General features: G+C 44.7%; 1 protein-coding gene and 1 long non-coding RNA gene across 6 annotated transcripts; both read left to right on the plus strand.

Moving 5' to 3' along the window:
- The first annotated feature begins 39741 nt into the window (after positions 1 to 39741).
- AJAP1 (adherens junctions associated protein 1) lies at positions 39742 to 162037 on the plus strand. 5 transcript variants are annotated; one of them, XM_079987154.1, is made up of 6 exons: positions 39742 to 41696; positions 90162 to 90898; positions 134980 to 135067; positions 142311 to 142553; positions 158149 to 158259; positions 161515 to 162037. In XM_079987154.1, the coding sequence occupies exons 1-6, from the start codon at positions 41668 to 41670 to the stop codon at positions 161534 to 161536; spliced, it is 1230 nt and encodes a 409-aa protein (XP_079843280.1). In that variant the 5' UTR covers positions 39742 to 41667; the 3' UTR covers positions 161537 to 162037. The 5 variants fall into 5 exon arrangements, 3 of the variants coding, with proteins under 3 accessions (XP_079843280.1, XP_079843282.1, XP_079843281.1); XR_013841605.1 differs by lacking the exon at positions 158149 to 158259 and adding an exon at positions 147402 to 147533 and having other exon boundaries at positions 40033 to 41696; XR_013841606.1 differs by lacking the exon at positions 161515 to 162037 and adding an exon at positions 147402 to 147533 and having other exon boundaries at positions 40033 to 41696; positions 158149 to 158252.
- A 22402-nt stretch (positions 162038 to 184439) lies between these two features.
- On the plus strand, positions 184440 to 184899 carry LOC307223401. Its single transcript, XR_013842084.1, has 2 exons — positions 184440 to 184573; positions 184757 to 184899. It is a non-coding gene; the product is annotated as an uncharacterized lncRNA (long non-coding RNA).
- The last annotated feature ends 103459 nt before the right edge of the window (positions 184900 to 288358 follow it).

The raw sequence follows: 288358 nt of genomic DNA on the forward strand, positions 1-288358 counted from the left end.
CCTGACACTAGTGTCCATTAATAGCCCTCTCTTCCATGTTTGTCCATTCAATGCATAGATGTTCTCCTAAGTCTTTTCTGGGAGGGGTGTGGGTGGCCAAGAAAAACAAACTATTCTGAAAGCATCTATTCTACTTTGAGAGAGGACCCCCAGGTATTTCAGAACTCTTAAATTCAGGGAGAAATTTGAGTGAGGAGAATTTCAAATGCATGGCCATCTTATTTCCCTCCCTCCCTCCCTTTCTTTGTTTGTTGGCCAGACGTTTATGATTCTGTTTTTTTCTGATACTCATTCCAATTCTTCCCCCCCTTTCTGCTGCAAGTAGAAGCGTGTGTCTTGCTGTTTAGCCTCTTCATACCCAGGGAAGGGAGGGGAGGTGGTGGGCAGGTGTTGTAATAAACAGTGTCATTCCTGCCTGCAAAACACAGTCCCATCCAAAAAGCAGGCGAGTGAGAGCTCTCTCGATGGCTCCTGGCATCCCGACACAAAAACATAACCAGGAGAGCAAGCGAGGCGAGTTGTGCAATAAAGCAGAGTTTAAGAACATGTAGGCAAGGAAATCAGAGTTGATGAGAACCAAAGAGCCCCGCAGCCTCAACTGCATGGCAGAAAACTCATATATTTCAACAAAAGCCCAAGCTCATTAGCTCTTAAAGGGCTCGGAGCCTTGAAAATCCCATTTCCCTTTGACGTTTCAGCACGGGGCGCTTAACTGCCAGAGAAAACGACCAAACAAACAATGTTTGATTTCAGAGCAAGGCATTTTGAGAAAATTATTTTTTCTTGTTGTTGTTGTTTTGTAAAAGGCTAGAAGTAACAGATGGAAACCAATGCATTTATTTAGGAGCTAGAGCAGGGAGGAAATATGTATCATTGCCTTTCCAGGTAACTGCCCCCTCATCTGCTAATCTGTTCGGGCAAGCCGCTTTGCCATTGGCAAATCACATGAATTTTGCATTGGTGAGCACTGAAGTGCGAGGGAAAAGGAATAGGGTCCCAAATCCAATTCTGAGTGGGAGCAGCAAATTACAATCAACAAAGAGCTGAATCATTGCCTACCGGTCATGCCTTGGGAACATAAGATGTCTGCAAGATGCTAGGGGGGGGTGTCCATTGGGGTACGGAGACAAGAATCAGGACTAACCCATCACCTCTGCTGTCCCTCCCTCATCAGGCTACCAGAATTGTTTCGACCCCAAAAGGTCATTATAAGTCTTGTAACTTTCAGAACATAAGAAGAGCCTGCTGCATCAAGGCAATGGGCCATCTGGTCCAGCATCATGCTCTCACAATGGCCAACCAGAATTCAAGCACAAGAGCAGTCTCACCTCTTCAGGTTTTCAGCAACTGGTATTCAGAAGTATTATTGCCACCAACCATGGAGGCAGAACATAGCCACCATGGCTAGTAGCCATCAGTTGCCCTCTCCTCTAGGAATGTGTCTAATCCTCTTTTAAAGCCATCCAAGTTGGTAGTCACCCCTGCCTCCTGTGGCAGTGAGTTCCGTGGTCTAACTATGCACTGCATGAAGAAGGACTTCATTTTATCTGGCCTGAATCTCGCAGCATTCAGCTTCATCGGATGTCCATGAGTTCTGGCGCTATGAAAGGGGGAGAAAAAATTTTCTCCACCCACATAATTTCACAAACTTCTATCATGTTGTCTCTCACTTGCCTTTTCTCTAAATTTAAAAGTACCAAATGCTGCAAACTTTTCTCATAGGGGGGTTGCTCCATCTCCTTGGCCATTTTGGCTACTTTTTCCTGAATCTTTCCCAAATCTACAGTATCCTTTTTAAGGTGAGGATTTTTCAAATGTTCCCCAATACAATGCATATTTTTTAAAAGAAAGAAAGAAAAAGAAAACATTACTTTCATGGGTATATATTTTTAATGCAGCCTTTCACTCTTACATACCTATTTCTGTACATATTTCTCTGTTGGAGACCTGCACCACTAAGTTTGGAGAAATATGACTTTCTTTCTTTCTTTCTTTCTTTCTTTCTTTCTTTCTTTCTTTCTTTCTTTCTTTCTTGGTTTAAAATCAACACTTACACACACAACATTTGCATTTGGAGAAATATGACTTTCAGAGGAGAGCTGAATTTCACTTTGCATATTATTATAGCAAATGTGGACTGGATAGCTTGGCCTTAAAATGCAGACCAGACCAAATTTCTTCTTCATCCCTGTTGGGTTGTAAGCAAGCTTGCATGCCTCCAGTCAGCAGAGGGCAGGGTTGAGACTAACAAATAGACAGGGAGAAACATGTTTTGTGGTTTTCCTGTCAAATTCCCGAGCTCCACCCTCTCTCTCTCTCTCTCTCTCTCTCTCTCTCTCCTGCATGAAGAAGAAGAAGAAGAGGAAGAAGAAGAAGAAGAGGAGTTTGGATTTGATATCCCGCCTTTCACTCCCCTTCAGGAGTCTCAAAGTGGCTAACATTCTCCTTTCCCTTCCTCCCCCACAACAAACACTCTGTGAGGTGAGTGGGGCTGAGAGACTTCAGAGAATTGTGACTGGCCCAAGGTCACCCAGCAGCTGCATGTGGAGGAGCGGAGACGCGAACCCAGTTCACCAGATTACGAGTCCACCACTCTTAACCACTACACCACCATAAGAAACTCACTCCCACCACAGGAGATTAGAATTTGAAGTAATTCTTGTAAATATGAAGGAAGTATAAGAATATAACTTTTTACCTTTCCCAATGGGACCTCTATGTTTATTTTATTTATTTGTTGAAGTAATGCTAGTATAGTAAAAGCTATGGTTTTCCCAGTAGTGATGTAGGGAAGTGAGAGCTGGACCATAAAGAAGGCTGATCGCTGAAGAATGGATGCTTTTGAATTATGGTGCTGGAGGAGACTCTTGAGAGTCCCATGGACTGCAAGAAGATCAAACCTATCCATTCTTAAGGAAATCAGCCCTGAGTGCTCACTGGAAGGACAGATTGTGAAGCTGAGGCTCCAGTACTTTGGCCACCTCATGAGAAGAGAAGACTCCCTGGAGAAGACCCTGATGTTGGGAAAGATGGAGGGCACAAGGAGAAGGGGGCGACAGAGGACGAGATGGTTGGATAGTGTTTTCGAAGCTACAAACATGAGTTTGACTAAACTGCGGGAGGCAGTGGAAGACAGGAGTGCCTGGCGTGCTCTGGTCCATGGGGTCATGAAGAGTCGGAAACGACTAAACGACTAAACAACAACATGTGAAGGAGACACAATGAGTGGTGGTGAGACTGGGCAACTCCAGCTTCTGAGGGTTTGGGTTGTGTGTTGTTTTTTTTAAAACTCTGATCAACCAGTGTAAAACATCAATAAGGCCTAGTCAGGACTGGCAATATTTCTTCCAGGGTGGAACTCAATTCTCATAATGTCCCTAAAAGAAACACTGAGAATGATATATCCACCTGAACTGGATCTGCAAGAAAAACAAAAACAAAACTTCAATTGATTGAGGAAGAAAAGCAAACAGACAGCAGGGGGGTGGAGAATGCTGGGCACCATTCAGCAATGAGAAAGACCGACTGGCTTGTTCTCCTACATGAAAAAATAAAGAAAAAATGCTCCAAGCAAAAGTAAAGAAATCCATGACACGAGCATTTCTCTCCTTCCATTATTTATGGAGCAATTGCAGTGATTTACCAGCAATGATCAGAAATATATTTATGCAACGGAAATTCCTGGCAATATTTCAAGCCTGTTTCACCTCTTCTACAGAAGTCTCTTTGTCACTTGTCCTTGTAAGTCTGCATTTCACATTTTTCTTTCCACTGAAAGCTGCTTACCCAAGAGTTCTGATGGACTGGTAGCAAATTCAGGAGTGCTCAACACCCCCTCCTTGTTTGATGGCAAGGGGGATGAATCCTATCCAAAATAGAATATGTCACCAAAACACATATTTTCTGCCTCAGAAATATATGCCTCAAAGGCTCCAACGTGAGATGAGCATTCTGATCTCCAAATGTATTTCTAAGGCCACATTCACACCATACATTTAAAGCACTATGACACCACTTTAAACAGTTATGGCTTCCCCCAAAGAATTCTGGGAGCTGCAGTCTGTTAAAGGAGCTGAGAGTTGTTAGAGAGCTCCCTTTGGGAAACTCTCTTCACCCCACCCTGACATAGAAATTCAGCTTGAGGGGGACTACTGTTGGAATCAATTGAAGGGTTTCTCTTTTTGAAGCCTAATTGTAGCAAGGGAGTCTGTGGGGGGTTTTTTGGGGGGGAGGGTGGCCATGCCGCTGGAGGACAAAGCATTAGACACATGGAGATATCTCCTTGGTGAACAAGTCTTAGCCACTGCTATTCGGCATGGAAACTCAATGGAAACTCCATGTTCAGAGGCAATATGCTGGTTCACACATGACATTCCATGCGTTTACAATATGTGTGCCTGTGTATGCAGTGGTTGAGCTGTGCACTCACACACTTATTCACAAAGGACGTTTAATGTGTGTATTGTCTATGTACCTGATAGTTGAGCCATAGAAAACAAGAAACACACACTTTCACATAAGCACTTGAACATGTATAGGGACTGCTTCTGCCTGTGTTCAGCATAATGAATGAACAAAGCTAGCAAACCTTTGAGCAGCTGATTCCTAGGAAATGGGAGAGGTTGTGGCCTTCACAGGTTGCTTAGGATATTCTCAAAAGGATCAGGCTGCTCCCTGTTGGGTGTAAAATTCTGGACTAGATGAATCTGTAGTGCCATTGGACAAAGCAAATTCTCAAGTCCATCCTTCTGACAACTCCAGTTTCCTTCTTAAGGGACAGTGCTTTCAAAAACAAAGAGGTTGCAAACAATGCTTTGTGGGTATAGACTGTGTCCCTCCATCTATCAAAGGGCTTTGAAACTTGTGGATGCAGTTGCTCAGAAGTGGAAGGTCACAGTTATCATTTTTCTCCCCAAACACCAAGGGCTGGCTGGTTTATTTCAAGACCACCGAGAAGCCTCGGACAGGGAATGTCTTGTTAGTGTTATGAATTGTTCTTTCCACTACAGATCTATGTCTGTGTGCGTGTACAAAATCGCAAATGGCCATTGCTTAAGTTAGTTGAAAACCCTATGCAGAGACTTCATGTTACCCCAGCCCTTTACAACAGTTTTCTGGGAAGAATCTGACTCCCATATAGCTCATCTGAAACCTCCCAAGAGTTGGGATGGGCAAATCTGTCAATCTGTTCTCTACAAATGCATAGCCGTTCCCTTGGTAGTATTGGGGAGCCAGATGTTTAGGGAATCCCAAAGCAGAATCATAAAAACAGAAGTAATCATAAGGAAACGGAGCCACTGATGGTTAAATCCTCTAGAAGTCTACTCAGAAGTAAGCCAAATCAATTTCAGTGTGACTTACTCCCAGGTAAATGAGTACAGCTCCTCTCAGCCCATAAGGTTATTACGGTATGTTTTCCCTCAATAACCTAAGAAAATATACAGGAATGTTAAGATCCTGGGAATTGAGGCAACAATGTAGTAATTTTCCATATCACTTGTTACAGAATGTTAACATGGTGGGGCACAGGGGAACCTGATGTTGAAACCAAATTCCCCCAAAGCTGCTATTGTTTGCATTCTTAGCCAAACATTAAATTACAACCCTTTAAACATAGACAATACACATGCAAGATCAATATGTAGCATTCCTCCCAGATGGATTGTGAGGGTAAGGGTGCATTGTGAGTTTCAGTTGGTGGGACAGAATGCATGAGTGCCACAATGGGCTTTCACATTCTGAAGGGCAGAGGGCAGTGAGTGCAGGACACATGGCCACTAAGTTTCCCAAAAATGCATCTCAGGCCTTGCAGCACCTGATTTTGAGCCTGGGCTCTCTTAAGCCATCCCTTGACACAGGGAGGTACATTATCGAGGCTTGCCTTGCCCATTGCACCAGTTCTTTTGCAGAGCAGCAATTCATTAGAGCCTGCCAAGGGTCACAGCATGTGAGGAATCGATTCCTCTTGGCCATACGAAGAGCATAGTGTTCTGGCATATTAACCACATTAGCTCCCGGTGTCCTATTGACATTTATGTAACAAATGTCCCCAATGAATCACCTGCAACAGAAACTCTTTCGGGCCCTTAAGATGCATCCTCCACCTCACAAGGATGTAACGATTTGGTTAAAGGAACATGAAACCTTTCCTTTGCATCTTGGAAGCGAGTTTTGAGGCTGGATTCAGAAGTGAAGGGAGTAGTGTATCTTCACGTCAACTAGGAGTGATCAGGAGCCGTGAAAAGGGAGTTCTGGCAGCAAAGAGAAGAGGGGGAAATGATAGAATTGTATGTTTGGAAGGGATTCCAAGGGCCATCTAGTCTAACTCCCAAAGAAGAAGCACAGCCTGTCAGTGTCCATATCTTTCTCCACCACCCTGACTGCATGAGGAAGTATGGCTTTAATTCTTGTGCATACCCCCCTAATTGGGTTGAGACGCTAGACCAGGCATAGGCAAACTCGGCCCTCCTGATGTTTTGGGACTACAACTCCCATGATCCCTAGCTAACAGGACACCAGTGGTCAGGGATGATGGGAGTTGTAGTCCCAAAACACCTGGAGGAGCTGAGTTTGCCTATGCCTGACCTAGACTGAAGTTAGGTCAGTTCTGGATCATCATGGGTCAGACTAGGGTTGCTCCAAAGCACCAGATGAGGCCTCAGACAGGACTGGGGGACCTGTGCCCGGCCCTGCTATTTATTCACATTTATATATGTACACAATCTCCTAACGTTTTCATCTTTTTAGGGTGGTTAGAGAACTGCATTGCAAAATTCAGAGAAGTGCAAATTTTGAAGGAGTGCAGTGCTTTGTCTCGTATATTGGCTCGTGAAGTGTTATCCAGGAAAGTTTGCATTAACTTGTCAACTGAACAAGGGATCTCCTCTTCCTACTCAGCTGCCATGAAAGAGATACAGCACGACCACATCTTGCACGCAATTAGCTTGCTCAGCTTCAGTCTTACACAGTTGAAAGCCAACTGGTTGAAATCCCACAAATTAATTGCATGCAAAGCAGAGAACTTATAAGTTCCCTTTGCACTGGGTTTTCCTGGCACAGAAGGTGCTTTTAAGCTATCTGCCTTACTTACCATGGTCTGGGATTCCCTTGCGAGATCTCACAGGAGTTCTGACAGCCCAACGAGATCTCACAAGAGCATACCAGAGCCCAGTAAGCTAGGTGGAGAGCTTAAAAGCTCTCTGCTTGGAAGGTAAGGATGGTTGTGTGGAGCTGGTTCAGGTATATGCATGTTTGTGTACACACACCATCCCTGGAACATAACCCCTATGCAAGACATGATTGCACTGTCGTGGCAAAAAGTAATATAAGTCCTCACCCCATTTTCTCCACCCTAAAATAATACCGCATTTTGCATCTACCCTGGAATATGAGCCAATAGTTCAAAACTTTGAGCTTTTGGCAAGGCCTTAATAAATGATTTTTTTTTTTTTAAAAAAAAATGTAGTTAATGTTGGATTGGGGCTGTTGTCAATAAATTCTCTTTAGCCCCTCCTTTCCTCTTGCAGTGTGAGACTGGTAACAGCTTCAAGGTCTTGGTATCGCTAGTGAGGATCTGCAAAGGAGAAGGAAAAGCATTTTCTCGTACAGTTTAACCTACAGTGACATGCTTTATAGATCTGCCCCGTTATCTGATAAAAGCTCCACAATTGGAGTCCATCATGTGTAGAAGAGGTGGATTTGGGAAGAGGTTGCTCTCGTAACAACTGAAAATCCAGCTCTTTGGAGGAGGCGGGATGAGGATTCGCGACATTGCCAACGCACTGGAAAGAAGACTCACATGCTTTGGTGAGCAGGTTATATTTATTAAAATACAGCAAGCTAGAGAATCTGCAAATCCACCTCACTGAAGCACATTAACCAAATAAAATACATCCAGACAGGTCAATTGTAATGAATTGGGAGGTGGGGAGCTTGAATCCCAACTATTTTCTGGGCTTATTTACAGCCACACTCTGTAGCCACTCAGGAGTGTTTGGCAATAAACCCTCCCTTCCTGCTGCCTGCACTTTGGGTGCATTACCCTGACATGCACAGCATGGCCCTACCCCACAACAACCCTGTGAGGAAAGTTTGGATGAGATGCAGGGAGCAGAGGTGAATTTAGGGGAGCATGACCGGTTCGGTCACACTGGGCATGGAGCCTAAGGGGCATCAGACAGTCCGTTGCAACCATGATGTAGAATGGAAGGTGGGGGAGGGCAGGGGTGAAACTAGGGTGGAATCTACACGCATACAGAAAACACTGTGAAAATGCTTCTTTTAAAAAACATTTTGAAAATTACATTGAATTTTGCATAGCTCACTGTCACCGCCTAGTGCCACATTTGTACATTGCACTTTACAACCCATTTAAAATGTTTTATTTTCAGCTGCACAGCTGAGTCCCCAGTTTTATTTCACCCAGGTCAAAGAGCCAGTTTGGCGTGCACCCCCCCCAAAAAAAAAAAACAAACACAGGCTGAAAGCCTCAATTGCACTCCTCTGGAAGCTTCACCTGGGGCAAAAAACTCAGCTACCCCCCATAGCTATGGCACTGGGGGAGGGTGCCAAACTTCAGTGCCACTGAAATTCAAGACCCCAAGGCATGCCACTGCAGTGAGTGGCCTAGGTCATCCAATGAGAGCTTCATGGCTAAGTAGGGATTTGAGCACTGGTCTCTCAGGTCCTAGTCTAACACTGCAATCACTGCTTTGCATGTTCACCACAGTGTGCCTGTCAAGCCCACCGCCTTAATGCCTTAAGGTATTCAAACAATTGTTCCTTCAATCCATTCACCGGATGAAATGCCAATCGAACTGAATTAGGGGAGATTCCTGCTTGCAGAGGGTTGGGCTAGATGATCCTTGAGATCTCTTCCAACTCTATGATTCTGTGATTCAATCAATCAAACTCACCCCCCTGTAAAAGATGGGGACTTTCTGTTGCTTAGGTTGTAACAGTAAAAACATTTTTTTAAGAAAATCTGTAATCATTCACATGCCAGTATTCTGTGCGCAAAGTGTCTAAATCATCTCACAGTGGAATCAGGTAATTACCATGTCAATTACATTAAATCAGTGAACATATGAAAGAAAGAAGACAGAAGCACACCACAGTCAATCATTGCATACGGAGCTAGGAATCAGAAAGTGAGGCACCGGTTCTTGGATTAAACAAGAGCCACCAGTTTATTAAGAAATAGTTGTATGGGGGGGGGGAGCAATTAATATTAAAAGAGCTGCAAATAGTTCAAACTTTAACTTGTTTCCTCTTCAATTCAGAACCCCTGTGCAGCTTAGAAGTCTCATGGGATGTGAAACTGTCACCGGTGAGGCTGGTTGCCTTTTATTTCATGTCAGCGTTGACCTATCTCAGAAAAAGGGGTAAGGGGGAGATCCAAAACACGATGTGGTTTTTTAGGGGAGGCAGGGTGTAGAGGGAGGAAATAGCTTATATCCAGGAGGCCTGGAGGTAAACATTATTTTGGTTTCCTACCTTGAAACCAATTTGGGATGGGGTGTCAAATTTTGGGGTGCCCAATTTGACCCTGAGAATGGATTGGTAAATTGGTGGTAGTCATTTTGGCCCATTCCTGTGGAATCCTGAGCAGCTCATTCCATTCAGAGATCATTGACTCATCTAGAGTTGGAAGGGACCCTAAGAGTCAACAAGTTCAATGTCCTACATAGCAGGAATCACAACTAAATAATTTCTAGCGGATGGCCTTATAAACTCTGTTTAAAAACCTCCAACAAAGGAGAGCCCACCACCTTCTGAGAAATTCTATTCCACTCTCAAACAGATCTTACTGTCAAAAAGTTCTTCCTAACGTTTGTTCAGAATCTCCTTTCTTGCAATTTAAATTGGTTGGTTAGCTTGCTCCATCTTCCATATCTTGGAGTGGTTGGTAAGAGCCAAAGTAACCAAGAAAACCCAAGGAAGGTGGGCTTTGCAGCCTTGAATGAGCAGCCACTGCCCACCTCCACAGCCATCCCAAGGCATTTTGATGCTTGAAGTGAAGGGCAAGATGGCAACCTACTACCATGGCATGAACAAAAGCTGTCAAGGCAGCTGAATCTTGCGTGCCAAGACCCTGCGACCCCACAGTTCCCAGGGAGTAAAAAACTAGACAAGACAACAGCATACAGTTTTGGGGGTCTACGGCTGCACTACAGCCCTTCCCTTTATACCTTCTCAACCCTGTTGGATCAGACCAAATTCCCACCTAGTCCAGTATCCCATTTCAACCAGGTGCTTCCAGGAAGCCCACAAGTAGGCTGTGATGTCTATAGCCCTTTCCCATTTCCCCCCAGCATAGTGCTGTACAGTGGTACCTCGGGTTACAGACACTTCAGGTTATAGATGCTTCAGGTTGCAGACTCTGCTAACCCAGAAATAGTACCTCTGGTTAAGAACTTTGCTTCAGGATGAGAACAGAAATTGTGCTGTGGCAGCGTGGCGGTGGTGGGAGGCCCCTTTAGCTAAAGTGGTACCTCAGGTTAAGAACAGTTTCAGGTTAAGAACAGACCTCCAGAATGAATTAAGTTCTTAATCCAAGGTACCACTGTATTTAGCTCTACTTTTTAATTTCATTTTAATTATCAGTTTTATTTCATTTACTACATTTTATATCCTGCCACCCCATCACGGGCAGGGATTAGAACTCAGCTCCCTCTAATTCCAATTTGGCATTCTAACCCTGGGTTGGTTGACTTGTGGGACCTCACATGTTCATAGAATCATAGCACTGTAGAGTTGGAAGGGAAACCAAGAACCTTCTAGTCCCTGACAGATAGCTACCCAACCTCTATTTAAAAAACCTATAGTGAAGGAGAGTCCACCACCTTCAACTCCTATCAGCTTCAGCCAGCATTGGACAATTTTCAGGGATGATGAGAGTTGCAGATAACAACATCCTCTGGACCACAGCTTAGTGGCCTCTGCTCTAACCACCATACCCTTCTGTCTCTCTTGCCACTTGTAGTTTCTTCGAGGTCAACCTCACAGAAAGGATATTGCAGAAATCCAAGTGGAGCTTTAATCCATTGATCATTGTGGCCAGGACTTGTGGCCTGCTCATTGGGGTCATGGCACCGGGGATTGAATTTTATGGCAATTAAAAGAGAAAAGGGGAAAAAGGACTCCAGTGAATTATGTCCTTTCAGCCAACTCTCTCCACTCCCCCCCCCCCAAACTCGGTCTTCACTATGAGTTTGGCTTGGCCGTCAGTGAGACAGCAAAGTAATAAACATCTCAGTGACTCAGGATGTTGTGTTATTAACCCTGACGCGTTAGTTACGGCATAAATTGAAGTCTTGCCAGCCGTCGCGAACCACACACTCTGCCTGTCCCTTGATAGCACGGGGGGAAAGGGGGAGGGGAGAGAGTAATCCAAGATTTCTTGATGAAGCATTTCGCTACAAGCAAATAGTGAAGGCGCCCTGTGGCCAGGCGCCGTTACGAATCTTGTGCAATCTGTCGCGTAGGTGCCCAAACAGGCATCCTGGTAAATTAATTTCAGGAGAAATCGATACATCTATTCTGGCAGATGTCTCAGGAGGGGGCGAAATTATATCGAAAACATAACGAGCCCAGTAAGGAACATCAGAGAAGGAACTGAAGTTTCTGCTGAAAATATAAACGGTAAGGATTAGCTTCCTGGGCTCCTATGCTCCTGTAACGCAATGAGAGGCTGGTTTTTTATATATATACATAGGGATAGACAAAACTGTTGCTTCTGTTTTCTCATTTTTCCATTCCTCAGCTCAGTTCTTCACATTCCTGCATCAGTTAGTGATTTTTTAGTTTTTAATTTTATTTTTTTTTAAAAATCCCCATGAATTGGTGGGACCCAAACCAATGAATTCAAACGACAAGAAAGGGGATTTCGTCTAAACACTAGGAAGAACTTTCTGACACTAAGAGCTGTTTGACAGTGGAAAGGACTCCCACTGAAAGGAGGTAGACTCTCCTTCCTTGGAGGTCTTTAAGCAGAAATTGGATTTTTTCAGGAATTGTTTATCTGTGACTCCTGAATTCTAGGGGGCTGACTAGGTGTCATTGGGATGCCTTCCAATACTGCAGCTCCATGATTCTATGTTTTATCTCCCTCTCGATATATATATATTTAATATACTTTCTTTTCTCATGAATTGATGGTGAGTGGTTAGAAAACGGGACAAACTTTGGGCCCAGCACATGGCACATGTTTAAGTGGTAGGTGCCAGTGGGTTAATGCCACACCACCCACCCTGTCTATGCAAAAAGCACAGCCCGCTGGAACTCTGGGGTCTCCATCAGGAACCAGTGAGCCGGCATTGAAGCCCGCCTTCGTTTCTGCCAACTTTATAAAATAATTGTCACGGGGGAAATCGTTTGCAGAGTTCAATTACTTAGTCGGTGGTAATGTAGGACTATTCCATTCTGAGAAAATTGGAGTGCCTGAATGGCAGAGCCCCCTTCTCGTCTTGAAGAGATGAAATAAAGCAATGATTAGAGCAGAATGCTCTGCATTTGAGAGTGTAAGGTAATACGTCTGCCATGCATTGATAAATAGCACCGTCAAAAGAATAGGAGCCCCGGGCATAGAATCGGGGGCGAGGGGGGGAGACGCTACTAAAAATGGCTTGCATAAGTAGGAGACGCACAGTTTCCTCCTTGGCGTAGGAACGCATTGACTGTGCTTTGCAAAATGAAGCTGATGTGCTTCGAGACAAGAGCCTAGGAACTGATGAGAAGCAGGCATGCCCCAAAGGAGACTGAATCTCTCAAAGCTTCTGGGAGAGATTTATCCCAGAGTTTGTTAAGAAGGACCTATCTGAAAGGCAGGGCCGGCCCCTTCACAAGGCAAGGTGAGGTGACTGCCTCAGGCATCAGCAGGGCAGCAGATCCTAACGTAGATCTTTATGGTGCCCTTGTTCCTGATGTAGATCTTCATTCACCACCTTCTTACTTGGTGGAAAGGGGGATGCCATTTTGTGGTTCGCCTCAGGCGCCAATACGTCTTGGGCAAGCCCTGCTGAAAGGGAAGTGGGTGGGCTTGTTTAATTACCCCTCTGACATGTGTCTGATCACAAGGACAATGTGAAATGTGGGGTGTGAGAAGATCTAATACGGCCTTACCCAATCGGACCGGTCCAAACTAGCATAGTTTTATGGGAATCACAGTCCCTTAGGCAAGGACCTAGTGTGATAATCCAATCAACACAGCTTCAATCCCTGTCAACAGGGAAAAACAAATAGGGGTATCCTAAGAACTCTCAGCATCATGAGAAGAGAAGACTCCCTGGAAAAGACCTTGATGCTGGGAAAGATTGAGGGCACAAGGAGAAGGGGACAACAGAGGACAAGATGGTTCTCAAAGCTACCAACATGAGTTTGACCAAGCTGTGGGAGGCAGTGGAAGACAGCAGTGCCTAGCGTGCTCTGGTCCATGGGGTCACGAAGAGTTGGACACAACTAAATGACTAAACAACAACAACAACAACTCTCAGTGCCCTTGACAAGCTACCATTCCCAGATTTTGGGAGGGAAGCCATGGGATGAAGCTGCTTTCAATGTATAGTACAAATAGGCTCTTAAGTGAAACAGGAGGAAGCTGACAGCCAGTGCCACTTCCTGAACTGGATGAAAGTGAAAGGCAGGCATGGGGTGGTTCTCCAGATGTCATAGGAATACAATTCCCATCATCCTGCCCCATTGGTTGTGCTGACAGGGAAGGGCCTCATTTGCCTTATAAATCCAGACAACACTGGTAGTATTAACTAAGTAGCTAACCCATGACCCTAAGTATTTCAAGTTGTTGAAAGAATGCTGAAATGTGTGTTTTGGAGTTTGGAAATGTCACTTTCAGTGGGTTTGTAATGCTTGCCTCTATAAGAGGTGAGCTTTAAGGTTCCAAAAGTTTATTTCTCCAGCTTGGATAATTTGCAAGCTGATCTTTTGTGCTCTCCTCTTTGTCTGCTTCCCTGGAATTGTGTCAAAGTGGAAGGAGACCACCCCCTGATGACAACATTTTAGGCAATGCAAAAATGTTAAGTGAGATGAGGGTGGGAGGGAGACAGATATGTGGTCTTCAGGGATCACCAAGAGGGTGTGCTGAGGATGTCTCTGTGATGGATGGACCTTGGTAGGCATGACAACACAGATTATTTCCCTGTGGGGAAGAAAAAGATCCTAGAAGGATCTGGAAGTGTTTTACTGGCTTAGTAGAACAAATAATAATTCTGGGAGGAATCAGTTTAATCAGGAGCTGGTTTAAAGTGGAAGTTTTAAGTAAAGTTCTTTATTGCTTCAGTAAAGTGAAACAAAGTGTTGCACCTAATAGATAGATAGATTCTTTATTGTCATTACACAAGTGCAACATTGCACAAGTGCAACGAAATTGGATGCCATCCCTTAAAAACAACAAAAGCAAAACAACAACAACAACCAAACAAACCACATTCCAGCCACACCCACACCCACACCCATCAAACTCCCAGGTCACACTATCGAGTTACAGCATTTAAAAAGGCCACAGCTCTTGGATAGAAACTATTTTTCAGTCTATTTGTCCTTGACTTGATGTTTCTATATCTCCTGCCAGAAGGCAGTAGTGCAAACAGACTGTATCCCGGGTGAGATGCATCCTGCAGGATGTTGTTTGCTTTCCTAAGACAACGGGAACCGTACAGTTCTTCCAAAGATGGGAGAGGATGACCAATAATCCTTTGGGCTGTGGTTATGACCTTCTGGAGCACCTTCCTCTTCCTAGCTGTACAACTGGAGAACCAGGCACAAATACAGTATGTGAGAATGCTCTCTATGGAGCCTCGGTAGAAGGACACCAGCAGTCTCTCACTCAGATTGTTCTTCTTTAAAAGTCTGAGGAAATAAATTCTCTGCTGGGCCTTCTTCACCAGAGCAGTGGTATTTGCGCTCCAAGTCATGCCCTGATCGATAGTCACTCCCAAAAACCTGAATTCCGCCACCCTCTCCACCCGTTCCCCTTTGATATACAAGGGCTGAATGTTCAAAGTAACCATTAAGCTTCAACCATCACTGAGTGTGTTTAAATAAAATTCACATTTTGTTTCCAACATGTCTTGCCCTTGCATTGGTCCTCTGATTGAGGGAAGAGGGATCACAGGATTCCCTCTCATATTATAAAGAATCCTTGCTGGTGGATATTAACAGATGCTCCAACATACCAAGAAATCTCAACCATCTCAAAAGTTACTGATTGTCTAAATTTTAAAGCACCCAAAATTTTAAAGCACCCAAAATCTGGTCATGCTACCATGTTCCCATTTTTATATTTTCTTTTTCATGCCCAGCCTGGTGACAACTACGAAGAACACTAGAATCAGCTTCATTGCTATGAGGTTGACCATCCAACCACTGAACCCCCAGTTTGGGATGCCAATGGCCTGGAGGACTTAGCTATGCAAAGAAAATGAAGAAGATGAAGAAGTTGAAAGAGATGTTGCTCCTGAAGGCCTTGTACACTGACTGATACCAGCAGATGAAGGAGCAGATGGAGAAGACCCAGAGGATGGAAAGGCGGATGTCTGAGCCACCTGAGGAATCCACACAGAAAAAGCTGAAGAAGAGGGTCATGATGTTGGCCATTCAGAGGTAGTACATGGTAGAGACTTCTTTCTAGGAGTCTGCGGGAAATTCCACAGGGATATCCTGATAGAAACATGGCTTCAAAGGATGGATGGAAAGCATCAGAGGTCAGTTGTTCTGATGCACTCCTCCACCACTCAAAGCAGCATTCTGAAATTCTTGCTTTCATCAGTCTAACTCCTCAACTTTGTGGATCAGCTTCTGCCATTTCAACAGTTCTGCTGTGACTGCTTGAGTGCTGTAGGAGCCATAATTCCTAGGCTCAGTGTTGCTTGGCTTTTAGATGCACTGCAAGGTGTGAGATTCAGGTAAGTAGCCATATTGGTCTGACTCAGTAGAAATATATATATATAAATAGTCTAGTAGCACCTTAGAGACCAACTAAGTTTGTTCTTGGTATGAGCTGTTGTGTGCATGCACACTTCTTCAGATAGGTATCTGAGGAAGTGTGCATGCACACGAAAGCTCATACCAAGAACAAATTTAGTTGGTCTCTAAGGTGCTACTAGACTATTTTTTTTTATATATATATATTTCTGCAAGGTGTGAGCTGGTGGTGCTGGGGTGGGGGCTGTTGGATCAAAAGGAGAGACATGGTATGGAGTATGGCTGCATTATCAAAAGAGTTGTAGACATCCATGGAGGTGTACTTTGATGTCAGTTTGTGCTGTATGATGGCAGCGTCCTGGAAAGGATTCCCCATTTTCTCTCTAAGGGGTTTCACCCACCATTCAAGCCCCTGCCTGCCTGTCCTTGCTTTCCCTCCACTTCCTTGACTCATTTCACTGAGATCCTCAACATCCATTGGCTGCTGTGGTCCTGCTTGCCACCCACAGAGAGGGAGGGGATTTCTACTCATGTGACTGAGAGGAAAGGGGGAAATGCTCTCCTATTTATTAAGCATGACCATGTTAGAAGAGCTTGCTGGGTTGGGCCAATGGCCCACTAGTCCAGCTTCCTATTCTCACAGTGGTCAAGCACATGCCTGTGAGAAAGTGTTCTCCACTGCTAAGGGAAAGTGTACGAGTATTCTCCCCACCCCGACAATGGGAAAGTACCTTATCCTGAGGCTATCCTAAAGGACCTACACTGGCTCTCTGTACATTTCCAAGCACAATTCAAAGTGTTGATGCTGACATTGAAAGCCCTAAATGGCCTGAGACCTGGACACTGAGATCCAGCTCCGAGGGCCTTCTGACAGTTCCCTCACTGCGGGAACTGAAGTTACAGGGACCCTTGTTTGTAGTGGCACCCTCCCTGTGGAATGTTCTCCTGCCAGATGGCAAGGAGATAAATAACTATGCAACCGTTAGAAGACATCTGAAGGGAGCCATGTATGGGGAAGTTTTTAGTGCTTGATGTTTTATTATGCTTCTATATTTGTTGGAAGCCACCCAGAGTGGCTGGTGCAACTCATTCAGATGGGCAGGGTACAAATAATATTTAATAATGTAGTAAAAATAGTATTATTTAAGGTTAATTCTGTGTCCAGGGCAGCTGTTTACCAGCTCCATCTGGTATGCAGGCTGAGACCCTACCTGCCCATAGACTGTCTTGCCAGAGTGGTGCATGCTCTAGATATCTCTCGCTTGGACTACTGCAGTGCACTCTACGTGGGGCTACCTTTGAAGGTGACTTGGAAACTGCAATTAATCCAAAATGCGGCAGCTAGACTGGTGACTGGGAGTGGCCGCCAAGACCATATAACACCGGATCTGAAAGATCTTCATTGTCTCCCAGTATGTTTCCGAGCACAGTTCAACGTGTTGGTGCTGACCTTTAAAGCCCTAAACGGCCTCGGTCCTGTATACCTGAAGGAGCATCTCCACCCTCACCATTCAGCCTGGACACTGAGGTCTAGCACTGAGGGGCTTCTGGTGGTTCCCTCGCTGCAAGAAGTGAGATTACAGGGAACCAGACAGAGGGCCTTCTCAGCAGTGGCGCCTGCCCTGTGGAACGCCCTCCCAGCAGATGTCAAGGCAATAAACAACTATTTTACTTTTAAAAAGACAACTGAAGGCAGCCCTGTTTAGGGACGTTTTTAATGTCTGATGCTGTATTGTTTTTAATATTGTTTATGGAAGCCGCCCAGAGTGGCTAGGGAAACCCAGCCAGATGGGCAGGGTATAAATAAATTATTATTATTATTATTATTATTATTATTATTATTATTATTATTATTTACACTGACTGGCAGCAGCTCTCCAGGATTTCCAGACAGTGGTCTCTTCGAATCTTACCTTGAGATGCTGGGGATTGATGCTGAGATATTCTGCAGCCCTTGCAGGTGCCCTACTACTGAGCTACTGAGCATTCTCTCTTTTTCACATAGATTACTTTTTGCACCTTTACCCTCAGTCTTTCCAAGTGGTTGACCTTAAGGTTCTGTACTGAGGAGGTGATAGTGGGAGGTTGCTGCTAACAAGGATCTTCTAAAAATAATTTCCCTGTGCGGTGTTCACCCGTAGGAGTTGATGAGTGACGGTTTAGCTTTTAAAAAGCAAAGGAACAAGCATGTTACTAGCCCTCAGGGTCATGGAGGAGCCACAACAGGCTTCTGCTTTTATATGTCAAGACTTTTCTAATAAAGGGCAAGCGCAGCTGTTGGCTACTGGCAGCAAAAGTGTGCCACTGAAAGGCAGGTTGTTACTAATCAAACTGGGCAGGGCGGGGGAAGCCCTCACTTCCTGGGAACACAAGTTCTTCCCAGCAGATTTTGGAGTTCTGAAATAACTTCATGTGATTTTCAAAACGGAAGCAACTAGGAACAAAATAATAGGATCACAGAATTCTAGAAATGGAAGGGACCCCAAGGGACATCTACTCCAGCCCCCTGCAGTAGGGGAGAAGAATTCATTTTGCCTGCTCCTCCCAGCAGGCTGACACTATCTAATGTCCCCATCCTTGCTCATGGATCAGAATGCAACTCCCAATTAGATCACACACATTTCAAGCTTTTGCAGTGTATTCTCGGTGTGCCAAAAGGGTACACAAAAATAAGTATATCACATAAAAGATACATACAAGATGCATCTTTCACTGACAAATGCATTGAAAAGTGCATTTTACTTTTCAAATGTATGCACCAATGTGTGCAACAGGACTGAATGAAATGTAATGACACACAATGGAGGGGAAGAGGGCTGTGACCAAATGCCAGCAGGACTGAAACTGGACAGTGTTAGGAGACCTTGCAGTTTGGGTGAAATATTTTGAAGTAACCACTTACAATTTCTGGAGTTCAAAGGATCTATTCATGCACAAACTATTTACAGGATAAGTGGAGAGGAGAGAGAGAAAGTAGAGACATCTTGTCAGAAGAGAACAACAGACAAGATGGATCAGCTTTTAGGGGTGGAGTCAACTTAGAGCTACAAAAGAGAGCTGGCTAGATTAATAAATAAACACAACAATGCTCTCTGGTAGTTTAAATAAATACATGCTATAAATAAGAAATTCAAGAGACGTAAATATACTTGCTTTTCTCCAACATATCCAGTGTTGTGTGGGTGTTGTTCTCCTTCCTTCCCTCCTTGTTGGAGAGAGCCCTGCACCCCACAAAAAACTGCTCCAGAGGATTCCCTTCACCATCTAAAGCATATCTGGTAGGCTGCTGCAGTGGGGAGAAGAAGGGGAAATCCCACTGTGCAACTGGAAGATCCATTTCACTAGTGTATGGGCATAACTGGATATCACCCACAGTGTCAGACTAAGAGTCCTGAGTTCAAGTCCCTTCTCAGCCCAGAAGCTTATATTTGACGGCTTTGGACCAGTCACCATCTCACAGACCTGTTTAGTTGCTGTGAGATGTGTGAGAGAAGCACAAGGCACACCATCCTGAGCTCTTGAACAATAAAAATTATTTTAAGGTCTCGGGGCATATAGCACAGAAGCATTTTAAATAAATAAATACATCTGAATTATGTATCGAATACTGTGTGAGTCTGAGTGTGAATTTACTATTGCTCTCAGGTCCTGTTTTGGGGGTCCAGTGAGTCATCTTTGTTGGCTGGGCCACTGTGGGCTCAGAATACTGAACTAAGATAGGCCTTCAGTTGGATACAGCCACAAGACTCTTCGTTTGTTTGTTTGTTTGTTCACAAACTTTATATGCCACTTGATAAAAAGAATAAAGCAATAAAATCACCAGTCAAGAGCACTGAAAAACAACTATTTAAAACATCAAAAAATAAGGATTAGCTAAAAACAGATTAAAACACATGTGAACATTTAAACCAAAAATGTTTTTAGCGGGTGATGAAAATAATTCAGCGAACCTGCCTGATATTAATAAGTAGGTATTGCCACACTAAAAGATTGAGTTCTTACAAATGCATAACTGGTATTATGCGTCACCACATAGCAGTGTCAGTTCCTCTGATTGAAGTGGGCAAGTGGGCATATAGGAGATATGACAATCCTTCCCCCAAGTTGTTAAGGGCTTTATATACCAATAGTAACACCTTGATAGTATAGTAACACCCAGTAGCAGATTGGTCACCAGTGCTGGTCTTGCCAGTGAGCAGGGTTTTGGCCAGGTTTGCTGATGGCAAAAAGGGATTGCGAGGAACACCAGAAGGATTTCTGTATACTGGGTCAATAAATGGGCACTTAAAAAGCACATGTGATTTAGTATAAAGAAGTATGAAGTGATGCAGAGGAATACATCCTAAATTCACATGCATTCAAATAGGGTCTGACCATAGCTGTCAACATTTCCCTTTTTTAAAGGGAAATTCCCTTATTCCAAATAGGATTTCTCGCAAGAAAAGGGAAAAGTTGACAGCTATGGGTCACCAGGAAGATCTTGGGCTTGTGGTGAATGGCTCCATGATGGTGCCAACCCTGTGTGTGAAAAAGGTGAATTCCATGTTAGGGATAGAGATAGGGGAGAAATTGGACTGACTTCTCATTTAAAGCCAAATCGATCAATTTCACACATTCCAAAACAATACGAGAACCAAAACATAACCACCCTAATAATATCCAGACTCATTTGCAATTTGTTATGGAGTTATGCATATATTAGGGGGAAAGTATGCATAAAAATGAATGTAGTGGTAAAAGTAACATATACATCAATGTGTTGTATTAGGAGAAATTGCTTGCGAAAATGTGTATATTAGGCAAAACTGCATGCTTAAAAGAAATGATATTGGGAGAAATTTGCTTTAAAACACTGAAGAATTTTCAGGAGGAAAATTCGCAGATTCCAATGGAAATAGTAAAAGGTAAAGGTAAAGGTACCCCTGCCCGTACGGGCCAGTCTTGACAGACTCTGGGGTTGTGCGCCCATCTCACTTAAGAGGCCAGGGGCCAGCGCTGTCCGGAGACACTTCCGGGTCACGTGGCCAGCGTGACATCGCTGCTCTGGCGAGCCAGAGCCGCACACGGAAACGCCGTTTACCTTCCCGCTGGTAAGCGGTCCCTATTTATCTACTTGCACCCGGAGGTGCTTTCGAACTGCTAGGTTGGCAGGCGCTGGGACCGAGCAGCGGGAGCGCACCCCGCCACAGGGATTCGAACCGCCGACCTTTCGATCGGCAAGTCCTAGGCGCTGAGGCTTTAACCCACAGCGCCACCTGCGTCCCCTCATCCAATGGAAATACTGATAACCAAATTTAAGGCTGGAAAAAATGAGAAAATGGGCGAACCAGGCTCAGTGATGATCTTCAGATATCCTCTTCAACACATCTTTCTGCTGAAGTTACACGGGGAAAGAGCATCCTCTGTGGCACCTCATTTCTGGAACTCTCTCCTTGCCTAGTGCTTAATTCAGTGTGTGTGTATACAATATATAGACTGGAGTTATCCAAGATTAGCCATATTTATAACAGATCTCTTGACATTACTGGGCATTGCTAACTTACATCCAGTCGTATCAATGGGTCTCATCTGAATAGTTCTACTCAGAGTATTTTCATAGGATTTCCCCAACTGAGTTTCCTTTAACACCTGGTTCCTTGCATCACTGCTTCTACTCTGATTTTGTGTGTGTGTGTGTGTGTGTGTGTATGTAAGGATTGGTGGCGTGCTATTTATGATCTTGTTGTTTTATTCTTTAAATCAACCTGGTAATGCTACAATGAAAAGCGGTCCACAAATCTTATAAATAGATAAGCAACTCACCTCCATCCCACTGGTCTTACACTGAAGCCTAACACCTATGAAACAATCAAAACATTGTACATTAGAGCAAGAGAAAAATCAGCAACAGGGAGAGTGAAGCAATAAACATGTTAGAGGCCGGCAGCACAACTCAGCCAGGGAAGGCAGAGGGAAATAAATGGGTCTTCTGCACCAGCATCAAATAATAAAAAGCATAGGCACCAAGTTAGGGAGCCTTGAGGAATTTGTTCTTTCCTATTTCTTGTACAAATTAACCTGAGCCACACCTCCCTGGACCGTGACTAATGAGCAGGTTGGGATGCTGCTATATCTATCTAAATCTATCTATCATCTATCTATCTATCATCTATCTATCTATCTATCTATCTATCTATCTATCTATCTATCTATCTATCTATATCTATCTATCTATATCTATCTATCTATCTATCTATCTATCTATCTATCTATCTATCTATCTATCTATATCATCTATCTCTATCTATCTATCTATCTATCATCTATCTATCTATCTATCTATCATCTATCTATCTATCTATCTATCATCTATCTATCTATCATATCTATCATCTATCTATCATCTATCTATCTATCTATCTATCTATCTATCTATCTATCTATCTATCATCTATCTATCTATCATCTCTATATCTATATCTATCTAACTATCTATCTATCATCTATCATCTATCTCTATCTATCATCTATCTAGTGCATCCCCCCCGGGGGGTATGCAGGGGTCCGCATGTCCCTAAACATCTTTTGAATCTAAGTTTGGTCTCATTGAGGGGCAGTATTTTAATATGAGTAGGAAAATGAGAGTACCCCTAAACATTTTTTTTAGAAGAAAGAACTGTGTCTGTCTGTCTGCCTGCCAGCCTGTCGACTGTTTAATCTACACACACACACACACACACAAATGTAAGGCTGTTATCACATAGCCCTCATTGGAGGAATTGTAGTGCTGCATTACAATACAGGATTTTCATGAAGAAAAACCAACAAGACCAAGAAAAGAGCTCAGCAGTTGCATGAGTTGGAAAGGGAAACTCTAGGGAATATGTTGGGGGAATGGCAAGGGGTTTGATGAGTAGAGTGGACAGAGGTGCAGTCCGGTGTGTGTGTGTTTACACCGTCAATGTTTTGTGATGCAGATCTCAGACCAAAAATACCTAACCAAGACACACATTAAACATTCAGAATAGAAGCAAGTTAGAAAAATATGCCGAAAACCTGTATTTAATTGCACATACAATAAATACATTAGATGCAAATTTATGTGAAAATGAACTGGAACAGACTTATGAACACACATGAAACTGTTCAAACTAGAAATAGATGGATTTCATCCATCACTATCCAAGATGAACCTCTCTAGGAGGATATTCCACAACTGGTCTGCTAGCTCCCCCTCCCTAACATCAGATGACGAGGCATCTGAAAAAGGTCCCCAATGATCCAAACAAATGTGCTGCTTCCTGTGGTATTTTGCATTTGGAATTTAGAGACCTCTACATGGAGGTTCCAGTTTTTGAGTTGTAGCTAATAGCTGTCTGTGGACTGCAGTTGGAGGACCTGTGGTCCTTCAGTTGTTGAACTCCAACTCTTTTGATCATTGTGCCTTCTGGCTGGTGTCGATGGAAGTTGTTATTATTAATATTATTTATTGCATTCATATCCCACCTTTTTCTCTGAGGAGCTCAAGGTTGTGTGCATGGCTCTCCTTCTTCATTTAATCTCCACAACAACTTTCTGAGGCAACTTAGTCTGAGAGGCAGGAGGCTGGCCAAAGGTCACACTAAGTGAGGGGCCAGCAAACTTTTTCCAGCAGGGGGCCAGTCCACTGTCCCTCAGACCTTGTGGGGGGCCAGACTATATTTTGAAAAAAGAAGAACGAATTCCTATGCCCCACAAATAACCCCAAGATGCATTTTAAATAAAAGGATACATTCTACTCATGTAAAAACACGCTGATTCCCGGACCATCCGTAGGCCGGATTTAGAAGGCGATTGGGCCAAATCCGGCCCCCGGGCCTTAGTTTGCCTACCCATGCACTAAGTGAGCTTTTCATGGTAGGTCTCTCCAAGGTACTAGCCTAACACTGTAACCACTACACCACACTGCCCAATAGGGACCTGAGACTCCCCAATCTCTGTGACCAACCATGTCTGTGCCTCCCATCTTCATGGAAGAGACAGTTTGCCCTCCGTAAATGCTGCAAAGCCATTTGAGACTTGCATATATGGACCTCATTTTGAAAACCTTTTGCCCCCTTGCCCCCCCGCCCCCCCAAGTAATGATGTGCTTGACTCCGCCTGAGGCAGAAAGGAAAGGGTTAAGCCTCGCCTCCTTTCCGATTGCAATCCGGAGATACTCCTTGGTAACGGTAACCACGACAGCATCTTTCTTTCCACCCACAGGCGAATTAGCAGATGCTTCCGTCAAGGGCATGATCTAGGGATTGTACCGCCTGGCTGGCAATTTTCCTGAGCCCCCACATTCACTGGGAGGAACAAAAGGTTTCAGAAAGGGAGTGGGACAGCACAGTGCTGGGTATTCATGGCAGAAAAAAGAGAGTTGTTTCTTAAAAAAAAGAATCACCAGAGGAAACTTGGCTCTCTGGGCAGATGTGGGCTCCATAATACTGTGTAGGATGGCTATTTAAAGTCATGAGGCATTTATGAGGTGGTGGTGGGGAAGCCAAACATAACAGCATCATCTTTGCAGGGGACTCCAGTTATTCAGGAGCCAACTGCAAGGTTCTGCATGTGCTTTAGAAGAAGGGAGAAGCATTCTTCACATGCTCAGGGAATAGAATCACTGAATTGTAGACTTGGAGGGGATCCCAAAGGTCAGCCACCTGCAATGCAGCTAAAGAATCCTGGACAGATGGCCACCCGACCTCTCCTGGAAAACCTCCAATGAAGGAGAGTCCACCACCTTCTGAAGTAGTCCATGCCACAGCCAGATACCAGAAAGTTCTTCCTAATGTTTAATCAGAATCAACTTCCTGGTAATTTGAATCTGTCGGTTCCTACCCTCTGGAAATGCAGAAAACCAGCTTGCTCCATCTTCCATGTAGCAACTCTTCAGATGGTTTGAAGATGGCTCTCACGTCACCTCTCAGTCTTATCTTCTCCAGCTCCCTCAACCATTACTCATAAGGCTTGGTTTCCAGATCCTCGGCCATCTTGGTTGTCCTCCTCTGCGCATTTCTCCTCCAGACTGCCAGTGAAGAGAGAGTTGTTCCACAGCAGAAGCAAGTTCCAGAGTTGTTCTCACATAAGCTCTCAGCCAAACCTTCATGAAGCATTCAATCTTAAGGCTCTAGTGAGTCATATGTACCCATTCACATATTACACTCTCTGTTGTGTCTCTGTGTAAGTCACTGCTCTGGCCTCCCTCCAATATACATCCCTAGAAATGGATAATTTTACTTTGTACCTGTTCAAGGTGTGAGTCCATCATCAGTTCATTCCAGGTGCAAGATGCCAGCAAAGAATGACCAGCAGTCAGCGGAGGGTGTTGATTGCATTTCTGCATGATTGCTTCTGGGATTGCTTCTTTTCAGTTAAGCATGCCTCTGAGGGTAGATTGTTATGAATCCCACAAGCATGTAGTGAGTCCTAGAGTATAGGGTGAGGTAGGGATGTAAGAACAATTCCTCTGGTTTCCATTATCTCCTCCTCCTCCTCCTTTGCAGAAAACTGACCAGATCCCATGTGCATCACAACACAACAACTAGCCAAATTATGCTATGTTTGGGGGTTGAAGTCAATGTTAGTCCTGCTCAGAGTAGATCCACTGAAAGTCAGCAACACAATTAACTTGAGTCTGTTAATTTTAATGGGTCTATTCAGTTCAAAACCTATCGTATTTTTTGCTCTATAAGACTCACTTTTTCCCTCCTAAAAAGTAAGGGGAAATGTGTGTGCATCTTATGGAGCGAATGCAGGCTGCACAGCTATCACAGAAGCCAGAACAGCAAGAGCGATCCCTCTTGCTTTTCTGGCTTCTGAGATTCAGAATATTTTTTTCTTGTTTTCCTCCTCCAAAAACTAGGTGCGTCTTGTGGTCTGGTGTGTCTTATAGAGCGAAAAATATGGTAGCTGGATACTGTAGGTAAAAAGTGCATACAAAATGCTTAAACATTGGGAGGAATGCATATTTTATATTAAAAAGAGTCCACAAAATGCATATGACTTTAATGTGGAATTTTTCCGCATCCCGCCAAATAACCTGCACAAAACAAGACTGAAGGTATCACCGACTGAGATCTAGCAATGTATCAAATGGGTGGAATTGGGCTTCTCAGGAGCCATAATGGGGAAATTTTTAAAAAAACAAAAAACCCCATGGCTCAGCAGCTTGATATGAGGGTGGGGGTCTTTGAAGGCCTAAAGAAGCCCACCTACTGAGGAAGAAGATCACCCTAGGCAATTAAGAGAAACAGCTGGGATTGATGAGCTGTCTGGGAGCTGCACTCAAGCTGGAGGATGAGGAGGTGTAGCTCTGTGCCAGGAACTCCAACAGAAGGAAGCCTTGCAGACTTGGCAAGAGACAGCAAAGTAGTGAGAACGGTGGGACGGTGGTGGAGGGGGGGGCAGCATCTGCTGATGGATCTGGGGTGTGAAACCAGCTTTACAGTTGGAAATGAGAACTCTGCCTCCTGAGCTGGAGGATTCCTGCTTTCACACTTCTCCGAGATCATCAGCTGAAAAGTGGCTTGGAGTTGTGCTGGGGATTGGACCCGGTGACTTGTTAAATCCTGGTTCTGATGGGAGCCCAGGAATGTTTGTTTATGGAGTTGCCTCTGTTTCTCAGGACTGATAAAAGGAATGACTTCCCCATGCAGTGCCTGGATAAAGTATGGACCTCGTTCCCACGGGATGCAGTGATAGCCACCAGCCTTGTTGGCTTTAAAAGAGGATTAGGAAAAAAATTGTGGTGGAGATGGCTATGGATGGCTATGCACTGCCTCTATGGTCAAAGACAGTAAATGCTTCTGAATACCAGTTACTGGAAGTCACAGGAGGAGAGAGTGCTCTCATTCTCCAGTCCTGCTTGCCGGTTTCCCAGTGGGGCATCTGGTTGGCCACTGTGAGAACAGGATGCTGGACTAGACCTGGATCATTGACTTGATCCAGAAGGTTTTTCTTACGCTCTTGTGTTCCCTGTCTTTGGAACCTCTACAGAGCCTGGCACATGGGATTGTAGGGTCTTTTCTTTTTCTTTTTTGGAAGTTTTATTAACAACATAACATAAGCACCCCCCCCAATACAGAAATCCACCCTCATTAAACATGAACATAACATACAATAAGCATAACATACAACAATACAAACAACCAAATAAAAGACTTCCTTTATCCTGTATCTGACCTCCTTATTTACTTCTTATAAGCTGTTTCCTTTATGAATAATTATTAAGATTTTTCTAATTATAACTTAAGTATCCACAAAGTCTCCTGCAGACATTAATTGAAACAAAGGAATGTATATTAGGGCGCTGTTTTGTGAAGTATTCTCTGCATTTTCCCCATGCTTTTTGAAACTCTTGTCTAGTGTGGTCTCCAAATACCTCTGTTACTCTAGCCAGTTCAATATACTCTAACAGTTTGTCTTGTCATTCCTTTTTTGTTGGCATAATTTCTTTTCCCCAGTTTTTAGCAATTAGGATCCTTGCTGCTCCTGTGGCATAGAGGAATATTGTCTGATCTTCTCTGGGATTGTAGGGTCTTTGAGGGCATTGACCTGTCTGTGGTTTATGGTACTCCAAGGGTAGTTAATGAGTTGTCATTTAGACGTTGCTGGGTCACAGCCTCCATCTTCCCATGACTGCTGGCCAGAACTGTCCCATGTCACCCTGCTCCACTTAACCTAGTATGTTGCCCATAAGAATGGTTGGGGGCACTATCCCATGACCAGTATTGAGATAATACCCAGAGGCCTCTCCAGTCAGTTTCTATAATTGGAATGGGTCTCTGTGTGATTTTCTCATAGAAGCAGAGAATTGTAGATTTGGAAGACACCCCAAGGTGCACTGTCAAACAGCTCTTATGGTCAGAAGTTCTCCTTTGCTTCAGTCACATCTGGTAGGGAGCGATTGTAAACCCTAAGGTCAGAAGGTAAGGAAATGCATAAAAGTACAGACAGTAATATGTGTGCTATTAGCAGTGGCCATTCATACACACAACAACAAAAACAACAACAGTGGTTGAAAGCAAACACATCCTGGCATTGGTGAGCTATTTGAAGTTCCTTTGTTCTAATACGGTCACCTTAAGGTCAGTTATCAAGTGCCCTGGGAGGTTTTTCTCCACTGCTTTTTGAGTTTGCCATTTCTGATATCAGATCTGTATCCATTTATTCTTTTGCATAGAGATCATGTGGGTTAAGCATTCTGTAAGAGTGGCTGTGATGCCAATGAAGGGGCTTCTCACTTTGACTGGGGGGATGGAATCTGGGGCGCACCATGCCTCTTGTCTAAATTCTAGAGGTTCCTTAGAAATTCAAAGTCCAGACAAACACGTCTGCATCTGCTCTGGAAAATGATCTGGGGCAAACTGATTCAATTAGTCAGATTTAATTTCTCTCCCCTCAGAGATACCGCAGGCGCTTTTGGTGTTATGTTTCCACTGGCAGTTAAAAACATATTTATTCACGCACGCATTAGCTGGCAATTAATGTGGGCTTAATTATCCTCTGCTCATTGTTTTATCATGTATTTATTAAGCAGTTTGATGTAATTTTACAGTGTTGTTATTTTATCATTTGCACACCCATTTGGTGCCTCATAAGCGAAAAGTGGTGTGAGTATGTGTTTGTGTGTTTCTGTGTGTGTGGCTTAATGCGGAGTTTTGATGCATTTTAAATGTGTGTGTGTGTGTGTGTGTGTGTGTGTGTGTGTGTGTGTGTTAAGTGCTTAAAAACCCCAGATTAACCCGACGACTCTATTTACTGGAGATGGAAACTTCCAGTTCTCAGTGAATCCAAGTTGCTGGAAACCAAGGGGCAGGGGAGAGGGTTGCTGTTCTCAGGTCCTGCTTTGCTGGTTTGCTACCATCATCTGGTTGTCCACTGTGGGAACAGGATGTACATAACTCCAATCCTGGCCCAACTGCACTGGCTACCAATTAATTTCTGTGCCCAATTCAAAGTGCTGGTTTTGACCTGTAAAGCCTTAAATATATCAGGGACTGCTTCTCGCTATATGAACTGACCTGAGCCGTGCAACCATCCTCTGAGGCCTTTCTTTGTGTGCCCCCCCCACAAGAGGTGTGGAGGGCGGCAACAGGAGAGTGGGCCTTTTCAGTGGTGGCTCCCCACTTGTGGAATGCTCTCCCCAGGGAGGTGCGCCTGGTGCCTTTGTTGCATATCTTTACGCACTAGGCAAAAACATAGCTCTTCTCCCAGGCCTTTGGGTAATGAAACAATTCATGGCCTTTTAAACTGTGCCGGGGTTTTGGTTGTTTGTTATGTATCCTTGTGTTTTTATATTGTAAACTGCACTGTGATCCCCAGATAAAAGATGGTATGAAAAAATAGTTTTTAAAAAACCCACCCTAAAATAAATAAACATTAATAAAATGCTGGACTAGATGGACCATTGGTCAGATCCAACAGGCTGCTCATGGAGGATTCCAGTATTTACTAGCCATAATGTCCATGCTCTGCCATGCCCATGGCTGGAGGCGGTCAAGCTTCTGAATACCACTTGCTGGAACCTGTGGTGCAGAGGGTGCTCTTGTGCTTGGGTCGTGCTTTCTGGTTTCCTACCTGGTTGACCCCTGTGGAAACAGAATGCTGGACTAGATGGGCCCTGGCCTGATCCAGCAGGCTCTTCTGATGTTTTGTGGCTGCAGCAGAACAATCCGTTCCAATTCACATTCCATTTGAGAATGTTTCAGACCCTATTTGTCTGAATTTTCCCCATCCCTGGTACCTTCCTTATAAGACAAAAGTTGTTCCTTTCCAAGAAAAGGGAATACACACACACACACACACACACACACACACACACAAACACACACGTGTCTAGGTGACTGTTTCTCAGACAGAATTCAAAGGAACCATCAGGTTGCTAGGGACCAACACTGTCATTTTCTTGACATCTCTGATGAATAATAAAATAGGTGAGGGAGCAGAACCATCTCTCCAGTGACAACTCCCCCCCCCACTGGATTATAGTGTTGAAATGGAGTGATTCATTTGCACTATGAGCATCAAGCTAGGATGTGTAAATAAGACCTACATTCCCCTGATATTTACATGTAGGGACAGAAATTAGCCATGAGATACTTTTCAAAGGCTTCTCGGCTCCTGCCCAGTGTTGCAATAAATGATCTGGGCCTGGTTCCAGCATAACAAGGTCTCTTCCAGACAGGCATCAGTAGAAGCAGCAAAGTTCTTCAGCTCTGCCAGACTTGACTGTTACCACTTGCCAAACTTAACTTCATCCTGTTTCTTGAATGTGTTTAGCAATGCATGCTCATCTGTTTACTTAAACAATTTCATAGAATAATAGACTCATTTCCTTCTGCAGCATCCTTCTATCCTGCTCTTTTCCAACCGAGAACTATTTCTAATGCATTGGCCCCCTCATTAGATCAGATCAAAACCTTGGAAGAAATCTGGAGGAGGAGAACTTCAGAGGCATCTCAGTCCCTAGCACCATTACTATTCCATTCCTTGATCCAGACACTAGAATTCTGTGGATGCAGCCTAGAATTGCATTAGTTTTTTTCCCTAGGTTGGTTCCTTTGGGATGCCACTTATCTCCTTATCTAAATCCTCTTTTCCATGAATCCTTTGCCTTTTAAGCCCAACCAAAACATAACTTCATTTGCACATTCTTCTTTGGCAACTTATCCCTCTGTCAAGAATTTAGATTGTTAGCTTCTGGGAGGGTTAGCTAATGCCACAGAAGAAAGAACAGTGTTGGAAGATGACCTTAATAGATTGGAGAACTGGACCAAAACTAACCCAATGAGTTTCAATAGAGACAAATGTAAGGTTCTGCACTAAGACAGGAAGAACCAGCTGCACAAATATAATATGGGGGACACCTGGCTTACTAGCAGTACATGTGAAAAGGATCTAGGGGTCTTAGTACACCACAAGCTTAACATGAGTCAGCAAGGTGATGTAGCAGCAGCAACGAAAAATTCTAATGTTCTTCTAGGCTGCAGCAACAGAAGCATTGTGTCCTGATCAAGGGAAGTAATAGAACCACTCTATTCTGCCTTGGTCAGACCACATCTGGTGTCCAATTCTGGGCACCACATTTTAAGAAGGGTATGGGCAAGCTGGAACGTGTGCAGGGGAGGGTGGCCAAGATAACCAAGAATCTGGAAACCAAGGTTTATGAGGAATGGTTGAGAGAGTAGGTATGTTTAGCCTGGAAAAGAGGAGACGGAGAGGAGATATGATGGCCACCTTCAAATATCATAAAGGGCTGTCATGTGAAAGATGGAGCAAGCTTGCTTTCGCCTGCTCAGGAGGGTAGGATCCAAACCAAGGTTATCAAATTACAAAAAAGAAGATTCTGACTAAACATCAGGAAGAACTGTTTGACAGTGGAATGGTCTCCCCCAGAAGGCAGTGGACTCTCCTTCAATGGAAGTTTTAAAGCAGAGGTTGGATGGTCATCTGTTATGGATGATTTAGTTGAGATTTCTATATTGCAGGGGGTTGGACTAGATGGCCCTCAGGGTCCCTTCCATTTCTACAATTCCAGGATTCTATGGTCCTGCCTTGCCCAAGGTCAGGTGCTGGGTTCTTAGCTAAGGTGAGAATAGAAGGGAAAGGTATCTGCCCATCATTCAGTCTTACAACTTGTACCCTGTGCCTGGCAACACAGGATCTAGCAGACCAGATTATTATGAATCTGATTATTTTATGCTTTGCTGATTATTTCCTTGGATTTAATATCATTTTAATGATATACGCATCCCACCCTGGGACCACTTAGTGAAGGGCGAGTTTCTAAATCTTATTACTGAATAAAATATTCCGATGGATGCAGCAAATCTTAGTCTCAACACTTTATTAAGCCAAAGAGCAGTTCCCCAAAAAAGGTATTAAGGACAGAGGCATCCTGTTTAACAAGGGCTAATGGGACTGGCCTAGAATTCAATTACTATTTCTACAATTTTGAGCAGCAGGTTTTCACAGAAAACTCTATGTTATGCTCCAGCTGTTCCTATATATCAGGAATAATCTTTATTTTCTTATTCCTGATACAATCCAACCAATACTATTATTTGTGGGAGGGTGTGTGTGTGTGCTCTGTTTCAACAAATAACCCAAAATATTGTTTTGATATGAAACAGATTAATGCAGAAATTGTATGAATTGTTAAGGAATTGTTAAGTTTAATGTGCATACATTGTCTTTAAAATGCTATGCAGAGGTTTGCATTAGGCAGGAGGTATAACTGTAACACATGAGGCAAGAAAGAGGGTGGATATTTCCATTTGGGCATTTGGGCGGATTGATGTCTCATCCTGGAAATCCAGGCTGGGATCTCTAACAGGAAGAGATGAAACCTGAGAACTCAGTGTCCTGGTCATTCCTTGGAGTCAGCATTTCAGCTCAGCAATGTTGGTACAAGCGAGTTGCTTGTATAGGATCTCTCTCTAGGACCAGAGAGAGGACAGTTCTTACTCTGTATTAAGGTCCAAAAGAAGTCTGGACCGCATTGCTAGTTTGTTTAAGAGCAATGTGTTATTTTGTATTTTGCAACATTTATTTTGTAACTAGTTTAAGACTGTTAGCAGTAAAGCTTTGAAACTTTTTCTTGTGGTGGAGAGTTTATTAATTTCTACTCTGAGTAAGGGCCAGATTACGACCATTTTCACAAAGTCTAACATGAATAAAAGGTAAAGGTAAAGGTACCCCTGCCCGTACGGGCCAGTCTTGACAGACTCTGGGGTTGTGCGCCCATCTCACTTAAGAGGCCAGGGGCCAGCGCTGTCCGGAGACACTTCCGGGTCACGTGGCCAGCGTGACATCGCTGCTCTGGTGAGCCAGAGCCGCACACGGAAACGCCGTTTACCTTCCCGCTGGTAAGCGGTCCCTATTTATCTACTTGCACCCGGAGGTGCTTTCGAACTGCTAGGTTGGCAGGCGCTGGGACCGAGCAGCGGGAGCGCACCCCGCCGCAGGGATTCGAACCGCCGACCTTTCAATCGGCAAGTCCTAGGCGCTGAGGCTTTAACCCACAGCGCCACCTGCGTCCCCATGAATAAACACATGCAAAATTGGAACAAGCCAAAATTCGTCAATCCTCAGTTTGGGGGATGCATTTGAGCTTCCCATTTCTCTCTCTCTCCCCCCCCCCCCCCAGTTTTCTGGCACCTTAAAGATTAACTGTGTCATACACTTTTATGGAGTACAGTCCACTTCATCAGATATAGGGCTCAAGAGAACTGTGGTCTATGGAAACTTATAACATAATAAATTTATTAGTCTTTAAGGTACTACAGTGTTTTCTTTTGCCATACATTCAACCATCTAGGAGGCTGAAACCCATCTGGAGAGACTTTTCCTACAATGCTGTCTGTGATTTCCCCCCCGTGCAACCAAATTGTCACTTTTATTTATTAAATTTGCGGCCTGCCTTCTGATCAAATGGTGTTCCAGATGATGAACAACAATGCAAATGCAAAAAACATGGACTATAACACCGTTGTACAATGTAGGAAAACTGCAGCCGCTTAAGCACAACAAAAGTAGGGCAAACAAATAATAATAAACCAGAACATTTGCGGTAAAAAGCGTTGCAGGATTTTAGCAGGAAGCAACAAGACATTCGCTGATTAGAAACAGAGAATCGTGAAACTTCTGAAGATGCAAGCTGCCTATAAGAATGTAAGAACAACCCTGCAGCTGAATCCAGGGCTGGCTCAAGACATTTTGACACCTGAGGCAAACCAGGGCCGGCCCACTCCCAACCAGGGAAGGAGGGGTGAGTGAAGATCTACATCCAGAACAAGGAGGAGAATATCAGCCTTACCCAATGGTTGAAGTGGAAATCAAAGGCCAATGTGGGGAGGAAAGGGGCCTGCTCTGAATCACACTTGGTAGGTCCACACCCCAGGAGAGCAGTTGCCACTGTAGAGGCAACATGGAGGGAGGGTTGGTTGGTGGGTGAGGAAGTGGCAGATCCAGCCTCAAAGGTGCCATAGCCATAGCAGATGATGCATTCATTGGAGGCCAGATCTGTTGTTTCTGGGATTCTGCTACCAGAGGCAGTTGCCTCAGTTTGCCTCATGAGTGGGCCGGCCCTGGCTGAATCAGGCCAGTGGCCCATCTAGCCCAGCATCCTGCTCTGGCAGCAGACTAGCCAGGTGCCCCAGTGGGAAACCCGCAAGCAGGATTCAAGTGCAAAAGTGTTCTACCCTACTGTGGTTTTCAGTGACTGGTATTCAGAAGCATTGCTGCCTCTAACTGTGGCTGCAGAACATAGCCATCCTGGCTAGTAGCCGTCAGTGGCCCTCTCCTCCAGGAATTTGTCTATTTCTCTTTCAAAGCCGTTCAAGTGGGAGTGACTCCCATAGTTTAACTATGATTTGTAAAAGAGCATTTCCTTTTACCTGTCTTGAATTTCCCAACATTCTACTTCATCAGATGTCCATGAAGTTCTAGTGCTGTAAAAGAGGGAGAAAAACCTTCCTCTATCCTCTTCCTCCATGCCTTGCATGGTTTTATAAACGTCTATCATGTCCCCACTTATTTGTCTGTTTTCGAAACTAAAAAGTCCCAAGAGCTGGAAACTTTCCTCGTATGAGAGTCTCTCCATCACCTTGAACATTTTGGTCTGAAAGTATGACTGGCTGTGCCTGCTAGTCAACAGATCACCTTGGCCTTATCCTGTCCAAGCTGTCTTAGCTTCACCCAGCTATCTGCAATACGGGTACGGTGTTCAACTATCTGGCAGGGTAAAGACTCCAAGACCAGGCTTGCGAAAGGTTTCGATAGATACAGCCCAGATCTTATGACTTAGGTGAGTTAAGGTGACCTGAGGATGGCTTGCTATATGGCTCCCTCCACTCTGCTTCCAGTTTTTGCTGCATTTTCAACACCCTTCCCCCCAAAAAGGGGGAAAAAGAGAGAGATGCTTGGTATGTATTATTATTTAAGTACATTTCCTTAACGCTTGTGTCAGAACTCGTGAATGTAACACCTTCGTCCTGACTCAAGCACCAGCCTGCCAGAGACTCTGTGTCACAGCCCCCTGGGTTTTTGTTTTTTTTAAAGGGGGGGGCATATTGTGCCCCTCTGAAGCATGACCCATCCTGAATGCCTTCCTCCTGCTCTATTTTGCCCCTGTCCCTTGCTGCCTCCTCTTCTCTGGGGATCCGGGTGAGAACATTCCTCCCAGTTGCCATGGAAACTCCACCGTTCGGCCCGATCCCAATTTCTTTCTCTCTCTCTCTCTCTCTCCCTCTCTCTCTCTCTCTCTCTTTCTCTCTCCCCCTCTCCCCCACCCCCTTATGCTCTTAGATGACTGAACAGAGGACAGCTCTTAACATGCAGTGGAAGAGAAGTACATGGCTGGTGGATTTCCTTTCCTAGATGCCCTCCGCTCTCCCACAGTCCAGTCCGTAGCTTGCCTTCTTAAGGCGTCTCAGCACTCGCCTTCCCCTCCAACATCCACCACCTGTTTTCCTACAACACATAACCATCACTCGAGTGCAGTGGCTTCTCAGCAGGTGTCATGTCCGGGCAGCTGCTGAGAAGCCACTGCTACTGTCTGAAGCTGCTACCCCAGGTGGCTGTTAGAAGTCTTAATTAAGTGAAGCCTCCATGTTCAAGAGCAGGATATCTGAGAGGATTGGCTATTGCAGCCAAACAACAGGTGGTGGCTATTTCCCATCATGTGTGGCTTGCTGCTTACCCAGGCACACCTGGCTGGTTGACATTTGGGCCCTGGGTGCCCAAACATCCACAAAATTCCCTATGAAGGGGCTGGGCACCCACAAACTTCAGCGCTGGGGTCATGCATGCTGCATGACACCCATGGCCTCTGGCACCCATGATCACAGGGCTGAGCCAGCAATCCTGCTGGTTGAGACTAGGGCCAAAGTGCTAGACAAAATGAAACTCTTAGTGTTCACAGCAAAGCAATGCCTAAACTTTGATAATAATGTTATCTAGATGTGACAAGTTCTATCTCAGCTGGGATATAGGGACATAGGAAGCTGCCCTATCCTAAGTCAGGTCATTGGTCCACCTTGCTCAGTGTTGTCTACTCTGACTGGCAGCAGCTGGAGCTCCAGGGTTTCAGGCAGGAATCTCTCCCAGCCCTACTTAGAGATGCCTTTGGGGATTGAAGCTGGGACCTTTTACATGCAAGGCAGATGCTGTGCTACAGAACTACAGTCCTTCCTTATTTCGACACTTTCAACACAGTTGTGAGTGGCTAGTTGATACTAACTCCACAGGAAGTGATGAGCTTTGACGCTCTGCACATGTTCAATGGCATGCAACTCCATGACACTTTTCTGTGTTGTAGGCCTGAGTCCTGGCTTGGTACATCTCACACTGAGCTCTACACTCAGTTGTCCAAGCTTACTCTCATTTTTTTTTTCTTTTTAAAATGACCTCAATGCGCATTCAGGCTCATCCTTTGTTGCACAACCCAAAGCTTTCCCAGGCAATCGCTCAAGAAGACAGGCGACTGGGTGACAGGCAGATGAGCCAGACGATTTTAACCAAAGGTATTTGCCCACAACTGTAGGCAGTGATACAAAAGTGAGTCATGGGATCCATATTATACAACAAAGTAATTAAATGTTTAGTGTAGTTGATATGAGACATGAGATATCAAATTCATAATACTGCAGGCTTTTGATACACGAGAATCAACTGATTTTGCATATATATATATATATATATATATATATATATATATATAGACATTATTGGAAGAAAATGTCCCAGATTTCTCATATGATTACTGCCCTCAGTTCCAGCCACTTGAAGGCCACCTGTCTCTGCTCCAAGTTTATCCGTATTCACTTCAAGGTTATCAGTCTTCACGTCAAGGTTATCTGTCTTATTTCCAAGTTTATTTGTCTTCGCTCCAAGTTTATCTGTCTTCACTTAAAAGTTATCTGTCTTCTCTCCAAGGTTATCTGTCTTTGAGATTATCTGTCTTTGCTCCAAGGTTATCTATCTTCAGAAGGCTGGTTCCACTGGCAGGTCTCAGCATGCATCTTCTCAGCAATACTGTCAAAAAATGCAGTGGCCTGCAAGCTACCCATGTGCCCAGTGTTAGAACACTGTTCCACACAGTGATATTCTATTGCAGCCTTCTGGCCAACCTTTGAAAAATACCCATCCAGGCACTGCCACTCTGCCCTTCCCTGCCCTGTGCAAGCACCACCCAGTGAAGTTAAAGTCCCTTCAACCCATTGGAGGTGGCCAGTGTCACCCCCACCCTCACTTGGTTTCTTTAACACAGGAATGGGGAACCTATGCTCTGCCACTTGTTGGCGAACTATGACTCCTATCATCCCTGGCCTTTGGCCACGCTTGCTGGGACTGGTGGGAGTTGCAGTTCCCCAACATCTGGAGGGCTGCAGGTTTCGCATCCTGTCTTAACAGGACATGGATAGGAAGAAACTTGAGAATCTAGAAATGACAAGCTTGAGGTCTACCTACCAGCCACCTTCTCTCCATATAGCCTACTTTACAGGGTTGTTGTGATGATCAAAACCATCTTGAAGGAAGGGTGGGCTAAAAGTATGGTTAGTTTTGGTGTGTTTTTAAAATGCTGTTAAAGTTTTTTTTTTTTAAAAAAACAAACATAATGGAGTTGGGGGCGTAATGGGATAATGTCAGAAGGATGATAAATGTCAGAAGGAAAGGTCAAAGGAGATTCCTATGCACATGTGCATGTGTGAAGATTTATGAGCCCTGAAGTCCTGTTCTTGAATATAATGAAGCTTAAGGGCTCAGGATATCCACACTGAGAGTCAATGGGATTTACTTCTGAGTAAATATGCATAGGGTTGTGCCATAAAATGGCACCTCCCCACACAGAAAAGCAGCTGATTTTAGAGCAGTCTTGCTCCACTTTTCATGCTTTGTAACAAACTTTGTAGGATTTTTGTCACACAAACTCTCCTTCATTTGCGGTTTTCAAACAGAGGCTGCATGTCAGCAATTATTTTGCTGTTATTCCTGCATCACTGGGGTTTGGACTAGATGACCCTTGGGATCCCTTCTAACTTCACAGTTCTATGATTCTATAGGAGAACCTTTGGTACTCCAGATGTTGCTCAACTCCCATCAGTTGGCTTCTTTCAACGCAGGGATGAGCACCTGATGACCTCCAGAGGTTGCAGGCCTACAGCTCCCAACTTCCTTGACCATTGGTCATCCTAGTCAGGGCTGATGGGACTTGGGAGTCCCTCAACGTCTGCAGGGCACCAAGCTGGAGAAGGCTGATTAAGCCTTTAATTAACCTCTGCGGCAACACGAAGTGATGCATTATTAGCAACTTTTTCTACACGCAACCCAAAAAGGGTGATAAACAATCGCACAAAGCATGTACCTGTTTTTATACGGGGGGAGTGTAAGTGAGATAATAAATTAATTCTGCAATATCATTTTTGCAATGGCACCAGCCCTGAAATGAATGTACATATGAAACAGTGCGCACACCCAAGCAGCTCATCTTCTTATCAACATTTCCCACCAAAGACAACCATATGGTTGAAATGTGTTTGACAACTTATAGTGTCGTATTAGTCACATCAGGTTGCTTAGCGATACGTTCTGCTTTCAGTCCACACCGTATTTTATTCATTATTGTGTTGGTTCATTCCAATTTTAAACAATTGATGTGCAACAATATATTGAATAAAATTTTGCCGTATCTTAGAAATGCAGAGTTGGAAATAAGCCTAAAGGCTCATCTAGTCCATCTGCCCTGCAATGCAAGAATCACAGCTAATTTGCAAGACTTTTGTGGTGGGAGGAGGGGTGGTCCTGACTTTTTGACATACTGGCTCAGTGCAGAGCGATTAGGAACTATTCCTTCTGTCTCTCTCAAACAAAGAGACACCAAACAAAAATTCAGGGGAGTTGTGGTCCAATAGAGAAGATTTTGGATTTGATATCCCGCTTTATCACTACCCAAAGGAGTCTCAAAGTGGCTAACAATCTCCTTTCCCTTCCTCCCCCACAACAAACACTCTGTGAGGTGAGTGGGGCTGAGAGACTTCAAAGAAGTGTGACTAGCCCAAGGTCACCCAGCAGCTGCATGTGGAGGAGAGGAGACACGAACCCAGTTCACCAGATTACGAGTCTCCTGCTCTTAACCACTACACCACACTGAGGTGCCACCAGTTACTCATCCCTGGTCTAAAGAGTGAAACCAATGCCCTGTGAACACAGGTGTATCAACGGGTATAAGAGGACAACAGACCTTGCAGGTTCAGGTGTATTTTAGCTCTGAAAACCAAGACTGGAGACAATAAATAAGAGTGGATTGTTGCTTATGTGGTCTGCCTCTTGGCTTCCTGCGGGCATCTTTGTGAAGTAGCAAAGAACTCCTTCATGCAGCACCAAATTAAACTACGGAACTCTCTTCCACAGGGGGCAGTGATGACCACCAACTTAGATGGCTTTAAAAATGAATTGGGCAAATTCATGGAGGAGAGGGCTGTCGGGTTATTTTATTTTATCGATTAACAACAACAGTCAAGTGCAAACCTAACGAAACCGGGGGGAGTTTAACAATAAAGTGTATCAGCCTGGAAAGACAAAAGTACAAAGATGCAGTGCAGCTGCAAAGGAATGATGAAGCACTGAATCATACAAAGTTTCCCATTACAAATAATAAAGGTGAGGGGGACTACTAGCTATGCCTCTTCTGCAGCGGCAGACTTTGGTCTTTCAAATTCCAGCAACACCCTGTGCGGTGCCAAAATTTGGGACACACAACCCCCCCCCCCCCCGCATCTTGCCTTCTGTTCCAAGTTGTTGTTGCGGCGCCCCCTGCAGTGCCCTCTCAGCTCAGCGTCCAGTGTGGGAGAAACAGTTGTGCTCCCCTAAATCTGCCTCTGCTCTTCTGGGGAGCCCACAAGCAGGACCTGAGCACAGGAGCAATCTCCCCCTTCTGTGGTTTCTAGCAATTGGCATTCAGGAGCATTCATTGCTTCCGAAAATGGAGGCAAAGCATAGCTATTCTGGCTTGTAGGCAATGATGGCTTTACCCTCCGTGATTTTGTCTAATCCTCTTTCAAAGCCCTCTTTCAAAGTTGGTGGCTGTTGCTGCCTTCTGTGGCAGTGAGTTCCGCAGTTTAATGATGCGCTCCATGAAGAAGGGCTTCCCTTTCTCTGTCCTGAATCTTCCAACGCTCAGCTTCATTAGATGTCCAGGAGTTTTAGAGTTGTGAGAGAGGGAGGAAAACTTTTCTATATGCATGCCGTGCATAATTTTAATATATTTCTGCCATTTCACCTCTTACCCTTTCTCAAAACAAAAAAGTCCCAAACATTGCAACTTTCCCTCTCAGTGGAGTCGCTCCTTGGTCATATTGGTGGTTCCTTTTTGGACCTCCTCCAACTCTACAATCTCCTTTTTGAGGTGAGGCGACCAGAACTGTACACAACATTACTCCAAATGCCTCCGTACGAGAGATTTGCACAACGGCCTTATGCTACTGGCAGTTTTATTTTCAGTTCCTTTCTTAACGAGCCCTAGCACGGGATTTGCGTTTTCCCACAACTTGCCTCACACTGCATCGACATCGATGCGTCGACATCTTCATCGGGTTATATCCACTGAACGTATACTGGACTCAATTTTCCAATAGCCCATCTTGATGTACTCCGAAGAAGCACGCCAAATTTATCAGGTCTGTTTGCAGTGGAGACCAAGCCGGCCATCTGCCAGCTGCCGTCGGTCCTCCTCGCTCAGAAGCAGTCTACCAGACTTCGTGGAAGGCGACCATCCTCCGCCCTGCTGCGCGAAGGCGCCTCCTCCCGCGGCTCCCTGAACGACTCCCCACCTCACCGGCATCGCTGCCGGAGCAAGGGGGGTTGCGTACTGATAACGGGGTTCAGCCCCCCTATTAGCTCCTGGGGGTGACGTCAGGCGGGGCTGGACCACGCGACGGCGGCGGCGGCGGAGCGAGCGAGCGAGCGAGAGATATCGGAGAAGGCAACGCGCTGCAGCGGCGGCGGCGGCGGCGGCAGGAGCAGCAGCAGCAGCAGCAGCAGCAGCTGAGCCGAGCTGGCGGACGGACTCCGGGAGCCCCGCCAGCGCTGCCCGGATGCTGCTGAGCCCGCCGGGGCTGAGCTTGCCCCGCTGAGGACCACGCTGCGGCGATCCGGCCGTCCCCACTGAACCCAGACGACCCCCTCCCCACCTCGACAAGGCTGACCACTTCCTCCCCCCTCCCTCCCCATCCACCCAAGAAGGACATCGGCGTCCCCCCCATCTTTCCATGGATCTGGGGGGCTCCCTCGAGGCGCTCTCCCCCCAGCTGGGGGAGGAGTTGGACGGACTGCCCCCCTTGTAGAACACCCCAAACGACCCCCCCCCGCCTTCAACCTCATCTCGTCCCTCCCCGGAGAAAAAAACAAACCCAAACAAACTTGGGTGCACACTTTTGAGGGGGGAAGGAGCGATGCGGGGTCTGAAATAAGCAACCGACCCCCGTTTAATCCTTAGGGGTTGAAATAGGGGGAACCGCCGATACTCCCCCCCCCCCGGGGAAAAAATCAACCCCCCCTTTTTGGAAACTCTTCCTCTCTCTCTATTGATCGCCTCCCTCCCCCTTGATCCAAACCTGAAAACCCTTCCGCTCCCCTCTTATCCAGTAACGCCCCCCAAACCAAGCACAGATGGCTGGGGCTGTGAAAATTTGATCCCCCCTTTTTTCTGGGTTCCCAGACGTGACAATGTGGATACATCGGTTTTTAGCTACCAGGTAAGAGATTTCAACGGGGGTGGGGGGTGGTTGGAGAAGGGAAGGTGATATATGGGTGTTTGTGACACAAATGCTTTCATCTGGTAAAATCTGGGGCAGGGTGTGTATGTGTGTGTGGGGGGGGGATGAACTTGGAAATATGGATATAGGTTATTGGAAGGGCTTCAATATATATCTCCATGTTAAAAAGTGCTATTTGGGTTGGTGGAAGGATGTGCTGGTGGTGACCTTCTGCTTAACTTCTACCCAGCCAAAGGGACGATGAAGCTGGCCAGTTAGTCGAAGACTCTCTTTCCCCAGTTATGCCCAGACTTTTCTGGGGGTGTCCTGTGTGTGATTTTGGAGATTGGGATTTGCTTCCCTGGTTCTGGAAGCAGAGGCGCTCCTTGATGGAGAAGGGACCTTTGCCAGCAGCTCCTGCCCAGGGACCTTCAGAGCTGGGGAGGCGGGCTAGCCTCCCTGACACAGTTAGAGCCCCCAGATCTAGCCAGCAGGAATCCTGCGAGTGGGAAATTTAAGCTGTCTATCTTCCTCCTCCTCTCCCCCACCTTCACTGTATATATTGGGGTCAAGCACATTGCGCAGTTGGGCAAACGTGTGTATTTATGTGGGCTGAGACAGTCCCAAGGCGAGGGCATTATCCTCCCTGCACATCTCAGCTGGGGGAGGCTCCGAGCAGGATATGAAGCTTTCCGATTGCCTGGTCCATGGGACTGGCTCCCAAGTAAGTGGGCACAGGGTTACAGTTCTCAGGGTCACCTGCTTAGAAGAAGCAAAGGAGAGGGAGAGAGAGAGAGAGAGAGAGAGAGAGAGATGGGGGGGGGGGAGAGATAGGAAGAGAGAGAGAGAGAGAACAAACACAAATTTCAGCCAGTTACAGTGTTCAGCTCCCAGAAGACTGCTGAGGAATGGAATATGTGCAGTGAAGTGATGTGGCAATGTGTGTATGTGTCCCTTTGTCCCTGTTCCTCTTGTAGGAACTTGTTATCCATTGGCTAATGGATCTACATGCAGAGACATGCGTGAATTGAAGCCATAAATTGCATGGGTGTTTATGCAACAGCCGCCACGCACACACCGGAACATGTGCCCAAGCACCTCCAATTGACACGGGCATCTTTGTTAGTCTTGGCAAGACTCAGGCGAGAGTTCCTGGGCAAAGAAGTTGCATTTTTCTAACTGGCTGTAGCATCAGCTTGAGATCAGTTGTGTATTATTATTATTATTATTATTATTATTATTATTACTATTACTATTATTATTTTAATGCATGGGTATGGGAATGGAATAGCCTTCAGTTCTCCTGCAACAGATTAAATGTCTGTCTTTTGCAAGGACGGGTGTGCAAATTCCACCAAGGAACTGCAATCACACACTCTCAAGTTTGATGGCACAATCTGAAGGTGAAAGTGCTTGCCATCCCTGGGAGCTTCGATGTCTCTGTAGAGTGAAGGGTGTGTGTGGTGAGGAGTTTGTGAAAGCAAAATTGTTCTTCGTGTGTCTGTCCACTGGGATGCAGCAGACTCCTGGATTGGGGAGAAAGAGGGCAACGGAAGAAGCTTAGTTTTGCACACAGACTTCTACCTGAGAGGTTTGGGAGGGAGGGGATGCTACTCCCGTTTATGTGTGGAAGGAGATGGGCACCTCACAATAGGTTTGCGTCTTCTTTGAAGCAATTGCTTGGTGTGCTTAGTTTTGCAGTCTTGGTGAAAATGTTATTTCTTCAGGCAAAGGGATGCAAAGATTATACTTTTCCCCCTTCAGTAAATTTTAACTCTTTACATTTGAACAGTACAAAAGGTATTGATTGGGTGCTGTTGAATAAGAGCGAGCTTTCATGCCCTGTACCCTGACCAGGGTTGTATAGCTTTCTCATGGTCCTTGATGAGATCAAAAGATGAGCCAGGTACTGATCTGATGGTGAATTAGTACCTATTGTCATTTCCTAGAGAATTAAAGAATTGTTCTTGAATCAGGTGGACCGAGACCCTGGCTCATTAGATCTGACACACAGGGCCAATGATATTCTATAACCTTCCTCCACCAATGGTGGGACCAGCGAGACTCCTTTATTTCTACTGACTTCTACCATGAGATGGGTCAATTTGTTCAAATTTGCACCACCTAACATCTCATGTCTTCTCCCTATCTACAATAAATTTGAGAGACTGTTTCATGCCAGGTTAGTTCCTTGGTCCATCTCACTTGGTCCGTCTCTCTACACTGAGATCAGCAACTGTCCAAGGCTTTCATCCCTTTAGGAGAAATTGCCAGCGATCAAACCTTGGACCTTCCTGCACCCAACACAAGACACGGTCATCCTGGATGTTAAATGTGATGCTTTCTGTTAAGGTTCCCCTGTGATGCCCTTGTCAAATGGATTTGGTGTAGGCACCCTTACTTTGTGACCACGGCACATTTAAATCCGGCTGGGTGAAATGGGTTGCCTGGTGAGCAAGGGGTTGATGTGCATTCTGGGGGTGTCCTCGAATGTAAGAAAGCACCTGTGTGTTACGGAAGGGTGACAGCAGTGGACTACAGTAGATGACCCTTCACTCTCATCCAGTCCAGCCAGCCAAACTGACCTGCTGTGATCATTTTGCCCACATGTGTTGCTCATTCAGCTGCAGAGTCTCCAGATAGCATGGTGAGGGTGGGATCTGTTGCCTATTGCCGTCTTAATTTGCTCCAATAGTCCTTTATCCTGTGGACAATATTTCACAATCTGCTCATGGATTTGTGCAGTGGGCAGGCAAATAAACTCCTACGGACGCAGGAGTTAATTGGGCCCTCAGTTCAAGAGCACTGGTGTGGAAATGTTATATAACACACATTTTGTTGCTGTTGCAAGAAAGGTATAAACTGATATTTGTGTCTATCCCCCCCTTTTGTATTTGAAGGGAATGCAAATTGGGGAATGAGCTTTCTCCAAATCTTTTATGTTAGGAAAGGTCTGTTTCATTTTCCCGCTTCATGCCTCATTTTTTTGAGACACGGACAGCATCAGTGGGCATGTATAGGACACCAATCCTTTCTAACAATTATTTGCAAGTGGAGGAAGAAACCACAGTTCTTCTTTTCCAAAATAAAGACTCCGTCAAACCGTTGAGGCCAGCAAAGTATTTCTACAGCTACAGGGTGATGAACCCCACACCAGTACAATGGAAAGCATATGAAAAGCAGTAAATGTTCATGGTCATATAGTGAGGGTGATGTTACGGGAAAACATGCTCCTATTTTTAAATTTATTGTTGTTTTTTTGGTGCTAGTGCATTTTAAACCCTCCTGTTCTTCTGCAAATCAGTCCGTTTAAAGCAAATGCCCTTAGTGAACTAGGGACACTGACTGAAGCAGTGTTGTTGCATGTGTGAGATTTGCTTGATCTTTGGTGGTTATAGCAAGGTCCAGAGATCACTGCAGACACAATACTGCAAGTGCTTGGGGGTTTTATTGGATCAGAAGCTGGCTGTCCCTTTTGATGAGGAGGATGTTGAAATGACAATGCACCACCATGGTGAAATTAATAGGAGTTCCACCATGGTGTGGAGACCAGGAGGACACCAGAAAAGGTGCCTCCAATCCATAAGAACATGCGAACAGAAGAATAGACTGCTGCATTAGACCAATGGCCCATCTAGTCCAGCATCCTGTTCTCTCAGGGACCAAGCAGATGCTTGTGGAGGAACCCACAAGCAAGATTCAAGGATTCCAGTAACTGCTATTCAGAAACATGACTATGTCCAACCGTGGAGACAGAGCAGAGCCACTGTGGCAAGTTGCCATCAATAGCCTTCTCCTCCATGAACTTATCCATCCAAGTTGGTGGTCCTCATCACCTCTTGTGGGAGCGAGCTCCATCAATGAATGGAGAGCATCTGGAAAGCTCTCTCCAGTTGAGTTTTCAATGGGAGAAGTGGATCTGAATCAGGTCACTACGGGTAATTGCTGGCCTTTGGACTTTTACAAGAGGTGCTGTGCCAACCACTGAGGGGGATTGTGCTCAGAAGAACCTGCCTATGCATGCAGTTCCCTATCTAGGGGGATATTGTAGAGTTGGAAAGGTGCAGAAAAGAGTAACCCAATTGATCGACAAGCTGGGACACCATCTATTTGGAGGAAGTGTCATAGCGAGAGCCAGTGTGGTGTAATGTTTAGAGTGTAGGACTAAAACCCGGGAGACCCATGCTGGAGTCCTTCCTCTGCCATGAAGCTGAGTGACCTTGGGCTAGTCATTGCCTCTCAGTCTAGCATACCTCACACGGTTGTTGTTGAGATTGCATAAAGAGCAGGTAGAATCATGTATACAATCTTGAGTTCATAGGATGAAAAGGTGAGGTATTGTTCCTCAATGGCATCTCCAAATAGAATGAGTACAGCCCACTCCCTGAAACCCTGGAAAGCTGCCGATAGGGTCACCAATACTGAATTAGATGGACCACTGATCTGACTTGGTATAAAGCGTTATTCCTGCTTTCCTAAGACACATTAGCTGGAGAAAGCCTTTTCGGAGCCTTCAAAAAAGTATTGCTAGCAGTCCTCAACATTGGAGAGGAGAGAGACAGACAGAATATTCCCTTATTCCTTGTGGTGTGGAGGCATTTCAGAATTGAGTTTCCCTGGCTTATTACAAGCAATTCCAAGCCGCCCGCACAGCTGGCGCAGAACAAGCCCCCTGATGAAACTTGTTAGGAACAACAGAACACACACAAAATGAAGTACCCAAAATATTATTCATTATTGTAGAGCTAATGGGATGGTAGCTTGGGGCTAGTTTTTCATAGGATGATCTTGAATGTTTGTTTGGTGCTGTAAAGAATGTGTTATGGAAACAGCAGGAGAGAGAAAGAAAAGGATTTTTATTTTTTATTTTTTTTTTAAAAAAGGAAACAACTCTCTCTCTCTCTCTCTCTTTAAAGCCCCTTGATCACTTCCTTGCTTCACCTCCTCTCTGAGCTACAACCTCAGCCTCTTGTAAGGCAGGTCCAAGCTGCAAATGTAAGCCAGTTTCAGCACCATGAGTTTCCACCAAGGATTTCAACACAAAACCACTTGTGTGTTTCTGCAGAAGATATAGAAAAGGGCAATAAGAAATGACCAAGGGGAAGAATTCTGAGTTGTAGGTTGTGAAGGGTGCTGGGAGGTGTTAAGGGGCCCCTATTTTTGCCTCACAGGGCTATGATACCCAGAATTCTGTGAGGAGATGGACAAATAGTTGAACCACTCTGAGAATTGTATTTCTGGCTGGAAGAGGAACGAGAGTCGCCTAATAACGCCCAGCTCCCTTAAAAAGCGACAGTTCTGAGGATTTTCTGAGGGACAGACGGACCCAGAAACTGTTCAAAGTGGAATCACAATGTTTTAAATGCATGTTGTGAAGGTGGCATTTGTAGAATCTCACCAGGTAACTGCGCAGTGGGCGGAATTGAATCTAAGAAAAAGTAAAAGTGTCCATGTATCTTTTATATCACTTGAGGGTTTTCTTCTTCTTCTTCTTACAATCAAGCGGTATATAAATAAATAAAATAAGAAAAATCGAAGAAGTCCATTTTAGGGTAAAGCCACAGTATAGTCATTCTTAGATAATGGTCAGGTTCAAGGAAATGCAGGGTAGAGCCTACCTGTTCAAGCAGACTGGGATTCAATACATTAGGAAGAACATTAGGAATAACTTTCTGATGGTAAGAACAGTGGGATGGGCTCCCTCAGAAGGTGGTGGACTCTTCTTCATTGAAGGTTTTCAAGCAGAGGTTGGATGGCCCTCTGTTTTAGCTGTGATTCCTGCATTCAGGGGTTGGGACTAGATGACATTTGGGCTCCCTTACCACTCTTCCATTCTATGAATACATTTCCCAGGGCATTTTTTTTATGAAATATGTATTTAAATGTGAATGTCCATGGCAAATGGGATGGAGTAGACTGATACATGAGCCCATGCAGGTTGGGAAAAGAAGACTAGTTTGCCAATTTGGGAACTGAAAACCAATTCAATAAGGCTGGCAGAATTTTGCATGGCACGCACTTCTCTAATTGACATGCACATTCTACTTGCCGCCCTTTCGAGGATCCAATAACAACGGAATAACTTTTCCCTGCTGGAGATCCTGTCTCTTTGAACAGGGAGCCATTCCTCCCTCCCCCAAGCCTCTGAATAATTGCAGCAATAATGTTTGGAATCAGCACAGTGTTCCTTTGTGTTGTGTGCGCACACACACACACACACACACACACACACACATAGAGTGAAGTGAGGAATGAGGAGCTGACTCAGTTGCTTAGCAGACAGCATCCCCCTTGCTGTCTTTTATTCAGAAGAGCCCAGGCCTTGGGCTGGAGGAGAAGGAAAAGCTGAAACAGCGACACACACACAGAGAGATTCCCCTTTCTTGATCGCCAGAGAAGCGCTGTTTTGGCAGTTTTCGCTTCTATCCTCCAGCGGTCAAGCGGTTGTGCATTATGCATGCAGGAGGGTGTGTGTGTGTGTGTGTGTGTGTGTGTGTGTGTGTGTGTGTGTGTTTAAAACCCTGCTGTCCATCTGATGCTCTCTCTCTCTCCCTGCTCCCCCCCCCCACCAAATTGGCATCCGGACCTTGTAACATGTGCTCTCCGTTATAGCCCAGCAATTCGGAGACATCCAGCGACGGTCTTTGGGGAAGAACGCGCTCCTTACTCATGCGTGTCAATAACAATTACACCTCCGATAGTTGTGCGTCTGTATACACGGCGACGCTGGCTCCAGTGCCCGTCTGCCCATCTGCTTGGGGGCCGTGGCGAGTCTTATGTAACTACCATCTGATTAAAATAGGTAATTGCTACAGTTTCTCCCAAGGAGGACGGGAGGGGCGGCTGGCGGGGGGACAGGGAGGGGGGGGGGGCATAAGCTGCTGCAGAAAAGATTATGGCTGTGTCTTCCCTTAGCCAGGAATGACACTACCTCAGCTTAAGAAATGGAGTGTGGGTGAATGAAGCAGAGGAGCCTCAGTGACATGAGAGAATTCCTGGATGGAGATGCGGAGTGGGACATCTGGCTACCACTTGAAAAAAAAAGATATATCTTTGCATCTGTTCCTCTTCTCTTCCCCAGTAAAGCCTAGGTTGTGTGATATGAGGGTTTCTTACATGATGTACCCTTTCAGCTGCCCCAGAGGCTTAGTAAGGGCAGCAGGCTGGGCAGAGTGACACCAATGCAGCTCCACAATATGGTGCATAGGTAGCCATTGTGGTGCCCTCCAGATGTTATTTCATAGAAGCATAGCATTGTAGAGTTGGAAGGGTCAGCTTCCTGCAATGCAGGAATCCGAGCTAAAGAATCCCTGACAGATTGCCATCCAACCTCTGTTAAAAAAACCTCAAACCTCCAAGGAGGGTTATTTGTTACATCTGTGTTCCACCTTTCCTTCAAGGACCTCAAGCTGGCATGCACAGTTTGCCTCCCTCTCTAATTTAATCCCTCACAACAATCCTGTGTGGTAGATTAGGCTGAGAGGCAGGGACTGTCCCCAGGTCACCCAGGGAGTTTCATGGCTGAATGGTGATTTGAACTTGGGTCTCCCAATTCCTGGTGCAATGCTCTAACAGCGGCACCATACTGGCTCTCATTTATTAAATTTCATCCTCTCAGCTAGCATGGTCAATGGTTAGGGAGAATGAGAGCTATCTGGAATGAACATCATTGACTATCCCTGGTACAATGCATTCATCCCTTCATTATCATTGACTGGAGGGAGGGGGGAAGCAGGGGCGTGTGATTCTACCCAATTTCTGCCATCGAAACAGCAGCAGCTGCCATCTTGGTTTCTGCGCAACTCATTTTTCTGTTGATTCACTGCAGAATATGAGCAGTGATGCATGTGTTGCTGTCTTCCAAGGGTTGGGCTGCAAAATGTTTGGTTGCCCCCATGTGGAAATAACTACCTGCATAAGAACGTAAGATAAGCCTGCTAGATCAGGCCAGCGGCCCATCTAGTCCAGTATCCTGTTCTCAGAGTGGCTGCTCAGATGCCTGTGGGAAAGCAGTAAGCAGGACCCAAGCACAAGAGCAGCCAGTGTGGTGTAGTGGTTAAGAGTGGTAGTCTCGTAATCTGGTGAACCGGGTTCGCTTTCCCACTCCTTCACATGCAGCTGCTGGGTGACCTTGGGCCAGTCAGACTTCTCTGAAGTCTCTCAGCCTCACTCACCTCACAGAGTGTTTGTTGTGGAGGAGGAAGGGAAAGGAGAATGTTAGTCGCTTTGAGACTCCTTCGGGTAGTGATAAAGCGGGATATCAAATCCAAACTCTTCCTCCTCCTCCTCCTCCTCCTCCTCCTCCTCCTCCTCCTCCTCCTCCTCCTCCTCCTCTTCTTCTTCTTCTTCTTCTTCTTCTTCTTCTTCTTCTTCTTCTTCCTGTGCTTCCAGCAGCTGGTGTTCAGGAGCATGGCTGCCTCTGACTGTGGAGGCAGGGTATAGCTGCCATGGCTAGTAGCCATTGATAGCCTTCTCCTCCTCCATCAACTCATATCCTCTTTTAAAGCCATCCACATTGGGGGCCATCACTGCCTCCTGCAGGAGGGACTCCCATCATTTACCTGCTACAGCAGCATATGGTGATATCTAGAGGGAAGTCCGTGAATGTGTTTGTTTACTCATATGTTCATTTCTCTCATTTTCCGTCCTATCAATGTCCCTCAAAGTAGCTAAGAAATCAAATTGGGGAAAAAGAACTAAAAAGAACCAGAAATTCACACCAAAGTGTGTTAACACAGTAGTTAAACAGTACGACAGCTGGCTCTCAAAGGAGGGAGAACACAAATGCAGTTGTCATTCATAAGAAAGGCTTTATGATGAATGAATCTTCTCCCTGCACCCCCATTGTTTCTCCTAAAAGGAGCCTCATAGGCTGCCATGAGTCATGCCAGAGTTCTCCTCTCAACCCCTAGGGGCTTGGGGCGTGCATGTTTTAAGTCCTACAGATAAGGACCCAGGTCTAGGGAGGAAAATTACAATGAGCTTTGGATTCACTTTATCATGTCCAGAGTATGCCAAATCTTATGGAAGCTCCTCAGAACATAAGGGGTAGCTTAGGGACGCAGGTGGTGCTGTGGTCTAAACCACTGAGCCTCTTGAGCTTGCAGATTGGAAGGTCAGCAGTTCGAATCCCCACAATGGAGGGAACTCCCATTGCTCTGTCCCAGCTCCTGCCAACCTAGCAGTTTGAAAGCATGCCAGTGCAAGTAGATAAATAGGTACTGCTGTGGCAGGAAGGTAAACGGTGTTTCTGTGCGCTCTGGTTTCTGTCACAGTGTTCTGTTGCACCAGAAGCGGTTTAGTCATGCTGGCCACATGATCTGGAAAGCTGTCTGTGGACAAACACCGACTCCCTTGGCCTGAAAGCAAGATGAGTGCCACAACCCCTTTGACTGGACTTAACTGTCCAGGGGTCCTTTTTTTTTAGCTTAGCAACAATGCAGTCTAACACATAGGAAAGATTTTAGCAATAAATTCTGAAGCCAATGATGACTGTCAGCAAAGTGCCATCAGAGGGGTGGGCAGTCAAATGGGCGACACAGCTAAGAAGGCCCCACCACATACAATCAGTGGCTGCAGGATCCATTAGAGACTTGGAGGTTTTTGAGCAGAGTCTGGATGGCCAGGGATTCTTTAGCTGTAATTCCTGCATTCCAGGGGGTTGAACTAGATCACCCTTAGGATTCCTTGAGACTCTACAATTCTATAAGTATATAGTATAAATGGGGGGAGGAAAATTCAGGGGAATTACCCAGCTAGGTCATACTCAGAGTAGACCCATTGACATTGGTAAGTTACTTTGGTTTCAAATCAATTCAAAGTGCTGACTTTGACCTATGCAGTTCAGGACCCTAAGACCCCAAGGACTGCCTCACCCCACATGAACTGACCCCAAACCCCAACTAGTTCCAAAGAGCTGCAGCCAGACTGTGGACTGGGATTGGGATCTGGTTATAGCTCCACTGGTTATTGGTTTGTTTCTGGGCACAATTCCAAGTGCTGTTTATGACCTATAAAGCCCTAAACATCTTAGGCCCAGGCTATCTGAACATCTGTATTCCCCCATATGGACCTGCCTGGGCTCTGAGATCTTCAGGGGATGCTCTTTTTTCAGTCCTCCATCATCAGGGGCACATTTGGTGGGGATGCAGGAAAGGGCCTTCTCAGTGGCTGCTCCCAGGCTTTGGAATTCCCTTCCTAGAGAAGCCAGACTGGCTCCCTCCTTGTTGTCCACCCACCTGCAGGTGAACATGGTTTAATTCCAACAGTCCTTTGGGAGAAGACTTTTTTAAAAAAGGGATTTTCATAGTGCGGTGCTGCTTTCAACCATCGGCATTTTAGTAGATATGTTTTTAAATCATTCTAATTCGATTATAGTCTCATTCCTTTCTATTACCTTTTCTGTGTATTGAGCTTCCTGTGTTGTTGTTGTTGTTGTTTTTTAAAGCCATCTTGAGTCCCAGTCTGGGGAAAAAGGTGGAATATAAATATATAAATATCATCACCATTTGAGGCCTTTCTTCGTGTGCCCTCTTCACGGGAGGTTCAGGGGGTGGTGACACAAGATCAAGCCTGTTCAGTGTTAGAATGTGGAACTGTGGGATGCTTGTGCCTGGTGTAATCATTCCCACCCACCCCCTCTACTTTTAGGCACTCGGTAAATACTGTATTTTTCGCTCTTCAAGACGCACCAGACCACAAGACACACCTAGTTTTTGGAGGAGGAAAACAAGAAAAAAAATATTCTGAATCTCAGATGCCAGAACAGCAAGAGGGATCGCTGTGCAGTGAAAGCAGCAATCCCTCTTGCTGTTCTTGCTTCTGGGATAGCTGCGCAGCCTGCAGTTGCTCCATAAGATGCACACACATTTCCCCTTACTTTTTAGGAGGGGGAAAAGTGAGTCTTATAGAGCAAAAAATATGGTATTTTATCTTTACCTGGCCTTTTGGCTTTTAATTTGCTAGGTGGCATTGTGGATTCTTTCGGTGGAGTGGGACCTGTAAGCTCTGCCTTTTTATCTGCCTGGCTGTGTTTCGAGATGCTCTGTTGGGTGTTTTTAATTCAAATATCTGAAGGGCTGTCACATGGAAGATGGAGCAAGCTTGGCTTTCATTTGAAACCCAAACCAGTGGATTTCAAATGACAAAGGTGGAGCGTCTCCACCCCCATCATTCTGCCCGGACACTGAGGTCCAGTGCCAAGGGCCTTCTGGCAGTTCCCTCACTGCGAGAAGCCAAGTTACAGGGAACCAGACAGAGGGCCTTCTCGGTAGTGGCACCAGCCTTGTGGAATGCCCTCCCACCAGATGTCAAAGAGAAAAACAACTACCAGACTTTTAGAAGGCTTCTGAAGGCAGTCCTGTTTAGGGAAGCTTTTAATGTTTAATAGACTACTGTATTTTAATATTCTGTTGGAAGCCGCCCAGAGTGGCTGGGGAAACCCAGCCAGATGGGCGGGGTATAAATAATAAAATTATTATTATTATTATTATTATTATTATTCCAACTAAACATCAGGTAGCACACCCTGATGATAAGAGCTGTTTGACAGTGGAACAGGCAGACAACTCTTGGGGCATGGTGAGCTCTCCGTCCTTGGAGGTTCTTAAACAGAGATGGTCATGGATTCTTCATTTGTGATTTCTGCATTGCAGGGTGTTGCACTAGATGACCTTCAGTTCTGTGATTCTATGTGGCACATGGATCTGTCTGAGGAAAGGAACTTTGAGAGCCACTGCTAGGCTTTTTACTTACCAATAAGAGAAGCTGGGAGCAGAAACTGCCTCCTCCCAAGGCTGAGGGCGACCTCAAAGAGGAGGTAAAACCAGAAGGTGGCTTAATCACAGACAAACTGTCCTCATCTCATATCTTAAAATTCAGGAATGCCTCTAAACAAGGCCCACAAAGACACGACCCTCTGTGCTTTTTAAGTGGACTATTTATTTTCTGTGGAGATCTGCAAGGCACCATAACCTTACAGAGCTCAAGGGAAGGCAGGAAGCCGCAGCTTGTGCTGGCCAACATGCAGAGCTTCTTTTTACAAAAAACAACCTGAAATTTTATGGAAGGCTCATATCACATTGCCAACTGCATTGTCTTGAGAAGGGAGCTGCTGATCAATTCGGAAGAGCAACTCCACCAGGCATTACTGACACAATGCACTTTGCAGGCAGGCATCCAGGACATTTTTTTTTATTGTTGCTGGAAGTGTGTGTGTGCAGGGGGAGGCCTTGGGGGAGGCAATTTCTTAGCATTCCTTCCAGGAGACCATTTCTTATATTTTTGAAAAGGTATGCCAGGCTCCAGCAAATCCTAGAATCCCGTTTTTCTCCATTCCCAGAATTAAAGAATTTGGGTCCACTTAATTTACCAGGAATGCGCTCTGGACATGTTCAGGCATGCTGCGGGCTTTACAGTAATGTCATTAGGGGTGGAAAAATCTGTCAATTTCAGATTTTTTGTTGTTTATCCTTTTGCCACCGTTGTTCACCACATTTCCACATCGCTTTGTTATTTATTCATCTTTAAAAGCTGCAGGTAAATTCATCAGCATTTCACCCATGCATATGTCTCCTAATACACATAATTATTTTTGGTATGCTGATCTGCTTAATATACAGTTTTTGTATGTAATTCCCCATAATAAAATACATTTTTGTAAGTTATTTTTGCCAAGAATGCATTTTAAGTCGCACTAATTGAGATTCGGGGCTTGGGGGCTTGGAAAAAATTTGAAGAGGTGAGAAATTTGTAGGATACCTACATTCTGGTTCAGATATTGTTTCTGGAAGAATGAATTAGGGAGAGACACATTAAAATGTGGTCTAATTCCCACCCCTGTCCCTAATAATAATAATAATAATAATAATAATAATAATAATAATTTAATTTATACCCCACCCGCCCCAGCCAGGGCCGGGCTCAGGGAGGCTAACACCAAATATAAATTACAATAAAATGTAATGGAAAAAAGTTAATTAAAATACAGCTTAAAATACAGCTTAAAATACAGCTTAAAATACAGCTTAAAATGCAGCCTCATTTTAGTAGCAGCCCATAAATCAAGACCATAAAGGGAGGAAACATCAGATATTCACCTGAGCCAGCTATGCATGCTGATCCCACATGGGCCAGCAAAAAAAAACAAAAAAACCCAAGGAAAAATTTATATATCAAATCCCATATAAGGGGTCAGAGTGAGTCTAAGCCAAAGGCCAGGCAGAACAGCTCCAACTTGCAGGCCCTGCAGAAAGATGTCAAATCCTGCAGGGCCTTAGTCTTTCATGACAGAGCGTTCCACCAAGCTGGGGCCAGTGTTGAAAAAGCCCTGGCCCTATTTGAGACCAATCTAACCTCCTTGAGGCTCAGGACCTCCAAAGTATTGTTATTTATGGACCTTAAGGTCCTCCGCGGGGCATACCAGGAGAGGCAGTCCTAGACCACATAGGGCTTTAAAGGTCAAAACCAGCAACTTAAACCTGACCCTGTACTCCACCGGGAGCCAATGCAGCTAGTAAAGCACTGGATGAATGTGATCCCGCAGCAAGGACCCCGTATGGAGCCTCACCGCAGCATTCTGCACCCGCTGGAGTTTCTGGGTCAGCTTCAAGGTCAGCCCCGCGTAGAGCGAGTTACAATAATCAAGCCTGGAGGTGATCATCGCACGGATCACTGTGGCCAGGTTGGGACGGGAAAGGTAGGAGGGCAACTGCTTAAGACCTATGTGTTCACTCACAATAGATGTGGGAGGCAAGCAGGGAGAAAGGGCTTTAGGAGCCAAAAGGGGAAGAATAGAAGCATCCCCAGAACTTTTTAACATCACCCATAAAGCCAACTTCTTTCAAGAAACCATTATTTATTTACGGTATTTTTTTTACTGTACTCTTAGCTGAAAAGGACAGACAGAACTGGGGGACCCATGTCCTCATGCTTACCATGACAAAAGGAAAGAGGAGGGAGGGGAGAAAAAGCAAGCTCTGACACTTGTTCCCAAAATTCTTAGGTGGGATGGAAACAGCTCAGGGATAGGAGATTGTCGCTTAGCAAGACCGATGGAATGGTCCCGCTTCCCTTCTCTTCTCCCCTGTGCTATAGCCAGATGGGAAGCCTGCTGCCAGGTGACAGTTGATAGAGGAATAAGTTAGATGAGGCTGACTTCTTCTTTTCTGCATGGCCCTACTGCCCTCCTAATCTTCTGCTGCAGAATGAGAGAAGAACAAGAGGCTTGTTGTTTAGGGCTCAGCCTCTCTACTCTCAGTCTCAGGTCTCTCTCTCTCCCTTCCTGCATCAGTGCTTTTTTCAGCTCCTAAGGCACAGCAAGCAAGACAGTGCAGCCAGTTGCTGCATCCAAGAAAACGAACTGTCCCTCACTTTTTCCTTTATCAATTAGTGCTGATTACAACAGATGCATGCATTGGGGTTTTTTGCCTGATAATCCAGTGGATGGATGGCCAGCTCTCTAGCCAATCTAAGAGGGGGATAAGATTCCCCCAGGGGCCCTGAACATGCCATGACAGCAGAATGTCCAGGGTAAAAAAAAGATATTCCAGTCCCTAGTAAATGCAGCCATTATTTCTCACCAGTCACCACAACAACCCAAGGGTTTAAAACAGAATGAGTGTTGCTGAGTCTCTCTCTCTCTCTCTCTCCCTCTGGCATTCCAGGCAATCCCAGCCAGGCTGTAACTGCTGCAACCATTTCTGAGGGCTTTTTATTATAAGCAAATAAAAACAACAACAGAGTTTTATGGAATTTAGCCCCAGTCTCTCAGCAATCAGCTGTTGACATCAGCCAAGTGCTTTTAGCAAGTGAATCCATTGCTGCTGTGGAAGTGGGATTTAAGGAAGAGAGCAGCTAGAACTTGCTGTCAGGCACTGCTTTGTATCTCTATAAATGGAAACTGAAGAGCACTGGTGTTAACTGAGAAGTTCCATGCTAGAGCACGTATGTTCCAATTGCCTGAGTTTAACCAGGGCAGCCCCTCTTTTATCCTTTGGGGGAAAAAGCTTGTTAACGTTCCCTTAGAGTGGTTTCTAGTACCGATGTCCAATCCTAGCTCTCTCCAGAGAACATATAGGGACATCTGAACATCAGAAGAGGTGGATCAAGTCAATGGCCCAGCTCGGCCAGCATCCTGTTCTCACAGTGGCCACCCAGATGCTCCAATGGGAAATCCTCAAGCAGGACACAAGCTCAAGAGCACCTGGCACCCCCATGGTTTCCAACCACTAGTATTCAGAGGCATTGCGTCCTCCAACCATAGAGGCAGAGCAAAGCTATCTTGTCTAGTAATACCTCCTTTTGTCTGTCCTGAATCTTCCGCCACTCAGATTCACTGGAGTTTTCGTGTTATGAGAGGAGCAAAACCTTATCCACTTTACCCATGCCAGGCATCATTTTATAAACTTCTGTCACATCACCTCTTACTAATGTAAGAAGTCCCAAATACTGCCTGAGGGGTTGAAGGTTCAGTGAGCAGGTGGTAAGAACGGCAGCAGAGGTAGATATAATCCAAACAAGTGCTGAGAATCCCGTGAGGGTGAGGATAATACATGGGGCACAGTCCCGGATAACAAGGACTATAGGAGGCAATATTTTCAGGACCATGGACAGGTCACTGCTTGCACCAGCTGAGAGATGCTGTTGTGGCCACCAGCCTAAAGGTAATGGTAAAGGGACCCCTGACCATTAGGTCCAGTCGCGAATGATTCTGGGGTTGCGGCGCTCATCTTGCTTTATTGGCCAAGGGAGCCGGTGTACAGCTTCCAGGTCATGTGGCCAACATGACTAAACCACTTCTGGCGAAACCAGAGCAGCACATGGAAATGCCGTTTACCTTCCCGCCAGAGTGGTACCTCTTTATCTACTTGCACTTTGACGTGCTTTCAAACTGCTAGGTTTGCAGGAGCTGGGACTGAGCAACGGGAGCTCAAACCGTCGTGGGGATTCAAACCGCCGACCATCCAATCGGCAAGCCCAAGGCGCAGTGGTTTAACCCACAGAGCCACCCGTGCCCCTACAGCCACCAGCCTAGACAGCTTTAAAAGAGGATAGGACAAATTCATGGGGGATATCAGCTGTAACTAGTCATGATGGCTATGTTCTACCACCACTATCAGTAGCTTCTGAGAACCAGCTGCTGGAAACCACAGGAGGGGACACTGCTTTTCTACTCAAATCTTGCCTGCTGGTTTCCCATAGGCATCTGGTTGGTCACTGTGAAAACAGGATGATGGATTCAATGGGCCATTGACCTAATCCAGCAGTCTCTTCTTATGTTCTTGTGACTTTCTGTAGGCTTCGCAATTCCAGGAGTGGAAAAGGGATTAATTGGTACAGTTAAAGCAAGAGAAGGGGGCCACAAGACCCAACAGGATCTGCAAAAGATTTTTTAAAAATGAAATAAACGCTTTCATTTCATTCTTTTTTCTGGGAACACATTAGCTTTAATTTTAATTTCTTTTTTTCTTTGACTGTTAATGAGATGCAAATAATGCCAGCAATTCTGACTCACAAAGCAATTAGATCCCCCCTAAAGTTGTGTGCCCAACAAACCGGTACAATATTTTTGAGTCTTTTGACAAATAGACAAAAAAAGAAAAAGAAAAAGAAAAAAAGCCAAGGAAAGATGAAGGAACAGCCATGGTGACTCATGTTCACCTTTTCTTCTGCTGCTGTAACAGAGATCATCCTTGCTTGAAAAACACTGCCTGGAACGAGACAGCTTAGAGGAGATGAATTTCTGAGCTCACTCCTTTGTGTATGAGAGAACAGTGGGTTTTTGCAGCGGTGGGGAGAGAGTTAAATCGGTGAACCTTGGTTTAAAAGTGAATGTATTGTGGATACACAAGATTGTCTCTGTACACAAAATTGCCAGTTTGCCCAGGCAGGCACATGCCTTGAGCCTTTGTGTAGAAATGTTGCAGCCTCACAAATCAGTCCTTCCGCTAATGGTTTTGATTACATTTGGTGACTAAATAATGGATGATTTATAGACAATAACCAATGGTCATGGAAGACAAAAGTTGTAGTCCAACATCATTTGAGGACACCACTTCAGCTTTCCTGGTTCTAGAAGGATGAAAAGGCTGTAGTGTAGCACCACCTTGACATCAGTATAAGTGCCAGGGAGAGATTCCATGGTGGAGAGGGGCACTGCAAAGAAGGCCCTTTTCTCTAGTTGCCCCCTATCATACCTCTAACTGGAGGAGATACAATCAGAGCAGGGCATCCTTCAGAGAAGCAGTAGGAAGTCTCCTCTGTCCATTGTGCTCACGTAATCTTTTTAACTAGGGTTGGGGTTCTCCAAGTGTTGTCAGGGATCCTACCAGTTGCAGTCAACATGGACAATGGATAGGGGTGGTGGGATTTATATCCCTGAAACAGTTGGAAAGCCACAAGTTAGTCACCCCTGATTTAATCACTGAAATAATTCACTATCAACAGTCTGGAAACCATGCCTTATGAAGAATGGTAAAAGTAGCTGAGTATATCTAGTCTGGAGAAGAGAAATGATATGAGAGCCATCTTCAAATATTTGAAGGGCTGTCACATGGAAGATGGAGCAAATTTGTTTCTGCTGCTCTAGAGGGCAGGCCCTGAACCAATGGATTCCAATGACAAGAAAAGAGATTCTGACTAAACACTAGTAAGAACTTTCTGATGGTAAGAGCTATTCAACAGTGGACTCACTTGGAAGGCGGTGGACTTTCCTTAATTGGATGTTTTTAAACAAAGTTTGGATCGCCATCTATCAGGGATTCTTGAGCTGTGATTCCTCTATTAGGTAAAGTAAAGGTAAGGTAAGGTAAGGTAAGGTAAAGGACCTCTGGATGGTTAAGTCCAGTCAAAGGTGACTATGGGGTGCAGCACTCATTTCACTTTTCAGGCCAAGGGAGCCAGTGTTTGTCCACAGACAGCATTTCGGGTCTTGTGGCCAGCATGACTAAACTGCTTCTGGCACAATGGGACACTGTGCCAAATGCCAGAGTGCACGGAAATGCCATTTACCTTCCTGTCGCAGTGGTACCTATTTATCTATTTGCACTGGTATGCTTTTGAACTGCTAGGTTGGCAGAAGCTGGGACCGAGGAACAAGAGCTCACCCTGTCATGCAGATTTGAACTGGTGACCTTCCGATTGGCAAGCCCAAGAATCTCGTGGTTTAGACCACAGTGCCACCCATGTCCTGCCATACAGTGGCTTGGACTAGATGTCCCTTGCTATACAATTCTGTGATTCACGATTGCCCCTAGGATGCCCTAGCATGAAATGTTGGTGACCAGATACAAAAGAAGTTAGGGCTCATGACATTAAATAGTTTAAAATAGGAACTGCAAGATCTTGGTGCAAGATTGTATGTTCAAGCAGGTTAACAGCAGTTTACAGTCCTCTTACAACCAGCAAAACCTGTCTTCTTCCTTCTTGATTTCCTCCCTCCTCTCCCTCCCTGCACACACACACACACACACACACACACACACACACTTCCAAGTCTACCAGTTTTCTGCTTCTGGCTCTGAAATTGATTCAGTTGTCATGCCTTGGGGGCAGCCTGTAATCCCAGTGACTCACCCACTTGCTCTAGAAAAAGAGAGAGGATAATGGCACCTGCTTGACTTCCATTCATGGTTCAGAAGACTAATTTGCGGATGTGACCCTTAGACAAAGATTGCCACACAACTCCCTTTGTTGAGTGGACAGTATTCTGAAATGTGTTGGGGTGTCTCTTTCTGGATTTCCTTAGCAGAATTCTCTCTACTCTGAGAAAGTCATAGACTGGAAAATTGACTCAGGGCAGTGGACCTAAATTAGTACTAGTAGCATTTTGCAAAGTCCATCTAAGGCAGTCTTTGTCCTGGGTCCCCTGGTGCCAGGATGGCATGGCAATGGCAAGATCTGCCAGAGGAGGAAGAACCAGAGGTTTGGGCATGGGGGAAGCTCAAGTGCTGCCATATTTTTTTGCCAGATGACCACTGGTTTCAGTTTTGTTCTACTTTTCACAATTTGCATGATTTTTGTTGCACATACTCTTGACAAGGGAGTCTTGGTCTCAAGTCTCATTTTCTAGGGTTAGCCCATTCTTTCAAAACATTGATAGGCTGCCCTTTGGATTGAGCTCCAAAGTCAACCATACTTGCTCAATATATTTCTTTAAAGAAGTAGAATAATAGAATTATAGAGTTGAAAAGGACCCCAAGGCTCATCCAGTCCAACCCCCTGCAAAGTAGGAATCAGAACTAGAGAAACCTGGACAGATGGTTGTCCATTTAAAAATCTCTGTTGAAGTAGAGTCCACTACCTCCTGTCCTTTCCAAAATTGCTGTAAACACAGGAGGTGATAGTGCTCTCATGCTTGAGTCTTGATTGAGAGTTTCCCAGAAGAGGCACCTAGTTGACCACTGTGAGGACAGGATACTGGACAAGATGGGCCATTGCCTTGATCCAATAGGCTCATCTTACATTCTTACGTTGTTAATATTTGCAATTTTGCTGCTTTCACCCCATCATTTTTCTTCTAGCCAAAATGTGGGAACAGGTAAAATATAGGAGAATTGATCTGTCCCTCCTGCTGTCGAGTTTCTGTCCTAGGGAAAGCAAGCTGCCATGAACATAAGAACGTAAGGAGAGCCTGCTGGATCAGGCCAATTGCCCATATACTCCAGCTTCTTGTTCTTACAGTGACCAACCAAATGCCTCTAGGGAAAATTCACAAACAGGACCTGAGCACAAGAGCTCTCCATCCTCCTGTGGTTCCCAGTGATTGGTATTGAGAAGCATTGCTGCCTCGTGGGTCAAATTGCTTTCGGTATTCACCCCCCCCCACAAACCTTAAATGCTGATTTGTTTGCTTTTGGTACAGAGAGATAGAGCTTGATGGCTGGGTAGAAAAATAGGGCTGGCTTCTGAATTGATTAGACAGACAATAAACATGTGAGAGAAGGCCGGGGACTTCTCAGGCAGGGCAGAGCAACCTGTCAGAGAATGCTGGTTCATTTTTCATCGTCTGGCTCCAGGGAAATGGCACGTTCCTCAAGCAAGCCATATCTATCAGCGTCAGCCTTGAGAATGCGAAAGCACTAAATCTCACCACATTCCCCCTCCTTTTTTTTTGTTCATCAAGAAGTAAGCAGAGGGGGAATAAAGACCTGCCTAATTAATACTGCATTATTCAGCATTGGACAAGACATTTCAAAGGAGGAAAGGAAAGCATTTTCCAAATTGTAGAAATAAATATTTGAGGGAGGGATGCTGAGGCATCTCTCAGGAGAATTAAAGAGGGATTTAGGGCCATGGTTTACAAACTGTGTATCGTTTAGCTCAGGCAGGCCTCAGGCTCATGGGATCTGCTCACCCCTCCCCCTTTGAGATCATGGACATCCATTAACCAAAACTGAGTGCAAAATCATGGCAGGTGTAGAGCCAGTCACAAAATGGTGGCCCACAGAGTGAGAGTCCATTACATACCGCATTGGTTGTGATCGCTTGCAATGACAGACCTACATGAATGACAGCATTCAAAAGCAAACAAAATTCAGAAAAATGCAATTTTATGAAACAGCATGTTGTGCTGGGCACTCTTAACAAGGGATGGGGGAGAAATTTGATTCAGCTTGCATTTAAAGGCAAAACTACCCAGTTCTTGCTTTCTGAAACAATATGCCAACCAAAACACAGCCATCCTTTGGAATTCACACTTCTTTGAATTATGCAGGGCAAGTAATGTGCACAAAATGTGTATAACTGGGATATAGTGTCTCTAACATGCATATCTTAGAGAAAATAACATAGAAATGTGCATTATGTTTGGCCAAATAGCTTTGCAAAAATGTGCATATTTTGCAAAAATTGCACAATAACATGCACTCATAATCACAAAGTCCCATTTTTTCAGCATGGATTGGGCAAGTAAGTTTGCATTGGAATGTAGTTTTGTTGTTGTTGCTGCTGCTGTTAAAGACTCAGAAGTCTGAGACATTTGCTGATCTATTGTAGTTCACCTAGAGATCCACCGGTAGCTTCTGATCTACTTTCCACTCAGCTCTGCTTTCAGGAACCCATTACCTCTGCTTGCCAAGTGAATAGATCCCTGCCATGTTTTCAGGGTGCACTCTCAGTGACTCTATCACCCACAATTTATTTGCTTGCTCCCCCTCTACAAAAATAAAAAAAAATCTTAAAGCAGCCAGGAGAACATCAAGACATCACAAAATCTACCCCTGCAATAACAATTTCATGATAACAGCAATCATATAACAGCAAGCGATAGCAAGTGCAAAATCGATAGAAAAATAAATCTGTACCAGCAATAGCACGCAACAAGCAACCCATAAAGCATATCAATAACGTCACACACACCACAAATACTGAGTTGTGAGAGATTTCTGGAATGCCAGTGCATACCTTGGGTTTGAAGGTCAATGGAGACTATGAGCATGAGAACAGTGGACTTAGCATCACCAATCACAGAAGCACAGACTTGTAAAGATGGAAAGAACCCAAAGGGTAGTCTAGTCCAACCTCCTGCAATGCAGGAATCACAACCAAAGAATCCCTGACAGATAGCCATCCAACCTCTGTTTAAAATCCTCCAATAATAATAATAATAATAATAATAATAATAATAATAATAATAATAATTTATTATTTGTACCCCGCCCATCTGGCTGGGTTTCCCCAGCCACTCTGGGCAGCTTCCAACAGAGATGAAAAATACACTAAAATGTCACATATTAAAAACTTCCCTGAACAGGGCTGCCTTCAGATGTTTTCTGAATGTCAGGTAGTTGTCCATCGCCTTGACATCCGATGGGAGGGCATTCCACAGGGTGGGCGCCACCACCGAGAAGGCCCTCTGCCTGGTTCCCTGCAACTTGGCCTCTCGCAGTGAGGGAACCGCCAGAAGGCCCTCGGAGCTGGACCTCAGTGTCCGGGCAGACCGATGGAGGAGGAGACGCTCCTTCAGATATACTGGACCGAGGCCATTTAGGGCTTTAAAGGTCAGCACCAACACTTTGAATTGTGCTCGGAAACGTACTGGGAGCCAATGTAGGTCTTTCAATACCGGTGTTATATGGTCTCGGCGGCCGCTCCCAGTCACCAGTCTAGCTGCCGCATTCTGGATTAGTTGTAGTTTCCGAGTCACCTTCAAAGGTAGCCCCACGTAGAGTGCATTGCAGTAGTCCAAGCGGGAGATAACCAGAGCATGTACCACTCTGGCGAGACAGTCTGCAGGCAGATAGGGTCTCAGCCTACGTACCAGATGGAGCACGCCTGGAGGAAACGGACCATTTGGATCCCTTCCAATCGGGATTCAGGCCTCACCATGGGACTGAAACTGCCTTGGTCGCGCTGGTTGATGATCTCCGGCGGGCTAGGGACAAAGGTGAGAGCTGTTTCCTAGTTCTGCTGGATCTCTCAGCGGCCTTTGACACCATCGACCATAACATCCTTCTGGACCGTCTAGAGGGGCTGGGAGCTGGGGGCACTGTTATACAGTGGTTCCGCTCCTTCCTCCTGGGCCGTGTTCAGAAAGTGGTGGTGGGGGATGAGTGTTCAGACCCTTGGGCCCTCACTTGTGGGGTACCTCAGGGTTCCGTCCTCTCCCCCATGCTTTTTAACATCTATATGAAGCCGCTGGGAGAGATCATCAGGGGGTTTGGACTGGGTGTTCATCAGTATGCAGATGACACCCAGCTCTACCTCTCCTTTAAATCAGAACCAGTGAAGGCGGTGAAGGTCCTGTGTGAGTGCCTGGAGGCGGTTGGAGGTTGGATGGCGGCTAACAGATTGAGGTTGAATCCTGACAAGACAGAAGTACTGTTTTTGGGGGACAGGAGGCGGGCAGGTGTGGAGGATTCCCTGGTCCTGAATGGGGTAACTGTGCCCCTGAAGGACCAGGTGCGCAGCCTGGGAGTCATTTTGGACTCACAGCTGTCCATGGAGGCGCAGGTTAACTCTGTGTCCAGGGCAGCTGTCTACCAGCTCCACCTGGTACGCAGGCTAAGACCCTACCTTCCCGCGGACTGTCTCGCCAGAGTGGTGCATGCTCTGGTTATCTCACGCTTGGACTACTGCAACGCGCTCTACGTAGGGCTACCTTTGAAGGTGACCCGGAAACTGCAATTAATCCAGAATGCGGCAGCTAGACTGGTGACTGGGAGTGGCCGCCGGGACCACATAACACCGGTTCTGAGAGATCTGCACTGGCTCCCAGTACGTTTCCGAGCACGATTCAAAGTGTTGGTGCTGACCTTTAAAGCCCTAAACGGCCTCGGTCCTGTATACCTGAAGGAGCATCTCCACCCCCATCGTTCAGCCCGGACACTGAGATCCAGCGCCGAGGGCCTTCTGGCGGTTCCCTCATTGCGAGAAGTGAGGCTACAGGGAACCAGGCAGAGGGCCTTCTCGGTAGTGGCGCCCGACCTGTGGAACGCCCTCCCATCAGATGTCAAAGAGATAAAGAATTACCTGTCATTCAGAAGACATCTTAAGGCAGCCCTGTTCAGGGAAGTTTTTAATATGTAATGCTGTATTGTTTTTAACACTGATTGGGAGCCGCCCAGAGTGGCTGGGGAAACTCAGCCAGATGGGCGGGGTATAAATAATAAATTATTATTATTATTATTATTATTATTATTATTATTATTATGGTAAACAGCTGCCCTGGATACAGATTTGACCTGTGCCTTCATGGACAGCTGTGAGTCCAAAATGACTCCCAGGCTGCGCACCTGGTCCTTCAGGGGCACAGTTACCCCATTCAGGACCAGGGAATCCTCCACACCTGCCCGCCTCCTGTCCCCCAAAAACAGTACTTCTGTCTTGTCAGGATTCAACCTCAATCTGTTAGCCGCCATCCATCCTCCAACCGCTTCCAGACACTCACACAGGACCTTTACCGCCTTCACTGGTTCTGATTTAAAAGAGAGGTAGAGCTGGGTATCATCTGCATACTGATGAATACCCAGCCCAAACCTCCTGATGATCCCTCCCAGCGGCTGCATGTAGATGTTGAAAAGCATGGGGGAGAGGACAGAACCCTGAGGCACCCCACAAGTGAGAGCCCAGGGGTCTGAACACTCATCCCCCACCACCACTTTCTGAACACGGCCCAGGAGGAAGGAGCGGAACCACTGTATATGACAGTGCCCCCAGCTCCCAGCCCCTCAAGACGGTCCAGAAGGATGTCATGGTCGATGGTATCAAACGCCGCTGAGAGATCCAGCAGAACTAGGAAACAGCTCTCACCTTTGTCCCTAGCCCGCCGGAGATCATCAACCAGTGCGACCAAGGCAGTTTCAGTCCCATGATGAGGCCTGAATCCCGACTGGAAGGGATCCAAATGGTCCGCTTCTTCCAGGCGTGCCTGGAGTTGTTCAGCAACCACTCGCTCAATCACCTTGCCCAAGAATGGAAGGTTTGAGACTGGGCGATAATTGGCCATCGTGGCCGCATCTAGAGATGGTTTTTTAAGAAGCGGTTTAATAACCGCCTCTTTCAGCGGGTCTGGGAAGGCTCCCTCACGGAGGGAAGCATTCACCACCCCACGAAGCCCATCGCCCAGTCCTTCCCGGCTAGCTTTTATAAGCCAGGATGGGCAAGGATCCAGGAGACAGGTGGTTGGCTTCACTCGTCCAAGCAGCCTGTCCACATCCTCGGAGGTAACAGATTGGAATTGATCCCACACAACTTGACCCGACAGGACTCTAGCACTCTCCCGCCCCGGCCCTGCTCCCACGGTGGAGTCTACTTCTTCCCGAATCTGAGCGATTTTATCTGCAAAAAAATTTGCAAAATCATTGCAGGAGAACATGTGGCCCGTACTGGGCACAATGAAGGAGAGGCCACCAAATTCCAATAAAGCCCATTCCATTGTTGAACAGCTCCTACCATCAGAAAGTTCTTCCTAATGTTTAGTCGGACTTTCCTTTTTTTTTGCCTTTGAATCCATTGGTTTGGGTCCTGCCCTCTGGAGCAGCAGAAAACAAGCTTGCTAGATCTTCCAGGTCACATCTGGGAAGACTATTGTGGGGTAGGAGGAGAAGGAGGTGCTGCATTGCAACATTTGTTTGATTGGGGTATGGCCAGGCACCAGACAGGGTGGTGGGTGAAGCAGCTGTGAGGTGTTGTTGAATGGAATGCAGTGCTAAGCTAGATTGTTGTCCTTGGATGGGGTGGAGGGAGCTGTCCAACGGCTGGTGCTGAAGTAAGATTCAACTGCCACAGAAAGGTCTTGTCTTGGCAAAGGCAGAAAAATGCCTTGGACCATGGCTGGGTTCCAACAGGGCTAGCTAGATACTTCTGGGTCATGAAGGAAGCAGTCCTTCCCCTTTTTTGGTTCCCAGTACCTGGCAATCAGATGCATCCTGCTCTTGTACATGGAAGCTCTACTCCTATCATTGTTAGTAAGAACACAAGAAGAGCCCTGCTGGATCTGACCAACAGATGAGAAGCCCAGCATCTTGTTGATTACATTGGCCTATCAGAAGCCATTGGGAAGCCCATAAGCAGAGCCTTGAGGGAATATCCCTCTCCTATATTCAGAGCAAGGCTGCTTCTGAACACATGATGGGTGTATACAGTATATCTCTCTACTAACCACACACATTTGAGGAGAGAGGAAATGGCTTTCCGAAGCAAACCTGAGGTTTCCATTCCAGCTTGAAATAATGCACTGTGGCAATGGATTAATTTTGGCATCCAAGGTGAGGGCTGAAACTCTGCGGCTGTCAAATTTGCTGTTGGTCAGTAATCTGTAATTAACACCCTTGTCACTTGGGAAAGAAAATGCCTCGGAGTTAGGTCAGCCAGATCAATATAGCAATGAACTTGAGTGGCGAGGCTGCTTAAGGAACCTGATTCAAGAGAGAGGGAAAGAGAGAGAGAGAGCAAGTCTCAGAGGGCCACTGAGATCATGCTTGACTACAGGCCAATTGAAATGCTCCCTTGATGAGGTGGTTGGCACTCTCCTGTGGTTGGCTCCTACACTGCATCGGTAACAGCTGGAGTCGTGGAGAATGTGGGCAGGAAGATGCCACAAAAGAAGTGTCGGAACACAGGGCAGAACCCAGCTCCATTCCTCCTGCTCATCAGTAGGCATTATGAACTAGCAAAAGTAGAACAATAGCAATAATAAAGGGCAGCTCTCTTCCCCCAAGGAGCTTACAATCAAAATTTTGGAAGGGGGTATTAAATCACCACCACCACCACCATTTTGTTATAATTAGCTTTTGCATCCCATCGTCCACCACAAAGTCACAGGGTGGATTATGCAAAGGCCACATTCACTCCCTACATTAAAAGCACCATGCTGCAACTTTAAATAATCATGGCTTGCCTCAAATAATTCTGGGAGCTGCAGTTTGTTAAGGGTGCTGAGAGTTGTTAGGAGGCCCCATCAAAGAACTACAATTCTCAGATTTCCCTGGGAAGGAAGGCTTAACTGTTGAACCACTGGGAATTGTAGTTCTGGGAGGGGACTAGTGGAACACCTAGCAACTCTCAGTGCACTTAAAAACAAAACTAAAAACTACAGTTCCCAGGATTCTTTGGGGGAAGTCATGTATTTTTACAGTGGAGTGATATTGCTTTAAAAGTGTGACTCTGATGAGGCCTGTGCCACTGAACACTGATAACTGACCCAGAAGGGAAGGTGGTCTTTTGGTTGAAAGAGGTCTCCCCACACTGTGATGAGCCCACTTGTTGGTTATACATTCATTCCTTGCCTTATCACCCACAGTTCCAAAAGAGCTGGGCCACACAGAGAGACTCACTACCCTTCTGCCTGGGTGATCAGCATCTTGATCACAGAACCACAGAATTGTATAGTTGGGCTCATCTAGTTCAACCCCCTGCTCAGTAGAACCAACCTTTGCAGATGGAGTTGGTCAGGTCCCTGCCCTCTCAATCAAGATGGGAGTGGGGCCAGAGAAGGCCAGATCCAGAGCAGCTCACAGGTAGGTGGTCTCTCTCCTCGTCTTGTGAAACTGATCTAAGGAAAGTGACTTTCACCCATGGACAAGCAGGCTTCTGCTGGCCATCCCCAAGCAAAAGAGTGAGCCAATGCCAGTTTGCAAACCCAAGCTTAATTGCAGACTCCTGCCAAGGAAAGTTCATGCTGCCAGCTGAATTAGGTGTTTCGAGACAAAACAGAAACTCCTTACAGAGATGGCAAAACAAGACCAGCCACTCTCAAATCCTTGAAATGCAAAAGAGAGGTATCAGGATTTTGAGGCAAAAGCCACAGTTGGTGCGAACTGTCTACAAGGTTGGTATCAGGAATGAAAGAACCTTTTCAAATTGCAGGGATTTTCAGGGATTTAGACAGGGGACTTTCCAAGCCCAAGATCTGAACCTGGGACCTTCAGCATGCAAAACAGATGTTTTACACCTGGTCTGCAACACTTCCCTTACTCTGCATGGGCCTGATATGGGTGGTTCATGCTATTTCCCCCCTGCATCTTTTCTTTCTCTCCTAAAACTTGGTGTACTTCGCCCACATTTGGGGCAATTTCAGTTCTAATCTATGTCTTCCTCCCCTCTAAAAAAAGCACCAAACTTTTACAGATCTCGCAGTCGGACTTTGCAGTCCACGATGTGTGATTATCTGCATGTTCTGAAAGTCATCCAAGGTCCTACTTTTTTAATGCTTTGCCATCAGTCTCTTGTTTTGTTATGATTAGAAGCCATGTTTGTTTGTTTGTTTTTATAAAATATAAAACCTCTTTAGATTTCCTCTTTTCCTCTTTAAAAGCTACGTGATTACATAAGACTGGTAAGGCAGTTAAGGGTGAGTGAGTAGCTTTCTGCGGCCTCTTTCTGAAAGTGACTCTTTTGTCTGGGACTTCCCCCATTGCACTTGAGGCCTCCAAGGCAGATGATTCAAGGGCAGGGAGATCAGAGATGGAGAGCCATCTACTTAGACTCCTCCAGGAGCCCTTGTGAGGACATAGATGCAAAATTCTGCCTGACTTTTAATGCATTGGGTGTCATGGCCTTGTTAAAATGGCCTTGTTTTAACATGTCCAGTAAAATTAAGGAGGCAAATATGCAGATTTCCAGGTGTAGCATCACTGAGACAAAGGGATGTATGAGTTTACAGAGTTGTATGAACAAGAGTGGGGAGCTTAAGCAATTCTCCCCATCTGAAATGTTCCCAGGGTTTGTGTACAAAGGAGAATTTTGATGATAATTTTGGGGGGGTTGTTCTTTAGGCTCTAGTTATACATTTCTGAAACATACAGGGTGGCATGCAAATAAGTTCTTGTGTGCATGGAGCTCATGGTGGTGCATGTGCTTCTCTACCCCCATTTTATCCTCCCAGCAACCCAGTGAGGTAGGTTAGGCAGTGAGAGGCAAGGACTGGTCACCCAAAGGGCTTTATGGCCAAGTTGGAGGATTTGAACCCTGGTCTCACAGGTCCTAGTAGTCCAGCACTCTAACCACTACACCACACTGGCTCCATTGGGCAAGCAGAAATACTCACACTGATGGAACAATCACCATAATGTGCCTTTGAAGTCCACTAAGTCCTACCTAAGTTTAGAAGTCCCAGGCCCTAAGGAAGTCAGATTATCCTCCACCAGGGCCAGGGCCTCCTCAGTGATGGCTCCGACTTGGGGGAATGCTCCGTCCCATGAGACCAGGACCCTGCAGAATTTAACTTCCTTCTGCAGGGCCTGTAAGACAGAGCTATTCCACCTGGCTTTCAATTTGAACTTAGTTTGATCTTTCATTCCCCTTCCTTCCTCCCCTCCCCTTTTTATGAAGATTACCCACTCTGGGATCCCACAGCTAATTCTCCCCTGGTCTCCTCACTGGCCCAGATAGGACTAATTTAGCCAGCTAGCCCTCGTGATCATCTAATGTTTATTGGATAGATTTTCCCCCTAAACTGATTTTTGAATTCTGAATTTATTGTTATACACGTTTTATACTGTATTTTAAGCTGTTTTTTGTTGCATCAATTAAGTGTTTTAAATTTGTTGTTAGCCGCCCTGAGCCCGGTTTTCTGAACCAGGAAGGGCGGGGTATAAATAAAAAATTATTATTATTTATTATTACTCAGTTTAAACCCATTGAGATTTATGGACCTAAGTTAGTTGTGCCCACTAATTTCAGTGGGTCTGCTCTAAGTAGGACTAACACTGGAGACAACACTTTGTTTATAATTTATATTGATTGTATAAAGGCATTTCATTTACTGTCATAATTAAGATAATTGCTAACAAAAAAAATCACATAAGGAGAGCCACAAATAAATAGCATTATGAAGGCGGTGGACTCTCCTTCATTCCAGGTTTTTAAAGAGAGGTTTGATGGCGATCTGTCAAGGATTCTTTAGCTGTGATTCCAGCATTGCAGGGAGGTTGGGCAAGATGGCCCTTGAGGTCCCTTTCAACTCTACAATCCTATGGGTCTATACAATAACAGGAATCCTGTAATAACAAGGAGTAATCTAATAGGTCAGGGAAAGCCCAGGCAAAAAGAGATGTCTTTGCAAGACCTCTGAAGCAAGTGATGCTTCAGCAACAGCAGAAAATGCTCATTTTAGGGTCACTGCCCAGTGATCTTCCATAGTGTGTTGTGCCAAGAGTAAAATCTCACTGCATGATCTGATTTTATGACTTAATCCACCACAGATGCCTGGCTACAGAAATAAGAGGGCTATGACTTGATAGAGATGAAATAATTTAGATAGGCCTTTAAAAAAAAATAAAGGGGGGGGGGAATGATAACTACATTTAAAGCAGGATATCCTACAATTTTAAACAGTCAAGAATCATGGAAGCTGCAGTTTGTTAAGTGTGCCAAGGGTTGCTAAGAGAGATCCCTTGTTTCTCCTCACAGAGCTACAATTCCCAGAGCTCCCAGGGAAAAGGGTTTGATTGCTAAACCACTCTGGGAATTGTAGTTCTGTGAGGGGACTAGCTGGTTTTCCTAACAACCATTGGCACCTTAACAAAGCACAGGTCTCACGATTCTTTGGAAGAAGCCATGACTGTTTAAAAGTGGTAGTATACTGCTTTAAATTTATGGTGCGGATGGGACCTTAGACAGTTAACTTTTTGAGAAGAGTTTGGATTTGATAGCCCGATTTATCACTACCCGAAGGAGTCTCAAAGCGGCTAACATTCTCCTTTCCCTTCCTCCCCCACAACAAACACTCTGTGAGGTGAGTGAGGCTGAGAGACTTCAAAGAAGTGTGACTGGCCCAAGGTCACCCAGCAGCTGCATGTTGAGGAGCGGGGAAGCGAACCCGGTTCCCCAGATTACGAGTCTATCGCTCTTAACCACTACACCACACTGGCTCTCTGACTGCAGAGGCCCCTGTTTCTCTGTTTCTGGGCAAGTCATCCACGCCACTCAAACCCTTACAAGGTATCCCTAAAAGGCAACTGTTATGGACAGCATGGGGACAGTGATTTGCCATGGGTAGTCCTTGGGAAATAAACATGTCCTCATAAATCGGGACAGCAAGAGCGCATGCCAGCGGGATTTGGAAATATATTACTGCGCCAAACCACACAACAAGGGGAGGGTCTGCCACTCTCCCTCTCATGTAACTGCTGCCAGTTTGGCATGTGTTGTGTATGCCAGGGATGGAGCGGGGGGGAGGAGCAGAGCTAATTCAATCCAGGAGGCAGGTGCGGATTTCGGCGGACACAAAACCCCTTTGTTTAAGCCAAAGTCTCAACGATGGGAGAAGGGGGAGGTTGCCATCAGTGTGATGAAAAACCCAATGGCCTGGTCCACACTGCAATAAATGCTCGTAGTGTTTAGGTGGATGTTTCCAGATGCTGGTCTTGTTTCTAAGCTCAGGTGGTGGGAGAATTTGTGGCAAACTTAGGTGCCCTGTGCTACACCCTACAGTGTCACACATGGAAACAGAGGCATACGTGTGACATGCCATACCAAGGAATCAGTGAATGAGTTTTATTCCTTGCTTTTTGCACAATGCATTCTTTTCTATGGCTATATTCTTCCATTTCTGGGTTAAAAGCCAGGAAGGTGTTTTATCCTTTGGATTAAAACATATATATATTTGGAGAATGTTGTTTAGCAGCACAAATCCCTAAAACCTCTACTCATAAGTGATTCCTACTGAATTCAAATTTCTCCTGCAGCTTGGGGGGAACCATTATTAATGAAGAAAAGAAATGCATTTGAAAAATTAGGAAAGGAAAGCAGGGTTTGAGCACAAGGGCTCCCCTTTGCTCCTGCAGATTCCCGCAACTGGCATTCAGAAGCATTGCTGCCTCTGAGGATGGAGGCAGAGCATAGCCATCATGGCATGTAGGCACTGATAGCTTTATTCTCCTCCATGAATTTGCTGCATCCTCTTTTAAAGCCATCCAGGTTGCTTGGCCAACACTGCCTTCTGTGGGAGTGAGTTCCATAGTTTAAGTCCTGTGTTAAGGAGTGCTTTCCTTTATCTGTCTTGAATCTTTCAACATTGCAGAGGCAATTGGATGAACAAAAATTATATATTGATTAAAAGAACAGCTGCCCAGCCAGTATTAGCACCACTCACTCAGATTGCACCGAACTAACCTCCCAGGCACCAGCCACGTGGCCAATATCCTCTGGCTAGAGGTCCTCTGTGAGTTTGTCCTAAAGCAACAGCCACATCGACAACACGTCTTCTGAATATCAGTTGCCAGAAGCCACAAGAGAGCGAGGGACTCTTGTGCTTGAATCCTGCTTGCTTGTTTCCTATGGGCATCTGGGTGGCCACTGTGAGAAGAGAAAGCTGAACCAGATGAGCCTACTGGGACGATCCAGCTGGCTATTCTGATGCAGGAATCACAGCTAAATGAAGGGACCCTTGTTAAGAACATTTGGTGTGGCTCCTGCATTGCAGAGGTTAGATTAGATGACCCTTTGGGTCTTTTACAACTCTACCCTTTTAAATATATATATATATTCTGTATTGAAAAATAAAAAATTATAAAATTACAAGTGCACGGAGTAAGATAAGACACATGAAAGAAGAAGAAACAAGAAGTAGTACCCATGTAGAAAACAAAACAACAACAACAACAAAAAGATACATTGCAAAAAAAGGGGGGAAACATGTTATTGTAGTTAACCAGCCCCTGTGCTAATATGATATTTTAAAAAATGAACTCTATCATTTCGTGATTTCAGTGTGTCTGTTCTGAGCAGGACTAACATGAGATGCAACCTATAAAGGGGGGGGGGGGAATAAATGGAAATGAACATTTTGGGCCCAGAACCACTGCAAACAACTAATAGGATTTGCCGGTTGCCAGTTCTAGATGCTCGTTGTTATTTCTTGAAGGAAGGCATCTCCCTCCCTCCCTCTCCCAGATCTCCTTTCAGTGTTCCCAGCTCAGCAGGGGACTGTCGCCAAATTGCTCTCCCCTGCCTCTCTTGCTGCAAGGAAAGAAATAAAAGAGGCGATGAGGCGGCGAAAGCAGAGCTCTAAAGCCGGTCTGTTCCTACTCGGCGATTTCCAGAGGATGCAACTGTCAGGCTATTGATGTTTGTGGGGGAGACGGGCCGAACAGCAAGGGTCCTCTGATAGCGTGGTGTAGACAATCCTCTGCCGCAGCGGCAGATCAGAACAGCTGCCAAATAATAGCAGTCGGATCAGTCTGCGGGAGCGGGGAGGCAACAACCCTCCTGGCTTTGTGTATTTCAGGCTGTGGCCTTCTATAAGCTCCCTGGCGTTCCACCGTGACACATTTTCCTAGTCTGATTGTGAAGGTGGCTTTGGTAAACCTGAGGCCTGCTGGGTTAGGCTAGCAAGTTAGTATCTCCTCTGGTGGGTATGAAACATTTGTCTTTATTTCCCAGATGTTGCCACCTCCCTCCAATGCTGGTGCAGCATGTCTCAAGCCAGGGAGCGAGAACCTTTTTCTCAGGGCCACATTCCCTTCTGGGTGACCTTCTGGGGGCCGCTTGCAAGTGATGGGCAGGGCCACAGGCAAAAGTGGGTGGGTGGATTGCTATAGATTTTACCTATGTACAGTAGGCTGGCTTCTACACGTCCCCCTCTATCATCCAGCTGTGGGGGGGATGCAATATCAGAGTGCAAGGATACCTTCCAGCCAAGCAACAGCACACTTAAAGTGTCACCATGTCAGTTCCTTGTGGACAGTGTGGATCTGAGCTTGGCCATCTGTTGGGGATTCTTTAATTGTGATTCCTGTTTCACAGGGGTTGGGCTAGATGACCCTTGTGGGACCCTTTCAACTCTACAATTCTATTATCCTTTATGTTTACCACCCCAGGGAAACATTTGTTGATTTGTGCTTTTGGGGGGATATGCCAGCATTCACCCGGCTCTTTTTTTTTTGTAGAATGTTTTATTGGTTTTATACTAAAATGGCATTGATCAACTTCAACAAAACCTGTAGTGTGTTACATGCATGCCCCCGTCACATATAAGAAGGAAAACAGAGCAAGGACGCTGTCGTTGCTTCTGTTTATGTAGCTGATGCATGGGAACCAGAATCTTGTCAAAATGACCTTGTTCAATCTGACCTTTTAACAGCCTATTAGCAAGAGCCACATCCCAAACTTCCCCTTGCCATCCCATCAGAGGCGGACTTTGGAAGGTCTTTCCATAAGAAGATAAGAAGAGCCAGTGGCCCATCTGGTTCAACAACTTGTTATCACAGTGGCCAACCAGATGCCCATTATGGGAAAACTGCAAGGAGGGCCCAAGCCCAAGGACAACAATCTCCCCTGCTGTGGTTTCCAGCAACTGGTATTCAGTGGGAGATTATCCCAAAATGGGTAGCGGTAGACAGCACTGTAGTTAGATCTTTATACTTAAAGGGAGGGTCTAGATCAGAAACTAATTACAGAAGGCCCAGAGATGGGTTTGGGTTCAATGAGTGACTATCATCATCATCATCATCATCATCATCTCATAAAATTCATACACTGATTGACTGTAAAAATCTCCAAAGCTGTTTACAAAAAAGATAATACAAAACAATTACAAATAAGAAAAAATTACGGAAATACTTTCAAAAAGTTAAAGTAGACTAAAAGCAGATGTGCATCAACTTTCTAAACATCTGGGTAGGTGCACCTAAACAAACATGTTTTTAGCAGGTGCCAATGAAGGAGCCTGCCTGATATCAATCAGCTGGGAGTTCCAAAGTGTAGCTGCTGCCACCGCAAAAGACTGAGTGGAGCAGAGTGCCTTTTAGAAACTACATCAAAAATGCTTTGTCAGGTCGCAGTAAGTTGATGGTCCTCTTAATACCCCATCCTTAACCTGAGGCCAGGTGGCTACTGGCCCTGCATGCTCCCTCTCCTCACCTTGACTCCCCTCACCTGAGAATGAAGTGAAGGCCAGCTCTCTCCCTCTCTCCCCACTTTCAGCGGCACTGGAGATGAAGCTATTTCACCGTCTGTTAACTCCCCACATTCAAACCTATCAACTGCGGGCCAGTGAGCCTTGCAGATTAAATGGAAGGTAGGAGGAGGAGGGAGAAAGGAAAATGATAGGAAAAGAAAATAGAAGAGTTCCTTAATGACTTTTCTTTAATAATTTTTTTCCTAGCAAAATTTATATGAGATGCTTCTGATGCTGTTGTCATAAACAGGTTGGCAGCCTTGCACGTTGACCCACAAAACTTAATTGCCTACAAGGGTTTCTGCTAACCCATTGACCCACTTATCCCTGTGGGAGGCTCTTTGGTGACAAATCAGGTACCCCACATTCATTCTGATGACTCTCTGCCAGGATTTGTGTGGTCTGTTCAGTTGAATTGCCTTTTCTTTTTTTCTTTTTTTCTTTTTTTGATGCCACTATGTGGAACAAGCTAAGCTGGGCTTATGGCAAGTGGCCTACCCAAGGCTCCGTTTTGAGGGAGTTTCATGGTTAAGGAGAAATCTGAACCTATCTCTCCCCAGCTGCATGACAAAACTTGACCCACTAAATCATAGCGATTCTGTCACATTTTAGTGCATCACTTGGTCCCCATCCATCACATTTCACCAAGCGTCCAGAAGCTCTGCCTACATAGTAAGAAAATAAGGAGAACCCTGGTGTATCAGGTCCCCCATTTTGGAGGTGACAGGCACATCTGCCAACATTTGATGATAATTTGGCCTTGTCTCCTGATCCCACTAAAGCCACACACCCTTTCCCACTGCTCCCAGTGTGACTGCCTCTGCCTCTGTATATACTTGATCCTATGCTCAGACCCAACTTTTGCATTTGCATCTGCATTCCTACGGATGCCTGTGTTCAGATTTAAGGCAGATTGCAGGATCCCCAGTAAGACCTGCCCCCCGCTGTCCTCATTTCCATCCTGCTGCTCACCATATGCACTCTGTCTTCTTGATTACATCATCTCCTCCCTGACCCAGCCAAACAGAATTTTTCAGCTGAGTTTATTGTTCCTGTTTTGTTTTTGTTTTTTTAGTTCACCCAATTTATCCTGCACCCTCCCCAAACCACAGCATCTGAATGTGTATAAGATGCATAAACACGTGGGAACCTTCAACACAGTTTTGCAGTTTACAGTGATTCTCTTCAGGGACCCAGCCAGCCATGCCCACTGTCATTCCATATTTAGTCAGCATTCCATCCCCAATGAGCATGCTCAGTCTTCATTGGGTTGCTTTGTGGAAGGTTAACCCCTTTCAGTTACCCACCTCTAAACATACTGTATTTTTAGTTTCGCAAACCTTCGGCATTCAGCATGCTTCTTTTGGGTGTATAAGGATAAGCTGTTGGGAATCGAGTTTGCTGTTTAATAGAAGCAAAGAGTGATAGAATTGTAGAGTCAGAAGGGACCTCAAGGGTCATCTAGTCCAACCCCCTGCAATGTAGGAATTGCAGCTCAAAAATACCTGACAGATGGCCATCTGATCTCTGCTGAAAAACTTCCAATGACAAAGAGTCCACCACCTTCCAAGGGCGCCTGTTCTGCCATCAGACCATCAGAAAGGTCTTCCTAAAGTTTACCTGGAATCCACCTTCTTGTCATTTGAACCCATTGTTTTGGCTCCTACCCTCTGGAGCAGCAGAGTGGGATGTGGACACACATGAGCTCATTGAAATGATCCAGCCGAGGTAGCCCTCATCTTTGCCCCCCGCAGAATTTGGAATCAGAAAGACTGATTGCAGCTTGGGCTTCCATAAACCTTTTCTCGGCAGGGGCTGTGTACTTGCAAGGACAACCACATGGTGGAATTTAGCTCCCTGTCTGTGGGTGTGAGCCAGATCCACCTTGACGCACATAGATCTGCCTAGACTGACTGACAAGTTGCCTGCTTCCTTGCTGTGTGTTTGGCTGTGAAGCCGGCGTCTGAACTGACTGAAATGAAATGGAACACTTCCCAGTCTTTCTGGGTTCGTGGGCTTTTGCAGTGTTTGAAGTGCATTGCTGAGTAAATTAAAATCCAGGCATGTCACCAGAATGGCAGCCTTTCTGGAAGGAAGGCAGGGGGGAAGAAAGCTGTTCTCCCTGGTTCAGCCAAGGCAGTATCCAACCGCTTTGACCCTCTGCCCTGGGTCAGCAAAGCATAAATCTCAGCAACTAGAGAAACCTTGAGAGCACAAGATTCAGGGGACACTGTGCTGCTCTCCCCTGCTTTCTTTAAAACCTTGTGGTTTTGGCAGCCTTCCTTCAGGATGTTGGGGTCCAGAAGCTCTCAGGGCTGGAGTGCTGGGGTCAGCACCAGGGAACAGCAGACGCTTCAGTCTACTATGCCTGGGTGCCCAGCTAATGCACAGCAAAATTGTACTGTTAGAACTGTGTGTCTGGCTGTTTTAATAAGGACAGTGTCAACCAATGTTTCACACAGACAAAGCGTTTATTGAGAACATTTAAAAAATAATAATAAATGTTTAGCTGAAGCCAGAGAGGGCATCTTTTTCCCCTCCACAAATCCTTTCACAGGGGCATACAGTGGAAGGGTGTGGAACACTTTGCAACTGTGGTGTTTAAGAAATAGTTTGCATGTAGAAGGCCTAGATTCCACAAGGAAGTAAGAGGAGCTTGCTGGATCAGGCCAATGACCCACCTAGTCCAGCATCCTGTTCTCACAGTGGCCAACTGCAAGCAGAATTTGAGCACAAGAAGAATCTCTCCCCGCTGTGGTCTCCAACTGGTATTCACAAGCATTGTTGCCTCCACGGAGGTAGAACATAGTCATCATGGCTGGTAGCCACTGACAGTCTTATCCTCCATGAATTTCTCCAATCTCTTTCAAAGCCATCCAAGATGGAGGCTATTACTGCCTCCTGTGGCAGTGAGTTCCACTGTCTAACTATGCACTGCACAAAGAAGGACTTTGTTTTATCTGTCCTGAACCTTCCAACATTCAGCTTCATTGGATGTCCCCTTGTTCTACTGTTAGGAAAGAGGGAGAAAAGCTTTTTTTCTATCCACTTTCTCTATGCCAGGTGTCATTTTATAAACTCCTATCCTACTGCCTCTTACTTGCCTTTTCTCTAAAGTCCCCAATGCCACAACCTTTCTTCATAGGGGAGTTGCTCCATCTCCTTGATAATTTTGTTGGCCCTTTTTGGAACCTTCATGAACCACCCCAAACATCTCCAGGTAGGACTAGGAAGCCCTCCTCTCTGACTCTCAGGGGCATGCTGCAGGATAGTGTTGGCCAGGAGTAGCTGATGTGTTCCCTTCCAGATGTTACTGGGCCACAACTCCTACTGGCCCCAGCCAGCATGGCCAATGGTCAAATGAGAGCTGTAGTTCAATGGTCAACAATGAGAGCTGTAGTTCAACTACATCTGGATGGCAACGCTTTGCCAGCGACAAACAGCCATAATGTCATCATGCCAAATGAAGCATAGAAACATCACCAGCCAAAATCTCACCATTCAGCACAGCCAATAGCATGAAGAGCAAAGAAAGAATATGAAGCCAAGGACAATAAAGACACAGGAGGAAGGAAAAGGAGCCTAAATGTTGGCAAGAAGCAAAATACCGCCCATAAGCTGCTAACTATTTCTGTTTGGGGAGAGGGGGGAATCTCTGTATATTTTCTTTGATGTAGACAAATCTGAGCACAAAATGAAATAAATTGTTTTGGTTCAGCCAAACTTTTTGATGACCCTCTAAAGCTACTCTTGAAGAGCAAAAAAATGACTTAATGGCAGGGAGATCCATTTCTGACACAACAGCTCCACTCAAAGCATCCTTGAGTTGGGATCAGAAAGACGAAACAGAGAGAACAATTGAGTCTTTTAAAAATGGGTGATGGGGATGCCTCTCTCTGTGTACTCTCCTTTTTTTGTGTGTGGGGGGGGTGCCCTCCCTCTTCTAAAAGGAGGGACCATGTTCATTTTCAAACGAGAAAAATGCAAAGCACTCTAAGTAAAGCTAACCTCACAATAAGCCCGCCTGAATCCTGCTGATTACAGCAATTGCCAGAAAGCTCTTTTGCCCGAGTAAGTTTGCCTGATTGCCCGTCCTAATTTGTTACATGGAAAATACCTATTTTCTTGTTTAGCAGCCAAGGGTGAAAATCTTTTCTCTCTCTCTCTCCCTCTCTCCATCGTACAAGATGCTAGAAATGCAGAAGAGAGGAGGTTTTTTTAGCATGGCTTAACACACACACACACACACACACACACACACACACACACAAAATATATATGTATATAATATTCTTTCTTTTTCTTTTCTTTTAAATAAATATTCCTTTATATTCAATAAGGCTGTTCTTCTAAAAAATACATAATGTTAAGTAGGGGGAGAATATTAAGTCTGTGGCTAGATGGCAAGCTGGGGTCGTAATATAAACTGAAGTGGAAATGGGGCAAGCTGAAAGACTAGGGGGTGGGGATGAGGGGGGGGGAATTGACATATTTGTCCATCCCTAGCATTCATCTGGAATTCATCATGTAATACGGTTCAGCTTCAATTTTTCCTTTTAAAATTTCTAGTCCTTATGACTTGATTGCAGCAATTATTGCCCCCTACTGGGGACTTGGAATGGATGGGTTATAGCAGGCAGAACTCACGGTGATGGTAGACTTGCCTCTTTTGGCCTCACCTCGTTTCCTAGGTTCATGTAAGGATGAAATGAAGCAAGGGAGATTAATGCTCACTTAACAGAAGAAAGCATCAGCAATAAAGAAAGAAAAGCATTTGGCTGATGAGGATTTTTAAAAATTGCTGTTCCTGTTCATTGCTTTATGTGTCTTGCGCCTTTCAAACTGCTGACTGTATATTGTGGGTGGTGGACCTGCACCCTCCAGATGTTGCTGGACTGCAACTCCCAGCATTCCTAGCTGGAAAACTGAGTCCACCCTTTGTATATATGAGACCCTGGGGACATAGTGGATAGCTCCGTGGAGATGCGAACCCAGCGTGCGGCAACTGTGCAAAGGGCAAATTCCATGCTAGGGATCATTAGGAAAGGAATTGAAAATAAGTCTGCCAATATCATAATAGCATCATACAATTCTATGGTACAGCCACATTTGGAATGCTGTGTGCAGTTCTTGTTGCCTTGCTTCAAAAAAAGGATGTTGTAGAGTTGGAAAAGGTTCAGAAAAGGTACAACCCAAAATGATCAAGGGGATTGAAGAAATCCCCTATGGGGAAAAGTTGCAACTTTCAGGACTTTTTAGTTTACAAAAAAAGGCGAGAAAGAGGTGACATGACGGAGGTTTGTAAAATGATGCCTGGGATGGAGAAATTGGGCTTTGAAAAGCTTTTCTCTCTCTCTTATCATGCTAGAACTAAGGGTGATACAATGAAGCTGAACGTTTGGAGATTAAGGACAGGTAAAAGAAAGTATAGAAACATAGAACTGTAGAGCTGGAATCTCTAGTCATCTAGTTCAACCTCCAGCAATGCAGGAATCTCACTAAAGCCTCCATGACAGATGGCCCTTCAACTTCTGCTTAAAAACATCCAGTGAATGAGACTCCACCACCTACAAGGGAGAACATTCCACTGCTGAACAGCTCTTCACATCGGAAAGTTCCTCCTGATGTTTAGTGTTTCTTGTAATTTGAAACCACTGGTTTGGGCCCTACCATCCATAGCAGGAGAAAACAAGTTTCCTCCCATGTGAAAGCCATTCAGGTATTTGAAGATGGCTATCATATATGCGCTTAGTCTCCTCTTTTCTAGGCTAAACATACCCAACCATTCCTCATGGTTGGTTTGCAGAACCTTGACCATCCTAGTCACCCTCCTCTGCACACGTTCCAGCTTGCCAACATCCTTCTTAAATTATGGCACCCAGAATTGGACACAGGATGCTGGACTAGATGGGCCATTGGCCTGACCCATCATGCTTTTCTTAGGTTCTTCTGGATGGGTCTTGCAGGGTTTACTTGGAACTCTCACAAATGGTAGATCCTTTCCAGTTTGAGGAGAAGCACACCCTTCCATCCTTACTCTAGACCATCACCCATGATAAGGTATGGCTGTTGAAATTGCAGTAGCCCGTGCATAGCGGAATGATGAGGAGTACGTGCCACATACTCTATATTACTTTATTTACACTTCAAAGCTGGTAGATTACAGAAAAACATCTTGCCTCTGCCGGAGCAGAGAAAGCATCCTCTCTCCTCTGAAGCACAGAGAGAAAAACAGTGTGAACAGTGAAAAACAGGAAACCAGTGTACATCACATCCAGTCTCCTTTCCCGTGAGAAACTCCAACAGCACAGACTGTGGAATGTAAACACCTGTCTCGTGACAAGCACTTCGCTGCACAGTGAAGAGAGCAGAAACCAACAATGGCCAGTGGCCAGCTTATTATAGCCTTTCCAGGTTGTCCAAAGCAATTCTACTGACATGAAGTAGAAATGAGTTTCCTCCTTCAAAACACCATATCAAGGTTGCTCACTCATCTCCATTAACATCACAGTTTATGGTCCCCTTGTCAGGCAAGGGAGAATGAATCTCAACGATGGACCTAGCCAAGCAAATTGCCCAAAGCCTCCCTATTTCCTGGTAAGGCAGAATTTGGGTTGGGAAGGATTGAAGCCCCCACAGTTATCTGTTGCAGAGGATCTCATGTGACACACAAACCCGTGTGTGTGTGTGTGTGTGTGTGTGTGTGTGAACACACAAGAGAGAGAAAGATGGTGTGTGTTGACAGGATGTCTTCCCGAATAAAATAGCTATGTGTGGGAGTTTTCTGGTTGTCTAGGCAACACACCACTAAACTATTTGGAGACAGCGATAGGAAATCTTTAGTTCCCAATGAGCTGATTTCGCCAGCCACCTCAAGGAAAGGATGTCCTTTCCCCTTGACTGAGATGGCCACTGATATCCAACGGACCCTCACAAATAGAGAGTGAGCCTTAGTTCACGCACTTACGAGGGAAGCATCAGAGCAAGGCAGAGGCTTCCGGAATTTTCCTCACTCAAATTTCTCCTTGGAATTTGTTTTTGAAAATGGGTGCATTTGGCACTCTCTGATGCCTTCAAAGAAACATAGAATCATAGAATTGTAGGCTTGGAAGGAAGCCCAAAGGATCATCTAGCCCAACCCTCTGCAATGCAGAAATCACAACTGACAGTGGCCCTCCAAACTCTGCTTACAAACTTCCAATGAATGAGAGTCCACCACCTTCTGAAGTAGTCCATTCCACTGTCAAACAGCTTTTACCCTCAGAAAGTTCTTCCTGATATTTAGTCAGAATCTCCTTTCTTGCCATTCGAATCCATTGGTTTGGGTCTCTGTTGTTTAAATGTCTGGATTTTGTATAGAACATTGTGGGTGGGTGGTTTGCACATTTCTGTCATTCTCCAGGTCTGGCATCAAGGGTTCAACATTGATGGGCATTGGTCATTGTACCCACCATTAATGAGACCACTACCAACTCCTCCTCTCCACTGGCCCCACTGCTGGACATCCTTGCTGCCTCTGTTGTATATGCAAATGAGCCAGGACTGGAGTAAGGAAGCAGATCAGCTCCTTCCTTGCCTTTGAGCAAGCAGGCAGGGCATATGTAGGAAAGAGTGAGTGAAGGGTCAGGAATGAGGAAGAGGTGAGCCCATAGGAGGCAATTTAGGGCAATTTGCCCCCTCCCTTACAAAAAACTACTCCTGCAGCCTGCAGTGCATTCTTTACCTTCTACACTATCAATGGCACCAGTGAATTGCTCTTGCATTGCTATTTGACTGCATGCATAACTACATCAAGATTCCTTGTCTGTGGTGCTTTGCCCATGCACCAGCAAAAGCTTCTCGACAAGAATTTTAATGCAGCCGTGCAGTCACATTGATAGGGTTGCATTGACTGTTAGTTGTGCTCAGAGTAGACCCATGGAAATGAATGGCCCGAGGCTAGTCATGCCCATTAATTCCAAAGGGTTTACTCGGAGAAGGATTAGCACTGGATATGATCTGCATTGTTTGTGTGTGGGATGAAGATGAACATGAATGAACAGAGCCCAATGCTACCTGTTAATTTTGGATGTGGGTTTGCAAACTCCCATTAAACATGCATTCAGGGTCATGGGAAAAAGAAATGTATGTAGGCTTCCTTCCTTTTCTCTGCTCTCCTCTCCTCTCTGCCAGACCTCCCCACTCTTTTGACAGCCTTGGATCTTGCATGGACCTGACCTGACCTGACCTGGTGCAAACCAGCTTGTATATAGGAGGGGAAACCTAGACTAAACATAGTTATTATGAATTTCATTTACAAGCATGCATTTTAATGCGAAATGTGCATTTTTATAAGCATTTTGGTCCATTGTTTGAGCTGAAAGCTGCGTTTCAAAATTTGGAGGAGTGCAATAAATAGAAGGGATCCCTGCATTCCGATATGTGTATTAGTCCAGGAGGTGTGATTGGGGTTGTTCCATGCAAAACTGTGGACGAACAAAGTCTTAGAGCCTCCCCAGCTACCCCATAACCCTCAACCAAAATGTAAGTTGCTGCTCAGTTGTAAAAGGAATTGCTTACGTAGTGTGGACAGGATACAGACTGCCCAGTCTGCAGACACAGAGGTTAAAACACCATGAGGGTTGAAAGAATGAAGTTATATACTTGGGGCTGTGGTGATTGTGAGCTTGGAGATGGATGCCCTGTCAGGCAACCCTGTGCCCTGGCTGTCTTCCTCTCCTGCAAGGAGAAATTTCAAATCACATTAACAGTGTTAGCCGGGGCTCAAGTCTGAGTCTGACGGGCCGTTATAAATGACAGCAAGGCTCGGCATTTTTATTAAGGAAGAGCCTTGCTTTAATGCTCTCTCTGGAAACTTGCACTCTTGACTTACCCGCAGCAATGCCTGGGATTTTCCTTGCAGATCTGCAGGAGAGGAGAATGATTCCCTCTTTTGTCTTTCAATTATTGTTTCCCAGACACCATAAAAGGGGTGGCAAAGGCAGTGGGGGGACTCATTGGGCCCATTTGGAGGTGTGTGTGTGTGTGTGTGTGTGTGTGTGTGTGAGAGAGAGAGAGAGAGAGAGAGAGAGAGAGAGTTCCAAAGCAACCCCTGACACCTCTATCAAGGCCATTTAACCAAATGAACCATCTCTGCCTCTAAAAAAAGAAGCATTCTTCCTAGCGATACCTAAGGACAGTAGCTGCAATACTGCCCGTTGGCTATCATCAGTGGTGGTGCTGAAGAGACAATAGTTCCCTCCTCTGCAGAGCATGCCAGAATTTATGGCTTGAGATTGTTATCACCTTGAAGTGCTCCCTGCCATCACTGAACCAAATAGGGTTCAGTTGCAGGACTGGGCGAATGTTGGGTGGGTGCCCCAGCAAAGTGCTCTTTTTGGGGCAACATGATAGAAGTTAATAAAACTATGCAAGGCATAGGGAAAGTGGATAAAGGAAAGTTTTTCTTCCTCCCCCACAGCTGGTATATAACTCATTTCCAACAGCTGGTATTCAGAAGCATTGCTGCCTGTAACTCTGAATAAAGAGCATAACCGCTGTAACTGGTAGCCATTGATAGTCTTCTCCTCCAAGCCTCTTTTAAATCCATGCAAGTTGGTGGCCACCACTGCCTCCTGGGGGATTGAGTTCCCTAGCTTAACTATGTGGAATGTGAAACACAAGAGCAGTCAAGTACAACATTCCTAGAGTGAACATGTTTACACATGGGGAGGAATGTTTGTCTAGTCAGCAGGTAACTAGAAGTGGGTGTGGCCTCACCTGTGCAGGTAACAACGAAAGCACAGGGCAGGGCAGCCATCTCTCTCTTTCTCCACATGCATCAAAGAAGCAACAACTGCTTGGCCAAAGATGCCCTCTTGGCTTCCAGCCAAGAGAGGACAAAGGGACTGTTTTCTTATGGAATAGTTTCCAAGTATATGTTACTTTTCTAAGCTAAGTTTGCCTTCTGGGATCCGATTGTGAACAGAATGCATGAGTAAACTGTTTTTTATACATTTGTAGAAGACTGTGTCGTGTTTTATCTTTTATGAAGGAATAAGGGGAAAATCCCAGAACAGTTATTATAGAGGCTTTAGCGAGCCTGAGCAAACGCATCCGCTGCAAGTTTAAGAAGGGGGAATGTTACTCTGCTAAATTGTAGAACTTGTTAACACAAGTTGGAAAAGGATATAATCAGACAATATATCCTCTCCTGCATTCCTGAACATCCCCACAAACTATGTGTCATGTTAAGAAATACTTTCTTTTTCTTTTTCTTTTTATCTGTACTGTCAGGGACTGGGCAGAGGAGGAATAGTGGAGACCGCCTCCCCAATCTGACCCTTCCTGAGAAGAAGGAGACAGTTCAGAATTACAAAGGGGTTTGAGGGAGGTTACAGCTGAGGGGCAGTTGAGGGAGGTGACTGGGAAATAATGGGAGAGGAGGAAGAAGCAGCACCAGGGGAGAGACAGCTGCTAGACTCAGTGGCTTTAGAAAGCATTCCAGACCCCCCTTCTCTCCCAGAACACGGCGGGCCTTGAAAGTAGGAGAGCAAAGAGCTCAAAGGCAAAAGGCCCTTTCCAGCACTGGTAGTGATGACTCATGAGGAAGTGAGAGAGATGGAGGGGGTGGGGTTTCACTCGGAGCAACACCATTACTCCAAGAGGCTGCATTTCTAAGCCTCTCTCTGTGAATACTGAATAAAAAGCACTGGTAAGAACTTTCCTTGTCTCATCCATTCCTAGCAACCTACTGTGGGGGGTTTGGGTCCTCTGACATGTTCTGAATCTCCCAACATTAAGTTGCACAGGATGTCCACAAGTTCTAATGTTACGACTGAGGGCGAAAATAGGAAAAATATTTCTCTATCCACTTTCTTGATGCCATGTATCATTTTATAAACCTCTATCATGTGACCTCTTACACACCTTTTTTTCTAAACTAAAAAGTCCTGAACTTTTCCTCATAGGGAATTCACTCCACCCCCTTGATAATTTTGGGTTGCCTTTTTTCTGAACCTTTTCCAACTCTATACAGTGGTATCTCTGGTTACGAACTTAATTTGTTCTGGAGGTCCGTTCTTAACCTGAAACCATTCTTAACTTAAGGTACCACTTTAGCTAATGGGGCCTCCCGCTGCCACGCAATTTCTGTTCTCATCCTGAGGTAAAGTGTTTAACCCGAGGTACTACTTCTGGGTTAGCGGATTCTGTAACCTGAAGTGTTTGTAACCTGAGGTGTTTGTAACCCGAGGTACCACTGTAATATCCTTTTTTGAGGTAAGCCAACAAGAACTGCACACAGTATTCCAACTGTGGCTGCACCATAGAATTGTATAACAGTATTATGATACTGGCAGTTCTAGGTTCAGTCCCTTTCCTATAGACCACTAGCATGAGAATCACAGCTGGGGGAAATGCAGTTGTGCTCACATCCTGCTTCTGGTCTTCCCATTGGGGCATCTGGTTGGGCACTGGGAGAATAGGATGCTGCAGTGGATGGGTTGCTTCTTCTTGCATTCTCATGTTCATACTTCTGCAGAGAGACTAGTTGGATCTTGTTGACCTTTCACTGCCCAGCAGATGTGGCCAAGACTGGCTGAGTTTCCAGTATAGGATTTTGCAGTCTCACAGAGCTGTGTCAGGCCCTTGAGGACCCAGAGCCATTCTGAACAGTTTGCGTGATCATGCCAGATCTGATTGTGCATCATGCCCAGTCAGCAAGACATAATGCAGCCATTCTGTCCCTTCTCTCTTCCATCTTTATTTCATTTCATTAAAAAAGTAAGTTTTATAGCCTACTGGATGTGCTGGATGGAAGGAAAAATACAAGGGCTTATCTCAGGGCTGCTAAATTGCAATCCTGGGCAGTGAGTCAACCTGGTTATTGCTGAGAGGAACAATGGAAGGGATTGATGGCTATTAGATGTAAATCGAACCTCTGCATTGAAGGGCAGTATATCTCTGAGCAGTAAATGCTGTGGGCCCACAAAGCAAGGCTGGTTGTGGGTGGCGATGGCAAAGTGACTTTCCCTGCCTTAACTTCCCATAGTCCAGTGTTTTTCAGAAGAAAAGAAGAGCCCTTGCTGGACCATCTAGTCCAGTATCCTGTTCTCACAGTGGCCAACCAGATGCCTGTGGGAAGTCTACAAGCAGGGCCTGAGGACAAAGAGCATTGTCAACTCCTGTGGCTTCCAGGGTAATGGGAAGCAGGGTTAGATTCACCGATATTCAGATTTTGTCCAAATATCCAATTCTGAATGTGGCATTTGAAAACTGCAAAATGCTTGTGCATGTCATCCATCAATGCTACTGCGTGTCAACTGTCAAATAGCAAATATGGAATTCATTAGGGGCTACCACCCCTTCTCATAGTGCTTGCCAACCTTGCCTACCCACCACCAGCCCACCAACCCCCTTGCCAACCACCTCTCTCTTTACACCCAAATCTCAAATCCCCTCACAACTCCTTCAGGCACTCCCCCATATCCCATCACAGCTACTCTGTGTACCTCCATCCCTGCTCTAATTAAACCTCAGCTGTTGTTTAAAACCCAGTTTTATATCCTGACTTCTCCTTTGCTCCCCCACCACACCTTGGCCATGCAACTCCCAAGACTGTGATGAAGCACTACAAATCCTCCATCAGAGGCTGCCCTCTGAATTCATACAAATCCAGGATGACAGCCTGATGACAGTCATATATATATATATATATATATATATATATATGTATGTATTGGTACCTCAGGTTACGAACTTAATTCGTTCCAGAAGTCTGTTCTTAACCCAAAACCGTTCTTACCGTTCTTAACCTAAGGTACCATTTTAGCTAATGGGGCCTCCTGCTGCCGCCGCACTGCTGCCGCACGATTTCTGTTCTCATCCTGAGGTAAAGTTCTTAACCTTAGGTACTACTTACGGGTTAGCGGAGTTTGTAACCCGAAGTGTTTGTTTTTTGTTTTTTTATAAATATTTTTATTGAGCTCTTTTTCATATGACCAAAAACAAACAAACAAACAAACAAAAAAAAAAAACGAATACAAGGAAAAAAAAAAAATGACAAGAAATAACAAACAAAGGTATCATATAGCAAAGTTACAAAACCACCAACACATACAACCATACAGAAAAGAGAATATATATATATATATACACATACACACACACACACACACACACACACACACACACACACACATATATATATATATATATACACCCACCCATCCCAAAACAGTGATTGACTTCCCTTCAAAACGGCTTGAGTTATACTCCCATGTTATTTTCCTGCGGGGTATTTTTATTACCTTGTTTACACCTCTCAAACTTTATATATCGCCAACTGTGATTTTAACGTTACCTAGATTTGCTTCCATGTATATAAAGAATTTACTCCAATCGTTAATAAATTTTACATTTTTCTGATGCCTGATCTTCTGTGTCATCCTTGCTAGCTCTATATACTCAAATAACTTAGATTGCCAGTCTCTAATGGTTGGAATATTAGGGGTTTTCCGAAGTGTTTGTAATCTGAAGTGTTTGTAACCCAAGGTACCTCTCTCTGTGTGTGTATATATATATATATATATATATATATATATATATATATATACACAGTATATATATATATATGAAGAAATGTCATCTGTTCAATATTGTGGGCATCAACTAGATATATTTTGGGAAAACATTTTGGCAAATGTGGGTTGGGAGACCTTTAAGGTGTCTGAGGAGGCGTTCCAGCTCTGGAAACAAAAGTGCTCATTAACCCAAAACGTTGAGCCAATTTGCACATTTGGGATAACAGTATGGTCCAGTCCTGCCTGGACTCCAGTCTTGCTGACTCAACCACATAAAATGTCACATTTAAAGGGCAACCTGTGTTGAAATCCAACAAATCTTTACCACCCAAAGGTTTGTGTGCCAGGGAAGAAATTTCAGAGCTAGCCCACTCTCTGATTTGTTAGCCACTCATGTGAGATAAGGTTTCAGAGACAAGCAGAACTGCCAAATCCATGAGCAACAGTCTGGAGAGTTTCAGTGCGTCATCCTGCAACACTCCCCTTGAATGAACTCTGTTGACTTTTCTGTTTGTTTCTTTCTTTGTTTGCTTCTTTCTAACACAGCTCTGTGTCTATCTGCAGGTCAGGTTATCCTGTACGAAGCCATGCTTGGATTTTAATAGCCATGTTCCGACTTGCCATGGATTTCACCTCTTGTGAATCTTTGGGCCACGGTCATAGGCCCTTGCAAAGACCGGGTCACCGTGACCGACATGGATTCTGGCATAGTCCTTTGTGGAGTCTTAGATCCGGGCAGCAGGCCAGGAGTTATGGGCTTCCGGGGAACCATGCTTTCCCCTATTTGGAACGGTCTAATGGACAGCTGGCCAGTACGTATCATTCCAAACGTCTACACAAAGCCACGGACCTCCTCTGGGAAAATGGGCACCCTGAGCACTTTGTGCCCGCCAGATCAGACCCTTCTCTGGCAGACGGGAGTACAGCATACCAGACTTACTTGAGGAGGAGGAAAAGGTACCTCCGGGCAATTGGCAAGCCCACTCCAGAGACCGAGGTGATTGTCTGGGGGTCCACAAGCCCTTTGGAAACCCTGGAGAGCTTCTCGGGAATTTATGGCAGTGCCACCACCATCTCTGTTTTGCGACACAAGACCACCACCATCTCCACCACCACCACCACCACGATCACCACCACAACTGCGGCTTCCACGACGGTTCAGCCAGAAGGACCTGGCCCCGGAATTGGCACACCCAAGAACAACCCCGGTGTGATTAGCACAATGGTACCACCTGCCACTTCTGATGGGAACAGAAAAGAGGTTGGTGCCCCTCCGCCCAAGATCCCAGGAGACACTTCAGGTATATTTATAGATTGTTTTTAGATCTGCATGTATTTGCTTGCACGTGTGCAAATGTTGCATTTCATTTCCAGTTGTTGACCCAAGCAGGAAAACAAACAAACACACTGGGTGTCTATTGTGATTGGGTGAAGGGGCATACTACGTAACAGAAATGCAACACACACATACCACTAATTCATAGAACATGATATCAGAGTGGTTCACAACAATTTCATATAAAAGCATGCAATAAAAGCCATATAAAAAAAGTTAAAATCTGGAATTAGGAAACTATTGTGGAAAGCTGTATTATCAATTGCCTGTATGCAGCCTGATAGAATAGAAAGGTTTTCAGCAAGTATTTAAAAGTTGGCACAGAAGGAGCTTTCTGAATCGTCTGTTCGCAAAGCATTACACCATATTGGGCCAATGGCACCAAAGGCTCGATTTCTTGTTGTTAGCATTGAGACTGAAATGGGACAGAATTAACTGCTTAGACCATCTGTGTAGTCCACCTGATCCTCATCACCCCTCTGCCATTTTGTAACCAATTATAGAAAACCCACAGTGTGGTTTCCTTAATGCCAAAATAATTTTCTTGAACACAGTTGCATGCTGGTAAGTTACTTAGGACTGTCCTATCATTAGGCAGTTGCCTCAGACGGCAGATACTGGGGGGTGGGGCAGGGGGCAGTGGTGGAGAGATGGTGGAAGAAAGGTGCCTATGTACCAGTTGACCAACCCCTGCTCCCTCTAAACTTCCTTGTTGACTTCCAGTGTGGTGGAGGATACCATAATGCTGGCAGTGTTGAAGGAAGATTCAGCTCCCAGTCTGGTCAGCTTTTGCACCTGAAGCAAAGGAGGCAACTCTCTAGCCTTTTGCTTCAAGCGGCAAAAAGACATAGTCTTTCCCCTGAGCCCCCTAATGATCTGGACATAAGAGCACAATAAGAGCCTGCTGGATCAGAACAATGGCCCATCTAGTACAGTGGCCACTCAGATACCTATGATGGGAAGCCTGCAAGCAGGATTCAAGCATAAGATCACTCTCCCCATCCTGTGGCTTCCAGAAACTGGTATTCAGAAGCATTACTGCCTCTGACGGTGGAGGCAGAGCATTGCCATCAAGGTTAGTAGCCCCTGATAGTCCTCTCCTCCATGAATTTGTCTACTCCCCTTTCTAAGCCATCCAGGTTGGTAGCCACCACTGCGTCTTGTGGCAGGGAGTTCCGTAGTTTAACTATGTGTTGTGTGAAGAAGGGTTTACTTTTGTCTGCCTTGGTTCTTTCAACATTTAGTTTCACTGGATGTCCACAAGTTCTAATGTCTTATGAGAGAAGGGGGGGAAACCCTACCCCTTTCTCCTTCCACTTTTTTCCACGCCATGCATGCATACTTTTATAAACTTCTATCATGGACCCCTTCTTGGGAGTAGTTTTCTAGTAAAGATACAAACGAACAAAAGGATTACAGTTGAAAACGGAATGAAATGAGTTTCAAGGAAAATGTTCAGCCACTGAGCAAACTGGAACTCCCTCCTTCCCTCCCTCTGATCCTTCATTTTTATGTGTGGTACTCACTGGGGGTTTAAAGGGGGTTTGTCTGTAAGCTCAGTAAATCCACACGTGGGAGCCCTGTAATCGAATCTAAGCACCATGCTCATTCCTCATAGCACAACGCACCAATTCCATTCGCTCAGCAGCTGGAAGTGGACTTTCCATTTATTGCAAATTATGTTTGCTATTACAGAAGTTTAGACTGGAAGGCCCTTTGCCACACATGAAGTAAATTAAATCGCAGAGAATGTTGGTTGTGACTCGTAGAGCCCAGAAAGATGCTTCTCTTTAATAAAAGGGAAAGAGAGGAATTGTTGGAATTTACAGTATAATCTATGCGCAGATTAATTTCTCTAATGGACCCATCTTCTAGGGAGAAATAGATATTAACTTATTCCTTTCCCTGAATACTGAACTAGGCATTAGAAGGAGTGTTTGGTAGGCTGCTGAAACGAAAAGGAAAAGCAGCAGTCTTGCATCTGCTCTTTAGCCAGTGCAGCGACCTCCAGATTTAGACTACAATTCCCAACAGGCCTAGCCAGCATAAGTTATGGATCAGAGACAATGGGAGCTGTACACCACAATATCAGAAGGTTGCTGTGTTGACTACTCATGGTGTGGCACTATCAACCTGGAGTGCTATGTCCAGTTCTGGGCACCACAGTCCAAAGGATATTGGGATAGCTCAGTCGGTAGAGCATGAGACTCTTAATCTCAAGGTTGTGGGTTCAAGCCTCACCTTGGGCAAAGAATCCTGCATTGCAAGGGGGTTGGCCTAGGTGACCCACATGGTCCCTTCCAACTCTACAATTCTATGATTCTATGACAAGCTGGAAGGTGTTCAGAGGAGGATGACTGGGTTGATCAAGAACGGCTATGAAGAACGGCTGAGGGAGTTGGGTATGCTCAGCTTGGAGGAAAGAAGACTGAGAGGTGATGTGATAGCCATCTTCAAATACTCAAAGGGCTGTCTGTCACAGCCTGTCCCAGATAAGGAAGGCACATGCTTGTTAGTTACCTCTATATTGGCAAGAGAAACACTGATAGCAGCTTCCTCCATGCTCCGGATAGGCATGCACACATGCACACATGCTTCTAGGTAAAGGTAAAGGGACCCCTGGCCATTAGGTTCAGTCACGAACGACTCTGGGGTTGCGGCGCTCATCTCGCTTTATTGGCCGAGGGAGCCGGTGTATAGCTTCTGGGTCATGTGGCCAGCATGACTAAGCCACTTCTGGCGAACCAAAGCAGTACACGGAAACGCCGTTTACCTTCCCGCCAGAGTGGTACCTATTTATCTACTTGCACTTTGACGTGCTTTCGGACTGCTAGGTTGGCAGGAGCAGGGACCGAGCAATGGGAGCTCACCTTGTCACGGGGATTCGAACCGCCGACCTTCTGATCGGCAAGTCCTAGGCTCTGTGGTTTAACCCACAGTGCCACCCGTGTCCCCATGCTTCTAGGCAGCTGTCCACAAATCTGGGCCCTTTGGAGCAGTTGCAGCAACAGAGAAAACCTTCCCTTTTGCCGGCTTATATACATTTCCCTGACAGGTCGCCCACCCACAAGCTGCAACTTCTGCATGGAAGGTGCCACTGCCCTTCCCACTTCAAGCCCCTCCTGGTTTTAGGAGATGCTGGGTGGGGGAGCTTTGTGGGGAGTCTACTGACCTGTCTTTTGGCTAAACAGCCTCTTCTTCTTCTGGCACACCTGGCACACCTTCCTCTCTCTCGGTCTGGCCTGACTCTCCCTCCCCTGACTCCTGCCTTGCAGGCAAAAACGTCACATGCCATAAATCACTGCTCTCTTCTTCTGGGTCAATCTGCTGGTCCTCTGCCTGCGCCACACACCCTTCAGAGCCTGCCACTCCCTGACGCCAACACATGGAAGATGGAGCAAGTTTATTTTCTGCTGCTCTGGAGGGTAGGACCCAAACCAATGGGTTCAAATGACAGGAAAAGGGATTCTGACTGAACACGAGGAAGAACTTTCTGATGGTGAGAGCCATTCAACAGTGGAACAGACTCCTTCAGGAAGTGGTGGCCTCTACCTCACTGGAGGTTTGCAAACAGAGGTTTGGATGGCCATCTATGAGGGCTTCTTTAGCTGTGATTTATGCATTGCTTGGGGTCAGACTAGATTGCCCTTGGGGGAACCTTCCAGAACCACAATTCTGTGATTCTACCATTCTATTATCCTAAATGCCTGCTGGCAACATGGTTAAGGATGCATCTGGAATTTATCCAAATTTATTTCTAGACTCGGGAACTCTAAAGTACATCATTTTGCTTGCCGCGTCTCCTGATAGCAGCCTTGTGGCTCCAAGGTGAATAATGTCTTGTTCCAGCTTGAGTCAGGCAGGAGGAGGTAGCAATCAATCTTTGGAATTTTATTCACTGGTTGGTTTTCATTTATGAATTGCTTCCTATGCGATTTAAGAAACAAAAACAGCAGAAATGAAAACCTACACAAAAGCACTTCATACATAAAAGCAATTAAAACAATTTCACATGTGGAAAAGCAATTCCATGGATGAAAACGATTTCAAATTTCATACAGACTGGGGTTTTTTATATTTTATATATTTTTTAAAACCCCCCAAATACCTCTCTACTTGAGAGCCTGGTTGAAAAAGGAACACTTTCAATCAGCACTGGAAAGACTACAAAGCCTGTCTGATAGCGGGAGAGGCGGAGAGAGAGAAAGACAGAGTTTTGGTGGTTAGGTGCTGCTACACATAATGCTTGATTCCAATATTATATGGATGGACTTTTGATGAGATTATATCTGTGCAGTGTTTGTTTGGGTAGTTAAGAAGAGCAAAGAACCAGTGTGGTGTAGATGGAATAAAAATGGGAGACCTGGGTTCAAATCCCTGTTGTGAAGATAACCCAGTAATCTTGAGCCAGCCAGTCACCACTTCTCAGCCTCAATGTTTCTCACCTATTCATTTAATCCACACAACAACCCTGTGAGGCAAGTTAGGCCGAGAGGCAGTGACTGGCCCAAGGTCACCCAGCTTCATGGCCAAGTGTAAAACTGAAGCTGGGTCTCTTGGGTCCTAGTCCAGTACTCTAACCACTACACCTCTCTCTCTCTCTCTCTCTCTCTCTCTCTCTCTCTCTCTTGCATCCTGCCTTAAAACTTCCATGCATTTTGCACATGCTTTTCTCCTGATGTGTTCATTTTTCATTATAGAATCCATTCCCGTAGGTTTATATTCCGTAATATACACCATTTCTTTGGGCACTACACATTGTTATATATACTTTTTAAGGAGGAGGACTGTGCAGAAGCGGGAGCTAACTCCTAACCCTAACTCTTGCCTTTGGCACCTGATATGTGTGTTTCGAGGACCCGCCCTGTCTTTGTGAATGTAATATGCTTCAATTGTTTTTAATTCTCAGTTTTAAATTGTCGTTCCTACCCTGCAACCTGCTGGTGACAGGTGGTAATAATCATAGCTGTCAATGTTTTCCTTTTTTTAAGGGAAATTCCCTTATTCCAAATAGGATTCCTCGCAAGAAAAGGAAAAAGTTGACAGCTATGGTAATAATAATTGCAGATATGAAGAGGTATGAATTTTGAAGAGTGCTGTGCATAGTTAAACTATGGAACTCACTGCTGTAGGGGGTTCATTTTTTTGTTGTTGTTCATATGGTGGCTCAGAAAATGCAAATCAGGTAGCTTTGCATTAAATTATGAAACAATTTCTATCTCATGCACTATCTGGCCCTTACCGGATAATCATCTTAGAGTGGTTTGCTACAAGAAGGCAAGGGGTCACAGACTGGGAGGTCCCCGCCTCCTATGCTATTTGTAGCTGAAACCTGGAGATTAGGTGAGGAGGGACAGAGGGGATGTATGCCCATTCACCCTTCATAGACATCTTGCTACCAATTCACTTACTGATTCAGTCGTTGCTCCTGCCCCAACACCCTCCGGGAGGTGCCTCCACTTCCGAGGATGTGAAGCAGTCTTTCTGGAGCTCCGTTGCTATTGGCAACAGAGTTCGACATGTGTTTGAAGTGGAGCAAGTTCCGCCCCCACACGCTGATACTGAGAGAGCATCGCTCTGTTGTGGGGAATGAACAGGAAAGGGCATGTATTTCAGGATCTTCCCCTGGAGGGGAGAGTGTTGCTAGGCATTATCCCTGACTTTGAGAAAAATTGCAAGGTTTTTCCCCCCTCCCTCTTTTCTTTTTTCTTTTCAAAAACCCAATAACAACTTTCTTTTTATAAAACTTTACGAGAGCTACTCTTGATCAATAATACATGATGTATATAATCTTGGCTTCAGTACACAATGTTACATCTTGTTAGACATTATATCGTGTTACAGCGCACTTGTGTGCCATAAAAGAAGGCCGATGTCTCATAGAAGCACACAATTGGACACTCTTGGAAACCCAAAGCAATAATGTAGAGAGGAAGCTTTCCACTGTGTCCCTGGCTGAATCAGGGTTCTGGGCAAACTTCCTTACACTCAGCCTCTGTTGTGGGCAGTAAATGGTGAGCCAGTTCGATATAGCAGCTAGGGTGTCGGTCTGCGATCTGGGAGACCAGAGTTCAAATCTCCCGACTTGACAATGAAGCTCCACTGGGTGACCTGGATTCATGGTTGCTGCGTCTCAGCCTAACCTACCTCATAGGGTTGTTGTGAGGGATTGAATGGAGAGGGAGGAGAACCGTGCATGCAGCCTTGAACTCATTGGAGAAAGAAGCTGGTCTATAAATGCCATAAGTAAATAAAATAATAAAATTGTGTCTTCTTCAACTGGTAGGGTGGGCTCATCCCTTAGACAAGGCTGCCTTGTGTCTCTGCATGAGTTGCTGGTTTACTATGAGAAGAGGATGCTGGTCAAGATGGGCCACTGGCCTGATCCAGCAGGGTTCTTATGCATCTGTAAAATGTGTGCAATTTAAATGCATTTTCTTTCGTTGCCCTTTCATTTGGAAATAAGCCTACAATAAAATGCAAGTGAGATGGTATGGAATTAAGCTGAACCATACATTTTTAGTAGTGGGGATGGGATGGACAGTGTACAGGAAGCTCAAGCCGGAATGAAATTGCACCCTCTGCACTGAGGGGTGGGTGGAATTACTCTGAATCAAAAGCGCTGGCAAAGTGGTCCCCAGCGACACTCAGAAACAACTTTTAAGGGCTTTCAAAACCCTTCCTCAAAGAAGATGAGGTGAGCTTGAAGTCTTCCTCATACCTTCTCCTTTGCAAGTGGAAAAAACGGCTTGGGAAATGCATGCAAATTCATCAGGAATAAGATGGAAGGCATGAGGGTTAGGGCAACCCCTCTGCTTGTTTTGACCCTTAGCCTCCCCATTTGGCCACAGGGGATAATGCTAGTAACTCACCATGAGCCACAATATCTATGTTCTACCTCAGGCATAGGCAAACTCAGCCCTCCAGATGTTTTGGGACTACAGCTCCCATCATCCCTGACCACTGGTCCTGTTAGCTAGGGATGATGGGAGTTGTACTCCAAAAACAGCTGGAGGGCCGAGTTTGCCTATGCCTGTTCTACCTCCACTGTCAGAGGCAGTAGATGCATTTGAATGTCAGTTTGCTGGGAGAGAGACACTGTAGTACTTGGCTCCTACTTGGACATCCTGTGAGAATAGGATGCTGGGCTAGAAGAACATTTGGACTGAACCAGCTACAGGATCTTCCTATGTTCTTAGGTTCACAGTATAGCCCATTCTGCAACCAAATTCTACTCTTTTTGTTGACCAGGCATTCACGTATTATGCTTATTATTATATCCTGTCTAGCCTCCTGACAGGAAATCAAGGTGGCTTACAGATAAAACAGGTCGGGTGGGGGTGGGAGGAAAAAAACCATCCTTAAAAAACAATTAAACAGTAATACAATTAAAGGTTTAATAGAATTAAACACACACATATAGAGTAAAAACATCATAGCCACAGCACTTTCTTTAAAATCAGTGGATTTATTGGAACAAGAAAATCTTCACCTACTGGCGGGAGAACAAGGAGGGAGCCAGTCTGTTTTCTCGAGGAAGGGCGTTCCAAAGTCTGGGGCCAAACACCAAGAAGGCCCTCTCTTGCATCTCCATCAAGCATGCCTTTGAAGAGGCAGGACTGGGAGAAGGGCCTCTCCTGAAGAACTCAGAGCCTGGGCATGTTCATATGAGGGAAAACTGTCTTTCAGGTAGCCTGGGTCTAAGTTGTATAGAGCTTTATAGACTTCCGAGGTCTATGAAAACAGTTGATGCCATAAGGCTACAGGCTCGACATTAGCCACTTCCTTGGTTGACTATATCAAATAAAACTGCTTCCATGTAAGTTCCTATGACTCTAAAGGTGGAGCCGCCATAGCACTGCCCCATATTTAGACAGAGTTTAAGTGAGGGCTTAAACTGGGGCAACAAATGGTGGGAATGCAGGCGAGCCCCACACCTTGCAATCATTTCTATGCATGCTGACTCCTGTTCAGGTGAGGGGGAATGGGTTTCTGTTGGAGCTGGAGTGGAGGGTGGGCATGTGGGGAGTAAATCTTGCATGCTCCCTTCTCCACAGGCAAAGCCCCTCACATATTTACTTGCATTCTTTTATAAAAAGGTAAAGGTAAAGGGACCCCTGACCATTAGGTCCAGTCGTGACCGACTCTGGGGTTGCGGCGCTCATCTCGCTTTATTGGCCGAGGGAGCCGGCGTACAGCTTCCGGGTCATGTGGCCAGCATGACTAAGCCGCTTCTGGCGAACCAGAGCAGCGCACAGAAACACCATTTACCTTCCCGCTGGAGCGGTACCTATTTATCTACTTGCGCTTTGACGTGCTTTCGAACTGCAAGGTTGGCAGGAGCAGGGACAGAGCAACGGGAGCTCACCCCGTCGCGGGGATTCGAACCGCCGACCTTCTGATCAGCAAGTCCTAGGCTCTGTGGTTTAACCCACAGTGTCACTTGTGTCCCTTCTTTTATAGGGCTATGCAAATTGAGCCCGAGATGTGATGTGTAATCTACCATGCATCTTCCTGTGGTTGGTATTTTGAGCTATTAACAATGTGTCATGGGATGCTCACGTGTGCTTTCTTTGCTTGCTAACTGGTGCAGCCCATGGATTGTGAGCGTGAATGAAGGCATCACTTAGACCCACCCCCCAGCCACATGTAAACTGGGTGTCCAGGGCTCATCCTGGTATGGGACCGCAAGTGTTACACATCTTCAAAAGCTTTCCCTTTTTGCCTCCTGTGAAATATTGGCTGGTATGGACCGTTACGTGTTTCACCAAAATATCTCTTCTTTTCTCCAGCTGGGAAACACAAGCACCATTCTCTGCCCCCCCCCACTCCATCATCCCTATCAAAGGCCTGGAAAATGCTGTTTCTCTAATCTTCTCTGCAACCAAAATGATGCGCTCAGCATCTCCAGATCCCCCCTCCCCCATCTTCTGCTGGTGTTTTCTAAGCAGATACCTCAGGTTGCTGCTAATTGATGTTTTACCCAAGGGTTAAGGTTTGGACAAAGGATAATCCTGCTGTTCCATACCAACATCTGACAGGTCTGAGTCACGAGGGGAGGGGGGAACCATGGCAATGCAATGCTTGAACCATCATCGATTGACTGCCGCTAATTGCAGTGGCATGCAGATTGGCCCTGAGCAGACTCCTTTCCCGCTTGCTGACATCAGAAGGAGATGATCAGAGTTAATTTGCCGGATTGCAGATAGGGAAGAGTAATGCTGAATTGCTCAGATTCTCGTTCCTTTCCTGCACTGTGTAAGTCATCTCTGACTCTATTGTTATGAGAGAGGGAGAAAATAAACTTTTCCCTATCTACTTTCTCGATGCCATTCATCATTTTATAAACTTCAATTGTGTCGCCTCTTACTCACTTTTCCTCTAAACTATAAAGTCCCAAAGCGCAGCAACCTTTCCTTCCCTGGGTGTCTCTCCATCCCCTTGATCATTTTGGTTGCTCTTTCCTGAACCCTTTCCCAACTCTACAATATCCTTTTTGAGGCCAGAGCTCTACCTAGTATTCCAGGTGAGATTGCATCATGGATCATTTTAACGGCATGGTGATATCAGCAGTCTTATTCCTTTCCTAGTGCTCCCTTGCATGGAATTTGCCGTTTTCACAGTTGCTGCACACTGGGTTGACATCTTCATCAGGTTATCCGCTGCACCCGCAAGGTCTCATTCCGGCTCATTCACTGCCAGCTCAGACCTCATAAGCAAATATCTGAAACTAAGGTTTTTCATGGCATTATATTTGCCACAAGGGGCAGCTGCTCACAGATCCCAGCAGTTATTGATTTTCAGCATGTGGGCACTAGGCCAGTATCAACTGGCCAGTATTGATCAGTATCATTGTTTATGGTTAGGGGGAAATAATAACACACGAATGCGCTTAAGATCTCAGGAAAGTATACATCCCCTTTCTTCAGAGGAGTGGGCTACGTAGGGTTTAATGCATACTTTCCTCCCAACAGTCCTGTGAGGTAGGCAGGGGTGTGTGAAAATAGCCTGTGCGAAATCAGCCAGTTAGCTTCATGGCTGAGCTGAGAGATGGTCCCTCATCTCCAGGTACTTGTTTAGTCGTTAGGTCATGTCCGACTCTTCGTGACCCCATGGACCAGAGCACGCCAGGCACTCCTCTCTTCCACTGCCTCCCACAGTTTGGTCAGACTCATGTTTGTAGCTTCGAGAACACTGTCCAACCATCTTGTCCTCTGTCGTCCCCTTCTCCTTGTGCCCTCAATCTTTCCCAGCGTCAGGGTCTTTTCCAGAGAGTCTTCTCTTCTCATGAGGTGGCCAAGTATTGGAGCCTCAGCTTCAGGATCTGTCCTTCCACTGAGCACTCAGGAACTGTTCTATTTTCAAGCAGTATTGGTGACCCTATTGTATGATATTCTGGACAACTAAGTGTGGTTTTGTTTTCAAATGGACAGGAGGTATTGAAGACCACCAGCTTGGGTGTACAAAAGAGGATTGGACAAATTCATGGAGGAATGGGCTATTGGTGGCTGCTAGTCATGACAGCTGTGCTCTGTCTCCACTGTTGGAGGCAGCAATACCTCTGAATATCAGTTACTGGAAGCTACAGGAGGGGATAGTTGCTCTTGCAGGTTTCCCAGAAGAGGGTTCCCAGTGGTTGGCCACTGGGAGAACAGGATGCTGTGTTAGATGGGTCATTGGCCTGATCCAGCAGGCTTTTCTCATGTTCTTATGCATGCTTTTTGATCTTCACAGTAATCCATATTTTTCTCCCTACATGTGATTGGATAAAACCTACAAAGCAGAACTGGATGGATTCTGGCTATGTGCATTGCCACGTTGCCTAGACACTGTTCCCAAGGACGCCTCTCCTGCCTCTTTCGTCCTTGTCAAGACTGAACCTTTGGTGCATTCAGTTGCTGACATTCACAAAATTCCACCGAGAGCTGGTTGATGACATTGGTGCCACTACAGCACCAGAGATGGAGCGGGGAGTGTGGCACATCTAATTAAAATCAAAGTCAAAGGAAACCTGTTAAAGGGGAAATTTCAGGTGCCAGGGAAGGACAAAGACTTTTCCTTTTGATCCTTTATCTGAAACATTTCCTTTACACTCTATAAAGCACATTTGGATTCTGAAACTAATCAGCAGTCAGTGCCAGGGGTGCCAATTTGAATAAAATATTGGGGAAGCCCAGGTAAGCACCACCCTGCATAATCGATCACATGATGCAGTGCACATGCACCATGTGAATGTCAGTGCTCATCAACTTTGGGGTGGCCTGGCCCCCCTCAATTTTTTTGGAGGGGGGGAAGTCCCCTTGGCCCCTAGGAGTTGGCTCCTGTGGTCAGTGCAGTTGGGCCAGGATCAGTGTTATTTGCTCAAAGCATCTTGCCATGGTGAGCAACCTAGCCACTGAATTCTGCACCAGCTGAAGTTTCCAAACTTTCTTCAGAGGCAGCCACACATAAAACACATTGCTGTAATTAACCTAGAGCTTACCAGAGCCTTGGCAGCAGAAGTTAGGCACCCCCCTGTCCAGATAGGGGTGCAGCTGGGCTGCCAGCCAAATGGAAAGAACTCCACACCCTTGAGACCAGCTGAGCCTCAAGTGACAGTAATGGATCCCCAAGTTGTCTACCCATTCCTTCAGAGGGAATATAACCCCATCAAGATCAGGCCACCTCCCATCCATCTGGCCTAAGGAACCACCCACTAATAGTCCCTCTGACTTATTTGGATTGAGCTTCAGTTGATTGGCACTCATCCAGTCCATTGTCATGGTCCAGTGCAACACCTGATGTAAAGGAGAAGCAGAGCTGTGTGTCATCAGCATATTTCTGACAATGTACTCCAAAACTCTGGGTGGCCCAACTCAGCAGTTTCATGTATATGCTAAGCAGCATGGGGGATAAAATTGAACCATGAGGAACCCCGCATGGAAGGCTCCACAGGGTGGAATGATACTCCCCAAACATCACCCTCTGAAAACAACCATTCGAGTAGGACTAGAGCCACGGCAAGGCAGTGCTACCCACCAGCAACTCAGACAGCATCTTCAGAAAGATGCCATGGTCAAATGGGGTCAAAAGCCACTGAACATCACACAAAAATGCTGATTAACTTTCATGAGGACTTGTTTTTTAAAATAAGATTAATATTAATAATATAAGATAAAATTGCAAACTGATATGGAAATGTGAAGAACTGATGAGTGGGGGAAAAAACACGAATCTGAAATTGACAGATCCTCCCATCCCTAATTGTTCCTGCTGCAGCACCCCTTCTCCCCCTGCCAAAAAAGTGAGTAATTTTGATTCAGGTCTAAGAAAAGACAATGGCAAGGGAGGTTGAGTCTGAAGGTTACCCATCCAGTTAAACAGACCGTCTTTATGGCCCTAGTATTTCCATGGATAATCTCATCTAGAGATGTGAGCAAAATCTGAATTATTTGGGCACCTGCAAAATGTTACATAATTTGTCACTTCAGGTCTTCAACAAAGTGAATGCACATAGAGTGAAATTTCATGAGCATTTGCAGGATTATGATGCCCTGGACCATATTGTTTTTAACCCCCTTTTAGGCAATAATAAATATTTCTATGTTAGCTTCACTTTACACTAGTAATCTCCATTCTGCATACACCCCTATTGTTTGTGTACAATAAGCCTGCAACTTACGTGCATTTAACTTATGCACATTCAGCTTTATAAGCATGACTTTTTTTAAAAAAAGAAAGGAGTGGGAAAGGGGTGGGGTTCCAGGAAAAATCTCTGGCATTTCCATCCACCACTGAACCCAATGAGTTTTGACTTTACATGATTTTGGCTTTAGGTGCAATCCCTGGAACGTAACCCCCATATCAGTTGCAGACCTACTCCATATTAAAATGATGTAAAATTACATAAAACAAAAGATGTCATCAGTTATGTGGCCCAAATTCATGATGCAAGACGCACGTGAAAGTTTCTGCGAACACTTACAAAATCCTACGAAAAAGCATCGAATCACGAAAGGCAAGGTGCTGCAAAGCAGAGTGTGCTCAATAATTTGCAAAAAAAGCAAAGAGAGATGAAACCCATTGTACCACGAGTCCTGAAATTTCTGAAGTCCGTTTAGCCAGCTTCACATTAAGTTGATCTGAAGTTGCAGGGCGAATCTCAGACTGCTGATCTCGAGGCTCTAAGTGTGAGGTGACAGCCGTGCGCATCCCGCAAGATGCTGTCATTTGGAGCAGGAGGCTTTGCGTTCCGCGTGGAGACACCAGATGTTCGGAAATGGAGACATGTCGGTCCCTCTTACTCTGGTCGGCTGAATAGTACGATTTGTTGTGTTCGTCTTCTTAAATTTAAAGAGAACTGTGCTTATTTAGGACATGTATTTTTTGCTGTTTTGAAACGGGCGGAGGGGAAGATGCACCCCAAGTGCCAAATGCAACCCTCCAACCTTCTCTCCTTGGCCTCTGGGATTCTCTCTAAGGCTACGCCTCTTGCCCCAGGCCATACCCAATATGCCTTGCATTGCACCCCCGGCAAGTGCTTTTTCCTGGCGGGAAAGTGTCCATGGAAGATAGAAGGATGTGTGTGTGTGTGTGTGTAAATCTCTGGCTTCCAGTAGATTGCTCTGCCTACTTTTGACTCTGAGTCCACTCTCTTTGTTGCCTTTGGTCCCACCTACTACAGTGGTTTTTGTTGTTGTTTAGTCATTTAGTCATTTAGTCGTGTCCGACTCTTCATGACCCCATGGACCAGAGCACGCCAGGCACTCCTGTCTTCCATTGCCTCCCGCAGTTTGGTCAAATTCATGCTGGTAGCTTCGAGAATACTATCCAACCATCTCATCCTCTGTCGTCCCCTTCTCCTTGTGCCCCCCATCTTTCCCAACATCAGGGTTTTTTCTAAGGAGTCTTCTCTTCTCATGAGGTGGCCAAAGTATTGGAGTCTCAGCTTCAGGATCTGTCCTTCCAGTGAGCACTCAGGGCTGATTTCCTTCAGAATGGATAGGCTTGATCTTCTTGCAGTCCATGGGACTCTCAAGAGTCTCCTCCAGCACCATAATTCCAAAGCATCAATTCTTCAGCGATCAGCCTTCTTTATGGTCCAGCTCTCACTTCCATACATCACTACTGGGAAAACCATAGCTTTAACTATACCTTGGGTTAAGAACTTAATTCGTTCTGGAGGTCTGTTCTTAACCTGAAGCTGTTCTTAACCTGAAGCACCACTTTAGCTAATGGGGCCTCCTGCTGCCGCCGCACCGTCACTGCACAATTTCTGTTCTCATCCTGAAGCAAAGTTCTCAACCCAAGGTAATATTTCTGGGTTAGCGGAGTCTGTCACCTGAAGTGTATGTAACCCGAGGTACCACTGTATAGACCTTTGGCCCCCAGAAGCTTGCTTGTGAAGCTGAGAAAAGCTGCCTCACCTCCCGGTTAGGATATCAATCTTTTAACATGTGCAATGACAGAATGATTCTTTATTTTTTTCTTATTTTAACGTCTCAAAGATAAAAGGGTTTTCTGAGCAATATGGCATAGTAGAACATTAGCTTTGGGCTGTGATAGGTGTGCTGGCTGGGACGCAGGTGGCGCTGTGGGTTAAAGCCTCAGCGCCTAGGGCTTGCCAATCGAAAGGTCGGCAGTTCGAATCCCTGCGGCGGGGTGCGCTCCCGCTGCTCGGTCCCAGCGCCTGCCAACCTAGCAGTTCGAAAGCACCTCCGGGTGCAAGTAGATAAATAGGGACCGCTTACCAGCGGGAAGGTAAACGGCGTTTCCGTGTGCGGCTCTGGCTCTGGCTCTGGCTTTGGCCAGAGCGGCGATGTCACGCTGGCCACGTGACCCGGAAATGTCTCCGGACAGCGCTGGCCCCTGGCCTCTTAAGTGAGATGGGCGCACAACCCCAGAGTCTGTCAAGACTGGCCCGTACGGGCAGGGGTACCTTTACCTTTTACCTTTTAGGTGTGCTGGTAACTGGGAAGAGTAGGGCAGCTTCCCCCAACCTCGTACCCCCCAGAGCTCCCATCAGGCCCAGGCAGCATGGCCAAGGGGTATGGATTGTGTGAGTTGAAGTCCAACAACATACACATAGCACCAGGTTAGGAAATTCTGCAGCAGGGTGTCTGAGAAAGGCACCGATACCAGAGGAGGGGTAGTCAAGAAACTGAGCATCCTTATTCAATTTCTGCAATGATAACTGGGGCAAGAGGCAAAGCTCACATGGAATGCAGCAACATCTCCATTTCTGTTTGTACAATCTGCCAGCCTGGACCTGCCAGGAGTCAACACTTTGCCTTAGGGAGAGGGAGAGGAGAGGGGAGAAATTTGATGCATTTTCCACTCAAAGCCAAGTCACACTTCCTGAAACAAAATGAGAACTGAAACACAGCCATCCTTCAAAATCTGTACATATATGAATTTTTCAATGCAGTTATTCAACCGAAGAAGGCTTTTAAAGATGCAGCTATATTAGGGGGAAACATGCATAAAAATCAATCTATTAGTGAAAACAACATACCAAAACACATTATATAATGAGGACATTTACTGCAGAAATGTATAGATTATTCAAACTACACAGAAAAAAGGTTTATTAGGAGCAATTTGACGCTGAATAATTTTAACAAGCATTGTTTAAAAATAATTTTGTAACTTGTTGAAGAAATGCAGATGAATTTCATTGTTAAGCATGAGATGAGATGTTGATCCAGCAAGCTCCACCCCTCCTACCTCTTTCTTTGAAGAGTGGGGCAGGCACAAGCCTTAGTATAGCCATTGAGAGGTATCTCTGTTCTGGGCAAGCAAACAGGCACTTCGACCAATGGGTTGGGCATGTGTAAGGTTTGCTCCTGTTGCCACTGGTGTCTCTATGTCCTTGTCAATGGAAGTGCCTGCTCAGCATCAAACTTACTTTCAAGCACTTCTCATAAGCTTCCTGCTGGGGCATCAGATTGGCCACTCTGAAAACAGGATGCTGGACTACCTGCCCCCCACTTTAGCCTGATCCGACAGGCTCTTTTATACAGTGGTACCTCGGGTTAAGGGACGCAGGTGGCGCTGTGGGTTAAAGCCTCAGCGCCTAGGGCTTGCCAATCGAAAGGTCGGCGGTTCAAATCCCTGCGGCGGGGTGCGCTCCCGCTGCTCGGTCCCAGTGCCTGCCAACCTAGCAGTTCGAAAGCACCTCCGGGTACAAGTAGATAAATAGGGACCGCTTACCAGCGGGAAGGTAAACGGCGTTTCTGTGTGCGGCTCTGGCTCTGGCTCTGGCCAGAGCAGCGATGTCACGCTGGCCACATGACCCGGAAGTGTCTCCGGACAGCGCTGGCCCCTGGCCTCTTAAGTGAGATGGGCGCACAACCCCAGAGTCTGTCAAGACTGGCCCGTACGGGCAGGGGTACCTTTACCTTTACCTTTTACCTTGGGTTAAGAACTTAATTTGTTCTGGAGGTCCGTTCTTAACCTGAAACTGTTCTTAACCTGAAGCACCACTTTAGCTAATGGGGGGCCTCCTGCTGCTGCCGCGCCGCCGGAGCACAATTTCTGTTCTCATCCTGAAGCAAAGTTCTTAACCCGAGGTACTATTTCTGGGCAAGCGGAGTCTGTAACCTGAAGTGTCTGTAACCCGAGGTACCACTGTATTCTTATGCTCTTTTGTTCAGGTCCTGCTTTTGAACTTGGGGGATCTGGTTGGCCACTGTGAGAACTGGATGTTGGTCTAGGTGGGCACGCTTTGGCCTCATCCAGCTGCAGGACCAATCTTAGGGTCTGAAGGTGGAAATACAGGCAGACATGTGCAATGGAAGCTAGAGGTGACACATGTTTCCATCACCTTCCTTTTCCTGGACTAGTGGTTCTGATGGATAGCAGTCCATGGCGACTAATTGGAGAGGGTTGGTAGAAGAGACGCAGGTGCAGGCTTGTACATTTCATTTCTCAAAAAACCCAAACAAACCCCCAAGACCAGGTGCATAGCTTGCCTCCCCTGTCATGTTGTGACCACCTGGTGTGCTAATGACATCACCCACAAGCTCATTCAGGAATATAACTTTATTCAGTTGTGTGTGTGTGTGCTCGCGCGCGCACGTTTTACAGTGTGTGAGGGAACTAATGAACATTCCCCTGTGTTGTCAGAGTAGAAGGATGTCCTGCGGTTTTTGCTACCTACATTTGTGGCTTTCTTGCAAAACCTGGGCTGCGTACAGCGAATGATCTGCTTAAGATCTGCTGCCTTGGAATGGTGGAGAGAGGGGAGGGGAGAATCAGGTCAGGAGTGATCTCTTGGTGTCCTGGTATGATTATTGCTATTAATAAGAGCAGCAGGGAGTCATCTGTTTCTCGCACACACCCGTTGGGCAAAGGGAAAAATAATAGTCAGACCTGGGAAGATCGTCTGCCTAGGCTGATTAGGCTTGGTAGAAGCCAGCACAGGTGTTGCTGCTAATTGACATAATCAGTCCTGAAATGTGCTGAAATCAGGTGCTGGCTAGAGGAGAGAGGAACAGAAGTGAAGGTGGGATCACAGAAAGGATTGTCCCTTGAGAGGAAACCCTAGCCAAGGAATGGAGAACATCTGTGGCCCCCCAGATGTTGTCATGCTCCAAGTCCCATCAGCCAGCACGGCCAGCAGTTAGTAATGGTTGTTGTTGTTTATTGAATTTATCATAGTGTTGTGGTTCAGGAATATCCAGATGGTTGAAGAGTTTCCCACCCCAGCTCTAGATAATGGACTCCCAAGTCCCATTGGTCCCAGCCAGCATAGTCATGGGTCAGTAACGATTGGGAATTGGAATCAAATATCTGGATGCAAGTGCCTTATTTCGTGAAATGCCCTGAGACCTCTGGGTATAGGGCAGTATATAAATTCAAATAATAATAATAATAACAACAACAATAACAACAATAATAGAATTTTAGAGTTGGAGGGGACCCAAAGGGTCATCTAGCAAAACAAAACAAAATCCCTGTGATGCAGGAATCACACCTGAGGAATCCCTGACAGATAGCCATACAACCTCTGTTTAAAAACCACCAGTTAAGGAGAGAACGCCAAGGGGGTCCATTCCACTGTCAAATAGCTCTTCCCATCAGAAAGCTCTTCCTAATATTTAGCCGGAGTTTCCTTTCTTGTAATTTGAATCCATTGGTTCAAGGCTTCTCCTCTGGAGGAGCAGAATACAAGCTGGTCAGTTTCATGGCTTAAAGCTCACTGCTGATGACACCTGGGACTGTTGAGCTGGAGTCCCTGGAAGAACTTTTGGGTTGGAGAACTGTATCAAAAATTCAGAGAAACGTGAATTTTGAAGGAGAGCTGTGCTTTGGTTCACTTAGTTTTTGAAGTGTGCCTTAGATCTGTTTGCATTAAATTGCAACCTGTACAAATTTATCCTCCACCCCTAGGCTGAGTGTGTTGGAGTTTGGTGTGTGTGTGTAGCAGCAGAATGCAAAAACAGTCTTGTTGAAAAAATATAGAAACACAAGGTTTACCGCTCCTGGCAGGCAGAGCCGGTCTGAGTATGAACGTATGTTTAGCCATCACAGAGTCTCAAAGTTAAGAAAAAGGAAGCTCCAGCACTTAAAGTTCTGAGGAAGAAGAAAGAAGTAAAGCCTGAGGTGGTGATGGGGGAAGCTGTAAGCATTGCAGGTTTACTCCAAATGGAATCTGCATCCCCAAGGCTTAACTCTATGGTGGGTGTTGACATATGGCTCTTGGAAGTCACCTCCATGACACTCCCTTAAACTGTTGCGTGTATTAAAAGTGACAAGCGAAAGCTTGTTCGTTTGCTCTCGCCCATCAATACTCGAGCAGCAGAAAAGAAGAAGAAAAAAGAGGAGAGGAAGACAAACTCCTTTTTCCATGCCGGTTAGAAAAGCCTATTGATTCTTCTAGTTTTAAGAGGCTGCATTCTGCACTGATTGAAACCTCCATCAGAGGCTTAAGATAGCTCTTTTCATGCTTGAGTTAGCTGTAAAAGAGCGGGTCTTTTATTGACTGGTCAACTGACTCATTTTCCCCTTGATTTACCTCCAGGTAGGGACTTTTTCTCCCGAGGATCTATATGTCGAGGTCTTTGCCGCATGACAGGGTGCCCAGTGGGGCTTGACCATGTCAGCTGAGAGAAGGGGGCATTGCATTGCTCCGTGACCCCCCCATCCTCAAGTTGTGGGAAATTGGGCGGAGGGAGCCTTGACAGGGTCACCTTGCTATGGGAGAGGAAAGCGCCGGAAAGGCACCTGCTTATTTGCAAACTAGCAAATTTCACCGGCATGCTCACACCTCTGAAGAGAAAAGTCAATTCCTCCTTTGCAAGAGCAGCTTCACCCACTCTTGAGCTGAAATGCTGATTTATGTTAATAGACCCCATGAGTGTGTATGTGAAATTAAGAGGTTTTTTGCTCCAACATGCATCACTTTGCAAGTGATTTAATCGAACCATTTATTTCTGCATTGCAGTGCAGTAGATTAGATGGTCTTTTGGGTCCCACCCAATGCTACAATTCTTTGATCTGCTACCTGTTAACAATTCAATATGGATAAAATAATTTCTTCATGCAACAACATAGTTAAAATATGGAACTCACGGTCACAGGAAGCAGGGATGGCCATCAGTTTGGATAGCTCAGACCAGTTCATGGAGGAGAGGACCACTGATGGCTGCTTTCATGATGGCTGTGCTCTGGCTCCACAGTTGGAGGCAGTGATGCTTCTCTATGCCAGTTGATGGAAACCACTGGAGGGGAGTGGGCTTTTGTGCTCAAGCCCTGCTTGCTGGTTTCTCTCAGGCATTGTGAGAACAGGATGCTGGACTAGATGAATCAAGAGTCCAACTCTTCATCCTTTAATGTGAATCACGAGCACTGGAATATTTTTCATTACATACACACACACACACACACACACACACACACACACTTTATTAAATAGTCAAAATAATTTACAATAAAACAAAAACAGAGCCAGTTGGTGACTTGCTGTTATAGAGCAATAGTACATGGTTGGCTATGGCATCAGAATATGAAGAGGTTTAATCTAAAGTCAGACAAGAAAGTAGAATTATTGTTTGCACAGGAAGAGTGAGGGCTATTAATAGTGGATATCAGTACCAAATAAAGTTGAATATTAATACACACCCACTGTGTGATGGTGTAGTCCATTGGCTTGGCTGTGAGTCATGAAACATGCATCAAATTAGTCAACTTTTCTGAAATTGCAATATGCAGGACCTTCTGAAACCAAATGAGAATGGAACAATCTGACAGATTTCTCCATCCTGGGGCAATTCTCAACCTAGCCATATCCAACAAATATACAATATATAAGGACTGGCATCTTAATTTATTTTTAGATGAAAGACAATAGCTCAGTGGTGGAGCACATTCTTTACATGCAGAAGGCATCTGGTATCTCCAGGGAGGACTGGGGAATGACCTCTCTAGCTGAAAAGCTGGAGAGCTCCTGGCTGTCCGGATAGAGAATACTAACAGTCTGACTCAGTGTAAGGCAATTTCCTCGTGCTCCTATGCAAGTTCAGCCTTGCAGGGAATGGTTGTGCAGCACCACCTTATATGACCAAGGAACTTCTAATGGAGGTTCTCTATAAGAGAGTTTGAAAATGACTCATCTAAAGCAAGTAAAATGTAGGAAAAGAGCCTGGGTGAAGAAAGAAGAGAGGCCTGGAGAGACTCTGTCGAACACACAATGAATTTGTTCAAACATTGCAAAGCTCAGAGGTCCCTGAAGCACCTGCTCTTTCAATTGTAACCTTTCTGATTATTTTGACATCTTCTGTTAGAGTCAATTACACTCTTCTGGAGGCAATCGGAGACCTGGACTCTGCTCTGGCGGAGATGAACTTTTACTCTCTCATTCGGAGCTTGGTTAATATGTTTTAGGCATCCAAGAAGGGGGAAGGAGAATAGGAGGAAGGGAGTTTGGGCAGGAAGATGGGAAGGGTCCATAAAGATGTACCATTAATCTCCCCAGGTACATAGTTTGCAAGGGCTGACAGCTGCCTCTGGGACCCAAATGATCTTAGGTTTATTGAACCTCACATTGAATAGTGAGATTTGTTAAGCTCTCTCCCCATCTCCTGCTAAAGAATTTTGTTTTTGCACTTCTGCAGAAAAGTGAGGATGGATGTCTTTCAGTTTGCGCCTTGTTTCAGAAGGTACAAATTAGGAATGTTTGCTTTTAAATGCCAAATGAATCAAATTTCTTCTGTATCCCTAACCGGTGAGCAGTGGATCTTTTAAAGAGAGGTTGTGCTCCATGTAAAACATCAGGATGAAAGCTTTGGAGCTTGCATCATTTTATTGTGGGGAAAAGACCAAAATACAGTTTTCCTAACCCAACACTTTTGCAAGAGAGGCCCTTGAGGGAACTGAGGTTTTCTTTGTTTTTAATTAGGAAATTCTGCTTCCTGCAGTTGCAACATCAGATTTTATGGCCACAGCTCAGCGAAAAACTCGGTCCCAAATCAATTTTCATCAGAAATTAATCATGCCAGTGGTGATCGTGCCCCTCTCCCCTCCAATATCAATGCAGGCTTCAAAGTCAATGGAGCTGAGATGCCCTGAAGGGTAGGAAATGGAGCTATGCTTAAAAATGCTCAGAGTTTTGATTTTCAGGTGGAAATTAACCATTTCATTGATCTGGATATCTTTCCTGGAAAAAACAACTACACTAGATGGTGTGAATATTTGCTTTTATTTCAACCTATTCTTTTATCCCTGACCCAGACCCAACCATTCCAGATTCAGACCAGTCTTTTTGGGGTATTATCAAAAACTGGCCATTCCACATGGGATGCAGATTTCAAAGGGGTTTAAAGAAATGCATGGAGGATCAGCATACCAATGGCTGCTAACTATAACTCTGAATACTTGCTGCTGAGGATCGTAAGTGGTGAGTCTGCTGTTGCCCCCTCATGCTCTGCTTGGGGGCTTCCTAGAGGCATCTGGTCAGTCACTGTGAGTTATTAAAGGTTCAGAAAAGAGCAGCCATTGAGGATGGAGTGGTTCACCTATGAGGAACACTTGCAGCATTTTAGTTTAGAGAAAAGACAAGCAATAGCTGATGTGATAGAAGTTTACAAAATGAGGCACGGTATGGAGAAAGTGGATAAAGAAAAGCATTTCTCCCTCTCCTCGTGGACTTCCAATGAAGCTGAATGTTGTGTGATTCAGGACACATAAAAGAAAGTCCTTCTTCACGCAGCACATTGTTAAACTGTGCAACTCTGTCCCATGAGAGCTAGTGATGGCCACCAACGTTGATGGCTTTGGAAGAGGATCACACAGATTCATGGAGGATAACAGTGGCTACTGGCCATGATGGCTATGCTCTGCCTCCATGATTAGAGGCAGTAATGCTTCTCAATACCAGTTGCTGGAAACCACAGGAGGAGTGAGTTGTTCTTTGCTCAGTTCCTGCTTGCTGGTTTCCACAAACATTTGGTTGGCCACTGTGAGAACCAGATGCTGGACTAGATGGGCCATCCTTGGTCTGACCCAGCAGGGCTCTCCTTATGTTCCTATTAGCATATACACATCTTTATCAACAAGTGTGGATTATATTGGTTTTCATGAAAACGTGGTCCAAATATGGACCAAATCCCCCTCTTTCTCTCTGTTTCCTGCATGTTAATTGGTAAGGAAGATGGAGCAAGCTTGTTTTCTGCAGCCCCAGAGGGTAGGATCTAAACCAGGGTTTCCCAAACTTGGGTCTGCGGCTGTTTTTGGACTACAGTTCCCATTGTCCATGACCACTGGTCCTGCTAGCTAGGGATGATGGGAGGTAGTCCAAAAAAAGAAAAGAAAAGAAAAGCTAGAGACCCAAGTTTGGGAAACCCTGATCGAAATCAATGTATTCAGTTGACAAGAGAGATGTTCTGGCTAAACATTAAGAAGAACTTTCTGATAGTAAGAAAAGTTCGGCACTGGAACAGATTTGCTCAGAAGGTGCTGGACTCTCTTTCATTGGAGGTTTTTCAACAGAGTTTGGATGGCTCTCACTTCTGGATTTTGTAGCTGTGATTCCTGCATTGCAGGGGATTGGACGAAATGGTCCTTGGGGCCCCTTCCAACTCTACAATTCTATGATTCTGTAATAATTCATCTCCCATCCCATTCCCTTCATACATCACTCTCACTCTCTTTCTTATAAACTGCTGCTGTAAATATGTCATGATATAGCATAAACTGCTGGAGATTGTTTCCAGGTTTTTTTTTATAAAAGTACAATTGCTCACTGTTGCATGGGAAGTCTTTAACTCTTGAATGAATCTTTTAGCCCCCACATCCTGCCATCACCCTAGAAAATTGCATGAGCTCCATCAGGTTTGACAGGTAGATGGAGAGTGTTTCTCTTCTCCCTCTGTGATTATCAGGGCAATGTTGACGGCACTTCCTCTAATCCAAGTCTGTGTGGACCTCAGTTTAGCAGTTTCATCCTTGTGGTGTACTGGTGATGATACACTTTGCTCTGTGTAATTTCCTGAGGCAATTGGCTGCCTGGGTAATTAACATGCAATTAAGCACTCTTTCCCATTACTAAGCCCCTCAGAATTAGTTACTTAATTATCCCTCTTTCCACCAGCTCACACCATTAACCTCAATTGTCCAAACCAGTAATGGGTGACTTCTGTATTCTTGGAGGATGTCCCATTCTCCATTCCATCATCTGTGGGCCTTTGGGATATTGCCAGGGTGGGATTATGGGGCATGGGCCAGGAATAATTTTTTAAGTGTTTCTGGGTGGGGAAAGAGTTTGGGGAAAGTTGAATTGGGAGGGTTATCTGGGTTACTGAACAGGGTACTAATTTGAGAGATTAAATTAATTTAAAACGGCTCTATCTGGGGATGATTTGGGAGTAATGGGATTAAATTAATTTGGGCCAGGTTCTGTTGGGAAATTAATTAAAGCTAAATGGTTTGAATAGGATTGATTTAGGGTGATCCTGGGTGGGGTGCAAATAATGACAAGTTTATCTGGCATAATTTGTATGGGGAATTATCTGGCATTCATTCTACAACATTTATTTTTGCAAGTTCTACACATTGTGGACCTACATTAGTCATACCCATGAATTTCTTTCTCCCCCCCAAATACATTTTTATTAAATTTCCACTTTAAACAACAAACAATAAATTTCCACATTCATCTATACAACTCCTTTTCCACCACTCTGCCAAGCAAAGTCATACCCATGAATTTCTGTTCTGAGTAGGAGCAGAATTACCAATTCAAGTCTTAAGTGGACGGGCCCATAGCCTAAATCTTTTAAATACCTAGCAACACCACTAGCTGTGAGCCAAGTGATCTGTTTTGTTGTGTAGTTACAAGGGCCTGCCCTGTTCTGCTCCCATGGTAGAGGCTACAGAACAAGGCAGGTTAGTTGGTTCAGCACCACGGAGAGCTCCAAGTGAGCAACTTGCTCCCAACAATAGTTGGAAGTGATTTGGGTGGTTTCTGCAGAAATGCCAACATCATGGCATAAGCCTGTTGTTTGAAGCCAATGATGTTTTACTCAAAGTAGTCCACTTGAAGTGAATTTCTTTTTCTTTAGTCATGTTGCTTGATTTCAGTGAACCTGCTCTAAGTAATAGTAATGTTGGATACAACTCCAGATGACTCCATCCAGGTTCTGACTGCCTTATGGATGCTGCACAATTCCTTAATGCTGATAAGAAGTAAATTGACTTCCTCTTCCTCCTCCCACACCAAGGGGATGAAGTGGCTCCCCTATGAAGAAAGGTTACATCATTTGGGACTTTTTAATTTAGAAAAATGACACTCAAGAGAAACAAGTTAGAGCCCACAGAATAGCTGTCGGTAGAGCATGAGACTCTTAATCTCAAGTTCATGGGTTTGAGTCCCACATTGTAGGGGGTTGGACTAAATGACCCTCATGGTCTCTTCTGATTTTACAATAGTTCTGAGTTTATAAAATGATGCATGGCATGAAGAAAGGAGATAGAATAAAGTTTTTCTCTCTTTCTCATAACTTTATAACTCATTGACATGCAATAAAACAGAATTCAGGACACATAAAAGGAAGTACTTCTAGACACAGTGCATAGTTAAATTATGGAACTCACTCCCACAGGAAGCAGTGATGGCCACCAATCCAGATATTTTTCAAAGCAGATTGGACAAATTCATGGAGGACTCAACTATTGATGACTACTAGCCATGACGGCTGTGCTCTGCTTCGATTGTCAAAGGCAATAATACTTCTGAATCCCAGTTGCTGGAAACCACAGGAGGGGAGATGGTTCTTGGGTTCAGTTCCTATTTGTGGGTTTCCCATTGAGGCATCTGTTTAGCTACTGTGGCAATAGAATGCTGGAGTAGATAGGCTGTTGGCCTGATCAAGCAGACCCTTCTTAACATAAAAATTTTAAATTCCAGGATTTGTTGCTTCTGCTAGCAACTCAGAGCGGAAGCTAAAACTATCTAATAGTCTGAACTATCTGAACTATCCTATCTGAAGGCCCATGCAGTATATGTATCTGATTGCTTATGCAATAATGCTTGCTGATGTATCATTCTTTAGCCCGTAGATGTCTCAGCTCAAGAGGGCGACATATGGAAGAATGTAATGCCATTTCCAACTCAGTGGTTGAATCTTTGCCTTGTTGAAACTCATTCTGACAGATTTTGATTCAGGAAAAAAAATTAAAGAAACAGAGCTGAGCTTTTAAGGACAGAAACATCCTTGTGGCATGAAGTTATGAAGGCGTATTCTAAAGCAGCTTTTCTCAATCTGGTGCCATCCAAATGTTTTGGACGACTGCTTCCAGCACTACCAGCAGATATTGCCAATGGTCAGGGATAATGGGATTTGTCATTCATAAAATCCAGAGGGCACAGAGTTGGGGGAGGCTGCAGGAAAAACGCATTTCATTAGATAAGATAATAGTGGGTGCATTTCCAAGTGGACATCTCTTACAGGCAATGGTGGGGTTGTTGTGGTTGTGGTGGAGATACAATAAAATCCACAGCTGCTACACCATCAGTGTATACTCCCTTAGCTGGAAGACATTTCTAAAAAAAAAATGTAGACTCCCCCCCCCCCGAACTCTAGAAGCAAAAGCAATTAATTACCAAGTCAATTCTGAATGAGGGGTGTCCAGTAGTTGGTAATAAAAATAATGTATAAATTTGTCTTTCTTTTTAAAAATGCATTTGTACATCAGGGTTTGGGGGTGCGATTTTTTTGGGAGGAATTTAGTTCTTGTGAGATCTGATACAAACTAATCCAATCTACACTTCCTGGAACAATTACCAAGCCAATTCTGAGTGAGCGATGTTCTGTCATTGCTCGTAAAAATACTGCATACCATTTTCTTTTTTCTTTCATTTTCATTTTTAAAAATATATTTGTACATTGAGCTTTGTGAGGAATCCATCCATTGTTCATTCTGCTGCAGGCTGATCTGAGAGAGAGAGATTAGAATGTGTTTAAAAATGTGTATTTAAATTCAGGTCAGCTTGTGACTGAACTTCGCAATTTAAATCCACATTTGGTGTTTGTTTGTTTTTTATAAAATTTGCAGATGAATGAAGAAATGAGATGAAATGGTCATAAGAATGCATGTTTGCAAAAGTGACATCAGGTGGAAAGAATATGCTTTGTCTATCCCTGTTTCATATTGGTGGAGATACTGATGACTCAAGATTATGGATGGGAGAGTAATTCATTTAGTTTCTAGGGAAGACAGAGGTGACCATCTTCAGACTGGATAGATGACCCTTGGGATCCCTTCCAACTCTACAATTCTATGATTCTGTTAATGCAGACCTACCAATTTGCACTTCCTGGACAGAGTAAAACACAGCTGTCTTTTCAAGTGTGTCCTCCTCCAAATGCTGTAATGCAGTCATATAACCAAAAATTCATACGTTACGGGAAAGCATCATGTGTACACAGCCCTAGAGAGGGTGTCAGGCATCCCTTCTAAAACAAGTGCCCACTCGATCACCCTAGTTATTGGCCATGCTGGTTGAGGGCTGATGAGAGCTGTAGTCAAAAATGCCCATGATGGCTGCAAATGATGGGAGTCATAGTCCAAAACATCCGAAAGGCACTAGCTTTGGAAAGGATGCTGTAGGGTTCCCTCCCCCTTCCTTCAGCTAATGACCATCTGAATAGCCCCAACTCAAGAAGGCTATTTTTCATCTGGACTTCACATCATGATTTTTAGTAGGGATGATTTTTTTCTGGGACTCCAAAAGTGTCAGAGGACTTGAAATAATCATTTTTTCCCTTCCTCATTCTTAGCGGATTCGCCTGCACAAAATCCCTCCCTTGGCTGAGATACTAAATTGTGAGTTTGATGGTCCTTTTTAAGAGGGGAAAGAAATGCCTTGTAAAAGTTGCTCCAAAGTCTCCATTACTTTTATCACCCTTGTCAATTTGATGCAGGAATCCTCTTTTTTTGCAGGGGGGCGGGGAATGAAGCAGGACAGAGTTCATAACTCTTATAGAAACAGGAGTAAGTAAAAGATGTATGATTCACGCAATGTAGAGTCGTAGAATTGTAGAGTTAGATGCGACCCCAAGGACCATCAAGTCCAACCCATGATTACTTGTGAACCTCCCTATATCTATTGTGTGTGTGTGTGTGTGTTGTTTTGTTTTGTTTTGCCTCTGGCAAGTGGTAGGTCAGGGAATAAGGTGGAAGGTGGTGGTTGTAAGAAGGTTTGGCTTTGGTGTTGAATGAAGAAGGGAGATTCCAACTCAGGAAGAACTTTCTGATGGTAAGAGCTGTTCAACACTGGAACGGACTCCCTCTAAAGGTGGTAGATGCTAATTTGTTGGAGTGTTTTCAGAAGATTGGATGGCCATCTGCCAGGGATTCTGTAGCTGTGATCCCTGCATTGCGGGGGGTTGGACTAGATGACCCTCTGGTCCCTTCCAACTCCACACTTCTACAATTCAGTGATGTTGTTTAAAACATCAGGGTGGTGGTGGGGAGAACCCTGCTCTTGCACTCAGGTCCTGCTGAGTGTTTCCCACAAGTATCTGCTTGGAGACTGTGAAAGGATGATGCTGGACTAGATAGGCCTTACGGTTTTCTGTTAGCCTTTCTTCTTCTTCTTCTTCTTCTTCTTCTTCTTCTTCTTCTTCTTCTTCTTCTTCTTCAAAATGCAAAATGGGAAAATTAGAGATTTCCCTATAGACTTCAGGATATTCACACGATTCTACAGTATATATTGTTGTACAACCCTAACCCTGCCATGTTTCTGTTCATTTGTAGGTCCTGCTATCTGCCCACTCACTATGCTGTGCAAAAATTCACTTATCCAAACATAAAGAATTATACCAAAACCTCGCTATACACACCACAGATTCAGTTATTTGAAAAGCCAGTGTTTGTCCTCTTCTTTACTTCCTTATTTATGTGTGCTTTGCTGGCTGGTGGCAGCCATTCATGGGAGTGAGTGGGGAAAGACATTGGAGAAATCCAAGAACAGGAGAGATTGGACAAATCAGTTTTACCTTTGTCTCACTTTTTCTGGTTGGCTGTAGCTGTTTCAGGTAGAAGCCACTGATGGTGGGGGGAAGAAAGATTTAAAAAATAATGGATTGGAAATGTTGCCATAGAAATCAGTGGAAATCATTGACTCTTTATGCGAATGCTTGCCTAATGAACCATTTCCAGGGAACACATTGTGTTTGGTAAGTAAGACCTGCATGTATTCAGTGATGGGAAACCAAATGCCCACAAATGGGTATTTTTCCCATTGTCCATGATCGCCTGTCACTTGTGGAAGAAGATCTCCAGCAAGGCTATATGTCAAATTTTAACCTACTGATGATTCAGATATGTAGATGTGAAATCCTTCCAAAATCTTGCTGTTGCCAACCGGGCCGCAATAAGAAGATGGAGAAGTTCCTTGTTCTTTAAATCCCATTTGGATCATCAAATAGATTCAATAGTACCAAGCATTAGTAACATAAGTAACATAAGGATGAACTTTCTGACAGTTAGAACTTACTTGACAGTGGAACGGACTCCCTTGGAAGGTCTTGGGCTCTCCTTTGTTGGAGGTTTTTAAGTAGAGGTTGGATTGCCATATATCAGGGACTATTTAGCTGTGATTCCTGCACTGCAGGACTATGTGGCCATTGGGGTTCCTTCTAGCTTTGTAATTCTATGACTCTTATAAGCTAGAGGTTACACGATTTAAGAGATTCCTATGAATACTCTCTCCCAAAAGCACTGGACAACCCCACCCCATGTGTTGATATGTGCCCAGCTGATGGCACCCCCTCAAACACATGGGGGAATTGCCACACTTCGAGGGCACACTCCAGTCAGATCAAAGCATCTGAGGAGGGCACAGAGGAAGGGCATAGCCTTAGGAGGCAGGGTGTGGCCTGTAGAGGTTTCTGAGGGCCAGATAAAAATGCCTGGAGGGCCACACTAAGCCCCTGGGCCTGGCCCCTGTGCTACAGTGTCAGGCTGTGAAGTAGCGAAGCTCAGGGGACATATGGCAGGATATTTTATTATGGTGCCAGGGTCATAACTGAGAGTGACAGTAAATCATTAGAGTTTGACTAATACTGCTCCACAGTGGACATGGAGACCATTTAATGCTGCCGGCTTAGACCAGCCCCTAATAGATTGATGCTTGGCTCTGCCTCCATCGCTCTGAAGACCCCTGGACAGTGAATCCCATAACTGCTTGGGAAATTGGGGTGTGTGTGGATTTCCAATGGAAGCATCACCCAGAAGATAGATAAGTGTAAGAAGACATAAAGGGATCTGTGGTGCCCTGGTGAGAGAACCAAGCTAAATGTCCAGCAAAGCTATCTCTTCACCCGGGATGATTTCCTGTTTGAATGTTCTCCCTGTAAAAGAGAAATTTGCTAGCGACTGCTGAAGAGTGGGAGAGGAATAGGAGCCTCATGGGACACACAGGTTTTGAGGGGCAGGCAGAAAGAAAGGGGGAGTGGAACCAAGCACAAAAAAGTTTTAATTTATTTTTATTTTTAAATGCTTTGTGCATCTGAGTCTAATCTTGCCCCTTTATAAAAGTTATGTATTAGTGTGTATTTTTCTTTTGGTAAATCTACAATACAATACAATAAGGATTAAGTTTTTTCCCCTCAGGATGGTGGAGGGTGTGTGTGCTGTGTCCCGTTGGTGTATTGGTGATGGTACTCACTTTGTTGGGTCAGAGGGGAACACCAAAAGGAGGGTCAAGGAGGGTCAGTGGAGGGGAGAGTGACAAATGTTCCTATTTTCCCTCTTAGGAATATTGGAGGGTATGTGATTGCTGCTCTTGGAGGGGAATGGGGATATCCCAGGCATAGGCAAACTCGGCCCTCCAGATGTTTGGGACTACAACTTCCATCATCCCTGACCACTGGTCATGTTAGCTAGGGATTATGGGAGTTGTAGTCCCAAAACATCTGGAGGGCCGAGTTTGCCTATGCCTGGGATATCCTAGGAGTTCTCAACACCCTTAACTAACTACAGCTCCCAGAATTCTTTGGGGGAAGCCATGTAGTTTAAAGTGGTATAGTAGCACTTTAAAATGCATAGTGTGAAAATAGCATAAGAAAAGGAATAGATTAAATCTTTCCTTGCTGGACTCTTCATGATAATGATGAGTCTGATCTCAGTGGAACCCACAGTAGTCCTCAACATACCATAATACAATGAAACTTAACATTTTTTAAAAACCACACACGCACATGCCTGGTTGAAGATAGATGTTCTTAACTGCTGTCTAAAGACCATCAAGGTGGGGGTTCAGTCACACTTCCCAAGGGAGGGAGTTTTCTATCTGAACACCCACTGAGACATTTCTATCCATAGCTGTCAACATTTTCCTTTTTTTAAAGGGAAATTCCCTTATTCCGAATAGGATTCCTTGCAAGCAAAGAGAAAAGTTGACAGCTATGTTCCTATCTCAGGCATTAAAAGAGAAGATGATGAACTATCACTGGTGGGGAAATCACAAGCAAGGCTTCCCGCACTGATCATGAAGGTTAGCAGGTATTTGTGGACCATTCTTCTCTTTTACTGCCTCTCTCTCTCTATGATTCAGAACTGTGATGTCTCACCTGGCGTTTGAAGCCATACATCCGTCGCCCAATAGGCTGAATTGCTACAACAACTTGTGTGGTGCTGTTTCATTTTATTGGAAATTCACAATAACCTATTTCTGGGATCAGAACACTGACCTGAGAGTATGAAGAAGCAATATTTTTCACTCCCATAAATGAAGATCATGGGTACCTTCAGCCTCTTCTCTTTTAGAGCTTGGAGCAGCAACAGGAAGGACTGTTACTGAGTAATATGCTTTGCATGCAGGCGGTATCATGTACTACTCCTGACATCTCCAAGCAGGGGCCAGGAAAAGGCAGCTAGTTGGAATCCTGGAGAGCTGCTGCCTGTCAGTGCAGACATTACTGAGCTAGATGACTTGGTGCAAAGTAGCTTGCTGTGTCTTGTTAGGAGCACCCATTGCTTAGTGGTGGAGCATCTGCCTTGCCTGCAGTAGATCCCAGGTTCCATCACTCAGCCTGGACAACTCAGTGGGGTAGAGCATGATGCTGATAATACCAAGGCTACAAGTTTGATCCTTGTATGAGGCAACTGCAGGGGGATTGGACTAGATGATCCTCAGGATCCCTTCCAACTCTACAATTCTTTGATTCTATGTCTCCAGGTAGGGCTGAGAAGGTCTTTTGTCCAAAAGCCAGAAGAGCCACTGCAAGTCGGTGTGGATAATATAGTGTAGGAAAAGAGCTAAAAGGACCAGTGATCTGACTAAGGGCTTATCCACACTTACCCTTTGCTGTTCCCAGGCACAAGTCTGTGCTTAAAAGCTCAGTGTCCATGGATTGCTGTTTGCTCCGATTGAGCTTTAAAGAGTGTCTTTTTTGCAGGGAAAGCTCTGGAACAATAAATAAATAAATAAATAAATAATGGGGGGGTGTGCTCAGACATGGAGCTTTAAAGCATGGACCATGCCTAGCAAGAGCAGAGGGGAAGTAAGTGTGGATAAGTCCCCAGTGTAATGCAAACCACAAACTCATTACACCAACCAATAGTGTTAATAGGATGGAACTTCCCAAGAGGGGAAAGAGCGGACTATGTTCTAAGCCTAGAACATAGGAAGCTGCCTTGTAATAAGTGAGACCATTGATCCATCTAGCTTAGCGCTGCCTGCACTGAGTGGCAGTAGCTCTCGTCAGTTCTGCAAATGAGTTTTTCCCAGCCCTACCTGGAGATGCCAGGGGTAGAATCTATTCTTAAGTGCTCCCTGTCTAACCCAGTGTGGACAGCACCTAACTGAAAAAGGTGTCAACATCCTGTAAATGTAGCAGCTCTTCAAAAGCTAAACTAGAGGCTTAGTGTGGGCAGCAGGTCATTCCATTGCAGCACCTCATTGACCTAACACAGCACAGTACATTCAGTCACTGGGTAGTGCTGGTGGGAGAGGTAGAAGACAGGGGTGTGTGATGGAAGCACAAGCAAGGGGGGATGTTGTTTTCCATAACTGCATCTGATTCGGAGGTGTCAGATTGAGAGCTCAGCAGAAAGTTTGGCCCAGTGCTTGGGGTCATGGTGTAGAATTGGGTGGGTACAAATTGAATGCCTTCAAAAGAGGATTGGACAAATTCATGGAGGAGAATTCTACTGATGGCTACTGGCCATGATAGCTATGCTCTGCCTCTGTGGTCGGAGACAGGAAGGCTTCTGAATTTCAGTTGCTGGAAACCACAGGAGGGGAGAGTGGCCTTGTACACAGGTCCTGTTCGTGGGTTTCCTACAGCTAGGCTTGCCATACGTCCTGGTTTTGTCATGTCCTGGTTTTCGGGTGTGAAAACTGTCGGGGGGAATTTGCTGAATCCGCAAAACATCAGGGAAAACCCGGATGTATGGCAATACAGTGGTACCTTGGGTTACATATGCTTCAAGTTACATACGCTTCAGGTTACAGACTCCGCTAACACCCAGAAATAGTGCTTCAGGTTAAGAACTTTGCTTCAGGATGAGAACAGAAATCGTGCTCCGGCGGTGCGGCAGCAGCAGGAGGCTCCATTAGCTAAAGTCGTGCTTCAGGTTAAGAACAGTTTCAGGTTAAGTACGGACCTCTGGAACAAATTAAGTACTTAACCCGAGGTACCACTGTACTACAATGGAAAAAGCAGTGAAAACAGCTCCAAAAGTTTAACATCACTATTTTGGGGGGTAGGTTTTGGGGGGAGCTCAACCATCTTGGTATCTTCCTAAAAAAACAAACAAACCAGCTCAACAGCTTAGCGGGTGTCAGGAATTTTGCTTTTGCTTTTTGAAATATGGCAACCCTACCTACAGCAATCTGGTTGGCTGCTGTAAGAACAGGATCCTGGATTAGATCGGCCACTGACCTGATGCAGCAGACCTCTTCTTATGTTCTTAATACAGATGATGGTGGTGGTGGAAGGTCCCTGGAACTGCAGGGCAGGCAAATTGATGCTGCAGTTATGCTTCCAGCTCTCAAAGTGACGAGTAATGTCTCAAGGTAAATCTTGTTAACGCTCAGAACTTCTGAAACACCTTTTTGCTTTTTATGCAGCCTTTCGCGGTACATGCCAGGCTCAAAGCTGTGTCAAATCTCCTGGTTTAATTTACTCCCAGGAGTGCAAGAGCAGAAGAGCCTCATCTGTAAACAGAGAAACACCTCCAAGCTAAGTTAGGGTCCAGCTGCTAGCCGACTGGGGTTTTAATGCAGCCTGGCAGCAGGAGGAGAGTGGTTATCTCAGTGGTTCATTAAAGTCTCCATGGACTGAGTAAAGCTTGAGGAAATTGCTAGGTTGCTTTGAGAGCTGGAAGGAAAATGGACACCCGTTTGGAAGCTGAAAGGCAATATCTTCCCCACTGCGACTCTTTCAAGCTCCTAGGCAGCAGTTCCCAGGGGGAAGGTCTTTTGGTGGAACAGCGGCAAATGCCATATCTCATCAAAGGGAGAGCATTAAAGCAACAATTATCCCAAGCAGCCGAAGGCATGCCCATGAAAGAACATAAGAAGAGCCTGCTGGATCAGGCCAATGACCCATTTAGTCCAGCATCCTGTTCTCACAGTGGCCAACCATATGGGTAACCTAGAAGCTGGATTCAAGCACAAGAGCCCTCTCCCCTCCTGTTGTTTCCAGCAACTGGTATTCAGAAGCATTACTGCCTCCAAGCATGGAGGCTGAGCAAACCCACCAGGACACCCAAGCCAGCCCTCATGGCAAAATGGCCAAGCTGCATTTCCATGTCTTCCAGAACTGCACACCTTCTCTGAAAAGACACACATTTACATTCTCTAGAGCTGCCTTATGGTTTCTTCTTCTAATAATAATAATAAATTTTATTCATACCCCGCCCTCCCTGGCCAGAGCTGGGCTCAGGGCAACCAACACCAGTAAAATTACAGTAAAAACATAATGGGGGGGGGGCAATTTAAAATACAGGTTAAAATGCAATTTAAAATGCAGCCTCATTTTAAAAGTAGCCCATAGATCAAAACCATAAAGGGAGGGAAACATAAGAGTCAGACCAAGTCCAAACCAGAGGCCAGGCGGAACAGCTCTGTCTTGCAGGCCCTGCGGAAAGATGTCAAGTCCCGCAGGGCCCTAGTCTCTTGTGACAGAGCATTCCACCACGTTGGGGCCAGTGCTGAAAAGGCCCTGGCCCTAGTTGAAACCAATCTAACCTCCTTGAGGCTCGGGACCTCCAAAGTGTTGTTATTTGTGGACCTTAAGGTTCTCTGCGGGGCATACCAGGAGAGGGGGTCCCAGAGGTACATGGGTCCTAGGCCGCATAGGGCTTTAAAGGTCAAAACCAGCACCTTAAACCTGACCCTGTACTCCACCGGGAGCCAGTGCAGGAAATGGTTTGCAAACACATCACCACCCTCCCCCCGCCACCTCTGTTCTTTCTCACACTGATTTTAAGGCCATATTATGAGGGCAAATCACAAACCCAACTCCCAGTTTAGTATCTGATACAGAGGGGCCAAGGCATTTTAGTTGGGCTGCAGTTTGATTCCTTCAGTAGTTCTGGAAGGGAGAAGAGGCTAATGCTATCCCTTCCACTATCCTTTCTAGAGGCATTCAGGGGAGAATGAGTGACACCAGCCAGACTTCCACTGCTGTGAATGTGTCACTGAGGCCATCAACACAACTGGTGGCTTAGGGGGAGGAGGCAGCAATGCTTCTGAATCCCAATTACTGGAGGGGAGGGTGCTCTTGTATTTGGGTCTTGCTTGTGGGCTTCCCAGAAGAGACATCTGGTTGGCCACTGAGAGAACAGGATGCTAGACTAAAGAATCATTCTGCCTGATCCAGCAGGGCTTTTCCATAGTGTGAGCAGCCCCTCACTGCCATTATAAGCCCTTTCTCCCAAACTGAACCCTTAGGAATACTAGAAGAGCTCTGCTGGATCTGGCCAAAGGCTTATCTAGCACAACATCCTGTTCTCACAATGGCCAACCAGATGTCTATTGCAGGAGAGTAACTACTACTGGTAGAAGGGACGCGGGTGGTGCTGTGGGTTAAACCACAGAGCCTAGGGCTTGCTGATCAGAAGGTCGGCAGTTCGAATCCCCACGATGGGGTGAGCTCCCGTTGCTCGGTCCCTGCTCCTGCCAACCTAGCAGTTCGAAAGCACGTCAAAGTGCAAGTAGATAAATAGGTACTGCTCCGGCGGGAAGGTAAACGGCGTTTCCGTGCACTGCTCTGGTTAACCAGAAGCAGCTTGGTCATGCTGGCCACATGACCCGGAAGCTGTACGCCGGCTCCCTCGGCCAGTAAAGCGAGATGAGCGCCGCAACCCCAGAGTCGGCCACGACTGGACCTAACGGTCAGGGGCCCCTTTACCTTTACTTAACTACTGCTGGTAAGGTGCTCAGCTTGTGGTCCTCCGCATGTTGGACTACCAGATGGACTACATTTTTTTGGACTACATTACCCATCATTCCCTGACCAATCGCCATGCTGGCAAGAGCTGATGGGAGTTGGGAGTCCCTGTGCCCTGTATTAGCGCAAAACCACACCTTTGATTTCTGCTTTGTGCTTTTAAAACCATCTGCGAAAACTGAGCACGGAGGGTGCAATTTGCAGTGGAGAGACCCTTCTCCTGTCTGCCATTACCCCTTCTGCAAATCCTACCCTCCACCTTCCAAATGTTTTCCACCCAGAAGGGATTTGCAATGTAAATATAGGGCTGGAGGGAGTTGCAGAGGATAGAGTTAAACACTCTCCTTTTGCTCAAAACTCCAATCTTGCAAATTGTTCCCTCCTGGCTGAGACTGGCATAGGCAGCTGCCAGACTTTAAAGGCATGAGGCTGAGATGGAAGGTGTCATTCCTCCCTCAGCTTTGGAAACAAATAGAGGATTTTATGGACAGTTGCTGATCTGGCTGGCTGCGCCTGGCATTATGTTCAATTAAAGCTATAAAAAGGCAAAGTGTGCTGCTGTAAAAAATATATTAATGTATGTGTTTCCAGAAGGGAGAGGAAGAGAGGAGAGGCTATCAAAATGTTGATGAGAGACCAACAATTATATTTGATAGTGGGACCCCAGTCAATCTGGCACATCTTGTCATTCAGTCCTAGTAACCTGCTCCCAACAGTGGGCAGCAGTTGTGTCTAGGAAGTTCACAAGTAGAATATGAAGACGGAAGTCGTCACTTTTGCTTGCCCACAGCATCTGGTATGCTGCTCCTGTTTATGGAAGTGTTGTTGTTGTTGTTGTTGATGATGATGATGATGTTGTTGAATTCTATCCAACCAAGTTCAAACAGGAGTAGAAGAACTGAAATTAATGGACATGTTCATAGAATCACAGAATGACAGAATGTTAGTGAATGTAACCGGGCACGTTAGTGAATTCCATTTATTTAAATGATTCTGCTCTGAGTAGAATTTTGTATTAGTGCTAGTTATATAGTTGCTTTATATAGGGCAATCTCTAGGTCAGGGATGCCCAACAGCGATTGCTGTGAAAGAAAAGAAAAGCAGGGAAAGGCTCTGCCCTCCCCCCGCTTTCTCTGTGTTTCAGTGTTGTGTCAAATGGGCATTAATTTTTTCCTATTTGTGGTGGCGAGTTCATTCTGTTACTGGAGTCTGGTTGTTTACAGTAGCAATGCTGTATTAGGTGAGTGATTTGCCCCCCCCATATAGGCTTTCTCCCCCCAAAAGAAACCTCTGCGACAGTGTTTTTATACTGGGAGTAGATCGCAGTCTCTTGGGAGTTGGACGTGCCTGCTCTTGGTGATTTACAACCAAGTTTTTAAAGAACTTTAAAAAAGGAACTATCACTAAATCATCATAACAATATAAAAAAAATGTGATAACTGGGTGGGCTCAGGGAGCGGTGTCATGACTAAGAGCACATCCCAGAAGAGCATAAGAAGTCTAGCATCCTGTTCTCACAGTGGCCACTCTGTGTTGGGAAGCCTGCAAGCCAGATTCAAGCCCAAGAGCACTCTTCCCCTCCTGTGGCTTCCAGATACTGGTATTCAGAAGCATTACTGCCTCTGCTTCTGTGCTATCCAGTTTGCATCGAAAGGTAATTTTATCAACTTCGCGCTCTCCAAAACGGTATGAGAACCAAAACACAGCCATCTTTCAAAACCTGCATGTATCTTAATTTTGCAATGCCGTGTTCCAACCGAATAATGTCTGAAAAAGTGCATGTATTAGGGGAAAACATGCATACCAATGGAGATATAGTGGTACCTCAGGTTAAGAACTTAATTCGTTCTGGAGGTCCATTCTTAACCTGAAACTGTTCTTAACCTGAGGTACCACTTTAGCTAATGGGGCCTCCCACAGCTGCCGCGCCACCGCCGTGTGATTTCTGTTCTCATTCTGAAGCAAAGTTCTTCTTTGGAGGCTTATAATTTGGATAAGAAAATTGGCTTTCAGGTGGAAAAATCAAAATTGGAAATAGAACTGTTAGACCCTAAAACTAAGAATTTGGCAAGAATGTATAACTTGCTGTTGAAATGGAATACTCAGGATGAAATGGTGAAATCTGCTATGATTAAATGGGCACAAGATGTTGGACATAACATTATGATGGCTGACTGGGAACAGTTATGGACCACAGGTATGAAGTTTATGGCATGTAATGCCTTAAGAGAAAATATAATGAAAATGATCTACAGGTGGTACATGACGCCAGTCAAGCTTGCAAAAATTTATCATTTGCCTGATAATAAATGTTGGAAGTGTAAAGAGATTGAAGGTACATTCTTTCACCTTTGGTGGACTTGCCCAAGGATTAAGACTTTCTGGGAGATGATTTATAATGAAATGAAAAAGGTATTTAAATATACCTTTCAGAAGAAACCAGAGGCCTTTCTCCTAGGCATGATCGGCCAATTGGTGTCAAAGAAGGATAGAACTTTCTTTATGTATGCCACAACAGCAGCAAGAATACTTATTGCAAAGTACTGGAAGACACAAGATTTACCCACCCGGGAAGCATGAAAAGCCAATGAATTTTCAGGAGGATATTTTTTTTTTTTTTAAAAGAAATTTCACAAATGGCTGCAGAAATATGAAGAAGTAAATTTAAGGCTGTAGAGATGAAAAACTGAGAGAACTGAAATGTTCCCTAATCTGGATCAGAGGTCCAAATCCAGAACTTTTTGCTGAAAATACTGAGCTTTGTGCTGAAAAGTCCTAGCAACCCCCTTGAAAATCCTACTCCTCCCCCCAAATTATTATTTTTTTCTTCCCTGATAGCTAGGGAGCTCTGATGGCCTTGGCAAATTCTCTGGTGGTCAGCGGTTCTGCTCTTGTAGCCCCTGACTGTATTTACCTTCTCTGGAGCCCCATTCCTAGCAGTGTTATGTTCTGTAGGTGTCTGAGTCGCCTGTTATTCCTCCAGACTACCCGACCTAACAAAACAACTTGAAGGAGAGCAAGAAAATAAAGAGTCAGTTGCAGCTATCATTACCCAAACAGCTTGGCAGCAGTCATCTCAGTGACTCACGCTAACAAAGGTGACCTTGGCTTTTATTATATGAGATTGCCAGCATCCGCATCTCTGAGCCTTTGATTGATACTTGTGATGCGTCTTGGCAGAAGGGACCATGGTGCTTCCTAAGAGGCATCTCTGCTTGCTGGAATTTGCAGGGATCTCAGCTACTACTACCAACATCACCCAATTGCCTAGGTGGTGTAGGTATTAGTCATTGCCAGGGCTGTTGGGAACTTATTATTAGGTATCATATCATAGAATTATAGTTCACAAGGGACATCTAATCCACTTCCTGCAATGCAAGAATCTTTTGCCCAATGTGGGGCTCGAACTCACAACTTTGAGATTATGTGTCATGTGCTCAACTGACTGAGCTATCCGGGCAATTCTATGGTTCTTCCTCTTCTTCCTCTTCTTGTTACAATTTATCATCCATCCTTCACCCTAAGATCCCAGGGCAGGTCACAGCAATTAAAACACAGCACGGATATAAAAACACAATATTATACCATGTTAAAAACAGTTACAAAAATGAAAATTAAAAGAAATAAGGTGGGTCACAGAATCATGGAGTTGGAAGGGATCACAAGGGTCATTAAGTCCAACCCCCTTGTAATACAGGCATCACAGCTAAAAGAGCTTTGAAAGATGGCTATCCAACCTCTGTTTAGAAACTTTCTGTGAATGATAGTCCACCACCTCCCAAGGGTCCTAGAGATATCCATCTCAGGTGCATCTTCAGCATTTGCTGAAAGCTGAATTACAAAGGTGCCAGACATACCTCTCCTGAGCCATCATCACCCTGAGCTTCTGATGGTTGAAGAGCTACCAAGAGGGCCCCCCTCTGCCAATCTTAGCACTTGGGAGGCTCTGTGGGGAAGGAGGAGGTCTCTCGGGTATTTGGGGCCTGAGTCATTTAGACAAATCATTGTTTAGACAAATGGTTATTAGAGAAAGTCATTAGACCAATTCAAGGACGTAAAGGCTATCAGTGGCTACTAGTCATGGTGATGATACTTTGGCTGGAGGCTATATACTTATGATAACCAGTTGCTGGAAACCACAGAAAAGGATGATACTGCTACTACTACTACTACTAATATATTATTTATACCCCACCCATCTGGCTGGGTTTTCCCAGCCACTCTGGGTGGCTTCCAACAAAATATTAAAATACAGTGGTCTGTTAAACATTAAAAGCTTCCCTAAACAGGGCTGCCTTCAGATGTCTTCTAAAAGTCTGGTAGTTGTTGTTCTCTTTGACATCTGGTGGGAGGGCGTTCCGCAGGGTGGGTGCCACTAGCGAGAAGGCCCTCTGCCTGGTTCCCTGTAACTTGGCTTCTCGCAGTGAGGGAACCACCAGAAGGCCCTCAGAGATGGACCTCAGCGTCCGGGCAGAATGATAGGGGTGGAGACGCTCCTTCAGGTACACTGGAGTGCTCTTGCACTTGGGTCCTGATTGTGGGCTTCTTACAATTAATCACTGCTGCTGACCCTCCCTTTCACTCTCTTCTGCACCTGTGTAACAGGACAGGGAGTGATCAGTTACAACTGGGCACCACAGTTCAAGAAGGACACTGACAAACTGGAACGCGTCCAGAGGAGGGCAACCAAAATGGTCAAAGGCCTGGAAACGATGCCTTATGAGGAACGGCTAAGGGAGCTGGGCATGTTTAGCCTGGAGAAGAGGAGGTTAAGGGGTGATATGATAGCCATGTTCAAATATATAAAAGGATGTCACATAGAGGAGGGAGAAAGGTTGTTTTCTGCTGCTCCAGAGAAGCAGACACGGAGTAATGGTTCCAAACTACAAGAAAGAAGATTCCACCTAAACATTAGGAAAAACTTCCTGACAGTAAGAGCTGTTCGACAGTGGAATTTGCTGCCAAGGAGTGTGGTGGAGTCTCCTTCTTTGGAGGTCTTTAAGCAGAGGCTTGACAACCATATGTCAGGAGTGCTCTGATGGTGTTTCCTGCTTGGCAGGGGGTTGGACTCGATGGCCCTTGTGGTCTCTTCCAACTCTATAATTCTATGATTCTAACTGAAAGAAAATTTTCTTCAGTTGCAAACAACACTTCCTTTCTTCAGTGACTTTTTCCCAGCACACATTGCAAGAAGAGAAAAAAAGGTGGTATACTGAGATTGACATCACTCACCATGGCTCTCAATTACCCTAAACCATTGCCCTCACTTGCCTTCAGTATGTCATAATGCAGGCAGCTCCAGTTGACTATACAGTGTTATGATGGCCAAGTGGGTGGAACTATCAATGTGACTAATGCAAGAAGGCATAAGAAGCAGCCATAAAAGTTGTGCACAGGAAGCAGTGCATCAATCTCATAATCTGAATGTCCCAAGTTTGAGCTTGAGAGAAGGCAGCTTACAGCTGTCTTATTTTTGAGTGTTGTGATGCATTGGTCTAGGACCAGGAGAGACAAGGGTTCAAATCCCCACTCAGCCATGAAGCTCGCTGGTTGACCTTGAGGGCCACTCACTGCCTCTCAGCCTAACCTACCTCACAGGGTTGTTGTGGGAATTAAATGAGGGGTATATGTCACCTTGAGCTCCTTGGAGAAATGGGTTGGTATATAAATGCAGTAAATAAATAAAATAAGTATCATCTGAAAAAGAGAGAGGAAATAATGGCAGTGAAGAGGAATAGATTTTTGAGGGGTGGGTAACAATATGATCCAACTGAAATGGCTAGCTTCTACCTGAAAACCTAAGCAGTAGAAGATTGGGCAATGCTCTAGTGTTCTCTGGGACTGAGATTGCTCCAATTGTCTGTGTTAAGCTGATCATATAGTATCGCTGATGGCCCAGAGAGGAGCTAATCAACATGAATGACTCTTGCCGACAGTGGCCCTCTGCGGCAAGACAAAGAAAGACACAAGTAGCAAAATAGCTGCTCTCTATTATGACACTTCTCTGCCTGAATGGCACAGGAAATGTCCTCGGAAGTTAAGGCATGTCACAACAGCCATCAGCTGCAGAGGGTGACTGGTTTGAAGCTGCGAAGTGTGATACCTGCTTCCTCTGAGCTAACCCTGTCTTGGATTTCTCCTTCTTATGAAATGTGGGGGAATCAAGTCTGGGACGCACTGCCAAAAGAGGGTTTTCCTTTTCTCTCCTCTTTCTTTCTTTCTTTCTTTCTTTCTTTCTTTCTTTCTTTCTTTCTGTCTTTCTGTCTTTCTGTCTTTCTGTCTTTCTGTCTTTCTGTCTTTCTGTCTTTCTGTCTTTTCTTCTTTTTGATTTTCTTCTTTTTTAGACTAAGCGGCCATTTTATCTTAGAATATTATAAAAAAATACGTTGTAATGGGTTTTTATTTTTGTATAAGGTAAAGGTAAAGGTACCCCTGCCCGTACGGGCCAGTCTTGACAGACTCTGGGGTTGTGCGCCCATCTCACTTAAGAGGCCAGGGGCCAGCGCTGTCCGGAGACACTTCCGGGTCACGTGGCCAGCGTGACATCGCTGCTCTGGCCAGAGCCAGAGCCAGAGCCAGAGCCGCACACAGAAACGCCGTTTACCTTCCCGCTGGTAAGCGGTCCCTATTTATCTACTTGCACCCGGAGGTGCTTTCGAACTGCTAGGTTGGCAGGCGCTGGGACCGAGCAGCGGGAGCGCACCCCGCCGCAGGGATTCGAACCGCCGACCTTTCGATCGGCAAGCCCTAGGTGCTGAGGCTTTTACCCACAGCGCCACCTAATAAGTTTTTAAAAAATATATGAGTTTGACCAAACTGCGGGAGGCAGTGGAAGACAGGAGTGCCTGGAGTGCTCTGGTCCATGGGGTCATGAAGAGTCGGACACTACTAAATGACTAAACAACAACAACAACATGGGACCCTCTGTCTATTCTCATCTATGAAGAATCCCTCTTGGAACAATTTGTAGAGGACAAGGTCTAGGCCCCCATAGACCACACCTACAACCCCCATGCCCTAGCAAGGCTGGATGCAGGGTTTGAACTCACAGGGTCCATTACAAACAGAAGCACAGATGCTGTGTTTATGCCACAAAGAAACACTTGGGGGCTCAGGATCAAACTAAAACTAGAATTAAGTCTTCTTTGCTTTTCCTTCGACTGGCAGGCTAAGACCCTCCTGTTCAGACACGCCTTTGGAAATAAAGGTGCAGATGATGCTGATCTCTGGGTTGCTGTCATGGCGAACATATATATATATATATATATATATATATATATATATATATATATATATATATATATATTTGCCTGTTATAATGATGTTTTAAAATAGAATCATAGACCTGCAGAGTTCAAATGTACCCCAAGTGTCATCCAGTCCAGCCGACAGCATTGCAGGAATCACAGCTCAAGACAGATGGCTATCCAACCCCTGTTTAAATACCTCTCATGAAGAAGAGCCCAGCACCCTCCAAAGGCCATCTATTCCATTGTCAAACAGCTCTTACTGCCAGAAAGTTATTCTTAATGCTTAGCTGTGATTTAATTTTTTTTTTATTCCATTGGTTCAGATCCTGCACTGCAGCAGCAGCAGAAAAGAAGCTTTCTCCATCTTCCATGACACGGCCCTTTAGATATCTGAAGATAGCTCTCATATCATCTACCAGTCTTCATTTCTCCAGGCTAGACATACCCAGCTCCTTTGGCCGTTCCTCATTAGCAGCAGAAAATAAATGGTGGAAGCCATCTTGAATCCCAGCTTGGGAGAAAGGCAGGATAAGAATGTTAGATAAATAAATAAGTAAAAAATTATACTTCAATGACGTATTTTGAATTGTTTTAACCCACCCTGGGACCTTAGGATGAAGGGTAGATAAGAACGTAGAATAATAAGATAAAAAATTATCATTATGAAATAAAACAATAGACAAAAACCAACATCTCCCATCTTTAAAATGCCCCATTTTCATGAGGACAGACAGGCTGGTGTCACCACAATGGACCAGCCTCCACTGTTGATGGCCCAAGCAGAAGCTTGGACATCCCATCCCACTCGGGTCTAGGTGCTTGTAGAGGTTGGTTCACTCACTGCATATTCAAGATTTCTTTTGCTTCCAGTATACATCTCCATTCTCCCTTTATTTTTATTTCCTCTACAGGTCTGGCCGTCCATCAGATTATCACCATCACCGTCTCCCTCATCATGGTCATTGCTGCTCTGATAACGACGCTCGTCTTAAAAAATTGGTAAGGATCTTCCACCACATAAGTTTGGCCTGTATGTGGGCTGAAAGGAGGGAACTGTGTAGCAGCTGAGGATACTGGGCTACTAAGGCGAGTCAATCACAACCTGAACCTTAGCCAGTGGTATGGAAAGCAAGTCCCGTGAATAAAATTTGATGAGACTTGGGTTGTTTAATTTGAAGAAGACTAAGAAGGCTTTCAAAGGGGATTGGACAAATTCATGGAGGACAAAGCTATCAAAGGCTAATAGCTATGATGGTCATGTCCTACTTCTACTGTCACAGGCAGGAATGCTTCTGAATTGCAGTTGCAGGAAAATGCGGGAGGGGGAGAGTGCTTTTGTGCTTGGGTCATGATGGTGCGCTTCCTATAGGCCTCTAGTTGGCCACTGTGAGAACAGGATGCTGGACTAGATGGGCCATTCACCTGATCCAGCAGGCCCATCTGATTTTCTTAAGAGACAGTGCAAAAATCTGGACCAGGCCATGGTTTCTTCATTATTTCTCTGCTAAGTCATTGATTTGCTTTCTAGTCTCCTAGTCTTTGACCACCCTTCGGCATCAAACTGCATGGAATTGTAGGGAGGACTCCTCCTCTCTTTGGGTGGTCAGAACACGTTCTTCCCTTTGATTTGATTTCCTGAAGATCCATATGTGTGATCTGAGGGATGTAGCCCTCGTGCAGCCCTTGGCTGACTTCAGGGACCTCCATGACCCATTCTACACTCCCCACTGCCCAGATGATTGGCTGAAGTGCTCAGATGGGAATGCTCCTCAGCTGTCCTCAGTGCCAATTAACTGGGCAGAGCAGCTGATGGGGAGATTGTTACAGACTAAGACACTGAGAACCCACTGCATGCCTCCTCCTTGACCACTGTTCCCAGAGCTGATATGCTGGGCAGTGTGATGGGAAGGATGGACTTTCCCTACCGCCATGCAGGAATGGGGAGGAAGGGTGGGTGTTTGTGGTAGTGAGGTGGCTGTCTGCATGTGTGTTAGCAATAGCTTTCTGATAGTAAGAGCTGTTTAGCAGTGGAAAGGTGGTGAACTCTCCTTCACCACCAGCTGGGAGCCAGTGTGGTGTAGTGGTTAGGAGAAGTGGACTCGTAATCTGGTGAACCGGGTTCGCTTCCCCGCTCCTCCACATGCAGCTGCTGGGTGACCTTGGGCTAGACACACTTCTCTGAAGTCTCTCAGCCCCACTCACCTCACAGAGTGTTTGTTGTGGGGGAGAAAGGGAAAGGAGATTGTTAGCCGCTTTGAGACTCCTTAAGGGGAGTGAAAGGTGGGGTATCAAGTCCAAACTCCTCCTCCTCCTCCTCCTCCTTTATTGGAGGTTTTTAAACAGAGTTTGGGTGGACATCTGTCAGGGATTCCTTAGCTGTCATTCCCACCTTGCAGGGTGTTAGACTAGCTAAGCCCTCTCTCCCCCCCCACACAAAAAAAATGCCTTGTGGCCTCTTCCAACTCTACAGTTCTATGATTCTATGTGGTCTATTATTTTGGGCAAAGCAGACATAGTAACACAGCTGGCCTTGTCTTGGAGCGCTGGCAAAAGCCCTGCTGCACCAGGAGGCTTGTTCATCATTACAAAAATATGAGGGAGGATGGCAAATGACAGGAACGCAGATGGGCAAAGGGACCCATGGAGGAGCTACAGCAGCTAGAGATTTAAAGGGCAACACCCTGTGTCAGGAACAAGGTGTGTGTCAATCTTACTTCCCTAAGAGCAATCTTTTTTTTATGGCACCTCCTCACTGGGGTGGAGCAAAATATCCATATGTGCCTGATTCAGTGCTGGAGGCAGAATGACTCATTTCCTGTTTGGGAAGAAGCAAGACCAGAGCTCTGACTCATGCAGAGACACAGGGGGAAGCATCCTCCAAGGACAGATTATCCTCCCTCCCTTGCTGCTTTGCCCTATATTTCTGTTACAATTGCCCCATCTTTCTTCTGCAGGATTCAGTCTCCTCTGAGCTTCCAAAGAGTTCAGGGAACATGTACCCAGTTTTTTTTTAAAAATATTTATTTATGCATTTCCCCAATCAATTAATGGAAATGACCGCACTCAAGCGGAGAACCCCCCTCCACCTAAATGCCTTGCAAGGACTAGACTGTTTTACATGCCTCACATCTCCAAGCTTTTTTGTTTTCATCCAGCCTCATTTGCAGGCCTTTCTTCTCTGACATCCACTATGCATATAGTAAAATGGGTTACGTCTTAGCTCCAGGCACTGCTGCCGTTACCTATTTTCCTAGTCAATCTGACCTACTTTGAGGTCAGCCTTACTCACTCTAATAATGTGATGCACCTCTGGGAGAAAGAAAGGAGTTAGACGGTTGTGCAGCTTTCCTTCTCTCGAAGGCTGCTCCCAGGCCTCTTCCCTGCTTGAAAAATATGTTCCCTAATAGCTTCAAACCTGTGGCATTCCGTGGCATAATTTGTCCCGGTTGTTCTGACACTCACCTCAAGTGATGGGGGTGGAATCAGATGAAGAGACTGCAAGTAAATTGGAAAAGTCATCCAGGAAGATCACTCTCCATTGCCCCATCTGCCCCCATTGGGCTTGTCAAAAGGGATTAAGGAGAATTCCCAGGGTGAAACATGCCAGCGTTTTCCCAAAAACCATCTTCCAAATCAAAGGCATCTGTGAGCTCAAATCCTACTTGGATGTTATAAGGAAAGCAGCAGCAGGGAAAAAACAACCAACCAACTAAATTAAAACGTCACTTTGTGTTCCTAGAACATTGCCACATATATGTTCCCTGAGGCCTGAATTTTGGGGCCCACAGTTTAAGAGGAAGATGAACAAGCTGGAAGGTGTGCAGAGGAGGGCAACCAAGATGAACAAGGGCCTGGAAACCGAGCCTTATGAGGAATGGTTGAAGGAGAAGGGGATGTTTAGCCTGGAGAAGAGAAGACTGAAAGGTGATATGAGAGCCATCTGCACATAACTGAAGGGCTACCATATGCAGGATGGAGCAAGCTTGTTTGCTGCTGCTTCAGAGGGTAGAACCCGAACTATTGGATTCAAATTACAACAAAGGTGATCCCAATTAAACATTAGGAAGAACTTTCTGGTGGTGAGAGCTGTTCACCAGTGGGATGTTCTCTCTTGAAAGGTGGTGGACTCTCCTTCATTGGAAGTTTTTAAAGAGCGGTTGGGTGGCCATCTGTCAGGGATTCCTTAGCTGTGGTTCTTGCATCACAGAGGGTTGGGCTCGATGACCTTTGGAGTTCAGCCCAACTCTACAGTTTTGTGATTCTACAGTTCAAATCCTTCTCAGCCATGAAGCTAACTTGGGTCAGTCACCATGACTCATATCCAATGCTGTGATTCTGCTCATGCAACAGACCCCTGCTTGCAAAGTGCAACTCCCCACTCCTCTCCCATGGGACATCCCATTCCATAATGATAATTTTACTATTTATGCCCCACGCATCTTACCGGGTTGCCCCAGCCACTCTGGGCAGCTTCCAACCTATATAAAAACACAATAAAACAATTCAGAAACCGGGACGGCTTCACTAAATCAGGGACGTCCTTGGAAAATAGGGAGACTTGGAGGGTCTGCTGTCCTTTCCCATGCAGCCTCCTGCCTACAATCTCATATTCAGCACCAGAGGTTTGGATATCTGTTTGGAGAAGATTCTGGATGGGGGAGAAAACAGGAAGGGTAAGGTGCACTGCAAGAGTGGAAGGCTACTCATGCAGGATGGGCTGCCACCAAATAGCTCATAATAATCTACCTTGCTAAAAAGAAGAGACATCACCTTGCCAACAAAGGTCTGTATAGTTAAAGCTATGGTTTTCCCAGTAGTGATGTATGGAAGTGAAGGCTGGACCATAAAGAAGGTTGATCGCCAAAGAATTGATGCTTTTGAATTATGGTGCTAGAGGAGACTCTTGAGAGTCCCATGGACTGCAAGAAGATCAAGCCTCTCCATTCTTAAGGAAATCAGCCCTGAGTGTTCACTGGAAGGACAGATCGTGAAGCTGAGGCTCCAGTACTTTGGCCACCTCATGAGAAGAGAAGACTCCCTGGAAAAGACCCTGATGTTGGGAAAGATGGAGGGCACAAGGAGAAGGGGACGACAGAGGATGAGATGGTTGGACAGTGTTCTCGAAGCTACCAGCATGAGTTTGACCAAACTGTGGGAGGCAGTGGAAGATAGAAGTGCCTGGCGTGCTCTGGTCCATGGGGTCACAAAGAGTTGGACACAACTAAATGACTAAACAACAACAATCTACCTTGCAGGAGTATTAGGAGGATAAAATGTGGAAAGGGAAAACCATTTCCACACACCCTGCGCAAGCATCATGGAGGGAGAGTGGAATACAGTATAATTTTCTAAGAATCAGTGCTTGGCATGTAGTAGGTCAGCTGAATGTAGTTAGAAGCTTCAGTTTGACCGGGAACTGGTTTTATGTAGTATCTGATTATGTAATGTATCCAATTTTATGGAACATTACATGCAACATTATATGCAACTATATCCATATTTATATCTATATATTAAGCGATTAAGTCCCGTAAGTCACTTTAATTCTGCAACATGATTTTACAGCTATGGATACACAGAGGTATTTGTGCAAAGTAATTAGCATTGTTTGTTTTGTGAATCTGTTTACGCGTTGTTTATTTTAGAAAATCTGGCGAGTGGGTGTGTATATAAAAAAATATGCTATAATATTAGGAATGATAATGCATATAATAGCGTAGATAAAATGCAAGAATGGTTTGCCGTTTTAGCAAATCTAGTAACAACAATTCTCTTCTTGGCCAAATCAAAGAGTGAGGCAGGAAATGGGGGGAAATCCATGTTTTATTGGGGATTTAAATTTGTTTATTTGCTTGCTTGCTCGTTTATTTTAGTAATTGGTTTTATACTTGTAAACTACTTTTGGCAATAAAGTGGTACAGTCGAGTCACATCTAATGCGCACTGAACTTATGCAACTTCAACTATGCAAACTCTGTTGCAACTCCGTTCCAGGAGCCATTCCAGCCTTTTTCTTTGGCCCTTTTGGGACATGCCTGCCTTCCTCTCTCTGCTTCCCTCCCTCCTCCCTTCTACCATTCGCTCACAGGTGGAGGAGTGAGGGGAAGCAGTAGAGACACCGAAAAAGGTCTCCCCATGGGGCTTCCCCACACCTGCCAGCCAGAAAAGGGTAATTTGGGCTGCATGCAATTTTTTCATATGTGCACTATCCTTGGAATGTAACCCCAGTATACAATGTGACTCAAATGTATGCAAAAATATTATTATTTAATTCACATTTAAATTTTCAGGAAATCCCATCCCTGTGTATATGCACAAACACAATGACTGCTTTTTGACACTATTTTAGGGATGCTTCACTAGCATGGTGCAGGGTGCAGGGAGATAAGTGGAAGAAATCAAACTTTGGTGTATGCTGTGGAAGTAATTTTAGATTTTTACAAATTTTTAGATATTTTCCCACTTAAACCAGAAAACAGGAAGAGTCAAATGCAATGCCAAGCAAGCCAGGGTAAAGCATAATGAATAATAACAAAGGGGAGTTAATTGCCCCCCAAGTTTTTAAAAAAGGGGCAGACTTTGAGTTTATCATGAGTGGCAAGATGTATCCTGCATGCTGAAAGATCTTGGTGAATACCAAATCCACGGTGCTTTCTTCCCTGTGCACTTCAGGCCTGTGATTTTCCCCTTCCTTATTAAGGCCTCCATTTAAAATTCAAATTTGATTATGCTAGATAAATACATACACACAAAAAATAGTTCTGAAACCTGATCACTTGGTAGAGGCCAACGTTACTCAGATACTGGAGGATAATAATTAAATTTGAAATTGCAGGTATAATTAGCAGGAGATAATAGAGTTTTCTCTCCCAGGAATCCAAGTTGTTGTTCTTTCATAACTGGTATCTTTCATCCTTATTTATTTAGATTTTGTTTTTAATCCACCCTTTCCTTCAACAAACTTACAGTAGTGCATTATGACTGGCCCAAGGTCACTTATTAGACATTATGGCTGTCTGGAGATTTGATTCCTGTGTTGCAGTGGATTGGAGGGGATGACCCCTAGAGTCCCTCCCACCTCTACACTGTTATAGTTCTAACTGGAGGAGCCAGTTGACGGACTAGGTCCTGAACTCCCTTGACAACTTTAAAGGGAGTTTGCCTTTCAGTCAAATGGTCTGGTGTTCTGAGGGTCTCCTTTACTGAACATGTGACAAAAGTAATTCCTTATGAGAACATAAGGAAAACATTCTGGATCAGGCCAATGGTCGCCTAGTAATAGAATGAATCTTAGCTAAAGAATCCCTGTCAGATGGCCACCCAACCTCTGCTTAAAAAATATCCAATGTAGGAGACTTCTCCACCTTCCGAGAGAAAAGGTTCCACTGTTGAACCACTCTAACCACAAGAAAGGGAGTCCATTCCACTGTCAAACATCTCCTACAATCAATAACTTCTTCCTAATGTTTAGTTGGAACTTATTTTGTAGTAACTTGAATCCAATGATTTGGGTCCTACCCTCCGGAGCATCTTTTTCTTGCAGTGACCTTCCTGATACTTGTGGGAAACCTGCAAGCTGGACCCAAGCCTGAGTAAAACTCTCTCTCCCTCTGGTTTCCAGAAACTGATATTTATAAGCATTAGTGGCTCCGAGCTTGGAGGCAGAGCATAGCCACCATGGCTGGTTGCCATTGGTAGCCTTCTCTCCAATCCTTTTTTAAAGCCATCCAAGGTGGTGGCCATCACAATGCATAGTGGTCCTTTTTTTGCCTACCCAAACATGGAGCACTGCTTACTCTCTTGAATACAATACCTTAGTTGTTAAAAGTAAAGGGACCCCTGACCATTAGGCCCAGTTGCGGACGACTCTGGGGTTGCAGCATTCATCTTGCTATACTGGCCGAGGGAGCTGGCATACAGCTTCCGGGTCATGTGGTCAGCATGACTAAGCCGCACGGAAACACCGTTTACCTTCCTGCAGGAGCGGTACTTATTTATTTACTTGTACTTCGTGCTTTCAAACTGCTAGGTTGGCAGGAGCAGGGACTGAGCAATGGGAACTCGCCCCGTCTCGAACCGTTGACCTTCTGATCGGCAAGTCCTAGGCTCTGTGGTTTAACCCACAGCGCCACCTGCATCCCTTGAAGCTTAGTTGTTACGATGTGGTTAAATGTGTCCGAGCCACATTCCCGGCGGACCACCCCATTCCTTTTTTTTCAAAATCTCTTCTCTTCCACCTGCAGTTGTGCCCAGAGTGGGAACACGAGGAGGAACAGTCACCAGCGTAAAATCAACCAGCAGGAAGAGAGTTGTCAGAATCTGACGGACTTCACCCCAGCCAGAGTCCCTAGCAACCTGGATATATTCACGGCCTACAATGAGACGCTACAGTGTTCCCATGAATGTGTGAGGACGCCAGTGCCGGTCTACGCAGAGGAGACAATACTTCCCCCAGGGGATTATAAAACATCCTTCAATGGAAATAGGTAAGGAAGCAGAATCTCATCTGGACTCAACCATTTGCATTTAGTGGATATTGGATTTGGTGGTTGACCTCATGAGCAAAATAGAGTCTCTCTTTCTTTCTATCTGTCTGTCTCTCCCACACAAGCACAAGTAAGGTAAAACCGTTAAGTGCCTCCTTCCACATCGTCCCATTCCCCTCTGGAGGGAAACTTAGAAAAGCTGGCAAAAGCAGGGGTCCATACAGAATTGCATGGTTCCCCTATATGTTTATACCCATACCTTGACTGAAAAGGACCACACCCATCTCTGTGTACACCAGTGGTAGCCAGTGTGGAGCCCTCCAGTTTTTGCTGGACTTCAACCAGTAGAGGTTGGCCCATTAAGGAGAATGGGGCACTGCCCCACCAACCCCATCTTACCCTCAGCCATTCACCACCTGCCTTCTTAACTGCATCCAGCCCATGGGGGGGGGGGCACCGGCCGACATTTCCCTCCTTCTAAGTCTGAGTGTTGCCTTTACAGAACTCAGCAGGGAGGAGGCAACACGATAGTTATTATTTAACTTATTGCATTTGTGTCCCACCTTTCTTCCAAGGACCTCAAGGTGGTGCATGTAGTCCTTTTTCTTTTATCCTCACAACAACCCCATGAATTAGGTTAGGCTGAGAGGCAGGGACTGGCCCAGGTCACCCAGGGAGCATCATGGCTGAGTATGGGGATTTGAACCCTGGTTTCAAATTCTTAGCTTGACACTGTAACCACTACACCTTAGTGACTATCTACTTATCATTAGTTCGGGCTCTGCCTGTCATTAGCTCTGGTTCCTCCAAGTGTTGGCCTCCTCGCCTTCCACTCTCCCAGTCCATGTTGGGCTCCTCACCTTCCACTCCCCCAGTCCCAGCGGTTTCCAGTCTCCACTGACTAAAACTCCCAACACTTCCAGCCAGCATAGCTAATGGTCAAGGGGGGGGGGTGATGGGAGGTGGTTTCCAGCAACTTCTAGAGGGCACCACACTGACTAATCCCGTATGTACACCCTGAACAGCAGTTTTATCCTATACACCCTGAGCCAGGTACATGTTGAAATTCTCAACACTAGAGCAAAGATTTCAATGTGTGTCTGCATTAGATGTGACAACAGCCCAGTGCCCCCCATTGTAAAACAGAGAGGCAAACAATCTGTGTGTCATAGTCTGCCAGGAAGTGTTGACCTACGTTAGTCTGTCCCAAGGCTGATCCAGAAAGCTGATCATAGATCTCTCTTCCCAACTTCATGTTCCATTCAGTGTAACTCAGGGTGAATCCAAACAACTGACAACCCTTTGGTGACTATTTTTCTGAGTGAGTGTCAAGCGATGGTAGTCACTATTCACTCCTTATCTATTAAACCACTTCTCTACATTCCAACCTCTATGATAGGGTGAGAAGGGGAACAAAAAACCTGGAGAAACTATAATAAGATAATTTTTCAATTTGAAGTTTGAGGGGTGGGGGAATCACTTTGTGGTGTGTTCCTCCAACTTGACATCAAAATTTATTGTCTGAAATAGTCCTGTTTGCAGGACGTTCTGCAACTATCGTTTTCTCAGTTTGAAAAGGATCTCTGGGACAACCCAACACACACACAAATACACCCACACACCCACAACCCCTCCTCTGTCTCCCACACACAATATTTGCTCTACTGGTTCTACTTAATGCGCACTGAAGTTTTGCAAGCACTGTGGTTAATGTGAGATTGTGGGATGGGGATTCTTTTGTCCAGCTTGAGATTTCATCACACTGAATATGGGAGGGCAAGATAGACACCGAGCATAGTATTCAGCACTAATCCTGCTCAGAGTAGACTCACTGAAGTTAATAGACATGGGTAATTTAGGTTCACTGAATCTGTGTAGGACTTGGTTTAATACTGCCCCATAAGTGTGAAATGTTAAGCATTTTCTCAGAAGCCTGTAATCTGTTGAGTGCATCTGATGATTGAAGCAAAGCAGCCATGATGAAATATACTCTCAGTTGCTTAGGGGCCAATTGCATGCAACTCTGAGGGTTTTGTCAATGTTTTTTTTGTGTGTGTGTGTGTGTGTGTGTGTGTGTGTGTGTGTGTTTGACACTGGAATCATGACTATCCATTGTGAATCCCCTCCCTTCCTCCCACAGGAGACATGGATGATTGCTAGGAGAGGCATAAACTCAGCCTTCCCCATCTTGGCGTTTACAGAAGTGGGTGGACTCCAGCTCCCACCAGTCCCAGCTAGCACAGCCAATGGTCTGGGATGATGGGAATTGTAGTCCAAGCATTTGGAGGGTCCTAGGCTGGGGAAGGCAGTCCCATGCCATTGTTGTTGATGCTACTACCAAAAGCAGGGGGGCAGGAATGGAACTCCTGTTCAATTCTTATATTATATCAACACTTATGAGCACAAGTGGCTAACCTGCACACACACACACCCTGATGTTGGTGGGCTATAATCCCCACAATCTCTGAATATTGGCCATGTTCTTGGGGCTGAAGGGGACCTACATCCTACAATATCTGGAGGACCACAGGTTCCCCACCCCGATATATAGATATAAAGCACCCTTTCAACCCAATTCCATCCAAATGTTGTTAGACTTAAGCTCAGGGGGTGATCAACATCTGGAGGTCTCCAGGCAGATGAATGTTGCCCTTGCTCCTCTGGAAGCCTCCCTTGGACACCTTAATTTTGCCAAGTTGTGTGTCCTATCCCACTCATCGAATTCTTGCTTGATGGAACTGAAACCCACCCAGACTCTATATGTTCTCTATATATCTTTTTGATTCCCTTTGACCATCCCACTAAGGCCACAGCCAGCAAACATGATCCTGTGTTGTTCAGCCACTCCTTGATTTTTTTTTGTCCAATCTGCATGTTACCTTTGTCATGCTGTTGCCATGCTTCCATGGTCGACTCCCATTTCACATAGGAAAAGTTTCTCATCAATCATCTTACTTCCCAGGCAAAAAATACCCACTGCATCCAGAATTTGACGTTATGGATGTAACCTGATTATTGGGAACTGATGGCTATGTCACAAAGGCAATTTTAAGTTCAACCTTGCCTGCCTGTCCACAGATATTGTAGTATCCCACAAGTCCCAATGCAATTGGCGTACATCCAACGATGCTACGATCATTTTATTTGGCTTAAGAGTGAGAGGCAACTTGGCCCCCAAAAAGTCTGGCTTTAGAAGAGTCTTGCTGATGATCAGTGCAAAGATTTCCAACCAAACATTTGCTGCATACTTGAAGCATGCTTGAACTTCATCTACTAAACCCAATTAAGATTCTGAGAAATCTCCACCCCACTGCTTTATCCCTGTTGGCCCAAATTTAGAACTGAACTTAAATAGGGAAAGGGGACACCACTCAGATTCTGAAGGGTCCCCAGGAATTGGGGGGGGGGGATTAGTTGCAATCTATGGGGGGGAATACTCTTGTGGAAATCTGTGTGGGTGTTGTGAACACTAGCTGAAGTGCCAAGATGTGGGCTTCCTGGTGGGCAGAAGATTGGCAAGGATTTTTCAACCATTTCATTGTGTGCCTGTCTTTGTGATGCTGGAATATGAGCCGCAGCCAACCAATGCATGGGGAGCCATAGAGTGGCAGTTTTGGGGAAGTGGGGGTGAAGGGCGTACCTATGCGTCTGTGTGTCTGTGTTTTCCTGTTGTACCTGTGAACTGTGGAGAACCGTTTCCTACAGGTGCCTTTCCATTTTTATGCTCCTCTTTCTGTATTCTTCCCTGGCAGGTGTGCATTGGCTGGAAAGGGTTCATTGCGGTTTATTTCTATCTTTAAAAAAGCGTGGGGGGGGGAGAGAATATGATTTTTGTCTAAAGGTGGTGCTTTGTTGGGAATTATTGGTCTCTGCTCAATTCTTTCAGATTTGGCAAAATTGCTGGTCTTGCAATTTTTTTACAGAGGAAATCAGAGGGTACAACTTTTCAGTTTTTTGCATGGCCAAAAGCCATTGGCCTGGTATCAAGCAGGCATCTTAAATACCCTATGACTGTGTCTGCAAAGCTCATTGGAAAAGCACAAAACCACAACATAAGATACAAATATGACTTTCCCCCCTGTATCTGAGACATCTCAGTGTAGGGATTGAGGATTCAGTTGCCATTAATAGCCCTATATGGTTATTAATATGGCTATTAGAGCCTCTGTATCCTTCAACAGAGGGAACACGGGTGGCGCTGTGGTCTAAACCACAGAGCCTAGGGCTTGCTAATCAGAAAGTCGGCGGTTCAAAGCCCTGCGACGGGGTGAGCTCCTGTTGCTCGGTCCCTGCTCCTGCCAACCTAGCAGTTCAAAAGCACATCAAAGTGCAAGTAGATAAATAGGTACCGCTCCGGCGGGAAGGTAAACGGTGTTTCCGTGTGCTGCTCTGGTTCGCCAGAAGCGGCTTAGTCATGCTGGCCACATGACCCAGAAGCTGTCTGCAGACAAACGCCAGCTCCCTCAGCCTATAGAGAGAGATGAGCGCCGCAACCCCAGAGTCGTCCGTGACTGGACCTAATGGTCAGTGGTCCCTTTACCTTTTATCCTTTGACATGGGTGATATAGCATCCACTCAGGTCCCATGTTGGGATACCAATACTGACTGGGGATTTTGTTTGTTTGAATCTGGAGTGGGGTTTCCCCCACACCTTCAAAAAAACCCCTCCACTTTCCTCTTGGAACACCCGCAGAAGCCAATACAACCATCCAAAGCATCGTTTTGAAATTATTGTCCCCACTCAAAATATGAAAAGAAAAAGCTGATTTTGGGCTGCAGACGTAGCTAGATTTACTTGCTGTGTGTTACACATTGCCACGTGCCAGTCGATTTTTCTGCTTGCTGCAGACCCTCCTCCTCCGATCGGCATCTAATCCCTGTGGCCTTTGTGTCTGAGAAATGGTTTGAAATCTCCTGTTGACCAGCCGAAGTCTGTTTTATTTCCTGGGGGCAGGGCAGACGCCATGTGTCCATTTCCTGGTACGTACCTTCTCTTCCGCCATTTTTATTCCCAAATCACCAATCTGTCCGCCCAGTGAAATCCCTCCCACACTTTCCAATCGTACCCCTGCTGTGATCGAAGGGAGCTCCCTGATGCTTTTAATTAAAATGCCTTGCTAGTTTACGCAGAAAAAGAAAAAGAGGGAAAGCGAGCACGACTTTTGCTCTGCAAACGCCAAACATTTGCTGCTACATTAATCTATCAAACCTTTGTTTTTAATCTGTTTTAGATTATCGCAGTTACGCAAGGCGCTTATCACAGCAGGGCTGAAATTGCTTGCATGCAGAGGTGGCATTGGAACAACTAACATTAAGCATGTTTCAGATGAATTTAAATTATTGTAATGAGTTCCTTTCATTTCCTTACCTGATGTTATTGCTTCAGATTGTTTTGTAATAATTGATTACAAGTCAGGATTCCTAAACATTTAGTTATAAAAAAATGTCTGGTGAAGAAACAAGGAGAGGGTCTGGTGTTTTGCCACTTCTGTAATAGAACACACACATGCCTTTTTATTTGAAGCTTAGGATGGGTAACAATATTGTACAGGCATCTCAAAAGCACATGGTCTAAATTCAAGCAGGGATGGTGGGAGGATGTTGAGGAACTCCTGTTGGATAACCAACGTAGTCCATGTTCAGGGGTGATGAGGACTGTAGTACAGCAAAATCTGGAGGACTACAGGTCCTCAGTCCTTGAATTAGATGGATGGAGAAGAAGAGGGGGGGTGAGTCAGAGAAGGGGGGAGCATTGGTTTTTGTTTTGTTTTGTTTTGCAAAATCATTTTCCAAAATTCGCCCTTCCTTCCACAAATAATTCAGCTTCTTTTAGAGATTAATTAATTTGTATTCCCCCTTCACCCGTAGATCTCAGGGTGGTTCACAGCATCATCCAGTAGGCCATTTGGAGCAAAATTGGAGTTTAGGGGGTACAAAGTTTACCCCACCCACAAAACCAACCAACCAACCAACCAACCAACCAACCAACCAACCAACCAACCATTAAACTTTATCTTCAGACTCATTTCTCCATCCATAATGATAGTTGTTCAGGTGTCTCGGACTCGTGGTGAACCAGAGACAGAAAACTGAGGCAAGGCTTCTTAGGCAAGATGAGAAAACTATTCTGTTTTTGCATGCTGTGATTTACAGCACAGCAAAGTAGGGGAAGGTGCATATGCAAGGGGTAAACTTGGCTAAAGTTTCTGAAGCATCGAGAGAAGTGGGAGAACTTCTCTGGTCTTCCAGTGGTTCCATTACCCAGGGATACACCCTTCTCACCCACCCACAGTCCGCTTTTGCCGCCTCCCATTCCTTATGTGCCTTCAAGAGCATCATTTCAGAGGAAAGGAATTGCAGGCTGTGTACGAATGATATTTTATTCTAGAATCCATGGAAACCGAGTCCTTTCCCACTCCCAAACACAATCTCAACCTACTGTGTATTTTTATTTTTTGCTCATGAAAAGCACTTCTGGAGAAACTGGTTTCATTCTAAAAATAAAAGCTCATTGCAATTTATTCTGCCTCACCCCACAGTATATGCGTTTGAAGAAAAAAGGAACTGGATGTAGGAGATCCTAGCGAGGTGGGTTGCAGGCCCATGCAGGGATGGGGGGGGCAGTTGGGTACACTTGCCCCAGGCCTCGGAGGGCTAAGCCAGGTGGAGGCCCTCACCAGGGACTGGCTGCTTTTTTGTTTGAGTTTATAACTTTATTCTAACAAGACTCCCTCCTTGGACCTCAGACAAGCGCTGCATGAACCTGGTGGGGTGTATCCACACATACCCAGTGACATTTTGGGTGGGCATATAGGACGGCTGTCCACCCCACTCAATCAATAAATCAGATCTATGCAGAGGGACTTGGGTGTTGGATGAGTCGGGTTCAGACAGCCATGAATTTCCAAGGGTTGGAATGAATGGTCCATGACTGTCAGGGAGCAGGGCATCAGGAAGGCAGGAGGCCAGGCAGGGAAACCCCATACAAAAAAAATCTAGGCTCTACCTCTGCATCACCAGCTGCATCTTCCAGGAGAAGGTAAACCCAACTTAGGTGGGTCTTCTCACAGCAAGGCTGTGAGTGTTCTCTGCAGGCATCCTACCCAGGGGGCTGTGTACTGTGTGCCCTCACCCTTCTGATAACCACCTTCACATATCTGAAGGACTTTCACATGGAAGGTGGGACGAGCTTGTTTCTGGCTGCTCCGGAGGGAAGGACCCCAACTAATGGATTCAAATGGCAAGAGAAGAGATCCTAGCTAAACAGTGGGAAGAATTTGCTGGTGGTAAGAGCTGTTTGAGAGTGGAATAGACTCCCTTGGAAGGTGGTGGTCTGTCCTTCGACCAAGGTTTTTAAGGAGAGCTTGGATGGCCAGCTCTCAGGGATTCTTCAGCTGTGATTCCTGCATTGCAGGGGGTCGGACTGGATGGCACTTGGGGTCCCTTCCAAGTATACAATTCTAAAATTCTATGATCATCACTTGGGTTCATACAAAACAGCCCTTGTGTGCAGCATAAGGTTTGAAGACCTGCCTGGGGAACGGCAGTAATGGGGTCATGGCAGTCAGTGTCAATGAGACACATAGGGTTGCATGAGTATGAGTGAATGTGTGTGTGTGTGTGTGTGTGTGTGTGTGTGTGTGTGTGGTGATGCAAAGGTTGTGCTGGGGGTGCATAGCTGTCAACCTTCCCTCTTTTTTTGCGGGAAATTCCCTTATTCCAGCGCTGTTTCCCGCTGCTATCCTGGATTGTTAGATATCCCGTAGACTGTCTCAGGGACAGGTGAGGCTGCTGATCCCTTATTTTTGAGGCTGCTGATCCCTTATTTTCAAATCTGAAAGTTGACAGCTATGTGGGGGTGGTGTCTTCACCACTGTGGGTTCTCTTTCAGTAGTGGGCACCATGGTGGTACAGATCCATTCATGCAATCTCCATTTGTCCCTTTTGCTACTGCTTAGGGCACAGTCCTCCTCCAAAGGTATATTCTGTGACAGATGTGCTGATGTTCTGGCTTGGTCAAGGTGGAGCGGCAAGGCTTGGAAGCTTAGTTTAGAGTAAAGGAGAATAAGAGGGGACATGATCGGAATTTGTAAAATGATGCATGGTATGGAGAAAGTGGGTAGCAACACTACAACTTGTGGACATCCAAGGAAGCTGAGCGTCAGAAGACTGAGGACAGATTCGTGCTCCTCCATGCAGCACATAGTTAAAATATGGAACTCACTCCTGCAGGAAGAAGCAATGGCCACCAGCCTCTGAATACATGTCATAAGCAATAATGCTTCTGAATACAGTGGTACCTTGGTTTAAGAACAGCTTAGTTTATGAACAACTTGGATTAAGAACGCTGCAAACCCGGAAGTAGGTGCTTTGGTTTGTGAACTTTGCCTTGGAAGCAGATCATGTTCCACTTCCTGTTGAGTGTGTTCCATTTGTAAAACGAGTCCCCCACTGCTGTGGGAAAGCACACCTTGGTTTAAGAACGCTTTGGTTTAAGAATGGACTTCTGGAACGGATTAAGTTCGTAAACCAAGGTACCACTGTACCAGTTGGTGGAAATCACAGGAGGAGAGAGGGCTCTTGTGCTCAGGTCCTGCTTTCAGGTTTCCTATTTGGGCATCTGGTGGGCCATTGTGAGAACATGATGCTGGAACTAGATGGACCATTGGCCTGATCCAGCAGGGCTTTTCTTGTGTTCTTGTTTTTTTTCTTTGTTCTTATGATTCTGAATTCCCGCTGAGGTCTGATGATACTAGAAATGTTACAGCCATCCCCCCCCTCCCTCTCCTTTAGTATCTGCGGTGTCTTTCATGTTGTTCCTTTGAAGGTGGCCTTGTAGACTGCAGCGGGAGGGGAAAAGCTATTAGACATAACCCGCCATTTCACTGTAGGGTAGCCAGGCCAGTTTTGAGCCAAGCAGTCGAGCAAATTAATTGGTCAGTCTCGAATCTGCCCCCTCCCCGTACAATCATAATGAATCACGGATCTCCCCTAAATGAAATTTTCCAGCCTTTGCTAACTGTGACTTGTTCGGAATTGCCCGTTTAACATCATGCCCAGCCACTGAGCATTACAAAAAGGTAATTAGATTAGAACAGAAAAGAGAATAAAAAGTTAACGGCCTCCGCTGAAGCTGCTCCACACAGCTATTTCGGGGGCTGCTGAGATGAAATATGAGATTGTCAGAGGCTCAGGATGAGGATGGGGCCTAGAAAGCTACCTTGTACCAAGTCTGACCATCAATACATCTATCTCAGTACACCTGTTAGGGGGAGGGTCATGTTTTGCATGCTGAAGGCATCTTCAGCTACGGTGTCTGCAGAAATCTTTTCCAGAGATTTTCTCCCCCCCCCCCCAGTGGGAGGCAATATTTTTGGGTGGAGGGCCAAAGTAAAACATTGAAATGGTTGAGCAGGCCAGTGTCTCACACAAAACGCTGTCTGTACATTTGGGCTCATATCGCCGGTTCTAAAAATGCTAGAAATCTCTTTTTTTTAAGAAAAGAAAAGAATGAAAGCTGGGAATCTGCAGAGTATGGTTCAACCTGGGGGCATCAAGGAAGGCCTTTGAAGGCATCATGGTGCCTGTCAGGTACACCAGGTTGGGAACACATGAAGATGGACCGATGAGCTGGCTTGGTGTAAGGCTCCAAGACAGAGCAGGGGAAGAGGGAGGGAAGAGACCTTACTTTTGCTGAACTAGCTGCCATTCACCTACTACCAGCAGGGACAGCAGAATATGTTTTGTTGCTGAGTTGGAACAGCAAATGTTGTCCCACCTGAACAGGAAGGTGCAGAAATCCCAAAGGCCCCTTTCCTTGTACTAAAAACCATTAAATAATTGAACATTGTTCTGCTTCTTACATGGCATTAAAAACAAACAAACAGGTGTGTAGCAGGCATCTGGTTCAGAAGTCCCTTCTGTACCCTGAGAACCACCTCCACAAATTGTGTAAATTATTATAGATTATTATAACCAGCCCATCAACACTGCATCTTGAAGAACAATTCAGCCAATCAAATCCTCCTGGAACTTTGGACCCTGTGGGAACCCTGTAGTCCATCTGTTGTTAATTATTAACATTCTCTCCAATATCCTTCCCGAGAAGAAACCCCTGGTTAAATCAGCAAGATCTTACAGCAAAAAACCAAATACAGTTCTGGACCTATAAAATCTTATTCCGTGTAGTTCTAGGGGAAAACAAGAAAAGAAAGGAACCCCAGAGAATTGCTTACATCCTTCAAAAGTCGATGGACATACTCTGTGAAGTCTGCAACATTTCTATACAAGGGAAATTAGCTCTTTAATAATATTTATAATATATTGATATGGAAGTGTGTATTATTCCAGCCCCTGGGACAGAGTGGGTGAGATTGCAAGTGAAGGTAGTGTAAATGGCAAGTGAGGGCAGTGTTTTGCAAAATTGCCAAGAAATGATAAAATGGGAAAGTGGTCGCTTTTCAATGCCACCAAAAATCCCTCCTCTAAACAGTCAGTTCAACTAAGCACTAACTCTATTCTTATTAAAACTTTATGCCTGAACCCTGAATTAGAGCTGTGTAGAAAGGGCCTCTTGGAATTCTCTGGAGAAATTGGAAAGACTCCTTAAATTTATTCAGGTTCTCTGGGTGGAGCTCACCAGTAGAAATAATAGTTGCTTTACCTATTTCCTTTTGCATAAGTTTCTTCTCCTTCTCCTTCTCCTTCTTCTTCTTTGGCTGACATTTTGCATTTTCACCAATGCACCAGACCAAGCATAATTCCAAGCAAACCTACTGAGGTTTCAGTGAGAGCTGAAAGGCAACCATTAGCTTTTCATTAGAAATGCTAACAACCCTGCCAAAAAAATGCAACCATTTGAACTATCAGCATGAAGCAGGAAGCACATCAAAGGAAAGGAAAGATGTTCCCAGCCTTTGATTCCCCCCTCCCAATTCTCTTTCCCCAGCTGATGACAACACCATTCCTGCTCTGAAATAAGTCCCAGAGCAACTCTCCTCCCCCACTTTACCACGCGTTTTCTCTGCCTTGGGTGTTTTAATTTTCAACCAGAAAGATGGGCTGTAAGTGCCCCCAAGAAATAAGAGACAGGCAAAGAAGCGTGCAACAAGACCTCATTTCACTTTCTAAGGAAACAGAGATGCTTATGGGAGGAGGTGCTCCCTGAGAACCGTAATTTGGATGAGAAGAGGTGATAAAAAAAAAATCCTCAAGAAGCATAAAAGAGCCCGCATAAGTCCTTTGGGCCTCCAGTTGTGAATATCTGCTTGGCTGCTATCCCAGGGACTCTTGCTCCTCTTCCTTTGACTAAGAAGGCACCAAATTGAGGTCACAGAAGATTCCACATCAAGGAGTGACCTAGTTTGCAAATTGAGGCCATGGAGAAAAGCTGTTAAGAGCATAATAAATATACAGGTTGCTACTGACACGTCTCTGTTTCTGTAGCTTCACTCTGCAGCGCTTATTAGTGTCTGCACAGTGCTGAGAAACCAGATCTGGTGGTTCAGCTAAGATCAAATTGTTACGTGTGTGTGTGTGTGTGTGTGTGTGTGTGTGTGCAGTACAGCATGTGGTATAGGGGAAGTTCCATGGGGGTTCCGATTTGGCATTGCACAGTGATATAAGCTGCAGCACCAGGCTGGGCTACTGTTACTGTGCAAGCTAGAGGTACCTGGTATCCTGGCCTGATTCTGCCTGATGCCAACAAAAGCTTTTTTTAGTATTAGTGTTACACGCTAAGAAGTCCACGTAAAGTAGCTCATCTCGTCTTGGGGGGCAGTCAGAGAACTGTGTTGCGCTGGTGGTGGGGCTGGAGATTAAGTATCAGGAAGAAGGCTGTTAATTAAGATTTCAGATCACCGCATGATTTGGGGAACTGGAAACTCAATGTGAGGTAGGAGAGACTACAACTCCTGTCAACTTCCAGACTACAACTCCTGTCAACCAAGGGGTTGTAGTACAGAAGATCTGGAGGCCACCAGACTGGCAAAGGCTGAGATGGAGAAATGCACAATTTTGCTTCATCCACTTCTCTCTGAATCATTTTAGCTCCAGGGTTTGGTTTCCTGCTGTATGTTTGCTTTATGGTTGGTAACCTGGCAAGGTCATCTCTCCCTGGTTTATTTATTTAATTGTTGCATTTCTATCCCTCCCCCCTCCCCCAGGAGCTCAACGTGATGGATACATGGTCCTCCCCCTCCTCATTCATTTCCCACAACAACCCTATGAGGTAGGTTAGGATGAGAGGTTTTGGACCTTGATCTCCCGGGTCCAACACCTTAACAACCACTACATCCCATTGGCTCTCAATAAAGGTCACGAAGCAGGTTGTGAGAAAAGGACCTCCAGCCGAACCATAAACAGAGCTCTTTCTAAACCTCCCCCTCAAAAAAGAGATATGAATGGCAGTGTTGAGAGAGGGGTGTGCCCCTTTTGAGTCTAGCCTGCTAGCCATTGCACAAACAGCAATTAACTTTAAATGTAATTAAAGTTTAGCTGCAATACATGGTACTTATCTCCTGCATGTCGGCTAATCCTCAATAGATGTAACTCTAATGATGATTTACGGTTTTGCTAACACATCCCTTAATCTAAATTAAATGTGTAGTGATACTAAAGACCTCTCCTCTCTCTCACCCGCACCCAGATTGCACACTTGTGGGCTAAGTAGTCGGGAGGAGGAGAGGTGAATCCCTCAGAACAGGATCGGGACCATGTGCTTCTGCTTCCCTTCCTCTGGCGAGGAGGTCGCATTAATGAGGGCTGGTTGATGCTTTGGACATTTTGAATCAAAGGATGCTTACTGGCGCATTACAAGAGGCCACTGCAGACAAGGATGCCCAGGACATTTTGCTGCTGGAAGCAAAAGAGAAAACGCTGCCCTTGTTTCTGCAGCCACCACTATGTGCCCTCTGCTGCCAAGCATCCCCTGCCACCTGTTGCTGCATGGATGTTCAGTGGAGGAAGTGGCAGTGGCTGTCAAGCACAGGAGGCAGTGAGTGGTGCTCTCCTTGGAGGCTGGATCTTCTGTGCCTCCCAGCTGATTGCCCTGGGGCCACTGCCTCAACTTGCCTCATGGGTGGGCCAGCCCTGACCGCAAATACAGCACTACAAACTGAGCTTTCAGAGCAGCTCCATCATTGTAGTTTTCAGCTGAGTCAAATCATAACATAATGTCAATAAGTTGCATCAATAAGAACATAAGCAGTTAGCCTTGTTGGATCAGGCCAAAGGCTCATCTGTTGGAAGATTCAGGACACATCAAATAAAGTCCTCAAAGGAAAACAGAGCCCAGCCTGGTGATAACAGAGTAATGGTGGAATGGATCACCTTGAAAGATGGTGGAATCTCCTTCACTGGAGGTTTTTAAGCAGAGGTTGGATGGCCATGTGTCAGGGATTCTTTAGCAGTGGTTCCTGTATTGCAGAGGGTTGGACTAGTTCCTTGAGACCCCTTACGATTCTGCAAACCTATGGTTCTATGATTCTTCATGCAGCACGTAGTTAAACCGTGGCACTTGCTCCCACGGGAGGCAGTGATGGCTTTAAAAGAGGATTTGACAAATCCATGCAGGGTAAAGCTATTGGTGGCTACTAGCAAAGATGGCTATGCTTTTTTTCCATGTTCAGAGGAAGTCATGCATCTGAATGTGAGTTGCAGGAAACCATTGTAGAGGAGAAGGCTACAATTCAAAGTGTTGGTGCTGACCTTTAAAGCCCTAAACGGCCTTGGCCCAGAATACCTGAAGGAGCATCTTCGCTCCCATCGTTCACTGAGGTCCAGAGCCGAGGGCCTTCTGGTGGTTCCCTCACTGTGGGAAGTGAGGTTACAGGGAACCAGGCAGAGGGCCTTCTCGGTGGTGGCGCCTGCCCTGTGGAACGCCCTCCCATCAGATGTCAAGGAAATAAACAACTATCTGACTTTTAGAAGACATCTGAAGGCAGTCCTGTTTAGGGAAGGTTTAAATATTTGATGTTTTGTTTTTAATCTGTTGGGTGCCACCCCAAGTGGCTGGTGAAACCCAGCTGGATGGGCAGGGTAATAATAATAATAATAATAATAATAATAATAATAATAATAATAGTAATTCTCAGATCCTGTTTTCATGCTTCCCATTGGTGCATCTGACTGGCCACTGTGAGAACAGGATGCTGGACTAGATGGGCCATTAGCCTGATCCAGCAGGCTCTTCTTACTTTATTATCTAGTTCAGCCTCCTGTTCTCACAGCAACAGACCTGATGCCTCAAATGGAAAATCCCCTGTCTTTCTTAATTCTGCATCACTGCAAGGTGGCAGCATTTGTTATCCCCCCTGCCCCCGCTTCCCTATTTATAAAATGTTCACAGTGCTTCCCCTTCTTTCTCTCCTTTTCCCACCAAACCCACAGTGCAAATGAGCAGGGATGTCATATTTTAAATGTTGCCCTCCTTCCTTCTTTGAACCCCTAGAACCGCCAAGATGCATTTTATGCCTCAACCCTTTCAGTGAGTATATCTTCTGTGTTTCCTATCCATCATAATGCTGCACACATTCCAATCCCCAAGTGGAAAGAGATTCCAGAAATGCCTGCCCTTTCTCCACGGTTTGGTTCCCTTGGAATGAAAGTCAGAGGAGGCTGTGATTGATATATATATATGGTTTTACTTACTCATGCATACAACTGTGGCGTCCAGCCAGGTGAGATAGGAAAAGGCTCACTCATGTGTCTCTATAGCAACCACTTTGGACATGTATGTGGCAGGACTTAACTAGCCGGCCAAGTTATTACCACAACAAAGGTACTGGTTGAGTTGGTTCAGCAGGTTTCTCATACCAGATACTAAGCCTCACATATGCAGGATCACATATTTGGAAGGGATCCACAGGTATTTTCCAGGCTGACACCTCAACTCTAACCAAAGCAATCATTAAACCAGAGGCACCAAGATGTTAAAGAGCTGTGGAAATGAAGCCTTTTGGGGAATGGTTGAGGGAGTTGAGTATGTTTAGGCTGGGGAAGAGAAGACTGAGAGGTGAGGTGATGACCATCTCCAAATATCTGGAAGATGGAACAAGTTTGCTTTCTGCTGCTGCTGAGGGTAGGTCCCGAACCAATGGATTCAAATTGCAAGAAAAGAGATTCCAGCTAAACATTAGGAAGAACTTTTTGATGGTAAGAGCAGTTTGACAGTAGAATAGACTGCCTTGGATGGTGGTGGACTTCATTGGAGGTTTATGAACAGAGGGTGGTTGGCCACCTGCCAAGGATTCCTGCATTGCAGGGCGTTGGGCTAGATGACCCTTGAGGTCCCTTCCAATCCTACAATTCGATGATTCTACGATCTGTTTGGGAATCTGTCTTCCAATATGTTGCTAGACCCCATCTTGTTCTTGGGGTGCTCTAGATCTGTTTGAAGAATTTACCAGGGTATGGGGTTTGGAGCTTACCTTAGCTTTCCAAGGTGGCTGAAGGTGGTATGTGGGGGTTCCCCTCCATCCCGCAGTCACCATTTCTCCAGCACTCTGCAGCTTCCCCGACTGCCCACACTTCCTGATCTGAAAAAAAAAAAAAAATAGCCCAGCCGGAGGAATGACCTCATGATGTCTTCCCCTAGGCTGAGCATGGGAAACCAGGGAGGGTGCAAATTGCAGAGCGCTGATGAGATGGTTTGTGGAACAAATGGAAGGACCTTCACAAAACACCCCTCGACCACCTCAAAAATAAGGTAAGTAACAAAAAACCCAGACCTCATTCATGAGAATGTCATTGAAATGTTCCACCTGCTTTGATAATTATAGAATGCAATTCTATTCATTAAAATCAGGCAGGCACCTTCAGCGTACTTTTTTCAGCACCTACTCAAAACATTTTTTAGGCAAGCCCACCCAGATACATAGAATGTTGACATGTTCTTTCAATCTGTTTTAGTTAATTTTAATTAGTATTTTGGAATGTTTTAAATTTGACAGTTTTTATTGATAATTTCATTGCTTTATTCTGTTTGCAAACAGCTTTGAGGTTTTGTTTTTCATTGCAATCAAGTGCTGTATTTTTTAAAAAAGTTATTTTCTCATTAATTGATCACCAATAGTCAAAAATGCAGGAGATGTTTCAATGCGGCACTAAAATTAGATAGCTTGTATAGTATCACTTGTTGGTATCCTGAGATGATAAGGAACTTTCCCAGGTGACCAGATAACAAGAAATGATATATTCCTTGATTGCCTAACCCCAACATCAGCCAGCCCAGTCCCCTCACCTTGCCTCTGATACCATCAGATATCCACACAAGCCCATCAAGTCTGAACTAGATATTAGGGCATAAAATCCAGTGGGTGGAGGTTCTAATCACAATGTTGGTTTCTTGATTTTGTCTAGGAAATTGACTAGGCAAGCTGGCTTGTAAGTCTGTAGGGTTGAATGCATGCATGCCCCAACTGAACATTATTCCTCATGCACACTTGGATGTCTAGCCGTGTTGGAGGTGGGGTACTAGCACAGGGTTGGTGGGGAGGGAAAGTGTGGTCTCACATCCCACGGCTTGTAGGAGAGCGATTGAGGAACATGTAGTCTCATCTGGTCTAGGAAGCTCTTTTGTGTGTAGGAAGAGAATTGGTTTTGGGATTGTCTTTGTATGTAGTTGTTATTCAGTTTTTGGTTTTTGATAGGCCATAACTGGTTAACTTAAGTGAGTGTGGGCTGGTGACATTGCTCCCCAATACCTTCCAGGAGCGTCTCCACCCCCATCATTCAACCTGGACACTGAGGTCCAGCACCGAGGGCCTTCTGGTGGTTCCCTCACTGCGAGAAGCGAAGTTACAGGGAACCAGGCAGAGGGCCTTCTCAGTAGTGGTGCCCACCCTCTGGAACGCTCTCCCATCAGATGTCAAAGAGAACAACAACTATCTGACATTTAGAAGACATCTGAAGGCAGCCCTGTTTAGGGAAGTTTTTAATGACTGATGTTTCAATGTATTTTTAATCTTTTGTTGGAAGCCACCCAGAGTGGCTGGGGAAACCCAGGAAGATGGGTGGGGTATAAATAATAAATTATTATAATATTATTATTATGCCAAGCTGTGCCCTGAGATCTGCTGGGGTGACCCTGCTTGGAGTTCCACTGATGGGTATCACTGTGATGTTCTGGTGTTTATGTAAACAATATTGTGTGTGTATATCTTCCTATATACATAAAAATGCAAGGCTGTCATCACACAGCCCCCACTGGAGGATTAGTAGCGCCACATCACGGTCCTAGATTTGCATGTGGAAATGGGGTTAGGAAAGTGAAAAGGAAGCTTAGTAGTTGCCTGGGGTGGCAAGTGGATGCTCTATGGGTTAATGTAGGAGAAATGTGGGGGGAGGTTGGTGAACATAGCGAGTTGAAGAACAGCGCCTAGTGTAATTAAAGTAAATGTTTGGGCAAGTATGGTATACGGGTAATATGTGATTTAAAGTATGTGTTAGGTTGCAAGGGGGAGAAAGAGTGTGCATGGAATATTGGAAGTGAATGGTGATTGAATTAGAGTTTGAAAGGGAGTTTGAATGCTGGTGGGAGACAGTTTAGGGAGTCAGTTGAGTTTGGGAGTGAGTGGTAGGTGGAGTGGGAGTTAGAGCTGGAGATGGAGAGAGAGTTTGGATGGCAACAGGGTTGTTTTCAATAGAATTGGGTCTGCATTTTTATTAGCCACATGAGACAAAGTAACAGATAGGATAACTCAAAACTTAAATCATATGCTTCTGTCCAGTATGTGATCATAGAGACCTATATTTATTATTTCTGCCCTAATACACCACTTGCCTCTTGAATGGCTACATTAGATGTGGGAAATATTCAGGTACAGTGGTACCTCGGGTTAAGAACTTAATTTGTTCTGGAGGTCTGTTCTTAACCTGAAACTGTTCTTAACCTGAAGCACCACTTTAGCTAATGGGGCCTCCTGCTGCTGCCGCACCGCCAGAGCACATTTCTGTTCACATCCTGAAGCAAAGTTCTTAACCCGAGGTACTATTTCTGGGTTAGCATAGTCTGTAACCTGAAGTGTCTGTAACCTGAAGCGTATGTAACCTGAGGTACCACTGTACCCATTTCTAGGAGCCACAGGAAGGGAGAGAGAAGTGCTCTTGTGCTCAGCTCTTACCTGAGGGTTTCCCAGAAGAGGCATCTTGTTGGCCACTGTGAAAACATGAAGCTGGAGTAGATGGGATAGTGGCCTGATCCAGGAGGCGCTCATGTTTTCAATGAGGGACTTTAAATGAGTTCTTATGTTTTAAATGGGGGTCTTCTTGGTGGCAGTGCACCAATTGTGGAACTCCCTCCCACAGTGACAGTTTTTCATCGTCAGTCAAAGATGTGTTTGTTTGTCCAGGCTTTCGAGATCTGTGTGAAGAGTCCCAAACAGTTCAATATTTCCATCTGCTGCTATAGGTTTTTTTTTGCATGCTGTGAGTCTCCCTGGGCTCCTGTGGCAGGAAGGGGTGATACAGAACCAACACAACCATAATTTGAAAAGTATTTTTTCAAGCTTCTGTACATATTGTTACCTACCTTAACCAGGCTAGAAAAATTATTTTCATTGGGTGTGATCTAATGTCAAGTCATGCTCAGATTTGAACCCCGTGGAATCAATTAATGTATATAGCTTTGGTTCCAACGGATATGATTTCAGCATGTCTTGGTTAGACTCTCTCTCATGTTCTGTTTTTATTTAAAGAGGAAATAAAATTACATTTTACATTGGATGATTGTATATTTGGTCTGCGGAGGGTCCTTATGCGCATGGCTACTGTTTTATTTGAGTTTTTGTTGATTTTCTCTAAATTTGGTCAATTTAATTAAAGGTGAAAATGAGCTGTAAAGAAGGTGATAGCCACTGAAAATTAATGCATGGCTAATACTAAAAAATAAAATTAAAATAAAAAAACTGTAGATCATTGTGGGATGCTGCTAATTTTAATATTTTCTTTTTGTCCTTAACAGGATTCCATTGGTGAACCTGTAAAAAAAAAAAAAAAAAAGGAAATGGGTTACCTATACCTACCATTTATGTTTACTGATGGAAGACTCAAAGAACAGCCAAATATATTTTTATATAATAAAAAAGGGATTTGCCCCTACGAGTGATTGAATTTTCGAGGAGTGCATTATTTTTCATGGGAGAAGATGGTCGCGGGTGGGGTCTGGGGTGGGGAGCGAATAAACTTGCAAGCAAAGATGGAAGAAAGAAGATGGAAGCCAGCCAAACAGAGCCATGGCTTCAGTCTGGGACATGTGTGGACTGTGACTCTATTTTTGAACCTGTGCCAATAATACCATAATGTGCCATGATTCGCCTGGGGGAAACGTCTTCAGAAGGTGACGCAGAGCGGAATACATGTCAAAAAGAAAAAAATATATATAGTGAAAGCAAGGGTGGGGAATATCTCTTCTAATAAAGTCAGTATTTCTGGTTACTATACATATAATATATATATATATATATATATATATATAAACACAAACACTTTTTGTACTGTAGCAAATTTTTGGAAAAAAAATCTTAAATGTTCTGGGTTGTTGTTTTTTTCTAAAAAAAAAAAATTAATACCATCAAAGAAATGGGTGTTGTGGGTTATAAATATGATTCCGTTTGACACGCTTAGTATATATGAACTTAAATAAATGGATGTTTTCTACTTCAGAAATTTAGTTTTCACAAACATACATGCTGACACCTGCATTTCAAAGCCCATTTCTACAAGAGAACTAATTTAACAACAACAACAACAATCCCAGGGTTGGGAAAAGGCAACTGAGCGTTCTCTAAATAATCCATGTTGATTACAGCTCTTAGAATTTAACAAAAGAATTTAACAAAAGTGGATCCCATGTGAACACAGAGAGTTTCAGTGTGCAGAAGGAACCAATTCAGGCTATGACATTTCTCCATGCCTATGGTTTTCAGGATGCAACGCTAAAATTTTTTAACAGGGAGTAAGTCACATTGATTTTACTGAGATGTACTTCTGAGTAGACATGGTTAAGGTTGTCAGACTGTGTTCCCTGGGGTTCCTTTAAATCTTATTGAGGATCCCTTGATGAGAAGGTCAGCAATGGTGGCGCCACATTCTTGAAAGACAGAAATCTTTCCCTGCAATGCACATCCACAGGAGAGCGTGGGGGCCATGTTCAGGAACAGCCCCTCAAGTTCACTCAAGGCAATGACAATGGCCAATAGATCTGATGTGTGAAGTTCTGGTGGTCATCTTTGCATTTGCTTCAGAACCTTCTGTCAACACACAAGAGATCCATGGCAGACGAGCCAGTGTGGGAAAAGATGCTTGAAAACTACATGACTATCTGCACATTCAGAACTTCATGGAGAAAGGCTAGTGTATGCCAGGTGACCAAAAGCAAAGGAAAATAAGCCAATGTGTTGTATGGGGGAGGAGGGGCTTTGAAAGGTGTTTGGGAACATCAACTGGACCAGAACATGATGGGTGCTTACCTCACCAGTTTGCTGGTTTTTGTTTCTGAGGACAATTCAAAGTCCTTGTGTTGACTTCCAAAGCCTCTAGTTGTTTTTGGTGGGCTGGGATAGGTGAAGGTCTTCTCCTTCCACTTGAACCTGCCTATCAGCTCAAATAATCAAATAAGGATCTCCTTGTCCTACAGAGGTTAAGTAGCTCACTTACCTGAGAGAGGGTCTTCTTGTGTGGTGGCTCTGTGATTGTGGAATACCCTTCCTAGGCAAGTTATCACTTGGAGCCATCATCACTCTCTCTTAGGCACCAGATAAGGTCCACCTTGTGTCCTCCCCTGTGTTTTTAACACTGTGTTATTTCTTTTCTCCTTTTTTAAAAAAAAACTCCTGCTGAAACTGTTTTACTGGGCTGCTGTTACTGGGTTTCTTTCTTTTTTTATTAAAAATTGTTTCTAAGATAGTTTATTATTGATTGTATTGTTGATTTTAATTTTTGTAAGCTGCCTTGAGCAGCTTTGGAGAAAGGTGGGAACCACTTTTCCATAAGTAATAAACAATAAATACAAAATTAAGAAGAAGACTCCTGTAAGAGTTATGTAGGAGGGAGAATTTCCATGGGCACCACTCGATCTTCAGAATGAGACTACGATGAAAAGTCTACACAACCATAAAGCAGGAAATGCTTGGAGGAAGAATTGCTGTGAGTCAGAACACAGACTGATCTGACCAAATCATACACTACTACCAAGAGCAGTACATGCAAGCCAAGGAAAAATGCTAAGGTTCTCTACTTTCATTCTTAAACTATGAACATGATTAGTAAGTGGCCCAAGCATTTTGCACTGGGTCAGATATCCTGACCCTTTTAAAAAGCTGCTTTTATTTAAAAAAATTACTTGGATGTGAGTAGTTTTTGACAGGAGGTATGCTGAGTTGCAAAGAGTGTGCTCGTAAGCACTCAGCCATCTATCACCTTAATTTGCTCAGAAACCTGCATTTGCATCTATACATATAAATTAACATATGCAAGTTTTCTGTGCATTTGTGTTCCGAAGAGCCAGTGCCCTGAATCCTTTAAGTACCTAGCAATACCTTTGCCTAAACTTAATTTTGTTTTTCATTTCTTTGAATTCCATTCATTTCATTCAACTCCCATTTATGTTTGTTTTAAGACTTCTGATGTTTACAGCATTGGCATTTACCATCCAAAAGGCATAAAATTCCCAGGCCTTCTGTTACCCTTTCAAAGGATCAAATGTGCCAAATGCCAGATGGATGAACCAGAAGAGCCTTTGATTTGTAGACCTAATTTTATATCTGTCTTTCTTATCACCTGTGACCTCACTGTGACCTGTCCAGGTTGTTCCAGGTTGTTTCAATTTGTGTACCAATAAAAATGAACAGTGGGTGGGTACCTAAAAATGAAATGATTGAACAATTTTCATTTTTTATTGTTCAGAAATCAATGAGGTTCATTCTTCCCACCTTCCTTCCTTCCTTCCTTTCTTTCTTTCTTTCTTTCTTTCTTTCTTTCTTTCTTTCTTTCTTTCTTTCTAAAACTGCCTCTGATTGTCAGTGGATCTCCAGGGCCTTGGGTGGAAGTTTTTCCTGTACTCTAAAATACAGGAAATACCAGGGATTAGACCTGGGATTAGACCTGCAAAACATGCACTCCTGCCTTCCTGGGGCTGATGGGAGCTGTAGTTCAAAACATCGGGAAGGTAACAGGCTGGTGAAGGTTGGAAGACATTGCCACTAAACAATGGTTCTCACTGGCCTCCATGACTTCTGGTCTTTTGCAAACACCCAGAAGAGCCTTTCTCTATACATCAATACATACCATTACATATTTGACAATGTAAAATGGCTTCCTTCCCTTTCATATCAAGGCATAGGCAGGGGGTGCTGGGGGTGCCCAGACACAGCACTGTTGTAGTTGCCAACCGTCTGTCTCAGGAGACAATGGAAGAATGCTCCTTCTGGGGTAAAGTCAAACTGTTGCAGAGTTACAGCACCTGTTGTGGCTGTAGAGACCAATATGGGAGAGTCATGTTTTATTGCAGGTGGGGCAGATTAAGGCATCCAGTTTTACTGCTACTGGTGCACCTTGACAATTCCTCTCTCTGTGTTCCTCCCAGCAATCACTCCTGCTCTGGTCACCACTGTGGTTATGAAGCAGGAGAAAACCTGCTATTCACACTAGTACCATTAACTACTCATGAGTCGGGTTGAAGGAAGAGTCCAAAGTTTACTTTACTGCAGTAAAAGTGTTTCAGTGGCATTGCTCCGCAAAAACTGAACCCCGGGTGTTGTCCACGGGGAACTTTTTAAAGGGTTTACAGACAAAGGATTTATATAAAATCCAATCAAAAGCTCCAGACTTTTGCAGAGGTAGCTGGCAAAACACTCATTGGATACAACTCTCTGTCCAGTTTGCACCTTGACATGGCATCCCTTTGAGGGCCCCTCACTTCTTAGTCTACATAGATACAAGCCTACATACTAAAAGGTAGAATTGTAGTCTGTGATTTATGTTTACATAGATAACAAGCCTACATAAGGGCGAGTTGTCCTTGTGGTAAGCTGGGAAGGCCAGACTCCCATAAATTTACTCTTCAGAAGTACATTCCCAAATGCCATTCTCATCTTCTCTGAACCCAGGTGTCTCTGCAAAGGGGCCTCTTCTGTGAGCAGAGGAAAGGGTGTCTCTTATGTCTCAAAAGGGAGCTTTTGTGAGCCAAGAGATTTTTAACAGAACCCCTGGTCTCCTTCAAAGGGGGCTCTTTCAGACCCCCAAATCCCCCCCGCAATGCCTCAGATACACAACCTGACTCTCCCCAGACACAACATTTATCTGCAAAGGATTCCCATTCTGTGGGGTTAATGTTGCCAGCACTCATGTCATGTTTACAGACATCTTTGTAGCATATAATGTTGGCAAACCTGGAGACCGTGGTGAGAAGGGAGAACATACAGAGCAACAACCCAGGTCCCTCAGCTGCCACGATCCATGTGGAAGTGGCAGTGGGGAGGAGACAAAGGCAGAACAAAGGAAGAAGGAACCAAACATAGAGGTGTGCAGACAGTAGTTAAAGGCTGGATTGGATCTGCCTGCATCGGTCTCTGGAAGTGGCAGCAGTGGCAATACGTACTTCTCCCTTACTGCTGCCACTGCTGCAGTTAACCACCCCACTGCCACTTCCTGAGACTGATGCAGGCAGAAACTGCAGATCCATTTTGCAAAGCAAGAGAAGACAAGACAAACATATTCCAAACTCTGTGGTTATATGTGGTTACATCAAAAAGCATGAAAGAAATTAGAGGAAAAAATGAAAACAAACAAGCAAACACAAGGGTACAAGAAATTCCTAAAATAACCAAGCAGATTTGTGTTGAGCCTGAACTGTTCTTTTGTGTTCTTTTGAGTTAACATACTAAATAAGTGAGCGCCAAATTGCCACATATGGTTCTCTTTTTCTCTGATCAGTTTGTACCCTTAACTTATGGTTGGGTTTTTTCAAAAATAGCCAAACCTTTCAGAACCAGTCTGAAAAATTAGAACCATTCCAAAACTTTGCTGCAGTTGTTTGAGCTGCTAACAAGAGAAGGGAAATTAATGTCTGGTGTTTTTTTTTTTCAGAACATTGAATAAATTCAGTAAGGTGAGTCATGGGAATGCTGAAACATTTAGTTTTGTTATTTTTGAAATTGCTCTAAACACATCCGCTGCCCCCAACTTCTAGATGACAGGGCAGTCCCACTTGAATCTGGTCTTCTGTTGTGGCCTATGCAAAACCAGGTCCCAGCAATTAGAAGAGGGATTCATTTGGTCTTCTTCTTACAGAAGACTGACCCAATTTGACACCTGCTTCCAAATTCTGTGCATTTTATACTATAATGCAACCGGCAGTCAGATTATGCAGTTCTCCCAATTTGGCAAAGGTGAATGCAAAATGTGTATGCAGAAATACTGCTTTACACAAATATGCATACAACTGGGCAGTGCCTTTTTTCTATAAAAAAAATGTTTAGGGGAATTCTCATTTTGACTCAAGAAAATCACCATTTTAGAGTTCAAATTGGGAAAAAATACATACAGTAAATTGACAAAAGTACAAAGATTCACAAAATGTTTAGGGGTATGCATACCCCTGCGTCTCCCCAGAAAAAAACCACTGCAACTAGGGGCTGCACCCCTTCTCGCTACACTCATCAACCAACCAACCGCTATTCCCACATTAACACACTAGGACTTCCACTTCCAACCCCATGTAACCATTAAACTCATTTTTCACCTTCCCAACACCACTTCTTCATGCCTATCCATCGTGATGCAGCCCTACAAAACCTCCAAAGGAGGCTGCATGATGACAGCATTATATTTCTATGTGTATAGGAAGAAATGCATATTTTACAGATGAAAGTATTTAAAAGCATTGCAAAGTGCACATTTTCCTTTTTAGAAGTGCCCATTTTCCATTGAATGTGTGTAAAAATGCATCCAATGCAAATGAGTTCTTTAAAACCAACCAACACCCCCCAAAAAATACCCCCCACACCTTTCAGGATGGAACATACCTATGATCTAGTGCCAGCAAGACTAAAATGAGATTGGGTTGGTTGTTCAGCCCCTCTGTACTTTCAGACAAAGCCCTTAGTTGCCAATTTCTGTAACTTACTTTGGGAACCTGAGTTGCAAACCATCCAACTTGATGTCTTGATTTGGGTCCAGCTGCTCTCACCACAAATACCTGGCTTGGCACAGAGTCTTGCCAAAAGGAAAAGCTACCCAACAGGCATTTTCTAATTTTACGCACACAAAAAGGAACTCCTAAATTTAGATTGCACCAGAAGGGAAGCGTTGCCAGTATTTGCACAATCAGAGCCATTCAAAAAAAGAAAAAAAGAAAAAGCTTTCCGATTTCCAACCAGCTGCACTGATGTAAAAAGGGAGAGTAGTGAAGCAATCCTAGAGTCTCAGTTGGTCCATGTCCAAAGATTCAGCGGTTCAAATGAGCTATGAGGAGGGGGAAAAGCCATCTTGCAGACATTCAGAGGCTGAGGGAGAGAGTGGATGGGTCTGGAAATGATCCCTTTCTTTCCCCAAATTTCCCTACATTTTTTGTAATTGTTCTCCATCAATTAATACAAAAAGGAATTGCATTTGAAAATTAGAGAGATAAAACTTTGGTGAAATTCTCATGGTTCAGAGGCAGGGATTTGTTTTTCTCTGTTGTGCATACATTACAGTGATACCTCAGGTTAAGTACTTAATTCGTTCTGGAGATCCGTACTTAACCTGAAACTGTTCTTAACCTGAAGCACCACTTTAGCTAATGGGGCCTCCTGCTGCTGCTGCACCGCCGGAGCACGATTTCTGTTCTCATCCTGAAGCAAAGTTCTTAACCTGAATCACTGTTTCTGGGTTAGCGGAGTCTGTAACCTGAAGCATATGTAACCTGAAGCGTATGTAACCTGAGGTACCACACTGAAAGTCCTACCATACACAATCCTGGCTTTCCACCCCTAATCTAGGAGTTGTAGTTTGTTAAGGGTGCTAATAGTTGTTAGTAGACCTCCCACCCACCCCCAAATTCCTCTCAGAAATATACCACTCCCAGGGTTACCTGTTTAATTGTTCAGGGAACTCTAGCTCTTTAAGGGGAGTGTTTTAGTGCCTGCTGTTTCGATGAATGTACTCATTTTACAAGACATTTCTCCTAATATTTTTTCCTGCATGCTTCCTGCATGCTATGCAACATATTCTATGCAGTTTTCACTAATATAGTCCCTTTTACGAACACTTTCCTGATATACACTCATTCTTGTAAACACTAGCTGGAGAGTTGCATTGCAAAATTCAGGTCAGTGCAAATTTTGTGTGTTTCTGTTGGTGTGTTGTTTCAGAACGTGCGAGTTTGATAGATTTGGCTTTAACTGACTCCAATTCACCAGATGAATTAAATTTCTCCCCTATCCCTATTTCTATCTGGGCTAAGAGAATCATATGAGGCACCCCAGATATAATCTACCCCAACTCCATCTTGTTGCCAGATACCCGCTGCTATGACATCAGTCATAGGTGACTGTGGCAATCTCCCTCACTAATAATGGGAATGAGGAGACTGATGGGATTTGGGTGCTCTCACAACATGAATATATAGAATGAGAACACAAAATACATAATAAAGCAAACCAACTACTCCCCGCCCACAAGCACATTTTAAATCCTCCACGTCGGTCTGGAAACCAATTGGATACATCAAATGGGAGGGAGTTGGGTATGTTTAACCTGGTGAAAGGCTGTCACATGGAAGATGGAGCAAGCTGGCTTTCTCCTGCTCCATAGGGTAGGGCCTGAACAAATGGATTTAAATGACAAGAAAGGAGATTCTGACTAAACGTTAGGAAGCTCTTTCTGATGGTAAGAGCTTTGGACAGTGAATTGGACTCTCTTTCATATGAGGTTTTAAGACAGAGGTTGAGCACTGGCGCAGGAATGGGGGTGCAGAGGGAGCGGTCCGCCCCCGGCACCACTCTTCCGATAGGGTGCCATTGCGGCGGCCCCCCAACATGCAATGCATCCCCCCCACAAGTGACGTGCCTCGCCCCCAGAACATGCACCACGCCCTCGCAGGTGACATACCACGCCCCCCGGATGTGTGTCACGCCCCTGTCTGCTCTCTGTCCCCAGTAGCGGAGCATGCAGCTTCTCCACTGAGGTTGGGGGCCCATCTGTAAGAGATTCTTTAGTTGTGATTTCTGTATTGCAAGGGGTTGGGCTACATGACCTTTGGGATTCCTTCCAGCTTTGCAATTCCATGATTCTTTTATTTACTTTCTCCTTAAGGGGAAAAGAAAAATCTGTGTTGCCCTGTCCATCTAACTGCTAATTCAACCCCAACCAGCCTCTAAACTAATCCCTGTCCAGCAATGTAAAGGTCAAGTTCCAAATTTTGACTTTCTAGTCTCCATTCTGTCTCCTGATTGGATGATACTCCAAGGAACTCTGATTGCTTTCTAAGACTGACTCAAGGACCATCCATCACAGTGGCCATCCAGACTCTGCTCATACTGTTAGGAAGTTTGCCAGAATGTTTGACTAAATCTCTCTCTCCCCACCAAAAGAATAGAAGCTATTGCCTCATATCCTACCATCTGGACCAACACATTTATTCCATCATTTATTTGATAGCCCTTTAGATATTTGAAAAGGGAGCTCATCGAATCATCTCTAAATGTAGTTTCTGGTGCAGTTTCCACCTCTTTCATTACTACAGAAGGCAGCTGAGAACAGAGAGTTCTGATGGGCACAAAAAGAAATATTCCAATAAATGGTTTGCTTGCCTAATTTCTACCTGTCACTTTGTTCAAATAAATAAATAAATAAATAAATAAATAAGAAAGAAAGAGTATGTTCCTAGGGTAGCTAATGAAGTGGTAAGATCTGTGACAGGGACAAGGGGAAAAACCCCCACCAAATAATATTGTCACATCAGCACAGTAAAATAAGACAACAGTGGTACATTCAAATAGACAGTAGCGTGGTTTGTTTTTATTTTAAATATGCATATACGCTTGATGTTTAAAAGGGCTACAATTGACAGTTCTTAAAATCCCAGGGAACCAGGAACATTTTTACCTGCCAACTGAGTGAAAGTGACAAGGTGAGTATCCCTTGGGAAAGCGTTGCCAGGACTCTAGAAACAGCTGAATTGAATACAACTTTTGTTGTCGAGATGGGGGCAGTGCTTAATAATAGCTATTTTGTCTGGAACAAAAGAAAGGTTCTCCAATTATGCCCTAGGGGAAGACACAGTGGTTGCTGCCAGAGAAAGCACACATTGAACAACTGTCCTGATTCGTTGTCATAAAATTTTCACAGAGGTTACACAACATTGTAGTTTCCCACTCCCCACTTTTATCCCCACAAAAAAAAAGAGACAGAAGTTTGGATCCAATGAAGTTCTCCTGTTCAGACAAGGCCTTCTGCTTATGCAACATATCTTCCCCTTCCTCTCATGAGAATGTAAGAAGACGCTTGCTGCATCAGACCAGAGACATATCTTAGACCCTCCAAGTGTCTCTATTTTCCAGGGACAGCCCCAGATTTACAGAAGCCATCCTGGTTTCTGATTTGGTCTTGGAATGTCCTGCTTTTCCTTAGGATATCCTTATTTTCATCAAAGAAATGTTGGAGGACATGGAGCTATGCGACCCCTGAGCCAAGAAGATAAATAACTACACAACCTTTAAAGGACATTTGAAGGTAGCCCTGTATGGGGAAGGTTTTTTAAAAAATATATATTTAATGTTTTATTATGTTTTATATCTTTTGGAAGCTGCCCAGAGCGGCTGGGGCAACCCAGTCAGATGGGTGGGGTATAAATAATAAAATTGTTGCTGTTGCTGCTGTTATGGAATGGGACATCCCTATTTTCCCATCTAGTTCAGCATACTATTCTCACAATGGTTGCCTAGATACCTGGGGAAAACCCACAACAGCACTCTCCCATCCTTCAGTTTCTTATTTATTTGTTATATTTACATACTATCTTTTCTTACAAGGCACTTGAGGTGCTGTACATGGTTGGCCTCCTCCCCATTTAATCCCCACAACAACCCTATGAGGTAGGATAGACCAGAGAAGAGGAGGAGGAGGAGGAGTTTGAATTTGATATCCTGCTTTATCACTACCCGAAGGAGTCTCAAAATGGCTAACATTCTCCTTTCCCTTCTTCCCCCACAACAAACACTCTGTGAGGTGAGTGGGGCTGAGAGACTTCAAAGAAGTGTGACTGGCCCAAGGTCACCCAGCAGCTGCATGTGGAGGAGCGGAGACCCGAACCCGGTTCACCAGATTACGAGTCCACCGCTCTTAACCACTACATCACACAGGCCCAGATGATGACTGGCCCAAGCTCAACCAGTGAGCTTCATGGTTGAGTGGAAACTCAAATCCTGGTCTCCCAGATCATACGCTAACCATTACAGCACACTATCTGTCACTAGCAACTTCCAGGGCGTGGTATTCAGAAGCATTACTGCCTCTGACCATGAAAGCAGAACATAGCCATTGTGACTAGGAGCCATCCACAGCCCTCTCCTCCATGAGAATGCAGAATAGTCTTTTAAAGCCACCAAAAGCATCCCTTCCTCCTGTGAGAGTGAGTTTCGTAGTTTAACTATGTGCCACATGAAGAAGGACATTCTTCTGTCTGCCCTGCACCTGCCAACATTTCCTGAATGTCTTCTTCCCAAGCCCTCCCCTTCACACATTTGTTTCTGGGTTCCCCCAACCCTTTGGAGCAGAGGTGGGATGCACAGCCAGGGAGGGAAGGAAGGAAAGTTCTCCGGAGCAAATGGAAATCCTTCCATGAACAGGACAGTCTAGCCAAGTTCAGCTCTGAAGCAGTCATGGGGGTGGGGGAGAGAAAGGTTGTATCCAACTAAACACAGTTTCAATGCCTTCAAAGTGTTGATATTTTCACCCCCTCCCATTGCAAGAATCTCCTGATGTTTTCAGAAAGGAGGGGGCGGAAACTGCTCTTCACTTCTTCCACTCCTGCCTGACTCTGTGTGGAGTCTGTGTGTTATTTATGTAGCGATTAGATGGCTAAATGAGAGCTGTAACACTCATGCAAGCCAGTAGCTCTTTAGTTTTAGTTTGCAGTAGCTATTAGAAATAAAAGAAGTTATGCTTCACAGCTTTCTTCCGTGTCGTTCATACTCTGCTGAGTTGGGTGCTCACAATGGACAGTTGTGGGTCCGGTCCACTTAGACCTGCTTTCCAGGAGTGGAAGGTCTCTGGAAGTGCTCCAGTTTGCCTAGCCAAGTCAGGGCAGAACCAGTTGTTGAGCCCAGTCATTGGCATGGGCTCAAAGGTGTTCTAACACAAAGGTTCCTGTGCTTCTGCATCTTTTTTTCTGGAATGTCCTTTACCAGAGTGACAGCGAGGACTCTGAAGAGGAAGGGTGGCAGGCTGGGGAAAACAGAGGCTTGCTTCCTTCCCATGCTGAGAGTGATGCAAGCCCCTCCTGTCCTGGAGTGCCAGCTCTAAATTCCCAAGATAGCATAGGTCAGACAGAGGCCGGTTCAGAGGAACTGCAGAGGGGGGTGGGCAAACTGCCCCCGAGTCCCCATGGACACGACAAGGAAGTAGGGTCCAGGCTTGGCGTCAGTCCAAGAGTAGGAGGGGCAGCCGATGGAGGATGTCCTGTTGGCGGAGGACCCGCCCTTTAGTGAGCTCAACGTCATCTTCGGCAGATGATTGAGCTGTGAGCTCGGACTGAAACTACTGATAATAAATCTAAGTGCAATTAAACTGCCAGCTTGGTGTGTTCTTGGTGTAAGAGGGACACCTGAAATCCTGACACTTTTCCATAAGGCTGGCATCCGAAACCTGGGAGGATGTGGCAAATCCACAGGACAAGCCCTCCCCAAAAGCAGCCTAATGAGGGCTAGCCCTACTCAGAAGCCACAGCAAGGGGAATGTCTGATAAGCAAAGAAAATAGAAAACTAGGCCAGGGCAGATTTTGGTAGCATGGTGCCCTGAGTTAGGAAGAACTTCCTGACAGTAAGAGCTGTTCGACAGTGGAATTTGCTGCCAAGGAGTGTGGTGGAGTCTCCTTCTTTGGAGGTCTTTAAGCAGAGGCTTGACAACCATATATCAGGAGTGCTCTGATGGTGTTTCCTGCTTGGCAGGGGGTTGGACTCGATGGCCCTTGTGGTCTCTTCCAACTCTATGATTCTATGATTCTAGGGCAAAATTCGCCCCCTTCCCTGCTGTTATGCTGTGCCAGGCTTCGGAGAAGGAGGTGTGAGGGCTCTGTCAGGGTCCTAGAGCACTTCCACCTCCTTCCGATAGATGGACAAGGTTTTGGGAAGGAGAAAGAAGACTCTAGGAAGAACCCTGTCAGAGCCCTCATGCTTCCATACTGGGTTCCCTATCTGCTCGATGCCCAGCACGGAGAACTGATCACTCCAGCTTAAAACCGCCTCTGCTGGGGTTGGGAAATCTCTGCTTGAGCTCCTTGTATTGTCCTGAGAGAATCATGGGGAGGAGATGTCCTTGCTAGGACTTTGAGGCTACCCTGCTGTGTTTTGTTGCTGATTCCACCTGTCACTTTACAAAGGCAAAGCAAGGGATCTAAGAATAACTGTGTCTTGCATCTTGATCATGACATCAAGAAGCACTCTCCAATCTGCTTTCTCTTTTGCACGTAGCCTACTCACCACTGTGGGATTAAAAAGCAATATGATATAATAATAACCTTTTTTCCCCCATTTGCATGGAACCATCGTCTGCTATGGTTGGGAGTTTTGCAGCTCCCTTGAGCCATGCAAAGGGAGGAACTGCACCTCCATTGCCGCCGTAGAGCAATCTAATGCTTGCACCTATTTGAAAATGAGTTTATTTATTTTAAAATGTAACTTCGGTTCACAGAAACAGAAGCGTTAGAAGATTTGGGGGCAGATAAAAAATACTTCATACAGCACATAGTTACCACGAGAGGAGAGTGTGATGGCCACCAGCTGGGATGGGTTTAAAAGAGAATTGGACAAATTCAGGAAGGAGAAGGCTATCAATAGCTACTAGCTATGAGAACGATGCTGTGCCTCCACAGCTGGAGGCAGCCATGCTTCCAAATATCAATTTCTGGAAAAATCAGGAGGGGAGAGTGCTCTTGCATTTGGCTCCTACCCACTCATTTTCCATAAAAGGTATCTGGTTGGCCACTGTGAGAACAGAATGCTGGAATAAATGAGCTAGTGGCCTGATCCAGCAGCCTCTTCTTTAACTATGTATTTTGTCTTACCTGTCCTGAATCTTCCAACATTCAGCTTCATGTCCACGTGTCCCAGTGTTGTTGTTTTTATTTATTACTTATAGCCCGCCCATCTGTCTGGGTTTCCCCAGCCACTCTGGGCAGATTCCAACAAGAGATTAAAAACACATTAAAACGTCAGTCATTAAAAACTTCCCTAAACAGGGATGCCTTCAGATGTCTTCTAAATCTCAGATAGTTGTTTATTTCTTTGACATCTGATGGGAGGGCGTTCCACAAGGCGGGCACCACTACCGAGAAGGCCCTCTGCCTGGTTCCCTGTAGCTTCACCTTTCGCAGTGAGGGTACCACTAGAAGGCCCTCAGTGCTGGACCTCTGTGTCTGGGCAGAATGATGAAGGTGGAGATGCTCCTTCAGGTATACTGGGCCGAGGCCCTTTAGGGCTTTAAAGGCCAGCACCAACACTTTGAATTGTGCTCGGAAACATACTGGGAGCCAATGTAGGTCTTTCAAGACCGGTGTTATGTGGTCTCTGTGGTCACTCCCAGTCACCAGTCTAGCTTCCGCATTCTGGATTAGTTGTAGTTTCTGGGTCACCTTCAAAGGTAGCCCCACTTAGAGCGCATTGCAATAGTCCAAGCAGGAGATAACCAGAGCATGCACCACTCTGGTGAGACAGTCCATGGGAAGGTAGGGTCTCAGCCTGCGTACCAGGTGGAGCTGGTAGACAGCTGCCCTGGACCCCTGAGAGACGATTACATTTTTCTCTCTAACCGCTTCCTGCACGCTATGCATCATATTATCAATGTCCTACTCGCATTTCCTCTAAACTAAGAAGTCCCAAAGGCTGCAACCTTTTCTCATGCAGAAATTGCTGCATTTCCTTGATATTTTGGTTGCCATTTTCTGAACAATTTCCCCAGTCTAAAATATCCTTCTTCAGGAGAGGTGACCAGAACAGTACACAGTATTCCAAATGTGGTTGCCTTTCTGAAGGCACAAGATGGTGCCATTCCACATATAGAAGCCACGTGCTGGCAATGAGTCAGTGCCCTCAACCACTAAAGGAAGCAGGCTAGGTCAGGGTCTGCAGAGTAGGCTGTCTGGCACACAAAGGTCTGTCCTCCCACATAAGGTTGTCACACCCAAGAATGGAACAAGCTTGTTTTATGCTGCTACAGAAGGTAGGACCCAAACCAATGGATTACAATGGCAAGAAAGGGGATTCTGTCTGAACATGATGGAGAACTTCCTTTAAAATAATATATATATATTAAGAGTTTAAAGATTACAAAAAGAAAGAAAAAGAATTAAACAAATCAATATAATACAATACAAAAACAGAAACAAAAACACTACATAAAACATTGAATTAACAAAACAAAACAAGAACAATTAAAAACACTTCCAATATTTTCAAGCTTATCTTTCATTCACTTGTTTCATTGACTTCCTCACGCCTCCCTTTTTGTATTCCACTTCAATTAACTGTTTCAGCAACTCCTTTCCATCTTCCTCTGTTTTCTGTCCTGTAATTAATCTTAACATATTCTAACCTTGTTTTTTTTCCCTTTAATACATTAACAGTCTATCTGTACCTAGTTCCTTATAACATTTCTGCCAAAGCCATATAACTTCATTCCACCATTTTTCTAACATGATGGAGAACTTCCTGATGGTAAGAGCAGTTCAGCAGTGGAATGGACTGCCTCAGATAGTGGTGAATTCTCTTTCATTCAATAATAGAATTGTAGACTTGGAAGCATCCCCCAAGGGGTCATCTAGTCCAACCCCTTACAATGCAGGGATCAAAACTTTTTTCTTCTCTTATAATATCTTAACCAGGAGTGTTCTGAACCACCAAGGTTCTTATTGGTCTGACCAGTTAAAATGGATTCTGCTGGGTCAACAGCATTGGGGCACCAGAAAATCCTACAAAGCCTAAGTCCTCACCTGGCAAATACTCAAAACGAGAAGAAAGGAGCTTTGGACTAAATGTCAGAAAAAACTTTCTGATGGTCAGAGCTGTTTGATAGTGGAACAGACTCCCTCGAAAGGTGGTGGGCTCTCTTTCACTGGTGGTGTTTACACCAAGGCTGGGTGGCCACCTGACAGGGCTTCTTTAGCTGTGATTTATGCATTGTTGGGGTGTGTGTGTCAGACTCGATGACCATTGGGCGTACCTTCCAGCACCACAATTCTATGATTCTGATTCTAAACAGTGGAAAGGACTCACTCAGAAGATGCTGATGGACTCTCCTGCATTGTAGGCTTTTAAATAGAGGTTGACAGGTCATCAGAGATTGTTTAGCTGTGATTCCTGTGTTGCAGGGGTTTGGACTAGATGACCCAAGGAACCCTTCTATAATTCTCTGATTCCACTGCTACAACTCTCTAGTATTCCCTGCTGGAAGCAGCTGGCTCCCTTGGGCTAATGATAGGGCCAGCCCAGATCATGTCCTCTGCGCTGCAATCTATCCCTTCTCAAAACTTTTACAAGCAAGGGGGAAATGTACCGAAACAAATCCCACTTCCGCTATCAGATCCTTCAGCAGAGCCGGATGATGGGCATGCCACAGTTAGCTATTACTTGGTAAATGGCTGCCTCCGTTTTTCGCCCTGCACCTGTGTCTCAGAAGATAGGACAGTGGTGGAACACATCTTCACAGCACAGTAACTTTATTAATAGCCTGTAGTTGGCTTAATTGCAGATTCAGAGCAAGTTCTTGTAATGCTGGAGCAATTTACGCTCTTTTCCCGACTGACAAAACACTTCCTGGTTTTATTCCGGTATTTATATCCCAGCACAATTTCCCTTTTCTCTTTTCCATCAAGCGTCCTGCTTTCATTCCAGACTGAACGCACACAACCCTGAATGACTAAAGCTCCTTCCACTGGGGTGGGGGGTGGGAGTTTAGATGCTCATCCGTCACAAAGCAGAGCCAAATACCTTGAGACAGATTGACAAATGGAGCCCATCATTACCTTTCCGAGGCAGGAAACAGTAAGGCAGTGAACTTGACTTTCTACATTGTTTTAAGCACTGAGAAATCCTTGAAAACATCAAGTGAATCAATTCACTAGTAAGACTTTGACTCCAGCTATCCCCTATTTACTGGATATAGACCTCTGCTCCTAACTCTCTTGCAGTAGCATGAACTGCTAAGTCAAGGACCAGGTTTTATCTTCCAACCCCATGGCTTCCAGAAGTTAAATCTCTGAGAGCAAAAATGTGTGTCTTGGAAACATGAAGTGCAGCAGCCCAGGCCTGTGGAGCAGATTTCACCTTGGCCAAAGCTCAACCAGACCATGTTGCTGGTCCACTCCAGCCCCTCTGCTCTTTATTTTTATACCTGAAGGGCTGTCCCATGGAAGATGGAGCAAGATTATTTTCTGATGTTCTAGAGGGGAGGAACTGAACCAGTGGATCCAAATTACAAGAATGGAGAGTCTGACTAAACATTAGGAAGAATGTTTTGATGGCAAGAGCTGATCAACAGTGGAATGGGCTCCCTTGGGAGGTGGTGGAGGTTGAATGTCCACCTGCCAGGGATACTTTAGCTGTGATTCCTCCTTGCCAGGGGTTGAACTTGCTGACACTTGGGTTCCCTTCCAACTCTATGACTCATTGGAGGTTTTGAACAGAGGTTGAACAATTGCCATGGGTTCTTCCATCATGATTCTTGCATTGCAGGGGGTTTGACTAGAGGACCCTTGTGGGTCAATTCCAGCTCTACAGTTCTATGATTCTGTGATTCTATGACACCATCAGGCAGCATGGCCAACAGCCGGGGGTGATTGGAAATGTAGTCCATGGGGCACAGTTTCCCCAGTGCCTGTAACCAACAGAGGATGAGTTCAAACCATGCCAGTCAACAACGGCAATGGCTTTGTTGTCTTAACGCTAGAGTCTTGATAATTCCCTCCATCTGCTTCTCTCTCTCTCCCCCCTCTCCTCCCCCCCACCTCCTACCATTGGAATTCTGGGCAGATGCTCCTCTGTTGCTTTGAGAATTGACCATCTAGCTTGTTGTGTTCAAATACACAAATGTGTTTACTGTATACTGCTCCAATAGTGCTGTAATAGGCATCGGCAGGGAGCACCATCCATTACCGCCAGAAATGCGATGGGAGAGATGATATTACAATAATTGCAACACCCTGGAGGTCCCCGCAGATGTAGCGATATCATGTACTCTTCCCCCCACCCCCTTGGCAGTGTAAAAACAAAAAAAGGAAGCATGATAATTTAGGCAGGCTTCTGTTTCATTAAAGGCATGCTTTTGATGCTGAGCTCTTCTGAGCTTCAACCTATGATTGATCGGATTCTGTTTTTCAAATGAATAAAGCAATAGTGGAGAAACTTTGGCCTGAGAGTCAAATGGGCACTTCCCACAGCCCTCTGTACCTGGCCCTCAGATTCTCACTAGACCATGACCCTTCTCCAGCCGTGCCCCTCACTGGTCCTGCTGTGCACCCTTCTTGAAATGCTTTTTTCCAAAGCTGGAATGTGTCTTTGACTTGTGATAATGCCTCCTGCTTGCATAGGTGAAGGACTGCTTGAAAGCCAGTATGGTGTAGCAGTTAGCATGTCTGACTAGGACCTGGACTCAGCCATCGAGAAGCTCACTGGGTGATGCCTGTCACTGCCTCTCAGCCTAACAGGATTGTTGTGGGGATTAATGAGGAGGTGGAGGAGAACCATGTATGCCACCTTGAGGTCCCTGGAGAAAAATGTGGGATATGAACGCAATAAAATAAATAAAATGGTGCACTGGCAGCTCTTTATGGTTGAAAGGCAGCTGTCAGGTTTAGCACTTCTCTCACACAAGACATGACACGCTGGCAGTTTGACTAGCTGAGGTTTATTTATCAACAACAGGCTTTCAGCAATCCAAGCTTCCCACTACTCATACCTCACTGTTGGAGTCAGTTGACTCAACTGGCTTCCGGCCCCTTCCGAGGCCAGATATACACCAAGCCCACCCCCACTTCCTGCTGGTCTTCCTTTGTTCTAATCGCTTGCTCCGCCTCCTACTTCTTGGAGACTCAGGTGCAACCAATTCCTCCTCCTCTGGAACTGAATCCAACCCCCTCCTATCACCTGCCTCCTGCTCCTTTATCTCTGTGTTGCTGCGAAAACTTACAGGCAGCATTCCAGAGCGAGAAGAGCTTATCTCACTTTTGTTGTGAGAACAAATCAAGTTCCTGTTTTCCTCTGCCTCTTCCTCCCCCTCTGCAGACTCCTCTCTGCCGGCCATGTCTCTGACAGCAGCCTACAATACAAAACTGAGTGTTACATTTGGTGCTCCTTGGACTGTGTCCTTGAACTGCAGTGATGCCTTTTGTTTGTCTGGATGGATGGATGGAGATAGAGTGTAGAAAACATGCACAAAGAAGCCTACTCTACAGAGGCAAGAGCACCTGTTGTGCTACGTGACATTTTCCTTGGACGCCACCATGTGGCATGTGGCTCCAGAAGGATGTCCATGAGAAGTGGTGGGCCTTTCAGGTGTTCATCATCCCTAGAATAGACCCATGAACTGAGAGCAGCTGGTCACACCTATTCCATGACTTTGATGGGTCCAGTCTGCCCTGAATAAAACTCTTCCTGGATTGCTCATCAATTCTGCTAGGAACCCTGGCCCCATCGGCACTATCTATTTAAGTGTGGTATCATACCACTTCAGACACCTTTAGGTGAAGAATCACCTAAAGAAACTGTATGTCACGGATGTTGAGCGTTGCTAGGAGACCCCCCTGTGCCCTTCACAGAGCTACAATTCCCTCAGTACCCTGGGAAGGTGGATTGATTGCAAAACCGCTCTCGGAATTGTAGTTCTCTGTGGGAGGGGAATAAGGAGGTTTCTAATAACTCTCAGCATGCTTAACAGACTACAGCTCCCAGCATTCTTTGTGGGGATCTGTGAGTGGCATGGCACTGCTTTAAATGTATAGTAACAAAGGCGCCTGGGAGAAAGCAAAGGAGAATATTCCGGGCCACCACTGAAGACATTCCTAAACTCCTTCCCCCAGTGGACCTATAGCCCTATAGAGAGCTGCTATGGGGGAATCATTAAGAGACATACCAAGCTTAAGGTAAGGTACTTAGTGTGCATTTTGCCATTGACTTAAACTCACTAGGCAGTTTATGCAAATGCCCCCTGTCAGCTTCAGACCTCCATCTGCAATCATGCTTGACTACCTTCATACCCCTCAGGAGTCCCAAACATCCCATTTCCCCCCGCAAGAGGACAGTGGCCATTTTGGGCACTGTGATCTCATGTGATCTCATGCTCAAAAGAAAGTGTTTCATTTGAGGCCAAGATCTCATGTAGTGCCCCAAAACACATGTGTCTTTGGGGGGGGGGGTGTCTATTCTGGGGCCATGATCTCACTTGGGTCACTTGACTTTTGTGGAACCGCAGCCCTAGAAGACGCACATCCTGGGTTTTTTTGCTTCAACCTGTTGGAAAGTATGCACCTTGCAGGGTTATTATAAACATTTGGAAGACAATGCATGTGGAAACATTCAAACAACCACAAGTGGTCCCTGCAGCTCCCTGGGAAGAGGGACTGATTGCTAAAACCATCGGGGAACTTTAAGCACATTGTTGCTTAATCCTTTAAATATGTGTGTGGGCACAGATGGAGGAGCATCCCCCCTTTCCCATTGTCTTCTAATTTGGGCAACACCACCTGGACTAACCATGCTGAATCAGACATCTTGCTGAGCCAAGCCTTCCACTGCCTGCTGACTTCAGTTGAATGGGCCCCTGCTGCTTCACCCCACCTTTCTGGGCAATGTTTGATGCCTTCAGGACCAATCACTCCCTCTTTCCTATATCTTCTCCAGCAGTGGTGGCTGCTTCACTTGGGAGGATGGGCCGCTGCCCCAATCAACCTCAGTCTGGAGGAGAGGGCTATTGATGGCTATTAGTCACAATGACTACGAGTTGCCTCCACAGTTGAAGGCAGCAGTTGCTTCTGAATGCCAGTTATTGGAAGCCACAGGAGGGGAGAGCGCTCTGGTGCTTGAATCCTGCTTGTGGGTTTCCCACAGGCATCTGATGGACCACTGCGAGGGGAGAACCCTGGACTGGATGGAGCATTGAAAGCTTTCACTGATTCGAATTTTGCAACATGGTGCCCCAACCAAATAAGATTTACCAAAACGCAAATATCAAGGGGAAGTTTGCACAGATCCAGAAATACATTGAAAATAACCCGAGGAATCTGCTTGCAAAAAATGTGTACATTAGTCAAAACTGTGTGCAAAAAAAAGTGTTTGTTAGGATAAATTCACACTAAAATGCTGAAGAATTTTTTTTAAAGGATTTTTTTTTAAGCACTTTGCAAGCTGACAAAGAAATGTGTACGTATCCCTCCAGGAATGCTAATTGGTGCTACATTGGCTTTTGCATTGGTGTTACATTAGGTTTTCCTTTAGACCAGCCTCTTTCCAGTCTTCAGGTATAGAGGCTGATCTAAGGGAAAGTTAAGTATTTTTGATTAGAGGATCGGCAATTTCTCTGAGAACTCTTGGGTAGGTGTAACCCAGACCCAGTCATTTGTCAGTTTTTCTTTTGTCTATTAGGCCTAGAACTTCATCTCTCATCCCCATTATCTTCCTCAGTTCCTCATGCTCATTTCCTGCGAAAGTTAGTTCAGCCTCCAGGATCTGCCCTGTGAAGGCTGATACGAAGAATTCATTCAGCTCCTCTGTAATTTCCTTATCCTCCTTTAGCAGTCCTTTGACTCCTTTGTTATCCAAGAGTCCAACAGATGGTCTTCTGTTACCAATGTATATAAAGTAACTCTTGTTGTTGCTGTTAATATTTTTAGCAATGTGCTCCACAATTTTTAATTTTTTAAAATCATCCCTTATTTTCTGCTTGCAAAAAGCTTGTGCTCCTTTTAATTCTCTGCATTTGGACAAGACTTCCATTTTTCGAAGGGAGCCTTCTTGGTTCTAGTAACATCTTTGACTCTGTTCATTAACCACGCTGGCATTCTTACAGCTCTTGTGTACCTTTCTTGATCAGCAGTGCACACTCCAGTTGAGCCTCTTATACTATATTTTTAAACAATCGCCAGACATTTTGAGAGATTTGAACCTCTTGACTTTGTCTTTCAGCTTTTTTTTTTAACCAATGCCTTCCTTGCGGGGGGGGGGGGGAGGGGGAGTTTCCTCTTTTGAAAGTAAAATCTGACCATGCTGGATTTTCCTGACAGTTGATCATTTGCATGCATATTTAATTTAATAGCGCTATGGTCACTGCTCCCAATTGCTTTGACATCATTTACAGGTCCTGGTGCATTAGAGGGGTGTTTGTGGAATGTGGGGGATCAATTGAGAGAGCTTATAGGATAAAAAATATTTGCTGGGTTGAGCTGGGGATTGCTTGCCCATTGCTATATTAAATAAACACATGAACAAAGCATAAATCCAGACAGCCAGTGAAAAAGCAGAGGAATTTGGGCACTCAATAAGTGCTATATGTGTTTGTTTGTTTTTTTGCAACCATACCGGGGGTGGGGGAGAGGAACAGCAAGCAAACTTTTAAGCTTCTGTCAATTTGTTATTTGAAATAGACTTTCTAATTTCTCTCCTCTTTCATTCTTACACATGCACGCACACAAGCTGGTATTAGCCACCCACATTGCTAAAGAATAAATAAGTGCTATTTTGCCCTGAGCTATCTCCAAGTAGCTCTCACTACTTTTCCAGTTATGCCTTCATTGAGTCACACTGTCTCAAGCTTAGTAACCATCTTTGGTGTGTCAGGAGTGCTCACAACACACTTCTGGGCAGCTTCAGTGTATCAAAATATGCACTTCATTTTCCTTTTTTTGAGAGGAAATTGGAGCCAGCTGGGTGATTTCTTGTCTCTTTCGCTTACCTTGAAATCGGCTGATTTGGCACTATTTGGCGGGATGAGGCAATATTCGTTCTGAAGGAAAAAAAATTGCCATTTTATTTCCCCCAGAATTCCTCATTCTGAGGTACGGTGTCAATTTGGGAGAATTTGCGAAGGCCCCCACCATTAAAAATGACTGCCTCATTTGCTGTTCACTTGAAATGGACATGTACAGTTTTACAAAATGGGGTACAATGTTAAATGCTATGTCCCTTCTACACAAAAAAGATGAGACACTGACGAAGCAAGCTTGTAAAAAAATAAATACTTCCTGTCTAGATTTTAGAAATATGCAAGCATCATCCAAAAAGCAAATGAACCCAGATATATTTTATTTATAATTTTTAATCACGGCCCCATGTCATTTGGCAGGGAGGGGGAGAGCATCTATGGAAGAGGGGAAGATTGCAGTACTGCTTATGTCCAACCTGAGGTAAACCCCACTGATGTCATTTGGGATTACTCCCAGGTAGACAGGCTGAAGACTCAGTGAGATGATTCGGCTTACAAAGTTGCTGGTGGGGCAATAAAAAAAATAAACAATTCCCCCCTTAAATTACTGGGTTATTTCACCCATTTTTAGTTAAATCCCTCATTCCTCCTACTCATAAGCAACATTGTCTGCTTGACCATATTGGGCCCTGAAATAAACCCTAAAAAGCGGCAGTTGGGGCTCCAAATTCCAGAGCTCGGTGTGGTCACCATGACAATGGGATTCCAAGCCAGTCCAACCCATTGAGAAGCAGGTTGCAGGTCCCAGTGGTGCTCACTGCCTTTCTGGACTTGGATGCAGGCAGACACACCTTTGGGTCTCTCCTGCCAGTTGATTTTGGTTGTGCCCTGGTCCTCAAGAAGACTGATCAGAGTGAGTGTCAACACTCCCATCCACAGACAGTTGTGTGGGGAAACAGACCACCTGAGTCCGATTTGTAAAAGCTCCTTGGGATTTTACTGCACCCTGGCCCCAACTGGAATGGCCCAGATAAGCACTATCTCCACCTACCCATCCCTCCAATGGACCCAAATTTATTTCTGTTCTCTATTGCAGAGTGTCCAAGAGAGATGTCTATAAGCCCACCTGCTGGGTGTCATAGAAGAGGAAGTTTCCATGGTTCCTTCTACAAGCTATCAGGCTCCTCATTTATTAATATTAAATGCATCACAAACAATATAGGATCCAGATGAACCGCAGATGGGGAAGTGTGTCTGTGTGGTTATCTTGCCTTTTAAAAACACAGGTCCAATTGTTAAAAATATTCTCTCTTGCACAGAGAGAGAATAATAGAATTCTAGGGTTGGAAGGGATCCCAAGCATCGTCTGGTCCAACCCCCTGAAATGCAGGAAACACAGCTAAAAAAATCCCTGACAGATGGCCATCCAGCTTCTGTTTAAAAACCTCCAATGAAGCAGAGTCCATCACCTTCCAAGGTAACCTGTTCCAAAGTTGAACAACTCTTGCTGTCAGAAAGTTCTTAATGTTTAGTCAGAAACTCTGTTCTTGTCATGTGAATCCATTGGTTCAGGTCCTCCTCTCTGGAGCAACAGAAAACATCTGTTTTGCATGCAGGAGGTCCAGGTTAAATCCCTGGCATCTCCAGGTAGGTCTAGGAGAGACCCCAGTCTGAAACCCTGGAGACCTGTTGCTGATCAGTGCAGACAACACTAAGCTAGTTAGACCAAAGGAATAACTCTGTATAAGGCAGCTTTCTATGTTCCTATGTTGGACTACAGATCCCATCAGCCTCAGTCACCATGAGGCTGAGGCCAATGGAAGCTGTAGTCTTAAAAGATCGGGAGAGCATCAGGTTGCAAAAGGCTGACCTAAGACACCCTCCCCCATTTCCTGCAAGATGTAATGAACCGAATGTCATGACTCAGCTGGACACACAGAGATAAATGCCAATTTGTCACGTAAGCAAGAGCTATTCATGTACCACAGGGCACTGATGAATGATTATAGCAGATCAGTCAGGTTCCCAATCAAATGATCAATCAAATAACATTTGCATAATTTGCCAAATGTAACAGAGTTTATTCTGTTCAGGGATCCTTTCGCAGAACGTGTTGTCTCTTGATTTGAGCTTTTATTCTGTGACCGCAAACCTGTCACACCACTGTAGTGGGAACATTAACTGGCCTTTGCTAGCTCCAGCAAAGGTTCGTGCGCGCACGCACGCACGCACGCGCACACGCGCGCACACACACACAGTTTCTAGTCCTCATGAAATAGGTTTGGAAAATGTGCAGAATGCATAGAAGCACCCACCACGTGCTGCAGTCAAATTCCCTTCGCCATCAGCACCTTGAGACCCATAAACCATCCATGATTAACTGAACACTGAGTGGAACTGGAACTGGAACCGAGTGGAAGTGACCACCAGCTGAGATGGATTTAAAAGAGGATTGGACTAATTCATAGTGCAGACAGCTATTGATGGCTAGGCTTTGCTTCCACGCTTAGAGGCGATAATGCCTTTATAAAGTGTGCTGGGCTTAATGAGCAGGTTCTTCTTAGGTTCTTATGAACTAGTTACTAGCTGGGGACTAAGTCAGCAATTTGAAAATTTTGTGCTAGGGAACAAATCCAGTTGGCCTCAGAACACTGTGGGAACTCAGTCATTCTTTGCATCCCGATTGGTTGGGATCATCCATATGAAAAAGAAACAAGCACCCCACAAAAGAAGAAAAATAGATATTGTGGGGCAGTAACAGTCATGGGAGCTTATGGTAATATACATAATTTTTAAAGGGTTATTAAGCCTGGGGTTGGCAAAGTCTGCCTTTTACTGCAAGCCTACCCAACTCAGGCTCCCACCCCCTTTTGCTAACCAAAATTCACACCGCTCAGAATTCCCAATGGAGTTCTCCAGGCATGCCCACCTCTACCCCAAATATGCATGAATAAATGTACATACTAGGCAAAATTCTCACACAGATATCTCTATACAGTGGTACCTCTGTTTAAGAACAGTCCTGTTTACAAATGATTCAGTTTACGAACTCCACAAAACTGGAAGTAGTGTCCCAGTTTGAGAACTTTACCTCGGTCTAAGAACAGAATCCGAATGGTAGAAGGGAGGCCTCGTTAGGGAAAGTGCACCTCAGTTTAAGAATGGTTTCGGTTTAAGAACGGTTTTGGTTTAAGAATGGACTTCCGGAATGGATTAAGTTAGTAAACCGAGGTACCACTATATTAGGGTAAATGCTTACTAAAATGCTAATGAATTTCCATGAGGGATTTTTTTTTTAAAAAAAAATTAATAATAACAAGATGGAGATTGTAACTATGAGGGACTAAGAGATATTGAAATTGGGTCTGAACCGCCACGGCGAAGGCGGAGACCCATAGAAATCACAGGCGGAAGAAGCCTGTGAACTTGGGATTCGGCTGGCACCATTCGTGCCTCCCCTACTCGCGGGGAAACCCTGTTTTGGGGATCCGGAGCGACGTGGGGTGAGTGGTGCGGTGCTTTGAATCAACTGCTTCTTTCACGGAGTGAAGCCGCATTGCTATTGTCGGAGAGCGCTGACTTTTTTCCTGTGGACAATTGGACTTTAAACAACAACCCTTGAGTAGAACGGAAAATTGGATTTTTAAATACCTTAATTTGGCAACGAGCGGGGAAGGTTCAAAACAGGAAGTCCGCCTTCCCTTTTTTGTAAATAGACTGAAGCAAAGAGGTTGCAAGCTAAGGTCTTGGAAAGCCTCATGTAAAGGATTAAATTTCCATCGATTGAAACCATTAAGCCCCCCTTGGAAGCAGGGGAAGAGGGGGGAAATTGTGGACTGTGCATCCTGCAGGAGAGAGTTATAAAAACTAAATTATCACTGCTCTGAACTCCTGGGAACGGGCTGCCAGCAGATTGACGTTTGGAAGAGTTCATTGACAGCAAAAAACAGTCAGTTAATAAGAGAAATATATTGCTTTCACTGTCCGCTTCTGCGTTTTAAAAGGAAGGAAAAGCAATTGAAAAAGTAACTGAAAACTGAAACTATTTTACTTTTGGAATTGTTTCGGAAAGGATTGATACAAGTGGAGATTGCTCCCCTCTAGAGGAAGTTTTTGAAACTGTTACAAGAGTGGAGCTGAAACTGTTACAAGAGTTGAGCTGAGGAATCCAGCTGTACGATAAGAATTGTGAGAACCAGAGACTGACCTTGGACTAAAATGTCGGCAGATGAGATAATAGTGTCTGCATTTTGCAGGATAGATCATTTGCTGAAACAGCTTCACAAGAAGATAGATGCTATGGCTACTAAAATTGACATTTCGGGACTAAAAGTGAATATCAACACAGAAATAACTCAGGATCTGGCACAGGAATCTATTCCAACAGGGCAAATCGTTGAAAAGGAGAAGGAGAAAGTTGCTGTTGTTGAACTTAAAGTAATACAAGGGGGAGCCTTAACCTCACAGAGGCAGGTCGAGGGTTACAGGTCGGGGCCCTTTGTGGTTGAAACTGGAAGAGGTCAGATTTCCAGGATTGGAGCCTGGCCTGGACTGGAGGGGGAAGGTTGGAGAGACCCCCTTATGCAGGGATCAATTGACATTTGGGACATGGATTTGGGTCGGGAGGGGATTGGAGCTCTGGGGGCCTTTGGATTTGGAGGAACCTTGAAGCCAAAATTTGAAATATTTTATGGATCCTGGTTTTAACTATGGAAATCTGGTTGACCTGTCGAGATGGAATAAAAGTGCTGTTGGGTCGGAGCTTCCCCGAGATCTGCTCTCTTGGCAGAAGGGATGTGGAGAAGAGTTAAGAGCCTCGGACATAAGATCTCCAGGTTGATGGACTATATGGAATTGACGGAAAGGACTGGCAGAGGCCGAGACCAGGAAGAGGAGACGGTGAAGAAGATTGGAAAATTTAAAGTCTATATAGGGAAATTTTGTAAAATTTAATGAGGGATAGAAAAATCTTGGAATGGATTTTTTTTCGGCCTTAGTGGAAATGTTTTAAGAGGTTAAGTGTAAATAGGTATATTAGATTTAATGGGGAATAAGATTAAAAATATTTTAAGATAAAGGATTTGCTGAGATAACGTAGAGAAGTGGAATACAAGGAGGGAGGTGAGAGGAGGTCAATGAAACAAGGGAATGAAAGATAGATTATGGTAAAGGTATGATGTGTGTTTGTAAATTGTTTTTGTTTTGTTTTGTATAGTTTATGGTGTTTAGATGTTAATGTTGTGTTTTGTATTGTCTATATTGTATTGCTTCTTTTGTCTCTTCTTTCTTTTTCTTCTTTTTCTTCTTTTTGTAAGTTTTAAAAGCAATAAATATCTCTTTTTTTTAAAAAAAAAGAGATATTGAAATTGGCAGGCTCACCACCCCTTATTTACATAGCTAATTGTCATTGGTGGGTGGGTGGGATCTACCCAACTAAAATCATTATTTTAAACTCCAGAATGGAACATCAGTTGCAGCCTTAGCTGAGGAAGGGAGAGGGAGAGCCAAATCATTCATAACCACCCACGTAATTGCATTACTTATTGATATTTATGTATACAACAGTTTTCTCAAAAAGGCCAGCTAGAAAAAATAGCAAAGACAAATGGTCCCCATTCCAGCCTCAAGATTAATTCTAGCTGAAAATCTAGGCCGGCTCTAGTCAGAACTGTCTCTGAGTCTGTCAGCAAATCAGATGACTTACCTACCTGTCCCACTGAGAGGCAAGAAAAGAACCGCGGTGGTTGGAATGCAGAATGAGTCTTGGAGCCAGCTGCTGAATGAAAGGTGAGCAGAGTTCATCTCCAGATCTTAGGAGCATCAATGTTCTTTTGAAAGAAGAAAAGCATTTGGAGGGACATTGACAAGGAATCCAGAGGGGGAAGCTTTTCAGATGGAACTTGAACATATTTGCAACTGTGGTGAATGGTTTCAAGACAGAAGTTTAGTTATCATTCTAGAGGGGAGCAAAATAATGTGTGTATTAAGATAAGCACAGGGAGGAATGTCACTGATAGGTTCGGAAGTGGAACTACAATAAGTTCTCTTTTCATTTATGTGTCCCTTATTTAATTTTGGAAACCGTAGCTTAATACAGAAGTTCTACCTTATCAGCCCATTTTAATACTTTGCCTTCAAAGATATCAGTTGCTGGAATTCCTTGTAAAGATAGGAACACTTTTCTGCCTTTCTTTCTCTCCCATTTCTTTATATGAACAAAGAATCCCTGAAAAATGAGAAAAATATTTGATACAATTTTTGTTCTCTGACTTCCGTATTTATGTTATTGTTATTTTTTTGTATTTCACAGTTATTATTAATGTTGCTATAATGGGGATGGGCTGGGAAAGTATACACTGTCTGTGTAACCCCTCAGAGGTACATATTATCTTGTCTATGTGTTTCTAATCGGAGGGTTTGATAACACAAGACATTTATGACACAGATTCCTGGTTGATCTCTAGAGACCAGCTGAGTATCTTCCTTGAGAAGACAGCTAATTTATTACCAAGCAGGTGGCAAGAGTATCTGCCATTTCTCTCAGATCTGCTACTATTGTTCATGCTTAGCTTGTAATTTTTTAAATACCATATTTTTTGCTCTATAAGATGCACTTTTTCCTCTTCAGAAATTAAGGGGAAATGTGTGCATCTTATGGAGCGAATGCAGGCTCCTTTGCTTCAGTGATAGCAACGCAAAGCCTCCTAAGCGCAGAGGGAGAGCTCCCCCCGCACACCGGAGGCTTCGCATTGCTTTTGCTGAAGCTGTCTGAAGCCCCCGAAGCACAGCGGGAACTCCCACTGCGCTCCAGAGGCTTCAGGCAGCTATCCGCAAGCCTTCAGAGTGCAGCAGGAGTTCCCGCTGTGATCCGAAGGCTTGCGGATAGCCACCTGAAGCCTGGAGAGCGAGAGGGGTTGGTGCACACCAATCCCTCTTGCTCTCCAGGCTTCGCTTTGCTGGAGAGGCGCTGCACAGTTTTCCCTCTCTGTGCAGCGCCCCTTCAGTGAAGCGGGAGGAGAAATGGAAGGGGCTCCATTTCTCCTGCCGCTTTGCTGAAGGGGCGCTGAGCAGAGAGGGGGAGAATTTTTTCCCCCTGTTCTCCCCCTCCTATGGTCCAGTGTGTCCTATGGTCCGGTGCGTCCTATAGAGCGAAAAATACGGTAATTGATTTTATTGAGGCCACAATGTTGAGTTTAATAAGTTGCATTTTTCCTCCTTATTGGTTCAGTTGACTGTAATAAACACCTGACACCAGACAGCCTCACTTCCTGCGACCTTGGAAATGTGCTAGCAGAGTAAACAACACTGGGGTCGAATGAGCTCATGATCTGACTCCATAAAAGAGAGATGCGCGGACTCCAAGAACTTGTCTGACACCTCCCCTTTCCCCACCTTCAAGGCCCTTAATGTAGGTCTGTTTATTCACTTAACGGATGTGTGAGCACCGTCTGAAATATTCAATATGACATGAATAATGAATGCGGCAGGGCATGGCACATGATGTAGACTGAGTTCAGGGTTGTAGCACAGTGCTCTGGATTCTCCCCTACACACACACACACACACACAAACACACACACACACAGCTGCCTCCCCACCCCACATGCTTCCTCAATGGCTCCCTGAAAGAACCCAGAAAAGTGCAGTGTCTTCCCAATGTTCAGTCACCATAGCAACCCTTCTGTTGACGTCTGACATCTTGGCCTGGCTTGAAATTCATTTGGCAGCCGAAAGTGAGCCATGGGTGTGTGTGGGCTTCCTCATCCTAGCGGTGGGCTCCCCGATCCCCCCTGCACCACCCTATGATCTCAAGCCATTCCTTTCAAAGCCCTCTGTGGCAAAGGCCCCCCGGAAGAGATTCTGCACATTTAATCCCGGCCGTTATCATTAGCGTTTTAAATTTCCGTTACACGCAGATGGGTGGGTGGAGGGGTTTGGGACTGAGTTGGGAAATCCAAGTAGGCGTAGGACCCCGAAGGAACAATAACAAGATGGGAGATGAGTCCATCTGGAAAGGAAAGGCGGGGATGGAATAGGCTGGTTGGTAGCAGGAACCCTGGGGGGTGAACGAAATGCTAGTCAGGAAAGTTCACTGTGGATCCCGATGCAAATCTATTTCCCGAGCATCTCAGAGGGGGTAGAGAAAACAAGTTCGAAAGGGCTGTTGAAAAGCGTGTGTGATCGGCGAAGGGAGAAATTGAAATGTATGGGGAGGGGATGGCAAATTAGGCACAGATAATAGCATAATGGAGCAAGTGCTTAACACATTTGTTGCAGAGTGCGCCATGTGGGAACGTGGGGGGACTGATTAACCTGGGCCACAGAGGCAGTAGAGTGGTCTGTGGCCTGGAACCAGCTTTGGTAGCTTACAGGCTTCTCCCATGCTCAAGCACAGACCAGTCTTTGAAAAACCCTCAGAGGCTGCTGGATTGCATTCTGGTCCGAACTAGCATTAGCCATTGTTGGAAGCTCTGTCCATATCTAGGCACAGGGGAAACATTCTACTCAGTTCACAGTGCAAGACGAATCCACCCAATTCTCAATTTGAAGACTGAAATGCAGCCATCTTTCAAAACCCGCACTTCTTGGGATTTCGCAGTGCAGTCCTCTATCCTGGGAATGTGTGCAAAAATGCATATAGTAGGGTAAAGAAGAATGCATTAAAGTAATAATATATTAGTGAAAATATCATAGAAATATATTACATACGGGGAATTAAATATATATATGTATATCTGGGGAAACTGAGTCAATCTCTGTGCAGAGATTTGGAACAGCTGCCCACCCTCAGAGAAGGCTGCTCGCAGTGCCTCTGTGCAAACTTCTCTTCCAATTAGAAAGCATCTTCAGGCTGCATGATCCACAAGCTCCTCTGAGAGTGAGCAAGTCAACTCCTTACATACTCTAGAAGTAAATAACTGAGATTAAAGGAGAACAAAATGCACAATCAATTTGGGCTCTGTAAAAAGAGTGCCTCTCAACCACCAGAACAATGTGGGAAAACTACTCCAACCACCAGAGGAGCATGAGAAATAAAGTTCACAATGGATACTGGCCACAATGGCTATGTCCTGCTTCTACTGTGGGAGGTAGTGATGCTTCTGAATACCAGTTGCTGGAATGCAAAGCAGATGAGAGCGCTCTTGCACTCAGATCCTTCTTGCGGGCTTCCAATTGGGACATCTGGTTGGCTACTGTGAGAACAGAATGCTGGACTAGATGGGGTGGGGACCTTTGGCCTGATCCAGCACTCTCTTCTTATGTTCTTAAAGAGTAATAGCAATGTTTGACTTTGCCTTTTCTAGGCATGATGACGACCTTCCATTTCTTGCCCTTTCACGGTCCTGCTTTCTGCCTTTCACCAGTCATTTCCCTGTTTATAGCTTCGCGGTTTGCTTAATCCTCCTCCCATAGTTCCTCATGGAAGTGTGGCAGGATCTCCTGAGTGATTGCTTTTAAACGATACAAACTCCTGTTGATATGATTAACTTCCCCCAACCTTGCCAATAATCCAGAGATTAATGCCTCCTAAGGGGCCCATTGACACGTCAAAGCAGATGGGGCTGAGCCATAACCGCGCACTCATGTTCAGCAGAGCAGAGAAACGACCCTCGTTCTACCAGCCTGCTAGTTTTTCCCTTGGCATTTAAAAGAGACTTTATGATTATTTACTATTTATTTGCACTGCACCTGGAAGCTCCGGCCAAAAGCAATTGGGACCTTCTTTTTTTTGCAAGGTTTTGCTGTGGACATTCAGGTGGTGAGCAGGAGGACTGGCTTAAAAGATGTGAAGCCCAAATACCACCAAAAGCCACAGCCAACTGTTCAGAATTAGGTGCAGAAAAGTAAATTGCTCAGTTTGCAGGACCACTGCGCTGCTGTCAGGGCAAACTGGATTTTAATTGTGGACTCTAAATGTGCTTTAATGTAACTATTGTCTTCAACTGGTTTGTTCTTATTACTTTATATTACTTTATGTTTTATAATGAGGTGTTTAAACCTTGGAAGCTGCCTTGCATCCCAACTTGGGAGAAAGGTGGGCTATAAAGACGTCAAATAAATAAACAAATGTTCCAGAAGCATTGACAGGATCACTGAATCCACCAGGCCAGCCTCATACTTCCTAGTTCTCAGCAACCTTTATTTTTTTTGGTATGCAATTTCCTCAGCAACTCACAGAACCTGCTCTACAAGAGACCAAGCTTTTGTGCCAGGGCATATACAGGAGGACAAGATATGCAAAATTAGACTTTGATGTTTGCCGCTGCCAAAAGACTTTTTGATCTCAGGGCCAGTGTGCAGGCATTGCATTTGAACCCTGGGTCGCCACATCAAGAGGGAGCCTGCTGAATTGATCTCTTGGTGGCTGCAAGGCAGCAACCTTTGGGCTAGAGGTGAAAAGGGGGAAGAAATCTGTCAGGAGAGACCATCTTCTGTCTTGGATTTCAGCATTGCTTATGAGGCAAAACCTGAAGTGCATTTGAAAAGTCTTGCTCAGGTGAAAGATCTGCAGGGATTCTGAGAAAGGGGACAGAAGGATTGAACCTGAGATGGATGGCAGTAAATGCAAAGGGTGCCCACCAGCTCTGCTTGCACCCTGAATTACTGGAAAGTGCAAGCCAGAACAGATTGTTTTCCCAATCCCAGATCAAACTGTCTAACATTCATCCACTAGAACCTCTTGTCTTGTTAAGATTGTGCTTCATTTGCATCCAGTCCGCTACTGTGTCCAGTGCCAGATTTAGGTTTGATGAAGCCCTAAGCTGTCAACAACAAATTGTTGCTGTTTTTTTGTGTTGAATATATGCTATATGGTAATTTATGGACCTAATAGGTATCTAAAGCCATTTGCACAAGTTGCCATGCAACCAGTCCATGCAGAATGCAGGAACCCTATATATAGAAATGAGCAAACCAGTGATATTTTAGGGAGCAGGCTAGCAGACGGGGCCCCTTATTTACATCACAGGAGCCTACACAACACAAAACACTGTTGCTGTGAATAATTATTAAGATTTTTCTGATTATAACTTAAATATCCACATAGTCTCCTGCAGACATTAATTGACTTTCGATTAATGTCTACAGACATGGCATTTTAAAGCATGAACCCGTGCCTAGAAATGAGGTACAAAAGGAAGTCAGGGTGAACCCTGTGTTGGGAATTTATTAGAAATGCCTTTCTTTCCTTCTTTCCTTTTCTTTTTGCTCAGATGAATCCTGAGGTTCTGAGTGATTGGTTTCTGCACTCCATTTTCTTCCTGTAAAATATTGATGTTGTAAATGGGGCTTGGCTTGTTCTGAAGGCTTTTATGTCACACAAATAATTTCTCTCTCCTTTTGCTGTGCTCAGGACAGCACTAATCAAGGAGCTGGGGGGAGGGAGCTAGCCCCATCACTTTCAATTCATGCAGACAATAGCATACCAAGTTTCTTGCCTGATCACACCATTCATCCCAGCCTTATTCCCCTACCCCAATGAAGGAAGGGTAGATGCAACTGGGTGATAGCCAATGCAGTCAGAATCAGAGTATACCAGATGGAATAAATTACTATTACAAAGATTAAATTAATAACCTTGTAAACCACCACCTCAAAGTGATTTACACGTACAATAATTAAAATCACAAAAACAGCAAATGCTTTTAAAACAAGTCTAAAACCCCAACAAGTAGGCACTCATGGTAAAGACTCCTATATCCAGCTCTGAAGACCTGTCAGAAAAAAAGTGTCTTCAGTTGTTTCCGAAAAATGCAGAGTGGACAGGGATGCTAATCCCCAGAACATGGGCAGACACAGTAAAAACCTTGCTCCTCTGAGCAGTGCTGGCCTCATTTAGGGTTGTGTGGGTGATTCCCCCACACAGGATATGAAGCTGAGGAGGTGCAAAACTGAGAAGATCCACAATTGAGAAGAACCATTTTGGGGTGCCAAATTTTGGCCTCACACAGGGCGCCATGTTACGAAAGATTTCCAAAGTCCACTTGTGCTCTAAGTGAGCTTTCAAGATCTTTGGAACTAGCAGGAAAGACTCTCCCACACACTTCAGAAGTTTACTAGGTGTACGGCTTACTCTTGAGTAAGCTGTATAGGGACTTGTATGTGAGTTCAAGCACCTTGAACTTGGTGCAGTAGTAGATTTGAAGCCAGTGCCAATCATTCAAGTCGGGCATTATATACTGTTGGGAGTTTGCCCCCACAAGCAAGCTAGCCACTGCATTCTGCATTACTTAAAAAGATTTAAGAAACTTCCAAGTCCTATTATGACTTGGAGCCACTGTGATCCACGAGACGGTCACCTCCAGACTGGATTATTGTAACTCACTCTACGTGGGGCTGCCCTTGAGACTGACCCAGAAACTCCAACAGGTGCAGAATGCCGCAGCGAGGACCCCATAAGGAGTCTCGCTGCGGGATCACATTCACCCAGTGCTATACCAGCTGCACTGGCTCCCAGTGGAGTACAGGATCGGGTTTAAAGTGCTGGTTTCAACCTTTAAAGCCCTATATGGTCTTGGACCCTCATACCTATGGGACCGCCTCTCCTGTTAAGTCCCAGGGAGGACCTTACGGTCTTCAAATGAAAACATCTTGGAGATCCCAGGCCACAGGGAGGTTAGGCTGGCCTCAACCAGAGCCAGGGCTTTTGGGGCTGTGGCTCCGATCTGGTGGAACGCTCTGTCACAAGAGACTAGGGCCCTGCGGGACTCAATAACACCTGTTCTTGGATGATCTGTGGTGTTTAAAGGGAAATCATTAATAAATGAAACAAACAAACAAACAAACACCAGTAGGGACACAGGTTCTCCATCTGTGATCCAAGTTAACAGTCATCACCATTTTCTGGGAGTGACAACAGCAAATTAACAATGAACTATGTGGAAATCAGACTTCTCTGGTGTTTGTCCCAAACCAATTACCAGACTGCAAATAATCCTCCCTCAATTCTGGTATTATAAAGAAGATTTCTCTCCCTTCTCTTTGTATACCAGTCATATGTCTATAAACCGCCATCATGCCCCTACTCAATCATAGTAGTTTCTAAGCCTTAGAGATTCACTCATAAGCCTATTCCATCCAGTTTCCACACTGATCTGCAGTGTGTTCGTATGTTTTAAACAATCTGCAAGGACACTGAAATGCATATTTAAGCATTTTAAACACATTTCTCTCCCAACACACACCTCTAAACTTACTTGGGTCTCAAAATACACATTTTTATACATTTTTGAGGCAATGTGTTGCAGCACTGAGGGAGTGAGAAAACTGGTGGAGAAGTATTTTTCGATTCAACACATTTGTCTGGAGATGCAGATTAGTTGAGTTTATAGTGGAATTCACAAAGGTCAAATCCCCCCTCCAAGAATCATCTTGCTCTAATGATACCACATCTGACTGTATGCATGGGAGAGCACTTGCTTTGCATGCAGAAGGCCCTCAGTCCAATCCCTGGCATCTCCATGTAGGGCTGGGAGAGACTGCCACCTGAAATCTGGGAGAGCACCTGCCAGTCTGTGTAGACAATACTGAGTTCCACTGAGTCTGACTCACTGGCTGCTAGTCATAGTGAATATGCTGTGACTCCATGCTTGGAGGCGGTGATGCTTCTGAATACCAATTGCTGGGAAACCACATGAGGTGAGAGGACTCTTGCACTCAAGCTTTGCTTGTGGGTTTCCTACTGGGCATTAGTTGGCCATGGTGAGAGCAGGAGACTGGACTAGATGGGACATTGGCTTGAGCCAGCAGGCTCTTATGTTGATATGTTTTTGTGCTCAGGTTCTACTTTTGGGCTTCCTATTGGGACATCTGGTTGGCCATGGTGAGAATAGAATATGGGACTAGATGGGACATTGGTCCGATCCACCAGGGCCCTTCTTATCTTCTTATGTCTCAGTTTAAGGCAGCTTGCAATGCTCCTCTTTCTTTTTCTTTGGTTTTCATGTGATGGTATTTCTGATAAACAGAAAACAGTGTTCAGTTCCTCCCTCCCTCATCCTTCCTGCCTACACTCAAATTGGTCGAAGTTGTGTGCAAACATTGCTTCTGCCAGTCCCTCTTGACCTTGTCTGCCCATTTGTGACCTCTTCTGGGCTGAAACACTAATGGTCCTTAAAACTCAAATGACACAGCAAGGGCTGTGAATGGTATGGAACTTGAACTCCCACAGCTCCTGCATCTCTCCATAAAGCTGTGTGTCAGACCATATCCATCATGCCAGCTTTCTCTGTGTGATGTCAGTCAACACAAATTGATGTGACCTGACAAGAGCTGTTCATATGTGACACAAAGACCTGCCACCGTGTGATTAATGGAAGTGCACTTGGCGAGTTCAGTCCAACTTGTTTCTGACATTTCCATCACAAAGGCTCCGCTTCCAAGCATTAATGACGCCTCCATCCCCTCCACTCGTAAAACTCTATTGCATTCAATTATTCCATGGTCAGGTCCCACCTGGAGTTCTGTGTCCAACTATGGGCACCACAGTTTAAGAAGAATATTGACAAGCTGGAAAGTCTGCAGAGGAGGGTGACCAAGTTGGTCAAGGGTCTGGAAACCAAGCCTTATGAGGAATGGATGAGGGAGTTGGGGATGTTTAGCCTGGAGAAGAGAAGACTGAGAGGTGATATGAGAGCCGCCTTCAAATACCTACATGGAAGATGGAGCAAGCTTGTTTTCTCCTGCTCCAGAGTGGAGGACTCAAAGCAATGGATACAAATGACAAGAAAGGAGATTCTGAGTACTTTCTGATGGTAGGAGCTGTTTGACAGTAGAAGGAGAGAAACATGGAAGAATGGAACCCTTTCCCATTTTCTCTCTTAACGCTATGAGTTTTTCAATTCTGCTGGATGCAAATCCTACTGGGATTCTTTGGAAAGGTCTACCCTGAGCTCTTCAAACAAAATATGGCATCTGGGTGAAAGGCAGTGTAGTTTAGGGTCCAGTATAGTGGAGTACCTGTGGCATGTCAACATTAACCCCCACCCAACTTAGCTTGCTTCCTCATTAGGTTTCCAAGGGAGCCCCAAGCCGCAGTTTTGAGTCCAGCACAGAGCAGGGCTTGTCTCTATCTCCATCTTCCAGTATCAGCCCAATTTTCACACACAGTTATCTCCTACACACACCCCTTGGCTCATTCTCCAGCGTAGGATGGTGTAGCATCCAGCCAGTGGTGGTGGGGAAAGGCCCACCCATTTGTCTCTATGGCAACAGAGCAACCTCTTGGTATATGAAGTTATGGTGCTTAACTAGCCAGTCAAAGCCAGTACCTTGACAAAGAAACAGGTTTGATTGGCTTCCAGCTATACCACTCTTATACCTTTAGAAGAGGGACACGGGTAGCGCTGTGGGTTAAACCACAGAGCCTAGGGCTTGCCGATCAGAAAGTTGGCAGTTCAAATCCTCGCGACGGGGTTGCTTGGTCCCTGCTCCTGCCAACCTAGCAGTTCGAAAGCACGTCAAAGTACAAGTAGATAAATAGGTACCGCTCCGGCGGGAAGGTAAACGGTGTTTCCGTGCGCTGCTCTAGTTCGCCAGAAGCGGCTTAGTCATGCTGGCCACATGACCCGGAAGCTGTACACTGGCTCCCTTGGCCAATAAAGCGAGATGAGCCCCGCAACCCCAGAGTCAGCCATGACTGGACCTAATGGTCAGGGGTCCCTTTACCTTTACCAGGGACCCAGAATATCATTCAGACTGACCACCCAATCACATAACTGTATATTACAATCATGTGTTTTAAGGCATCTGAAATCTTGAAAATCAAACAATGTGTTGCAAAGTGTTGCTATTGGTCACTGGTGCTGCTTTAATTACAGCTGCTACTACAACTGCTACTAGCTTTGACTTCTGGAATTGCAAGCCAATATTGATGGGGTTGAGTCCTTGCATATTGATCATGTAGGGACAGCTGCTGGCCAAAGGTGATAGTTTTGAAGCACAGCCAAGGGGGAACGCTGTATCGAGAGCAAATTTGAAGCATGCTCCTTTGAGTGGCAATCTGTGCATCTGCATAAACCCTGACACAAGTCTTGGCAAAGCTAGGAGGGTCACAGAGTTTGGAGTCATTTGACGAAAGATGCTTAAGATAGTTAATTTGGCAGTCTTTTAATTCAGTGGATCGTGTCACAAATACTGCATTTGGCCATTATATATAGACGCACACCCCCTCCCCAAGTGCTCATTTAGGTGCTCTTAATGAGATTATTTCCTGGCATAATTTTTATTGATGTCTGACAGATTAATGGCCAACTCAGGACCTTGATATTCATGTTGATAATATTGAAGATAAACTGGCTGGCAAAATTTATTAGTGTATTAAAGGGATTCATCATTTGCGCCCCTCCATTAACTATGGCAATGTTAATGCTGAATAAGTTTAGCTCTTTAGGGGATTTATTTATTTTTTTAATCAGCATGGCTGGATTTAGCTGGCGGTCCATCTAATTGAGCATTTCCTTCTTATATCTAGCTATATCTATATCTATATCTATATCATCTATCTCTATCATCTCTATCTCTATATCTACAGTCATGTGTTTTTAAGGAAATTGGAATCTTTAAAATGAGGCAATGTGTGAAAAAGTACTGCTGTTGGATCGATGAGGCTGAATTCAGCTGGAGGACAGTCTGGTTAAGCATCTTCTACTGCACAGTGGCCAATCAGATTCTCACAGGAATCCCATACATAGGACACAAAGAACATTCTCTTCACATCCACCCGCCCAATGTTTGTCCTCTGGTAACTGACATTCACCATGCATCTACTGAGCCAGGGTTAGCCAGTTTAATACCCTTCAGATTTTGTTGGGATAGAACTCCCATGAGCTCCAGCAAGCAGCACATCCTATGGTCAGAGATGGTGGGAGTTGTAGCTCACAACTTTGGAGGACACCATGCTGGCTATACCTGTATCGTAGTTTACATTAGATGGAAGCAGGACTCACTCCATCCTCTCTGCTGAGACAGATGAGCTCCATCAGGCCTCCCGTCCTTCAACTGCCACATGGAAACAGCCATTCCATCAGGCTGTCTCAGTAGGAGATAGGAAGCAGAAGGCTCATTCCATCAGCTCTGCCAAAGCCCTCCTCCACCAGGCATTTCCTCCCCATAAACTATGATTGCTGATCATTAGAAGAGCACCTTTTCTAGACAGAACTGGTGCAGGAGTTTGATCCCTCTCTCTCACTGCCCTCCCCTTCCCTTTTCCCTTGTGTGGTCATGTTTTGGGGAGATGATAGATATAGATAGATAGATAGATAGATAGATAGATAGATAGATAGATATAGATAGATAGATAGATAGATAGATAGATAGATAGATACCCTGCAACAACAGATGTAGACGGATCTCCCCATTTTATTTCATCTCAGACTGTTTTGTGCACTTAGAGCTTTTTAGTCTGAAATCTGTGTATGAGCTTTCCAAACCTTTCCTAAAAGAACAAACTGTTTTTAAGCAGAAGTACGCACAAGCCTGTGTTCTCTTACAGTCCCTAGCACAAACGGAAGGAATGGAATGTAAGAAGAAGGAAACATTAGGAGATCGGCCAAGCATAGTAATTACACTATGTCCTGGGTCGAGAAGAGAACAAAAATATCAACATAGGTAACTGAAAGCAGACATTAGCAGGCCACAAATACATGTAACAGTCAGAAGACAACAAAGAAAAATACTGAAAGACGATTACATGTATTCACATATTATTAAAATGAGAAGGTTGGGGTGGACTAGTCAGAAGAGCCAAAGGTTTAAGAATGATGACTGTGTTTCGTAACTGTGTAACTGTAACGGGAAGGATGGCTTTAATTGCCTGATTGGTTAAGTGGTAATTACAGCGGTACCTCTGGTTATGAACTTAATTCATTCCGGAGGTCCATTCTTAACCTGAAACGGTTCTTAACCTGAAGTACCACTTTAGCTAATGGGGCCTCCTGCTGCTGCTGTGTCACTGCCGCACGATTTCTGTTCTCATCCTGAGGTAAAGTTCTTAACCCGAGGTATTACTTCCAGGTGAGCGGAGTCTGTAACCTGAAGTGTTTGTAACCCGAGGTACCATTGAACCGTGTAGTATCATATTGGCCCGAATATAAGCCGCACCCACAAATAAGCTGCAACTTTAAAATTCAAGGCTTATTTGCAGATGCGACCTGCTTCACCGCTCTAATGCATTGAACGGGGGGTGGCGGTGGTGCCAGTGCTCGGTTCTGAGCACGCTGTGAGCCCGCCTCCCAGCACTACTGCCCTGAACAGGGGGAGGCCATGCCAGCAGCCAGTACCAGCACTCAGCGCCCCACTCCCCAAGCCGGCGCTGGTGCCCAATTCCGAGCGCACTGCACCCCTGCCTCCCGGTACTACCGCTTCCCAGCACTCCCGGTGCTACCTCCTCAAGCTGGTGCCGGCTGCCCCTGTCCCCCATTCAGGGCAGTAGTGCCAGGAGTCAGGCACGCACCACTTGGTTCCAAATATGAGCCGCACTTTAACTTTCCACAGTCGGATTTTTTTTTTTGGGGGGGGGAGTGTGGCTTATATTTGGGGCAATGTGTTGGAATGTGTATCAAATACTTTTACTGTTGTTAGCCGCTCTGAGCTCAGCTTTGGCTTGGGAGGGCGGGGTATAAATAAAATTTTATTATTTTTATTAAATATGATCTCTAACAGCATCAAACATGTATGTTAGGAAGCTAACATACATGTTGTTGTTGTTTAGTCGTTTAGTCGTGTCCGACTCTTCGTGACCCCATGGACCAGAACATGCCAGGCACTCCTGTCTTCCAGTGCCTCCTGCAGTTTGGTCAGACTCATGTTTGTAGCTTCATGGATCACTGCCTTGCCGTGGCGAAGGGGCTTGAATAACTCAGAGAAGCTATGAGCTATGCCGTGCAGGGCCACCTAAGATGGACAGGTCATAGTGGAGAGTTTTGACCAAATGTGATCCACCTGGAGCAGGAACCAGCATGCCGCTCCAGTATCCCTGCCAAGAAACCTCTATGGACAAAGGCAACAGGCATATAAAAGTTATAATGCTGGAAGATGAGCCTCTAACATACATACATTTATATTAATAAAAGCCTCTCTCTTTTTCAATTAAAGCCTGAGTCTATTGGTGTTCTTTTGGAGAACCCTGGTCAGGATAAATGCTTTACAAATTTATCAACACAATTACTGTCTTGTGTTAATTGCTTGTATGTAAGTCACTCCTGGGAACCTTTTTGGCTGAAGAGCAAGAAACAAATGCTTTGGATAAATAAGTAAATGAATAATAGACAATATTTGCATTGAACACCTGAGGAATCAAGGAGAGAGCTCCCCCCCCCCCCCAAACACCAAGAAAAATATCATCGCAAAGAGGAAGAATGTGTAGAGCTTGTCTTGCAGAATTTTTAATAGTATTTGCTTTTCTGCTTTTTAAAGGATTGGCTAATAATCTTCCCCAAGGCGTGGGCAGACAAATTCTGGGGATGCACTGCTTCTGCATTGCAAGATTTAGGAATATCTCTGAGCTTGCCCAGTGGTCCTTAGGGACTACAGGAGAGGAAAACCTCTGCCTTTTTCTCATTTTGCTCTTTCTCAGCACATCTTGCTATTCAAGACTTGGAGGGGGGGGGGATCAGGATGTGGTTTAAATAACAGGGAAGCTGTGTGTACATAGATTTACACCCTTTGTAATTGCCTAAAAAATGGTGGGAGATCCCTTTCTGTCTTGAATTAGGCAGTTCTTTTGGAGGATGTGAACAATGTCTGTAATGCTGATGGATGAAACCAAAAATACAGGCAGGATAAGAGCCCCAACGGAGACAAATGGTGAATTAAGTTTGTTTTGCTTTGGGTTTTTTAAGGGCAAAATTTGCTGTGGAACAAATGACACTCTAATTTTTTTAAAAAAGGAAAGTGGGTGAATGTATTCATAATGAAAATTGATGGAGTAATGACATGGAGGGAAGGGAATCCTGCAAATTTGTATCTCTCCTCTGTACAGCCCCTGATACTGTGTTGACTGTGAGTGAACCCTACCCCTAGCAACAGAAGGAGAAGAAGCCTAGACCATCTACCTAGGCAGAGAGTGAGTAGTGCACTTAGAATCATTGAATTACAATTGGAAGGGACCCTCAAGGACCATCTAGCCCAACCGCTTGCAGTGCAGCAATCGCAGCTAAAGAATTCCTGCCAGATAGCCATTCAACCTCTGCTTTAAAATGTCCATTGAAGGAGAGTCCACCACCTTGTGCACCATTCTTCCTAATGTTTAGATACAATCTCCTTTCTTAACATTTGAATCCATTGGCTTGGGCCTTCCCTCTGGAGCAGCCAAAAATAAGCTTGTTCCATCTTCCATGAGACAGCCCTTTAGAATTTTGAAGATCACCTCTCTGTCTTCTCTTCTCCAGGCTAATCACTCCAACTCCTTCAAACCATTCTTCACAAGGCTTGGTTTCTAGACTCTTGAACATCTTGGCCACCTTTCTCTGCACATGTTCCACCTTCTCAATATCTTGAACATCTGTCGTCTGCTGCCTCTACCTGTGGGAGTCCCAAAGGGCAGTTTGCCTCTGCAAGAGTGCTTGGTTTCCAAGAAGGCCAGCCAGCCCTGGCAGCACTTCCTGATCACGGGTACCTGCCTATGCCTTTTCCAGAAGCTCCAAGGGGTTTTTACAAGGAATGGTGGTGAGGTTGCCTCCAAGCAGTGCTCTTTTTCTTTTTTCTAGAATAAGTGGTGCCGGTACTCATCATGATGTTGTTACAGTAAGTGCCACACTTTTTATCCAAAAAGAGAGAATGTACCACTACTGCACACCCTTGAGTACCCCCTGAAAAAAACCAACCACAACCTCCAAGAGGTTATTCCTTTGTGTGGCACTCAGACACTACGCTCTGGAAAGTAGCAGGTGTAGGTACTGCCAATAAGGGCTTCCCAATTGGCAGTTACCTGTGCCAGGGTCTTTTCAATGGTGGTTCTCCATTCATGGAATGCCCTCCCAAGTAAGGTGCATCTGATTCCCTCATTACAGTGGTACCTCAGGTTACAGACGCTTCAGGTTACAGACGCTTCAGGTTACAGACTCCGCTAACCCAGAAATAGTACCTCGGGTTAAGAACTTTGCTTCAGGATGAGAACAGAAATCGTGCACTGGTGGCACGGTGGCAGTGGGAGGCCCCATTAGCTAAAGTGGTATCTCAGGTTAAGAACAGTTTCAGGTTAAGAACAGACCTCCAGAACGAATTAAGTTCTTAACCAGAGGCATCACTATATTGACTTTAAAGAGAAATGTAAAAACAGCAGGCATTTGATGGCTGAAAGGAACTGTTCTCGGCACCCCTAAAACTGCTGGTTTAAACTGATGTTTTTTAAGAATGTCTTTGAACTATTTTTAGTTGTGTGTTTCTAAAATGTTTTATGATTGCTATGACTGCCACCTTGGGCTGCTTTGAGATGAAGGGTGGGAAATAATTCAAAGTATTATTATTATTATTACTATTACTATTAATGACTCTACTATTCCCCACCATCCCCACTGTGAACACATCTCCAGGGCTCTCTAAAGAGATGAGACTCTCTCTGTGTGTTGTTGCAGTGTGAGGCATGGGAATGAAGTAATAAGAATAAGAACAATATACATTTTTTAAAAAAAAAAAATCATATGCTGAATTCCTATGGCACTCCTCATTTCTGCTGGCCTGTATTTGAAGCTATGGATATCTCAGCAGCAGCTTTTAGGAGTTAATGTGGTCAAAGTCATTTGGCTTGCTCAGAACAAGCCGGTCTTCTGAGTCTTATTATCAGGCTAGGCCCTGTTCATTTCTAACACACGGAAGAGACTAATCCTTATTTGTAACACTCCAGTAATGCTCTTTTAGAAGGTGGCTTGGAAAAGAGGCCATTCCCGTCAACAGCCCAACATTATTCAGTCTGTAAAAGACTGAGTGCATTCCCCCCAGTTAAATGCCTATTTTACCACTCCTACAGATGGCATTACATAATTGGGCTATGGTATATGAAATAACTCCTTCATGAATCACTGCCTTGTCATGGCGAAGGGGCTTGAATAACTCAGAGAAGCTATGAGCTATGCCATGCAGGGCCACCCAAGGCAGACAGGTCATAGTGGAGAGTTTTGACTAAACATGATCCACCTGGAGCAGGAACCGGCAAGCCACTCCAGTATCCCTGCCAAGAAAATGGACAAATACAACAGGCATATAAAAGTTATGACACTGGAAGATGAGCCCCTCAGGTCAGAAGGCGTCCAACATGCTACTGAGGAAGAGCAGAGGACAAGTACAAGTAGATTCAGAGCTGATGAAGTGGCTGGGCCAAAGCCGAAAGGTCGCTCAGTTGCGGATATGCCTGGAAGCAAAAGGAAAGTCCAATGCTGTAAAGAAAAATATTGCATAGGAACCCGGAATGTAAGAACCATGAACCTTGGTAAGCTGGATGTGGTCAAAAATGAGATGGCAAGAATAAATATTGACATTCTGGGCATCAGTGAACTAAAATGGATGGGAATGGGTGAATTCAGTGCGGATGACCATCATATCCACTACTGTGGGTAAGAATCCCATAAAAGAAATTGAGCAGTCAACAAAAGAGTGGTGAAAGCTGTGCTGGGATGCAATCTCAAAAATGATAGAATGATCTTGATACGAATCCAAGGCAGACATTTTAACATCACAGTAATCCAATAATCCTGCGTAACACAGTAATCCTGCGTATAGGGACACAGGTGGTGCTGTGGGTTAAACCACAGAGCCTAGGACTTGCTGATCAGAAGGTCGGCAGTTTGAATTACTGAGACGGGGTGAGCTCCCATTGCTCTGTCCCAGCTCCTGCCAACCTAGCAGTTTGAAAGCACGTCAAAGTACAAGTAGATAAATAAGTACCACTCCAGAGGGAAGGTAAGCGGTGTTTCCGTGTGCTGCTCTGGTTTGCCAGAAGTGGCTTTGTCATGCTGGCCACATGACCCAGAAGCTATACGCCAGCTCCCTCGGCCAATAAAGCGAGATGAGCGCCGCAACCCCAGAGTTGGTCACGACCAGATCTAATGGTCAGGGGTCTCTTTACCTTTACCTAATCCAAGTTTAGTTTCACCAAACTGCAGGAGGCAGTGGAAGACAGGAGTGCCTGGCGTGCTCTGGTCCATGGGGGTCACGAAGAGTTGGACACGACTAAATGACTAAACAACAACAAAATCCAAGTTTATGCACCAACTACTGGCACTGAAGAAACTGAAATTGACCAGTTCTATGAAGACTTATTGACGCGGGTGGCGCTGTGGGTAAAACCTCAGTGCCTAGGGCTTGCCGATCGCATGGCTGGTGGTTCAAATCCCCACGGCGGGGTGAGCTCCCGTCTTTCAGTCCCAGCTCCTGCCCACCTAGCAGTTCAAAAGCACGTCAAAGTGCAAGTAGATAAATAGGTACCGCTTTATAGCAGGAAGGTAAACGGCGTGTCCGTGTGCTGTGCTGGTGCTGGCTCGCCAGAGCAGCTTCGTCACACTGGCCACGTGACCCGGAAGTGTCTCCGGACAGCGCTGGCCCCCGGCCTCTTAAGTGAGATGGGCGCACAACCCTAGAGTCAGACACGACTGGCCCGTACGGGCAGGGGTACCTTTACCTTTACTATGAAGACTTACAACATCTTCTAGAAATGACACCAAAGAATGATGTTCTTCTCATTATAGAGGATTGGAATGCTAAAGTAGGGAGCCAAGAGATAAAAGGAACAACTGGCAAGTTTGGCCTTGGAGTTCAAAGCGAAGCAGGGCAAAGGCTAATAGAGTTCTGTCAAGAGAACAAGCTGGTCATCACAAACACTCTTTTCCAACAACACAAGAGACGACTCTACACATGGACATCACCAGATGGGCAGTATCAAAATCAAATTGATTATATTTTCTGCAGCCAAAGATGGAGAAGCTCTATACAGTCAGCAAAAACAAGACCTGGAGCTGACAATGGCTCAGATCATCAGCTTCTTATAGCAAAATTCAAGCTTAAACTGAAGAAAGTAGGAAAAACCACTGGGCCGGTAAGATACAATCTAAATCAAATCCCTTATGAATACACATAAGGGAAGTGAGGAACAGGTTTAAGGATTTAGATTTGGTGGACAGAGCGCCTGAAGAACTATGGATGGAGGCTCGTAACATTATACAGGAGGCAGCAACGAAAACCACCCCAATGAAAAGGAAATGCCAGAAAGCAAAGTGGCTGTCCAACGAGGCCTTATAAATAGCGGGAGAGAGAAGGCAGGCAAAATGCGAGGGAGATAGTGAAAGATACAGGAAATTGAATGCAGATTTCCGAAAAATAGCAAGGAGAGACAAGAGGGCCTTCTTAAATGAGCAATGCAAAGAAAGAGAGGAAAACAATAGATTGGGAAAAACCAGAGATCTGTTCAAGAAAATTGGACATATGAAAGGAACATTTTGTACAATGATTACCATAATAAAGGACAAAAGTGGTAAGGACCTAACAGAAGCAGAAGACATCAAGAAGAGGTGGCAAGAATACACAGAGGAATTATACCAGAAAGATATGGATGTCTCGTACACCCCAAGTAGTGTGGTTGAGAAATCCTGGCGAGTGAAGTCAAATGGGCCTTAGAAAGCACTGCTAATAACAAGGCCAGTGCAAGTGAAGATTTTCCAGCTGAACTATTTAAAATTTTAAAAGATGATGCTGTTAAGGTGCTACACTCAATATGCTAGCAAGTTTGGAAAACTCAGCAGTGGCCAGAGGATTGGAGAAGATCAGTCTACATCCCAATCCCAAAGAAGGGCAGTGCCAAAGAATGTTCCAACTACCGCACAATTGCACTCATTTCACACGCTAGCAAGGTTATTCTTAAAATTCTACAAGGCAGGCTTAAGCAGTATGTGGACTGAGAACTCCACAGGAGTGCGGTACAGGAATCGCTAAGGAAAAAAGTTCAGCGTACTTATAAAAGAGAGATTACCAATATTTAGAAGAGAAAGGGGATTCACAAAGAATACCAAGATCTGCAGAATGCATCCCAAAATCTGAAGAGCAAAGGACTCCAGGGGTTCAGCTTCCTTGGAATGGAAGTCACTGGATGCTGTGACATCTGTAGGATCTATGGTTTTATCTGCACACATAAACCATCTGAGCATAGAATGGAGGAGCTTAAAGCATTAACACTCCAGCACTCCAGACTCTTCTTCATGGGAGGTTTTTAAATGGAGTTCAGATGTCCATCTGTCAGGGATTCTGTAGCTATGATTCCTGTCTTGCAGAGGGTTGGCCTGGATGAACCTTGGTTGCCCCATCCAACTCTACATTTCTATGATTCTATGAACTGGGCACGTCCAGGAGTGAACTTCAGTTTTCCTACAAGCAAGGTCCTTGATAGGGACATAAAATTGGCTGCCAGTCTGCTACGGAGCCCAATTTAAGGTATTTGAGTTGACTTACACAGGCGTAAACAACATGGGGCCCAGATGCCTTCTCCTATACAGATCTGCCTGTATCTTGAGATCTTCAGCTGAGGACTGGCTGTTTTTGCCACCATCTGCTGAGTCTTTTCCATCATGGTTCCAGTTTGCAAAATAGCCTATTTTCCAAAATAAAGCAAGCAGCAACTTTGATAAGCTCCTGGTGCATGCTGAAGACCCAGGCTTTTGCCTTATTAATGCTGAGCTTTTAGTAAAATTACCTAGCTTTATTGTGAGTTTCTTTTTTTCCTTCTTTTTGGTATTTCTGCTCTATTTTAATACCTTGATGGTATGAGTAATGTATTTTTATTGCCATGATCTGCCTTGGTATCACTAATGAAGGGCACTTTGAAAATGTCTTAAGTAAATACATCCCAGTGTTATTGAAATAAGTTATCAGTGCAACCAGATCTTCTTTTTTGGGGGGATTTATTATTTATTGGATTTTTTTCTATATGCAGTATTTTTTATTTAATCACTTGATAATGATTATCACCAATGAACAAAACTGTGGCAGGAAAACAGCAACACTTCATATTACAATATGCTGCAAGAAAATAGGATTTGGCATAAAATAACAATATTTCTTCTTTTAAAAAAACAACAACCCTCAAAACCACCTTGGATTTGCTTCCAGGAGAGGTAATTATTTTCTTGACAATATTGTAAAAAGGGCAGCTAGTTTCCCCATAGTTCATTTCTAGATACACTTTCAATTCTTGCTCTGACATAAGATGTTATTTTTGCCATTATTGCCAAATCCCATACTTTATGAAGCTGTTCATTCCAAGAAGAGAGTAATGTAACTTTCCAGTTTTGAGCCATTAACAATCTTGCAGCCGTGAACAGATAGAATGCAAGTTCCTTGTGTTCTTTCTTTATAATAGGCTTCAAATAGTTCTGCTAGATCTAAGGGAACTTCATATGTCAATTTATTTGTTATTATTCTAATAGCCATCTTCCAGTATTTTTGCATGTCCATGACATATGGTAATCTATTCTTCCTTTTGCACCTCAAACGTATTTTGGAATATGATTTATTTATTGCTCCAATAATTGCAGGAGTCAGATGTCACCATACCATAACTTGGAAGCTGTTTTGGCTTACATTTGCATTCACACATGGGCAATGCAACCTTATGAAGCTGGAGGGTGGAGAGTATCTGGCAGAGGAACTGCCACCATCTGAGCTCTGCTGGGCTCTGGTCAGCAAGGGTGAAAGAGAGCAGCTTTTAATGCTACTTTTCTTTTCACCAATGTCTTTTTAAAAAATAATAACAAGTTCCTTCCTACTTGTTTCAGTAGAATGGAAAATAACAGCACAGCACAGGCTCCAGGGCTACATTTGTTTTATTAAATTTCTGTTATCATCCTTCATCCGATGATCACTGGGCAGTTTACATGATAAAAGCACACAAAAATACATACCATATGTTATGTACTAAGCTTGGATCCTAGAACAATAGGTAAGTAGGATCCTAGAATGCAACAACTAATTGGCTTGCAGAAAAAGACCAATCAGGCTCCAGGAGGATGTTAATCAGCCTATTAGGCTGGTAGTATTGTAGAATGCAACAGCTGATTGGCCTGCAGGAAAAGACCAATCAGGCTCCAGGAGGAAGTTAATCAACCAATCAGATGGTACTCATTGAGTAAATAATGTATATAAAAGCCTGAGGGTTTTTTTTGGGGGGGGGCAATTCAATCACTGTTTTACAAGCTGCAATAAATAGCATGAAATCACTACAGAACTCCGAGTATATTTCACCATAGTAACAAACAAAATTGGTAACACCCCCTCCAGTTTAAAAGGTCGTAGATTGTTTAATTAGCCAAAGGCTTGGGATAAGAGGAATGTCTTTGCCTGGCACCTGAAGATACTTAACAAAGCTGCTAGTCGAACGACGCTGGAGAGAGCATTCCACAAGCGGGGAGCAACCACAGAAATAATAATCACTGAAATAGACAAAGGTGAAGTAAGGTGCATCAATAAAAGATGCCCCTTCCCCCACAACTCACATAGAGATCTGGAGAAGCAGAAAAGTATTTAGAACCCACTTAGTAACCCAAAGAAACATTCTCTTTTTTTTAATAAATAATTTTTATTAATTTTCCAAAATACATTTATAATATCCAATCTAAATTTATCACATATTTTCTCTTTTGGACTTCCTTCAGCCTCTCTAACAATCATCCATTATTCAATTTTTTAATTACACATTTCCTAATTTTTATATTGCATTTTATATACCTTCACCCTCTTATTTTTCTTCAACACAATATTCCTCAAACATTCACAGAGCCTCTTGAAATCCCACTAGCGTTGTTTGCTCATCACATATACATTTCAAATAATCTGAAAATTTTCCCCAATCTTCAATGAACTTTTGGTCTCGTAGAAACATTCTTTAGGTAGTTCCAAAGACGTGTGGGGGCCAGTATCAAAGACTCCACATTTTCACTGGGATCCTTATGGCCTAGATCCAGTCACAGGCTTGGTCACCTACCATAAACTAGCTGTGCTCAGGCATCCAGAACCCCTTCAGATGCAGGAAGGAATAAGGAGTGGGCAACACTGCTTCCATGATTTACAGGCAGGATAAAGCCTCTTGATTGGCCAGATCTGGAGACTTCCGGGTTAGCGCCTCCTCCGATCGGGAGGAACCCGCTCCGTGAGAAATAGGGTCTGACCGCCACGGCGAAGGCGGAGACCCCCAGAAATCACAGGCGGAAGAAGCCTGTGAACTTGGGATTCGGCTGGCAACTTTTGCGCCCCCCTACTCGCGGGGAGACCCAGCAACGGGAATCCGGAGCAATGTGGGGTGAGCGGCGTGGTGCTTTGAATCGACCACTTCTTTCACGGAGTGAAGCCGCATTGCTGCTGTCGGAGAGCGCTGACTTTTTTCCTGTGGACAATTGGATTTTAAACAACAACCCGTGAGTAGAACGGAAAATTGGATCTTTAAATAAGTTAATTTGGCACCAAACGGGGAAGGCTCAAACAGGAAGTCCACCTTCCCTTTCTGTAAATAGGCTGAAGCAAAGTAGTTGCTAACTAAGGTCTTGGAAAGTCTTATGTAAAGGACCAAAAATCCACCGATTGAAATTATTTAATCCCCCCTGGAAGCAGGGAGAGAATCTGTAGGAGAAGGTGAAAATTTAAAATTGAAGCACCAGGTCTCTGAACCTGGGAGTGGTTTGCAAAAAGCCCATCGACGGTGAACAGGATAAATTTGACAGCTAGTCTAAAAGAAGGACATTGTTTCCATTGTCCGCTTCTGCGCTTAAAAAGAAGAAAAAGTAACTAAAAATTGTTACTAAATTTACTTTTGGAATTGTGCTGGAAAGGATTGATACAATTGAAGTCTGGCTTCCTCTAGAGGGAGCCTTGGGACATTGTTACAAGAGTGCAGCTGCTAAGATAAAGACTGTGGGAAACCAGCTTTGACCTTGAACATCTCAAGAATGTCGGCTAAGGAAGAAGTAGTCTCTGTACTGAATAGGACATTCTATTTGTTGGGAAGGTTGCATAAACAGATAGATGTCATGGCTACCAATATTGATATCTTGGGAACAAAAGTGGGCAGCAGTACAGAAGTTGACAAAAATCCAGCACAGGAATCTATTTTAATTGAACAAATTGATGAATTGGAGAAGGAGAAAGTCGCTCTTGTTGAATATAATGCAATACAAGGGGGAGCCTTAAACTTACAGAGGCAAATGGAGGATTATAAGTTGAAGCCCTATATGACTGTAACTAGGAAAAGCCAGATTGTAAAGATGGGAGCCTGGCCTGGTTTGGAAAAGGAAAGTGGGAGAGATCCCCTTATGCGGGGATCAATCGCCTTTTGGGATATGAATTTGGGCCAGGAGGAGCTTGGAGTTTTTGGGGCCTTTGGACTTGGAGGAATTGTGAAACAAGATTTGAAATACTTTGTGGGCCCTAGCCTCAACTATGGAAATCTGGCGGACTTGATAAGAAGGAATCTAAGTATCGTTGGGTTGGAGCTCCCCTGAGATCTGCTTTTTAGCATCAAAGATTATCAAGAAGATCAGCAGAAGGGACGTCAAGAAGAGTTAAGAGCCTCGGATATAAGATCTCCAGGTTGATGGACTGTTGGAGGTTGATGGAACTGGCGGCAGGGGCCGAGACCGGGGAAGGGAGACGGTGGAAGAAAATTGGGAATTTGAAGTGTATATATGGAGATTTAAAAATAAAAAAATTAATGAGAGATGGAAAAACCGTGGAATGAAATTTTCATGACCCTGGGGGAAATGTCTTAAGAGATCAAGTTCAAATATATTAGTTTTAATGAGAAATAAGATTAAATAAAGTAAAAATGGATGGTTAATTGGTGAATGAAGAGAATATAAAATTACAGTATACTAAGATAAATTATTAGGATAAAAACAAGGATGAAGGATTTGCTGAAATATTTAACTGAACTAGAATACATAGAGGGGAGGTGTGAGGAGGTCAAGGAAATAAGCTAAAGAAAGAAAGTTATGTAAAGGTTTGATTTGTTCTTTTTTATTGTACGTATTTTTTTTCCTTTTTTATCTGTTTTTCTTTTTTCTTTTATGTAACTTGTTTTTATGTATTGTTTTGTTTTCTTTTTTGTTTTTCTTTGTAACTTTTAAAATTTGAATAAATATCATTTTTTTAAAAAAGTAAATTATAACGCGCCCCCCCCCCCAAAAAAAATGATTGGCCAGATCTGGTATAAATACTGGAAGGCTCAGCTTCTATCTTTGATTAACTGATAAAGAACCACCCTTTGTCTTCTGTACTTCCAGCTTCTCCAATCTAAACTACCAGATTCAGCCACCAATTTATGCCAAAGGACAAAGACCCTCTAGAATTGCAACCCACAGCCTTGGCCTAACAAGGACAGATTCAGAAGACCCTTTTCCTAGAAATCATTCCATGTGTTTGGTCTTGGTTCCGAGAAGGATCATGGAAGACAACAAGGCAAGGCAATAGAACTATAGACTGCTCTTTTTTAAATTTCCTAATATTGCAGAGAACACTGCTAGCCACAGTTTTCCATTCCTTCTGCCCTACTTCTGTGTCACTAGTACAGATAGACCGTGTTCATGTCAGCACGTGCGCAACATTACACACACAAAACCCTAACTCAATCATAGCTACACGATTGCATTTTTATACTGTCTTATTAACAGATGGATTTAGGGCAATGCAACCAGTTCCATAGTCCTGGGTGTTGAGTTTAGGGGACGACGCAGGGTATTGCATCTATGACATAGTGAACTGAGCATAATGGAAAGTGAGAGACGGGTGGGGTGCAAATTTGGGCCTCGCACACTGAAATTTGAAAGACCCAAGTCTGCCCCTGTTTCTCAATAGATACCCATGCCTTGGTAATATGGGGGAAGGAGAAAGTGAAATCTAAGGGTAGAGGAGACTACATGTCTGCCAATTCCAGTTTTGACTTTTTAAAAAAAAAATCTTCTCCTGGTGAAATTGGAATTTGAGAGGTATGGGGTGGGAGACAATAAAGGAACAGGATGGGAGGGGAGAGAAAGGAAGAAAGGAGAAATCCTTTACGACAACTGCATTTTTCATTCCCTGCCAGCATGAGACAACTGTTCCCATTTAAAGCTTCTCTGCTTTTGAGTTTCCATTGTAAAGTTAATGCAATGAGATGCCTCGGAGGTAGAAGCTTTTACATAATCTTCTGTGCATAGTAAGTGGGAGATGGCAAGAGCCGAGGGCAGGTCAAGTGGTGTGTGTGTGTGTGTGTGTGTGTGTGTGTGTGTGTTATTAACTATTCATGGCTGTTTGATTGCCTAAGTGGTGGGTGTTGCTTTCAAACACAGCAAGGTGCAATATATAGGCACTAAAAGCTTCATTGCCCTTTGCAACCTTGGCCTCATTGACTTGGGGAAATCATATAAGCTCCAAAGAGAACTTGGCTCTATTGTGCGAACAAGGAAAGGGAATGAATTGCCATGAAATAGGCTCGATTATGAGCAAGGGAATGCAATTCCTCTTTGCGGAATTACAAAGAGTGTGCTGAGAAAGTAGAGAGGGTGGCAGAAGAGAAGAGGAACCGAGATTCCAAATCTTGGAGTCACTTCTCATATCTAATGAGTCTCAGTTTGCCAACCCGAGACTCAATGCTCTTTGTTCTCACAGGGATTCCTGCTGGAGGAGTAAGATGTCCCATTCTGTGTTTGTGACAGGTACTGAGGTAACTAACATAATATTGAAAGAAACAGATCAACCTTAAAATTAGAACAACAATAATATGGAGGGGGGTTAAAGCAGAAGGATAAAACCAACTGGAAAAGAAACTGGGAGATTAAACAACATCAAAAGCACAAGTAAGACAAAAATGAGAGTCAGAAACTGTGGGAAGAATAGCCATTTTACCTGCTGCTGTTGGGAATTCCAGAGATGAGGTATCAGACATGGCTGGAGGTATTTAAGCAGAGTGGGTGTCTGGAAATCAGGCATGCTGTTGCTGCATCCTGAATTGAGCAGGCCATTGGAGTAGGTGATTTCCTCTGTGGCCCAGCCCTCAGCCAGCACCTAGCTAACTTCAATAGGTCCATAGGTAGAAGACGCTGCTCATGGGACCATCTGGGAACAGACAAAGGAAATGCTCAATGGGGATTTGGTGACCGCCCAAGCAACGTCTGTGGGAGCTGCCCAAGGTACTGATTCTGTCAATTGGCACCTTCTATGGATGATTTCTTCTTAAGCTGAATGTCCATCAGATCTTGTCTGGAAGCTAGAGGGCTCACAGCCATCCAGAAAAAGGTCCATGGACCTTAACAAGAAGTACCAACACAAGGAAAACAAAACAAAAAGCAAACCCCTGGATACTCACATTAAGGGCCCCAGATAGGAAGGACCCATTCCTTTCACAGGAGTGCCTTTTGTACAAAATGCTGGTGACCCACACAGCTAGCTAGAGCTTCTTTCACCTACTTATTTTCTATGTAGCTTTTGTTGCCCCTTTGCAGATTTTACATCCTTGATCAACCACCTTTGCCTCAGTACTGTTTCTATGGAGGAAGAATGCATCACTGGAATTGGCCGAGATATGAACATCAGAGGAGCCTTCTGGGTCAGACCAGTAACCCATCTAGTCTAGTATCCTGTTCTCACAGTGGCCCACCAGATGCCCCCATGGGAAGCTTGCAAGCAGGTCCCTAGCACAGGTCCCTGCAGTTTCCAGAAAATGGTATTACTGACTCCAACTGTGGAGGCGGAACTAGTAGCCATCAATAGCTCTCTTCTCCAAGAAGCTGTCCAAATTTCGTTTAAAGCCACCCAGGTGGGTGGTGGTGATACAAATGATTCACAAATGTTGTGCGTGTGTGTGTACATACATACATGCACACACTTTGTGGGAGGCATTTCTACAGCAGCGCCACAGAAAACAATGAAAGGGGAATTACTGTACACTTTTGCCTAAAACAGATGAAACGACCAACTGGCATCTCACATGTAAATAACAGAAAATAAAAACAGAATCCTCCTATTAGACTTTTATCAGCGTGGTTCTTTACTAAGCAACTAGCTTCTGAAATGGCAGCTTACAGGGACATTGAATCATTCATAGACAATTTAGTCAATAATCCGCATTATGGGCTCCCTTAGCTCTTCCTTTGCAATATTTAGAGCACAGATCATATAGCAGCTGGGGAAGACCTATTAAGGACCATTCCTCGTGATAATCCACAGTTTTCAAAACTGCTTTTAATGTGCATTTCCTGAGATATCAAAGCTGCCGCTCTCTGGTCAATAAAGCACAATTGGAAAGGTCATCCGATATGAGCAGGGGGTCTCAACCTAGTGTCTAAATCTATATATAAACGGGAGTGAGTTATCCCATGAACTTTATGTTGAAATACTTCACTTTGATTTTGAAAACTTTTCAGCAGATTGAAATATTGATGTTCCTTCCACCTTACAAAATATGCATGCTTAGAAGGTTAAAAAAAGACCGATTAAGAAGATAAAGAAACTTTCCCACATGAACTTTGAGAGTGGGTGAAAGGCGAGATAACCAATCTTCTGTTTAGGTGCTTGGTGTAGCCCTCCAAGCAATTTTTCTGCCCCCCCCCGCACCCCTTTGAATTTGACAATGGCAGCCAAAAAATAAATGTGTGTTTGTGTGTTTAAGTAGACACAGCACAGAGGATTACAGAGAGATTTAAATCTCCTGATGGATGGCAGAGACTGGTCCATGGGGGTAGTGGTTCAGTGCTCTACCAACCTCAGGGTGAGGTCAGGGACATGGGTGGCCCTGTGGTCCAAACCAGTGGTTTTCAAGCAGTGTGCTGTGGCACCCTGGGGTACCTTGAATGATGGTCAGGGGTGCCATGGGCAACACTGGCCTCTGTCCCTCTTTCCTTCCTTCCCTCCTCTGATCCCTTTCTTGTCTGCCTCCCAAAGGCTTGCACAGCTGCTTATTGCAGCAGCCCTGGCTATAAGCTCCGCAGGTGAATGGTGCCTCTGGGAGGCACCTCTCTTTGGGGCGAGGGGGGGCAGCTCAGAGATCAGGGGCAGCAGCAGCAGCTGCCTGGAGCACTCCTAAGGAGAGGGGAGAGGAGAGGAGGCTGAGGGAACACTCCACAAGGGAGGATGTTCAAAAAAGGGTGAGAGGCTGCCAGCTCTGCAGGCAAGGGGCGATATAACTGGGCTCCTGAGCCCCACAGGGGTGTCTCAGAAAGGATGTAGTTGGTCAAGAGAGACGTGGACTCAAAAAAGCTTTAAAATCTCTGGTTTAAACCACTGAGCCTCTTGGGCTTGCTGATCGGAAAGTTGGCGGTTTTAATCTGTGCGACGGGGTGAGCGCCCATTGCTTTGTCCCAGCTTCTTGCAATCTAGCAGTTCGAAAGCATGCCAGTGCAAGTAGATAAATAGGTACTGCTGCGGCGGGAAGGTAAATAACATTTCTGTGTGTTCTGGCTTCTGTTATGGTGTCCCATTGTGCCAGAAATTAGTCCTGCTAGCCACATGACCTGGAAAGCTGTCTGTGGACAAATGCTGGCTCCCTAGGCCTGAAAAGCAAGATGAATGCCACACCCCGTAGTCACCTTTGACTGGACTTAACCATCCAGTGGTCCTTTACCTTTTTTACCTTTTAATTTGAGGGTGGTATTCATAAGCATTACTACCTCTGACCATAGAACCAGAGCATAGTCATCCTGGCTAGTTGCCATCAATAGCTTTCTCCTCCATGAATTTGCTCAATCCTCTTTTAAAGCCATCCAAGTTGGTGGCCTTCACTGTCTCCTGTGGGAGTGCTTTCCACAGTTTAACCACGAGCTGCATGAAGAAGTCCTTTCTTTTATCTGTCACTAGTTCCACAAGTTCTAGTAACATGAAAGAGGGAGGAAAAGTTTTCTGTGTCCAGTTTCTCCACACCAGGCATAACTTTACACATTTCTATTGTGTCACCTCTTACTGACCTTTTCTCTAAACTTGGAAGCCCCAAATGCTGCAACCTTTCCTTACAGGGGAATTTCAATATCTGCCATTTCCTGTTTAAAAGGGATGAGATGGTGGGAAAGACCTCTGGCTGAGACCCTGAATAGCCACTGCTGGTCAGCAATATTAGAGGGGCAAAGACTCTGACTTGATCCAGGCCTGCTTTCTATATTTTGTCTCCACATCGCTGACTGCAGAGTTTGGAAGCAGGCCGAGTGGAAGTCAGGTATAGCATAAATGACAGAAGCTACAATAATGAAGTCAAGTGTCGTGAGAGCCCCATGAGAGATCATAAATTTCAGGGGGCCAGAGTTGCACAGTGTGTTGACTGCAAACAGAATAATTAATGGTCATCTTCCCCATCAATATACTCACCTCCATGTAAATGTTTATCCATTGGCTCAAACATTTCCCTGAGGATATAAATGTTCAAGGGATTGTTCTCCATCATAAATGGATGGCATTTCCCCCAATTATTTTATATGATTCCCCCAGACTTGGTACTTAATTATGACTCACAACATTCCTGTGATCTAGGACTGCAGCTCTGGCAGAAATGAACGTGGCTGCAAGTTTATGGGAAATGGAACATAGGAAGATGTCTTATACTGAGTTAGAGAGTAATGGCCAATCTAGTGTGCTATTGCTTACACTGACTGGAAATGGCTCTCCAGGGATTTGAGGCAGGGAGCATTCCTATCCATAGCTAGAGATGCCAAGGACTGGACCTGGAGCATTCTACATGCAAAGAATGTGCTTCTAATGAGCACAGGAAGCTTCCTTATCATAAATGATGAGTACAGGAAGCTGTCTTATCAGTCCATCTACCTCTGTATTGTCTACAACTCTCTAGGCTTTCAGTCCAGGGACATTCACAGCCCTAACTGGAGATTCTGAATACTGAAACTGGGATCTTTTGCATGCAAATCATAATAATGTAAGAAGAGTCTCCTGGATCAGGCCAGTGGTCCATCTAGTCCAGCATCCTGTTCTCACATTGGCCAACCAGAAGCCCGTGGGAAGCCCACAAGCAGGACTTGAACACAAAAGCAGCTTCTCTCCTGCAGTCTCCAGCAACTGGTATCAGAAGTATTATTTCGTTCAGCAATGAAGGAAGAGCACCACCATGCTAGTTCTATACTATTAGGCTATAGACCCTCCCCAGATTCAGTCATTCAGGCCTAGTCACTAACTCATCTGCATAAACTACATTGACCTTCACGAGCCAGTCCCCTTCTGTGGTACCAAGAAGCGCAGGTGGTGGAAGGAACATGTTTGTGCAAGGAATAAAATAGATATATAAAGGAGAATTCCATGGAAGTCAAGATTCAGGTCTGAGGCAAGGCATCTTTAGTAAGAGAACCCCAGGAGAGAGTCAAAATCACAAAATAAGCAGCAAAGTTAAGTGTGGAAATACAGGTGATTAGACCTTTAAAATGTGCTCTGCCAATTTCCTTCCAAAGTTCCCCTCTTTCTCTAGCATAGAAAAAGACCACATGTTTGGTAAGTTAAAAATGGTTTACTTACAAACTCTGCAAAGGTCAGATTCATGTGGTTTTCCATACAGCATTCATAGAGAGTTGCACAGGCAGTCAAGCTTGGCATAGTTACAGTAGTGGGAGTTTCTAAATTATTGATATAGAAACTCAAGAGTGGCTTGTAATGGCCATGCTGAACTTCTGTGGTAGGCTGAAGGGGAACAAAAGCTTGATGACCTAGTCCCTCTCAAGGTGAGCAAGCCCTCTCAAGGTGAGCTAAGCTTTCTAATTGTCTTAACCCCTTCATGCATTAATAGAATCATATAGAATCATAGAACTGTAGAGTTGGAAGGAACAATGAGGGTCATATAGCCCAACCCCCTGAAATGCAGGAATCCTTTGCCCATTGTAGGGCTCAAACCCATGATTCTGAGATTAAGAGTGCTATGCTCTACCAAGTGAGCTATCCAAGCTTTTGGTTAAATGAGGCTGGTTATCCTGCAGAACTTTCACTCAGGCTAGATATGTGCAGAAACCCAAACTTAAGCTGGTGTTCATTTTAGACAGAGCTATTGCTACTTGTGCAGGGATACCCCCCCAGACCCTTCCATCTACAAAGACGCTCATCTCCATGGGTGTGTTGTTTCCACATGGATATTTCACAGCTGCTGCCTCCACTGCAGGCAATGGTGAGATGAGGCACAGCGCTCATTTGAAGCAAAATTAATTTTTCACAGTGGCAGATGCAGTTTTGTTGATAGACTGCTCTGCCATCTGGCAGACGTCCACCAAAGAGGGTGGGCCAATTGGTAGCAAGCAGCTTCCATGGCAAGGATGCACAGCAAGCCACCAGTTGGGATGTTTGTCACTTCAGGAGCCCAGCTAAGCCTTTATGTGATGGGATAATGAAATCCAGAGGGTGGGAGAAAGAGACAAAACATGGGAGCTGGTTTGCAGTGATATGCTGATTTATGAGAGAGATCGTAACAGGGCTGTGAGACAATTGTTTTGTTTCTGAACCTGGGCAAAATGCAGCCCGCTGATAGCTTCTTGGCAAGCATATCATTAATATATATATATATGTGGGAATGTACCCCCACATAACTCTGACTGCAGGCAACCCTTACACCCACATTTTTCAATGTTATGTAGGAATGCACTGACCAGATTAATCTGATTATGTTTCAGTGTCAACTGGCATACAGTCATAGATCAATTCCATCACTGGTGTAAAAACGAAGCACACACACACACAAAGTCTGCATTTAAATTGTATGTATTTGCATAAGATATACACCTGTTGATGCTTTGCAATGTGTTCATCCAGAAAATATGCATTTGGTGCACCGCTTTTGTGTCAACAAATGCGTATGACTCTATTGTGCTCAGTCTGGGGTTTCCTTTGGTCCAGAAGCTGTAGCTGGTACAGAATCCTGCAAACAGGTTGCTGACTGGAGCACATATGGACATGCACATGGCATACATGTGCTGATAGAACTGCACTGGCTGCCAGTAAGTCACCAGGCTATGTTCAAGGTCTTATTGTTAATACTGTATACAAAGCCCTGAACAACTCTGGACCAGGTTCCACGAAAGACTGCCTGCCCCTGTAAAATTTAGCCCAGTAAAATCACTAAGATCACCTGGTTCTGGGCACCTCAGTTTAAGTAGGATATTGTCAAGCTGGAACATGTGCAGAGGAGGACGGCCACAACGATCAAGGGTCTGGAAGCCAAGCCTTATGAGGAACAGTTGAGGGAGTTGGGCATGCTTAGCTTGGGTATGTTTAGCCTTAGAAGGCTGAGTGGTGATATGATAGGCATCTTTGATCTGCTGCTTCTGAGGGTAGGATTGAATCAATGGATTCAAATTATCAGAAACAAGGTTCCAACCAAACAAAAATACCTTTCTGGTAGTAAGAGCTGTTCAACTATGGAAAAGACTCCCTCAGAAGGTGGAGGACACTCCTTCATTGTTTTCAAACAAATTTGGATGGCCATCTCTTCAGGGATCCTTTGGCTGTGATTCCTGCATTGCAGAGGCTGGACTAAATGAGTCTTGGGATTCCTTCCAGCTCTAAAATTCTCTGATTCTCTTATCTCCCCGAATCTCACCTTCCCTTGTTCCAGCCATTAAAAATTACCCACTATCGCATAATTTTCAGATCAATCTGCATGGTGAGAATTAGGTCAATTTGAGTACTGAGCTGAAATCTGGGCCAGAGGAAACAGGTTATACTATAATCCCCCACCCACCCACACATGTAAAATGAATCCCTCTTTTCTCCCTTTTGAATGGGAATCTGTTTGCAAGGGTCCAGGTCAGGAAACAGAAGAGGGCACACATCCATGGGTAATACAAACTAGGGCATTACTCCCTCCTCTGACCTAATCTAGTCACATGCAATTGTCAAAGTGGAGCAAAACATGGAGCAACATTGGATAAACATCATCAACATAAGCATGTGCATATTTGGTTTTTTGTGGGTTCTTTGACACATTTGTACCCCACGCTTCAGCCAAATAGGCTCCTAGAGTGTCTTACATATTATCAAAACAAGACAGTCCTTACCTGCAGACTTACAATCCTAAAAAAAGGGGCACACAAGGGAAAAAAGGATGAGGATGGAAGAGGAAAAACCTTAGGCACTATTTCTTAAAGAGTTGTTCCTATAATGACCAGTTTGCACAGCTCAAGGGCAGGAGATACCTGATGGAGCTGGGTCCCCAGCAAAGCTGGTAGAATGAGTCCCACTGAGGTAGTCTGAGGGAATGCAGGCTCCCAAATGAAAGTTGAGGGGCTGGGGTGTTCTGATGTGGCCAATGCAGTGAGAGCTGCTTCCCAGCTCAGATGTCAACTATCCACACTGGATTCCTTCAATGGGATGCACTTAGAGATGCAAATCCAAATTTGCAATTCACATCTGCATTGTGCCCTAATAAGTCATTGCAATGTAGAACTACAGGAAACTCACTAGAGCTGGATTGGGAGAAAGATTTAGCATGCCTGGAAAAGTGAATCACGGTCCTTCCTGCCACATTAAAGTGGAAGGAATTTGTTGCTTTTGGTGACCTCATTCAGAAGCCAAATCTGATTGGCTGTGTGGTGTTAAAATGTAACCTTGGCCATTGCATGATCCTTGATTGGTTATAATCACACTGTGAAGATGAAAGAATCCCTTAAGAAGAATGTTGTACTATATTTTTTTAATGAATGCAAGCAGGCACAATTCCACACATAAACAGCACACATCTGACCACGAAGTTGATGCTTGCACCCTTTGAAAACCAGCTTTTCTACTCAGAAACATGAACCTCACTCTCTAAACTTCTGCGAAGTACTGCTCAACACAACTTGACTTTAGCCAGTTTGTCAGCCTCCTGGGAACATTTCAGCTTATGCTATGTTTCGGTAACAAACAACAAAAATGTAATTGGGGCAAAACTGTAAGACTCTGTTGAGTATAATTTTGTTTGCTGTGGCATGAACTTCAGCAAGAATTGCATTTGATGTAGAGTTGAAAAGCAAAGGGAGATAAATGTCTTAATTGGAATCAATATTAATTTTGTGCAATTTCGTTCTCTCCATACTTCACAGCAAATGCAATTATCCCTCCAGAGCTCCGTCAGAAGAAGAAACCAGCTGCCTAAACAAATAGTGGAAGTGCCCAGGAGGTGGGGATTTGATTTGTGGGATTTGATACATTTCAGTCCTCTTCAGGGTTTCAAAGTGCACTGTTCCTGATCTTGTGGAAGCTTCTAAACATGTTCATCCAACTTAGATGGCTTCAGAAGATGATGGGGAAAAAAATCATGGAGAAGCCGGCTTTCAATGGATACTAGCCATGATTGCTCTGCTCTGCTTCCATGGTCAAAGCCAATGACATTTCTGAATACAATGGGCAGCCATTTAAGCTCACTTTACTTAGGCAACCACAACTTTTTGTGTGTATGGAAGGAGGGGATATATAAATATAGAATTGGGAAAATCTGTTGTATTTGTTTTTTCCCCTCACCAGTGCATTCGGCAGGTTTTCCCACCACAGAAAGAGCTTTTTAAGCTCTCTGCCTCACTTCCTGGGCTCTGGGAAGGCTGCAGGAATGCATCCTAGAGTTGTTCTCCAAACACCCAAGAAACTGGTAAGTAGACCTCACCGGGGGGGGGGGGAGCAGTTCCAAGGGTTCCTGATTCTGCATGATTTTGCCTTTGTGCATAGACCCCAGGGACCATACATGGCAGGTCCATTGTACCAGTTACTGGAAATTGTAGGAGACACAAGAGTCAATTTGCATTTGGGCTGTCTTGAGGGTTTCCCACATGCATCTGGTTAGCCACTGTGAGAACAGGATGCTGGACCAGATGGAACACTGGCCTGATCCAGGAGGTTCTTCTTGAGTTCTTATGGGAAACCACGGATGGGTAGAATGTGTTTGTGTTCAGGTCCTGTTTGTGGGTTTCCCAGCGGTTGGCCACTATGAAAACAGGATGCTGGAGTTCTTGGGCTCTTCTTAGGTTCTTATCCAAACAAGCTTAGAGGAAGCCATTCATGCCTCTGTGTTCAACACAGGTAAGCTGGAGCAGTGCAGGCGAGATGCAAATGTTTGCAAGAGGTGCAGAATGTGTGCCCCCTATCCCACTCCCTGCACATTTTGATGTACAAGTTACTTGAAAGCTCCAGTATGGATTTGGGGTCTAACGGATTGACGTCGTAATTCTCAGGAATAAATAGAACTGAGTCAAAATCTCTAGGAAAGCATTTTTTTCTGATAAAGTTTATGAGATTTCTTTTCTTTTTCTTACTCACCCCAACCCCAAGAAACTGCTCAGAATAACAACCTCCCACAACAATGCTCCAAAAGAATAAATGTGTTGGGGCGTCGTCAGGATGCAAAATGGTGTTCAGGCCATTTCTCTAATAATACTAGAAGTGGTGGGCAACCAAAGAAGCTGAATGTTGGAAGATTTGAGGCAGATAAAAAAAATTACTTCTTCATGCAATGTGCAGTTAAAAGCCACTTCCGATCTCGGGAGGAGGTGGTGTTGTGGGTTTCATGCCCCGAACACACGCACAGAGGGTGGCTTCCAGCCCCCACATGATTAGGGGAATCCTCGGGCCGTGTCATCCCCTGGCCAGCTGATCGGCTGTCTCAGGGGGTGTGGCTTGCCTCATTTTAGGAAAGCGCGGCCCGGGATCTCCCTCTTTGGCCGCTCAGCTACTTTGGTTTCCCACCCGCCCGCCCTTCAAGGTTCCCCTTTCGACCTTGCTATGGACCTCGGTTGGTCACCGTTAAGGGACCTGATAGGAATTTTTTCCACTTGGCAAATTGGCACTGGCCATTTGGTTTTTCGCCTACCTCGTAGCAAATCGTCACAACTTCTTTGGTTTTGGCGGTTAGGCATTGGTAGGGGTATTGTTATGTAGATGTGTTGGGGGGGAGGAGCGTCATCGCCTCCCCCAAATATTGAAGGGTAGTCCGAAAAAGGATTCGGGGGGGGGGCATGGCCTCGTCTGAAGCCTATGGAGGTCAGGGCCTAACCCTTCCCGGTCTTCAAGCAAACAGGCTGAAGCTGGATAGTCGGATAGGGCCAATGCCTAAGCCAATACCGCTCTTTACCTGTAACCAATAAAGTTGTGGCCAATTTTAGACCATTAACCTAATATAATTGTGTCACGTGTCTTTATTCCTACTGGTGGGAGGCGGGAGCTCGCCACACAACTATGGAACTCACTCCCACAGAAGGCAGCGATGGCCACCAAATTGAATGGCTTTAAAAGAGGACTGGATTAGCCACAATGGCTATGCTCTGCCTCCACGGTTGGAGGCAGCAATGCTTCTGAATACCAGTTGCTGGAAACCACAGAAGGGGAGAGCGTTCTTCATGCTCAGGTCCACCTTGCAGGTTTTCCATGGGGCTAGATGGGCCATTGGCCTGAGCCAGCAGGGTTCTCCTTCTGAGAGCTTTTGACCTCACTTTCCCTGCCTTGGATGGACTTTGCCTACTCTGACTGGTCTTCAGCTGCCTTGACATTACTTCTCTGGACATTACCTGCTTCTCCAGGTGATCGTTAAGCATCAACTGAACAGGATGCTCAGGACCTAGAAGGGAGGGTGCTGAAAATCAACTACAATGGTACCTCGGGTTACATATGCTTCAGGTTACATACGCTTCAGGTTACAGACTCCGCTAACCCAGAAATATTACCTCGGGTTAAGAACTTTGCTTCATGATGAGAACAGAAATCGTGCTCCGGCGGCGTGGTAGCAGCGGGAGGCCCCATTAGCTAAAGTGGTCTTCAGGTTAAGAACAGTTTCAGGTTAAGAACGGACCTCTGGAACGAATTAAGTACTTAACCTGAGGTACCACTGTATAATGACAAGTTGTACCAGGTTGCACTGACACAATTTTGGACAGGACTCCACAATCTCTTCAACATGCACGGTAGCAACAGTGATTGATGAGCGACGTTGCTCAGGAACCAGCAACTGCCCTTAATAAATTGGCAGCTCTGGGGCATCTGTTTTTCTGTCATTGTTAAGTCTTTTCTTCTCCTTCTACATATGTAGTAGAAAAAAACCTGACTTTTCTCAAAAGAGTTTTTATTTTATTTTAAGGAGACTACATTTGCTCCCAAGCCACCCTGTTGCTTCCATATCTGAAAGACATCCTGCCAACAAGTAATTAAATTTCTGTAGGCCAAAAGGTATCTGTTAGGGAGCCTTATCTTTTGCTTATCTATAAAGTCAGAAAAAAGGACCCAAAAGGCTCATTATAACACAGAAAACTGATCAGGGTCCCTGGGATGCAGGGGAATATTTACAAATCACCCTTTGAAACAGGTTTGATAATAGCTGGCTTCTCCCTTTTCACACTGATGTAGTTATGGCACACAAATCTCTTATTAATATATATATATATATTGCAAAAGATTCAACCATTAATTCAAAGCTAAAATTCACTTCCATTTTGAGTGAGGACTCTGGTTCCTGCCAACTTTTGTTCTCGTGCTAGAACACAGATAGGAAGCTAATTAATGCTCTGGTTCTTTGTTCTGGGAGGAATTAGCCCATCTACCTATGTTGTTCCTGCTGGCATTAGCAATGTGGGTAGGAGCTGGTTTCAGGCAGCTGTCATCTCCCCCCCCCCCCCATCAGCTTAGTTTTCTTCCTGTTGGTGTTTGAGGAGGAGATAATGTGATGAGTGTCTCATAATTTAAAGGCCACGTGATTCTCGCCAGGCTTTCTAGAGCAACAAGAGAATGCTCACTACCTGGAGAGGCGCTTGTGCTGAATATCCCATCAAGAATTTGGAAGGAGGAAAAGGCGCTGAGTCGATTGGCCAATGCATATAAGATCACAGGGAAGCTAATGAGGAATGTAGTAATGAGATAGTGAGGATTTGTTGAATATACAATTAGTATACGCTCAAACTTGAGTCGGATCACTACAGTAGTGTTGCAGGTTTGATAGGTCAGTCTGGATGACATCTGAGGGTCCCTTCCAAAACTGTGATCTTGAAACTGTAGGGTTAGAATCTATAAGAGGAAATCTGTTGAAACACCCAGACTAGTTTCTTCTAATGTTAATGGACTTAGCTGGCCAGTTAAGAACTTCCATTTACATGTCTAAAGAGAGTGCTCTGTTGTCATAGAGACACATGGGTAGGCATTTCCCATGTCTTCATTAAACTACATTTCAAGTGGCATTCTCTTGCCATTTGGAAATTGGGGTTGCCAGGCATTTTAAACTCCCGTTTTTCTGCACATAATAAGGGCCATTTACTATTTGGGTAAAAACTAAGCAATCTCTTCCTTCACTTTGAAAGTGCAAAGTGCTCAAGGGAGGGGAGAAGTGGCCTCTCCTTCTGTTCTAGGAGTGATTTTTCCAGTCCTAAGGAAAAAATGATAGTTCATATTCACTTCCCGTCTTCTGAATCCTAACCCTAACCCTGAGCCGGTTTGATATCATGAAGGAAACCTCCAGGCCCCGAGAAAGTTCCCTGCAGCAGATGTTAATGTTATGATCAAATAGGGGAGAAGCACAGGTTTGGAAGTGGGGTTCTATGTATGGGCCTGCATTCCCTTTCACCATGCTTGCCTTCTACATGTGAGTAATGCATTGATCTAGCAGGCTTTTCTTCTGTTCTTACCTCTCCCTCCATTTCCCTTCCTTTGTCAATTAGGAGTCAGACCACTGGCTTAGCTAACTCAGTCTTCTGTGCAGTAACTGGCCATGGTTCTTCGGGATTCCAGGCAGGGGTCATTCCCAGCCCTGCCTGGAGATTCTGGAGATTGAATCTGGGAACTTCTGCATGCAATGCACAGACTCTACTCTTCCCCTGAATTTCTTACCTGTAATCAAGGAATGGGGAACCTTTTTTTTCAGACTGAGATCCACTTTCCCTTCTGATAAACCTTCAGGGGCCAAATGCCAGCAGTGAGGGGGCCTGATACAAAAATGGGTAGAGCAATGAATATAGGTTTTGCCTTTGCACTGTAGACTATTTTCTAGGCACACTCTGTTAGAATTCCTGCTCCGTGATTGCAGTCATGGGATTGTTGTCTATCACATGATGGTGTATGTTTTGACTCCACAAAGTGGGAAGTGACGGAGACAGGATGTTTGTGTTACTGTGTTCCATGCAGTGGGACTATTGTCCTTTGTTTTTTCTCTTTGCTGTCTGATGCTAGAGAGAAAGGGAGCCATGTTGCAGTGCTCCGTGTGTGTTTATATGTAAATAAAGTAGATTAGCCAAAATGCTGAGTTGCTGAGGTCTGTTACGCAAGCTACAAAGACTCTGTGGATCCCTAAGTGCGCCGATGTCTGTTGGCATCAGTCGCTGTGGTGTTCAGGCTGAAGAAAGCTTTTGAAGCTCCCGAACGAATGACCAGGAGGGAGAGAACATGCCAGTCGGGCATGTGACTCTACCAGGGTCCTACTTGAGTGGAGGAGTGCTCCTGAAACACTCTGACACCCCTCTTTATCCTCCATCCAGGCAAGCAATAAGCATAACTAGAGTTCAAACACACCTTATGCTCAGGTAAAAGCACCCAAGGAAGATACTTAGGAGAGCTGGTCTGGAGAGCTCCCTAGTCTGAAGTTCCCCATCCTAGCTATGAGCCTTTCATTGCCAGTGATTTGTCCTTTGGTGCATTCAAAGTGTTGTGTCTGTAAATAACAAATATGCTCTGAAATAGTCTTGTCCATAAAACCTTAGTAGCTCTCGAGGCAAGTTATGCTTTAAAGATATCACCTGTTTCCTTGAAATCCATATTGTTACACACAAACACACCCTCCTTCAGCTCAAGAATACTTTCTTGAATGATCACTTCAGGAACTTATTAAACACAGCACTTCTCCTTTTGAAAAATCAGTAAAAGGCTTTGAAGATTGATTTTTACCTTAAGGCAAACATGTTGCATTGGGGAAATGACGGTGGGGGGGGGGAGAGGGTTTGATCTGTTTTCCTTTCCATTTTTAAAAATAAGCCTCTGAAGTCACAAAGGCTGACATCTCACTCATTAGACATCTTTCTCTCCTGATCTTTTGGGATGTATTTGTCTTAAAGGATAGAGGAGGAGAAGGTGCATGGAGGAGAAAAACCACCTCTGCAAATGGATTTATTTGGTTTACAGAACCAGATCAGTTTTGTCCATTTCTGCCATCCATTTGTACCAAGATTGGCACTTGGGCACTGCACATTTTATCACTGCATCTTTCTCTGCTGCTCCTGCTGCTTAGAAGTATCTTCCTATTTACACAGTTGATTTGTTTTATGGTGTGGCTGAACAACGCTTTCAGCAACACCCTGATGGGGAGTAGAGAGAAGGATGGGATGGTAGTTTTATTTGGGCAGCAAAGATGTGTGTTGAGTGTGTGGGTGTGACTATGCTCTGCTTCCATGGGCAGAGTCAGTGATGCTTCTGAATACTAGTTGCTGGAAGCCATGTTGTTGTTGTTTAGTCATTAGTCGTGTCCGACTCTTCGTGACCCCATGGACCAAAGCATGCCAGGCACTTCGGTCTTCCACTGCCTCCCACAGTTTGGTCAAACTCATGTTGGTAGCTTCAAGAACACTGTCCAACTATCTCGTCCTCTGTTGTCCCCTTCTCCTTGTGCCCTCCATCTTTCCCAACATCAGGGTCTTTTCCAGGGAGTCTTGTCTTCTCATGAGGTGGCCAAAGTATTGGAGTCTCAGCTTCAGGATCTGTCCTTCCAGTGAGCACTCAGGGCTGATTTCCTTCAGAATGGATACGTTTGATCTTCTTGCAGTCCATGGGACTCTCAAGAGTCTCCTCCAGCACCATAATTCAAAAGCAACAATTCTTCGGCAATCAGATCAGCTCTCATTTCCATACATCACTACTGGGAAAACCATAGCTTTAACTATACTTACCTTTGTCAGCAAGGTGATGTCTCTGCTTTTTAAGATGCTGTCTAGGTTTGTCAAAGCTTTTCTCCCAAGAAACAGGCATCTTTTAATTTCGTGACTGCTGTAACCATCTGCAGTGATCATGGAACCCAAGAAAGTAAAAACTCTCACTGCCTCCATTTCTTCCCCTTCTATTTGCCAGAAGGTGATGGGACCAGTGGCCATGATCTTAGTTCTTTGATGTTGAGCTTCAGACCATATTTTGCACTCTCCTCTTTCACCCTCATTAAAAGGTTCTTTAATTCCTCCTCACTTTCTTCCATCAAGGTTGTGCTGTGAGTCATAGGAGGAGACAATGCTCCTGTGCTCAGATTCTGCTTGTGGGTTTCCCACTGGCATCTGGTTGGGCATTGTGAGAACAGGATTGCTGGACAAGATAAGCCATTGGCCTCATCCACCAGGCTCTTTTCCCTTTCCTTGTTACATACTGTATTACTTCAGAACATATAAAAGTTCAATCCAAGACCAATCAAGAAAATGGGAGTATCAAGTTCATGGTAGCAAAATGGACTGATAGTAATGAGTATTCACCTGTATGTAACCAGTACCAAATAAGATCAAATTTGGTGGAAAGCTGCCAGCCATGAGTTTGTTTTTAAATAGACATTTTAAACACACACACACAAGTAAAGGACCCCTGGACCATTAAGTCCAGTCAAAACTTGACTATGGGGTGCAGTGCTATCTCGCTTCAGGCTGAGGGAACCGGCTTTGTCCACAGACAGCTTTCTGGGTCATGTGACCAGCACGCCAGAGGGCACAGAAATGCCATTTACCTTCCCGCCACAGTGGTACCTATTTATCTACTCGTGCTGGTATGCCTTTGAGTCCATTGGCTTAAAGATGCCTCATGAAACACATATGGAATGTGTCAGTTTGACCCCCTGAAATAGCTATATGCAAAGTCTTCTTAAACCAGTTGTTAAGGGAAAAGGCTGATGTATTTCTCCATCCTTGGACAATAGCCAGTCTGGCCACAACAAACAATTCCTAGAGTTTTACAGACTAATTATGCATTGTCATCTTCAAAGATTGATAACAGACATAATTTGACATCGAGATTCACTGGTCTGCCTAGAATCTCTGATGTTCCTTGTAAAAGGGTCTTCTGATGTTCTGCTGCTGCTTGAGAATGAGGACAAAATGGTGTTTCCCCCCTCCCCTTCAACTCCAGACATGAAAACCAAACATAGTGGCAGCTGAGTTTTACTTAATCATGGTGATGGGACATTTTCCTCCATTACTTGGAGATCCAGGTTGGTGGTCATCACTACCTCCCGTGAGAGAGAGAGTTCTGCACTTTAACTATGCACTGCATGAGGAAGTAATTTCTTTTCTCCTTCAAACTGTGATGGAGTTGAAATCTTCAGTGCTCATGTTTCCTCCAGGATTGCTCAAAGGGAATGATGCTATGTCATGACATTTCCAGGACATTAAGGAGGGAAAGGTGCCCCCCAACACACACATACACCCCTCTGCCCAGTATGACAAAAGTACCCATTAAATGACTCCCACATTTATTATTATTATTATTTTAAAAAATACCACCTTTGGTAATAAACACTGGGTAAAGGATGAGTGCTGTCAAACTAATTAAGTTCTCAGTGGAGAGATTGCTTGCAATTTATGGATCGTTGTTTACATTACCCTTCTCCCATAAATTGGTCAATAGCAGAACTGGCAGCCCTTGAGAGATTCATCACCTGCTCCCAGGAGGGTGAGGGAAAATAAATCTCACACTGGTATAACAATCCATAATTCTCGAAGTCTGCTTTTTCTAATATGCACTATGATAATTAATGAGAAAATAAGGAGAGCCTTCTGGATCAGGCCAAAGGCCATCTAGTCCAACATTCATCCAGCGACCACCCAGAAGCTTGCAGGAAAGCAGCATGCAGGACCCAAACACCAGACCATTCTTCATTCCTGTGGCTTCCAGCAACCGTGGAGGGAAAATGTAGCCATCATGGCTAGTAGCCATCAATCACCCTCTCCATGGTATTTTTTTAAAGTGATCAAAGTTGGTGGCCATTACTGCCTCGCATGGGAGTGAGTTCCATAGTTTAATTGAAATTGAAATTGAAATACTTTATTGTCACTTGTACAACTTGTATACAGTCAGATTACACGAGCACCCCCCACTCAGCTCTCTTAGTCTTAATTCTCCTCATTTACTGATGCACACCCACCAAACCGGAAAGTCAGTTGCCCTGTTGTTATCATTTCATTCAGCAGCCTAACAGCCCACGGATAGAAGTTGTTCTTTACCCTATTGGTGCGACTAATCATGCTTCTGTATCTTCTGCCCGAGGGCAGGAGATCAAGAAAGTGCCGGCCAGGGTGTGAATCATCCCTGAGAATTTTCCTCACTCTCCTGAGGCAACATCCTTCTGCTATTTCATCCAGCGGATTCAGGGGACAGCCCATAATATCTTGTGCTGTATTCACCACCCTCTGTAGGCACTTCCTATCAGATGATGTCAAACCAGCGTACCACACCATGATGCAGTATGCAAGGACACTTTCTATTGTTGACCAGTAGAAGGAGATCTTCAAATGTTGATTGACATCATTCTTCCGCAATACTTTGAGGAGATGGAGTCTCTGTTGGGCTTTCTTAACCACCTGGGTTGTATTTATTTTCCAAGTAAGGTCTTCACTGAGATAAACTCCTAGGAATTTAAAGGAAGAGGCTCTCTCCACACAGCCCTCCCCGATGTACAGCGGGGCTAGTTCTCCTCTCTTCCTCTTCCTAATCATGTGCTACATGAAGTACTTATGTCTATCTGCACTGAATCTTCCGACAAGATTTCAAGATTTCTTGGAGGGGGTGGAAATGAGTCCCCAGTGCACATAGATTTGCTCTTTTGTGAGTATTCGGCAAAGAAGTTGAATTGGAAGTCTCAGAAAATCACTTTCATCCCAAATTCTGATTGGGCGGATTGATTTTCCCGAGAACAAAGAACTTGGTGGCAGGTGTAGCCAAATATCAGAGTGGAGGGAGTCCCTGAATGAGGAAACCACTGTGAAGAAGGCTCTCCCTTGTTTCGCTACACAGTGATGGCTCCTGGCGGGGGAGGGGGGGCAGGAAAAGCTTCCTATGGCAAGACAACAAAAGGAGAGGCACTTCTGTTTTGAAATGTTCCCTCTTTGCCTGGTTTTTTTTTCTACACCCAGCCTGAACTGAAATGTGCCCCTTTCTTATTTCCATGCTATCTACACTCATTTATTTTTACTTCAGTCTTGGGGCTTTATTCTGGGTCAGCTGGCAGAAACACAACAGATAAAGATAAATTACAAAAATATAAAGAAACCCACATCACATCAGAGGTCTTCAAATCTCCCTCCCTCTCCCTCCACTGGTAAAATCCCAAACAATGTACCCAAAAGGCCTATAACCACCAAAGTCACTTCCCAGAACTTCGGGGCATCTCCATAATCCCCTTATTGCTACTCATGGGATAAACTTCGTTTGCAACTCTCAAAACACTGTTTCCATTTAGAAACAGCACAGTGACTGGAGATTTAGGATTAATGGCAATTGATTTTGAAACATGGGGCTTTTTGTGTGTGTGTGTTTTATTAATTCTCTTGATTTCTTTTCTTTTTCTTTTTCTTTAGCTGCTGGGAGAGAAAAAAAGGAATTAAAGTCCTGAGCTGCTTATGAGTGAAGTGGTGTTGGAATCATTAATTAACCTCCCCCAGCAAATTGCAGCTCAATCATTAAAATGAGGAAAGCTGAAGACTCTCTTTTTAAAAAATATATTTTATTTTCCGTTTTTCTATTTTACAACATTCAACAATGAATATAAATCTACACAAATCAAATAGTATTTTCTGCAACTTCCCTCCCTCCCTCCCCTTCTGCGGTTTCTTATTTTTCTGTCATATTCTTACTGCATATGCAAATTTATCCTTTTTACAAATTTATCCTTTATAATTTCTTTAGATTTCTTACTGCTCGTGTTTATATCAATTCTGCTAACATTTTGAATTGTTTAAAATTTGTTTTCATATAATCAATAAATTCTCCCCATTCTGTTACAAAAAGTCTATCGTCTTGATCTCTTAATCTTCTGGTAAGTTACGCCATCTCTGTGTATTCCATCAGTTCTAATTCCCAGTTGTCTCTTTTTGAAGCCAGTTCCTCATTCCAGTTTCGGCCATATAACATTCGGGCAGACGTGGTTGCATACATAAATAGTTTCTTTCTGGTCTTTCAGCACCTCTTCTCCAAGTGTGTCTAGAAGAAAAGCTTCTGGTTTTTTAACAAAAGGTATTTTCAACATTTTTTTTCTCAATTCATTGTGAATCATTGCCCAGAAAGCTTTTGCAGTCTTACACAACCACAACATATATATATATATATATATATATATATATATATATGGGCTTTCTTTCTTTACATTTCCAACAAATATTGGATTCAGACTTGGTACATTTTATCTAGCTTAAAGTAAAAGGTAAAGGGACCCCTGACCATTAGGTCCAGTCGTGACCGACTCTGAGGTCGCTTTATTGGCAACTCTGGGGTCGCTTTACTGGCCGAGGGAGCCGGCGTACAGCTTCCGGGTCATGTGGCCAGCATGACTAAGCTGCTTCTGGCGAACCAGAGCATTGCACGGAAACACCATTTACCTTCCCACCGGAGCGGTACCTATTCATCTACTTGCACTTTGACGTGCTTTCGAACTGCTAGGTTGGCAGGAGCAGGGACTGAACAACGGGAGCTCACTCCGTCGCAGGGATTCGAACTGCCGACCTTCTTATCGGCAAGTCCTAGGCTCTGTGGTTTAACCCACAGCACCACCCATGTCCCTTTTTCTAGCTTACTAAGTGTCAAATACCATCTATACATCACCTTCATATAATTTTCTTTTAACGCATAGCAATAAAAGAAGTAAAGCTGAAGACTCTCAGCCAGGAACACATGGAAATTCCTTATGCCATGGCAGACCATTAGTTCATCTAGCTCAGTACTGTCTACACAGACTGGCAGCAGCTCTTCAGGGTTGCAGGATGGAGCCCTTTCCAACCCCCCCTAGAGATGCAGGACTTTGATCCTGTGACCTTGCAAGGCAGATGCTCTACCAATGAGTTATGGCCTTTTTAATGAGTTTCCATAGCTACATAGAATCATAGACCAGAATCATACAATGGTATAGTTGGAAGGGACCTAAAGAGCCATCTAGCACAAACTTCCGCAATGCAGGAATTATATGCTATTTCCCAACTTTTTATCAGAATAGTTTACCCAAACTGTGATTCTCAGTTAAAGCCTGAGGATTTCAATTGCATCTACGGCAAACAATTAAAGCATAAATTAGCTTGAACATTAAGTATCAGCAGATGACCTTTTTTTCTGGATAAAATATACATTTAATAAAATGTTACATTGCAAAAAAATAAGTGGTATTGCACTGAGTGAAGGAGGATACCTCTAGTGTTTAATATGCTCACAGAAATTCATACCATCCAAGATATAGCAAGCAAGAGAATAGCTAAGCTGACCTTCTCTGGTGCCTGAGCGAAGGAAGCAAGGCAGGATTCAGTTTATACTGAATTGTGAAATCAAGTTAATGAGGTGGCAAGTTGGTCCTCACTTATGTGGGGATAACTACCCAGCCTGGTCCCTTGTATTGGGGTACATATTGAGTTCCCTTTTTAAGAACATACAGAGAACCTGCTGGATCAGGCCAATTGAGCCCACCATCCTGTTCTCACAGTAGCCAAACAGATGCCCCTATAGGAAACCTGCAACCAGATTTAAGCTGCTCACCACTGTCACCCATGAATATGTCCCAGAAATAAATGTGTCCTTCAGGCTGAAAAAAGGCTCACCCCCCTCAGTTTGCTGGATCTGTTTGTGAAGTTGGAAGGTTGGGAAATGTGCAATTATTAACTAACTTTTTTATCATCGGGCAAATTAATAAAACCAGCAGCTGCTCTCTAGCTTTGCCATAGGAGAACTACCAGAGGCAGGGTGAGGGTGACCTTGCTCCACACCTTGGCTTTTATGAAGTGCCGGCAACTGATTTATGCACTTAATTACATGGCTTCTGTTTCTGGAAGTTCATTGGTTAAAGACTGAACAGATGTGTGTTTGTGTTTATTATAGATCAAGTTTATGGCTCTCTTTCTCTTTCCCTTTAATTACAGCATAGGGGAACCAGGCAAAGAGTCCTTCCTAGTGTTTCAGAAGTTTGAAGTGAAAGAGAGCTGACTGGGGCAAGGGAGGTCCTAGAATGAGCCAGAACAAATGTCTAATTTGCCTACTGTCTCTTGACACCTGAGACCTTTCGTTCCAGTTTTCCTTTCAAGGTCAGAGCTCTCTTCAGGTGTGTTTAATTTGCATTTGTACCCACAGAAGTGTCACAAAGACATGGGCTCCAGTGCTCCCCTGTCCTTCTGGAGTTGAGCAGGAAGTTCAGAAGTGGGATTGGTTTGTTCAAACATACCTGCTGTCCTCCTGCCAATCATCGACCCTTTACAACAAGGGTTTTAAAATATGAGCAACATTACAAACACCTTCAGCCAAACCTATTTATGGTCCCACTTCAGACTTTTTCACATTCTTTGGGAAGGTTGTTGTGTTGTAGCCCCACACTCCCTCCCCATTTACAGATTAAGAATTCTTGAAGAGAGTTGGTGTTCTTCTAAATATCAAGCATAAATGGGCAGAACAAGGAAGGTGTGGAAATTTCTCCCATTCCTTCCTTCCTTTCTTCTTCTTCTTCTTCTTCTTCTTCTTCTTCTTCTTCTTCTTCTTCTTCTTCTTCCTGGATTTTCTGCCCCAGCTTCCTTTTCGTTTGTATTCTTGTTTTAGCAGAAAAAGAAAGTCATGACATTAATTCTGGAATTGTGGCATGCACAGCTTGACAAAGCTTGCATGCACGCACGCATGCACGCACAAACTTATCAATGTGCATATACGCTTTGATAAAATAGAAACTTAAAAAAAAGTATATTGATGTTTTGGCAAGGATAGATAAAAAGACGTATACTTCTTCATGCAGTGCATAGTTGAACTATGAAACTCACTCCCACAGGAGGCAATGATGACAACCAACTTGGGTGAGCTGGACAAATCCATGGAGAGCAAGGCTATCTACTGTTAGAGGTCAAAATGGTTATGCTCTTCCTCCACAGTCGGAGGCAATAAATGCTTCTCAATACCAGTTGCCGGAAACCACAGGAGAGAAGAGTGCTCTTGTGCTCAGGTCCTGCTTGTGTGAGAACAGAATGGTGGACCAGATGGGTCACTGGTCTGATCCAGAAGACTCTTCTCTTTAAGGTAAGTGCAACAAAACCCCAATGTCATATCCATGAAAACTTCACTGAACTTTTTGGATAATTCTCAAATGGAATTTGTTTTCTCAGTAGCTGTCGGGGAATGGTAGAGGTGGGTGGGAACGATATACAGTAGAAGTGAAAATTTTGGCACAGTCCTCCTAGTGTAACCATGACTGGAAGTTCATCAAAGCTTAGCTGTGCATGGAGGAGCATTTCCAATAGACCACCATCTTCCTTGATTCTTCCAGCCTCGAAAGAGGCTGTGTTCAAAACCAGTTGTGCCATTGCTCCATTAACATGTGTTGAATCAGTGAGCTCAAGTCAAGCACAATGTTCTCCGCAGCCTCAAGCCAGGGATAACAAGGGTAGCAGAAGACTGAACACTCATACCAAAACTGGCCTCCTTGCTTCAAAGGGGAGCCCCCCCTTTTCTTTTCTTTTTAAAGGAATTTTGTTTTCAACTTTTACATGGATTTGCACTGTAATATACCTAGCACAGTGGGAGTTTTTTTCCTGGAGAATATGATACACGCTTTTGCACTTTGTTTAAAAGGCTCCCCTTCGCTTTCTTAAATGACCCATTTACTCGAAAAGATCTGTGCATACCTAATCAGCCAAATATCCAAAAGTGTTTTTTCTCCAAGGCATCAGAGGATTTCCTAAAAGAACCCTTCTGTGCCTATTTAATTTCCATCAAAGAAGACAGTCGTGATGGAAGTTCATGCAGGAACCGGAACAAAATGACCTGATTTCAAATCCTGCCTGTCTAAGGAGATGGTAAGAGTTGTCAGAGGCCTGCTTGACACATACAAGATGTTTACTGAAGAGCTGCAACATCAGGTGATGACCTGCATGGCTAGATGGCTGGCTAACAATCAAACATAACATATAGTACTGATAGGGTCGGATGTAATTCTCCACCATCTTCCTAGGATCCTTTAAGAATGCTGTGCTGAAACCCAACCTCCGATTTCTTGAAACCTTTCTTCCAATGTAAAAGAGGCTTCCGATTTTTTGCCTCTTTCTCAGGGCATTTTAGAATTTCTTTTGAATTGTCTTCCTAAAATGACTTCGAAGAAGAAGAAGAAGAAGAAGAAGAAGAAGAGGAAGAAGAGCTGCACAGTAGGTAACCTCTAGTGTTTACAAGAAAGCCCAGCTGAGGATGTCAAAGATCCAGGCTTGTGGTGAGTGTGTCTTGTGTGGGTGTTGTCTAGGGAGTCCCGAGAGCCATATTCAGCCTCTGGGCCTGAGATACCCCACCCCTTTTCTCAATAATGCTGGAATTAAATGTATTTGCGGAGATCCAAGTATGCCAAATGTTGAAAGATTCAGGACAGATAAAAGAAAGCCTTCTTCATGCAGTGCATAGTTAAACTGTGCAGAAGGCAGATGGTAGACACTAACCTGTATGGTTTTAAGACAGGATTAGACAAATTCAGGTTATCAATGGCTACTAGCCATGATGACTGTTATGTACTGAAGTTCTCACCCTGGGCCAGCAGGGGGATACTGTAGATAGTTCAGGTCCACATATGTAAATAAGGGATCGAAAGTGAAGTTCAGTGATTGGATAGTTACAGAAAATTGTTACTATTGCGTTGTAGTGGAGTTCTATATAAGCAGGCTGGCAGAACCCTTCTGTTCAGTTCTGTTCTAGCCTGTGAATAAACAAGAGCTGTTTGAAGAATCACTGTGTTGTCTGATATGTTCACCCACAACTTAACAATGACTATTCTCTGCCTCCAAGATCAGAGGCAGTGATGCTTCCGAATCCCCGTTGTTGAAAACAGCAGGAGGGGTGAGCACTCTTGTGCCCAAATACTGCTTGCAGGTTTCACACCCTCCAACATTTCTCCGATGAAAATGGGGACATCCTATTCTATACCAGGAAACTTCTCCCGCATTTGATCTCCCACACATATAGACATGTAAGGATCTATTTAAAATAAAGGAATCAGCACTCCCCGCATTTCCTTAGAAATAGCGGGCTGCCGAAGCATTACAATTAAAGAATTTGAAGTGCGTTGGTGACCTTTTTGAAAATTAAAGAAAGGGCTTCATATGCCGGCGTCACCGTTTCCTTCATTTGGTTCAGGTATTGCATTTTCAGGATAAACTGGGCTCCGTTTTTGCACCTACACACACAAACACGCCACTTTTAAGTGTTTTCTGAGATGTGGAGGGGAGGGAAAGGGGGGAAACAGGACATTCCAGGATCAAATCAGAAACCAGGACAGCTTCTGCAGTTCCAGGACTGTCCCTGGAAAATCAGGACACTTGGAGGTTATGAGGTTTCCCAAGAGCATCTTGTTGGCCAGTGTACAGACATGAAACTGCCTTAATACAGAGTCAGACTGATGGACCATCTAGCTGGGTATTGTCTACCTTGATGAGCAGATGCTCTCCTGGGTTTCTTTACCAGCCGTACCTGGGGATGTTAGGGATTGAACCTGGGACCTTCTGCATGCAAACATGTTCTACCATTGAGCCACGGCCCCAACTGGGGATGCTCATGCACTAGGTTTTCTTCTCTCTGTGGTGATTAATCTGTGATGGCACATTCAGGCAGGCCTGCTCTGTTCTGCAGCTGACAAGTGAATTATGTAGAAGCAACCACAGATAAGAAACGGTCAAGAGAAATTCATACAAAGCAAAGCAAACAATCAGGACAATGTGGGTGACTCACCAATGTCAAAAGGAGGTTGTTGTTGTTTTTTCTCATTTATTAGAATAATAATAATACAAAACTACTCCAGCATGAGGGGCAGGGACCCACAACACACTTCAAAGCAATGAGCATGATTGAAACCATTAATGCGTTGGCTGGCGGCTATGCTGCTGGCACTTCTCTGTGAAGAGGTGGCATTTAAGGCGAATAACCATTTCATTTTCAATTAGGAGTTAACATGAAAAAGGCACCTCACAGCTGGTGTTTGGCTGCTGAAAATAAACCGTAAAAGCAGCCAATATATATACCTATTTACTCTCCCCAATGAAAAACTTGCTAATGTTTATATTGTCGATGTGTATGTTGGGATGTTTGTTTGTGGAGACAAAGAATAAAATCAAATCAGGTTTGTATGCTGTGTCTCATTGGTGAAGTGGTGGCGGCATTTGTTCTTCTTCTGATACGTAGTGGACATGTAGAGTAGTTAAAGAATATTGGGAAAGGATATATAATGAATTGAAAAAAAAATATTTCGGAAGACTTCTCCAAAGAGGCCAGAGGCCTTCCTGTTAGGAATAATGAGGTCTGAGGCACCAAAGCAGCAAATAAATTTATGCATAATACAGCAGCGAGAATCCTCTATGCACAAAGATAGAAAGAGGAGATAGAACCTACAAAGGAGAAGTGGTGGGTGAAATTAATGGAATACGCAGAATTAGCAAGTTTAACCAGCAAAATTAGAGGGTGAAAAAAAAGTTTTAAAGAGGAATGGAAGCTATTTGTAGACTACCTAAAGAATCATTGTAAAAATGTTAGTGCTTTAGTCAGTTTGTGGTAAGCTCAGCAGCTATAGTTTATAATGAGAAGAATTTGAATGTCTAAATAGTTAGAAAAAATACAATACACAGCAGGAATGGGGAACTTCAGGGAACCATGGAACAATGGACAGGAAGTCAATGGAATAGAATTATGGATTGATATAATGTATCTATTTTTTCTCCTTTTTTCTTCCTTTTCTTTCATTTTCTTCTTTAATTTTTCAATTCTGTATTTTGTACATGTATATATATGAAATGCTTTGAGCTGGTGCAGAGGACAATATACATATATATATATATATTAAAATGGAGGGCTGAGGAGGGTCTGTTGGTGAGGAGGTGTGAGCAATGCCCTTATTTTCATCTGAGGAATGCTGGAGATATGCAGTAGCTGGGTCACCTGCAAAGCAGGTAAATTTTTTGCTACTACCTTCCTGCTTTGCTTTGCTACTGCTCCTCTCTGAAGGGAGAGGAGAGACATGGGACCATCCTTGGAGGAGGACCCTGGGCACACCCACCCCACCCACTTCTGATTTGCAGCAGCTGACCTGGACACTAGAGTTTGGGACTGGGAGAGGAGGTTAAGATGGGGAAAATGTTGGTTCAATGTGAATGATTTTTGGTTTAGAGAGGGTGTTGAGGTTTTGCTTATCTGCTAATTAGTAGGTGGGAGGATTGTTTGATTATTGCTAATGCTGTTTGCTACCATTTACACAGCTTGCATTTGTTTTTCTGTGATCTCTTATATAAAATATTAATGTATTAAATGATTTCCCCCCCTCTCCTATGGTAGTTAGTATGTATTTATGTATGTGTTGTGTGTGTGTGTGTGTGTGTGTGTGTGTGTGTGTGTTTGCTTTTACTGTTTCTATTATAGGTGCACTATACCCACATTGAGTCCCTGTCAGGAGAAAAAGTATAATAATAATAATAATAATAATAATAATAATAATAATAATAATAATATAAGAAGAAGAAGAAGAAGAAGAAGTCGTCACTTGGAGACCTTTGAGTGACAAGCAACTAATAAGTAAGAATAAGAATAAAATGAAAGTGAACAGAGGAAAGACAATGTATATATGTGATTATTAAATTTGGTTTGCTATGGGCATCTCCAAGCCCCACCATTTAGCCTGCAAGATGGCTTCAGACATGCCATGCCCACTTCATAGATGACATCAGATGTGGAGCAAATAAAGGTACAGCTTTCTGCTGAAGGAAAGAATTGCTGCCATTGTGGCATCCAGTGATTCTTGGCCATGCTCATTGCACGACGGAATGTCGGCAACTGGCTTTCCTGTATATGAATATATAACATAAAACAAGCCTTCATCTCCCCCACAACTCCCTCGTATTGATCTGCTAATATCAGCAAGGCAACCGGCTACAAGTGATTTGTGGAAAGGAAGCACTTGCAAAGAACAAGGCCCCATAAAACAAGAAGAGTTTAGGGTAGAGTTTGGAGAGGGAACTGCATAGGAATCATAAATATTACACTCTATATATTACACCGCTGGCAATATGTAGCTAGCTCTTTGCAAGAGCGGAAACCCCCCTGGGTCTCTCTAGCTGCTCTGGTTAAAAACCAGACTCTCTAAACCTCACATATATTAAAAAGGATTTGGGGGGGAAATGCTATGTTGGAAGAAGAGAAAGGACAGAGATGACAGACGAGCTAAATGGCAAAGTTCATCCCTGATTTGCGCAAAGATCTTCACGGTTTTGAAAGGTTCGTGGCAGAGTTTACCCAGCTTGTATTTTAAGAGTGCATGCTTGCTTATGAAGACAGAGCTTGTTGACTCCCTGCCCCTTTCTGTTGAAGCAGGAGGTTTTGCATGATGAGCCAGGATCGCAATATTCTGATGGCAAAGGCTGGTCCATCAGGGGAAGCAAAGCAACCTCAGTCTGACCCCAGACAGTCCTTCCCTGCCTGCCTTTGTACTTAAAACCAGTCCAAGGGGTGGGAATCTCCTTCAGTTCCCTCCTCCTCTTTACAGCGTTGCCTTTGTAGAACTCATCACAGAGGAAGATGGGGATGAAACAAGTGTTCCTGAAGGCAACGAGTCTTGGTGGTGCATCATCAATCGCTGGGGGAAGCATGGACTTTCTTTGTACATTTCCCCTCATATTTCATGTCCATTTTTTATATATGGGGGTAGCTGTGGTGATGGAATCATAGAACTGTAGAGTTGGAAGAGGCACCAAGAGTCACCTAGCACAACTCCCCTGCAAAGCTGGAACCACAGCTAAATAATCCCTAATAGATGGCCATCCAACCTTTGTTTAAAAAACTCCAAGAAAGGAGAGTCCACCACCTTCCATGGGAGTCCATTCCACCACTGAACAGCTCATGCCATCATAAAGTTATTCCTAATGTTTGATTCTCCTTTCTTGTCATTTTGATCCATTGGTCTAGGTCCTATACTCCGGGGCAGCAGAAAGCAAGCTTGCTCCATCTTCCATGGGACAGCCATTCAGATATTTAAAGATGGACATCTTATCACCTCTTAGTCTACTCTTCTCCAGGCTGAACTAGAGCCACCTCCCTCAACCATTCCTCATCAGGCTTGGCTTCCAGATCCTTGATTTCTTACTTTTGAAAGACAACCAAGAGGAGAGAGAGGAAGTCCCCTGGATTACCTGATGTGGAAAATTATACATGAGTGGGAATCCAGCAGCATGGGGAATCAATACTGGCCCCCAGTCCACTGTACACATTGATGCTAGGATAAGGGTTGGGCGTAGGTCGGGGGGCCACCAGGGGGCGCATTGGAAGATGGCCGACAATAACATCTCTCCGACCCACACGAGGTAATTAAGAGGCTGATATGGGAGTATGCAGCCTCCCTTGCCCCCAAGGGAATGGGGAGCACTGCCTTGCCTGCTGTGTCCATAATTCACCCCCGGATTCGAAAGAAGGGGGTGATGGCACTAGGCACGAAGCTCTCGGGTGGGGTCGGCTCTCCTGGACGCTGTCCCTGATCGCGCACTGGTTTGCATCAGCTTGAAATATATAATTGGAAAAGAAGCAAATCCACATACTTCAAGTGAAGATCAGGAGTAAAGACTGCTGATTAATGGGATCTCTTTGATGTGGAGCGATGCGCTGGACAATAAATCAAGTGAAGACTCATCATTAAAAGATCGATATGTTGGAGCGAAACGGAAAGGGGGGAGGAAAAAACTTTTCTTTTTTTGTCTTATGTGAGTACCCAATAACCCTCCCCCCCCCAGAGAGAAAGAATCGTTGCAAATTACTAATCACAAGCAGGAGATTAAGAACTGTGTGGAAATGAATTACTGATCAAAGAGAGACCTGGTGGGAACATCGGGAATGGAAAGAAAGCTTTGTGAAGCAGTTACAAATGGAGATTCGTTAAGACAGGCCTGCCCACAGGAGGACGAGGGGGAGGAGGACCATGGTCATCAGAATGTGAATGTATGGTTATCGGAATGTGAATTTGACCTGGCAGGGCCCCCGAGATACAGATTGGCAGGCCTGTGGAAATCAATGGACAGACTGTGGGAATGTTCTTTACGGAGGTGTGGAAATGGCGTCTGTCCTTTATGTGATATGGCTCTTGGAGAGTGTAAAATCCACACAGGATATGTTTGTTTTCAACCCGCTTGTGAAGATTATCAGAGATCACAAAGAAATGAATATATGATAACAACAAGAAGATGAGGAAAATAACAAAGAGACTATCTGGACAGAACTGGACAGAACTGTATAATTAAAGCAGCAGGAAGAGTGATGTTTGGATCCCTTTCAGAGCTCGAAGTATGGGTACCTACCCCCAACAAAATTTTAAAAATTTGGCTGTATAATTTGGAACTAATGTGATTTGGAATTAATGTGATTTGATTGGCCTGTTAATAAAAATTATTTTTAAAAAAAGAGTTGGGCGTAGGTCATCAGTAAACAATAAATCACACAAGATCAGTAAAGGTAATTTATTATTCAAGGAAACAAACCACATGTGATGGCCTGGGATTCAGACTCGGATGCTGAACCTAAGGGATCCCAGCCTGCACAGGATTCCCCACGCCCAGAACCAGTTGAGCCGGGGCTGGGGCATGAGCCTGAAGGGTCCTCACCTGTGCTGGATCCTCAGGTGCAGGAATCAGCTGAGTCTGTTCTGGCTCCTGAGGTGATGGAGGACCCATTGCCTGCAGGTGCTCCACTCTCAGCCCCGTCAGAGGAAGCTGAGGTTGCCTCTGGGTCCGGTAACCCTCCAGCCACTCCTGAGCTGCAGAGGCTCAGGGCAGAGAGGCAGAGGGAACTAAGTTTCCACAGGAGGAGTGTTTGCCTCCAGGCCAGGAGAGGCGAGTCACCAGAGGATTGGTGCCACCCTATGCCTTGGGGCAGATAAAAGCCAGCCAGCCCCAGTCCCAAGTTGTGGGAGCAAATTGTTGGTTGCTAGTTCCTGCCTAAACCCTGTCCTGCTTTCCTGCCAGAGCTCCTGACCCGCCCTGGCTCCCTGCTTGCATGTTGTTCCTGACTTCACCCAACTCCCTGCCCTGCACCCGGCTTCAGCTACTATGGACTGCCTCCACGTTGCACCTTTGACCACGGACCAGACTTGGACCTTGTCTCTCGGGTAACCCACGGGACCAGCACACCACAGCTCAGGCCTAGTCTCTTTCCAGGAGACCTTGCCCCAGTTAAGCAGCTGTGAGGATTGAAGGTCCAGCATTCCCTCTGCTCTCTAAGGCTCCTCTCCTGGTTCCTTCCCAGTAGCCTAAGGCTTCACCTTCTTTCCTCTTGTTGCTCTACCCTCTTTTTTTGTCTGTTTTGTCTTCTGGGAGACTGGGGTGGTGGTGGTGCCCCCTGACTCCTCTGCATCCAGCCTGTCCATGACATATGATCCAGGAAGGTGGCATCAGGTGAGTCTGCTTCATGATGGTGACCTCATACCCAGAAGCAGCAGAATAATGAAAACTGCCACGCTTTCATAACTTCTACCCTGTGGCATGAGCCTAGCAGAGTTTTAAAGATCTCAAGAGTCATTGGGGTTGGTTTCTCCTTTCCTATCCCACTGGTAGGCTTGCTCCCTTTATTTCAGGAAGAAAAACATCTCTGTTTTTGTTTTATTATGTATTTCGTGTTCTCATTTCATGTTTTTATGTTGTGAAGTGCCCTGTGATCTTCAGATAAATAAATAAAAACAAATAAGTGGCTGTTTGGATCGAGTAGATACTTGTAACTAGTCCAAGGAGCCAAGACTAAAAAGGAAGCCAAAACCACAGTAATACTGGTGAAATCATGATGCCAAAAAAAGATTAAGAGAATGGGAACATTTGAACAAACTTTTTTGGGGGGAGGGGGTGTTGGTTAAGGAGGATTTCAACTTCACGAATATCACTCAGGAATTGGAGGGGTCACTTGCCCCTAGGCTGGGAGACCCAGCGGCCCACCAGGTGATGGATCTTTATTCTGCTTGCCTCTGTTGGCTGTTCCTTGGGGCACAGCCAACAGACCTGGGCCGTCCGGATCTTCTGGACTACAGCTCTCAGCTGGAGGGGACCAGGCTGTCAAGGCTGTTTTGCCTGGCGCAGAGTGTGTTGGCTTCTTCTTAAAGGCAGTTTGCAGGCTGATCCTGTGGGTTTTAAAGTGTGGAACTATCTCCCACAGGAAGCAGTAATGGTCACCAACTTGGGTAGCTTTAAAAGATTAGACTAATTCATGGAAGAGAGGCTAACTAGCCATGATGGCTACACTTCGCCTCCACAGCTGGAGGCAGCAGTGCTTCCAAATATCAGTTGCTGGTAACCACGTGAAGGAAGAGTGCTTTTGTTCTTAGATCCTTCTTGCATGTTTTCTACAGGCATCTGGGTGGCCACTGTGAGAACAGGATGCTGGACTTCATGGGTCATTGGCCTGATGCTGCAAGGCTCTTCTTATGTTCTTATGTGAAAAATAAAAACCAGGTGATATTGCAGCGCTCTAGTTAATGATGCTGAGAAGTGCCATCATCAATAACCCAAAGAAATCAAAGAGACCATTGTGTCCACACAAGGGAAACATTGGAGTGAAGAAGGAGAGCTCCACGTGGTATTTTGTATTTTCCTCTACACTGACAAATTGATGGATGGCAAATGAGTTCGAGACAACTCATTTCTAATTATCCCGCTGAATTAAATGGAAATAACAGATGCAGACAAAGAGAAAGGGATGAGGGGGAAGCAGAGATGCATTCATTACAAGCTCAAATGCAGTTTGACAGCAGAGCCTCGTTTAATCAAATGGGAACTGATAGAGAAGGTAAACAAGCAGAACCTGCAACCCTCCACACATGACCCTCCTAGCCCAGGGATCCCCACACTTTGCACTGTGAAAGAATGGCAAGGGTGTCATGAGATGAATGAAAGCATAGAACTGTAGAGTTGGGTGGGCCCCAGAGGGTCACCAGCTGCTAGTCAAACCCTCTGCAATGTAGGAGTCACAGCTAGAACAATAACATTGCACCCCAGCCTTTCAAATTCCCTCCTTAGGAAGGCTTGGATAGTTTCAACATCACAATCCTTTCACCGCCAGGTTTGGCCTTCCCATTGGCTCAGGAATTTTAAAGGAGCTACACAAATATTTGGTAGAGGGTTCACAAGGTTTGATTTCGCAGCAGATGGATGCAATTCTATGCACCCAACTCAGTCAGTTTTTGAACTTCTTTGGATTTTTCTGTTAAGGTGGCAGCTTTGGTTCCTAAGAGCCTTATATAAAGTATCTGGGGTGAATATATATAAAAAAAGTTTATTGCTGGAAGATACACAAATTTACTAAATGAATAAATATTGGCAGGTACCCTTGAGCACTATGTTAACAAAATAAACAGAGGTTGCTGGATCAGGCCAATGACTCATCTAGTTCAGAATTATGTTCTCACAGTGGCAAACCAGGTGCCTGTGGGAGATGCTCATTTGGTGACCCAGGTCAGTCACTGCCTCTCTGCCCAACCTATTTCACAGAGTGGGGATTAAATGAGGTAGGGGAGAACCATGCAGAACTCTGGAGGAAAGGTGGAATGTAAGTGAAGGAAGGAAGGCAGGTTGTAGGATCTATGGGCCGGATATAGAACTCATTTGCGGCTAACCTGCACGGTCCAATTAAAGTCGTGAGGCTGCAGGGGGAGATGTCAGGAAGTCCCCTGTCACGGCTCACCTAAATGGTATGCCTCAGAGGTTGAAGAATGATGCATTAGTTAAAATATGGAACTTGCTCCCACAGGTGGCCATAAGCTTAGTTGGCTTTAAAAAAGGATTAGACAAATTCATGGAGGCTGAGAGGGCTATCAATGACTTACTGTACTCTGCCTCCATGATCATAGGCAGTAATATATCTGAAAACCAGTTGCTGGAAACTACAAGAGGGGAAAGAGCTCCTGCACTCAAATCCTGCTTGCTGGTTTCCCATAAGGGGTATCTGCTTGGCAACTGTGAGAACAGGAAGTAGGACTAGCTGGGCCATTGCCCTGCCCCAGCAGACTCTTCTGGTGTTTTTATATTCATCATTGGTCTCTCGTCCAAGAAGCTGGCAGGGCTCATCCTGCGTAGCTTTTGCCACAGAGCCACATTTCATCTTCCTCCGAGCCGCTTTCATCCTACTATTGTCAGGTCTGTGAATCCGCAGCACAGACAGACTTGAAGGCCTCAGTGAGAATAAATCACTGTTCCTTTCACAACATATCAGTCAGCATCTGTCACCCACACGACACTTGGCAAAAGTCGTCTGCATCACAGCCATAGAGGCAAAACCGGAGGCAGCCACTGCCTCTTTGTGTTGTGTTAACACAAGTGTTGCATGTGGCCAAAACCACTCCGTAGGGATGGACACATCAATCCATTTCTGGTCCATGTCACTTCCACCTATTGATTCGCCCATAGGTCTCTTCTGTCCAGGTAAGTCAGGGGACGGCCCCTGTCTGAAACTGTAGAAAGGTGCTGCCAGTCAGTGTAGACATTATTGAGCTAGGTAACGTAGACATTATAGCACAGCTTCATTTACTGCCAGCCACGCAAGCAGTAGTAGCTCAGAGGATATTTTGGAATGCAAATATTGGCCATAGAATCATGGTTGGGTTGGAAGGAACACCAAAGGTCATGTGGTGGTCCAACCAGGGGTGCCAACTTGATTAAATTATAAGGGGTGGCCAGGTAAGCTCCACCATGCATAATCAGTCACGTACACCATTTGAATGTGATGCACATACATCATTTGAATGGCAGTGCCCATCAACTTTGAGTGGCCTCGACTCCCTCAAATATTTTATTGTGGTGGCAGAAATGACCACAGCTCCTAAAGGCACCAGGTGAGCCTCCCTGGGGAGAGCATTCCACAAGTGGGGAGCCACCACAGAAAAGGCCCGTTCCCGTGTTGCTGCCCTCTGGACCTCTCGTGGAGAAGGAAATCCTGTCCCAAATGCCAGCATGCCATCAGGTGTTTTTTAAACAGCCTTTGAAGAGGATGGAGGAAGTTGTGGAAGATTTCAGCCTGGTCCTAGACAGCCAGAATGGTAATCCGGCTATAGCAGTCATGAAAAAACTAAGGAAGAAAAGTAGTCCACATTTTCAGATAGATTTGTTATTGAAGCTGTCTCCTTCTATAAGCTCCTTGAATCAATTTTGTAATGAATCACCATTACTGCAGCATCTTTGGCAGAAAGTAGATGCTACAGTCCAGTAGCTGCCAGACCTTTGGGAAATGCTGGTTTAAGGGGATGCTGATGGACTGGGATCTTGAGTGGAGCTACTCAGGGCTATTGATCTAGATTGGGGACTAAAAACTAGTTGCTAAAGATGATGTGAAACTGCTATATAAAACAGGCAGACCTCCTCTCCAATTCTTTCATCTGCCCTCTTGCCCTCAGAAGCATGGGGTGTGCTGGGATAGGGCATACACCTTGGCATCCCCTAAGTTGTGGAACTCCCTCCTCACAGAGATGTGTCTGACACTTTCATTATATAGGGCCACACACCATCCCAGTCTCTGAATGGTGAGAAATTCCAGGGATTCCTGGAGCTTACTCACAGTTCAGTTTCCTTGGAATGAAGGTCAATGGAGACTGTGGCGTCTTTAGGATATATGGTTTAATTTATGGTATATACTGGTATATACAATCCGAGTATAATACGAAGGGGCTCACAGCATTAGCACTCCAAAAGATCTTGATTCTGCATTTTCTACAGCTTTGAATTCAGCACACCTAAAGCTTGTCTCTGTATACCCAGTTTTCAACTTCCTCACACACAACTCCTCTGGCTATTGTACTGCTAGCTAGCAGTTGGGTGAGGGGGCGAAGACCCACCCATTTGTTCTCAAGCACAGAACAACTTCTGTGGTTCTGCTAACTGTGGTGCTTTACTAGCTAGCCAAAGTTATTACCTTAATAAAGGAAATGGTTTGGCAAGCTTGCTCTTATACATTCTACTCCCACAGATGCAGGATCCTAGGAATTGGAAAGAACACAGTTTCTCATCCAGATTGACCCTCTAAAGTGGCCTTTCTCAAGCTGTGGGTCTCCAGATGTTGTTGACCTACAACTCCCATCACCCCTATCTAGCAAGGCTAGAGCTCAAGGATGATGGGGGTTGTAGTCCAACAACATCTGGGGACCCACAGCTTGAGAACCGCTGCTAAAGCCACAACACCATCTTTAAGTGAATATTGAAGACATGCCCCTTCACCCTGGCTTTTGACACTTGCACAGTGGTACCTCGGGTTAAGAGCTTAATTTGTTCTGGAGGTCCATTCTTAACCTGAAACTGTTCTTAACCTGAGGCAACACTTTAGCTAATGGGGCCTCCCTCTGCCACTGCACAATTTCTGTTCTCATCCTGAAGCAAAGTTCTTAACCCAAGGTACTATTTCTGGGTTAGCAGAGTCTGTAACCCAAGATACCACTGTAGTGTGTATTATTTAGGACACACCTTATTTCTGTGACAAGGGATGTGGGTGGCACTGTGGGTTAAACCACAGAGCCTAGGGCTTGCAGATCAGAAGGTTGGCGGTTCGAATCCCCGCGACGGGGTAAGCTCCCGTTGCTCGGTCCCTGCTCCTGGTAACCTAGCAGTTCAAGAGCACGTCAAAGTGCAAATAGATAAATAGGTACTGCTCCGGTGGGAAGGTAAACAGCGTTTCCATGTGCTGCTCTGGTTTGCCAGAAGTGGCTTAGTCATGCTGGTCACATGACCCGCTGGCCAGCTCCCTCGGCCAATAAAGCGAGATGTGTGCCGCAACCCCAGAATCGGTCACAACTAGACCTAATGGTCAGGGGTCCCTTTACCCATTACCTATTTCTGTGACATTAAGTTGTTTTTTTTTTTTAAAAAAAAAACCATTTAAAATTTTGTGTTTTAGTGTTGTGACCTGCCATGGAACTTTAGGGTGGACAGGTAAATAATGATAATAATAACCCATCCTACAATATGTGTGATGTGATGTACTTATACTCAACATTTATTGGCCCCCAAGGATCAAGTTCTGTGACTGTACTTCATAGACAAAGGAGACATAGGTTCAAATCCAAACCCAGTTATGCACCTCCAAGGCTGGGCCAAAATCCCATCTCTCAGTTTCCCCAAAACATTTTGCCCTTGTAGAAATAAGGAGTGTTTTTCTGCTGCTTTCTGGGAACTGAGGATGTTTTGATTTAGAAAAAAAATATTGAGCAAGAAGGAACAAGATAGAAGTTTGTAAAAGTATGCATGGCATGGCAAAAGTGAATAGAAAAAAAAAGTTTCTCTCTCTGTGTCATAACACTATAATTCATGGGCATACAATGAAGCTGAATGTTCGAAGAGCAGGGCATCTAAAAATAAGTAGTTCTTAATGCAGCATATAGTTAAACTATGGAACTTGTTTCCCATAGGAAGCAGTGATGGGATGGCCACTGAAACTGCTTTAGAAGAGGATTGGGCAAATTCATGGAGGAGTGGGCTATTGATGGCCACTAGGCAGAATTGAGGCTACGCTCTATCTCCATGGTTGGAGGCAGTGATGCTTATGAGTATCAGTTGCTGGAAGCCACAGAAGAGGAGAGTGATCTTGTGCTCAAACCTGCTTGGTGGTCTCCCACAGGCATCTGGTTGGTCACTGTGAGAACAGGCCAATGGGTGATTGAACCAGCAGGCTCTTCTTAGATCCTTATGTAGAGACATCTTTGTAACACTCCCTGCTAGTGAAACCTCCTGGGGAAATCTTGGAAATGAAGCAACACACAATGGTTCCATCCAGGACATTCCAGGAAGCACAGCTGCCGAGAGGGTGCAGAGCTAATGTGTTAAAACAAACAAGAGAATAAAATTGGAAGTGTGGTGACATCACTTCAAATAGTTTATATTTGTAGACATTGCAGGACAAAAGAGAGGAGGATGAGATCTGAGGCTGTTGTTTTTAGCAGTGCCCACACATCCCCCATAAACTCTAATTCCAACTGCATTGTACTATTTTCAACATTGCATTTTCTAATATAGAATTAGAAAAAGTCTTTTTCCCAGCTGCCACCTGGAGGAGGGTGCTGTTATTCTGAGGCATCCCAGGTGGTTTCAATCAGGGAGTCAAATGATTAAATAGGAATTCTCATAACGTGGCAGCAGAGCACCTGTTTTGCACTCTAGGATCTCCAGATGGGGCTGGGAATGCCACCCCCACCCTGACTAAAACCCAGGACAGCCACTGCCAGCCAGTGTAGTCAAATCTGAGCTGGATGGCCTGACAACTTTCTATGCAACTTGTAACAATGGGTGTGAATTTGGCCTTTTTACGGGGTTTATTTCTATGAATCATGGCATTGGTGCAGTTCATGCACCGTATTTTTCACTCTATAAGACACACCCAACCATAAGACGGACCTAGTTTTAGAGGAGGAGAACAAGAAAAAAAAAATCTCTCCCTCTCTGCGCAGCGCCCCTTCAGTGAAGCGGCAGGAGAAACGAGAGCTCTCGCTGTGTTCTCTTTGCGTTGCTTTCGCTGAAGCCATGGAGCCTGCATTCGCTCCATAAGACTCACACACATTTCCCCTTACTTTTCAGGAGGGGAAAAGTGTGTCTTATAGAGCAAAAAATATGGTAAGTTTAGTATGAAAGAAACCCATCATGAACTATCTGTGACCCTGGTACAAGTTCTTATCTAAGACACGGCCTGGAAGGTAGAAGCAAACATCCTCCTGCTTAATATACTTACAGAAAAGACCAGCACACTAACCTTGTGTTGACCAGCAAAATATTTAGTATCTGAAGGGCTGTCACATGGAAGATGGAGCAAGCTGGATTTCTGCTGCTCCAGAGGTTAGGACCCAAACTAATAGATTCATGTGACTAGAAGGGAAATTCCCACTAATCATTATGAAGGACTTAATGATGGTAAGAATGGAGATTCCAGCTAAAGATTAGGAAGAACTTTGTGATAGTGAGAACTGTGGAAAGGACTTGTTCAGAAGGTGGGGGACTCTCCTTCATTTGGTCATTTGTCATAGATTTTTTAGCTGTGATTCCTGCATTGCAGTGAGTTGGACTAGAAAACCCTTTGGGTTCCTTCCAACTCCACAATTCTATGATTCATTGGAGGCTTTTCAACAAAGGTCCAATGGCCATTTGTCAGAGATTTTTTTAGCTCTGATCTCTGCATTGCAGTGGGTTGCACTAGAATACCCTTGCATTATGTCCCATGACCTGCAGCCCATGCACTGTAGAAAGGACTCAGGGGAAGGCAAGATTCTGGATCCATCCACAGGGTAAGAACTGCCATGGCTGTCTTCAAGACCACCTCAGCCAGTCTTGCTACCACTACCCCTCTGATTCAGAGGAGGAGTCTCCCAAGGCACCCATGTCTCTCTCGTACCACAGGAGCCCCAGATTGCAGAAAAAGGGGACAGGAGCCCCAGATTGCAGAACAAGGTGAGGGCCCTTTAACAGCCAGCCAGTTCCTCTGTGGAGGTGGGACTTATTACACTACAGGTCCAGTCAGCATATACAGTATAAGAAGAGAAGAAGAGTTTGGATTTGATATCCCGCTTTATCACTACCCGAAGGAGTCTCAAAGCGGCTAACATTCTCCTTTCCCTTCCTCCCCCACAACAAACACTCTGTGAGGTGAGTGGGGCTGAGAGACTTCAAAGAAGTGTGACTAGCCCAAGGTCACCCAGCAGCTGCATGTGGAGGAGCGGAGACGCGAACCTGGTTCACCAGATTACGAGTCTACCGCTCTTAACCACTACACCACACTGGCTCTCATAAGGTTACAAGTGGATGAGGTGGTTACAAAGACACCAACTTGTGGAGTTGCTTCAGAAAGCTTTGGAGCTCTCCAGGGTCCTGAAGCTACTTACGATTTCAGTTGAGTCTAGTGCTTGCAGAGAAAACAGCAAAGCTACTGGGAGCTGGCCAGGGATCTGAAGGTACCATGAACCCGTGCTTTGGTCCCTGCTTTGGTCCCTTTCTTCCTCGTTTAGCCTTGAGCTCCCATAGAACAAGAAAGGCTGGTTCTAAAGCCTAGCTATGATATATAGTGTGTAGATTAATGGAAGTAGTAGTAGCACTCTATTCTGCCTTGGCCAGACCACACCTGGAGTCCTGCGTCCAGTTCTGAGCATTACAGCTGCCAAAGGATATTAGCAAGCTGGAATGTGAGGTGAGGAAGGTGACTAAGATGCTCAAGGGTTTGGATGGAGTTGGGGATGTTTAGCCTGGAGAAGAGAAGACTGACAGGGGATATGAGAGCAAACATCAAAGATCTGAAGGGCTGTCACATGAAATATGGAGCAAGCTTGTTTTCTCCTGCCCCAGAGGGTAGGAACTGAACCAACGCACTCAGATGACAAGAAAGGAGATTCTGACTAAACACTTGGAAGAACTTTCTGAAAGTAATAGCTGCTCTAAGGTGGAAGGGGCTGCCTCAGAAAGTGGTGGACTCTCCTTCACTGGATGCTTTTAAACAGAGGTTGGGTGGCCTTCTGGCAGGGATTTTTTAGTTATGATATTTGTCTTGCAGAGGGTTTGACTAGACTAGTTGGGGTAGCTTCCAACTCTATGATTCTATCATTCTATAGTATCCCATCCTATATTGATTGGACCTTGACATCTTTGCCTTGTGCTTTTACTTGTTTATTTTGTATCTGCTTTTGTTTTCGTTGGTGCCCTTCCATTGGAATGCTTCCAGACTGAACTGAAGTGGCTGGTATTTTTGCATCATGCTCCTCAAAAAAGAAGGGGATGGAAGCAGTAAACACTTGACCATTTTTAAGGACAATATCCCCTTAAAGTTGATTCTGTTGGAATGTGGGAGGGCTCAGTTCATTGAGCGCTGCTTCAATTTCTCCCTCTTTGGGAGGTGAATGTGAGAGAACAGATGGTCCCAATTGGTCACTGGTTCTTAATGACCCTTATAATAGACATGTTTTGCTTTCCCAGTTCACAGCTTCCAGGCACAGCAAATCCCATCCTGATATAGCACACACCATCAGGCCTGATAATCCCATCCTGATATAGCACACACCATCAGTTCATCCCAGGGCAGCTGGATACTTTACAAACACAACACCCCGAAGAAAAGAAGGAATACACCCCCCCCCCCTTAGGAAGTAAAACCCACAGTCATCAAGTGAAACTGGGTTAGCAGTGGATTCAAGGAAGTAAAATAGGAATCACTTATTCACATACTACATGGCTATCTGAAGGAGCCCCCTTTCAACCATGCAAGAGTCTCTGAATTGGCTTGGTCCCCCTTTGATCCCATCTGAGACTCTAAAACTTCCTTGCAGATTTTTACAGTAAAAGAAAGTCTCAAAGCATCTTATAGAAGATTTCAAAGCACCACACAACTCACCAACAATTTAAAACCAGATGCCAAAAAAAAAAAAAAAGTTAATTGGAAATAGTGTTGAGGGCCATATTCATTCCACAGGCCTGAGGTTCCACATCTCTGCTGCAACAAGTTCATCTTCTTTTTCCTATATCTAGGAGGAAAATTAGACTAGGATGAGCCTGAGACTCACTTGGTCCAAGGACCACAGAAGAAGAAGAGTTTGGATTTGATATCCTGCTTTATCACTACCCGAAGGAGTCTCAAAGTGGCTCACAATCTCCTTTCCCTTCCTCCCCAACAACAAACACTCTGTGAGGTGGGTGAGGCTGAGAAACTTCAAAGAAGTCAAAGAAGTGGATGGCAGTGGTCTTATGAATCATTGACCTGGCATTGCACAGCAACACCTTCAGGTCATGTGGGTATCCCTTGCTGATTCCAGTATCCATCCAGTCAAAAGCAGACCCGGAGGCAGGGATAATCCTCAAACAACGACTAAACCTGCCTCCTCAGTAATTACATGGTCTGGTCTTAGCATAACTCCTCCTCCTTAGCTGTAACTCCTACCCGTCATCACTGAGATCGGTTGTCCCAGTGCATCCCCCCTGCCCGCCCCCATAGAAGAAGAAGAAGAAGAGGAGGAGGAGGAGGAGGAGTTTGGATTTGATATCCCGCTTTATCACTACCCGAAGGAGTCTCAAAGCGGCTAACATTCTCCTTTCCCTTCCTCCCCCACAACAAACACTCTATGAGGTGAGTGGGGCTGAGAGACCTCAGAGAAATGTGACTAGCCCAAGGTCACCCAGCAGTTGCATGTGGAGGAGCAGGGAAGCGAACCAGGTTCACCAGATTACGAATTTACCACTCTTAACCAATACACCACACTGGCTCTTACAGGAATGTATATATGCCTTGAGGCTTAACCCTTTCCCCTTCCACCACTTTTCCAGCTTTTCCAAGGGTTTTCTGAGACAAGAAAGGTTGCTGTTAGCCAATGATATCACCAGCACTCTTGATAATGGCATGCGTTCACTCTGTTTTGCCCAAATGTCACCATCACTCCAAATTTTGCTGCCTCTGAGTAAAACAGGAACATTGGGGGAGCATTTTTAAATAGTCTACCCCTCCCCCCAAAAAACCCTCCTATCGTTCTTAGAAGCTTCCTAAGCATATGATCTTATTTGCCTTCGATGGTGCAGATCTAACTTGTGTCTCAACAGGAAGGTTTCTCATCAGACGCTTTCTGATTTAAATAATGCAAATAGATACCAAAATACTTCAATATTTTTTTCTGACATTTTCCTATCCAAACATAATTACCTTTCATTATTCAAATTTTATATTAAAAAAATACTCTTAACAAACCCTGTCTACATGAATTATCTCTATTTAATTATGTATACATTTATAAATAGCAGTTGGATTAGTATTTAACGGTATTTTTATTAGAGCATATTAAGGGAACATTTGCATATCAAAAATTGTTACCTAACGAGCAGAAGGGTAGGTTTATTATTATCAATCAGAAGGTTTCCTGGGGGAGAATGCTTGGCGGGGCACAGGGGGTGGGGAGGAATCATCCTTCCTAATGAGTTGTGGGAAGTGAATTCAGCTACTCTGAATTTATAGCTTGTTTAGCTTTGAAACACAGGTTTCTTGAGAAAAGTGGCATGATCCCTAAAGCTCCTTTGAGCTGCCTCACCTGTAGAGGGCAACACCAAAACAAGCCACTAGATCAGGGACAAGAAGCATTGTCCAGCCTAAGGGTCACGTCTCCACCTTCTCCATCTCTGTGCTTAGAAAGTCTTGGGTGCTCCTTATAAGGAAATGCTAATCAAAAATACTGGCAGCAAATAGATAGATAGATAGATAGATAGATAGATAGATAGATAAATAAATAAATAAATAAATAAATAAAATGAATTACCGTATTGGCCCGAATATAAGCCTCATTTCTCCCCCAAATTCCAACCCTGAAAAGTTAAAGTGTGACTTATATTCGCAACCTTGTGGTATGCAGCCAGGACCAGGAGAGTGGCACAGCAGTGCCCGCCCCATGCGTAATCCCCCGTCCTCTCCCCCAAGGCCAGGAAGGGAGAGAGTGAGGAAAGGGAAAGCGCCCCCCCCCGCCAGTATGCAGCCAGGAGAGCGAGGAATGGAGCACCTTATTTTCAGGAATTTTTTTTCTTTTTTTCTTCCCACCTCCCTCCAATTTTAAAGGTTCAGCTATATTTGGGGGCAGTTTATATTTGGGCCAACACAATAATATTTAAATTTAGGGCTGAGCCAGAATGGACTAGGAGGGACCCCCTTCCAGTGATTTCCCTGTCATATAGCCACTTATTTGGCTATGTGATGATGCCTCCAAGCCAATTCAGGGTGAGGGCATGGGCCATTGCCTTCACTCTAATGTGGCATCCTAGTGATACCACAGTTTTCCATGTAAGCTCTTTGATGACCTGGGCTTGTGACTGGACTCCCTGCAAGTCGCAGGCACCCCCAGAACGAGAGAGCTTGAGGGCAGAACTACCAAGCCTCAGAGTTCGTCTTGCCTAAAGTCACCTAGCAAGTTCATGGCAGAGACTTCCTGAGTCATAATCCAGCATCTGTATCCACCACTACTCTGTAACAGCTCTGAAGTAAAGGGTCACTCAGGGGGTTTTATTTGGGGATGGGTGCTATACCAGAAGCCAGAGGAAGAGGAGGAGGAGGAGGAGGAAGCAGATTAAGAGATCTTCATATCTTGGAGACAGTAGCATTGTAGGGGATTAAACTCACCCATTGACCCCAGCCATTCAATGAGCCATTGCTCATTATGAACTGCTCCTTTAGGAAAGAGAGGGTCAAGGTTTAGAAAGCACCAGAACTGCACCCTTTGTCTGGATGCAGTGTCTTGCCTGGTGTCTCCTGATTCACAAAGTGACAGGCTTGCTTGCTAATGAATGAATTAAAGTCAAGAGTACAGGAGACAGGTTGATTCATAAACAAATTATACCAGTTTGTTACATTGCCAGGTAAGGAAATGGCAGCTAATTTAAAGTCTGAATCTAGCTTTAAGGCACATGAGATGGATTGTGATATCTAAGGCAAATGTTGGAAGAGAAAGGAAGAAGCACGGTAAGCAGCAGAGAAAATAGGACACAAAAACATACAAGCTACACCAGGAGGCCAATTTAGTGGGCAGAGGAGACAGGAGAAATGTCTCTTTTGAATACAGTAATACTCTCCAGAACAACAAAGGAGGTAAATTGCCAGGAGTCCTGAAGAAATGTCATGGTGCGGCTGGTCAGACCAGGACAATGGGTGGGAAGAGTTGCAGCAGCCCATTGATGACCCTGGGGAGGGGCCCATCCAGCCTCACCTGCAACCCCAGCTTCACCTCTGACATCAACCAAGCCCACCCCAGCCCTTCCTCTCAGGAGGAGTCCACCACACAGTCTGTTTCAGAGATGCCACTGTTGCTTCCTGTGTTGCCTAGATAATAGAGATGCCAGCATAGGTGCAAACAGGCACCTCAGGTCCAGCCCTCCAGGAAGAGCTCCCATTAGCTAGCCTATTCCAAGGAACAGTCCCACTTGCTGCACTGAAGTGATGTTCACCCCATACCCATATAACAGGAGTCAAGGGAGTGTGTCACTTGTTGGATCAACACCTTAGCTTGCTTGGCCCTGTAGAGAACCTGTTGTATAATAATAATAATAATAATAAGAAGAAGAAGAAGAAGAAGAAGAAGAAGAAGAAGAAGAAGAAGAAGAAGAAGTTACTGTATTATTTATACCCACACATCTGGCTGGGCTTCCCCAGCCACTCTGGGTGGTTTCCAACAAAATATTAAAATAAGATTTTAGCTGCAGTTCATTTATTTTCAGCTTTTCACTGAGCACTGCAGCTCCCCTTACCTAGGTTTAAGGTGCCCTGTAGCTCCTAGCTTTCATATCTCAGTTTCTAACACTGTATATGATGTAGTTGAGATTCCTCCATTGCGAGGGTTGGACTAGATGACCCTCAGGCTCCGTTCCAACGTGACAATTATATGATTCTATGAAAGAAAAATGCTTAAAAACAAAATGCTGACCTTTGTAGCTTTCTAGGAATGAAAAGAGAGCTGTAAGAAGTATGTGGAAAACTCAGCACAGAAAAACTTGACCCAGTGCAAAATTATTACAACTATTAACAATGGAATCTAAAGGCAAAGAGGCTGCCCAGCATAAACCTGAATAAACACCTTTCCGAAAGACTCTCTGAGAATCAGGATATGCCAAGCGTATCCCCATCTATATTTGTTAGAAAAGTGAACCAAGTGCGAACAAAATGGTCAGATTTTGCCACCCCTTTGAACTTCTAAAATGCCATTGCTCTGAAGAGTGGGGGTGGGTGAAGTCTCCAGAAGGATTTAACATGATGGATTTCACAGTTCCAGGAAAGGCTAGGTCTTGCTTACTTTTCTATGCACTTATATAAATCACCAGAAATGTACGATCAAATCCATTGTTTTAATGTTCATCATGGAGGAGTGGAGACATGTCAGTAAATATTGATTAGACTGCAATAAATTTTGCCTTCATATTGGGTACAGTCCAGGTGGGGATAAGCATAATTTGAGTTCAATTGAACAGTTGGCTGGAATGATGGGTGGCATGGATTGTCTTGTTGTTGTTGTTGTTGTTGTTGTTGTTGTTGTTGTTGTTGTGACCCCATGGACCAGAGCACGCCAGGCCCTCATGTCTTCCACTGCCTCCCACAGTTTGGTCAAACTCATGTTAGTAGCTTCGAGAACACTGTCCAACCATCTCGTCCTCTGTCGTCCCCTTCTCCTTGTGCCCTCAGTCTTTCCCAACATCAGGGTATTTTCCAGGGAGTCTTCTCTTCTCATGAGGTGGCCAAAGTATTGGAGCCTCAGCTTCAGTATCTGTCCTTCCAGTGAGCACTCAGGGCTGATTTACTTCAGAATGGATACGTTTGATCTTCTTGCAGTCCATGGGACTCTCAAGAGTCTCCTCCAGCACCAAAATTCAAAAGCATCAATTCTTCGGCGATCAGCCTTCTTTATGGTTCAGCTCTCACTTCCATACTGGGAAAACCATAGCTTTAACTATATGGTCCTTTTTTGGCAAGGTGATGTCTCTGCTTTTTAAGATGCTGTCTAGGTTTGTCATTGCTTTTCTCCCAAGAAGCAGGTGTCTTTTAATTTCGTGACTGCTGTCACCATCTGCAGTGATCATGGAACCCAAGAAAGCAAAATCTCTCACTGCCTCCATTGCTTCCCCTTCTATTTGCCAGGAGGTGATGGGACCAGTGGCCATGATCTTAGTTTTTTGATGTTGAGCTTCAAACCATATTTTGCGCTCTCCTCTTTCACTCTCATTAAAAGGTTCTTTAATTCCTCCTCACTTTCTGCCATCAAGGTTGTGTCATCTGCATATCTGAGGTTGTTGATATTTCTTCCGGCAATCTTAATTCTGGCTTGGGATTCATTCAGCCCAGCCTTTTGCATGATGAATTCTGCAGATAAGTTAAATAAGCAGGGAGACAATATACAGCCTTGTCGTACTCCTTTCCCAATTTTGAACCAATCAATGGATTGGGTAGCTACTCCTAAAAACAGGCATTTAATTTGCCTTCTCCATAATACCCTGGGAATAGAGAAGGAATGGGTTGCACCCTCCAGATGTTGCCCCCATTGGCTCTGACCATTGACTGTGTTGTCTAGGCCTGATGCAAGTTGATCTGGAGAGGGAACTACCTTGGCTACCATTGGTCCAGAATGACTTGTCCATGTCTAGATGGCATTTCCTCACTGCACATCATTGTTTGCCACGAGCAGAGTGGAAGCACAAAGCCATGATAGCAGGTCATGGGTAACTTCTGTAATATTTCATGCCCTCACTCTGGATTGGTTTTGAAGCATCACCACATGGCCAGCTGAGTGGCTGTATGGCAAGCAAATGAATGAAAGGATGCCCTTCCTTGTCCATTTTGGCACAGCCTTAGGCATAAAGTGAATATATTAATTGAGTAATTGATTAATTCATTAGCGAGAGGGAAAGGAGAATTAGATTTGCTGCTACTGTTTGCAGTACTGGCCACATGTTTGATGTAACGTCAGAATCTAGCAATTTCTCATTCCGTTTATGTAGCATTGATATGGGCTGCAGACTGCAACAACCTAAACAGAAGCAGGGCTCACTGACAGCACTGATCAGCTGTTTAGCACAGACAGCACATTCCCCCTCTGCGACTGGCTACAGTAAAACTGCCTATCAAAGTTTGCCCATGGGGAGCTGGGAAATTAAATATCTAGCTGGCGGGTGGCACATATAAAATATCTAGCTGGTGGGTGGCACAGATAAAAGGCAGGACTTTAAGATCCCTCCCCACTATTTCTGTCGTTATTGTTAAAGCTGTTTTCACACATTTAGAGTGAACCCAAAAGATCACCACATGTTTTACTTCTCCCCAATTCCGGATGTCAGTGTAAGGTGGTGTTGGTGCCTCTCCAGATTCCAACAGCATGATAAAAGTAAACACTACGGCATATTCTGATGTGCTAATTGGGGGTTATTAAAACCCAATTATTTACTATACAATCATAAAAAAGTGTTTTTCCTCTCTCTCGGCCCAAACAAATCTGCAAGGGTGATAATTACCTATCATATGAATCTCCATTTACGAAGATGCAGACAAAGCTTTAGGCGAGCAGACACAATTATTTTAAGTCATAATATACCATTGAAATTTTAAACTGCACACTTCCATCTTGGTGGAATGACTACTGGCACATCTCCATCTGATCCTTCATCTCCTTTCCCTCCTTTCTCTTGTCATTGAATCAGGGAGCTGGAAGGGGTCTCCTGGGTCATTTTGTTTGATTTTTGTTGCTAGGAGCACCTTAGAATCATACAATTTTAGAGTTTGAAGTGATCCCAAGGGTCATAATCCTCTGCAAGGCAGGTATCACAGCTAAAAAAGCTTTGCCAGATGGCCATCCAACTTCTGTTTAAAACCTTCCAGTGAAGGAGAGTCCACCACCTTTGTAGGAAAATTCTTCCTAGTGTTTAGTCAGAATCTCATTTCTTGTAATTTGAATCCATTGATTCAAGTTCTACATTCTAGAGCCGCAGAAAACAAGTCTGTTCCATCTTCCATGTGACAACCCTTCAGATATCTGAAGATGGCCTTCCTATCACCTCTCAGTCTTCCCATCTCTAGGGTAAAGGTAAAGGTAAAGGTAAAGGTACCCCTGCCCGTACGGGCCAGTCTTGACAGACTCTAGGGTTGTGCGCTCATCTCACTCTATAGGCCGGGAGCCAGCGCTGTCCACAGACACTTCCGGGTCACGTGGCCAGCGTGACAAGCTGCATCTGGTGAGCCAGCGCAGCACACGGAACGCCGTTTACCTTCCCGCTGGTAAGCGGTCCCTATTTATCTACTTGCACCCGGGGGTGCTTTCGAACTGCTAGGTTGGCAGGCGCTGGGACCGAACGACGGGAGCGCACCCCGCCACGGGGATTCGAACCGCCGACCATGCGATTGGCAAGTCCTAGGCGCTGAGGTTTTACCCACAGTGCCACCCGCGTCCTTAACTCCACTGTTCCTCATAAGACTTGACTACCAGGCCCTTGGTCATCTTAGGGACACGGGTGGCACTGTGGGTTAAACCACAGAGCTTAGGACTTGCCGATCAGAAGGTTGGCAGTTCGAATTCCTGCAATGGGGTGAGCTCCCATTGCTCCGTCCCAGCTCCTGCCCACCTAGCAATTTGAAAGCGCGTCAAAGTGCAGTCGAATGCTCTCCATTTTAAGCTGAAGGAAGTCATCCAGCGACAAAAAATATAATAAAGGGATGGAAAGACAATATTGAACAGTAAATTTTTTTCTTATATGATTGGATACCTCTGCATTTAATTTAATTTAATTTGAATGTTTAAATATAAAAGGAAAGAAAAAAGGACTATGTTGGAATGAGGCTATCTACCTAAGTTGTTTTTCCTTTTTTTGTTTTTTTTGTGTGAGTCCACGGAATGAACTGAGAAAGAACAGCTTAGCTGTCTGTCTTCAGTACTATATTTTTATTTGGAGTTAAGGAAAATTGGAGCTGAACTAATTACTCCTCCGTGTTTCATTTTTATTTTTATTTTTCATTTCCCATTATCAGACTAGTCTGGAATGTCAAACTAAAGATCACTCTTCTTTTTCTCTTCTCCCTCTGTTTTTACATCTGAACTTAAAAATATTACTGTTTTCACATTTGAACTCAAATATCACTCCAAAATAAGGAGATTGGCAGCCTTTACAATTATTGGTGGTCAGACTCCTTTAGATACTTCTTCTTTATTTCCTGCCTCTGGATACACTTGGTGCCCCTTGGACATTTCTGGATATAATTGGAATACCTATCAGCATTTTTAATAACTTTGGCCACATAATTGGATTATAATTTTGGGAATACAATATATAACTACTGGATTACAAAAACTTAGACAGTACAGCAGCATTATTCGGAGGGTAATTCTTCAATAAGAAGTCGGTGTGGATATAGCCTAAGTGGTGGCAAGAAGAAAGAAGAAAGGAAGTTAATTTCTTTTTTGCAGTGGGAGATTGATCTTTTAAAAGTGTGAATCTTAAAAAATTATTGGTGTTCCCCCCTATAAGTATATATTTGTGAAAATTATTTTGGAAGTCTGTCCAAGACAGAACAGAGTTGTATTGCATTAGCCCTTTTTATGCAGTGGCCCATGGCTGATGGCCCATGGCTGATACCTGCTGGTAGACAAAGTCTCCTCCACAAATTTGCCTGATCCCCATTTAAGGCCCACCAAAACAGTGGTCATTGCTGCTCTTCATTTAATTGCTCCCATGGCAGGTGGCTGTGCTTCATCATTTCAAGCCTCCATCAAAGATGACCTGAAGCACATTTTCAAAATGGCCACAGAAGTTTCTGATACCTGAGGACTTCCTCGGAGAGCAAAATAAGCTTTGATAAAACTGTGATGGTTCTACACACATACGCGCGCACACACACACACACACACACACACACACCAGCCTTTGCATGGGAAGGTGATTGAAGTGTTTTTAAATATATTTGAAATCAGTCAAAGATGAAAACGTTTCCTCCCTTTAAGCCTGTCTCTCAGCGCTTTATGAAATTGTGACCTCTCTCCCTTCCCACTTCTCTTTCCAAGCCACCTTTCATTGTCATTTGTATGACTCTTATTGCAGATAATAACGAGTCCTGGAGAGTTTCTTCTAAATGGGACTGTTTGCCCCTGGCTCATATATCTTCATTTAAGCTCTGCAAATGCAAATAAACAAGATGCAAGATGGATGCGATTTGCCACTCAGAGCCCTCAGGGACAAGAGATTCTAGCAGCATTTCAGGAGCTGAGAGTGTCTTGGTATCCTGGAGACCAGTTGAGAGAACTTTGCTTTAAAGCAGAGAGGGAGGCAGGGAGGGAGGGAGGAGGTCATTATCTAGTAGTGTGGTGTAAGGGGACAATGTGGAAGTGCCAGAATCCATGGGTAATTGGTCGAGTCTTCCTAGCAAGTGCACTGGGACAACCGATCTCAGTGATCACTGGTAGGAGGAGGAGTTACGCTAAAACCAGACCATGTAATTACCATGGAGGCAGGTTTAGTCGTTGTTTGAGGACTATCCCTGCCTCCGGGTCTGCTCTTGACTGGCTGGATACTGGAATCAGCAAGGGATACCCACATGACCTGAAGGTGTTGCTGTGCAATGCCAGGTCAATGATTCATAAGACCACTGCCACCCATGACTTGATGGTGGATGGAGGACTTGACCTGGCATGTGTAACAGACTTGGTTAGATGAAGCAGTTGGGCCTGTCCTTGCTGCTGCTCATCCACCAGGTTTCTCTTACACACAGCAACCCAGGCCTTGTGGGTGGGAAGGGGGGGCTGCAGTGATTTTTAGGAAGTCATTAGTTTGCACCAGGCATCCTACTGAGAAGACCCAGTTCTCTGAGTGCATGTTCTGGAAGTTGGGCAATAGGGGCAGTACAGGATTCCTTTTGGTGTACCGACCTCCCCGCTGCACCAAGGATTCCCTGCCCGAGCTGCTTCATGTTGTGATGTATGTTCTCCTGGAGACACCTAGTTTGGTTATGCTAGGGGATTTTAACATGCATGCCGACACGACATTACAAGGGGCTGCTCAGGACTTCGTGGAAAGCATGGCCTCCACGGGGCTGTCCCTGTCCCAGAGTGGCTGGGGAAACCCAGCCAGATGGGCGGGGTAGAAATATTATTATTATTATTATTATTAGTAGTAGTAGTAGTAGTAGTAGTATTAACTGCACTGGGGTTTATGCTATACACTGCTGCCCATTGCTGTGTGTCTGTAAAATAATAGAGCAACACGCTTGCTTGCAATTTTGGCCTCTCCCTTTGAGGGATCATTATGGACCGTCCTTGGCAGTATGGTTCTATGGGCTATCCAAAATTTACCATTACACCACTGCCACTGACTCTGAGTTTTGAAGCACAGAGATACACCCTCGTTGACACACACTTTCTTTAGAGAGTATTTGAAGTCTTCCGTTCCAATTAAACTGCAGCAATCTAGATGAGAGCAATCCATCTCGCCTCTGAACAGTTGCAGCAGCAAGGTTTGATTGATAGTCATTTGGAAGGAAACAGCAGATTGGTTTGGGAGATGAGTTAGGAAACTTCACATGGCTTGCCAGTCCTAGGGTCTGGTCTTAGACATCCCTATTTTGTTCAACAATGGTATGGTGAGTATCCCAGTATAAAGTCAGAACCTGAGTCTGGGACCAGATATACCATGGAAGCTTAAGGATGGCCACCATACATTTGAAGCACTATGATGCAACTTTAATCGGTTGTGGCACAAAGAATTCTGGGAGCTGTAGTTTCTCAAGGGTGCTGAGAGCTGTTAGGAGACTCCTACTGCCCTCACCTAGTGTTAATTCCCAGTTAACCCTTCTCCCCAGGGAACTCTGGGAATGATAACTTGGAGGGGGTGGGTGGGTATTGTATCTCTCAGCATTCTTAACAAACTACAGCTTCCAGAATTCTTTGACGGATGCCATAACTGTTAAAGGTGATATCATAGCTCCTCATATGTGTGGTGTGAATGTGACCTTAGTGATTGCTTATTTTCAGAGCCCCCTTCAAATGGAGGATGAAATGGGGGTGCCTATAGATCAGCCCTGTTATTGTTTAGTTGTAGGATACCTCTGGATTGGGTAGACCTGGCGTAAAGGGTGGACCGTAGACTTCGGTGGGTCAGTCTTGTGAATTTCAGTCATCCAATCATGAGGATACCTGGTCCCAGACTGCTTAGGAACACAGTGCCACATTCTGTGCCTTTCCCCCTTGGGTTCCTAAAACAGGAATATGGCGCTTCTAATGCACAGATGATGGATATTGGTTCTACCACATACACCATTGGCTTCCTTGCATGCTCAAATGAATTTGCACCTTTATCACTGACAGAAGAGGGGTGAGATAGAAATGGATGAGTTTTCCCTCAGATGTATTTCTAAAAAAACCCCAGGTGCTTATTCTTAGGTTATTTGCAAAAATTATATATCCAAAGCAAAATGAAACAAACAAACAAAAAACAGTTGATGCTCATCTGTTATCTAATCTAGGTCATTCTATTCCACTGGATTTTATTCTTTGTAGTACAGTTTTAGAATACCCAGATTGTTCCCCTTGCTGTATGAATTTGTTTGTTTGTTTGTTTGTTTTGTGTGTGTGTGTGTGTGTGTGTGTGTGTGTATGCCCTATCCACCCCTTGCTATAGTTCAGTTGAAAGTACTCAACTTTTCCGGGGTGTGTGTGTGTCAGTAATACATAAAAATGCACCCATTTTCAATTATATTGGGGGGGGGGGCTGCTTATGTTTACATTCACCCATCTGCTTTCCCTTGTCCTCACTCACCTTCAGTGACATCACTTTGCAGCCAAATCTCAGGGGATCCATATACATGTAACGGTTGTGCCATTCCATTCACTGGGTGCTCTCTTAGCGGGAAGGATATCATTTATCCCAATTATCCTTTAGATGCCGTACTTCTCCAAACGTTGCAATACCGCTTTCAGCTCAAAAACTGATACACAGATGCATCGACAACTTGCAGCTTTTAAAGAATAACATCCATTTAAAAACACATACATTGAGCTAAACTGTAAATGCAAAGGGAGATAGCCTACTCAATCTTGCTCACAGTAGACCCATTAAAATCAGTAAACTTAAATTCTGTTGGTAGGAGCTGTTCTGCAGTGGAAAAGACTCCTTCGGAAGGTGGTAGAGTCTCCTTTGTTTGAGGTTTTGAAACAGATGACCACCTGCCAGGGGGACTTTACCTGTGATTCCTATATTGCATGTGGTGGGACTTGGAGTCCCTTGGGGTCCCTTCCAACACTACAATTCTATTATTTTATGAAATTAATCATGCCTATTGATGTGTCTCTCGTAAGTACAGTTAGCTACAACCCAACTTGTGATACAGCTGTTTAAAATCACCATCACCATCATTGTAGGGACGCGGGTGGTGCTGTAGGTTAAACCACAGAGCCTAGGACTTGCTGATCAGAAGGTCGGCGGTTTGAATCCCCGCGACGGGGTGAGCTCCCGTTGCTTGGTCCCTGCTCCTGCCAACCTAGCAGTTCGAAAGCACGTCAAAGTGCAAGTAGATAAATAGGTACCACTCCAGCGGGAAGGTAAAGGGCATTTCCGTGCAGTGCTCTGGTTCAGCCATAGTCATGCTGGCCACATGACCCAGAAGCTGTATGCCGGCTCCCTTGGCCAATAAAGTGAGATGAGCGCCGCAACCCCAGAGTCGGCCACGACTGGTCCTAATGGTCAGGGGTCCCTTTACCTTTACCATCATTGTATAATGTATAAACAAGATGGAGCAGACTTATAAATGGACACATGTGAAGCAGACATGGGCCAGGAATGGACTGGTCTGCCCTTCCTTACCTTATGATAAGTGACCTCTGAATCTCTTCCATCCTTGCAACATTTGGGGACAAAGCTGCCTTTGTGTTCGCACTAAGTGTTTTCTCTGGCAGCTGCAGAAGGATATTAGGGAGTCCAAATGGATCATTTCCCACACATACGGGGTAAAAGAGCTGTAGCATTTACTCTGCCGTTTCAACCGTCATCTGCTAAATTGTTTGCCGTACAGCAGCTGCTACTTTTTTATACTCTCCTTCCCTCTTAATCTCTAGATATTACTCTGTGACACAGGTAACAGGTGTGTCTCTAACTAGCAAAATTAGGGATCATTCAGTGCTTTGATGGTGCCAATTAACTTTGTGGGGTGAATGCCAATATTTTTTTTCCTAATTAAGGCAGTCAAATTACCCGGCCTATAAAAAAAGATCATTTAAAGTAGCCCAAGATGCTCAAACATAAGGGCTGTATGTGTAATATTATACAAGCAAGATGTTCATGAGATGATAGAGCCATCTATGGAAATATGCTCTCAAAGAAGTGCTTTTGTAGGAAGATTGGTACCCACAAAGTTTTGTTCAAACCTTCTTTCCCTGGACCCCTCATCTGCCATCACTTGAGGAACAGTTGAGGGGGTTGGGGGTGTTTCACCTGGAAAAGAGGACTGAGAGGTGATAGGATAGCCATCGTCATATATCTGAATGGCTGCCCTGTGGAAGATGCAGCAAGCTTGGTTTCTGTGGCTCCAGGGGGTAGGACCAAAACCAATAGATTAAAAAACAGAGATTCTGACTAAGCATTAGGAAGAACCTCCTGCATTGCAGGGGTTGGACTAGATGACCCTTGTGTCCCTTCCAACTCCACAGTTCTATGATTCTATGAACTTCTTGAGGGTAAGAGCTGTTTGCAACTAATTTAGAATGCGGCAGCTAGATTGGTGACTGGGAGTGGCCACCGAGACCATATAGCAACAGTCCTGAAAGACCTACATTGGCTCCCAGTACATTTCCAAACACAATTCAAAGTGTTGGTGCTGACCTTTAAAGCCCTAAATGGCTTCGGCTCAGTATACCTGAAGGGGTGTCTCCCCCATTGTCCAGTCCAGACACTGAGGTCCAGCGCCGAGGGCCTTCTGGCAGTTCCCTCACGGCAAGAAGTGAGCTTACAGGGAACCAGGCAGAGGGCCTTCTCATTAGCGGCACCCGCCCTGTGGAACACCCTCCCATCAGACGTCAAGGAAATAAACAACTATCTGACTTTTAGAAAACATCTGAAGGTAGCCCTGTTTAGGGAAGTTTTTAATGTTTGGTGTTTTATTGTGTTTTTAATGTTTGGTTGGAAGTCACCCAGAGTGGCTGGGGAAACTCAGCCAGATGGGCAGGGTATAAATAAATTATTACTATTACTATTACTATTACTATTACTATTACTATTACTATTACTATTACTATTACTATTACTATTATCATCATCATCATTATTTGCCAGTGGAGGAAACACCCTCAGAATGTGGTGGACTCTCCTTCATTGGAGGTTTCTAAACACAGGTTAGATAACCACCCATCAGGGATTATTTAGCTGTGATTCTTGTGTTGCTGTGGTTTTTGACTAGATGGCCATTGGGAGTACCTTTCAGTTCTACAATTTTATTATTCTATTCCATAACTTCCATTTCCTGTTGCTGGGAGATACAAATGGTGATAGCACTATTGTCTTTGTTTCCCAAAGGCATCTCATTGAGCATGTTGAGAATGGTGTAGTAGATGGGTCTTCAGTCTGATTCATCTGAAATGTTCTTCTCAAGGTCTTTAGCAATTATGGGTAGTAACTGTTAATAGTGTTTTACATAAAACCACTTTGCATTCATCATCTTAGTTGCCCTTACAGCACGTCAGTTGGGTATGACAGCATTTATACTAAGTAAATGAAAATTATTCATCTATTTTATTGTTGCAGTTTCTAATTCCTGTTGGTTTCAAGTTTTAATGCCATTTTATTATATGCATTATGCCTTTTATAGTCTTTTTTAATATATATATATATATATATTCTAGGCTGCTTTATGATTGAAAAGTAAAAAGGCTTCACTTAGACAATGACAACTGTCCAGCACCCCCACCCACCCACCCCAAACTCAACAGAGGTTGGGTGGCCACCTGTCAGGGATTCTTCAGCTGTGATTCCTACATTTGCAGGGGGTCAGACTAGACAACCCTCAGAGTCCTTTCCATCTCTACCATTCTGATTCTACAGTGGTACCTCGGGTTACAGACGCTTCAGGTTACAGACTCTGCTAACCCAGAAATAGTACCTCGGGTTAAGAACAGAAATCATGCTCCAGCGGTGTGGCAGCAGCAGGAGGCCCTATTAGCTAAAGTGGTGCTTCAGGTTAAGAACAGTTTCAGGTTAAGAACGGACCTCCAGAATGAAATAAGCTCTTAACCTGAGGTACCACTGTATCCTAAGGTAAGCAGAGCAGAAATCTGTTCCCTAGCCTGAGAATTTCACCCAAATTCTCTCTCCCCTCTGATAATTGTTGAACCTGATTTCATATCCCATTAACTGAAGGAGAACAGTTGGGGTGGGGGGAAAGATGTGGGATACATTTTTCAGTACTGTACGTCACTAATCTGGGGACACTTGCAATCAGGTCTTTATGTCTTATATAAATATACTGTCCTTTTGGGTGTCCGTAGTAGGAGGACATCTCTGTCTCTTACGTGGAGTGAAAGAGGGAGAAGGAGAAATGGGAAGAGAGAAAGAGAGAGAGAGAGAGAGAAAGAGAGTTGAAAAACTATTGATTTCAGTCCTTTGAAAAACGGCAAGAGCTAAACAAAAAAAATATATTTTTATTTATTTATATAGCCCATATGCAGAAATTGAGGGGTAGGGGAAGGCAACCCATCCTTCACATCATTGGTGTGAAGAGAAGAGGCGTATCTGCCTGGAAAATGTGATAATTTATAATGAAAGATTATCTGCAGACCCATATGCTCTGCTTTCTATTTTTGCTCTCTTTTGCTTAAGCATTTCAAATGCACACACCCCAGGGGGAGGATGGCTGCCAGGCCATCCCAAAGACAAAATGTCCCCCTTTCCTATCGTAAATGTTTGTTCAGAGGTAGGGGAAACCTGGACATTTAGGTGCTCATTCCTGCATTCTGCCCATGTAGAACTGAGTTTGTGAATGGAGAACAAAGGCGGTCTTTTGGCAATGTTTGGTCACAGTCCCGTGTGACCAAAAAATAGAACCCTAAATGGGGTAATGCTACCAACCAAGGAGTAAGTCACTGCAAATAGGATAAGATTTTATCCTCAGTGTCTAGGGTAAAAGGAATATAAGAAATTGGCTTATACTGAGTCATTCCTCCTGGTCCACCTAGTTCAGTACTGTCTACAGGGGCAGGCAGAGGCTTTCTGAGAGCCAGCATAGTGTAGTGGTTAAGAGCGGTGGACTTGTAATCTGGTGAACTGGGTTCGCTTCCCTGCTCCTCCACATGCAGCTGCTGGGTGACCTTGGGCTAGTCACACTTCTCTGAAGTCTCTCAGCCCCACTCACCTCACAGAGTGTTTGTTGTGGGGAAGGAAGGGAAAGGAAATTGTTAGTCGCTTTGAGACTCCTTAAGGGGAGTGAAAGGCAGGATATCCTCCTCCTCCTCCTCCTCCTCCTCCTCCTCCTCCTCCTCCTCTTCTTCTTCTTCTTCTTCTTCTTCTTCTTGGGTTAACCTAAGAACACAAGAAGAGTCTGCTGGATCAGGTCAATGGCCCATCTGGTCCAGCATCTTGTTCTCACAATGACCAACCAGATGCCTGAGAGAAACCCATAAGAAGGATCTGAGCACAGGACCACCACCCCTTGTGGTTTCCACCAACTGGTATTCAGAAGCATTAGTGCCTCTGACTGTGGAGGCAGAGCATAGCTATTGTGGCTAGCAGCCTTCTCCTCAATGAATTTGTCTAATTCTCTTTTAAATTCATTCACGCTGGTGTGCATGTCCTCCTCCTCTCTTAGTCCCCACAACAGCCCAGTGAGGTAGGTTATGCTGAGAGGCAGGTCACCATCCAGAGGGCTTCATAACTGAGTGAGGATTTGAACCCTGGTTTTTCAGGTCCCAGTTCAACACTCTAACTACTATACCACATTGACTAATAATAATAATAATAGGTACAGGGTGCCTTATTTTCATGAGGATTGCAGGGAGGGTGAAATAGCTCCAATCTGATCTTCTCTACACACCGGAAGCAGCAGCTTTGAGAAAACCTTTGATAAGGTCACAAATTGGACATATAGGAGAATAATAGGAACACAAAGGGGGGAGGGAGTAGACTAAAAGGTACTCTTAACAATTATGAGCACTCATTTTGTACTCGCTGCACCCTTGGCATGTGCTGACCCCAAAGAATTAGCATTCCCACCTCCATGGCTGGCTGCCCTCCATGGTCTTTCCCTGGCGGTATCTGCAGCAGGCATTTCAATCACATCCCTAGTAAAGGGTGAGCGACCTAAACAACTTGCTGAATCCTTTCCAGTACCACCCTCAGACTTTCCAAGGTGAACAGGGGCACTGTGTGACAAGATGTTTTCAGATTGTCACCACGCACAACGCCCTCCTCTCTCCTCCGCGGCTGCCCTCGAGCTCGGGGAGCGCAGAAATCCAGATTGCCTTCTGTTATTTGACCCATATGTTTCCTTACGGGCAGAACTGAGACACCAGGCAGCTGGAGCAGAATGGTGTGGAAAGTGATGCACAATTTGGCTGTCACCTTTCATATATATATATATATATATATATATATATATATATATATCCACACATCCATTTATGGAAGGATTATTATTCAGAAATTTATCCGTGCATCAGACACTCAGATGAGCCAGGAATCAAGAAGGTACATTGGAAGCAGCTGTATCTCAAGTCAGAGCATGGATCCATCCAGCTCAATACTGTCTATACCAGCACAGAATCAGAGAACTGTAGAGTTGGAAGGGGCATCTAGTTCAACCTCTTTGCAATGCAGAAATCAGCCAAAGAACTCCTGGCAAATGTCCACCTGACCTCTGTTTAAAAACCTGAAATGGAGGAGAGTCTGCCACCTTCTGAAGTGGGCCAGTCCACTCTCAAACAGCGCATGCCATCAAAAACTTCTTCCTAATTTTTAGCCAGAATCTCCTTTCTTGCAACATTGGTTCAGGTTCTCCCCTCTATCTTCCATGTGGCAGCCCTTCATATCTCTGAAAATGACTATCCTATCACCTCTAAGTCTTCTTTCTCCAGGCTAAACATACCCAGCTCCCCCAGCTATTCCTCACAAGTCTTGATTTCTAGATCCTTTAGAAGGTTTTGATTTTTGAATAACACCCAAGGCATTCTGAATTTCAAATTTTAAAGTTCCGGTGACAGCTGCATCAAAACTTTGTTTTGAGGTATCCTTTTTGTACTTGGTTCTCACCAACTTGCCATACCCCTTTCCAGCATATTCCCCTATCCAAACCCCAGTTTTCATTCTGACCCAAACCTATAGTGATGTTATGCAGATTTATTTTAGACTCTGGACCTAATGGCCTTATGAAGTCCTTGTCCCCATAAAATTGTATCTTGGTTGTCAAACTTAATCCATTCTGGGAGAACCGTTCGAAAACCAAGGTGTGGCTTCTGATTGACTGCAGGAGCTTCCTGCACTCAACTGGAAGCCAAGTCGGAAGTTTGGCTTCCAAAAAACATTTGCAAATGGAACAATTACTTCCAGGTTTGTGGCGTTCAGGAGCTAATTTGTTTGGCCAAACCATTTGACAACCAAGGTACCACTGTACTTAGATTGCCAGGAACAGTGTTCTTTGGCCATCAAATGCACCTGAAGAAATAGGAATGTTTTCAAATCCAACCCTCCCTCCCCTTCCAAATGTCAGTAATGATGGAGACAGGCACACCTCACCAGGGTGAGCATTCTACAAGTAGGGAACCACCACTGAAAAGGCCCTATCATAGGTTAATAAAACTTATGGCGCCACCACCAAGGCCTTCCCTGCTGGTTATAGGGCTGAGACAGTTGATGCTAGAGAATGCACTCTTCCAGCTCCTTGGGTCCCAGACCATTTAGGGCTTTCTAAGGAAGTATTCACCCTTGAATTGGAGGCTGTAGGTCACTGGAAACCAGTGTAGACTTACAGGACTGGTGGCACATAGCCCCATTAGGCTGCCCCATTTACCAACCTAGCAGCAGTGTTCTACACTAGCAGCAGCCACGGGACCACCTTCAAGGGCTGTCCCATATACAGCACATTACAGCAGTCCACACAGGAGGTCACCAGAGCATGGACAGCTGAAGCCAGGCTATCCTGGTGCAGGAACATCTGCAGCCGAAGTTACAGAAGCCACTTTAGATTCTGGCGAAAATTTGGAATACAGTATCATCATCACCATTAATTAAATGTGTATGCTGCCCTACATCCAAATATCACAGGCTGTTTTACAACATAAAAGTACTCCCAAACAATGAACTTGTTCCTGCAACCCATCCCAGAACAAGATGTACACATAAGACTTGGACATGGCAACCACCCGCCCCACTTATCAGGATTCAGCCTCCGCTTATTGGCCCTCATCCAGTCCACTGCTGCCACCGGGCACAATTCCAACAACTGCACAGCATCTCTTGATCCCCATGGAATGGAGCGATAGAGCTTCATGAGAAAGATCAGTATTCTAATGACGTCCTGCTCCAAATCCAAATCCAGTTGCATATATGTGGAATAGCATTGGAGACAGTATAGACCCCACAGCCCACAAACCATGGAGCCCTGCAATAATCTCCTAGAACTTCTAGGTGGATCTTTGACCTGGTTCCACTACAGAGCTCTCATGTTCTTGAGGTTTATGGTTGAGCTGGAGAGAAGCAAAGCACCCCTCCCTTCAATCTTGGTACAAGTGCGTTTGGCAACCAGCCTTGGATGCAAGTTGACCCAGGAGAGAAAAATGATACGGGAGGGAATCAGAACACATACATTTACAATGCAGTATCCCTTTATTTAATCTGTTAACAAAAGTGACTTGATTGAAATCCTGCCCTCACACCTTCTTTCTGTTTTAAGTAGTAGGTTCTGCCCTCTCCTCCTCTCTCCTCTGAAGTCCCAGCCACACTGGAGGCACACTAAACTTTTTTCTTCTTTTATTTCATTTCTTCTACTACTGTAAAAAAAAGAAAACAGATATTGAGTTTCCCCCAGCACCATAGAATTATAGAGCCGGAAGGGACTGAAAGGGTCATGTAGTCCATGGGTAGGCAAACTAAGGCCCAAGGCCCGGATCTGGCTCAAACGCCTTCTAAATCCGGCCCGTGGACGGTCTGGGAATCAGCATGTTTTTACATGAGTAGAATGTGTGCTTTTATTTGAAATGCATCTCTGGGTTATTTGTGGGGCATAGGAATTCGTTCATTTTAATTTTTTCCCCAAAATATAGTCTGGCCCCCCACAAGGTCTGAGTGACAGAGGACTGGCCCTCTGCTGAAAAAGTTTCTGACCCCTGATCTAGTCCAACACAGGAATCAAAACTAGAGAATCCCTGACAGATGGCCACCCAACCTCTGTTAAAAACTTCCAGTGATGGAAAGTCCACCACCTTCTGAGGTGGTCCCTTCCATTCTCAACCAGTTATTGCCTTCAGGAACTTCTTACTAATGTTTAGTCAGAGTCTCCTTTCTTGTAATTTGAATCCATTGCTTTGGAGCAGCAGAAAACATTCTTGCTCCATCTTCCATCTTCAACCCTTCCTATATTTGAAGATGGCTCTCATATCACCTCTCAGTCTTCTCTTCTCCAGGCTAAACATACCAACTCTCTCAACCATTCCTCATAAAGTTTGGTTTCCACTCCCATTATCACCTTGATCACGCTCCTCTGCCCATGTTGTAAATTGATTATGTTTAATGACAGTGACAATGAAAATATATTTAAAAATGAAGATGACTTCATTACCCACAGAATCCTGCTCCTCAAGAAAAGTTACAAAGAACTGAAAATAATAATAATAATAATAATAACCCCACTTTTCCACAGAACTAGGACTCAATGGGCTCACATAAATTTAAATGAACATGGATAAAACATATAAAATAATAGATTTTAAAAATAGAGAAAAACAAATCTATGAACTCTAGTAAACAGATCTCAAAAAACAGCACAGCACTAAGAGCTCTTTTGCTAAAAACAGTCAGTTCCCCAAAAACCATCAAAATAAAACAGTCCTCACTTGCCAGCAGAAAGACAAGGAGAGAGCAAGTCTAGCCTCTCTATGCTTGGGAACAGCCACCTAGAAGGTCCTTTTCCCATGTCCTCCTCTCTACGCATGCCTGTGAGGGTGGTGGGACTGAGAGAAGGGCTTCTGAGAGATGTTCAGATAGCAATCAGAATGGAAGCCATGTGCAACCTGAGCAGCTTTGACCTTCTGAGTTCCAGCCAGTTTTTCATGAAGCAGGCCTTATCACAAAATATGATATCCTTTTGGATCCTAATATAGCAGGTCTATCATATCATTCAGAAGCTGTTCAACTTTCCAACACAAACTCATTACTTACCTGATGACTGCTGCACAGTTTATTATTGCAAGGTATTGGAAGACTCTAAAGGCAAGCCTGTGCAGTCGTACCTTGGTTGTTGAACGGAATCCATTCCTGAAGTCCATTTGACTTCTGAAAATGTCCAAAACCCAAGGCTTCCTGCATTCAATTGGAAGCCATGGAAGCTGCATTGAATGTTCGACTTCCCAAAAAAGTTCGCAAACCGGAACACTCACTTCCAGGTTTGCGACATTTGGGAGCCAAAACGTTTGAGTCGCAAGGTGTCCAACAACCAAGGTATGACTGTACAGAGCTCTGCATCTCAGGCCTCTGGGGCTTAATATTAATGGACAGACTGACAACCCACATCTGAGAGAGCCAAATGGGTAAGGAAGCTACTACTTTTCAATCAAACTGGCATAGTTTTATAACATATTGTCAGGGAACTGCCATCGGAGCCAGAGGCGGAGGGAAGGCTCCAGAGGGATGCCGGAGAGGGTCCCAGTAGGGAGAGAGGCAGCCCATCCGCTGGGGAAGGAAATCAGCGTAGCACCAGTGGAGGAGGGGGGCAGATGGGGGAATCGGAGAGAAGGCTCCAGGACTCCTCGCAGGAGACCAGCGGGGAGAGCACGGGTCCTCCGCTGCCCACACCCTCCCTGCGCAGAAGACTTCTGCGCAGGGTGAGTAGGAGGAGACTGGGCGTCAAAGAACTTCTTTGCTGGAAGAAGTTCAAGAAACGCCCACTGACGGATTCTGCCAGCGATTGAGACAGCCATGGATGGGTGGCTGTCCGGACAGAAAGGGTTCATCCAGGTAACCCAGCCAGGTGTGGCACCAACTTACGCACGAGCAACCCCCTAGAACCATTACACATATGCTGCATCAAAAGAACCTGATTATAGGCCTCCATGGACACATGACAACCTGTGGAATCATACCCTTGTCTTAAAACTGAAATGACTTAATTGCTGCTTCTAGTATAAATAAACAAGTGAAAATTAAATGTTAGTAGAAGAGGAAAAGAGTTACAGCTGATAATTCTTCCATTCTTCCAGGCACTAAATGCATTTTTGAAAATGGCCTTCCTTGGCTCCACCCACCCTATGAGGCAAGCAGTTAATGGCTGGAAGGCATGGTGGGCCTGATTCCTTAGTGTCACAGTCACTGACAAAGAATATTGTGATGTGCCTAATTTTCCTCCTTTTGTCTTTGCAAGCACTACTGCTCTGTCTGATGTGCAACTTGGGAGCTAGTAGCTCCCCAGGAGGATCCAGCCTGCTCTTGGAATAGCTTTTGACAGAGGAAATCACAGCAAACTCTTACTGTTATTACCATATTTATCTCCACCGCTGCAGATCCTCTTTCTTATAAGTTCATTTGAATGTGAATGACGGCCGTATTTGCATGAAGAAGGGGAGTTTTGATATTCCTCAACACACACACACCCTTTCAGAGAATTTGCTTGAAGGAAGAAGCATTTTATTTAAAGTATTCAAACGCACTTCTTCTTCAACGGGAAAGCTATTATTATTATTTTTTAGGGGCAAGCTGAAATTAAAAGCCATTTTGTGCTTCATAAAATGACTTCCTTTCTCCATGAATTTGCTTCTGCCATGAGACTCACAGCACCTTAGGGACTGGGCTTGGATTGGGAGGCTCAGATGGAGGAGGAGAAAGCAATGGGCAGAGGTTAACCGTGGGAACCTGGGACGTCTTCCCTTTATGTCCTAACTTCAGACACTTTGTTTTGTTTTCATTTTTAATAATTTTTATTTGTTTTTACAAGTATAAAGGTATCACAATCCAACTATACACACCCACATTTAAAGATCCCTCCAAATCTCTGGACTTCCTACCTTCCCCTCCATGGGTCCCATTGCTAACCTTTTTCTACTGCATATCTTCAATGGTCCATATTTTATATAATAATAATAATAATAATAATAATAATAATAATAATAATAATAATAATATAGCTCAGGGCGGCTAACAACCAATAATAAAAACAAGTTGAATGAATACAACTTAAAAACAAGATTAAAATACAACATTAAAACATTAAAATGCAGCCTCATCACAGGAGGAGAAAGGAAAAAAGAAGATGGGGAGGGAATCAAATTGACTCCAGGCCAAAGGCCAGACAGAACAACTCTGTCTTACTGGCCCTGCGGAAAGGAATCAGATCCTGCAGGGCCCTGGTCTTATGACACAGAGCATTCCACCAGGCCAGAGCCAGTGTTGAAAAAGCCCTGGCTCTGGTTGAGGCTAATCTAACTTCCTTACGGCCCAGGACCACTAGGGTGTTGCTGTTTATGGACCATAAGGTCCTCCGTGGGGCATACCGGGAGAGGCGGTCCCGTAGGTATGAGGGTCCCACTCCATTGTTTCCATAATAATTGCTACATTGCAAGTGTTATTGCAACCCTGCTAATGTTTTTATCTGCTTACAGTGGTCTCCAAGATAAATTATAATTTTTTCCCATTCTTTGTTAAAGTTTTGGTCTTCTTGGTCTTCCTGACCTTTCTGTCAGTTTTGCCATTTCATAGTCCAACAGTTTAATTTGCCATTCTTCTCTGGTAGGGGCTTTGTCTTCTTTCTATCTCTGGGCTAATAGTATCCATGTGGCTGCCGTTGCATACAGAAAAAGTATTTTCTGCTCCTCCAACTTCAGACACTTTGGAAGGGTAAGCATGGATGCCAACTCTCCCCACCAACCCTGCTGCAGAGTGGAGGACCTCAGTGGGGATTGGGGAGGGCTTTGATCAGCTGATGGGGGAAGCTGGACAGAAGGTGGCAGTGACTGAACAGGATGTTGTAGGACTGGGTCATGAGTAGACATTGTGGAATGGCTGACCAGAGCAGGATGAGGCAGGGGAGGTGTTGCCTGTTGATAACCCTGGGGAGGGGCTAAGGTGATTGGGACAGGCTGTTTCAGGGCCTCACGTCACCCCAAGAGGGAGCTACAGATGAGGAGTCAGGTCCCAGGGAGGGTCCCAGCAGTGTAACCCCCAGCACTCCACTCTGCCCCATATTATGGCACCTAGACACACTGCACCTACTTCACCCCCAGCTCCCATGCCAGACTCACCTCCAATTGTGCCAACCCCTCCAGTGCCACTAGAGCTCACCCCTGGCTTGCCCTCCCAGAAATAGTCACTCTGGCTCAAAATGCTGCCCATGTCTCCTTCACCTAGCTCATGGAGGTGCCAGTGCAGATGTGAACTGACAGCTCAGGTCCAGCCCTCCAGAAAGAATTCCCATTTGCTTGCCCCTTTTAAAGGAATATCCCACTTGCCTCACTGAAGTTGTGCCCACCCCATTCCCATAGAAGCGGGCCCATGGGGATGTGTCACTCATTGGATCAATGTCTTAGCTTGCTTAGCCATACGTAGCACCCGCTGTGCCTTTGGATCCTATTTTACCTGGGCATAGTACTGATTTGAGCAAAAATTGTACTCTGAGTTTGGGTAAAGGTTTCGGTAAAAACCGTACTCTGAGTTTCTCATCCCCAGTTAGAGTAAGACCACTGGTTGCTCAGAACTAGGCACTGCCTTTGCAGAGGGGAGCTTGTGCAAGCTTGACATTCCCCACAAGGTTCAAGAGTCTTGTGAATGAGCACACTACGCCTAGTCACTAGAAGCTTGCTGGGAAGGTCAGGAAAACCTTGTTTGGATATTTTCTTTGTTTCTGTCCTGTTCTAAACCTCTCGCCATGCTCCTGAGCTCCTGAACCATGACTCCTGAGCCCTGTGTCTGCTACTAAGCCTGTACTATTACTTATCTGAGTAAACATCTCTAATTTACTTAAAAGAGCTTCTGTTTGCATGTTTTGAGCAGGAGCCAGGACAGCTTGCAAAAATATTTCTAAGCATATCTATGTGATGTGTGCTCTCTCCCTCTCTTTCTCTCTTTCTCTCTCTCTCTCCAGGCATTGGTTCCTGAGCCCTGTTGGATGAGGTCAATGGTCCCCATCTAGTCCAGCATCCTGTTCTCAAAGTGGACAACCAGATGTCCCAATGGGAAACCAGCAAGAAGAACTCAAGCACAAGAGCACACGTCTTGTGTTTTCTATCAACTGATGTTCAGAAGAAGGGCCGGCCCAAGACATTTTGGCACCTGAGGCAAACCACAAAGTGGTGCCTTCTTACCACCAAGGAAGAAGTGGCGAGTGAAGATCTGTATCAAGAACGAGGAGGGGATAAAGATCTACATTGGGAACAAAGGATGAGAGGAGACTAGCCATGCTTCCTAGCAGTTCAGCTATTGTAGAGGCAGCATAGGTGTGGGGCTTCCAAGGAGACAACAGATATGGTCTCCAAAGGAGTGTGCCAGCAGGTGATGCATTCCCTGGAGGCTGAATCTGCTGCCCTTGTGGATCCTGCTGCCTGAGGCGGTTACTTCATCCTGTCTCATGGGTGAGCCAGCCCTGTTCAGAAGCATTACTGTCTCCAACTGTGGAGGCAGAGAATAGCCTCCATCACAGTTACCAACCAGTAATAGCCCTCTCCTCCATGAATCTGTCCAATCTTCTTTTAAAGCCACCCAAAATGGTGTCCATCACTCCCTCCTGTGGGAGTGAGTTCCACAGTTTAACTGTGTGCTGCACAGGAGCTTTTAGTTTGGCCTAAGCAAAATCTCGAGGACAAAATATGTCTTTGAGAGTGGGCTAATTAAAGCAAAAAAATGTGTGTATTCCCTTCCTCTACACCCTGAATTACAATCCTTCCCTTTTCACCCACTCAAGCAAAGTCGTTTTCACACCCGCCTTTTTCTCTTCAGAGCCACCGCACGCTTCCTTTCACACTGTGAGAAGAGCCACATGGTGCCACAGCCCACAAGGTGTTTCAAACTTAGGAACAGGCAAATCTGATCCCGAGGTTTGAGATAACAGTTGTTTGAAAGGGGAAGCAGGGGAATACGAACAGCGTTGAGAAGGAAAGTGGGGATGTGAAAGAGGAATGAAAAGTCAATTCAAGTATTTGTTTTAAAGTGGTCTTAAATATTGGAAGTGCTCCTACAAATGGAGAAAAGGTGAAGTTTGAGGTTCCTAAAAAGGAGGTTGTTGCTTAAAAAACTGCTATGTTCACCAAACAAGCACTTTGTTAATCTGCTTTAGTCAAACAGATTCCAAATCAAATCCCATTTCAAACAAAAACAATGGAACACCAGTCTTGTCTACACTGGCTGGCAGCAGCTCTTCAGGGTTTCAGGCAGAAGCCTTTCCCAAGCCTACCTGGAGATGCCAAGGATTGAATATGGGACCTTCTGTAATGTACAGCAGATGTCCTGCCACTGAGCTACAGCCCTTCCTTTGAGTCGTGGGTATTTCTTTGCATGTGACTAGAGGTGGGCGTGATCTTACCTGTCAAAGAGAGGTGTGCTGCATGCCTTGTCCTTTTGTTACCTGAACAGGTAAGATCACGCCCACCTCTAGTCACATGCAAAGAAAGGATGTTCCAGTTTCCAGGAGGAAACATGCAAAGGAAGGATGTTCCTGTTTCCAGGAGGAAACAGGACGTTTTCAACTGGCTGGACCAAACATTCCCCCGCATGTCCACTCTAGGAAAACAAGGAATGTTCTCCTTGACTGCTTCTTATGCATCACATCCCACACTTTGCACTAATAACAGAAAAAGAGGGAGTAAATACACTCACCCCAAGCATCCCTGACACATGACTCCAGATGGGATCCATCCATGCCCAGCAGATGCTTTGAGGATCCTAGCTCAAGCTGAGGTGCTGCTGCCCTTTCCCTTCCTCTGCTACAACCTGTAATCCATTCCTCTTCCCTCTCTCACACATACCTCCATTCTTCTTCCCACCTCCACCCACCCACCCACTCATTCCAATAGCTCCACACCTATGAACTCAGCTTCCCAGCATGGGGACAGAGCATTTCTCCCCTTGCGTCAAAATAAACAGAAGTGCAGTCCTGTTTATGCAGCGTGTTTACCAAGCAATTCATAATGATGACAGGAACATGACAACAAAGGAGGCAAAAAAGAGAGCAATGTCCTAACAGCTTTCAGAAATGCTCAGCAATGAAGGCTGGTTTGTGTCTACAACAGAGTGTGGCTTTCATTCAGAGGAGAGGGAGGGAGGAATCGCTCGCATGGTCCCCCCCCCCCCAGAAATTTAGGATGGCAAACATGGTATTCTCTCCAGTCGTTTTACAGGTTGACTCACTCAAGTTCTCCTCACGAGCTGCATGGCTGAGCAGAGGTTTGAAACCCTGATATCCCTGATCCTTACCTCACCGTCTAGACTTGTTCCAGCCCACCTGGTGCCCTTCAGATCTTTGGGACTACAAATGCTGCCAGCCCCAAACATTTGGAGGTCCCCAGGTTGGAAAAGCCTGGCCTAGATCTTACCCAACACCATCTTGGGTCACCACGGAATCCTGCTAGAAGTTAAATGGGATTTATGCAACGTAGGCCCAGTTTACCTTGGGGACCGACAGAATACTTATGCTCCAGCCTGATCCCTGCAGGAGCATCGTGGGTCATTCCTCGAGTTGGTGAGGCTCATTTGACAACAAGAAACTGAGTTGTAAGTCTTCTCAGCCCAGCCCCTTGGTACCTTCTATGGCAACTTTTTAATGCCTGTTGAAAACTTTTTTACTCTGTCAGGCTTATGCAGCCAAGTAAGAGGACATGCTTCCATAATAGCTAGCTGATTTCTGACTTCAATATTTTTATATGCTTTTTATTGTATGGTTTTATGTATACCTATTGTGAACACTCTGAGATGTTGATAGATGATGGATTATAGTTGATAGATAGATGGTGATGATAGATGATAGATGATAGCTAGCTAGCTAGCTAGATGATAGACACACACATATGAATAGCAGTATATAAATATTTTATAAGTAATATCAAATATTCAGTAAATATTAAAAATAAGAAAAAGACGAGGCCTACAAATCAGACCAAAGTTCAGTCTCATCCAGGGGTTGGCAACCTCTAGCCATCAGGCCAATCTTGGCCCATGAGAGGATTCAATTTGTCCTGCAGGGCTATTCCCCTAAAACTATATTCACCTGTCAATCAGCTCATCTGTCAATGAAACTATGCTCACCTGTCAATCAACGGGTGAAATCAGCTGATGTGTGGGAGGCATGCTTCAGTCCTGCTAGGCATGCTTATATGATGAAGTCCTTCCATTTTCTGACTTGAATGTCCTATCCTTCAGCTTTAGATAACACCACTGGGTTCTACTATTAGGAGAGAGTGAGAAAATACATATGTTTGTGTTCCATGCTCCATGTATTATTTGTGATGTTTCAATTTATCCACATTTTCTAAAAATCTGGCAAGGAGAATTTTGTGGATATTCCTTTCGGGAGCAAATTTATTTCATCTACTTCAGCTGCCAACATTTTGCAGCCATGACTGCATTTGCAATGCTTGTGCTGAAGCTATACTTTGACTCCTTGGTTTATGGAGGGGGTAACCCTCCCTTATTTCACCGAAGGTAAATAGAACCATATTGATCTATACTCCATGCAATTTGTTTCCATAAAGTTATACAGCTATGTGATGGGTGACAGTTGTCCATTCTAAAACATCAGTGTAAAAGCTTTAGTGGGCATAAATTACCCATATTCTGGGTTGTAAAAAGATTAGTTTGAGCAGAAGCTCTCCTCCTTTCATACCTCGTCATTCACATAAATTTGACTGTGTAATTTAGGATTGGCAGATGTCCCTTAATTGGACACTAAGTGGAAGAAAAAACACCCCAGCATCAAGAGAAATGGGAGATATAAGATGCACTGTGTGTGTGTAAGAAAGAGAGAGAGAACAACAATATTCTACAAGAAGGGGAAATTCTCTGAAAGTTGTATTGGGAGGATGCTTATTTTGAATTTCAGTATTTGCTTGAAAGCAAGATTCTAGACCTTATGGCCACTTCTCAGCACATACCTCCTTGTCCATTGCAAGCAAACAACAACAACATTGTTTTTCATCATTAATTATAGTGGTTATTATTACTAATAATAACGAACTGAAGTGCTGTTCTATGCATTTCTACTCAGAAGTAAGCCCCACTGGACTTACATCCAGGTAAATGTTTATAGGGTTGCAGTTTCAGTCATGCAAATTGACAGAGATTTTCATTTAAAATTGTATTTTGTGTCAAGGACTTGCAGCTCACAATAACTGATTTCTCTTTCCACATTGCTTGATCTTCCATCCCTTAGCCTTTTTGAGACAGACAGATGCCAACAAGGTAAAGGTAAAGGTAAAGGGACCCCTGACCATTAGGTCCAGTCATGACTGATTTTGGGGTTGCGGCACTCATCTTGCTTTATTGGCCGAGGGAGCCGGCGTACAGCTTCCGGGTCATGTGGCCAGCATGACTAAGCCGCTTCTGACGAACCAGAGCAGCACACGGAAATGCTGTTTACCTTCCCGCCAGAGCGGTACCTATTTATCTACTTGCACTTTGACGTGCTTTCGAACTGCTAGGTTGGCAGGAGCTGGGACCGAGCCACAGGAGCTCACCCCGTTGCGGGGATTCAAACCACCGACCTTCTGATCGGCAAGTCCTAGGCTCTGTGATTTAACCCACAGTGCCACCCGCATCCCAATGCCAACAAGACACAGGTAAATATCCCTCAGTTCCCCTCAAAAAGCCATCATGGCTTTGCAATCTTTGAAAGTGATCAGTTGGGGGGGGGGGAGAGAACTCAGATATTGGAAGTGACACCTCAGCAGGCTAGCCAGTTCCCAGGACTCCCCGAAGCATTATTTCCTGTTGGGGTAAAGGAGTTTGTCACCTTCTCTTAAGAAGACGACCAATTTCATTATTCCTTTTCTATTTCATTAGATTCCAGTGAGCAAGTGAAGTTGTTGATCTTGAGCCTGGGATCACTAATGCATTGGAGCAGGATCAATAGATTAAAATTTGCTCCAAATTAGCCATAAATTCTAACCCTGTTGAGAAATAAATGGAGTGTGCGGGGTACAGAAGGGGAGGCCTCCTTTGCAGAGCAATTCTCTGACCCCAACAGTCTATCTCTGGGTAGGATTAGCTCTCAAAGGTCCAGAGCACACCTTCTCTGCCAATTACCTAGAAAGCGCTATATGACCTACTTCACCAATCCTCATATTATTAATTTGCATGAATCAGAGCCTCTCCTGTGATCCATCATCTATACAGCTTGGGCTCAGGCTACTTGAAATAACATATCTCGTTCTGTGAACCTGTCTGGGTGCCAAGATTCTTGGATGAGAACCTTCTCATGGTCCCACCAACTTCAGAGGTGTGGTTGGTGGTGACATGAGAGAGAGCCTTAACTGGGGCTGTTCTCATGTTGTGGAATGCCCTCCTAAGAGAAGCTGGATTGCTTTCTTCCTTGTTATTTCCCCCCCTGCAGGCTAAGACCTTCCTGTTCAAACAGGCCTTTAGAAACTAAAGGTGCAGACCCTCCAAGTGTGTGTATTTGGAAGCCATCCAGCGTGGCTGGGGTAACCCACTCAGATGGGTGGGGTATAAATAATAAAATAACTGTTACTGTTACTACTGTACTACTATTACTACTATGGAAGAGTCCTATTTTTATTGGCAAAATATTGGAGCTTATGCAGGTGTATATGATGCTGGCCACTGGGCTGCTGTCAGGGCAAACGGTACCTTAACTGCTAGTTATAGTGCCTCAGTTTTATGTGCTTGCTTTTTGTCAACTGATATGCAATTTTCCAGAAACACTCTTCATTGCAAGGATTGTCCCCTAACATAATGTAGCCTTGTTTATTATTTTCAATAATGCATGCATTTTTGTGTGTGCAGATGATTTCCTTTGAAGAAATGCATCAAAAAGTTTAGAGAAGTGTCAAAGGATAGCTATGTTTGGTTTGCTTGTTGGTTTAGGAAGTGACAATTTTGTAGGTTTGCATTAAACACCATCCCTATCTAAGCTGACAAGGCAGGCTCCAGATGTTGTTGGACTACTGCTGTCATCATCCCTGATGATTGGCCATGTTGTCTGGTGGGAGGTGATCTGAATTGGGTACTACCATTAGTCTAGGATGACTTAGCCACATCCTGATGGCATTTCCTCACCCCACATCATTGGTTGCCCCAGGCCAGCGGTTCTGTGGGTCCCCAGATGTTGTTGGACTACAACTCCCATCGTCCCTGAGCTCTGGCCTTGCTAGCTAGGGGTGATGGGCATTGTAGTTCAACAACATCTGGGGACCCACAGGTTGAGAAAGGCTGCCCCAGGCATAAAGCCACGATAGTAGGACATGGGTGATGTCTATAATGCTTCACATCATCACCCCAAATTGCCTTTGAGGCATGATCACACAGTGAAATAATTTGTTTGGCTATGATGGAAATTGTTGCCCAACAACATCTGGTGGGCAGCACGTTGACTACCCTCCACAAAAGTCTTCAAGGACTAAATGATGTTCCTGGATGCCTTCTGTTCCTGTGGATTTCCTTTGGCTTTTGTTCCTGGATTGTCTGAGTCCCCAGTATGCACATTTGATGCTGAGCATAGCTGAGCTGCTTCTGTTGAAAGCGGTCTAGCTGCACATCTGGTGATGTGCAGCTGAGTGTAGCCTAAAATTGGGGGCGGGGGAGAGTGGAGGTCTGACAGCCCAATTAATATTCATCATTAAGAGGAGAGAAAATGCTGAATTGTTTATCATTGGTTCATTAACTGTATAGCCAAACAGAACCTAAACATAATTGCTCCCATAAACTTCTGGCAGGAAAAATAATAATAATAAAATGTAGGGACAATTTGATGCCTTTTGGATAACAGTTTCAAGGGGGTG

The sequence above is a fragment of the Podarcis cretensis genome (genome assembly GCF_951804945.1).
Source record: "Podarcis cretensis genome assembly, chromosome: 8".
NCBI classification, from domain to species: Eukaryota; Metazoa; Chordata; class Lepidosauria; order Squamata; family Lacertidae; genus Podarcis; species Podarcis cretensis.

Coding starts and splice junctions, on each gene's coding strand:
- AJAP1 (XM_079987154.1), top strand. CDS start 41,668: ATGTGGATACATCGGTTTTTAGCTACCAG. Junction 41,697..90,161: donor CATCGGTTTTTAGCTACCAG/GTAAGAGATTTC, acceptor GTCTATCTGCAG/GTCAGGTTATCCTGTACGAA. Junction 158,260..161,514: donor TCGACCACCTCAAAAATAAG/GTAAGTAACAAA, acceptor TGTCCTTAACAG/GATTCCATTGGTGAACCTGT.